The sequence below is a fragment of the Trachypithecus francoisi genome, unplaced genomic scaffold (genome assembly GCF_009764315.1).
Source record: "Trachypithecus francoisi isolate TF-2019V2 unplaced genomic scaffold, Tfra_2.0 Lachesis_group6, whole genome shotgun sequence".
Taxonomy (NCBI): domain Eukaryota; kingdom Metazoa; phylum Chordata; class Mammalia; order Primates; family Cercopithecidae; genus Trachypithecus; species Trachypithecus francoisi.
Genome location: NW_022681471.1, coordinates 44,521,610 through 44,809,967, shown reverse-complemented (window position 1 = coordinate 44,809,967; position 288,358 = coordinate 44,521,610). Strand labels below are relative to the sequence as shown.

Sequence of the window (288,358 nt, the reverse complement as noted above, 5' to 3'; positions counted from 1 at the left end):
AAAAAAAAGAAAGGAAAAAGGAAGGAAGGAAAGAAGGAAGGAAGGAAGAAGAAAGAAAGGAAGGAAAAGAAGGGGAAATAAAAAGGGAAGAAATAAGGCTGTAGGTGATTCTCTTCCTCTCCAAAATTGCATGGAGTCTTGTGGGTGCTGTGCCATGTATCCATCTTTAAAAGTGGCTATTTCCTCAGCATTCTTCAACCAGGGTTACTGGATAAGAGCTAGATATGAGGATGGATAGAATTTCAGGGCTAGAAGCAGAGCTGAGGCCTAGAGCAAAGAGGTAATGTATATGAGTCTCGCAGCCAGAGGACTCCTCCTGGCCCCAGTACCCACAAAGCACTTGACTTATAAACGATCCTGTGTAGCCAACTTGTTTTGCAGATTGGAAAACCGAGGTCTAGAGATGCCAATGACTTGTCCAAGGTCATGTAGTTTGCTAGCCAAAGACTAGGACTACAGCCCAGAACTCCTGACTGCCTTTTCCTGGAATACTTCCGTTCCCTCAGCCTTCCTCAAAGTGACTGTCAGTTTAATTTTATAAGATGGCAGGGCTTGTGGTAAGGACTCTGAACAGATAATGTCAAAAGAATAGACCAAATGATAGAAACAGGAGATTGCCAAGCCTCAGCGTTCTCTCCAGCTTTCCCTAGCCCTTTACCTGCCACCTCCACAGCCTGCCTATCTTCCTACTCCCTGGAACATAAGGCCGCCCTGGGGACAGCCTCCCAGGGTCGGCTCTGGAGCTCCTGCTCGTCCTCCTCTGCAGTCACTTCTCTGGGGCATCTGTCCGCACACATGTCTTCAGCTCCTACGACACACAGACATACCCGCATCTCGAGCTCTAGCCCTCGACTTCACCTTCACATTTGTCTTTCTATAAGCTATTTCCTATAGAAATATGCCTCTCTCAGCCAGAGATCAAAATTGGAATTCATCTTCCCTATGCAAAGCACAGCCTTTTCCTACCCCTCTGTTTCTTTCAGTGCTTCCATAGTACACCAATCCTCCCGTCTCAAAATTCTGTGTCACCAGAGGCTAGGGGAGGGGGAAATGGGGTTGGGGGGCAGTAGTGTTTAATGGTTACCCAGTGCCAGTTTGGGATGATGACAAAGTTCTTGAGAAGGATGGTGGTATGCCGGGCGCGGTGGCTCAAGCCTGTAATCCCAGCACTTTGGGAGGCCGAGACGGGCGGATCACGAGGTCAGGAGATCGAGACCAGCCTGGCTAACATGGTGAAACCCCGTCTCTACTAAAAGAAATTCAAAAAAAAACCAAAAACTAGCCGGGAGAGGTAGCGGGCGCCTGTAGTCCCAGCTACTCTGGAGGCTGAGGCAGGAGAATGGCGTAAACCCGGGAGGCGGAGCTTGCAGTGAGCTGAGATCCCGCCACTGCACTCCAGCCTGGGCCACAGAGCGAGACTCTGTCTCAAAAAAAAAAAAAAAAAAGAAAAAAAAAGAGAAGGATGGTGGTGATGGTTACACAACAATGTGACCATAATTAATGGCATTGGACTGTACATTTGAAATGGGTGAAAATGGTAAATTCTATGTTATGTCTATTTCACCACAATTAAAAAAAAAAAAAAAACCCAAACCAAAACTCATGTCATCCTTGACTTGTGGCTACCTTGCTCTCTTCTCCCCAGCTTACTTTGCTACCAGGTTATTCTGATTTTTCACCTAGTGGAGATTCCTCAAACTTTTCCATACTCCAGAACCACTAGGGACTTGTTAAAGTTATCAATTCCCCAGTCCTACCCACCTCTTTGGTGTAGGGGTGGGGCATGGAATCTACATTTTAAACTTCCCAACAAACCTGATGTGAGTGGACTGCAGACTGCACTTGGAGAAATAGTGCCTCTCAGTGTCTTTCGGTTTTGTCCCTTCCTCTTCCTTCTACTACCCCTATTCTTGCCCCGGCTGGCCCTCATCACCTCACACCTGGATTACAGCAACAGCTGGCCCGTCACTAGCCTTTCCCTATTCTAGCCTCTCCAGCTGCCAGGACCCATCTTCTACAAATATCTTTTGCATCACATCACTTCTCTGCTCGGAAGCCTACCATGGCTCCCTGAGACCTCTTAGATTCTATCTAAAGTCACTTGGCTGGAAGCCAGCCAAGTGAGCCTCCCACCCTCCCGCTTACCTTCTTCTCTGTTCACTGCCACCCCTCCCGTGCTCATTAGTCATTTATTTTCCTTATGTTAGTCCCTCTGCTAATTTGGGGTGGTCTTTCTTCTACCTCACCCTTCCCACAATGAGCCCTGGAACACTTCTGATTACATTGGAGGAATTATGAAAACTGTTCAGATTCTCTATCCTGCTTCTCAATGCATTAATCTTGCCTTCCTCCATTGTGGGCTTTGCCATTCACCAGCTGTATGACTTTGGGCAAGTTGCTGAACCTCTCTGTGCCATAATGTTTTCATGTTCTCATGTGTAGAATGGTGATCTCAATAGGGCATACCTCATATGTCTGTGGACAGGATTAAGAGTCAACAGATGTAAAAAGTCTTATGACGGTTTCTAGTGTAAAGTAAGTGCCATGTAAGTGTTAGCTACTATTAGTAATTAGTATGATCACCTCCTCTTCCAGCCAGCTCCTCTCTGGAAACCATGTCTGCTTGGAATAGCTAACTGATGGAGTTCTCTGTTAAACCTTGCCTGATCTTGTGGAGGCAGTTAAGTATTAATTGTTTGGGTTTCAACAAGCTCCTGTACATGAGATAACCTGAGGAACTGGGCTGTCTACAAAGCTGTAATTATGTCCATTATTTCTAACCAAGTAGGAGGAGAGGAGCTGAGAGTTGAAAGCAAGATTTTCCAAAATAAATAGGATTGACGTTGTGAGGGCAACTTCGCAATACCTTTTTTTTTTTTTGAGATGGAATTTCACTCTTGTTGCCCAGGTTGGAGTGCAATGGCATGATCTTGACTCACTGCAACGTCCGCCTCCGGGTTCAAGCAATTCTTCTGCCTCGGCCTCCCAGGTAGCTGGGATTACAGGCATGCGCCACCATGCTTAGCTAATTTTGTATTTTTAGTAGAGGCGGGGTTTCACCATGTTGGCCAGGCTTGTCTCAAACTCCTGGCCTCAGGTGATCTGCCCGCCTTGGCCTCCCAAAGTGCTGGGATTGCAGGCGTGAGCCACTGCACCCAGCCAACTTCACAATACCTGAAGGGTCAGTGGATCATGCACCTTGTTTCCTATGGTCTTTCTGGAGTCCTTCTGCTGATACTCCAGGTCCCGGAGGCCCTGCCCCTAGCTTTCTTGTCTGAGCCCTCCTAGAACACCCTCCCCTGTGGCCATCCCCAGCTTGAGAGCTTCTCACTGCTTGTGTCTCAAGCAGTCCTTGTCTGGAAATAACCCATCACCCACATTTCTGTTCTAGTCTACTTTTTCTTTAAATTGACAGACACAACTAAAAGTATATGCATTTGTGATGCTTTGAAATATATACGCATTGTGGAATGGCTCAATTTAGCTAATTAATATATGCGTTGTCGTTTTAGCTTTCAAATCCATGTCCTTGATTTTGTAGTGAATATAATTAATTCCTTTAAGGCCCACTGAATTCACAGTCAGTGTTTGTAATTATGTGTTCCCCCCAGCCCACCCGAGTCTCTCTTTCTCTCTCTCAATGAATACCAGAAGTTCAAGTACTATAGAGTTGGGGGAGGTTTGGGAGTATTTTCGACATAAAAAAAAGGGCCCTTATTGTCACTAAGGTTGGGAACCACTGCCACATGGGACATGTGGGAGCCATGGGAGTAGCACTAAGTTCTCTGGCTCTCAGTTTTCTCGTCTGTCAAATGGAGGTAAATCATAACTGCCTGTTTTTCCAAGGGCAGGAAACAAAGTGTTCTGTACTCAGGAGTGGGGCCAGGGAGCAGTGATCTTGTGATCCTTGCTGCTATGCTGGGAAGCCTCCATGAGGATGAGATGAGAAAATAGATGGGAGGGCACATGCAGAGGTGGCAAATGCAGGCAGGGGATGCGTACTGCTTCAAGCCTCATTATTATTTTCCTCGTTCTGGGTCCAGCTGGACCAGCTGAGCCCAGAAGCCTAAAACCCATGGAAGCCTTGCCAGGAGCAACGTGTTCTTTTGCCTTTTTCCACCCTTAGTTGCTTTTCTGTGGAGAAACAACAACAGAGAGCTGCTTCTGTATGTGACTAAGAAACATCTACAAACTTCCTCTTATCTAGCCTAGTAACTGCTGTGGCCTCAGAAGTTGCAGTGTTTGTCTCTGTTTAGTCAGCGTTGCCTAGGAAACAAAGTTGTTCTCTCTTTACCACTACGTGACTGTGGGGCCAGTTTTTTCCCCTTTCTTATAGAGAAAGGCTTGATGACCAGAGAGGTTTGGGGCGTTGCTGGGCTATTTTCTAGGTTTCCTTTTTTCATCTGCTTTTTCTTGTTCAGCTGGAAGTCTGGCGTGGGTAGTCTACAGAAGATTAACCAAATAGCCACAAAGTCTCTAAGCTAGTTTTGAAAGGGGGAGGGATTTGGGAGTAAGTGGGGATTAGGAGAACTGGTCAGGGTGAGGAATGGCTGCCAGGGGGCTTTGAATGTACTCATTCGAAGTTTGTATCTGTACCAGCAGCTATACAATTTGCATGCCATGAACCAGTTGGCAGGTATAGACAATGAACCTGGCATTATGAATATCAAGGTTGGGAGCAGGTGGGGAAACTGGGATTTGAGAGGCCAGCAAGGAGGAGTTTGCAATGTTCTGAAGGGTTTTGGTGATCAGAAAAGAACAGGTCAGCTGGGTGCAGTGGCTCATGCCTATAATCCCTGCACTCTGGAGGGCCGAGGCAGGCAGGTTCCTTGAGTCCAGGAGCTCAAGACCAGCCTGGGCAACATGGCGAAACCTCCATCTCTACTAAAAATGCAAAAAAAAAAAAAAAAATTCAGGAGTGGTGGTGCTCACCTGCAGCCCCAGCTACTCAGGAGGCTGAGGTGAGGATCATCTGAGCCCAGGGAGTTGAGGCTGCAGTGAGCTGTGATGGCCCCACTGCACTCCAGCCTGGGCAACAAGAGTGAGACCCTGTCTCAATAAAAAACAAAAAATGAAAAAACAAAAACAAAAACAAAATGTCAATGTGTATGACCTTTACAGAGGAAGAAGCAGATCATTTTGATTACATTTAGACAGTGGTTGATGTAAGGGGCAGAGGGCAAGACATCTTGGTCATCTTGAGGTTTGTGGCTCAGAAAAATCAAGGAGTTCTGTTTCCCCAGTTTCAAATGGGAAAAGGACAGGTATATATACTACCAGAAGCTGAGATGGAATGGAGTCACTTAAAGAGAGGTGATAGTTTCCCTTGGGAACATAGTGGGCTTAGAACACAGCTCAGGGTCCAGAGGAAGTTCAGGTTAGGGCGTGGTAGAGGAGACACTAAGCACTCATCAACAACCAATCAGAGAAATGCTAGGACTCTGGATGCTGGGGACTTGGAGCTGGGAAAGGGTGATGGGTGATAATGAACCCCAAAGAGAGGTGGAGGAAGGAATCTGGAGGCGGGAGCCTTAGACTTGGCCCTGCCCAAGTGGTTGGTGCGTTTGGTGAGAGAACTTTCAGCAGTGTCCCTGAGAACTTTGAGCAGGGACTGAGGACATCTTTCCTTGGATGGAAGTAATGGGAAGAGCAAAGGAAAGGGGAGTGGTTTTGCTTCCTCATATATTCTCCCTCCTTCTCTTACTAGGGCCTTCTTAGCTCCTTTGCCAGCCAAGTGTCACATGTGGATTGGTATTAAGGAGAATGCATTAAGTGACCCCGGTGATGTTTTCAGAAGAGAGGAGGCCCACTCCTGTTGATTTGGTTCCTCTCTTCTTGCTCCCTCCTATGTATACCCTGCCTGTTTCTTTTGGGCCTTCCTGGGGGTATCTATTCTCCAAAATCATCCCCTCAAGCTACGGTTGTGTGTTATGAGTCACCTTGCCACTCACTCTGAAGCTCTCATATGAAAGCAGAGCAGGAGAGAGAGGAAGGATCTGAGCTTGAGTCCTAATTCCCATAACAGTCATGTGACTTTGGGCAAGTCACTTAAACTCACTGAGTCTCAGTTTCTTTATCTAGACAGTGAGGGCAAAGAGCATGTCCTTCATATGGGTATTGTGCAGATGACACGAGATCATGGCTACAGCATAGGCCTGGCAATGACAGGGTGCTCAAGGATATTCAGGGGGTCAGCAAAACAGCCCCTACTGGGTGAGGGGCCTCTCCCACCCAGTCCGTTTATACTCAGTCAGACACCAAGTTTATTTTTAGAAAAACAGAGCAAAGTTTATTGAAATTTCAAGCTACATTTGAAACATCAAAATCCAAATCCTGGAACCATACATCAGGATAAGGTGTCAAAAAGTGGAAAGTGTTCACTCTCACAAAACCCGCTACAGACAAGCTTTCTGGCACACCTCCCAGGCTCCATTGGATCAAGCCATTCCCTTGTTCATCCCTCATCCACAGTAGGACACCATCCTTCTGTTCACTTGAAAGTTTTCCACAATAATTACAAAACAAAACAAAACAAAACAAAAAACGTTTTCAAATGACACTGTGAAGCCCAAACTGATCTTCTCTCAACCCCATTCTATGTAGTCAGCACCAGTGAATGGTGGGTTTGGCATTCAAAAGAGGACTTCACGTTTCAGTGGACAGCTGGGGAAAGGGTTGCAGCAGCAAGGCATCCGTGGCCGCATTCAGAGCCTGGCCCCTCTCCTTGCCTTTACTCTCTTACTTAACCTAAAGGACAAACTGGGTCAACTTGGTAAATGAACACAGTCAAAGACTTAGCCATAAGAGGTAAGGGACCAGTCAATATTCCCAAGGCTGGTTAGGCCCTTCAACATGTAGGTGGATGTGTATATGTATACATCGCTACACTAAGATACAGATCTAGCCCTATGGGTATATATACGCATTTATGGCTATATAGAAAAACTATGCCAATACTAACCAAACAGAACTTTGTAAGCGGTCATCCCAAAGCTGTAATCCCACACTGGGCTGTGCACAAAGCCATGCATTATACCATATTAACCAACAGAAGGCTGACTTGGCTCAATCTCTCCCATCTGTGTCCCCTGCCTTCATGAAGCAGGGGAGAAGAGAGAGGTTGTCTCTGCTTAAAACAAGTGGCTTCTTCATAGGAACAGTCATTGTCAGGTGAAGCTGTTGAAGATGTCCATGGAAATGAGAACAGACCCCTTAAACTTTCTGGAGCAAACTGGTGTCACACCCCAAACTACCCTTCTCCTTTCCCAGTTGCAGCTAAGTTGCTCAGGCCCTGGGAGCCCCCAGGGCGCAGTAGCATTAGAGGCTCACTGGCTTGGTGTTACTAGGCCCCATGCAACTCAGCCTCCAGAGACCTGCTTTTGTCAGGGGGGTCTGTCACTGGAGTGGACCCAGGTGGCCATGTCCTTAGGACATCTCTTGGCACCAGCTATGCTAGGTGTAAAGTTCTCCTCGTGAGATGACGCTTGGGGAGCCAAAAACAAACTGGAAAGAACTAGGTAAAACAAGTTTAGTGGCTCTGCCCACCCTGAGGACAGAGCCACTTACACCGCAGAACCACCAGGAGCCTCGGGCACTTGTGGGGATTCGGGAGCTGGCTCTTCAGGGCTCAGACAGGACTGGAACTTCTCCAGCTGCTCTGGGCTTGCCAGGGTCTTCAACAGCGTGTTCTCACGCTCTAGCTGGGAGTTCTTCTCCACCAGCTCTCGGATCTGCTCCTTTAGGATCTCCACCTCCTCTCTCACAGCATACATCAGATGATTCTTCACCAGATCCTGCCAATGAGGGAATCATAACAAAGCCATTCCTTAGCCATCATGGCCCCTCTGCAGCACCTTTGCTCTGCCATTGGTGCGCCTGTGCTGTCCTTAATGCCAGAGCCCTCCAGCGTTCCCTCAGTGAACTGGTCTGGCAAGTCCAATTCCTCGTTCACCTTTCTCTAAAGCACTTAACTTTCATTCAGGAGAGCTACATGATTTGACTCATGCTGGAGTTGAGAGTCCGCTTTGAACTAGATAGGTTCTCCCCTCCAAGTTTCCAATGACTTTCAAAGCTGGCTGCTGAGGGGCCTTTGGGATGACACTTCTGCTGGTTGCCGGTGGTTTGCTATGTCCCCCATTTTACATAAGCCCCTGCTGCTGCTGATCCAGATCTGGGGGAAGGGGAGACCTGCAATGCATCCCATACTGTTTGTCTGCTGTGCAAATCTTAACCAAGAAAATAAAATTGGCTATTTTGGAGTCTCCACCCCTCCATATGACCCAGCACATTGAATTGCAGCTGTCCTGCAGCCGGCCAGTTAGCATGCAGGACATTGGCCTTGGGGAAAGGTACAGAACTGCCGCATCCTCTCTGAATTTGATGACTGCAATGAGGGCAGGGAAGGTGTCCTTAAGATCCAGGGCACAATTAAGTGGCTCCCAACTGCTGAAGTCCTAACCCTCTGCAGCCATTGTGGCTGCTCCTTGGAGTATGACCTCTACCTGGTAAGGAGAGGGACAGGGGTGGGGTGCTTCGCTTCCTGTTTCCACCCAACTCCTGACCCCAGTCCAGGCTCTGCAGAGGCACTGCAGTGCTGTTGCATCCAATGAGCTCTGCCCCTTGCCAGTTGCACGATGCACACAAATGCAAGAATCTGAGCTCCCTGCCCAGCAACAGGCGCAGAAGAGAGTCAGAGCCTGCTGCAAAGACCTGAGATGGAGGAGAGAGGAAGAAAGGAGGGAGCCCGGGAAGGGAAGACTGGAAATGCCCTAAAAGGTGTCACTGTAATCAGACTCCACCTCCAGTGGGGATAGGAGGCAGGCTGTCAGCTTCCTCAGGGTTTTGGCTAACGGCTTTTTCACCCATTCCCTGAATCCTGCCCAGAGTTACATAAGCAGCAGCTAAGTCAGGGGATGAGAATGACGCAGTGTTGCCACTCACCATGGCCTGTTCGATCTTGTTGTCTATGGCCACCACGCTGGCTCCGGAGGCACTGCCAAGACAAAAAGCAAAGCGACCCATTACCCACTCGGTTCTACTCTGAGTACATGGCAGTTGTAGCCAAAGTCCTCCACCTGCCTTGGCTCTTCCTCTCTCTCTGTCTTTCTCGCCTCCCTGGCCCAGAGTTCCGGACAGTTTGTCCCCAGATCCTTCCTTAGCCCCTGCAGGAAGCTGCATCTCCTCATCGAGGCCGGCTCAGCGCTGCTACCGCCGCCCCGAGTTCCGCCCCGAGTTCCAACCGATCGGAGCTGCGTGCCAGTCCTGGGGCGCACAGGCCACCGTGGCCTGCTCGGACGATATGCAAACAATGGGGGGTGCGACCCGGGGAGTCCCCCACCGCCGGCCTACAAGGTCCTGGGCAAACCTACCCGGCTCTAAAGCTAGCTAGGAATTCCTTCTCGGCTGGTAAGCTTCCGGCCTTCTCCCAAGCGGCGCACGGCACTCGGCCAGCCCCCTGCCCAGCCCTGCCTGGCCCTGCCCGCCGCCCCTCTGCCTCCGGCTGCCTCTGCGGCTGCAGCAGCTCGTTTTCACGGCGCAGGGACGCTTCGACGACGGATCCCAGAGCGGCGGTGACCCCCCCTTCCTACGTCCCCTACCCCCGCCCCTTCCCAGGATGCTGCACCGCGGGGAACGGGGACCAGCGGCGCACAGCTCGCTCAGAGATCGGGCTGGTGGCCCAGCTCTGGCCGGCGCCCCGGCTCGGTGGGCTCCAGAGTCAGCGGTTACCTGTTGTCCAGCTTAACGGAAACCACATCCCCTCCAAGCAGGGAAGAGAAGAAGGAGATGGAGAAATTGTGCAGCTGATAGACCGCCACCTCCATGGGGGTCTGATACATTTCGGTGTTCATGACTCGGGCTGCTGGGGAGCTCTGGCCGGGTTTCCTGCCGTGCTGGGCTGCTGGGCGGCTGCTGGCAGGCTGCGCTGGGCTGGGCTCTGCGCTTGTGTCCGGCCCTGAGGCTAGGAGCGGGACGAAGGCTGCAGAACGAACCCAAAGCCAGGCAGGCGCTCCAGCTGGAGTGGAAGGGAAGTGACTCGAGGGGTGTCACCTCGTGTGTCACAAACTCCACGGCCGCCAGTCCAACCCAGACTCGGAGATATTTTGGCTCCTGCTTCTTTATATAGGAGGAGCCGGCTGCGTCACATGGCGTCAGGGGCCATGCAAATGAGTCCTGTACCGGCTTTGTGGCCCAGTTAAACCACATCCCCTCCCTGAACCTTAGGCTGAGACTGTAAACAGTTCAGCGCTTTCTTGTACCAACTGGCATCTCCAAAGAGGGCTCTGGAGACTGATAAAAACCAAACTGGAGCTGATTTCTACAGAAATAATAAACACAAATGCCCTAACAAGAGGCAGAGGGCATTCAGTAGAGAACAGCGCTAGTTTGAAAAGCTCTTCTTCAGGTGGCATCCAGCATGCCCCCATGGCTTTACATGCTCTCCTATGTCATACTCCCTGACACCCACCCTCACCATCACGGCCTCACCTTCTTCCCAGTCACTGCCCTCTCAGTCTCTCCCCTGCACACATACTTTGTCACCTGCACATTCACTTTCTAATCAACCCAGCTTTCCCCTCACCAGCCAGCTGGCATGCCGACCTGCCCTAAACCCCAGCACTCATCCACTTGCCCCTTCCTCTGAATGTTCAGGTGTGGGAGTACTTGTCTGTGGACTGGCACATGTACAGGTCTGTGACATGCATGTAATGCATGCACAGGTCCACTCTAATCTACAGATGCATATGTATGGTGTGCGGGAGCTGAGGTGAGTGAATGAACATGTATGGGAGAGCAGCTAGGTGGGTGACAGAGGAGGTGAGGAGGAGACAGGGTATAGGAGTGAACACTGGAGTGACCACAAGATGCTAGCCCTTTTCTCTTTGGTATACCACATTCTACTCTTCAAAGAAAATACATTAAACATTATCCAGGATCCCGTGTCTCTATTTTTTAAAAACAAAACTTTGTTACTTTTCTTTAAAAAAGTGAATGACAACACTCTAAACCAAAGGTATAAATATATATAAACAATCCCAGGAAAACACCTGCCCTGTGATGGGCCCAGCCATGCACAGCATTAGAGGGTACTTCAGGAAAAACAGACTCCAAACCACAAACTAGATGAGGTGATTGTTCCATAATAAAAGTTACACGTTTCCATTAAAACGTATTTTCTTTATATTCAGCCTAAAGCTGAGGGGGAAAAAAAAAAAACAAAAGCACCAGAGACTTGAGGTCCTTTTCTTCCGCTCCTTCCTGAGTGAGGCCACCTGGTGGACAGAAGCAGGATTGCCACCAGAAGGAGCAAGAGGGGCAGGGACAGGTGATGCAACCGGGAATATTATTTACACAAACTCAGGACCAAAGGAGAACACTGGGTTCCACCACATATACAATAGTTTGGATGAAGTTACGGCCAGTACCCATGAATCAGTGCTCCACAGGCTGTGGTCCAAAGAAAGATCCTAATGCAATCATGCTATTGGAAAAGTACTGGGGCCTCTTATCAGCAAAGAAGGTAATTATTATTTGCTTCAGGACATTTATCTTAACCAGGTGCCTGGCACCAACACCCTGGCCAAGGCCCCAGCCAAGCTCAGTCTGAAGACCTTGATTTCCTCCCGGCTTCCAGGGCAGTTATGCCACTGAACAGCCAACATTTTTGGCTATGGTGTGGTGCTCTATTGGTGGATTCCAGTGGTGATAATATGTGTACAAGAGCCATTATATTGCAAAGTGCTGACCAATAAACTAAGTAAATCTGCTGCACTAGCCCGGGATGGTGTTTTTCTTCATCTTACTTTAGGTAGGAGACAATCCCGATCTCAGGACATTCCGTTAACTTTAAGACACAAGCTCTCTGAACACGACGTTTGCACTAAGACAAGTGTAGTAGACAGAACAAAGTGCAGACTATACTTATGGATCATCAAGAACATTTGTTGAAAAAAACCCTCTTAAATCAGGAGTTTAACTGGTATCGGAATTCCCTGATATATTAGTATTAATTTGCTCTCCGCACTGCATAGAGAGTTTTTTTGGTCCAGAAAGTCTCCGAGCTGACCTTTCGCTGGCTTGTTAATTTTTCCTCAACTATTGCTTTCCCCTCCCCTCAAGATTCCAAAGAAGATGATGAGAAGAAAAGGGGACAGAGAAATAAGCTGGGCTAGCAGGGGAAAAACACCACCAGGAAAACAGGGCACAGGACAGAAGTAAAACAGCTCCTTCAACAGGGACTCCCTTATGTGAAGACAGAGGCAGAGAATCCAGGGGGCATGGGAAGGGAAGGCAAAAGGGTTAAGGTTCCCAGCAAAGCTGCATTTGAATTGATCATTAATTTGTCTAGGGCCATACCTCCCTGAACACACCTGATCTCATCTGAGTTGTTCATTAGTTGTACTTCAATTATGAAAGCAAACTGAGTCTGAGACTCACTGACAATTGTAGTTACTATTAATATAGCATCAGCTATGGGCAGACACTGTCCTGGCTGCACCACCAGCGCCAAGGTATAGGCACTGTCACTATCATTTTACAGATGAAGAAATCAACGGTCTGAGAGGCTACCTTGCCCAAGGCAGCAAAGGTAATAATTACAGAGCTGAAACTGCAGCCCAGGGTCTTCCTGACCCAGAGATCAAATTTGTTCCTACTGCACTGATCAGTGAGGCAGGGAATAGGTTTGTTGAATGGGTAGAGGCTTGAATGAGTGAGCTGAGGAAGTTGGTAGGGGTTTGGAGGTGCCAGAGAGTGGTAAGGAGGAAGAAAGGGTGAGAAGCAGCAGCCCTACTGTTAGAGAGGTCCAGAGACTGCCTTTGAGTTCTGCGAGCCTTGGCTTTTCTAACACGTGAGGCAGAGGAGAGCTGCAATGGGTGACTGGAACAACATCCAACTGTCCAAATGAGTTTTATGAGACGGCCATGCTCACCCACATCATTCCAAAAGGCAGCCAAGCAATCCTCAAAGAAAGCTACCTGTTTGGGAAATAGGAGACATTAATCTAACAGGATGGCTTCCAGAATGGAACATGTAGGCCTGGGGTGTACAATATTCCACATCAAGTATGGAGTCTTGGCAGCACAATCACAATCCAGTCAAACTTTGAGTTCCTGGAGCCCCACTCACCGGCACCCTTAATTAACTCCTTTTTCCCCCTATTCCAGCTGTGCTCAGCTTTTAGGAAAATGAGGTCAATAAGAAAACAAGTTCATATCAAAGATTTAGTTAAAAAAAAAAAGACTTGGAAAGGAGGTCCCAGGTTCATCCCAGACTCAGACAAGCTCTCATCCTCTCTACATCTCTGGTTCTGTTGAGTGAGATGTGATCACCCTGAGACCTTATGATCCTTCAATAGGAAAGAATGAATGGATCCCAGGGTCCACTGGCTCCCTAAGGGAAGAATATGGACTTAAATGTCTCTGTAGAAAGATTTTCTGGCCAGGCACAGTGACTCACGCCTGTAATCTCAGCTCTTTGGGAGGCCGAGGCAGGTCGATCACCTCAGGTTAGGAATTCGAGACCAGCCTGGCCAACATGGTGAAACACTTTTTCTATTAAAAATACAAAAAATTAGCCGAGCATGGTGGCGCACGCCTGTAATCCCAGCTACTCGTGAGGCTGAGGCAGAAGAATCACTTGAACCTGGGAGGCGGAGGTTGCAGTGAGCCAAGATCGTGGCATTGCACTCCAGCTTGGGCAACAAGAGTGAAACTCTGTCAAAAACCAAACCAAACCAAACCAAACCAAACAAAACAAAAACAAAAAAAGATTTTCCAACAACAAGGGCAGGGGAGATAAGGGTGGGTAGGAAGGGTGGGGGTGGGGGAAGGAGGAGGAACCCAAAGAGTTTTCTGCTTAACCCTCAGCACACCAGAAAATTTTTCCATCCAGAATAGCTGTTCCACACCTTGCAGTGACTGGAAGTTTGTGCTGTACCTATCCATGATCTGATCCAATATTGAGACTCTCAGGGTCCTTGTGTCCCGTGGAAGTGGGCCCCAAACAGGAAACAGTTGCCTAGGCATTCAATGGCCCAGCTACCCCAACATTCACAAATGTTGTCAAATTCTCTTTCTGACATCCCATAACTCACAATGTAGGCTGAACCCAGAGCCAATACGGCAACAGTGCCTCACTGAGGAGCCAGGCCCTTTGCTGGCTCTCAGTTGTAGTTTTAATGGGACATAGCAACAAAATAGACATGGCTGACCCTACCTTTCTCAGGGGTGACCTTCTAGATGGAGGGTGGCATAACGAGGACAGTGCCAATTCCCTTCATTTCAGGAGGCCTTAGAAACCAGCATATTCCCCTTGAGCTGAAAGAAGTGCCTCAGCATTTCCTACTCATCTGTTCCTCTTCAAAAGCCAGACTGGACTCTCTAGGACAAGAACCCTTCCTACACCAGGTTCCCATGGGACAGTAGAACAGAGACTGAGCAAAGTCTGGGTGGCATAACCCTGGGCAGGATCTCAGAGCCCTGATGGCGGTTGGACAGCAGATTCGGGTGGGTGCGGTAGGTTGGGGGTGGTGATGAGGGGGAACATCTCACTTCCCTTTTTGTCACACTTGAAGTACTGTGTACCACACAGCCAGAAGGAAACTATTTATAGGCAAGTCTTCCTTATTATCTACAGGGAATGTTCCACCCAAGATTCGGCAACGTTGCCAGCAAAACACAGGGTCCTGTGTCAGGAGAAGCGGAAAAAGACATGATGCGAGAGGTGCGGGAGAAGCCACAAAGCAAACATCGGGTTAGGAGCTGGAAAAGGAAATACAAAAAGGATATTGAGCGCTAGAGCGTTAACACAGTGTTAATGGGATGGTTGAAAAACATCCCTCCCCACTTACTCCTCCACCGCCGGCCCCTTCCATCTGAAGCTCTGTCTAGTTCTAATTACTTACTTGTCCCTTTTTCTGAAGAGGCTGGGGGAATAAGGAGGCTGAAATGCCATGGCTTAATTTGTCCTTGCTTCTCACTTATCTTCTCTCTTCCCTTCTGGTTCCACTCCAGTGTGGGAGACTATAGACAGGAAGGCCACTGCCACTTACATAGTTACTTTGGTTTCATGGAAAATCCCCAAAGTCCAGAAGGAGGGAAGCAAGAAGGAAAGACGGAGAAAGAGAAAGTGCCTTGTTCTCTGTGGATCATGTGAACTGCCCTGCATGGCCAGGACCCAGAGCTCCGAATTTCAGGGGGCAGGAAAATGGGGAGGAGGATGCAGATGCAGATGCAGAAGGCGATGATGAGTGGGAGGGAGCCCAAGGAGAATCTTGGCGGAGATATGGACACTGTCTTGGAAAAGCAGTTCTAGCAATTGATTTGGGGCAAACTCTGGCACTGAATGATGGCAGGAGCAATGACTTGTGCCTTTCAGCTTCCTCTCGTCCAAGGTCCCATGTGAGCGTCACAAACAATCTCTGAGTGACACTAGGGACGACAGGCGCAACCAAACCTTGTTTTAACAAGGCATTTTACCCCTCCTGCCCTCACTCAGAGAAGTAAAAAACTGCTCTTGTCAAATCACCTTCATCACCCTAACTTTGATGGCTCACCATGGTGGGGGGTGGTTTGTTCTGCCATGTCAGCAGGACTGGAAGTATTGGCGACTTATCCAGGAATGCAGTTTAGCTCAGTGGATCTTAAATTTCATGAACCTTGTGTCAATATTTATGCCTGTCTCCCTTCCCCTTATGCCTTGCAGCGGGAAAATTTACCTCCATAATTTTTCCAAGCCCTCCTCTTATTTTCCACCCTCCCCATTGTCCATCTACAAGTAGGAGATAGATATCCCTGAAAAAGGCGGTTGGTAAAACTAACTTTGGTAAATGGAGTCACTGTCCTCCTTTCCCCTGCCCACACTAGTTGCCATTATCATTTAATTCAATCAGTTCAATTCAAAGTTGAATGCTTATTCAAAGCGCAAGGCACATTTCAAGGAAATTTAAAACAGTAAATTGGCAGTACAGTCCAAAATTGTACTTCCTTCCAGAATATTCTAGGTCTGTGGCCAATTCAGAAGTCTCCTACTGGTTAGACCTTAGTGAAATGTTTGCTTCAGGAAAAAGCCTCGGGCTTGGGGGTGCTTGGGTTGGGGGGTGGCCTGGGGTTGGGAAGGACCATGCCACTACCATCTGGGGCATCATTTCATGGGGCAGAATGAGGCGTGCTTTTCTTCTCCCCACCCTGCCCCTCAACTGATGCCCACCTAGATAGGATAATGCAGCAGCATGAAACTTGGGGTTTCTGTGGGATCTACCATTCCTTTAACATTGTGGCTGACAGTGCCAGGAAAGGTCTCTCACCCTTGTTCCCTTCCTTAACCCTAAGGCTTTGTAAAGCAAGGGAACAAGGCACAAGTATTTGCTTTCTGAGTTGCCAGTCCCTTTCTTCCAAGACGGGGGTCTTTGCTTAGCGTGGGCTCACCTCTCCCTGCCAACTTCTTGATCTTTGTCCTTTGACCAGCTCCTCTCAGCCTTACACTTGTCCCACCTCTTTCACAGGCAGGTGCTAAGGTTCCTTGCCCTCTCCTATAGACCGGCAAGCATCTTCAGGTAGACAAACAGGCTCCCTCGTCACAGCCCACCCTCTGGAAATCCCAGTGTCCTGCAGCCTTCCCAGGGGCTGGGAAAGAAAGCAGCAAGACTATGGCCACTCTCCCTTTTATGTGTCTGCACCAGCCCTCCACCAGTCTATCCAGGCCAGCGGGACACTGGCAAGGCCTCTCTCTCCATCCACTCTGCTCTGTGGAACAGTTCCAAGAGCCGAAATTCCAAGCCATTTTCTCTGGCAGTTGCCAGGGTTACTTTGAGTAGCATGTGGAGGACTTGGAGGCTATAGGCAATGCTTGGAAGACAGCAACCAGGAGGATCTTGTTGGGGATGGGGGTGCAGCAGACAAGGGGCCTGTGAAGAGGGCAGGAGCACCTGCCTCCATTGTGGGCCCCACTATAGAATGGGTGGCCTTTGAAGTGGCACAGGTTCTCTAGGGAACAAAAGGATGGTTAATAATGCTGGGCTCTTTAGTTCCTTGGCTATGATGCCTCCTAGGGCCCTCGCTTACCTCACAGCAGAGCTATTCACCATGAGCTCATTTGAGGTAGCTCCTTGATTCTCAGTTGTGGACTCTATCACATGTGAAGAGGGGCTCTGCAGATTGCAAAGGGCCTCTGGCTCTCCAGCCATCACCATCCACTGCCTCCCACCTACCAGGATGGATAGAAGGCAGCCTAGCTGGGTTGGGGGCAGTGGCAGGAGGCAGGGGGCACACTATTGCCAGAACAGAAAGAGAAGGAGAAACAGGGCCAGCTTCTCCCTGGGGAGGGCCCCCCAACCATGGGAACAGCACCAGGAATCTCAAAGGAGTGTTAGAAGGACTTAAGGAAGGTCTCCTGGCCTGGTTTGAGAATCACTGACAAGGAATACACACAACTTCTCAGGAAGAAAGAGTAGCACAGAAGCACACACATTTGTGCAAACACCCTCTCCAGCCTTTCACACAGTCTAATAATTCACAGACAGCCAGGCAGAGAGGGGCATCTGCCCCCCTTCCCCGATGTTTTCACCTTCCCCATGACCCCAAAGGGGTAGTAAGGCCATAAGACATAGCAAGATAGCAAGGTAGGACACTCCAGACCATACCAGAATGTCAAAAGTCATGGCCTCTGCGCTCTCTGACATCCAGAGCTAGCTGTGTGCTGTGCAAGGGTGACAGGTGACAGGGTCTTAGGGGAAGCATGAGGTGGTATTCAGGTGGACACAGGGGGAACCAATTTGAAGCCTCACACTGCATACTGCGAACAGGAAGTCCTGGCACTGCCAAAAGCACAGTTTTCAAGGACGTCAATCATGCATTATAAGGGCTCTTTTAAATGAAGGAGAAATAAAAACAAGTACCATTTGTGCACAATCAATCATATGGACGCCTAAGAAATGATTCCCACAGGCTCATCTTGAGGACAGTTCTAACTAGAGCCAGTCCTGGCATAGAGGCCCTCTGTGACCTGAGAAGTTTGATCTGAAGGGCGGTGAGAAAAAAAAAATATCCCTCTCAGTCAGCTGTTTTCCAGACTGCTACTGTGGTCCTTACAAATGCCACCATGAGAATCATGCCTTTGGGTTCCAATGATCTCTCCTGGAGTTCTTCGTTTATACTTTGAGGAATGAGAACAGCTTCTTTTCCAATGCAAAAAGCCCTGGGAAGGTGTCACATTCAGCCACTATACCAGTTCAAATACTTGAGTATGAACTAAATTATAGTATTACTTTCAACAGAGTAGTCAGTGACCAATCAGCGTCAGCAGACAATTGGACACGCAGCAGGTAAACCTTGATGGTGGGCTGCAGTGGGCCTAAGGGAGATTGTGGAAAATGCAGGCATCCTGGGCTGCAGCCCTAGCATGTCTAGTGGAATAGGTGTGGGGCAGGAGAAGGGTATGTCTCAGGTGTTTTGGATGCAGCTCTTTTGACACTAGTCCATGGAACTGCTTTTAGGAACTGCTGGCCTAAAGGTAACAGCCAAGAAAGGATCTATCTGAAGAGCCCCTATGGTGCCAGGGGCACTGAGACCCACTTCGTGTGACACATTCGGATGAGGCTTGGCATATTCTAGGCCTGCTGTCTGTTCTGCCCTTTCTTTCTCTCACTCCTGAAAGTTTGACCAGAATGTGAGAGCTACTATTAGAGAGATGATCCTGAACATGCTCTGATTTATATCCAAATCTTGGCAATTTTTGCCTGCCTGTTAAGAGGAACAGATGCCTTTTAAGACACTTCACAGTGGTCAGTGAAAACTCTCAGCCTGGCAGGTCAGGGACATGCGGCGGGGGAGGGGTGGGCATCGTTGTGGGAAAGAGAGAACCCAGCATAGAGAAGGGGAAGGGGCTGATTTTTCTCTAACAGCATAGTTTGGTCAATGAACTGGCCCAACCTCCCTTCTACAGGAACCAGCTCTTCTCCAGCCCTGTGGCTGTCACTGCCCGGTCAAACCTGGGTCAATTCCCAGGTAAAAGGGTGTGACTCATTCCACCCTCAAGAACCTGCTGGGGCTGACTATAAAGTCTTGCCAGGATCTCTGCAAACATGCCCGTCCCCACCCTGATCCAAGCCTGGAACTCACCCCTGCCTACCATCCTCACCCAATCCCATTGCTTGTGAGCCCCTCCCTGGCAACAAGGCCATCTCCCCTGCTCACTGACTCCCCTCTCAAAGGGGGAGCAGGAGAGGAATTTACTGTTCTCTGTGGTATGCATCCGGCCTGGTTTTTGGCCTTATTTTATTTTATTTTATTTTATTTTATTTTTATGTTTAATTTACATTGTTTGCTAGGTTTGGGGCTTAATAAACAAAAGCTATGCTTCTCCAAGGCCTAGACTTCCTGGTTGCCTGCCAGCAACAGAGTGACCCTTTTAACCTCGTCTCTTGCTCCTTAAGACATTCAGTGTTGGGGTGGAGTTGAAAGAAAAAGATATTTAGGGTCAAAAACCTGGAAATTCTTAGTGCCAGCCTAAAATACCATCCCCGGCACTTGCCGACAGTATGAATGTTAAGCATTGAAGCCACCTTACCAAGGACAGGCGGCTTTTAAGCCCACAGCAAGATTGTAAAAATAAAGCACAAAAATGGAAAGTTCAAAGTATTAGCATTGATTTCTTTTCTTTCTTTCTTTCTTCTTCTTTTTATAAATCTACTCTACAGATGTCTTTGTACCACCAAGCAAAGACAGAAGTGCCCGGGTCTCTGTGGGTGGGGCCTTTGTGGCACGAGCAACCTTAAAGACCTGTAGACACCAGAGCACGGTGGGCCTGACCAAGAAGACTTCTTGCCAAAGCTCATACAACTTAAAAAATAAGGGGAACACTAGCCCCTATGTCCTAGGGATAGAGGTCTAAGAGCAAACTAACGAATCCTGGTCAACAGTTCTGACATCCTGTTATTTGCTAAAACTAATAATACCATGGAGTTTGTTGACAGAGTTGCAGAAGAGCTAAAGTAAATATGGAAACCGAGGAACAGCCAAGTATAGACAGTTACTAGCTCAGCAGTTGAGAGGACAAGAGTTTCACAGATACTCCTTGGACATCTTGGGGCACTGGGCACTGAGCATGATTGGGAGATGACCCAGAAGGCATCTGTCAGGTCACTGGGTGATTTCTCTCCAACAATAGGCTGCTGCAATGATGGGTTTGGCCTACAGAGCTGGTACTGAGCTCTCAGACAGACAGTAATGAGATGAAAATTGAGAGGGACTCCCTGATGCATTTGTGAAGGGAGTTATGCCCCAAGAAACATCACTTTAGCTCCGATTTTAAATGAACTTGTTCAAGTGGGAAGAAAATATGTCAGAAGGTCAGAGTATTTTTTCCACCTTGGCCACTAGCCAGCTGTGGACTTCATGGAAGACCTCTAAACTCTCTATGCTGCTAGACCCGCATCCCTGAAATGGGAGTAATGCCACACAAGGCATGCGTGTTTTATGGATACCCTAATGTCTGGAAACACAAATATATAATTTTATTTTACTTTTTTACAGATCAAAGATGTCTTTGATGACTTTATAAATATTTACCTATGGACTTTATGGACACCCTGTAGGAAGCATAACTGAGTTCTTTGGAGAGTGAAAAAAAGGGCTACAAGAATGTGATAAACTCTATGATAAGTAAAAACTCTGGTTTCCAAACACCGCTGGCAAAATGGCTCCTCAAGTGAGCAGTCCTTTTAACACTGTTTCAAATTCATCTTTCTAACCTTCTGTCTGGTTTCAATGTTTGTTCTCATGGTTTCACATATACTGCTATGGGGAGGGGGTAGTTCAAGAAGTTGTTGTTAAAATGGAGTCTATATTTAAATTATTCTCCTGAAGGTTCTAGCAATGTTTCCCTGTATGTAGAACTTCTAACTTGCACAACGTTTTGACCCCAAGAACCACTCTGATAGTACAAACAATCAGTAATCAGTAAGACCTCTATTATTTCTAGCAGTACTAAAGGCACAGTCAGACAGGACCACGACTGAAAATGGGTCATGCAAGGTCTCAGGTGAGCACTGATTGGCTTTCTAGACTAGAATATAAACCTTGTGAGGGCAAGGGCTTATCTTATTTACTACTGTACACCCAAGGCTTGGACCGGTGCCTGGCACACAGTACCAATGCAGTAAATACATGCTTAGTAAGTAAAAAAAAAAAAAAAAAAGATTGTCTATGTGTTAGGACTTTGCTAATGGCCTCATGGAGAACTATAAGCACATTCATGAATTAGTCTTCTGTTAACACTTTAATTTGGGGACAATCATTGTTTGAGAGAAACTGTGCAGTTACAAACACAAAAGACCTGTGAAAATCAAACATACTTGGGAAACCCAAACATAGTTTAATTGAGTAAGTGGCCGCTAATGACCTGGAAGCACGGCTCAACCACTTAAGTAAAAGGGATAATTCACCCATGTGTGTGCTCCTGGTTCTCCACTAATGCTAGGACTTTGGTCAGTTTCCATCTTTAGCTAAAGGGGCTGGGTCGGTTGGGAACAGGTCACCCACAGTGAGCAGTAGAGGGTGATAAAGCCCAGGAGCAGGGTGGCCAAGTCTCAGCTGGCACCAGTATCAAAGAGGGATTTAGGGCTAGCAGGCCTGACGCTCTGAGTGAGTGGCAGCCATATAGCTGGAAGGACGGGAGTGGGGGGAGGACAAAAACCATCTGGACTAAAAATACCCTGATACTCACTAAGATAAAGGAAATTCTCACCATTAATGTCACCCTTGGGTTTGAAGTCTTGAGGTGCCCTGTTAAAATGGAAAGTCTTTCTCAGAAGGGGAATTGTTTAGTTTTTCTCAGGGAAGGGATGTGATGACCTGCCTCAGCTTGATCAGAATAGTGGGAGGGGCTTCTGGGAGAAGTAACCCAGGCTGGCTAAGTATAGACTGGTGGGGTGCTGCCTAGGGTGGGGCATCACAATGGGTCCTGGTTATCTGGTGGCCTTGGGATTTCAGGGGACAGGTAAATATGGCCAAATATTGAAGACTCACTGGCAATAAACCAAACTGCCTCTGAGTGGGCAGCTTTAAGAGTAGTAGAGTTTAGGGCAAAGGAGATTGTTTTCTCCTTCTGTTCTTGGTAAATGAAAGCAAGCTGTTATGAAGATGTCGTGAGGAGCAGCAAGGCTGCCTTGAGCATATTGGGGATGTTAATCTTCAGTGCTCCCTGCCTGGGAGACCCCGTTTGCTTGCTCATCAAAACATCCTCCCCAGGCGCATCCTCCTCCAGCTCTACTGCCTCATTTATATGGTGGCATAGCTGAGAAATTAACCCCCAGAAGAGTCTGTGGCTGCTGGGGGTTGATAGATTCTTAATCCCTGGGGTAATTTCTTTTTACCAAGAGCCTGCTGCGAACCCAAAGGAATGAGTCTAGTGGGAGAAATTCCAGGCAGAAGGGCAGGACGCTGAAGGAGCTCTCTTTGACCATTTCTGCCACTTTCTGCTGGCAGTGGCCTTCTCAGCCTGTGCATCAGTCAGCCCTGGCAGCAGACACAATACTGACACTAAAGCTGGCGAGGGAAGCCCTTGCCCCTCATCACCACTCCTTCTTGCCCTTGTAAAACTCTGGAAAAACCTCAGCCTGGCGCTCCCTCTAGTTTGACCAGGTGATAGCCAATTGCCTGACACCAGGTAGAGCTGGGCCGATAGAGGGAGGCAGGGGAGTGGGGCTGGGCATCCCCCCCTCCACCCCCCGGGCCCTGTTGTGAGGTGTTGACAGCTGGGAGAGGACCTGAAACCAGTTAGCCTGGGGCTCCCAGCCAGCAGTGTATTTTCATCTTGTTTTGACTGGGACCGTCCTCCCCTGTGTAAACACATCCATGTCAGGGGGAAGAAAATGTACAACATCTTAAAATAAATGGGTGGAATGCCTCCCACTCATGAATCACCAGTGCAGGGAATGCCCTGCAGGTGGGCCTTGCTTTAAGCAAACCTGACATTATGAAAATTTTAACTTAACAAGAGGGCAAGGATGGACAGCTGTTAGGACTTGACCTACCTCTGGGAGATCTCAAAGCGTCATCGGGTCCAATAATATCAGCAGCTCCCATGTACTGATTGCTTAGTGAGCACTGCGCTAAAGACATTAGATACATTAACCTTTTGAATCTTGTCAACGCCGTTAGGAGTTGGGTATTATCTTATCATTAGACCTGTTTTGTGGATGAGGAAACTGAGGCTCAGAGAGGTTAAATAACTTGCCTGGGGCTACACAGCAAGCAAGTGGCAGAGATCAGATGAAACTCCCTGGTGTGTGATTTTAAAGCACTGGGCTGTCTCTAGCTGGAATTGTGCTTTGTTCTGAGGAGGGTTCCAGGCCCAGCTGCACTCCAGGCAGTAACTGGAACCTGCACTAGTGTTCCTTCCCACTGAACTCCCTTCATACAGCTGCAGAGGAATTTGAAAAGGGTCCTTATCAGGGTCAGGGTGGGGAAGGCCTTGGGTGGGGGCTGTTTCTTTCAATTGACTAAAGGACTCCCGAGGCAATTAATTCCCTGGAAGAGTAAGCCCCCCTAGAATGCCAGGATAGGATGGATCATCTCCATTTCAATTCAGGGACTGGCAGATTGTTTATGGGCAGCTGCTTGACCAGTCTCAGGGCAGGCCACTCAGTAACTGCAAATAAGTACAAACTACCAGACACCAGGCTGGGGAGGGGACAAAAGACCAGTATAATCCAGTATAAGCAAAAACCAAATGTAAACACATATTTTGAAACAAAATGTCACCAATCATGGTCTGTGCAGGGCTGGCCCCCAGGGTAAACTGTGAAGTACGAGTCTGTCTTCAGAACCTTCCTGCTTCCTTTTCGGGTACCTTCCTCCTGCCTGTCCTTTACGCCACCTGTGCCCTCCTGCTGCCTGGAGTTTGATGGGTCCCATAGTTTCAGGGGTGCAGCAGGGGACCTGCCTTCCTTAGCAATGCCCTCTTTAAGAAAGACTCCCAGTCTCCTTCACAAAAATCAAACGTAAATGGCCTTCGGCCATTTAAAAGGACAAATCGAAGAAATTGTTTGTGTAAATTGTAGGTAATGGCTTAACAGGTTTTTCTCAGTCAGATCACAGGGGCTTTAATCCAAAGATTTCGGTCAATGCTATAATTTTAGTCATACGTGGGGGGTGGTGGGGAAAGAACAAGCTGGAGAGATACAACAGTAGGGGAAAGATTGCTTATCAGTGATGTTCAAATCTTGCCAAGTTGGCCACAATTGACTGTGACTCTAGGTAAGGCTGGCTGTATGAATGTACAGGGATGAATACTATGCTCTTATGCTTGTGCCATATTCTTTCCAGAGCACAGTGGAAAGAGCACTGGAATAGTAGTCAGGAAACCTGGGTTCTGGTCTGAGTTTGCCCCTGACTACCAGAACAGAACAACAACCTTGAAAAGTTCCAGAACCATTCTGGGCCCATTTCCCCTAACTATAAAACGAGAGGGTTGAGGCTGCAAAATTATATTTATTTGGGTGCTTTTTTGATGAATGATACCTCTATTTAGACTGGGAGCTATATCCAAAGTTTCCTACAACAGTGTCTGGCATATAGCATGTGCTCAATAAATGGATTATGTTGAGTGAAGTGAATGAATGAATGGCAAGAGTGACTTCTAAGGTGGCTGCTCAGTTCTGATAGTCTCAGCCTCAATCTCCTCAGATGCAGCTATTTGCAACCATACTTCTTGAGTCAAGAGGCCTTGGCCAAGAGCTGGGTGAGGTCTTCAGGCCCTTGCCCTCAGGACCAGATCATGTCTGCCCCATGGGGTACAGGGGCAGCCTGCGCTGGGGATAAGCAGATCTGAGACAAAGGCAGCAAGCAAGAGCTTCCAAGAGGTGCGGAAGGCTTGCAGGATGCTGGATGGGGGTCGGGGAAGGGAGACGGCTGTAGGAAGGGCAGGGTAGGTCAGGAGGAGGAGCCAGGGGAGTAACTTTTACAACATTTTCTGTAAAACGGGAAACCTAGATAACAGGGACCTGACGGGTGTCTGGGCTGAGGTAGGGAAAAGTGCCGAGTCGCATGGTGACTCAAGGTCAGGAGCTGGAATGAAGCCCAGAGCTCTCAAGCCTCTGCTCACTCCCTTGGGACTGGCCCTTGGCTCCAGGCCAGCTCCCTGAATAGTTCCCCCGACCCCCACTCTGCCCCTCCAGGATTTCAGCTTCTTAGGCCAATCTGCTTCCTTGTCCAGCCACTGCCTCCACTGTCCTCCCTTCCCCTCCCTCTACCAAGGCTACATGGAAGTCCTTCTCCAAACTCCCTCCAAGGACTCAGCACTGGGGCCCAGTGCAGTCACCCATTAGAGCTCTCCAAGGCCAGGCCAGCTTCTGGGCAGACTGGCCCGCCTTCCCAGTGTTGCCCACATTCACACTCTGACATAACTCCTCCCCTCCTTATGCAAAAGGAAGGAGGCTTTGCCAGCGCTACCTTCCTCCCCTCCAAACACCTCCCCCTCCCAACCCGCCCGCGCCCTACTCCAGCCTACTCCATCACCCAGCCTCTAGGGACACTCCCAGACATTGTTCTCAGGTGCCAAGATGTTCTCCCTTTCCCTCCCTACTTTTTCCTTCAGCAGCACCCTTTCACATTATAACAGGGGCTGCAGTTCCAATCCAAAAGAGTGAATCTTCAGGGGTGAAATTTTAAGTATTCGTGAGTTGGGAGACAGAGAGATTTATGGGGCAGAATTCCTTCCCCGTATTCTTGATATAACACTATGGAGATAGTTACCCACTCTAGATACTCATTAGGCCAGTTCTGGACTTTGCTGCCCTGGGAGTTGGAAGGCTGAAGTTCTGGTCCCACCTCTGCCATTAAAATAGTCTATGTAGGCTGAGTGTGGTGGCTAACACCTGTAATCTCAGATCTTTGGGAAGTCGAGGCGGGAGGATCGCTTGAGGCCAGGAGCTCGAGACCAGCCTGGGCAACATTATGAAACCCCGTCTGTACAAAAGAATTTTTAAAAATTAGCCAGGCGTGGTACTGCACACCTGTAGTCCCAGCTACTCCCGGCGGAGGAGGGAGGATTCCTTGAGCCCAGGAAGTCGAGGCTGCAGTGAGCTGTGATTGCACCACTGCACTCCAGCCTGGGTGATAGAGTGAGACCCCGTCTCAAAAAAAAAAAAAAAAAAATTCTGTGTAACCTCTAGCAAATCACTTCATCTCTCTGCGTCTGAATTTCATCTGTCAAGTGGGGGTAATTACTCCTGCCGTACCCACCTTGGCAGGGCTGTTACAAAAATTAGAGACAATGTGTGCATGCGTGTATGCACAAGTGCACAGGCATGCATAACACAGAGAGAAAGCATGCTCACTTTCTACATGGCAAGACCCTGGACAAATATTAGGGATTATTATCCCCGCTCCCACCTCCACTGCAATGTGCTTGAAGTACTCATTCAGGTTACTTGGTAGAGCTCTCTTCACAAAAAAATGCCAGTGTACCTTAGGCCTGCCCCTTTCCTCTCTCCCAATTTCTGTCCCTCCCCCAAGGCTTGGCCCTTAGCCACATTTGGTCTCCTGCGCACCTCCACCCTGCTTTAAGAACATCTCCCACCCCACCCTTATCCCCCTCACCACCCATCCTGTCCCCTCAAGCCTTCCTCCACCAGCTGAGGGCTTCTTGCCATGCTGTCTCCTTCTCTTGCTACTGTGCCGAATGACCCTGCTTTCACAGCCCTGACCTTGGGCCCTCTCCATCAAAGCTTTAAAGAGGAAGGACTCTGGGGGGTAATGACTGAACCTGACAATTTTCTACAGAGACTGAGCACAATGCGGAACACCCAGCATGTGCTCCAAAAACACACCATTGTTTGGTTACTTGCGCTGGGGAAGATGTTTGGGGTGGAGTCTGCTTTGGGGCTCCTGAAATCTTGCCAGATAGACAACTGCCTGCCTCACCTCTAGGTTCGGCAGGCACTGCCCATCTGATCTTCCCACCCATTTTCCCCTTCACCTCTCAACCCAGAGAATGGGCTGGGCTGTTTCATCTCTAGGACCTGCACACTAGAATGTGATTTCAATCCTCCCTGGCCTAGTGCCACTGAGTTTCTCTGGTCTCCCCACCTTTCCCCCAGGGATGACAAGCTAAGGAGCAGTCTGGGGCACCCTCTAAATTCCCAGCACAAACAATCAGCTCCCTCTGTAGGGCCACACCCAAGAGTCTTCTCACCTGAAGAAATCTGGGCTTCCCTTCCCAGAATTTAGGGTTTTGGGCTTTGACCTAGGGGCTGGAAAATGGGGCCCACCATAGTACAGTGTGTATCTAACAGCTCTACTCCTATACACGGTGATGATATTCTCCTTGGCTGGAATGTCTCTCGCTCTGAAGAACACTGGGGAGAGTGTGTCTCCCAAATTGTGCAGGCAAAGCCCTTGCTTTCATCCAAATACTCCCTCCAGGCTGCATTTCAACCCTCCTCTTTGCAAAGAAGGAAATCATAAGCAAAAGGTGACCTTGCTAGACCTTGCCAGGGAACTGGTGACAGGGTGGCAATGCATGGCCTCATTTTTTGGCCCCTGCCACCTGTCTGTCTCCCTCCCTCTGTCTGCTGCTGGGGCCTCATGTTGGCAGGCAAGTTGGGAGGAGTGGGACTTGCTGGAGAGGCCATCTGGGGAAGCTGGTCCTGTAATGGAGGCGAAAAAGGTGGTCTTGGGGACCAAGGCTCAGGCAGGTGAACGTGAAGACTCTGAAGCAAGTGAGGGAAGAGAGAAGTGGGAGGTTGGCAAGAAAGATCATAAATTGTCACTTTTTTTTTTACCAGTAATGGAAGAGTAATAACAATAATAATAGCTACTACTTATTGAGAGTTTATTATATACCAGGCACTGTGCCAAGCACTTTTCACGCATTATTTTATCTATTGTTCACAACAACTCTACGTAAAAAAAAAAAAAAAAATTGCAGATGACAGATGAGGAAGCAGAACCTTATAGAGATTGTAACCAGCCCAAGGTCACACAGCTAGAGCTGGGATTTGACGATCCAGTTGACTCCAGAACCCACACTCTTCCCCCTTACCCAACCCTCACTGTCCTTGCCCCAAGCATGGGTCGTCACTGAAGGGCTCACCAGGCACCATCCACCACAGTTTGGCCTCTCAAGGCCCTTGGAGCCTCAGTTACTTGAAATAGTTTTGTTTTTTTACTCCATTTTTTTCTCCCTAAGAGGCCAACATACCAATGAGGGATTTGCTTAATAGCATCCAACAGATGGGGCAGGAATCACACAAGAGTACTGGGCTCTGAATCAGGAGAAAGACCAACTTTGCCCCTGGTCCTGCCATGAAATTGTCACGTGACCCAAGGCAGGTTGAATCCCCTCTCAGGGCCTTGGTTTCCACACCTGTTGAGCGCTATTTTTGGTCCTGGGCAGGGATTAGTGATGTATAAAATTCAGCGTATCAAAGACTTACTGATGGGCCCTTGACCTCACTCTCCCCAGTGGAAGAAGGCCTGGCAATTTGAAAGCATTTCAGCTCCCCACCTTCCACTTGGACATCATGAGTCTGCTGTAGCATTCACCACCACCCTCAGCATTTGATTCCAGGACCAAGTAAGACCTCCATGCCAGACAACGGCTCCTCACCAGCATGCCCTCCAACCAAGCCCTCTCTCACTGAACATGCGTTAATGTCCTTTCCAATCACCCCTCTGAGATGTCCTTGCCTTGCTTTTTCCTTCCTCTTCTCCTTCTTCCCCTCAGCACCCACCTCTCCAGCTGACTCTTGCTCTCAGAATGCCATTCTCCTTCACTCTTGACATATGTAGCTGACCCATACCAACCAGCTGGCTTCTTCCCTGAATGCACAGTTCTCCCCTTTGGCTTACTTGGCATCTTCTGGCTTCTTTTTGTTGTGTTTTGTTTTTTTTACATATTCAAAGAGATGAAAGGAACTCTGACGATGAACTGGTTCAATTCTCTCCCTTTTTGGGGTGAGGAAACTGAAATTTGGGTAGAGCCAATGACTTGTCCAAGGTCACACAGACAGGTAGGGACAGAGTCAGTACTCCAACCAGGCCCGTGTAATTCCAGAGCCTCTGCTCTTTTACTCTGCTCCCTTGGCCTTTAAGCCTTGGCTCGCCAGCCACCATCACCATCTCCTTTTCCAAGCGTACCTCTTTTTCATGACACACCACTGAGCACTGATTCTATTCTCTAATTGTTTGCTATGCGTATATCTAGTTTTCCCAACAACAAAGCAGTATGAGTGGTAAGGGGCTAACTCATTCCTCTCACTTGAATGAGGTACAGAGGAGGGAAGTGACCTGCCTAAGGTCACACAGCTCATTAGTGATAGAATTGGGAACAGGATCTTGGTCCCCAAGCCTCAACTTGGGGCCACTCCCACTACACCACAATGCAGCACACCTCTCTTTCTCTCCCCATTTCCCCCTTCTGTGCTGTCGTGGAATTTTACCATCTTGTCCCTTTCTTCTTTATATTCTTCTTCTCATTCCTAAATTCTGCACTTTTCATAACAAGCCTGCTGGATTTTAGAACTGGAAGGGACCTCTACCTGTTACTTAACAGACGAGAAAACCGAGACCAGGAGAGGGAAAACAGAGTGCCTGAAATCACACAGCTCATTAGTGGCACACTGTGCTTGATTTGTATGGCTGTTCTTGCTTGAAAAGCCCCATTTCCAGGCATGACCAGATCCAGCAAGATCTGAGAGTGCTTGGGCCCAGGGTCACACAATGTCCCTGGGGAAAAGTAGAAGGAGCTGAGAGGCCCGGAACCACCCACATCCTCTCACATCCCACCCCGGGAAGCCCAATTTGGCCTTGCTGAGGGAGGTGACTATCAAGTATGTGTTGAGATAAAGTCATAGCCTCTCCAATTCTCAGTTCATGGCCTAGACAGTGGCGTCAAAGCCCAAATGGGCTGCAAAACGAGGTCAGTTAACTGTCCTCTCAATGGAAAAATCTTGTTAAGTCAATAGCACTTAAAACGTCAACAGACCCAGAGACCTTTCCTTTGTTTGTTTTTTCCTCCTGGGCCGGTCTTTCTCACCCACCCTGCTGTGGAGGCACAGACAACACAGGAATCCAGCAAGGGAAGTTGCAAAGGCCAGACCATGGCTCCCAGGGTCCCTGGACCAATGGGGGACAAGGGGCATGCTGAGGTATAAATGACTTGTGAAGACCCTGGCCAAATCCCTCCTTATTCCCCCAGGCAATGTTATTCAGATTCAAGGCCCTCCCTGGCAACTGGCACCTGGTTGGAAATAACCAGGAGCTACTCAAAACTCCAGTAGAGATTCTGGAAGCTCATCCCTGCCCCAGCTTTGCCACACAGGGGTTTCGCTAAGTAAGAGAACAACCAGAAAGCCAATTAGACACCACCATGGGGCCTTCCTGCATTGGGAAGTGTCTGAGGTTCTCAGACTGGAGTGGATGTTGGCTCTTTTCCCAGACATCCTCCCCACTACACACCATGGGTGTATCTACCTTCCCTCCATGCACAAAGAGGGTGGCTGCCTCCATGCTGTTTTTTCTTTTTTTTTTTTTTCAAACAGGCTTCTTCCTGCTCCCAAACTGATCCTACTGCAGAGCCTGTACTTTCTCCCATTAAATGAAGTCCTTCATATGAGAGTATTGTGAGTTGATTCCAACCAGGATTCATTTGACAAAATTTATTGAGCCCCTACTTTGTGTCAGACACTGGTAGCTTCTCTCAACAGTGTTTTGTGCTATCAAAGACCATTGCATCCCATGAGTTCCATTGGGAAAACAGAACCAGATCAATGGCAGATTTGTTGCTACCAGGCACAGAAAGCTCAGCAGAGATGTGAATTTAGGTCCTGGGAGTAAGTGTGTGCCATGGTGTGGGTCCCTGGACACTGGGATATTGATGTATGGGTGCCTGGGGTGGTGATCTGGGAGATGCCCTTTCCAGATGAACTCCTAAGACCGGGGACAAACACTACACCCCAGAGAAGTTGTCCTGGTTGGCTGCAAGGGGCAGAAGTGAGGACAATTCCAGGGCTTTCCATAGCTAAGAAACAACTGTGTCCTCTGGTCTTGGTCCTAGCAGCAGGGATCACTGCCTGTTGGCCTCCCAAGCAAGTCAAGGGACAGGCATTTTGGGAGACGCAGCCCCCTCTTTTCTGATATGTCCCCTGGGCACCTGAGTTTGGTTCCGTTGCTGGTCAAGACGCATCTAAGGCATTTAAAGGCAATTAGGTAGCTCTTCAGCAGAAAGGTTTCCTGGTTAAACACCCCCCACCACCACCTCTTGAATGCATGAACAAGATTTTGCAGCTCATCTTCTCCTAGGCAATGTCTTGGCCCTGTGCCTGCTCCCCCAACCCTGCCCTCTGGGTGATCTTGCTCAAGGACGCCAAGGGAGTTGGTGGCAGAGGCTGGGAGCACAGCCCAGGTTTCCTGGATCCTGGCCTGGTACTCTTGCCACCAGACCCTGTTGCCGCTCCCTCTCCTCTCTTGCCCTTTGTGCCCAGTCTGCACCCTCTGGAGGTGCATGCCCCACATCCCACTAGTTTTCATGGGCGAGATGTTTCTATTCAATATCAGTTGGCAGTTCAGCCATATGGGGCATAGGGAGTCTGGCCTTCTGCTACCCATGGGGCCAGGCCTGGGTGAAGGGACGGGGACAGCAGGCTACTCTGCTGGTCTAGGACCAGCAGAGCTGGGTCCTTAAGGCAGTAATTTTTACCAGGGGCTGTAAGTGTGGCCCATGAGCTTGGCTTCCCAGAGCTAGGGCCAGGTCACTGTGGGGTCCCCCACCCCCAGCCTTGTTGCCATGACACATGGTTCTACAAGTGCTGAGTGGCATTGTCAGAGCCGGATGCAAACAGCACGCAGCAGGGGCTAGCTGTGAGCCAGTTGGCCAGCTGACATTTCAGGGTCCAAAGAGCTTGTGTGTACTGGACAAGCTGTTTATTGTGGTCTTGGCACTGCCCGGCCCTTCAGACAGCAACAAATGCTCCCAAACTGGGAAAGGAGAGGAAATAAGGAATCAGTCGTAGCCAAAGAAGACCTGGACTCTCTTCCCTTACACCATTTGCTCCCTGCAGCTGACATGCTGCTGGTGCCAACCATCGGAAGTGCCCTTGCAAGGGAACTGGAGGGGCAAGCCCCACAAACCTCCATTCGTGAAGACCTACATCACAAATTGCGGGAATGCCCACGTCAGCATCTTCCTGACTGCCCAGCGCTCAGAAGCTGCTGCTGAGGGAAGGTGGAGCAATGGTATATTATGGACTAGGAATGAGGAATCTTGATGTCACGAGGTTAACTGGCACTTCAATGCTGCAGGCTCCACACACACACACACACACACACGCACACACAGGCATGTACACACACACACATGCACCCTTTCAGGGAAATGGTCATAAATGGACTGTGATAAAAATGGTCCTTTCCAGTCCTGGCCTGGTCCTTCCAGATATACTCAAGGTTGACCTCACACACGCTGGGGAAAATGTGGCAAGGGCATGTGTGTTGGAGCATAGGTGAGGTGCACAGGTGAGAAAAAGAAGACCCCACATGAGGGAAGCAAGGAAGCCAGAGTCTGGAGAAGTTGTGGGGAAGGTGGAGCTTCCCAGAAGACACTTATTTAGCCCCATGCCCAAGGGCCAGTCTAGTCTGTCCCATGGCCTGAGGGGAAGCCCTACCTGGAAGGGACGGAATCAGGGATAATGGGTTGAGCTCTGCCTCAGGCTCTTGACTTCTGCACCTCATTCCACCCAGGTTTGTAATTGCCAGGGCTGGACATACATAATTACTGAAGTGTCTTCTTAGTGTCCTGCTCGGGGTCTTTGATCTGTCTATGTTTGATCACATAGTCAGTCCTATGAGCCCATGAGTGTGTGATCGACATGCTTGATCATCACACATACACTGGGCAACGGGAATGAACACCAGCAGCTAACAGTCATTAAGCACCTGCTTTTTGCCAAATGTGGCTCAAAGCACTTCATATACAGTATATATGTTATCTTAATCGACTTTCTCAACTCAGGAGGTCAATATTGTTTGTATCACTTCCAGTTTGTCAAGGGGAAATCTGAGGCTCAGAGAGGCAAAGTAACTTACCCAAAGTCATACCGGATAGAAAAAGTGGCTGACTAGGGATTCAAATTGATGTCTGGCTGCTTCCAAAGCCTGAGCTCATTACACTTCAGGGCCACTTGTGACTAAGCATATGAGCATGCCCATTTGTAGAGGAAGCCTCAGGGAAGGAAAGAACAGTAAGAGAGATCCAGCCGGAGGTGGTGGCTCACGCCTGTAATCCCAGCACTTTGGGAGGCCGAGGCGGGCAGATCGTGAGGTCAAGAGGTCGAGACCATCCTGGCCAACATGGTGAAACTCGGCTCTACTAACAATACAAAAATTAGCTAGGCCTGGTGGCGCACATCTGTAGTCCCAGCTGCTTGGGAGGCTGAGGCAGGAGAATCGCTTGAACCCGGGAGGTGGAGGTTGAAGTGAGCCGAGATCGTGCCACTGCACTCCAGCCTGGCAACAGAGCAAGATTCAGTCAAAAAAAAAAAAAAAAACCGAGAGAGAGAGAGAAGATCCAAGATCCAAGAGCTTGGCTGAGGTTGAAGAACCATGATGGTGAAACAGTGGGTGGGTGTACCACAGAGGAAGGATGGGAAGCAGAGTGCCCAGCAGATGCCAGAAGCTAAGATTATGTAAGTTTGTGGCCTTGCCCCTCTTGGTAACCCCCATAGCAACCAAAACTGGTGTCTGCCATTTCACTGGTACTCATTCAGTCAAACTCTGCTAAAGAATGAATAAGCTCAACATGGCAACCTTGGGAAATACACACAGACCAAGTTACTGCCTCCCACTTGGTAAGACCCAAGCTTTAAAGTGAGTTCCCCAGAGTCCGGGTCACCAGACATTACTTAAGCCCCAAGCACATGACAGGCATTGGGAGTAGAGAGATGAACATCACAAGGATCCTGCCCTTGAGGTGTGGCCAGGCTGGCAGGGGAGATGTTAGGTTTGCCTAAGTCACTTCCAGGGGTCTACTAAGGTATGGGCATAGTTAGGGAAGAGAATGAAGCCCCTAGACCTCCTCAGGGATGGGGCTGTTGCCTTCAGCTCCCAGAACTCAGCACTGCCACTCATAGAACTAGGCAGCCGCAGTGGCATCTTTCTCCATGGGGTTGCTTCTACAAACGCAGCTTGGAGCTGCCTTTTGGGGCTATGCTGGCCACTTTAGCTGGCAAATTGGGAGCTTGAAATGAGTGAGGACTGGGAGAAGGGGTGAAGCCACTGTAGATCCCCCTTTCCCATTCTTTCTTAGTGTCTGGCAGTGAAGCCCCCTCAACCACACCCCAGCAAGCAGAGAACAACTTTCCTCAGAGCTCTCCCCCACTCCCACATTGTCTCCTCCCACTCTGGGAAGCCCAAGGCTTAGAGAAATGAATCCAAGTAATTAACTAATTAATGAATATGGATGGCAAAGTTGCTGAGGTTGCTGGAAAACACCCTGTTGCCGCCAACACACACAGCCCAGCCAGACACCCGCCTCCCACCATGGGCGAAAGGAGGCTAAGGAGAAACTACTGGACTGTATCTCCTTAAGGTCTACTTGCAGCAGAAGTGCCCACGACCCAGCAGCCCCTTGCTCAGTGCCTGGAGACCAGCTCATGGGTAACACATCCCCTTGTAAGAACGGCCTCCTCCAGTCCAGCTGGGGCAGCAATCTGCTCAGTTGCTCAGCATCAAGGGTATTCTTTGTGGTCCAAGGAAGTCTGTCTGTAGGGCTAGCCCAGTGCAAAGTGTAAGGCTGCAAGAGATGGATGGATGGAGATAGGAAAAGGGGAGAGAAAAGGAGAAGGAGAGACTGAGAGGCACACACAGCTGGCAAGAGCCCATCTCCAGCTGTTGGGAGGGCTGTTTCCTTTGATAAAGCACTTGGCAGTACTCCCAGTTCTGTAGTTTCTGGCCTGTGAAAGCACACCCGGAGCACGAGCCTGCCTGTGGGAGGACTTCAGCCTTGCTTTGTTTTCTTTCTTTCCTTTTTTTAAGCTTTAGAAAAGGCCCCTCCCCTCCCAAGGAACCTTGTCCCTCCCCCAGCACCTGGGCAAAGTGAAGTTGCACCAGCAGGTGATGTGGGCTGGGCTTCCGGGTGCTTTCACAGAAAGTCAGTGCCACAGAGCCATGTTAAAGGGCCTGGGACGGGTGTGCAGTTAAGTCTCAGCATATACTATCAGGCACATGTATGTAAGAGAGTGTGTGTATGTGTGTGCACGCGCGTGTGTGATGTGTAGGAAAGGGGAAGGGCGCGGGGGGAGGGAGGGAGGGAGAGAGAGAGAGAGAGAGGGAGAGAGACTGAGTTGTGTGTGTCTGAGAGGCTCTGCTTGTTTGTTGTGGCTTATGCTGCCTTCTGTGTGGCACATCACCACTGTTCTCCCTGCCGAGGCTCCTTTCAGCTCACTAATGCTTCCCTGGAAGGCCTGGGAAATAGAGGGAGTCCCCGTGTCACATGATCACGCAGAACAACAAGACTTATCTCTGCCCCCTGGTCTTCTGGCTTTGTGGAAGTCCGTCTCTCCCCCTTCCCCCTCCTTCATAAAAGGAGCAAGGGGACTTGAAGGCACCCGAGGTCCCTAGGAGGGACCAGAGCCTGCAATGTGGCAAGTCTGCCTGCCCCCTCCCTGCATTTACAGTCCAATGACCCAACGCCCCCAGACCCCAGACAGTTTAACCAGCCCCTGCAGGGCCTCCCTGCGAGTTTCCCAGATTCCTGAGGGGAACCTGATCCCACCCTGGGATCAGCATGGGCTCTTCACATCATCCCCCAGAGATCTCTGTTCCTCAGGAGCCCGGAGAGCAGCACCCGTTCCCACAGGCAGCCAGCCCCACAGCACCTGTGGTTGGGAGGTGACCTCCCAGAGTCAGTGGTGAGGCCGCCCAGGGAGAGGGCCCTGTGGCTGGGCAGGAAACACGAGCAGAAGCAACAGAACTTCCCCTTGCCAGCCCAGGCTGCCAGGATAACCCTGGACACTGCCCCGTCTGACCCGCTGCCCCACCATGCCCGTCCAAGGCTGGAGCCAGAGCGGCCCTTGGCCCTAAGCGATGGGAGAAGCCAGTTCAGAAGAAGCAAACATGGCACAGCGACAAACACAGCCTGGGAACTTTACACCAGCTTCCACACTGGAAGGCCTCAAATGTCCCTTGTTCCAAACAACCCCCCACACTCCCCAATAAAAGTATTTACCTCATGAAGAAAGGGAGGGCGCTAGACTCACAGAACAGACAGCAGAGCCAGAAGGGCGATCATCTAGTCTGACCCGTTCATCTTACATATGGGGAAACTGAGGCCCACAGTGAGGAAGAAACTTTTGCTGGCTAGCAGAAAAACTGGCAGTAGAAGTCAAGGCACTTCCCCAAACACTTCCAGGTCCTAGCCATGGTTGAAAGAAGATATACCAACCTGAGGCCCAAGCAGGTATTTCAGGCCCCAGACGCAGTAGTCCTGGCTCCAGAGTTGGACTTGTGAGCTGAGGATGGCCAGGACGCTTGTGTGGTGCAGAGAGCACTCTAAGCCCCTTTACTTGTCAATAGACATGCCTGTTGACACTGCTGGACCAGGTGGGCATCACATGTGGGGCTCGATGTCAAGCCTGAGCTGGATTGAAGACCTTTGCTCTTTCCTGCCCTCATTCTTTCTAGAGTGCTCTTCCTACCCAGGGCTCAATCTCTGGAAGGGAGGGGAAGCATGGCCCTAGTTTTTCCACTGGTTGTGGGTGAGGGAGGAATCAACAGGGGAACAAACCCATGTCTGAGCTTTTACCACTCCTTTGGGATTCAGATCCCACCTTGCTCCTTCCCAGTCTAGATGTAATAATACTCCAGTTGAGGCTCAAGTGTGTAGCCTGAAATGAGCACAAGAGAAGTGGGTGGGTGGGAGTGCCCACCAGCTTTGAGAAGGTGATAAGCCATGGGAAACTTTCTTAACATTTAAGCCTGCTCCATGGCCAGACTGTAGGTAGATGGCAAGGTTCACTAGGCTGACCCAGGTATGCCCAGGCCAAAATTAAATCAATCAGGTCGATTGATTTAATACATGCTCAAGCCATGGGCCAGGGCTGAAGCTGAAGCCACTGATACTGCTGCCTTGCCCTCTCTGACATGGCCAACCTTCCAATACTGCCAGTCGCTAACCCTTCACTATAGCCAGTGTGGAAATAGCACACTATGTTCTGAGATAGGGTGACCTGGATATCTGGGAGAAAATCTATTAAAATGAAGAGCTCAGGCTGGGCGTGGTGACTCACACCTGTAATCCCAGAATTTTGGGAGGTTTAGGCGGGCAGATCGCTTGAGCCCAGGAGGCAGAGGTTGCAGTGAGCTGAGACCATGCCACTGCACTCCAGCCTGGGTGATAGAGTGAGACTCCGTTTCAAAAAAAAAGGAAAAAAAAGAAAAAAAGAGAAAATTTTTAAAAAAGCTCAGCATCAAAGAAAATCGTGCCTACTACTTTTCATATTTACACACATGCTATGAAACCTATTCTAACCACCTGTATTCTTGTTCTTGCTGATGACTGTGATATACATGCAACATTTAGAACAAGGTCTTCTTTGGCCTTCCACACATGAAATTCTGCACCAAGATTCCAGACAGTTGCAACTGCCACCTAATTCCTCCTAATGCCAGAGCCCATCATTTTATAGGATATTTTGGTTTGTGCTATTTTGCTCCTGTGGATGTATTCCTTTATAATTGTTCTTGAGTGATTTTTTCCATGTGTATCCCATCTCTCTAACTTGACCCATAGCTTCCGAAGGGTGGGAAGCAGGCTTTTGGTGTTTTGTTTTTGCTCCCCTCCTCCCTTCTCCTGTGGCACCAAGTACAGTTGTGTGGGCAAGAATATGGTCTCAATGGTGCTTTTTCAACTCAGTAACAACAATTGGGGAGACCAGTATAATTTCTGAATTCATCTGCAAAGTGCATCCAGTGATGACGGAAATCTGCAGCTGGATGTATCCGTTGCAGCAAAGAAAGAGCTATTCTTGAAGGGAGGGCCACCCAAAGCCAGCATATCAGTTGACTTAACCACCCCCTCCCTGTCCCATCTTGATGAAATAACAAATAAGTAGTTGGGACAAAGGTGGGGTGCCTCACACCAAGCAGCCATTAAGCCTATGAGCTGGACATTCCATTCCATCCCAGCATCCTCTCCTCTGTTTCATCCATCTCTTTGGCAACAGGATTTTAGGCTGATTTCTAGGTGCCTTTCCAGAAGTGGCAGTCTCCCTGAATCTGGCCACGTGACTACATCAGATCCAAAAAGAGTTACTGATAGGAAATCATGTGATACTAGATATCATGTTTGTTCATTAATGTGTATTAACATATACCTTGTTTATGGTTTACCTATGAGAAAACACAAGGAGGCTGGTTTTGATGGTGGACACACATTTATGGATGGGAGCCATGAATAATTAGGAATATTTTACCTAAAATACCCCTCAAATCAGAACTGTCTCTAGTTTGTACTTCTCTTCTGCTTTGCAAGTAGCTTTACAGACTGAGTAGCTTGAAATTTTAAATTTCTAACATGAAGAATACAAAAGTAGCCTGCAACCTATATTATAGCTAAAGACTGAGAATTTAGCTAATATCCTGAAAGAGAGAACCACTTACTATTAACCAAGTCATTAATTAGGGTCATGTTTGCACTTCAATTGTCAGCTCCAAACATCTGTTTGCTTAAACCAAGGTCACTTTAGTTTATTACAGTTATAGCCACTGGTGAGATAATCTGCTTAGATTTCACAAGTATGTGTGAATTGCTTACCTCAGCCCTTATTTTCACAGAATAAGAGTTCTCTTGAAGGCACAGGGTCAGACTAAAGATAATAAATGATTTTCCTTCTCAATAGAACTAAAAACAAGCCTTTAATTAATTCACCAAAATTCTAGGATTGAATATCTATATTACATTTCTTGACGATGTTAATCTGTCCAAGGGTGACCCACAGGATTCCCATTGATCCAAGAACAATCTTTAGGCAGACATTTCATTGGCTTGGAGATTGTTTCCCAATCATTGAGCCCTGCAATTCTCACTGGCGGAGTCACCCTCACTTTGTTGGAAGAGACTGCAGGTGGCCTGGGAGAGGGGGCACCTCTCTCTGTATCTTATGACAAAGAGAAAGGAGGGACACATGCTACAAAATATCTCCCTAAGAAGGAGGAAGCAGAGGCAAAGAACTGAGGAGGTCTGGGAGTGCAGAAAAGGGAAGAGGGGCCAGGACGGTTCTCCCAGGCAGGTCCAAGACTTGAGGACAGTCCAGACATATACACTCTCACTAGACAGACAGACAAGACAGACACACACACACAGACATACACACACACTCATGCATGCACACACAGGCAGGCACACATACCTCCTTCGCTTCCTTGGTCATCCCGACTCTCAAGGAGTACTACTTCCATACATAGGATTTGACTCAGATGGAGTCACATACACAAGAACACCAACCCTCCCAGATGCTATACTTCCAGCTGTCCCTTCACAAATACTGGTAGGCCCCCATAAGTATATTTACCATACATTTTTCCATACCGTTTTGCATACAGCATAACAGATGTTTTTTTACGTACACCCTCATCACTCCTCAAGTCCCTTCCACCCACTCAAGTCCTGATATATGTACGGAGTTACACATACACACATTCATGTGTGTCTTCCTTCCCAACAAAGGCAAAAGGAGTCTGCACTCAATACATTCTTTGTTCTTTCTTCCTTGGTGGATTACATTTGGAGGAGTGACTGGACAGCTAGGTGAACTGGATAAATACTTTTTCTAATGGTTCTTAGCATGATGGAAAAGTCCATCAAGGACATTTGAAATCCCTCACAGAGTTCACTCCCTTGGCCTATAGACAAGACACCAGTGGTAACCTTTAGTGACTGCCAAAAGCTTCTAAGATTCTCTTAGTCCTGCTATGCTAGCTGACCTTTGCAAGGAATCTTGGGTATTCCAAACTAAGAACATTTAGTATAAGAAACAAAACCAAAACAAAATCTTTCCCTGATAGTTAAGAACAATATGAAAATATCTGTCCAAATTAGCAGGCCTGGCCTGCGGCAAGACGGTGAAGAAAGAAAAGTTGATGTGAAAGCCCACTCTGCTGTGTGTCCTCTTGCAGCTTGCTCACTCCCCCTTATCACACACGCCCTGGGACCGCATCTTGTCCCCTGCCAGGCTTACTCTGTTCTGGCCATAGAGGCCTAGAGCTGGGAAAAGAACTTTTGGATTTGACTAGAAGGAAGTCATGGGGAAGCTCAGAAAGAGAAGTGGGCCTGTCAGATCTAAGCAGAATGTAGTGTGACATCTAAGTGGTGGGCACTGTGATCTACGCAGTGCAGTCTGCACAGAAAACCTAGCGACCAGTGAGTTTTTACCCAGTCCCACCAGCCTGCCCATTAAAAAGTTCAAATGTGGCTTGGCTGAAAAGCAATCAGATCTGTTATTGACACTGTTTCATTCTGAATAGCACAGAGGACTAAAGGCTTTCTTTACTTAGTTCATTAGTTAGCTAACAAGCATTTTTCAAGCACCTACTGTGCATGGAGCACTGTCCCAGACACTCGGCTGTTGCCGTTGCTGCTCTGCTATTGAATTTCTAAATACAGGCTGTTGCCAGACATCCAATTTTCTGAGTGCTTGCTCTGACAGGGAACAATGACTAATGAACCAAACATCAGGGAGGGCCCTCTGATCTCCAGCACAGAACATGCCCATAACAGCAGATTCTAATTTGTTCAGCAAGCAGCTGCCAATTCTTCTGGGATCTTAATTACCTGGAGCAGTTTATGTGGGTGAATCCCCTTGGGAGAGAAACCCTGAACCCTGTCTTTCTCACACCCTATCATACCCCAGGCCCTATAAGTGGCTTTAACTCCCAGTCACTACATATGGGTCCAAGGTCCAAGCCACAGCAGTTCACCAGACAGGCATTCCAGGCACTGCCCACAGCCTTCTTCACACCCCTGCACACACACCCCTGCACACACCCCTTCACACACATGCACACACATGGAGGGATCAGTATGTAAATAGTGGAAAACTCAATGGACTGCAAGTTAGGAGACAAGGGTTTCAATCCAACTCTGCTTCTCCTTCTCTGTGTGACCTTGGGCAAGACTTTTTCTATCTCTGGGCTTCTATTTCCACTTCTGGAAAATGAGAGGCTGGACTAGATAATCTCTATGAGCCTTTCCAAATCTAGTACTTGAAATTCTGCTCCTCAGAATGAAATGAGACTCAAGTGAGCTGTGACAAGATCAGATTTGTGGAGTGGGGATGAGATAAGGTAAGGCCAGTGGTCAGCTCGGAAGCCCCAGAAGCCACCATCATGGAGAAGGAAAAATCGCTGCCTCCTTGGGTCAGCCCTTCCCAAAGTTCCATACTGCTTCTGAAATGATTCACAAATAAGGCTGGTGGATCTGGGGCACAGTGGGATCTTCCTCCCTTCTGCCTCATCTCCCTCCCCTTTCATTCCTTTTACAACCCTTGTTCCAACTCTTGTTTCCTTTAACTAGCCCATCAGCTCACACCGACTAGTTCTTTTTAGCAAACTCTTCAGAAAGGCCAGCAATTAAATGGTCTCAAGAGTCTCCGGAGTCTGTAAAATGTAAATAATAGCCCCTGCCCTGGCGGCCTTCACAGGCTTTCCAGAGGATCAAATAAGATAAAGTCTGTGAAAGTGCTTTAGAAATTGTCAAGTGCTATGCAAATGCGAGGGATTATTATTAATGATGGGTGAGGAGGCAGCCACATGATGTGAGAAGCAAAGTGCAAACCTGCCTGCTTTGCTTACCATCTTAACTGGGTAAAGGCATTGGCATTGCCAGCCTATAGCTAGCCTGTAGTAGGGACGGTTATTTGCTTAGCATCCTCCCCCAATGGACTCTGTCTGCTAGCAGAGGGCAGAGCCAGAGGGAAGAGGAAAAAAGGACAGGACAGGTCAGGCGCGGTGGCTCACGCCTGTGATCCCAGCACTTTGGGAGGCCGAGGCGGGTGAATCACCTGAGCTCAGGAGTTCAAGACCAGCCTGGCCAACATGGTGAAACCCTGTCTCTACTAAACACACACACACACACACACACACACACACACACTAGCCGGGCGTAGTGGTAGGCACCTGTAATCTCAGCTACTCAGGAGGCTGAGGCACGAGATTGCTTGAACCTGGGAGGCAGATGTTGCAGTGAGCTGAGATCGTACCATTGCACTCCAGCCTGGGCGACAGAGAGAGAGTCCGTCTCAAAAAAAGAAAAGGACAGGAGGACAGGAGGTGGTTAATTCTGATATGGAGAGAGAAAGGCCTAGAGTAGTGATTTTTTTTTTTCTTTTAGAAACAGGGTCTTGCCAAGTTGCTCAAGCTGATCTTGAACTTCTGGCCTCAAGCGACCCTCCAACTTTGGCCTCCGAAAGCACTGGGATCATAGGCATGAGCCACCATGCTTGGCAGATTTAAAATAGAATCTCACATAGAAAATCCAATTTATAAAACAGACAAAAGCAGAGCTACTCAGGGTGAAGTTGGGGTGATGGGCATGGGGTCCCACTGGCTGGATCCTCCACTTGTCCTTATGATCACTCCAGTGGCACACAGTGTAATTGGGAGTGTTGAGCAGGAGCCCTTGCTTAACACCTGGTGCTCCCAGGCATCTCCAGGGGGCAGCCACAGCGTCGACACTGGAGGACTTGGGGTGCAGGGCACAGTGAAGAAGGGGGAGAATGCTATAGAAAGGCAGACAGAGTTATGCAGCTTCATCGAGTGTCCCCACAACAGGCCTACATTCTCCGGTTACCCTAGAATGGGGTTGCAGCTTTAGCGATCAGTACTAGAAGGCCTATTAAAAATGTGGATCCAAGAGGGGTATGGTGGCATGTGCCTGTAGTACCAGCTACTTGGGAGGCTAGGCAGGAGGACTGCTTGAGCCCAGGAGTTCGATGCTATTTTATGCTATGACTGCACCTGTGAATAGCCACTGTACTCCAGCCTGGGCAACATAGCAACATAATAATAAAAATGTGGATTCAGAAACGGGTTAAACAAAGCTGTGGGCCAAGTGGACGTGAGCAATACTCTTGCTTTCTCGCTTAGTTTTTTGTTTTTTTGTTTTTGTTTTTTTTTTTTTTTGTGGTGTGGCAGAGTGGGGAGCAGTTGCTCCCTAGGGTGAGTCTGCTGAAGCAGCACCTTCCACTTGTGGTCCCACCAAGAATAAGCATCCCTGGCATGGTGAGAAGGCAGAGGCCAAAAGGAATTGGCCAGACATCTTCAGGTGGGCTCAGTGGCCAGGCAGGTAGAAACCTGACACCAGCTCAGAAGCTGAGCAGAGGAGAAATGCTGGAAGTGGCAGGCAAGACGGCAAAGCGAGGACTGCAAGCAAAACTGCAGACCCAGTATCATGGGCAAGGGGCATTGGGCCTGACCGGATTAGAACCCGGAAACAGGAGACAGAACAAAGAGAGAGCTGGGGAGTTGCGAGAGGGGGCGGCTGAGAACAGTTCCCTCATGAAGCACTTGCCCCATTTTCCCATCCTCACCACCCAAGCAGGCTCAGCAACAGGGCACATCTGACTAGGCAGAAACTGATCAGATACTGCAGGTAGGTACTCATTGGAGGCTCCAAACTGGATAGCGGTATGTGTGCCCAAGACTTTCACATAGGCAGGAGATGGGTGGTAGCTGACTCCCTGAGAGAGATGGCACAGTGTCAGGGATTTTGTTAAAGTCATGGAAACTGGGAGGACAGAATCATAATTCTAAGGTCACCTTAGAGTAAAGTATGCTGGCATTCTAGAAACATCTGCTGCTGGTATTTCTATATTATTAAAGCCGTTTACAAAAGCCCAGCATCTTTCTCTAGGAGATTCTTATTCCACATGTGTCTTCCCCTGATTCCTTTTCCACATGTGATGGCCTAGAGCTACTTCTCAAATTACCCTGAGGTAGCTGCTCCAGAGACATGTTTGCTGTGCCAAGGCTGAGCAGGAAATGGGTAACCCAGAGTAGAGGATCAGCAGCAAAAGCCATTTATGCTCAAAGGAAACAAGAGCATTTGGAATTCCGGTGTGCTTGGGTGGAGGGGAAGAGGTCGTTATGTTGACCCAGACAGTCTTTGTCCCTGTTCTTCTGGAAAGGAGCAATGGGACCATCTTGGAAAATGTGTTGGATGAGAGAATCACTTGGCGAGGGGTTACTTCCCCTGCGTAAGCTGTGTGAGTACAGACACCAGGAAGGAGGTGGGGAGAGAGGCTCCTGAGGGGCCTAGAGGGGAACAGAACTCAAGGAGGAAAGAAGAGCAAATGAGCCAAAAATAGCTTTTCAACAGACCATTCAGAAGGACTGTAACTCTTACTCTGTAAGTGGTTAGAGTTCCTCCCTTTAACCGAGGATGGTTTTGCTATTACAAGTAATTGCCTCATGCTTGTGTTCTCAGATATTTAAAAAATCAACTGAGTCAGGTATGCATAAGGGAGGATTTCCAGTTTCTTCCCTACATCTTCCATAAGTGCCTGCCTGGCTGGTCAGGGGAGGGACCAGAGGCTTAGGTAGAATTCAGCTATTGCTCTGCAGGCTAAACTGGGGACTTCACCTAGACATGATTTCCTCAGTTCCCTCTACTTAAGTTAACCACATTTTCAGGGATGGCCTTACACATAGATGGACAGGGTGGCTGCCTGCATGGTATGATTTGAGGGGATAAAGATCAAAGGCACCATGCCCCAAAAGTTCAACTCTACTTGCCCTGGACTGAGCCTGAAATCCTCACTTTTCTTACACCTTTTGAAGGCCCAGGTTTAAATAAAATTGCAACTTGGGAAGGGGAGCACATTCAGCTATGACAGGCTGTTTACACCTCAGCTGGATTCATTATATCACATTAGCATTAGCAGAAAGTAAGGCCTCGAGGCCATGGTTAAGAGGCAGGAGATCAGGAAAGTTTTGGAACATGAGCTGTCATCCTATAGTTGAGAGTCCTAAGCAGCGGCAGCGGGTAGCATGAAGAGCTTGTGCTAGAAGGGAAAGGAGTGAGACAAGGGAGTATCAAAAACAAAGCCTATACTGTTCACCATCTGTTTTCTGAGGGATGAGCTTGATTCCTCTATCCAAGCTGAAAGTGGTTCTGATTTGGCAGCTAGGTTTACAACAAGGGAGACACAATCTCCTTTCCAGACTGAGACGTTTACTCAGAATTCATACTAACCTCTTCCCACGTAATACAGGGACCATGTGCTGGTGAGGAGGAAACTAGGTCTGCAGCCTGGGTGGGATTCACTTTCCCTACTCAACTTCAAGGCCTGGCATGACCCACCTCTTGCTTCCAGAGGAGGGGAATGGTGAAAACAGTCATTAGTTCTTTGTTATGGGTGGTGAGTTGGGGGATGATCTGCCTCCTTGGCCAAGCTTCCTGCCCTGGAGACAAAGAACAAGGAAGGGAAGCGCAAAGAGCTATGCCTGGAGGTGTGGACTTTCTCATTGCCTGTCTCAAACAATGAGTGGGTGCTCCCAAAGAAGGTTGGTTTTGATTTTTCAGCTGGGATCCCTTTGCACTAGAGAGGTTAGGAGCCACCTGGATGGATGAGAGCCCTAAAGATGGAGCACTGCTGCCCAGTTTAGATTCCCCACGGACACCACTGGAGCCTAATGAGGTTGCCAAGGGAGCTGGTCCAGCAGCCTTGCAGAGGAGAAGGGGCATGAAGAAAAGACTCCGTCCCAGGCTCAGCAAGAGATCCCATAGCCAAGATATGCACAGCAGGCCAGAATGTAAAAATCAATTCACAAAGACAGCAAGAATTAAGTCTAGACAGAACCCAACTGAGTGAACTTGCTGGTCTCTGTGGGCTGCAAGAACCAGAGAAGCCCCATCCACTCAGGTTGCCACTAGCTTCAGCCATGGTGACATGGCATCAGCTGCAAGCCTACTGCGGCTGGCTCAAGGGTCTGGGACTTGTCCCTCGGGCCTCTAACTGCCAGGCTAAGAGCAGTACAAGCCTCTTCTATCCTTCCCTTTACCTACTGCTTGGCCGCTGGCAGGGTGCACCTGGCTAGCTCAGCTCTGTTTTCTTAAGTGCTTGCTGAGCCGGAGAGGAGAGAGGAGGGAGGATGGACTCAGGGAAGGGAGGAAGGGCCAGGATGCTGGCCTCCTGAGGTAGCATAGATTCCCCATGAATACACTGCTGACTATGATAGGTAGCAGTGCTGCCTCTTCCAATTCTAGCACTTCTGGAGTCATTTCTCAGCACACACTTCCTCCTGTGACAGATACATAAATCCTTGGCTGAAGAGGCTGCCGTGCCCCTTCCTGTCTCAGATGTGATTTTCCTCAGATGAATTGCGCCACCTCCTTCAGACTCACACGGGTCAGATGATCAGACCAGGCATTGTGATACAGCCATCAGGTTACAGTGAGGAAGAAGGGAACTATCGATTTCCTGGGAACTCCTTGGATCTGTCTCCCCAAGTCAAACTAGGTACCATTACACAGGCCCCTTAGGTCTTCATGGACAAATCCACAGCATACACAACTATATGACATTTTCCAAAGACACACAGAAATGACTTCGGTATGCTTGAAAATCAACTCCCAAGTATTTCCAGGTGGCTTCTCCACTTTGTGAAATAGCAGTGGCAATACTTGGTTTCAGCTTAGCTTCTCCCTACATCCAGTTTCTTCTAGTTTCTGTATACTCCAGGGGTGCAAGCTTATTTTCATATCAGCCCAAATAATTAAGAAGGGAGATCTACTGAAAAATATTAAACTCATAGTGCAATTTTTCTTCCTTTTCTTTTTTTTGAGACAGAGCCTCACTCTGTTGCCCAGGCTGGAGTGCAGTAGTGTGATCTTGGCTCACTGCAATCTCCACATCCCAGGTTCAAGTGATTCTCCTGTCTCAGCCTCCCGAGTAGCTGGGATTACAGAAGTGTGCCACCATGCCTAGTTTTTTTTTTGTTTGTTTTTTTTTGTATTTTTAGTAGAGATGGGGGTTTCATTATGTTGGCCATGCTGGTCTCGAACTCTTGACCTCATGATCTGCCCGCCTCGGCCTCTCACAGGCTGGGATTACAAGTGTGAGCCACTGCGCCTGGCTCACTATGGTGCAATTTCAAAGCTAGCTAGACATGATGTTTCTCCTACATTATCTCTTATTTTGGATTATCCATGCCACATGACCTATGTTACCCTAGCCATATGAAACTCAATCATACTTGGATTTGGAATCCATGTGTGAATGGGTGATTTATTTTTGAAAAAAACTATCTTTATGCACTAGTTGGGCTGGTATTAAAGTGATCCTGCACCCCAGAGTTCCCAGAAACTAGCTAGAAGGTCGGTGGGGGGCAGCCTGGAATTTTGTGATTGCTGTAGATAATCCACAAAATGGGTAATGAATATAGGAATAGTCAAAACTCTACCCAGATACAAGAATGGGGCTATGTGGGTAGGCAGCTAGCAGCAGAGGCTGCAATGAGTCGCTAGCACACAATTTAGTATCATTAAGGAACAAGCATGATCCTGGATGCTCTAAATATGAAAGAAGCTTGTAGGAACTATGAGGTCATCTTCCTTCTCTATTCCATGGTCATTGGACACTAATGAAATCTTACACAGCTACAGTTTCCTGTAAAACAGCTAGCTCAGGGAGTTAGGGCAGGTGATTGGGTCCTCTGCGGTTCAGTTAACCCATTTATGACAGAGGTTGTGATGTTTTGTGTGTGTGTGTGAAAAATCAGACCTTGGCGATAACCTTGAGCAGTAGGACATAAATAACTCCCACAACCTTAGTGTTCCAATAATGGAACACCAGGCATAAATGGGTAATTTTTCTCCTTTCCTAACCTGCTATCTTGTAAATGTGTGTCACTGATCAGAGGATGGATAGGGGTGACTGGCTAAGGGCAAAGGTTTTCATGTCACAATTTCAGCTGTTACAGAGGACAGAATGAAATCTCTGGTGGATAACTTGGACATTATCTAAAAGATGGAGAAATGAAAGCTAGTTCAAAGGTTTTTCTTTTTTAAAAAAAAATGGATTTAGCTAATTTGGAAAATAAGACCGACAAGGGATGGGATAACTACAATTTAAGCATATGAAATTTATTGCGCATAGGAAAGCTGGAGGACAGAATTAGAAGGAATAATGTCAGAGAGCAGAAGTTGTTAAACACTGGAATGTATGACCAAAGGACTTTTTGGTATTTCCTTTCTTGGAGGTGTTTGAAGATCAACTGTCTCTGCTTGAGGCTTTTGCTAAAGACTATTCAAGGGACTGGCCAACATAGGAAAGACACACAAGGCACCCGAGGTGTAACCCAGCCAGAAGGCAGGAGACCAGACCTAGAACCTTCATCGCCTTTGTGCTTCCCTCCAGGGCTTGTCTTCGTGAAATCCACAAGGTGAGCCCTGGGAGGAAGCAGGACTAATAATCATGTTTTGTATCACATGGAATGGAAAGAAGTGGACCAAACATGTTTACACACAGCCTATCATAAACTCCCGCTAGAAGTGGGAACCCTCTTGTATAGTCTGATTTTGTACATATTTCCCACCAATCTTATCCAAATCTGTCAGGAAATCAGAGCAAGTCCATGTGAAATTGCCACAGTGACATATTTCCTGTCCTTCTACTGTGGCTTTGTGCATTCAAAGAAATATTGTAACCTCTTGATTTGCTTCCTGGAAATACCTCCCTTAATTTGGGTTGAATAAAGCCTGTGAACGATGCCAAGAAGAAATCAATGGAGGCTGGTGAGGACAGACCCACCAATTCTCCAGTGCCTATTTCCCCATGTCTGCCAGGAACATGGTAGAGGCAGTGCCTTCAACCAAGGGAAAGGCCTGCTGCTAATCTGGAGTGTTGAGTGTCATGGGGCAGAGCAGGACACTGGGGATATAAAAATAGCAGGTTGCTATTACACTTGGAAGCAGGCTGTCAGAGGGGGACTTCAAGCTAGGTATACATGGAAAAGACCATCTCAAACCATACTATACGGCTCCTGTTACATATCCTCTGGCCCCTCTTGCCACACGTCTGCTAACACACAGTGTAATAGCATGTCCTTGACTCCAATTACTTGTCTACCACTTTCAAGATTTTTGCCGTATCTGAGTATTGTTATTTACTTAATATTTACTGTAAATTAACTTTAAGCAGATTCCCTTTTTTTAAAATGCCTCATCCTTAGAAATAATATTTTTTGAAATCATGGAGTGTATGTGTTAGCTATATATTCCCCAATACATGTTAAATAAATAAATAGCTATAAAAATAGAAAAACAAAGTTAGTCCACGTACCACCTAAAATCATCTTGCACACCACCAGCGTATGTTTACCACACTTGGGGAAACAGTGCTCTCTGTATAGTGCACACAGATGGTCCCCACCGCCAACAAGCACGGCTTTATTTCCTTCTCCAATGTAAAGCCGGCAGGGCTTTAGACTGCTCCAAATGGCCAGGATATGGTCCTGAGCCTGCCTCCCTCCCTCCTTCCTCTCAGGGCCAGGGCACTGGCCGTTATTATTTTTCTCCTTTCAGGTGACAGCCCCAGCCAAGGCTGGGGTTTGCAACAGAACACAGGGCCCTTATTCCTGGTCAAGTGTTCCTTCCCTCGAGCTATTTCCCTTGCCGAGAATTCCACACTAGACTTCACTCAACTCGGCCAGTGCCCTCTGTGGAGTGGACTTCCTCTGCTTTAGCCCCAGGGGCTGCATTGGCTGGAGTGCCCCATGCCCACATCAGTGACCTGCCTGTCCATGCTGAGCTCACATACGCCCCTTGGAGCACATGGTGCCCCCATTTGGGAACTTGGTCTTCCCGGGGAAGCCAGGGGCCACTCCCCTCCTTCTAGAGTCTGCTCCCCGGTGTTCAGGAGACAAAAGAGGCCTTCAGTGGAAACAGGAGAGGAGGGACCAAAGCATTCTGTGGGCAAGATGTGTGCTGATTTTGACGAAACAGACGGACAGTGTAACAATCAGGGCCAACAAACAAGGGAAGTATGTAGATTGCCTTTGAGCTGAAGCAGCTTGTCCACCCTCTGGGAGTGCTTTAGAAGAGATTCTTGTAGCAGCTGGGAAGTTAACATCCTTCTGCTGCTTACAACTTATTTTGTTGTTGTTGTTTAACAACAGGATAATCATCCCTAATCCCTATCCCACTCCCAGGTCTAATGTGGGAGGTCTCAGGGTCTCTGGATACAAAGTCCTTACAGGAGTGGAACTGCTCTGAGGGAGGCAGGGCTGAGGCCAGGAGCTCCACACACCCAGCCCACAGGTCTCCCCCGAACATCCATCACCCACTGGGAGATGCCTTCTAGTTAGGAGGAGCTTAGCTTGAAAATTCTCTGGTGAGGAAATACAAGCCAGGTGATGAACAAAACCCTACAAACTTTAAAAGAAACATATAGAATCTTATTTGCAACCTTGTTTCCATATGTAGCCCATATTTGGTGAGGGCTGTGGCACAATCTACCTCTCCTCTTTTGTCCTCCACACACTCTCCCCCTCCTTTCCCTCCCTCATATTCACCCTTGCCTCTGCTCTCATACCCCAAACTCTCTTCCCTTTCTCCCTTTCCCCTCCCCTTCCACAGCCCCTAAGGTGCCAAGGAGGATCCTAAGGGTTCTTTGAAAACCATTGTCCTGAGGGAATTCTAAGATCCTCTCCCTTAGGAATCTATAATGATTAACTTCCAGCCTGGGCAACATGGTGAAACTCTGTCTCTACAAAAAAAAAAACAAAGAAAAAAAAAGTTAGCCAGGTGTGGTGGTGCACAGTCCCAGCTACTGGGGAGGCTGCTTGAGCCCCGGAGGTGGAGGTTGCAGTGATCTAAGATTGCACCACTGTGCTCCAGCCTGGGCAACAAAGCAAAGACCCTGTCTCAAACAAACAAAACAACAACAAAAGATTAACTGAGTGGCCAGAAATCACCCAAGAAATTATTGTTGAAAGAATGAACAGAGCCAAGAAGAAGCAGGGCTAGCAGGGAGGGAGGAGACTGTGCAGTAATGAGCACACTAGGACTGTGGGCAGGTGTCTGGGCAGGTGTCTGGACAGGTGGAGGAAGATTCTTCGTCTACTCACTCTCACCATCACACTTTGCCCAGCAGTGTTAGATACTGGTGGTTATGTGGTTGGAGGAGCACATTGTAGATGATCTGTGATATAGGGAGCCCTGATATATCATGCCTAGCCTGGAAAGGCACTCTCTGGTTAGTGAAAGGTCACCTGCTATGGTTTAAAAGACTCTCACCATGTAATCCAGAGAGAGATGACTGATTTTGATGGAATTTTAATGCAGCGAAATGTACCAGATATCAACACCCACCAAGCAGATTGGCTTTTGGTAGCTCATCTGTGCATTATTTGGGGGAGAGTAGCTGTATATAGCAGCAGTCAGATTCTCAAAGGGACCTGCACTGAGTCATGCAACAGTGGGTCTGGTGAGAGTGGGGATTTACAAAGAAAGGAGGTTTTCAGAAAGAGGGCCAGACCAGTCTCTCTTTGTAGATTTGCTTTTTAATCTGGACATCACTATCTGAAAATCCCTCACAATTCAATAGAGAATTTCTGCAAAGACACATGTAAAGAACTCAAGAAATGCATTCTGCATTCAGTGCTTGCATTTTGGGGCACATGGGATCACTGGGAGACATGTGGTTAAGGACCTTATTAACAACTGCACATTAATGACACCTCCAAACACCCAGATTTTCGTTACTAACCGGTTCCAAGCCCATCATCCTTGATTTTTTTTTTTTTTTCTTTTTGAGATGGAGTCTCGCTCTGTCGCACAGGCTGGAATGCAGTGGCGCAATCTCGGCTCACTGCAACCTCCGCCTCCTAGGTTCAAGTGATTCTCCTGCTTCAGCCTCCCGAGTAGCTGGGATTACAGGTACAGGCCACCACGCCTGGCTAGTTGTTGCATTTTCTTTTTTAGTAGAGACGGGTTTCACCATGCTGGCCAGGCTGGTCTCAAACTCCTGACCTCAGGTGATCCGCCCGCCTTGGCCGCCTAAAGTGCTGAAATTACAGGCGTGAGCCACTGTGCCCAGCCCATCCTTGAGTTTTGAAAATAGACCCTAATGTTCTGTTCAGCCGGGACCCCGTCTTAGGGTCATGACTCTTACCTATGTACTACCTTCTCATTCTCTTTCTTTTGTCTTGTTTATGTGAACTCCCTCTCCCTGCACAATACCATTCTGACATTCTGGGGTTCAGTGACTTACTCATTCAAGTTTCCATGCATCCCATCCTCACATATCAAGACTTTAGAAACATAGTCTTCCAGAATATCTGCGTTGAAAGAGACACTACAGACCATCCTGTCTCTCCCCTCCCCCATTTTGTAAGTAGGCAAAGCAGCCCACAGAAGGGCAGGAGTTACTTACTCAAGCTCAAGCATCAGATTGGTGGCAAAGTCTGGACTCGAACCAAATCTTCTGGATCCAAATCTGACCCACTTTCTACCACCTCGAGCTGTAGCTCCTCCAGGAACTGTGCCTCCTCCCCAAGCTCTGGGTCCTCCCCGAGTTGGGGTTCCTCCACGAGCTGGGGCTCCTCCAGCCTTTCCACCTTCATCTCACAGCTGCCCAAGCCTTGATTACCTGGCTGGGGTTGCTTCCCTCCTTTCTTTTAGTAGAGCGCGCTCTCACGCTCTGGCTCTCTCCTCTCTTGCTTGCCTTCTCTCCCTTTCTCTGTAGCTGCCGGGTTAGGGCGGGACAACTGGAAACTCTAGGCTCAGAAGAAAAAGTGCTCAGGGAGCCTCAGGGCCAGCCTGGGCTGGCTCGGCTGTTGGGGCGGGAGGAAATTCACGGTCCTGAGTGTCTTCAGGAGCTCCCAGGCCCCGAGGGAAGACTGGAGCTCCTGGGGCAAGCGCTGCCCTCCGGATCTTCTGCCGAGACCGGGCCAGTTTCCTAAACTAACTCCCAGACTGAAAGGGAGGGCCGGATCCTCCGGGAGAGCCCAGACGGCGGCTCTGCCAGCCAGCCCCTGTGGTTGGAACTTTCAAAAAGGCCAATGTTTCAGCAACTGATTTCTTTTCCAACCCGAACAGCAGGCCTTTCTGTCCCCCTTGCATGACTGTGGCATGCAGCCCCAGCCTGAGCAGAAGCAAGATTCCAGGGCTGGGGCTTCATAACACCCAAACCATTGGTCAATTCCATTAAACAAAATCGAATTTTTAAAAAATCACCATTTTTGGCATCAGGTGTACCCAAAGCTGGTCTCCTGGCATGGAGATGTTGTGTACCTACTGGGATGGGATGCTGCACAGCCGTCTAGAGACGAAAAGTCAGAAGATCATTGGATCAGAGAATCAGGAGACATGGTTTCCCTTTGCAGCTGGTCACTAATTGGTTGTTTGGTTTGGGGCAGGTACCCACCACACGTTGGGCCTCAGTTTCCTTATCTGTAATGGGAGAGGGTCAGGCAGATGGCTGAGAAAACTCCTACCAGTTCTGAGCCTCTGCATCTCCATCTAAGGTGCCTGTGGAGGTACAAGGTGTGGTCACCAACCCTGAAAAGGGAGAGGCTCAGGAGTTTGAAGAGAACGTCCTCGGGCCCACTGTCCTCTGAGATCTTCCTCAGTTGCTAGCAATGCCAGTAGGGCACCTTCGTGCTTTCTGTAGGTTTATGATCTCTGGTAAAAATTTCAAAGTTCTCCACAGCTCCCCACTCTCCCCTCCCTGAAGAAAGGAAACCAGAAGTGTTCTCAGTCATTTATACCTGAGTGTGAATGAAGAAAGTTGAGACAGCAAGCCTTGACAGGGAGAAAGCTTGCCAGGCTGGGTTTCAGGTGTCATCTGGCTCTGTGCAGAAAAGGGTATGTGAGTGACAGAGCAAGAAGAGGACTGGTGAGAGAAGGATTTCGTGAGAGAGGGAGGCAAGGCCAGTCAGATAAGGTTTTGTTCTGGTACCACATTTGACTTGGCTAATACTAATAAAGAGACACTCAGTGCTTTCTAGGAGCATCCTCTCACTTCACTTTCCCAACCACATCACCACCAATTTCTAGTGAAGGAAACTGAGGTCTAGAGAGATTGTCACTTGCCAAGGTCACAGTCTGTCAGTTGTTGTCTATTAGACGCAAAGCACCTGTGCTTCATGATCGCATACTGGCTAATGTCCTCTGCTCCTTGGTGGCCTCTCTAGGGCCTTGTGAGAGCAGAGAAGCCCATCCTAGCTCCCCACAAGGGCTAGAACTTCTTGCCCATCTGAAAGAGGGACAGGGAAAAACAGAGTGGGACCTCACCTCTCTAGGATCCTGGCTCCCCAGGACTGGGCTCCTGCTCAAAGGCCCTGGGGCACACCTTGCAGCTAATACTAGAATATACCAGGAAAGCCTACCACATTTAAAGAGGAGACGGAGGACATAGAATTTTGGAGACATGGCCACTGCTGGGGGGTCAATTTCAAGTGCAATTTTCACTCATTAGTTCCTTCTTCTCTTCACTGACCTCCATCCTGTACACCTGGCAAGTGATGAGCTCTTCACAGTCTTTCTGATCCTGATTTTCAGCTGATGAGCCATTATGACCCTTAGAGAGTCACTCACCTAAATCAAGGCTGCCTGATCTTAGCAGTGAGAAAATTTCCCTGCTCCTATCTGACAGGGCTTCAGTGAGCCGGAGGAGCTTCAAAATCCACATCTTAGGGCATTAGCAATGACTGGGTTCATTTTGCCTTTCCACTACTGATTTTTGGGCAAGAACCACTCACAGCGGGGCACTTGCAGTGCCCCATGTCTTTACATGATGAATTTTCTTTTGTGGATTTTCTAATTCTGGGTGAAGCCCCCTTAGCCTGTGTTCTCCCGACTTCCTGCACTTTTCCTTCATTACCATCAATTGTAATGATGTTGTTATTTGTGTAATTACTATTTGATGTCTGTCTCCGCCACCAAATTGTAAGTTTCCTGTGGCAGGGATCCTGCATGGTTTGTTGTTTGCCACTGTACTCCTTGTATTTAATTTAATTTCATTTAATTTGTATCGCCTATGTCTAATCTTGTTTGTGTGCATGAGGAGGAAAACATTCTCCTCTGCAACAAGTACTTGGAATGGGCGGCCTTACTCCAATGCGCCCAGCAAAGGAGTGTGCTCTAAAATTGTTAAAATGTAAAAGATAGGGGACCCCCTTGACACTAATTTATCCAGGAGACAAGAGAGCTGAAGGATGCTACAAGGGGCCCTACCAGCTCCTCAGTCCATTCTCCCACACTTTTCCAGTTACAGGAGAATGTATGCTAGTTTTACTGACTTATCTCCAGTGGAAATTTCATTGACATTTTTATTACAAAAGTATTTTCATGAAAACACCTTCACCTTTCACACATACACTTTCTTTTTTCTTATAAGCCCTGCTCCTAACCCCTTTGCTTTCCCCACCTGTCTGTCCACTTCTGGCCATGGTCCTTATAAAACCAGGACTCTCACACTTTTATCCAATTCTTTATCACTACTGTCATCACCTTCCCCATATGTATAAATTACATACAACATCCCTTGGTAATTCTGTCCAGCTCCTCTGAATGCTTGTAGTCAGGAAGTTCTTTCTGTTATCTAATTTCAAGTCTTTATGCTACAATGTGGGCCTGTTTCCTCTTGTTCTCTTCCCAGTGTGGGTGGGAACAGCTAGTCACCATTTCTGAGTTGTGACTTTTCTTGTATTTGCTTTTTTAAAAAAAAAACCTGCACATGTACTTTTCTTTCTTCTTTCTTTCTTTTTTTCTGAGATGGAGTCTTGCTCTGTTTCCCAGGCTGGAGTGCAATGGCACGATCTTGGATCACTGCAACCTCTGCGTCCCCAGTTCAAGCGAATCTCCTGCCTCAGACTCCCAAGTGTCTGGGATTACAGGTGCCCACCACCACACCCAGCTAATTTTTGTAGTTTTAGTAGAGATGGGGTTTCTCCATGTTGGCCAGGCTGGTCTCGAACTCCTGACCTCATGATCCACCCGCCTTGGCCTCCCAAAGTGCTAGGATTACAGGCGTGAGCCACCACGCCCGGCCCGTACTTTTCTTATATTTGAAGATTGACCTCTCTTCTTGCTCTCTACCACCTTCCACCCCACCCTTAAACTTCTCGTAGATCAATATCTTAGTTCCTTTCGCTTTGCCCCACAGGTCCCTAGAGTCCCATGTTTGTCTCCTGTTGGCTAAATAAGTCCTGTTGGCCTTTTCCTGACACTTCACAATCAGATTCCCTTGGATCACACTGGGCTGTTAGCTATCACCTGCTTTGCCATTGTGGAGGGCATACCCACCATTTGAGATAGGGGCTACCTCTCTCAAATGAACACTCCTTGGGGCCTCTTGATCAATTTATTTGTCCTTCCCAGAAGAAAGTCTAGCCTCCCTCCCCTTCTTCATTCAGGCTGTTTTTCAGCCTGGATAAATATCTGATATTTGCAGCCCAGAAAATTTACACCTTGGGCCCCAGAAAAGTGCAGCCTGAAGCTCTGTGCCCCACTGCCTCTGTACAATGAGAAGCATTCATGACTCAGAAGGAAGCCCGCAAAGGGAAAAGAAAACCCAGACAACCCCCCGTTTCTTTTTCCTTTACAGTAAATAATTTACAAAAACAAATTTTCCTTCCCACAGGCTATACCCACTTTATCACTGGTCCCCAGGGCTAGCCTTACACATTTCCATACTGTCATGGACTATTTTTAGCAAAGGATGACATTAAATACTAGCTACCCCATGAGCTTCAAACTCATCTCTTCCTCTTGTCAGAAAATTGTCAGTCCTCCCCTTTGGGACCTGCTGGCTACTCATGGCCTAGAGATATTTTCAAGGGTGTGAGAACTACCTACGTGGTATGGCTTCAGGGGTTCCTCTGAAAGTCTTCTATCTGAAAATATCACCTTTGGCCTGGGTCTGATTATTAGAATTTCAGTGCTAGAGACTCATTTATTTAGCTCAAATGTAACTTCTCCAGGAAGGCTTTTCTGACCCTTTGTTATACTCTTTGACAGAAGTCTATTCCTTTTCCCTCTTGGCATCTAGTTTGTAACTATACTTCATTAGCGTGACTATCTGGTTAATGCCTGTCTCCCCCACTCCATTGACTACTCTATGACAGCTTTTGTGCGTTTTCCATTATATCCCCAGTACCTGCCACCGAGTCTGGCACATGAAAGTGTGCAATGAATATTTGTTATTGACTGAAGCTATTCATGAACTTAAATATGAATTCTCCAGAGTACTGGTGGGAAAGGATGTGGGCACAGGTGTGTGCAAGACACTAACCTGGGGAGAGGGTCCCAGAGAGTGAGGATGGAACGTTGACCATGAACAACACCTTTTTTCTCCAGTTTACCTGAGACTGCTTCCTTTTGCCACCCTGGTTCTGTCTCCCTTCCTGTCAGCTTGAGGCTTCTTACCTTTCTCAACCCTACCCTGGGGCTTTCATTTATAGGGTATCTGGGAAGCGGGTTTGACCAAGGTGCAAACAAAGTTAAAATGCCACCCTGCAGGGCCATCAGCAACTTTTTTTCCAGAGATACTTGGGTGGATTGTCTATATATTCTCGTGGTAGCACCTTGACACACCCCAGCTTCTGTTACCCACCTCAGAAGGGACCTCATGGAGACCGAAGCCAGAGATGCACAGATAGGAAGTCACAGCCCCCAGGCTCCTCTAGTGCCCACCCTCGACTGCACCCCTTGGTTCTACTCTGCTCGACTCTCCTCGACTCCTGTTCTGCTGGGCTTTCTCCAGCATAAAGAGGAGGTGCCTCCCTACTCCTAGGCCCCAAAGGCCTCTGCCTCCCCAGGGCTAGCCCAGGTTGCCAAGGACAGGGTGCTAGGGTCCGGCTTGCCCTGTGTCAGAGAGGGGCATTGAGGGGAGGGCCAGAGTGGGCCTTTCTCTCTTGTTCCTGAATCAATGGTGACCCTGGCTTCCAGCCTGGAAGGAATCAAAAGTGTCCCCACCCCAGGCCAGCCCCTTCCTACTCAAGAGCCCTGCTGGACTAGCGAGGTTCTCCTCCCTTCTCCTAATCTGAAAGCCCTGCCGCTTTCCATCGTGCCAAAGCCAACCCATTCTTTGAGGCCCTGTTGGAAGCTGCCACCATAAAGAGACTCTCCCTTCCTAGTTTGCTTTGGCACCATCCAAGCTCCAGACCTGCGGACCCCGGGAGCAGTAAGCTTAAGGCCTTTCCCTTAAGGAGCAGGAGGCTGGACCAGGTTTGCAGAAGCCTGCGGTCACGCCAGTGCTTTGTTCTCCACTGAACTTGGGTGCAGCTGCTCCACTCCTACTTGCTATACCCTCAGCTCCTCAGGGCCCTAGTCCTAGCCTCTGACGTCTCCTGTGTCCTCTACAGTGATTAACAGGATAGGCATTCAATAAATCCCCAGTCGGTACTCAATACATAGCAGGCCCTTGGTCAATAAATGATGGATTGATTAATTGAAGTACTTGGTCGCTTTGGTACAAGGCCGAATGAGGTGCTGCCATCATTCATTTATCTGTGCACCTGGGCAGGCAGATTATGTTGCCTTAAAACTGAGCAGTTCTTATTATTTATTTCTTTGTTTGTTTTCTTTGTTTCTTTTTCTTTTTTACTGCTACAGCCTATGAACCAAAAGGGCAGAGGGGATAGGGAGAAGAAAGGGGCTGGAAGCCTGGGAGGAAAGGCTTTTCCCACAAAGGAAAATTCTGCATCTGCATCTCAGGTCCCCTAATTTTCACTGGATTCTGTGATCTGGGGGGCTAGGGGTGCCAAGCTCTTCTGAGCCCTGAGATGGTAGTCTTGAGCTTGTTCAAGAACTTATGATTCAGCTTTGGATGCAAATCATGCCTGCTGGTAATTCCCACACCACCTTTTTGACTTTGTTTCCCTGTTTCTCCTCTCTTTCTTGGAGTGGAGAGCAGTGTCACCACATACTCACGACCTGTGAACCATTTACCTGATGGCAACACATGTGAGACAGACTGGGGCAAAGACAAAGGAAGAGAAGAAGAGGAGCTATTGGTTTAGTCACAAACCTTGAGGTAGTGGAATATTAGATTGATGGTGATATTCTATGCTGTAGATAGTCACATTTGTTATTAGAGAAATCTGTCATAGAATCTGGCAATATTGACTTCACTGGGGGCTCAGTTCCACTAAGCTGGTAATGTAATTTTCTGAATAGGCCAGGCAGAGAGCTAAGAATCATTGTGAATTCAGGTCAACCTGGGGATTTTGAGACTTCATGGAGCATGGACTGGAAATTGGCTCTTGAAAGGCCTTCCTTTAAACAGCTCCTCCACCTTCCGGTAAACCCCCTCCAGCTTCCGGTAAACCCTTTCACCTGGTGTCAGTCAGCCTGGAATTTCCACTCCCCACCCCCCACAACTCCCCCACCCCAGCCCACCCAATAGTTCTGAACCAACAAGCAGATACAAAAGGAAGAGGGACTTCTGTGACTGTTCTGGGGCCTCTCCATGCACCACGCAGTTTCCTTAGCAGTGCATTATCAGGTGATAGTAGGTTCCTCCCTGCCACCTCCAAAGTGCCTCAAGCCAAACTAAGTCCACTCCAGCTTGCCTGTCTGCTTACATTTACTGCTGAGTGTGGGGCCGGGTCAGGCTTTGCGGCCTGGCATTTGTCTCTGAGCAGACTGCTTGCCTGACACTGGGGAGAGTAGGCTTTTCCTTGGGAAGTATGATGAGCTTGACTTGGACCCCCAGCAGGCTTCCAAATGCCTGCCCACAGGGAAGCCTACCACTGAGCAAGCAGAAGTGTGATGCCTCAGTAACCTGGCTCTGTTACATAAGACATGCTAGTTATGAGTCAGGGCCCTCAGGCTGGCCTAGGCCCAGCCTAGTCTGGGAGTGAGGCTAAACGGCAGCACTGAAGGAGGGGTGTCTTGGGAGTGGGGTAAGCCAGGAAGGAGCTGCTGGAGTTGCTTCCTTTCCTCTCACTTCTCACCCCCTTCTTCCTTAGGGATAGCTCTAGCCAATCAACAGCCTAGATAGCATGGAGTGGGAATCCTGGCCAGACCCCTAAGCTGTGAACAGCTGCTCTCCATCTCCCCTGAAGAGAAGATTAGAGGAAGTGGGTTGAATACTCAAGGCTATTCTGTGAGTAAAGTCTTCCTTCGAGGAAGGATGGGGAAGGTCCCTGTGGTGCACTGTCCATAGGCAGGGGCCCGATTTCTGGCTGGACCTATTTGAGGAAAGTGGCTTCCAGGAGAGGAAGGCCAATGGTGAGCCTGGGTCATCAGTGACCCAACCTGCTTCCAGCTCTTGTTTTCCCTTGGGCTAGTGTCTCTACAATGGGAAGCTTCCCATCCAGTCTTCTGTGCTGGCTGGGATCTTACTGCCTCTTACACAGTTTCCAGAAGGGCCACAGCTACTTTGGGGCAGGAATTTTCAGCTAGAAGGTACAAGTGAACTTACCTTGCCTACTGATAAAATTCCCTCCTGCCTGGAATAGCATCGAGAAAAGCTTGTTTTCTGCTCTCACAGATCGCATCTTAGCCCCACTCCAACTCTAGTTAAGCTGGATTTCAGCATGGTAGACAGTGGCCTCCAAAAGATATTTTTTCCCTGACCTGACTCTTCATCAAACCTAGGTTGCCCTGAAACTGGGATCTAGCCTTCTGGCCTTCATGGGGCTCCTTCTAGCCCAGGGGATTCTATGGAGAGCCTTCTCTGCCAAAGCTGTGGTGCTACAGCAATGCCCTAACCCTTGTTCCATTATTGCAGACTTTGGGACAACACAGTATGTTCTGGGCCATTATTGCTCTCTTTATTTAAAGGGAAATTTCATCTTTCTGACCCCTGTGGTCATGGAATGCTCTCCCTTGAGCTCACTGAGCACACAAAATACCCCATCAAATGAACCCATGTTTTAGTCTCAACTTAGCACATTGGTTTTTCCAGGGCTCAAGAGGCTATTGCACGACACCAACCAATTGGTTATGTAAACCCAGCCAGCCATGGCAGATTATGACTTTACAGTTATCTTTAGGGATGGCTTACATAAGAAGAAGAGAAAGTTCAGGTAGGAGCAGAATCACGATGAGCCAACAGCGCAACACCACCACCACGTGCAGACATGGCCAACCTCATTCCTCCCAACCAACCCACCAGTTGAGGGCAAGAATTCTGCAGGGTTCCATCACCCAGGATACCTAGAGGTCTTGGCAGTCTTGGCTAGATACATCCATCTCCATTTTACCCAGACTCCCTGGTCTTCAGGACCTGATCTGGAAAGGAGCCAACCCTCTACCTGGAATGGAGAGCTTGTTGGTTTTTCTGCAAGTGCAAATATAAGCAGGAGTGTTAACCTTCTCTTCAGGCAGGGAAGAAAACTAAGGTCACCCTGGAAGCATTATTTACTGAGGTGTGGACTCAGTAAATAATAGTCCACTTCTGGCAAAAACTGAGGAGTAGATGAAATTCAAGCTCTGTGCTTCCCACCTTTCTTTAAGAGCATGAACTTTCCAAACAGATCTTTTGAACTCTCATGCTGTCCAGGCCCCATGCTGTAACAGCCCAAGCTAGGCCTTCCATGGACTCCAGCTCCATCTCTCTACCTCTCTCCTCCAAACTTGGCTTTGCCACATTCCAGTCCCTCAGGACCCTGTTCCCAGTGAGCTGTCACCATGACCGGAGGTCTGATAAACAAATCCATACAAAGTAGTTAATGGCAAGTAATGGTGTCACATGTTACTCTTTTAAAAGGTACGCTAGACCTTGGCCATTCATGAGAGATACACACTAAAACTTTTGCCAGTCTCCAACTCATGGATGCAATCTCTCAAGCATGTCATTTCTCCCATAAAACGTCTATTTCCAGGTAGCACCATCACTTTGCTAAACTTTGTAGCTTTCTTTTCATTGTAATCAGTAGCACCAGCAGCTGGCTTAGAGAGGGAGCATTCTCCTCAAGGAATGCCCTAAGACATTTGCTCATTTTATGACAGGTTCCTACGTATGTGTGGACTACGAGAAGCAGACCACAAAACTGTGTTGAAAAGTAGGTGCTGGGCAATGCCACTTCTAGGTACATACCCCAAAGAATTAAAAGCAGGGACTTGAACAGATACTTGTACACCAGTGTTCATAGCAGCATTCTTCCTAATAGCCAAAAGAGGGAAGCAACCTAAGTGTCCACTGACAGATGAATGGATAAGCCAAAGAGCTATATCCATACAATGGAATTTTATTCAGCCATAAAAAGAATGAAGTACTGATACGTGCTACAACATGGATGAAGTTTAAAACATACTGAGTGAAAGAAGCCAGGCATAAAATATTGTATGATTCCATTTATCTGATATCTAAATAGGCAAATCCACAGAGACGGAAAGTAGAATGGAGGTTACCAGAGGGTAGTGGGAGGGGGAAATGGGGAAATGGGGAGTCATTGTTTAATGGGTACAGAGTTTTTGTTTGGGATGATGACAGCATTTTGGGAATGACAATGGTTGCAGAACATTGTTAATGTACCTAATGCCACTGAATCATACACTTAGAAATGGTTAAAATGGCAAATTTTATGTTATATCTTTTTACCACTATATATATGTACTATGTACAATATATACATATAATACATCTCTCTCTTTCTGTTTCTCACACACACACACACACACACATACACACACAAGTAGATGTGGGGTAGGGCACCAGGCTCACTCATTGGTGAAAGGACTGGTCCCCACATACTAGCCTCCTAACACATGCGATTCACATCTGTGCCTCAACAAAAAGACAGTTCCTTACAAGTCTGAGTTCTCATGAAGTATCCAAACCATGAATGTTAAGTTTGCAAATGCATTTGTGCTTTTAATGGAGAATGTCCCTTAATCCAAGAATGCCTATTCTTTGTCAGACCACTAGGCACTCAGGAAATAGTTATTTTAAATTACTTTGGGCTATGAAAGGACTTTTGAAGCTTGATACCAAAAGCAAAAATCACAAAGGCAAAGAATGACAGGCTTAACCACACAGAAACCCAAAACCGCTCTACAGCAAGTAACTCCATCCTCAAAATCAAATGGTAAATTAGTTGACAATGGGTTGCAATCTCTAATACAGGGTTTCTCACAGTGTGGTCTACATACCAGCGGTGCTCTGGGAGAGGAATTTTAGATGGTACATGGACAGAGAACTGAATCTTAAATAGTATGAACTTAGGCACTTTACTGCAGCAGGCAGCCACTCAAATCATGCCGTGTGAGTGGCCACCACCTCAGAAGCCAGGTCCAGGAATATACATTATGAAATTACTTGTTCTGAGACTCACTTAGAGAAGCACAAATAATTTTTTGCACAATTTTTTCTTGAAAACCTGATCTCCGAATCTTTATCCTTCCCCTTTGTTACTATATTAATAGGAGTATTAAATGAATTAGCACACATAAAGCAATTAGAAATGTTTGCTATTTTTATCATTTTCTGAGCATTTATGTGTGGGAACCAGTTGGGGCCAGGTCAGAAGCTTAAAGGTAGAATCCTAGGGTTTTTAGAGCCGGAAGGGAAATCGGATTCAGAGTATTTCAGATCACAGTAGCCAGGTATGCTCTGGGGTCAAAGGTAGAATAGAGCTGATTAAGAGGTTTTGGGTAAAATCTTAGAAAAAAATTTGAGGTTATAGCAACAACAATCACAACAAATACTGCCAAAACTCTTGTTCCAGGTTGTTATACCTTACAGGTCAGAAAAATTAAAGAAGGCTCTTCAAATGTCAACTTGGGAAGATTTTTCATATGCTACGTTTAAATTGGAAACTTCTGCTGTTTGCCCAGAATATTCTATCTCCCTCCTAGGTTTTCCAGTATTAGAAACATATTCAAATGACAAGGGGGAGTCCCCTAACAATAGGGTGACCAACCATCCCAGTTTCCCTAGGACTGTTCCAGTTTGAGCATAGGCAGTCTGTATCCCAGGACTGGGATGGTTGGTTTCCCTACCTAATAAGGACATTTTGACCATTTGGAAAGGTTCTGAGCTCACATTTACCTCTGCTTCATAGACAATTCTGAAGTGTTCCAAGAATTTCTCTAGCATTAGTTTAGTTACTGAGTGTTCTTAACAATTCTTTCTTCATAGACAATTCATGCTCTGCTCTTCATTGTGAGGCATTGGGCAAGATACTTAATTTTTTCCAAGCCTCAGTTTCCTTCTTTATAAAATGAAAATGGGTGATAATAGTACCCATTTGGTCCGGCGCAGTGGCTCACGCCTGTAATCCCACCACTTTGGGAGGCCGAGGCTGGTGGATCATTTGAGATCAGGAGTTCAAGACCAACCTGACTAATATGTTGAAACCCCATCTCTACTAAAAATACAAAAGTTAGCCGAGTGTGGTGGCATGTGCCTGTAGTCCCAGCTACTGAGGAGGCTGAGACAGTAGAATTGCTTGAACCCAGGAGGTGGAGATTGCAGTGAGCTGAGATCGTGCCACTGCACTCCAGCCTGGGCAACAGAGTAAGACTCCGTCTCAAAATAAATAAACAAACAAACAAACAAACCCGTTCCATAGAGTTGATGTAAATATTAAATAAGATTATGCAGATACATTGTGAATGTTCAAGAAGTGTTAGTTATTAATCTATTATGGTTATTAGTTACATAATACAAGATTGAAGGGATGGTGTTTAAAATACACTTCTTCCCCAACCCAGTGGTGTACAGGTACCATTTACATACCAATAGGCTGCATGCCCATTCTCACTGATTCATATGTATATACACAATACTATCAGGACTTCCATCAGGCTAGGAGAGTTACTGCATGTGGTTAAAAGGAAGGAAAACAACTTTTAAACATTAATAAGAATTTTCTAGCACAGTATAAAGTTGTGAAATCTTTACAAGGGACCACGTCAATATTTAAGTAGTCATCCAACTAAAGAAACCTTTATTGAATATCAGCTGTATAACTAAAAGCCACGGGAAAACCAAGCAAGTAAAATACAGGCCTGCCCTCAAATTGCTTATACTCTTGTGTTCCAAGGAAACCAAGAACGAAGCTGGGAGCCAAGGACAAGTCAAAGCAGACAAACCAGATGTAAATCAAGAATGCGCCCTGCCCCTTCTTCCTAAGAATATAGGAGGCCTCTCGGCAGAGGAATGGACTGCAGGAGGAGGGGTGGGGAGACTAGCTTCTCCAGCAAGAGAGGCCTTGAAAGTTGACAAAGGAAAAAAGCACCCAACAGGAACCTGAAATGTCAAATCATTAAATTGAATAGAAGTAAAAACGATGACTGAAGTATGATGATAGAAACCCAGGAAATTTAATGAAATAACAAGGGAAATGTCCACTTAGGAGAAGGCTGTCCACCCCACTTATTGGAGAAGCCCCATGACTAGCAATAATGGTCTTCTAGTTTGCTAATGGAGCATGTCATACTGGGCAAAACCTAAACCGAATTCAGAATCCCAGTCTCTAAGGTCCCAGTTGTCAAGGAAAACAAGAGGGGATCAGTGGCTCACGCCTGTGATCCGGCACTTTGGGAGGCTGAGGTGGGCGGATCGCTTGAGCCCAGGAGTTCGAGACAAGCCTGCGCAACATGGCAAGATCCTGTCTCTGTAAAAAAAAAAAAAAAAAATTAGCTGGGTATGGTGGTATGTGCCTGTAGTCCCAGCTACCTGGGAGGCTGAAGTGGGAGGATCGATGGAGCCCAGGAGTTTGAGGCTGCAGTGAACTGTGATCACGCAACTGCACTCCAGCCTGGGTGACAGAGTGAGACCCTATCTCAGGAAAAAAAGAAAAAAAAAAGGCAAGAGATTGCTTTGTCCTCTTAGAACTGTAAGACTGTTACTACAGGACCCTGTTACTCCCCAGCCTTAGCAAAGCCTGAGAGCTTGCTGGTTAGCTCCTCAGTGGTTTTGAATGCTGAGTGAGTTGCTCTGATCGAAGGAGGCAGGGTGCTCACATACATTTTTCCTAAAATTTGTGCTTCTCCCTCAACCAATACCTATAACGCCACCCCTCTACATCTCCACCCTGTAGCATTTCCAGGCTTTGCCAAAAACCAAGGGTCACTAAACTCGTATTAGTGGAGTAGATGACAAAGGAGGTACTCCCTTTCCAGAAACCCAAACAACCAGGATGCTCCCGACGTGTGGCACACGTAAACACTTTGATCTCAGGCTTTTAGCCTCACACTTCCCTCACCCAGGTTTGATCCTTCTAGGCCCAGAACCAGAGGAAGCGTCCCCTCTCACACTTTCTTAAAGCCTGGAGTGGCAGTTTCTCTCCCAGTTGAACAAATGCAAATGCTACAAGCGCTCTTTCCAGGTTTTTCTACTATCCTCCCCTGCTGCCATTCTCCAACAGAGACAGGCGGGATCCTTAGGAGCCTGTTAGGGCTTTCGATCCGCAGGATTTCAGCATCTGTGGGCTGAATACACTTGTAGTAATCTTTCACCAGAAATGAAAATTCCCTCAAAACCTTTCTGTCTGCAGCCTGGTTTCTTTTATTTTATTATTTAAAAAAAAAAAAACCAGCCTGGTTTATTTTAGACAATGAGATAATTTGATGCCTAAAGTGAAATAATAGATGAGAAAGGGCTTCAATGGTGTCGAAAATTCCCGAGGAATACGACTTGTTATAACAACACTATAACGAGGTTAGCAGCCCTGCTTGTCTTGCCCAGAACCACTGGGGCTGGGCTGAGGGGGAGGCAATGGTGGATTTGTCTTGGGGCAAGGGAGGCAAACCTGCTCTTAGCATTAAGTGAGGATAGCGCCTGCCTTTCTCGATTGCTTTAAAAATTTCCTATTTGAGCCTGCTTGCATTCCAAATATTTTGTAGGTGCTCAGAATTTCTTATCACTTTGGGCGCATCACCTGCCTACAACCTAGAATCTCAGAGCTAAAAGGAACCTTAGAGAGACTAGAGCGGTCAGGCGACTTGCTCAGGCTCATACAAACAGGTGAAGTCATAACTTGTACTACAACCCAGATCTCCCATAGTAGCGATGTCTTTCTTTTACATAACCTGTGTTGTTGAGCAAGAATAAATCCTCCCTTATACACTCACACACACATGCTGGTGCCCTATCCTGATGGCGCTAAGGACACTAAATCCATGGCTGGGTTTCCTGATGTTGTCTGCCCTGCCTCTAAATTACCTCAGTTGTTCCCAGAGACTGGTTCTTGCCAGAGTGTCTCAAACTGAAGGACAGCAGCCGCCTTGGGTCTTCCCATTGTGTTTTTCCCTCCCTTGTCCTCCCCTTGCCTGCCCAGCAGGATTTCTAGAAAGCATGACCGGTACTCCAACACACGCTTGCAATGACATGGATTCGTCCGCCCTCCTGCCACACATAGTTCTTGAGGCACTCAAGGTGTCCTAGGGTGCTCTCTGGGGTTGCGCTTAGCTTACATTTGAAATTGAAGGCTGTGATCCATGGAGGAGGCGAATCCCTCCCGTCCAGAGGCTCAAGAAATTCTCACAAGTCTCTGATTTTTAAAAATTTTCCCCTCCCCTCTCCCACCACCAACAATTTAATTTGTCCTGACATTTTGCTTGCCCTCACTGTCAGTCAGGGCCATTCAGTAATTTTAAAGCCCTTGCAGTTTCAATCTGCGTTTGCACATTTAGAGATGGGCTTTGGAGAAGGGTAGAACTTAGAACTCAAGAAGACCCCATGGCAGAATCTCCAAAGGGGCTATGAAATGTATGCATTTGAGGAGGGGGTACTTCAGCTACCTCCAAACCATCTGGTGTCTGCCCACCTTCTAGGCCCCAGCGTCCCCATCAGAAAGCCTTTACAGGCACCTTTCAGAATAGGGCTTGCACCTGCCAGGCCTCCCCTCGGCTCCGCGGTACTCCAGGCAACCTCAAGGTCCAGTCACTGCAGCCTGTGAGTCAGACCTCCCCAGTACCCCTCGTGAACTTCCTAGTTGCCCCTTTTGTCAGAGGTGAGGGTGCAGCAGAGGCTGATGCGAGCAAGGACTGAGTTCCCGCCGTGTGCCGAGCCACCCACCTGTGGAAGAAGAGCAGGATGGAGAGCATGGTTTGGTCGATGTTGCGGTTGCAGATGCCCTCGTTGATCAGGTAGCAGGGGTCGCGCAGCACCGGCTCTAGCGAATCCTGCCGCATTATGCTGTTGAGCTTGTCGGTATTGAGGTTCTCAAAGACCAGCTTTTCCTGCAGCTGCCGAAAGTTGCTCACTGTAGGGCTGCCCGGGTTGTTGTTCTCCCCGCTGTTGCCTCGCTGGAGTCCGCTCCGGTGCGCCAGGTCCAGGCAGCAGTTGCAGCAGTCGAGGCCGACAGGTGAGCGGCAGTCGAGCTTGGACTGGGCCATTTTCTCAGGCTCGGAGGTCGCCTGGCCTGCGAGGTCAGGGGCGGCTGGCAGGTGCGCGCCCGCCAGGCTGGCCTGAGGGGACTCCAGGGTGCCTGGAAAAGACAAGCTGTGAGGAAAAGAGTTGGAAATTAGCGCCTAAAGCCAGCCACCCTCGGCTCGGCCCCCTTCTGGCTGTACTGCTCCGGGTGCGAACAGAAACAGCTGGACAAACAGCTCTGAGCGGATCCTTCGGGCTCACTTCCTCCTCTTCCTCCTTCTCCTCCCCCTCTTCTTGAGGCCGGGGCCGCCCCCCTGAGGTGCCACACGCGGCCCCAGCGCAGTCCCAAGTTTCCCAAGTGTGAGCGGGGATTGGGGCGGACCTGTGGAGGCAGGAAGGGCGGGCAGCAGGGCAGAGGGGGAGCCGGGGCGCGCCCTTGCTCCCTCCCTCCTTTGCTCCTTCCCTCCTCGGTTTGCAGGCTCTCCGGTTCTCGGGCTCCCCTGGGCTGTGACGGCTGAGCGGTGGCAGGAGCCGAGAGCGAGTGAGCTAGTGAGCAATCTGCACAACCGAGAGTCAGCACTGGGATATGACAGCATGTAAATTACCCTAGAGGGGCCGGCGGAGGACGCTCCTCCGCCGCTTCTCCGGCGGGCTGGCGGGGGCCCCGAGCGGGCTGGATCCTGCCTCTCCACCCCTCGCCCCGCCCCGCCGCACCCTCGTGCCCTGGCACCCACGCTGCCGCTCGCACCCTCGCCCGCGCTCCTGGGAGCCGGCCCGGCTCTCACTCTCTCGGCGAGCCGGACGCTTCGGTTCAGGCTCTTTCAGCGCTCATGGCGCATCCTCCGCCAGAAATACGCACGCAGCCCACCCGAGCTGCCGTGCCCCCCTAGTGGCCTGGTCTCGCAGGGCTCGAGCTCAGTGTGAGGGCAAATGTCTCTAGTCTCACCTCGAATGGGTCCCCCTACAGAAGAGAGGACGCCCTCGAGAGCCCCAAGTGTTGTAGCCTTAAACCACCGCCCTCCAACCGTCCCCCCCCCGCCGCTTTTTTGAGGGGGAGCGGCGTGTAAGGAGAGCGGTTGCCTCTGTAGAGGGAGAGTGCCAGGCACACATCAGGAGTACCCAATAAATGCCGTAAACAAAACTCACAGAAGCACGCTCAAACTCTCCTCAGTTTCTGTCTCTTTCTGCTTACTTAACGATATCGTCACCTCCTTTCCCCGGCTCGCTGTGTCCTCTCTTCCCTGAACCCCTCAGAGGCAGTCCCTTTCCCGGCTTCCCTCTGCCCCTTCGCCGTCTCTCCTCAATCCTCCCCTTCCTTCTCTCTGCTCTTCTGCTCCCGCTCATTTCACTATTTCCCTTATTTTCCTCTTTTCTTTTTTTTTTTTTACCCATTTCCTCTACTTTCTCCCCCATTTCCATTCTTTTACCTTTCTTTCCTTGTTTCTTTTCTCCTTTTCTCTATTTCCCCATTTCCCCTTTCTCCCCTTTCCTCTTTTTCTCTTCCCCCCCCCGCCATTTCCCTTATTTTCCTCTCATTTCTTACTTCAGCACCCCTCTTTTTCCTCACTTCACTTACCTTCTCCTATTTCTCCAAATTTGCTCTCCTTCTCGTTTTCTGAATCTCACCTGCCACCTTAGTTGATCTCCGTCTGTCGTTACCCTTTCAATAGATGTAGCGACTGCATGTTCACAGGCCTGAGGGGCGTACCCCAGCTCTGTAAGATGGAGGGATGTTCGCGCTGGGCAAGTGGGTTTCCAGGTGTTTCAGGACTCAGAGACTTGGAATACTTTAAATGTATAGGATTAAATAATTATTAGTGCCTGAAAAAATTAAACTTTTCATGATGTTCAGTTTTCACATAAAACTGACTTACATTTCAGTCAGTACTGCCCACCCCCCATCGGCTCCTTCATTCACAAGTCCGGCCTTTGAAATAGAGCAGTATATACTGCCATCTAGTGCCCAAGACATTGAACGTTCTCTGCCTGCGTCACAGAAGCTCGGAGAGGCACCAGAGGCGCCTCCTGGTGGAACCCACAGTGCGTTGGTTCTAAGAACAGCAGGGAAGAAGCGTAGGAGGCGGAGCTCCTACAATGAGAGCTCCGTGGCCAAGCTAATAGGCAGGAACATGCTCCTACACTAAGAGAGCTCCAGCTAATAGGCAGGAACACCAATCAGGCCCAGAGCCGCCCTTTTTTCTAGTGGAGCTTCACTTGGCCTGAGTCCCTCCAAATCTACGGAGATTGGACTTCCATAGATTTGAAACTTCCTCCAGGTACCACAAACATCAGCCCTGTGATTAAGAGCAAAGAGCGGCCAACTACTGTAACTCTTATTCCCAACGCCCCGTGGGTCCTATATGTGCCCTGCAATTTGGGGAAAATGGAGGTGGGGTTGTGGTCTCTATGCTGTAGCAGCCAGAAAGTCAGAAAAAGGCTGTACCTCTCGCTCTTGACAGGATCCCAAGGTCAGAGGTGAAAGAGGTGCTGGGGGTCACTGACCATACCTGCAAAACTGAGAGTATGGTCGTTTTGTTCTAACAGACTGCTGAGGAGTCTCTATTTCTCCTCTCAAAAGCAAACCCTTTAGATGCATTAATTTCCCTTTTTCTTCTTCACTTTTTTTTTTATGTTCTGGGTAAAAGCCAGAGGAGGTAGTAGAATACGAAATTTCATCTGCATTGTGTATACTTATAGTCTACTAATTGTTTTTTAATTACAGTGTTTATGTTTTTCCTCTTGTTTATAATTATTTCATGTTAAACGTTATAACAAAATATATTAGGTCCATAAATGTTATTTAAGTTGTGTTTCGTGAACTGCGGGACTTTTATTTCTATATTTGCCTGAGTCCTCTTATCTTTGTGCATAACCTTGGGATGAGGCCCTGGTAGAAGTATTTCCTTCTTGGCATTTGGCACCATTAAACTCAAGAGTCTGTCCCCTTGACATTTCCCTTGTTGTAGTCCTTGCTCTCGAGCAGTATTGTTAATAATTCAGTACAGCTTTCCATACTGTATCCAGGTTGATCAAGAGTAAATATAATTGAGATATAAAAAAACTAGATAGTTCAGAGATAGAGTTCAGGAGCTGGTATGTATTTGCATACAAGTCCAGCTTGTACTGACATATTGCATACCTCCTCGGGGGAAGGCTGACTGGGCAGGGCCACCTTGGCTCCTTTCTGTGAAGCCTTGCTTTGCTGACATATATTGTGCTGGATGGAGAGATTCCAGGCAGCAAAACGTTCTTGCATAAACTCAGAAAGCAGGGGGTGGGGGGCCACTTCCAGATAGAGCTGGTAGCTTTCTGGGTGGAGCAGAAAGAGGGCATAAGGGGCATCTCTTTCTCAGATGAACTCATTCAACAGTCACTGTGCGCTTGTCCTGTGCCGGGTATAGTGTAAGCGGGGATTCACAGGTAAACAAAACAGCCCAAGCTCCCAAAAACTTCATGGTCTGGCTGGAGAAAGAGATGTAGACAGACAAAAACAGTACAAATACTAAGTGGTGATGGAGGCCTGGTGTGTGTGAGGGGAATGGGGGGTGGCATGTCTTGTGAGGGTGTGGAGGAAGGGTTAGCTCTGGCAGAAAAGAAGGGCAATCTAGGTAGAGAGACTAGTGAAGAGAGGCTTGGGGCTGAGAACAGTGTGTATGCTGATATCTGGGTGTGGATTACAAAACAGTTCAGTGTTACTGGAGAATAAAATGTAAGACATGGAAGCTGGTATAGTTATAGAAGTGCTTGTTATTAATATAATAAATAAGATATAGAAGCAACTCTCATAACCATGGCAACCTGAAAGTAATGATAATTGTAAACATATTTAAAGATACCTGTAGTAACAGTAATGTGACATAAAATTGTGATTTCTATTGGGGACAAATTCACAGGTACTGCTAACACTATCGTGATCTGTTCTCTGCATTTGTAGTTGAAGGAAATCTAAATTTCAGTTACAGACTGGTGAAAACAAAGATGTAATATTTTCCCATCTGAGTTAATTTATCCCCTGAATATTTATTTATTTATTTTTTTAGAAGGAGTCTTGTTTTTGTTGCCCAGGCCAGGCAATGGTGCAATTTTGACTCACTGCAACCTCCGCCTCCCAGGTTCAAGCAATTCTCCTGCCTCAGCCTCCCAGTAGCTTGGATTACAGGCATACGCCACCACCACACCGGGCTAATTTTGTATTTTTAGTAGAGACGGTGTTTTGCCACATTGGCCAGGCTGGTTTTGAACCCCTGACCTAGATGATCCAACAGCCTCGGCCTCCTAAAGTGCTGGGATTACAGGTGTGAGCCACGGTGCCCAGCCTATCCCCTGAATTTTTTTTTTTTTTTTTTTTTTTTTTTTTTTTGAGACCAAGTCTCACTCTGTCACCAGGCTGGAGTGCAGTGGCGTGATCTCGGCTTACTGCAAGCTCCGCCTCCCAGGTTCATGCCATTCTCCTGCCTCAGCCTCCCAAGTAGCTGTGACTACCGGTGCCCGCCACCACGACTGGCTAATTTTTTTGTATTTTTAGTAGAGACAGGGTTTCACTGTGTTAGCCAGGATGGTCTTGATCTCCTGATCTCGTGATCCACCTGTCTCGGCCTCCCAAAGTGCTGGGATTACAGGTGTGAGCCACCATGCCCAGCCTCCCCTGAATTTTTTTTTTTTTTTTTTTTTTTTTTGAGGCGGAGTCTCGCTCTGTCGCCCGGACTGGAGTGCAGTGGCCGTATCTCAGCTCACTGCAAGCTCCGCCTCCTGGGTTTACGCCATTCTCCTGCCTCAGCCTCCCGAGTAGCTGGGACTACAGGCGCCCGCCACCTCGCCCGGCTAGTTTTTGTATTTTTAGTAGAGACGGGGTTTCACCGTGTTAGCCAGGATGGTCTCGATCTCCTGACCTCGTGATCCGCCCGTCTCGGCCTCCCAAAGTGCTGGGATTACAGGCTTGAGCCACCGCGCCCGGCCCCTCCCCTGAATTTTTAAGGGTCCATGTTCTAAGGCCGGGTGCAGTGGCCCATGCCTGTAATCCCAGCACTTTGAGAGGCCGGGGTGGGCAGATCCCTTGAGGCCAGGATTTCAAGACCAGCCTGGGCCGCACAGCAAAACACTATCTCTACAAAAAGTATGAAAATTCCCTGGGCATGCTGGCATGCATCTGTAGTCCCAGCTACGCAGGGAGGATCAGGATCACCTGAGCCCGGGTAGGTCGAGGCTGCAGTGAGCCGTTATTGCTCCACTGCACTCCAGCCTGGGAGAAGAGTTCTAGACCAGCCTCCTTATAATATTAACAATATTAGATGAATGAGCCTTTACTATATGCCAAGCCCTGTGCTAAAAGTTTTATAGCCATTTTCTACTGATTCATCATCACAGGCCTGTGAGGCAACGTTGTTTTCATGGCTCTCAGAGACATGGAATTGTTTTCTAAGGTTACACAGCTGGCAAGGGACAGAGGTGGGACTTGACCCTGAGTCAGTGTCACTTAAGCCCACCCAAACTTCAGGCCTTGGATCTGCACCAGGATGGCTACATTAGAATTAGAATCACCTGGGAAGTTCACTTTTTTTTTTTTTTTTTTTTTTATTTTAAAGACAGAATCTCGCTTGGTCACCAAGGTTGGAGTGCAGTGGCACAATCTCGGCTCACTGCAACCTCTGCCTCCCGGGTTCGAGCGATTCTTGTGCTTCAGCGTCCTGAGTAGCTGGGATTACAGGCACACGCCACCACGTAGGACTCATTTTTGTATTTTTAGCAGAGACTGGGTTGCTCCATGTTGCCCAGGCTGGTCTTGAACTCCTGAGCTTAAGATCCACCCGCCTTGGCCTCCCGAAGTTCTGAGATTACAGGAGCCACCAAGCCCCGCCTTATTATTATTATAATTACTGAAACAGTGTCTTCCTCTGTCGCCCAGAGCTGGAGTGCAGTGGTGCAATCTCAGCTCACTGCAGTCTCTACCTCCTGGGCTCCAGGGGTCCTCCCACCTCAGCCTTCTGAGTAGCTGGGACTACAAGCGTGTGCTACCACGCCCAGCTAATTTTTGTAGAGACAGGGTCTCGCCATTTTGCCCAGGCTGGTCTCAACTCCTGGCTCAAGTAATCTGCCTGCCTTGGGCTTCCCATAGTGCTGGGATTACAGGCATGAGCCACAAAGGCCAGCTTTTTTTTTTTTTTTTTTTTTTTTGACAGGGTTTGGCTCTGCAGCCCAGTCTGGGGTGCAGTGGCATGATCTCGTCTCACTGCAGCCTCGGCCTCCCTGCCTCAAGGGGTCCTCCCTCCTCAGCCTTCTGAGTAGCTGGGACTACAAGTGTACGATCTCTCCTCACTGCTACCTCCGCCTCCCGGGTTCAAGCGATCCTCTCATCTCAGTGTCCCGAGCAGCTGGGACTACAGGTGAGTACCACCACGCCTGGCTAATTTATTTTTTATTTTTTATTTTTGTAGAGATGGGGCTTTGCCATGTTGCTCAGGCAGGTTTTGAACTCCCAAGCTCAAGCAATCCGCCTGCCTCCGCCTCCAAGGTGCTGGGATTACAGGCGTGAGCCACTACGCCCATCCTGGGATCCATCTATCGTTCTATCTCTCTGTCTCTCTGTCTCTCTCTCTCTCTCTCTCTATATATATACACACACACACACATATACACACATGTATATACATACATATACACACACATATATACATACATATATATACATACATATATACATATATGTATTTTTTTTCTTTGAAGCGGAGTCTCGCTCTGTCTAATTTTGGTATTTTTAGTAGAGACGGGGTTTTACCATGTTGGCCAGGCTGGTCTCAAACTCCTGACCTGAGGTGAATTGCCCACCTCGGCTTCCCAAAGTGCTGCAATTACAGGTGTGAGCCACTGCGTCCAGCAGGGATCTGTATTTTTAAAAGGTCCCCAGATGATTCTTAAAGGTAGCCAGGTTTGGGAGCTTTAATGTTCTCAACCACAGATTTTTTGTTTTTATTTTACATTTTAATCGAAATTGTATATATTAAGGTGTACATCATGACTGGATATAGATATAGATATAGATATAGATATAGATATAGATATAGATATAGATATAGGTATATCACACATATATACACACATAGACTACAGTCAAGCTAACATATCCATCTCTTCACATAGTTAACTTTGTGTGTGTGTGCGTGTGTGTGCAGTGAGATCTACGCTGTTAGCAAATTTCAAGTAAACAATAAGGTATTGTTAACTATATTCCCCATGCTGTACATGATATCTCTAGAACTTATTCATCCTATATAACTGAAGCTTTGAACCCTTTGACCAACATCTCCCCATGTGTTCCCCAGCCTACCCCTGGTAACCACCATCTACTCTCTGCTTTGATGAATTCAGTTTTTTTAGATTCCACATATAAGTGAGATCATGTAGCATTTTTCTTTCTGTGTTTGGTTTATTTCACTTAGCAAAATATCCTCCAGGATCATTTATGTCATTACAAATGGCAGGATTCCTTCTAAGGCTAAATAATATTTTATTATATATATACACACATACACATATATACACATAATATACACACATAAACATAATATGCATATATACACATATACATATATACTCAATACACATATGCACACACATACGTGTGTGTGTATATATATATATATATACACACCACCATTTCTATATTTAGAAATTGAATTTTGTAGAAAAAAATTAGAAATTAATTTGGAAATTGAATGGATAAAAATTCATTTTTATCCATCAATGGACACTTAGGTTGTTTCTACAAGCTTTCTTAGCACAGTGCTTGGCATGGTAGATACCTAATAAATATCTGATTAACCAAGGGGAAATAAAATATGAAGATGGGGAACTGAGGGAAACTGAAAAGCTGTCCTTGGGGGCCAGACACAGTGGCTCACTCCTGTAATTCTAGCACTTTGGGAGGCCGAGGCAGTGAGATCAAGACAAGCCTGGCCAACAGGGTGAAACCCTGTCTCTACTACAAATATAAAAATTAGTCTGGCATGGTGGCACGTGCCTTTTTGTTTTGTTTTGTTTTTAAACTTAGAGGGAGTCTCACTCTGTCGCCAAGGCTGGAATGCAGTGGCGCGATCTCGGCTCACTACGACTTCTGCCTCCCGGGTTCAGGTGATTCTCCTGCCTCAGCCTCCCAAGTAGCTGGAATTACAGGCATGTGCCACCATGCCCAGCTAGTTTTTGTATTTTTAGTAGAGACAGGGTTTCACCATGTTGGCCAGGCTGGTCTTGAACTCCTGACTTCAAGTGATCTGCCTCGGCCTCCCAAAGTGCTGGGATTACAGACGTGAACCACTGCACCTGGCCAAGAATTGTATATATTTAAGGTGTACTCCATGGTGTTTTGATATACATTGTGAAATGATTACCACAATCAAGCTAATTAATATATACATCAACCTGTCTTTGTAGAACTGTTTCACGGAGACCATATATTATTACCTCCTAATATCTACAGTGTTTTCTTCTGGAGCTCACAGTCTGGTGTGTGCATGTGTGTGTATGTGTGTGTGTGTGTGTGTGTGTGTGTGTGTTTGTCCAGGGTTGGAGCACAGGCAAGTAAGGAGACAATCACAGTATATATGAAAAGGATTGTCATGGAATGAAGCACAGAATGGTGATGGAAGGAACAAAGAGTGGGCATACCAAACACAGATTGGAAGGGTAAAGGAAGGCTTCCTAGAGGAGATGATGGCTTGAAGGATGAATTGAGAAGGACAAAGTGCTTATCCAAGCCCATTTTTAGTGCCTAGTAGGCATTCATCTAATGAGATGGTGGATTTATAACACTTAGTACCTACCACATAGTCACAGCTCAATATGTGGTAGACGTCATTATTGTTACCTGACCTTTTCAAACAAACATGAATGGCAAGTTACGTTTACTATGAGGAACACATAAGATAATGCATGGCATGTAAAGTACTTAGTATAGTGTCTGGCATATAATTGCCCAGCAAATGGTGACAGTTGATAGTGTTATTGTTGCTGCTGTCATTATTTTTAGGTTTGACTGGACTAAGATAGATGGAATCTTCCATCTCTGATCTTTGGGTCATTCAACTCTGCAATTTATACATGTTACATTATTTCATATTACACGAAATTACATATTACATGTTTATATATGTAATATGAAATTACATGTTACACATAACATTTTTTCAGATATAATGTCTGCAAGCATGCTTATGTTCAGAACTTTTCCCGATAACAATCTCTGGCCCCAACCACCGCTACCACCATCACCAGCCACGTGGTGTTCTCAAGTTGTGGTCTCCACAACGCATATAGAAAATAGAGGAGCTGGGCGGATGTGGTGGTTCATGCCTGTAATTCCAACACTTCGGGAAGCTGAGGCCGGTGGATCACTTAAGCTCAGGAGTTCAAGACCAGCCTGGGCAACATGGCAAAACCCCTCTCTACAAAAAAAAAAAAAAAAAAATTAGCCAGGTGTGGTGGCATACATGCACCTGTGGTTTCAGCTACTCAGGAGGCTGAGGTGGGAAGATTGTTTGAGCCTGGGAGGTTGAGGCTGCAGTGAGCTGTGACTGTGCCACTGCACTCCAGCCTGGGCCACAGAGCGAGACCTTGTCTCAAAAACAAACAAACAAACAAAAACAAAACAAAACAGGAAAAGGAAATAAAGAAAAGAAATAAAATAAAATAGAGGAACTGATGGTAGAAGAAGTGGAACAGAGCTGCTATTGCCTCTGAAAATATTTTCTATATAGTAAAGGGATGACATTGGTTTTCTGATCAGCCTCTGTATTTCCAATCTAAGGACAGTTGGTAGAAGTGAATCAAAAGCTTTCCCCAACTTTGTTTTGCACGTTTGCTGTTCTGGATAGGAGGGTAGAGTGTATGTAGGTTGTAAATATGTTCCTCAGTCCAACCCCATCTCCCCACAACAGCTAGCAGAAATTCCTTCTCCATTAGCAATCAACAGTCCCTTTTCTCCTAGTTTCTGTAGCTAGTGCAAGTTTTAGTTTTTTGTTGCAGAGCTTCATGGATATTTTAATGGGCATTCCTGGATGGTGGGTATCAGACTGTGTTATCTTGCTGCCGTGTTAACCCAGAGTTCCCCCAGATGCAATTGGTTTTCTTGCTAATGACTTCAGGGAGAAGGCACAAAAGTACTTTGCTTTTTCATGGTCCTATGTTACTGTCTTTCCAGTCCTCTCCATCCTGGGGGCCCTGTTTTCACCAGTCATCTCATTTTACCCAATACAGGAGTCCTCATCCTTTTTGTAAGGAAAAACTGTGTTGTATATTCCTGATGCCTTGATCTCCCTGGGAAGAGGGAAATTAAGGGTAGAAGGAAGTTGACTGAATCTGGGGGCTGGCTGTCAGGGTGTGGGAGTGAAGAGGATTGGGGAGATACTGCTTACTGTCTTCCTCTCTGAGCTGAGAATCCAGGCAAACTGCAGAGAGCAGGGCAGGAGAAGGGCGATCATGTTGGAGAGTTAGCTTGCAAGGCCTTGATATTGTTCGCAGATCCCAAGCTACCGATTAGGGGCTCCTGACCTAATACAGTAAAAAAAATGGTTTGTGTTGTCATTGTGGCTATTTTTAATATCCTTCCAGAGGTATATCTCCCTTCCTGTATTAGCTTTCTAAATCTTGATACTGTGCACTCAGATTGATCCATTTGCCCTACTTTCCACTCCTGGTAGCATTCTCATTTGTCTTTCAGCCACCTCTGGAATTCTGGACTTGGTTTACCTAGCCTTTGTGACCACTCCATATATTGACATACAGGGGGCCTCCAACTTACAGACAGGCTGAGCTCTCAAAGTTCACTCTCAAGTCAATTGTTTGGAAGGTGACGTGCATTTTTCCATAGGAGAAAAAAATTGTTATAAATTGAGCTACATTTCCAGGCCAGCCCACAAAAGATTTTTTTAGCTTTAATGTACTAAAAATGTGGGCCATTTGCAATGAAAAAGTAAGAAATCTTGGTAATTCAGCAAAAACAAGAAGACAATCCAAGGGAATAAGAAATACTTTAGCTTGGCTACTGGCACCGGAGTCAAGAAAGCTGAATTGGATGAGGTACACAGGGTTTTCTGGAGGCTCTCCAGAAAGACTCATGGGGACTTTGAAAGTCTGTGGAATCATAACATAGTTCTAAGTTTACTTCAAAACTTATGGCTTTCAATAATAATGACTACCATATACTGAGCACTTACTGTGTGTCAGGCCCTGTGCTAGGCAGTTTACATACCTTCCCCTCATTTCATTTCATTCTCACAATGACACTATGAGGTAAATACTATAAAGACCCTTATTTTACAGACTGAGGCTCAGAAAGGTCAATTAACTTGACAAAAGTTACACAGACAGCAAAATTAGAGGCCAAGTCAATGGTTTCCTACTGCCCAAATCTGTGTTTACAATATATATCTGATTACTCGTTTCTTTTCTTTACTTTTCTTTATCTGGGTATATCGGGAATACCACTTTTGGGGCTATCAGCCATGATTACAGTTATTTGCCAGATCATAAGGAAACAAAGATTGGGAAACTAGGAGAGGTGGTAGAGGGGAGAGAAGGAAGGAGGAAGGAACAGAGAATTTGTTAGGGAAAAGTTCAACTAAGAAGCCACATATGTCAATGTTCTCAAACTGTACGGTGCACTCAAAGCACCCAAAACTCATTAAAATGCAGATCATATTTAGCAGGTCTAGGGAGAGGCCTGAGATCCTGCATTTCTAAAAAACTCCCAGGTGTGCTGCTCCTGCTGGTCCATGGACAACACTTTGAACAGTAAGGCCATATAGTGCAAATGATGAACAAAAACATTCAAACATCCATTAACACCTGCTTCCTAATTTAATCCAGATCAGCTTCTACACTAAACAGTCACTTATTATCCTCTTTTCTCCTGTAGGCTGTCTCAGGGCATTGTCTCCACTTTAGTTCTGCCAGTCTGTTTCAGCTTATGTTTATTTATTTATTTATTTGTACAAATTTAAGGGGTTCAAGTGCAGTTTTGATACATGGATATATTGCAGAGTGGTGAAGTCTGGGCTTTTAATGTAACCGTCACCCAAACAGTATAGATTGTACCCATTAAGTAATTTCTCATCTCTCACCCCCATGACATGTTTATGTTTAACTACTCAATATAGGTGTTAAATACATATGAACATCTTCTGTCACTCTGAGCACTAAGCAGTCTCAATCAAACATGAGTTTCTCTTGGCACAAAGTAGGTATTTGGCCACAGGGTTCCACTCCTCCACAATGGCTCTCAACTCTCTCTCCCATTAGGAACAGTCTTATAAAGGTAAGGCATGTAGTAACACCACTGTCCCAGCGCTTTCTAATTTCCTTTCTCAGAGCTATTGCCTTCATCTGGAGCAGGAAGCAGCCTGGCTTTTTAAAGAGTCCAGATCCTTGTTTCTTCACATAGTTGAAACAATCCCAGCATTCGTTTAAGGCAATCATTGAAAAGATTCTTTGCAGAGTCCTGCCAACTCCAAAAGCCCAGTGAAATTTGTTTCCTGGAAGATTATTTACTTTATTTTGCCACCTCCTCTCCTCCGTCCTCTTAGGATTTTGACTGATCATTTTGAGCCATTCTTCATGTTTTTCTTCTATTTAGACTCTCTGACTAATTTTCCCCAATAGCAAGAGTCAAGGAAACCTTTCCACTCCAACCAAGCTCTACTTTTTAGGTAGGAAATATTCTCTCACAGTGTTTACAGATCAACTTGATGATCTGTGGTCCCTGGCAACTGGATTGTTTTTCTATCTTCTCTTTAACCTTTGGGGAAGTTAACCTTGGGGGTGACCCTTCTAACACCTTCAGCAGGTAGGTGTTCATGAAGCCTCCACATGAATAGATTAGGTAAGTTCACATTCTATCACTGGATGAATTTAAAACTCTGCGAAAAAAAGAATTGTAATCTGTTTTTAACTTCTATCCATTAATCTTACTTTTATCATATGAAGCAGAAATAGCACTTTCAATGTTTCATGACATTTGTCATATCCTCATTTAACCATCTCTTTGCTAGACTACACATCCCCAATTTTAATCAGTCCTCAGTTACTTCTTGACCTTCATTCATTCAATAAACATTAGATGCACTATGATTTATAAATGTTCACTTTAAAATACGGTACCTCAAAATGGAACATACTGCTCGCTGTGTAGTTTGACCAGCATGGAGTACATTGGGACTGCCACTTCTTGTGATGGTCTGATGCAATTTTATGATCATGCTAGCTTAAGAAAGAGTAACTCACTTCTTCACATCTATTGAGTACCTACTTTGGGTCAGTTACCTAACATCTACTAGAAACCTCCGTTTTCAGTGGTAGAGGTTCTCTGTTCTTTCTTACCCCATGGGGCCTGGAGATGGTACAGTCACCCTCTTCCAATCCTTCCTACTGTCATCTGCTGTACTTTAGTACTCTCACTTATTGAGGACTTCACCTCCTCACTGATAGTCTTCCTTTCCACCCCAACTCTAGCCACCATCCTGAGTGATCTTAATGTCCTCATAGATGACCCATTTATAAGCTTCATCCTTTCAATCATTTTACCTCCACTCTGCTTCACCAACCATTTTCAATGATCCACTTTATTCTCAGCAGATGATCTCACCTCTCATTCCATTATGAAAATCTAGGTCATTGGATGCTAACACCCATTTTCCTGCCCTTACCCCACCCTGCCACATAGTTGTGTCCTTACACGTCCTAACCTCTCTCTTTTTTTTTTTTTTTTTTTGGTCTTGCAGAAATAGACATAGCTTCTCCAGTTCACAGCTAATTTCTCTACGTGTGCTTTGGAGCCATTCTTTCTCACCTCCTTGAGGACTTACTTCATCAGTTATCCCTCCTCTCATCTGTATCTTCAACAACTCCTTCTCTGCTTACTGACTGCTTCCCATCAACCTTCAGACATGATCAACTTTCACTCCTAAAAAAGGAAACAAACAAATTTTCCTTCACCTCTATCCCCAACTGGCATTTGCCCTATTTCTCTTCTTTTATTGTTGTGGAATCTTTTCTAAAGTATAGACACTCTCCATTGCCTCACCTCCTGTTAAAAACTCAGCCTCCACTATGGCTTTTCTGTTCCAGAACACCACTGTTATTTCTCTTGTTAAGTAAACCAATGGCATCCTAATTGCCAAATCGAATGAACAATGTTAAGTCTTTATTTTACTGGACCTCTCTCTGATGTATTTAACATAATTGATTGCTCTCACCCTACTTCTGTCCTCATGAATCACTTGAAAGTGTCTACTCCTTGGCTTTGGTGATGTTGCACATCTTCTGGCTGTCCTCATTCCTCTCTGATTACTCCTTATGCTCTTTCGTGGGCTCTTCGTCTGCCACCCCTTAAATGCCAGTCTTTCCCAGGTTTTTTCATTCCTCACCTTTCCCCTAGATCATCTCATCAATACCCATGGTTTTATCTACCATACTATTGAGCCCCAATATGTGTCTGTAGTCCCAGACCTCTCTTGAGAGCTCCAAACCTGTATACTAGTTGATACTTGACAGGTATAATATGGCACATCCTACAGGTACCTCAAGACCAAACTCAGTATGTTCCAAATGCCTCTTTTTACTCTAATCTGCCCTTCCTCCTCTATCTGCCCACTGACACCATGGTGACTCAGACCTCTATCTACACAGTTGACCTCTATCTACACAGTGTTGAAAGCTTGGTAGTCATCCTAAATTCTCATTCAACCAGTCACCAAGACCTGTTCAGTCTATCTTCTAAGTTTCTATCTGATATGTCTTTCCTTTATGTTACTACAGAATATTATTAGTCCAGGCTTTCCATCATCTTTTCATTTTTTAGCTATTCAAATAGCTCCTTAACTGGTCTTCCTGCCTCTTGGCCTACTCCCCCTTAGCCTATCCTTCACATTGTGATAGAATACATTTTCTCTAATGCAAATCAGATCACATCACTCCTCTGCTTGAAGCCCTATCATGGTTCTCACTGCTTACTGGTACAGTCCATGCTGCTCCACAAGGCTTACAAGGCCCCTCACAATCTGACCTTGTCTACCCTTCCAATCTTATCTCCTATCATCTTTTCCTTATTTTCTTTGCCCAAATAATGTCAGACTGAATACCCCCCACCATGCCTTCATGCCTTCATACACACTGTTCTCTCTGCCTAGAATGACCCCTTGGTCTTCCAGTCAAATCTTCATTCAGCTTTCAAAATTGGACTCAGTATGTCTGGGTAGATACACAAGAAACTAGTGACAATGATTGGGTGGCTGGGGCACAGGAGTGGGAAGAAGACTTACTTTTTCCACCTATTTGTACATTCTGTATTTTGTAACACAAATCTGAATTCACTATTCAAAAAAGTAAATACTATGTAAATTTTTTGTTAAAAAAGCTCAGGAATCAGGTCCTTTAGAAAGTTGTTTTCCCCTCCTCATTCTCCTCTGTAGTTTTGTACTCCCTTCTTTGTGCTACCTCCGGGCCTACTGTGTGCTCCTGTGATTAGAATAATTACATTGCGTTGCAATTTATATGTGAAGTTGTCCGTCTCCCCAGATTGTGAGCTACCTGAGGGAAGGGGCTGCATCTTAGTTTTTATTGTTTCCCCAGAATTTAACAGTGCTCTATAAATGTTTATTGAATGAATGGAGAAACAAGTGAAGAGAGGAATAAAGTAGGGGATGCCTCAAATTATAAAACAAAGCTCCCAAGTCAGTTATCTTTCCCAATATCCATCAATCTGTCCTTTTGCCATGTGTTGAGGTTAAAAGTAATATTTTACATTTATACTTTTTTTTTTAATTTTCTGAGACAGAGTCTCACTCTGTCACCCAGGTTGGAGTGCACTGGCACAATTATGGCTCACTTCAGCCTCGATCTCCTGGGCTCTAGATCCTCCCACCTCAGCCTTCCAAGTAGCTGAGTGATTGGGTGATATTGCTAGTAAATGGTGAAGTTGAGATTTGAACCAAGGTCTTTTGACTTCAAAACTCATGCTTGATTCATAACACTGCATTGATTCAAAGGGGCATCTCCACTGCTTGATTACTGGGTGCCTAGCTCAAGGCAGCCCATTGTCTTCGGACTGCTCTGACCATTTTAAAAGCTCGTTTGTAGTGAGCCGGGTTATAAATGACCCAAACAAGACATGGCCAGTAATAGGGTCTTTTGGCTCTCTACTAGAACTTTCCTTCCAGTCTGACACCAAACCATTTGTTCGCTTCTTTGGCTATAGTTGTTCAACTAGTTATAGGCTCATCTCAACAAATGCCTGAAGCATCCAGCTTATATTTTGCCATCTCATCTACAAGGGAATTATGGGAAACTTTGTCCAATGCCTGGATGAAATGAAATCCACTATAGCTATCACATTCTCTGATAGCTTATCTAGTAACCAGATCAAAAAAAAAAAAAAGGAAATGAAGTCTAGGAGGGATATTTGTTTTTTAACGGGGCAATTTGTCAATGACTTAAAGTAATGAGTTTCCAGTGGTATACTTTCAGACATCCTTGACAGGCTGTCAGGAAGATGATTTTTGGCCAGTGGGCTTCCTACTTTTCTTCAAATGACATCTAAATAGGGACTCCCATTTTCATTGCTTTGAATTGCACAGCACTGTTGTTTACATCTAGTTTTATTTAATCTTCCTTTTCAGTTTTCTGGGCTTTTATTTTTTCTTTGTGTTCTGCCCTTGCACATGTTCTCTCTGCCTGGTTCATTCCCTAAACTCCTACAACCCTGGCCCCACAACACACACATACACATACCTTCCTTGTCCTTTGAGAATCAGTGCATGCAGTCCCTTCTCCAGAAGCCTTCTCTGTTGTCCCCAGACTGAGGTAATTGCTTCTCCTGGGTGTTGTTGTGGCAAGTGAGCACAGTGCCTGTCACAAAGTAGATCCCCAGTAAATGTTAACTCCTTCTCCCCTTCCTCCATGAGTATCTCTAAAATAGTATTCATTATACCATATGGTATTTTCCTGTTTACTTGTCTGCCTTCATCACTCAATTATGAGCTCATTCGTTCATCCACTCGTTAACAAATATTTATTGTGTGTCTATGGTGTACAAGGCATTGTTCATGTAGGTGCTGGGGACACAGTGATTTCTGAAAATTGTATTTTCACTGTTGTACTTATAGCACCTGTCACAGTGTCTGGCAAGTAGAGTGCTTAGTAAATGTTTGTTAAAGGAATGCACTTCCTTAGCAGAGTTTCTCAAAGTGTGATCCTTGGACTATTTGCATCTGGATCACTGAGAGGTGTAGGTTAAAATGTTAATTCTTCGGTCCCTCTCCAAGTCTACTGAATCAGAATATCTTAAGAGTGGGCTGTAAGAATCTGTATTTTAATCTCGTTTTGCGGTATTTCTTTCATGCTAAAATTTGGGAACCACGGCAAAGCAGAATAGAAATAGGGAGACCTAATGCCTATTATTGAAAAGCATAGCTAAAACCAACTAAATCATGTTTGATGCCTCTGAATGCTATAGCAAATTTTAGTAAAAAAGAAAAAAGAATTTTTACCTGTTGAACAAGTGGAATTATTGCTAATAAAATCTGATCTTAATTTAGGTCAAATTTATGATACCAGAGAGTTTTCATTTTTATAGTGTTACTTGTATATTTGATGATATATAGGGACCATTGTGTAACCCAACAATACAATATATTGATTCCATGTTATGGACTTGAATTGCAAATTAAGAAAGAGTATGTCCAAACTGTACTTGTGCTTTAACATTGATTATATGTGATTTATCTGATGTTTAGTCCTTAATCAGAATTGTTAGTGCTCATTCTCTGTGCAAATTTTATCCATTTAGCTGTTTTATGCCATATTTTCCAAGAGCATGGTGTTATTAAAAGTGCTCTTTGGTAATAGATTAGGTATATAAGATCTAAGTCAACCAAGGACAGCACAACTTCCTTTTCAGGAAGACTTGACAAGTTGGATTTTATGACCATGTTTTGGAGACTGGAGCTGTCTATTTTTAGTGTGCCTTGACATGATCCTTATGGTCAGGAGCTGAAGTGTTCTTGTATCTGAACACAAATATGTTAAATATTCACAGATTTATACTTCTGTTTTCCTCCTTTTGACGGCCCTCTTTTTTTCAACTCAACTTAGGTTTTCAGTGGTAGTGTCACTGCTGCCAAGCTAGACCGAAAACGGCCATCTGCATGCTGCCCAACCAGCACCATGTCCAAAGACCTGAAAATTCTGTGTAAAGACCCTGTTTCAGAGCTGAGCTGCTGCCGGGACCATCAGTTCAGTGGCAGTAAATTTCAGCAGGAAAAATTACTGAAGGAAAGCTCCACAATGAGTATGAGGAATCTTTCATTTTATACAACCGAAGAGAAAATACATGAGCTCTTTAGTAGATCTGGTATCAGGAATATCTTTATGGGCCTGGATAAAATAAAGAAAACAGCATGTGGCTTCTGCTTTGTAGAATACCATAATAGAGCTGATGCTGAAAATGCCATGTGGTTTCTAAATGGGACCTGCCTAGATGAATGGATTATCTGCACTGATTGGGATATAGGTTTTAGAGAAGGTCAACAGTATGGTCGCGGTAAATCTGGGGGTCAGGTAAGGGATGAGTTTCGTGAAGATTTTCATTCTGGTAGAGGAGGCTTTGGAAGACAGAGTCAGATCTAAAACAATCCATAGAGAGAAAGTTTTAACTCTAACCCCTTGAAAAGTGTGTTGTAGACCAACCTCAAGTCTGCAAATAGCCAATTCCAAGTTTAAATTACCTTATTGTTGATGTATTTTTTTCTCTGAAAATTTATTAAATGTCAGAAACAAAAAAAAATCCATTTACTTTTGTCTGAATTTTGAAGGTGCTTTTCAGATTACCAGTTTGACTGTTAGGTGGTCTAAAGTGAAGTGTTCTTCGGGAACAAATTAGGTATGTAAGATCAGAGTCAACCAAAGCACAACTTCCCTTTTAAGAAGATTTCCATTGGATTCTATGGCCATGTTCCTGCAGCCTGAAATTATAATTTTTTTTAGAGCTTGCATAAAACACAGTTAAATAAGTGGAAATTTTAAAAAATTATCAAGAGAAACACAAACACTGTTATTTGAAAACATAGAAAAGTCTGGAAGAATTTGTAATAAAAACAAAAATCCTCCTGCCCCACCTCTTCCTATCCTATGCCTATTCCCTGGACAATAACGGTTAATTATTTTTTATTAGTTTTTGGTTTGTTTGTTTCTTGGTAGTTTCCTCCATATCTCCAAATAACATGACTGCTTACTTTCTTTTTAAATGCTATCTACTGACTTCCTGCTTTCAGAGATGAGGATTTAGCTCACTTACACCCCCATTTGCACTTCTCTACTCTCCATCCTCTCATATAATTCACAACACTTTACAGACGGTTTCTGAGTTGCAATGGCTTGGCTTACAATGTTTTGACTTTACAATGGTATAAAAGTGATATGCATTCAGTAGAAACCATACTTCAGGTACTCATACAACTATTTCGTTTTTCACTTTCAGTATAGTATTCAACAAATTGCTTGAGATACTTAACACTTTATTATAAAATAGGCTTTGGGTTAGATGATTTTGCCCAAGTGTAGGCTAATGTAAAGTGTTCTGAGCACGTTTAAGGTAGGTTATGCTATGCTATATTTGAGTGGTTAGATGCATTAAATGCATTTTCAACTTAACAATATATTCAATTTACAATGAGCCTATCAGGATGTAACCCCATCATAAGTCAATGAGCGTCTGTAGTTACTTTCTTTATTGTTACATAGCATAAGTTAGGTTATGCTGCAGTAATAAACAATCAAAAAATTTTAGTGCTTAAAATTACTAAGCTCTGTTCCTCCCACTACATTCCCATTGCTGATCACATGGTGCGGGGGTCTGCTCCATGCCATGATTGTCCTCATTCTGGGGCCCAGGCTAATAGTATAATCACTCTCTGGAATGATGGTGACAGAGGGAAAAACAGAGTGACAAATCATGTCCTGGCTTCTCAAGTTTCCACCCAGAAATGATATCCGTCACTTTTGCTCACATTTCCATTCTTAAAACATGTTGTCAAAACTGATTCTGAGGGAGTGGGGAAGGATCTGTAGGAAGAGACCCTGAATATTAGTGATGAGTTATACAGTTTACTACAGGTCCTCCTATAACTTTAATATATACAAATGTAACTCCATTTTTTTATTGTTCCACCATATAGTACTCCCCACTTTGTAAGATGAAGATGTTAATGTCCTTTTGCCTTTTCTTCATCTTTCCTCCTCCCCCTTCTACTTTCTGGCTTTTTTCATCTACATTTGTGTTTTTACATTGTCAAGTTGATGATAAAGTTGTCTGTGCTCTGTCTTTCAGTTAATTCCAGAAGTTTACAATTAGTAAAGAGTATTTTATTACTGTGACTATATAAATATTGTTCCCTGGCCAGGTGCAGTGGCTCATGCTTCTAATCCTAGCATTTTGGGAGACTGAGGTAGGCAGATCACTTGAGGTCAGGAGTTCAGGACCAGCCTGGGCAACATGGCGAAGCCCTGTCTTTACCAAAAATACGAAAATTGCTGGGCATGGTGGTATGTGCCAGTGGTCCCAGCTACTCAGCAGGCTGAGGTAATAGGATAGTGATTCCTCCTGAGCCCAGGAGGCGGAGGTCACCGTGAACTGAAATTGTTCCACTGCACTCCAGCCTGGCTGGCAGAGTGAGACCCTATCTCAAAAATAAGTAAATAGGTAAATAAGTAAATAAATAAATAAATAAATAAATAAATAAAGTTCCCTGCAAAGCCATGGAGAGTCCAACAACTGTATCTTTTCTTCTGGAATTTTATTTACCATTCTCTATTTCTTTTATTTGCCATTATTGCACCCCTTAATTTCCTTCAAACTCTGTAAAAAATTAAGCTTTCCATGGATATTCTCCTACTTTTTTTTTTTTTTCAAAGTCTCACTGTGTTGCCCAGGCTGGAGTTCAGTGGCACGATCTCAGCTCACTGCAACCTCTCCCTTCTGGGTTCAAGCAATTCTTCTGCCTCAGCTTCCTGAGTAGCTGGGACTACAGGTGCATGCCACCACACATGGCTAATTTTTGTATTTTTTAGTAGAGACAGGGTTTCACCATATTGGCCAGGCTGGTCTCGAACCGTGATCCACCAACCTCGGCCTCCCAAAGTGTTGGGATTACAGGCGTGAGCCACCGCGCCTGACAATTCTCCTACTTTCCTCTCCATGATCTGTCTGTTCTCCTATTCTGATCTGGATTTGTTACTCTCTAGACCAGGATTTCTCAATCTCAGCCCTACTGATGTTTTGGACCAGAGAATTATTTGTTGTGGAAGGCTGTGTTGTGCATTGTAGAATTCAGTATCCTTGGCCTCATATACCCACTAAATATAGTAGCACACATTTGTGCGCACGCGCACACACACACACACTCTCCAACTTGTGACAACCAAAAATATCTCCAGACATTACCAATTGTTTCTGCCAGGCCAGTGGGGAGGCAAAATCACAACTGGCTGCAAACCACTGCCCTCAACAATAGTTCCCATCCAGAGATTTTTCTTCACTGTAGTCCTGAATTGGACTGACTATTTCATGGATCCTGTGTTTATCCCTTTTGTGGTTTACTCCTATATTAGTCCATTTTCACACTGCTGTAAAGAACTACCTGAGACTGGGTAATTTATGAAGCAAAAAGGTTTAATTGATTCACAGTTCTATAGGCTTAACAGGAGGCATGACTGAGAGTCCTCAGGAAACTTACAATCATGGCAGAAGGGGAAGGGGAAGTAAGCACGTCTTACCATTGTGGGGTAGGAGAGAGAGTGAGAGAGCAATGGGGGAAGTGCCACACACTTTTAAATCATCAGATCTCATGATAACTCACTATCACAAGAGCGGCAAGGGGGAAATCCACCCCCATGATCCAGTCACCTCCAACCAGTCCCCTCCTCCAATTAGACATGAGATTTGGACAGGACACAAATTCAAACCATGTCATTTCACCCCTGGCTCCTCCCAAATCTCATGTCCTTCTCACATTGCAAAATACAATCATCCTTTCTGAATAGTCCCTCAGTCTTAACTCACTTCAGTATTAACTCCAAAGTCCACATTCCAAAATCTCATCTGAGACAAGATAAGTCCCTTCTACCTATGAGTCTGTAAAATCAAAAACAAGTTAATTACTTCCAAGATACAATGTGGGTACAGGCATCGGATAAATGCTCCCTTTCAAAATGGAAGAAATTGACCAAAACAAAGGGCCTACTGGTCCCATGCAAGTCTGAAACCCAGTAGGACAGTCATTAAATCTTAAGTCTTGGATCACTTACTTGTAGTTTCTTTCCTTCCATTTCCTCTGCTGTTTCTGTAACCCCTCTTAGCTGGATACTGGACATTTTGGATTAATTCCCTAATTTTCATGGTCCTGATTAGTGTAAATCAGTTATGATAATCCTCTCTCTCTTGCTAGTGATTGGTTTAGGAATCTAGGCTTAAGCCAATCAGAAGTGGACAATTCTAAAGTTATATTAATAAGTTGAGGGATGGACAGCGACCAATGGAGACCCCAGTGAGCTCGAATGAAGGATTTTTAGTTTTAGCATGAAGGAGAGGCTGTATCTCTCCTTCCTATTGGATATGAATAAGCATGCATATAGTGATTACTGCAGACAGCTTTCTTAAAACCACAAAATAAACTAGCTTTAGGATGAATAGGACATTTTAGATGGCAGAGAGAGGGACCAAAGAACCTGTGTTGCTCATGAGATTATCTAGTTGCTGAGTCAACTAACCTTGCAGCATGCACTATGTCTGGATGTTCTGTATATGAGATGATACATTATATTTTATTGTTTAAGCCAGCTCGTGGCAGGATTTTCTGCTAACATACAGTCAAAAGCACTCTGAGGAATCAACCAAATGTCCATCAATGATAGACTGGATAAAGAAAATGTGGTACATATACATCATAGAATACTATGTAGCTATAAAAAAAGAATGAAATTATGTCCTTTGCAGGGACATGGATGTAGCTGGAAACGATTATCCTCAGCAAACTAACGCAGGAAGAGAAAACTAAAAACCGCAGGTTCTCACTTATAAGTGGGAGCTGAATAATAAGAAAACGTGGACTCAGGGAGGGGAACAACATACACTGGGACCTGTTGGTGGGGGATGGGAGAGGGCATCAGGATAAACAACTAATGCATGTGGGGCTTAATCTGTGCAGCAAATCACCATGGCACACATTTATTTATGTAACAAACCTGAATGTCCTGCACATGTATCCTGGAACTTAAAATTAAATTAAATTAAATTTTTAAAAAGCACTCTGATACCAAGACTTACACACTTTCCCTTTAGCTTAATCCTTGTATAAAGAAACTAAATTGATACCACATGAAACCAAGCATGTATCTCCAGGATTCATGACCTTTTGTCTGGAAAGTTTGAAAAAATAAATGTCTCGCTCCTGAATCCTTTACTCTATAACTTGAATTAATTCTCTCTGATCAGTAACTTTTTTTTCTGAATCAGGGAGGAATTGGAATGTCAATTTTTATGGAGTAACTATTATGTGCTAGGTATTTTGCCAGAGGCTTTAAAACACAATATCTTATTCTTAACCACTCTGTGCCAATTATATAGGTGAGGAAACTGAGGATTGAAGAGGTAAAGTAATTTGCTCAAAGTCACTAACTAGGAAGTGGCAGAGTTGGGATTCAAACCAAAGGAGCCTGTGTCAAAGCTGGTGCCCTTAATCAGGGTACTATATTGTCTCTTTCACTTTCCTTCACTCATGCCATAGATGCAAGCCTCTCTTTGAGTTTCCTTTTTCTCAGGGAATTATTCCACTGACTATATTGCATCTGCTCTTTGTCTCCTTCAAGCAACTTCTTAACTGTGCTCTCCTTTCTGCCTTGACATCCAGAATCACTCAGACTCCACAATTTAATGGGAGAAGGAAGAACATCCAACATGTATTTCTGGCCAATTTAGCTTATTCTGCATATAGTAATGGAGTTTACTAATGTTTGAGTATCTCTCCTCTGTAACTTTCCCAAAATAAAAAAAGGGGTTTGCAAAGTCACACAACTAAAATTTGTTGTTATCACAGAGTGTTTCTTGAGGGGTATATTGGAGTATCTTTCAACCACTCTTTCTAGTGGCTGTCCACTTGGATTGCTCCTGAAGGGCAATTGTTTTCCTAGGCTCAGAAAAGGCTTTTAACAATGTCTTGTGAAACATATTTTTGGTTAAGTAAAGGGACTTTCCTACTGTGTGACTAGAAGACTCCTCCAGTAGTTCTTACAATATGTTCTTCAAAATCGTGCTGAGTGCATCAATAGAATAAAGGATAAAAACCACACAGTCATCTCAAAAGACCCAGAAAAAGTATTTGAAAAAATTCAATATCCTTTTCATGATAAAAACACTCAACAAACTAGGAATAGAACAGAACTTCCTCACTCTGATAAAGGGCATCTGAAAACTCCACAGCTAACATCATCAATTGCGAAAGACTGATAGCTTTCCTAGGATCAGGAACAAGACATTTCTATTCAACATTGTACTGAAGGTTCTAGTTAGGACAATTAGGCAAGAAAATGAAATGAAAGACACCTAGATTGGAAAAAATAAGCAAAATTATCTTTATTTACAGGTGGCATGGTCTTGTATATAGAAAATCCTAAGGCATCCACAAAAAGGTCTATTAGAGCTCATAGTTCAGCAATGTTGTGTCATACAAGATGAATATACAAAATCAACTGTATTTCTATACACTAGCAATAAATCCAAAATCAAATTAAGAAAGCAATTTCATTTACAAGAGCGTCAAAAAGAACAAAATACTTAAAAACAGGTTTAACAAAAGAAGCGCCAAACGTATACTCTGAAAACTACAAAACATTGTCAAAAGTAATTAAAGAAGACCTAAATAAATGGAAAGATATTCCATATTCATGGATTGGAAGAGTTAATATTGTTAAGAGGACAATAACCTGCAAATTAATCTATAGATTCAATGCAATTCCTATCAAAAGTTTCAGCTGGCTTTTTTTTTTTTAGAAATTGATAAGCTCTTAAGTGTTTTTTCAAACTACTAGGGAAAAAAATTGACACGCGGATCCTAAAATTCATATGGAAATACAATAGTCAGCTTAGCCAAAACAATCTTGAAAGAGAAGAACAAAGTTGGAGGACTCACACTTCCTGATTTCAAAACTTACTACAAAGCTACACTACATAAGACAGCATGGTACTGGCATAAGAATAGACACGTAGATCAATGGGATAGAATTGACAGTCCAGAGGTAACCCTCACATTTATAGTCAATTGATTTTTGATAACAGTGTTAAAGACCATTAAATGAGAGAAAGAAGAACCTTTTAAGCAAATGGTGCACAACTGGTATACACATGGTGGACAATGGATACACATGTGCAAAAGAATAAATTTGGGTCTATACCTCACACCATATACTAAAATTAACCCAAAATGGATAAATGAGCTAAATGTAAGAGCTAATACAATAAATTCTTGGAAGAAAACATAGATATAAATCTTCAAGATCTTGGGCCGGGTGCAGTGGCTCATGCCTATAATCCCAGCACTTTGGGAGGCCAAGGTGGGTGGACTGCTCAAGCTCACGAGTTCAAGACCAGCCTGGGCAACATGGTAAAACCCCATCTCTACAAAAATACAAAAATTAGCCAGGCGTGGTGGCACATGCCTGTAGTCCCAGCTATTCGGGAGCTGAGGTGGGAGGATGGCTTGAACTCGGGAGGCAGAGGTTGTAGTGAGCCGAGATCATGGCACTGCACTCCAGCATGGGTGACAGAACAAGACTCAATCTCAGAAAAAAAAAATGTAGAAAGAGAACCCACAGAATGGGAGAAACAGTTTGCAAATCATATGTTTGTTAAGGGACTTGTATCTAGAATATGTAAAGAACTCTTACAACTCAACAATAAAAAGACTAATAACCCAATTTAAAAATGGGAAGAGTCTGAATAGACATTTCTTCAAAAAAGAGATACACATAGCCAATAAGCACGTAAAAAGATCTTCAACATCATTAACTATCAGGGAATGCAAATCAAAATCACAATGAGATACTAGTTCACACCCACATGATAAATGTAACTAAAAAGTCAGATAATAAGTGTTGAGAATGTAGAGAAATTGGAACTCTCATATACTGCTGATGGGAATGTAAAGTGGTGCAGCCATTTTGAAAACAGCCTGGCAGTTTCTTGAAATGTTAAACATGGAGGACCGTATGACCCAGCAGTTCTACTCCTAGTTATATACTCAAGAGAAATGAAAAAAAAAAAAAAGTCCACACAAAAATTTTTTATTTCACTTTTATTTCTATAACATCAACTTTTATTTTAGATTTTGGGGTTACATGTACAGTTTGTTACTTGGGTATATTAAATGATGCTCGGGTTTGGGGTATAACTGGTCCTATCACCCAGGTACTGAGCATAGTTTCTAATAGTTTTTCAACCCTTCTCCCCACTGATAAGTCACCATTGTCTATTTTTGCCATCTTCATGTCCATGAATACCAAATGTTTAGCTCCCACTTATAAGTGAGAACATGTGGTGTTTGTCTTTCTGTTTTTGCATTAGTTATATTAGGGTAATGTTCTCTAGCTGCATCCATGTTGCTGCAAAGGACATAATTTCACTTTTTTAAAGGATGTGTAGTATTCCATGGCCACACAAAAACCTGTACATGAATATTCATAGCACCATTATCCATAACAGCCAAAAAGTGGAAACAGCCCAAATGCCCATCTACTGATTAATGGATAAATAAATGTGGTATATCGATACAATGGAATAGTATTCAGTCATAAAAAGGAATGAAATACTGATACATGCCACAAAATGGATAAACTTTTAAAATATTATCTTAAATGAAAGAAAGCAGTCAAAAAGGACCACAAATTGTATGATTCCACTTATGTGAAATTTCCAGAGTAGGTAAATCTGTAGACAGAAAGCAGGTTAATAGTTGCCAGGAGCCAAGGGTGGGGATAGGGGAGGAAGTGACCACTAATGAATATAAGGCTTCCTTTTTTTTTTTTTTTTGATATGGAGTCTCACTCTGTCACTCAGGCTGGAGTATGCAGTGATGCAATCTCGGCTCAATGCAATCTCTGCCTCCTGGGTTTAAGTGATTCACCTGCCTCAGCCTCCCAGGTAGCTGGGACTATAGGCACCTGCCACCACACCAGGCTAACTTTTATTTCAGTAGAGAGGGGGTTTCACCATGTTGACCAGGCTGGCCTCAAACTCTTGACCTCAAGTGATCCACCCACCTTGGCCTCCCAAAGTGGTTGGAATACAGGCGTGAGCCACCATGCCAAGGCTTCCTTTTAGAGTGGCAAAAACGGCATTTAAATCCATGAGAATCGGCTGGGCATCATGGCTCAGGTTTGTAATCCTAGCACTATGGGAAGCTGAGGCGGGCAAATAGCTTGAGCTCAGGAGTTTGAGACCAGCCTGGACAACATGGTGAGACCCCCATCTCTACAAAAAAATACAAAAACTAGCTTGATGTGGTGGCACATGCCTGTAGTCTTAGCTACTCGGGAGGCTGGGGTGGGAAAATCTCTGGAGCCCAGGGGGCAGAGGTTGCAGGGAGCTGGAATGGTGCCACTGCACTCCAGCCTGACAGATAGAGTAAGATCCTGTCACAAAAATAAATAAATAAATAAATGCATTAAATTTGTGAGAATGGATGAGATCACCCAATGAAAGAATGTGGAGTGAAAAGAGGAGGGTATAGGGCAAATCACTGAAGAATACTAATATTTAAACATAAGGTAAAGGAAGAACAGGTAGCAAAGGAGAGTGAGGAGTGGCTAAGAAGTTAGGAGAAAAACCAAAACATTGTGGTGTCAAGAAAGGCAAAAGGAAAGTGTACTTCAAAATGAAAGGAGTGGTCAACCGTGCTGAATGCTGCTGACAGTGTGAGTAAAATGAGGACAGATAAGTGCCCATTCAATTTGGCAATATGTAGGTCATTGGTGACAATAACTGTTTTGGTGAAATGGTAGGGGGTGAAGGTCTGACTGAAATGGATTGAGGATTTAATGGGACAGCAGGAAGTGGAGACAATATATGTTGACAATTTTTTATATGAGAAGTTGGTAATATAGAGGAACAAATAAATGGGATAGAAGTTGGAGGTAGATTTATCTTGGTCAAGGGAGACTGTTTATTTTTTAAGATTAGCAGTACTAGAGCTTGCTTGAACTCTGATGGAAATGATCCAAAGGAGAAGGAGAGATTGCTATTGCAGAAGAGAAAGAAGATAACTGAAGGAACAGATTCCTTGAGGAGAAAAAGAGGGATGGTATTCAGAGCACAATCGAGGAACTCTTGACCTTTGTGTTTAATGGACTGTAAGGGACACTTAAGATCCATTCTCATGGATCTAACTTAAAATGAAACCAATCAGCTCAGTTGTGTGATATTCTCCTGCACTATTCAGCAGTTTGGGTGCAGGCTCCAAAATGACAAATTACAAAATTCATATAGTGTTGGAGCTTTGCCAGTGGAGTAAAATGGAGAATTGGGCAAGGGAGTTAAGTGTGTATTCACAAAGATGAAACATGGATTCAGAATGGTTAAGTACACAGACAATCTACAGAATGGGAGAAAAGATTTGCAAACTAGGCATCCAACAAAGGTCTAATAACAAGAATCTATTACATAAACCAGTTAAACAATTCAACATGCCCAGAGCAGTGGCTCTCGCCTGTAATCCCAGCACTTTGGGAGGCTGAGGCAGGCATTTGAGAGCCCAGAAGTTTGAGACCAGCCTGGGCAACATGGTGAAAACCCGTCTCTATAAGAAATACAAAAATTAGCCGGGAATGGTGGCATGCACCTCTATTCCCAGTTACTCAGAAGGCTGAGGTGAAAGGATCACTTGAGCCTGGGAGGCTGAAGCTGCAGTGAGCCATGATTATGCTGCTGCACTCCAGCCTGAGCGACAGAGCGAGACTCTGTCTCAAAAAAAAAAAAAAAAAAAAAAAACAAGCAAAAACCAAGGAACTCCATTAAAAATGAGCAAAGGACATGAACAGACACTCACTCTCATCACCAACAGTGAGAAACCTGACTCCTGTTATCCACCATACACCATATACACTTCTATGGAGTATCGTTATGTTGCCCCAGCAGGTCTTGAACTCCTGGGCTCAAGCTATCCTCCCACCTCTGCCTCCCTAAATGCTGGGATTACAGGTCTGAGTCACTGCACCTGGCTGCAGTCTCTTCTTAGGTAAATTTATCTGCTCTCATAATTCCAGTGTGCATGCTCATGACATCCACATCTATGTCTTTAGTTCTTATCTCTCTTCTGAGCAACTCATTCAAATATCCATTTGTCTTCTCAACAATTCTACTTAGTTGTTCCATAGACTGCTCAAATGCAACATGTCCAAAACTGATCTCATTATCCTTCCCCATCCCCATTTCTTTTTAAAATTCTATTTATTTTAGTTTTATTTTTTCCTATCCCCATTTCTTCTGAAAGTCTGCTCCTCTGTCTGCATTCCCTATCCCAGTTAGTGGCACCACCTCCAGTACCCAATCAGAAAACTGACTCTTCACTTCTTATTTATTTATTTATTTATTATTTATTTTTAGAGTCTCACTCTATTGCCCAGGCTGGAGGGCAGTGGCATGATTTCCGCTCACCACAACTTCTGCCTCCTGGGTTCAAGCGATTCTAGTGCCTCAGCCTCCCAAGTAGCTAGGATTACAGGCATGTGTCACCATGCCTGGCTAATTCTCGTATTTTTAGTAGAGACAGGCTTTTTGCCATGTTGGCCAGTCCTGTCTCAAACTCCTGGCCTCAAGTGATCCGCCCACCTCAGCCTCCTAAAGGGCTGGCATGACAGGCGTGAGCCACCGTGCCCGGCTTCCCTCACTTATGTCACAAAATTCCATTCAACTTCTACAATTTTATTTATTTATTTATTTATTTATTTTGGACAGAGTCTTGCTCTGTCGCCCAGGCTGGAGTGCAGTGGTGCAATCTCGGCTCACTGCAAGCTCCGCCTCCCGGGTTGACGCCATTCTCCTGCCTCAGCCTCCCGAATAGCTGGGACTACAGGCGCCCGCTGCCACGCCTGGTTAATTTCTTTTTGTATTTTTAGTGGAGGGGGGTTTCACCGTGTTAGCCAGGATGGCTACGATCTCCTGACCTCGTGATCCACCCGCCTTGGTCTTCCAAAGTGCTGTGATTACAGGCGTGAGCAACCGCGCCAGGCCATTTCTTTCAAATAGATGTTCTCCTTTTTATCTCTTGCTTAACATAGTGCAATTGTTTCTCAACAGCTTTCCTGCTTCATTCTCATTCCCTTCAAATCCACCCTTCCCGCAGCTATCTGAGTAATTTTTTGTAAATAAAAATTTCATCGTGCCATTCTCTTATTTAAAACCATTCAAAGATTCTGGATAATGTTCATAATCCTTGGAATTTCATAATTCTATCCATAGTTACTGGATAATGTCCATACTTTTTGGAATGGCATAAAGAACGTTTGTGATCTATCCTCTGACTATTTCATCTACCTTTTCTCTTCATTCCACTCCACACTCAACCTATGTTCCTACAATATTATCAGAAATTGTTACATTCTCTTTGGCCTTTGTGATGTTAGGCATGCTATGCTATCTTTCTGAAATGCCCTTCTTCCCTTATATAACCGCTACTCTACTTTCAGGACTCATCTTTCCCTGACTACCCTTCTGCTACTTCCGTGGCCTGTTATGACACTGAGGAGTGGAAAAATACTGAATATCAGAGGTCAGAAAAGTCAGGAAACTCCCCTTAATGCTAACACAACAAGGTTATCTGGAAAGTCCCTAGCAGGGCAAGCGGCCGTTTGTGGTTTGGTCAAAGGGCGGGAACCAATGAACAACTGACTAATGTTTAACTTTAAATGTCAGCCAATTGTAAACCTACAACTGTAAAAATCCCCAGTGACTCTGTAACTTGCTGTAACTTGTTTGTGTCTGACTATAAAAGACAGCTGAACACCGAGCTCGGGGTCTCTCCCTAGGATCTGATACCTAGCTGGAGGGAACCGAGTTCGAACTCGAAATAAAGCGATCCCTGCCGCTTGGCTTTGTCTCTGGACTCTGGTGGTTGCTTTCAGGTCATCGCGGGTCTGGGCATTACATCTTGGGGGCTCGTCCAGGATTGCCTCTAAGCCCACCAGACCCCAGGCCAACGGGTCATCGCAAAAGTGAGTAAGCCGGCTCTGTTTATATGTTGTCTGTCTGCCTCTGAATAATCCCGCGGGGTCTGTATATGAGACTGATCTAGTCCTGGCGGACGCGCTATAGGACAGTCAGTGGAGGCCAGTGGGAGACGTCCTTCGGTACTCGTCTGGGGCTCTGTATTCTGTGGCCCATCTGCTTCTGGTCGGGTCCTAAGCCCGAGACGCGCTAGCGATCAATATATCTTGGTTGTTGGAAGTTATCTGTTGCACGCCCCTTACTAATTTACCTTGATTTACAGGAGCTTCGGAGCCAGTCCTGTACCAGGCACTAATATCCCTTACCACCCGTCTTCTATCAACAGGACTTCCTCAGAATGGGCAACTCCCAGACCACACCACTTTCTCTCCTTGTCAATAATTTTAAAGATATGAGAGCAAGGGGACATGATCTCAGTATAGAACTTAAAAAGGGCAAATTAATAACCCTCTGCCGCTCTGAGTGACCCACCTTCGGCGTAGGCTGGCCAGCCGAGGGAACTTTTTGCCTCCCCATTATCCTCCAGGTAAAATCAAGGGTTTTCCTGCCAGGTCGTTCGGGACACCCAGATCAGATCCCCTACATTTTAGTCTGGCAAGATCTGGTGGAAAATCCGCCCCCGTGGCTAGCTCCCTTTCTGCTGACCTCTAAACCCTGTAAAACCCTAGTCGCACAACCAACTGGGACCACCAAAAGACCAAAAACTCCAACTGCCCCCTTGCCCCCTGTGTTGCCTGACAGCCAGGACCTCGCATCCTTGGAACCCCTGCCTTATCCTCTCCCTCCCGGACCCCATGCCCAAGCCCAAACGGCCACACTCCCAGGAAGCCATGAGGGCCGAGAAGCGGCCGCGGCTCCAGGAGAAACTGAAAGTGAACACGGCTCAGGAGGGCCGGCAGGGCAAACGCGTGGGCATGTCCAGCGTGAGGCAACTCCGCGAGTTCCCGATTCCACTGTAGCGCTCTCCTTAAGGGAAATAGGACCCCCCGATGACACAGGTAACCCTAGACTCCAGTATTGGCCATTCTCTACCAGTGACCTGTACAACTGGAAGACTCAGAATGCCCAGTTCTCTGATAACCCCAAGGACCTAACAGCCCTTCTAGATAGTGTCATGTTCACTCATCAGCCCACCTGAGATGACTGCCAACAGCTCCTCCGCATTCTGTTCACAACGGAGGAACGGGAGAGAATCCAGGTAGAGGATAGAAAGTTGGTTCCTGGAGATGACGGTCAACCGACTGCAAACCCCGACCTCATTAATGCAGCATTTCCCTTGACCAGGCCAATGTGGGACTACAATACAGCAGAAGGTAGGGGAAAGCTACTCGTTTATCACCAGACTCTAATGGCGGGTCTCCGGGCTGCAGCTCGCAAGCCCACTAATTTGGCTAAGGTATATTCTGTTTTACAGGGAAAGACAGAAAGCCCCGCTGTTTATCTAGAAAGACTAATGGAAGCCTTTAGACAGTATACACCTATAGATCCAGAGGCACCTGAAAATCAGGCAGCAGTCGTTATGTCCTTTGTCAACCAGGCGGCCCCAGATATTTAAAAAAGCTACAAACATTAGAAGATTTGGAGGGAAAACAGGTCCAGGACCTCCTTCGCATAGCACAGAGAGTTTACAACAACAGAGATGCTCCAGAGGAAAGACAAATTAGGGCCACTGAGAAAATGACCAAAGTCCTGGCAGCGGTCGTCCAAAAAGAACAACCACCGCCAGGAAGCACCCAATCCATGCGTGCCCCTAGGTGCAATCTGAGTAAAGACCAATGTGCATACTGTAAAGAAATTGGTCACTGGATAAAAGACTGCCCCAAAAAGAAACAGCGCCAGCCAGGCCAAGGACAATGGCAGCCCAAATCTATGCCGATACTAGTTACCCAAGATACAGACTAGGGGAGACGGGGTTCGGATCCCCTCCCCGAACCTAGGGTAACTTTACAAGTGGAGGGGTCCCCCGTCCAGTTCCTGGTCGATACCGGGCACAACATTCGGTCTTAGTCAAGCCCTATGGAAAGTTATCTTCCAACTCCTCCTGGGTTCAAGGGGCCACAGGAACCAAGAAATATCCATGGACAACCCAGAGAGCAGTAAACTTGGGAACTGGGAAAGTGTCCCATAGCTTCCTGGTCATCCCTGACAGCCCTTGTCCCCTGTTGGGGAGAGATCTGTTGACAAAAATGGGGGCACAAATCCATTTTCAACCAGAAGGGCCCAAAGTGACTGACTCCCAAAACAGGCCACTATCTGTTCTTACCATAACTCTAGAGGAGGAGTACAGGCTTCACCAGGAGTTAACGCCTCCTAACCAAAATATAGACTCCTGGCTCCAGAACTTCCTGGAGGCTTGGGCAGAAATAGGAGGGCTAGGGCTAGCAAAGCACCGTCCCGCCATTTTTGTTGAGCTTAAGCCCGGGATGGACCCTGTTCGCGTGCGCCAATACCCAATGGCCCTGGAAGCCAAAGAGGGAATTATACCACACATCCGCCAACTCCTAGATCATGGAGTCCTACGCCCCTGCCACTCACCATGGAACACTCCACTGCTACCAATACAAAAACCCAACAGTAAAGAATATAGGCCGGTACAAGACTTAAGAGAAATCAATAAAAGGGTAATGGACATACACCCGACGGTGCCAAATCCATACACCCTCCTGAGTACCTTGAGTCCTGAAAATCAATGGTATACTGTTTTAGACCTAAAAGATGCTTTTTTTAGCCTGCCTTTAGCCCCTAAAAGCCAGGAAATTTTGCCTTTGAGTGGACAGACTCTGAGAGAGACATAAGTGGCCAACTGACGTGGACCAGACTGCCACAAGGATTCAAAAACTCCCCAACTCTGTTTGATGAAGCCCTCCACGAAGACTTGGGTGAGTACTGATGCCAACACCCCAGTATAACTCTCTTGCAGTATGTTGATGATCTCTTAATAGCGCCAACGTCCCCAGAGGCCTACATCCAAGGAACCAAAGACCTCCTGAAAACCTTGGAAACCTGGGTTATCGAGCCTCAGCTAAAAAGGCCCAGATCTGCAGGCCAGAGGTAACCTACTTGGGGTATCTACTTAGAGGGGGACAGCACTGGCTAACAAATGCTCGAAAAGAAACTGTCCTACAGATCCCCAGACCGCAGTCAACACGACAGGTAAGAGAGTTCCTGGGATCTGCAGGGTTCTGCAGACTCTGGATACCTGGCTTCGCTGAACTGGCAAAACCCCTCTATCAGGCTACCAAAGAGCAGCAGCCCTTCAATTGGACTGAAGAGCTGAGCAAGCTTTCCAGCAAATCAAAACTGCTCTGCTCTCGGCCCCCACGCTGGGTCTTCCGGATGTCTCTAAGCCTTTCCACTTATACGTGTACGAAAGCCGGGGCATAGCAAAAGCAGCATTAACTCAAAATTTAGGTCCCTGGTGCAGACCGGTTGCATACCTCTCAAAGAGACTGGACCCGGTAGCTGCAGGATGGCCTCCTTGCCTCCGGATGATTGCTGCAATGGCCCTGATGGTCAAAGACGCTAACAAACTGGCCATGGGCCAAGAATTACAAGTCACCACCCCTCATGCTGTCGAAGGCATCCTCCGACAACCCCCTGACCGATGGCTCAGCAATGCTCGGCTTACCCATTATCAAGGGCTGTTACTAACCCCCCTCAGAATAACATTTAAGCCCCCGACAACCCTAAACCCAGCATCATTGCTGCCAGACCCAGACTTAAGTAAGCCGCTCCACAACTGTGCTGAAATACTAGCCCAGGTACATGGAGTCAGAGAAGACCTCCAGGACCGACCGCTACCAGATGCAGACCTCACCTGGTTCACTGACAGAAGCAGCTTCGTTCACCAAGGACAGAGGTATGCGGGGGCGGTGGTAACCTCAGAGACTGAGATAGTTTGGGCTGAGCCTTTACCTCCAGGAACATCGGCTCAAAAGGCTGAGTTAATAGCCTTGGCACAAACCCTGAAACTAGGCAAAGGCCGTAAACTGACAGTATATACTGATAGCCGGTATGCATTTGCCACTGCCCACATACATGGGGCTATATACAGAGAGAGGGGGCTTCTCACAGCTGAAGGAAAAGACATTAAAAATAAAGAAGAAACCTTAAATCTTCTGGCTGCCCTTTGGGAACCCAAAAGGCTGGCTATCGTCCACTGTCCAGGACATCAAAAAGCCACTAACCCAGTCACTCGAGAAACAACCTGGCTGACCAGACTGCAAAAGACATGGCTAAAACCACTCCTCAGCTGCTGGCCCTCCAGCTGCCTGATCCCGGGCCCAGAGAATTGCCCTTTCACCCAGAATACTCAGAAGAAGACCTCCAGTGGATAAGTAAACTCCCCAGAACACAGGTCAGTAATCAGTGGTGGAAAGATTCTAACAACAATACCATTCTCCCGGACAGGTTGGGGCAGCGAGTAATAGCACAAATCCACCGAAGCACTCATCTGGGCCCGCGGCGGATGTTAGATTTGATTCAACATGCTGGACTAAAAATTAAAAATGCCCCTGAAGAAGTAGATGCCACGGTTAAAAATGTGTAGTATGTCAACTCAATAACGCCAGTCACGGGACCCAGACCACGGAAAAAGACACAGGGGAGATAGACCTGGTATATATTGGGAAATTGACTTTACTGAAATAAAGCCAGAAAATATGGATACAAATATTTACTAGTTTTTATAGATACATTCTCAGGATGGGCAGAAGCTTTCCCGACAAAAAAAGAAACTGCACAGATTGTGGCCAAAAAGATCCTAGAAGAAATCCTGCCCAGATATGGCTTTCCAGTCATGATAGGGTCGGATAATGGGCCGGCCTTCACCGCAAAGGTAAGTCAGGGACTGGCTTCCATCCTTGGGGCTAATTGGAAACTACATTGTGCTTATCAACCCCAAAGCTCAGGTCAGGTAGAAAGAATGAATAGAACATTAAAAGAGACCCTAACTAAATTGACCATGGAGACTGGCGCTAACTGGGTAGTCCTCCTCCCCTACGCTCTGTTCTGGCACGTAACTCTCCTTATAAACTAGGACTTACCCCTTATGAAATAATGTATGGCAACCACCCCCTATCCTCCCTAACCTTAAGACAATCTCCTCAAAGCTGACACAGATAATGTCTTGAACTTTGTTCTCCTTACAAGCCACAGAGAGTTCATGAGGAAGTCTGGCCAAGCTAAAGACTATATGGGCCGGTGTGGTGGCTCAAGCCTGTAATCCCAGCACTTTGGGAGGCCGAACAGGCAGATCACGAGGTCAGGAGATCGGACCATTTCTGGCTAACACGGTGAAACCCTGTCTCTACTAAAAATACCAAAAGCTAGCCGGGTGAGGTGGCGGCACCTGTAGTCCCAGCTACTCGGGAGGCTGAGGCAGGAGAATGGCGTGACCTGGGAGGCGGAGCTTGCAGTGAGCTGATCTGCCACTGCACTCCAGCCTGGGTGACAGCACAAGACTCCGTCTCAAAAAAAAAAAAAAAAAGAACTATATGACTGGGCCTCCACCCATCCACATCAATACAAACCGGGAGATGGGTCCTCGTCAAGCGCCACCGACAAGAAACCCTAGAACCCTGGTGGAAAGGACCATTCCAGGTGATCCTGACTACGCCTACGGCCCTCAAAGTGGAAGGCATCGCCGCCTGGATTCATCACACCCACGCCAAGCCTATAGACAGCTCTCGGACCTTGTTACATCCTCGACGGAGAGGCAGCAACCTGGACAGTTGACCGGACCAAAGAAAACCCTCTAAAACTTGTTCTACGCCGTCAGCAACCTAAACTGTAACTATGACACCTACCTTCTTTATAACTCTTCTACTCTTATGGATCCCTTGTGGGAGACCCAGGCGAACCCGGCAACATCCCCTTTCGCTTGGCGTTTCTTCCTGACTGAGAACTGGACCAATTATGCTCAGACAGAACAAAAGGGCTATGTATTAGGCACTGCTGACTGTCCCCCTGGGGGTTGTAGCACTCCCATCCATCTAAATTTCACTGATTTTAAACACCAGCCAGGAAAAGTAGCACCCGCAATTTGTTTCCTCTTTGACCAAACACTCTCTTATTGTAATAACTCATGGGTAGAACAAAATGTGGCTGTCCATATAGGTCCTGCAAAATCCACACCATTAAAATCCTAAAAACTTCTGAGTCCCTATCCAGTCAAACGTGGCAGTCACACAATTTCTTTAAAACCACATCAGGCTACACCTGGGTTATCTGGGACCCCTGGGACTCCCGCTGGACTTCCCAGCAAAAAGGGCTATGTACTTGACTTCAGGAACTACCTGGCCTAGTAGCCATCTCTTTCTCTGGCGTTCCCTTGTTCAGATCCAGACCACCCTACACGCGGCTATACAGAACCAGAAAGGGAATTAAATGTCCAGCTTTCAACTTTAACTCCTACCCGCCCCTTTTCTGGTTATCCCTATTAAGAGAAGGTTAGAAATCGCAAACGCCACTGGCCTAGGCAATCTCTCTGCATGCTTCTTCTGCGCGGCTCTAGGGCGACCGCCGTTAACGGCAGTTCCACTTCCAGGCCCGTCTAACGCTTCTCTCAGCCTAAACCCTAACAATAGCCACATACCACCCCCGATCCCTGACGTCCCCTTGTTCCTAAACCCTGGACAGACACAAGTTTCCTTTTGTTATTCAAATGCCGGCACTACCCTCTGTAATACAACTTCCACTCCCAACTCAACCCTCTTTGCCCCTCCCGGTTCTTTCTTCTGGTGCAATGGGACCCTATATAGAACCTTTCCACTCAGGCCACTATAACCCTACTGTGTCTCCCTGTCACGCTAGTCCCACTAACCTTGCGCACCCCTGCAGAATTTTCCAGGTGGGACTCCGCCCCTTTCCCTAGACCAAAACGAGCTATATTCCTCCCCCTAGTAGCCGGAGTCTCACTCACCACGTCCTTAGTTGCTGCAGGACTAGCGGGGGAGCTTTAGGTCACTCCCTTATCAGCACTGCAAAACTCTCTCATCAATTCTCCATAGCATGGAAGCTTCCACCGAATCCCTTGCCTCATTACAGAGACAATCGACTTCCCTGCCCAAGTTACTTTACAAAACCGCCGTGCACTAGACCTGTTAACGGCCAAAAAAGGAGGGACCTGTCTTTTCCTCAGAGAAGATTGTTGTTTCTACATAAATGAATCTGGACTCATAGAAACGCGAGTTCAACAACTACATAAACTCAGCCTAGAATTGCAGAAACCAATTCACCTCTGCTGCCAACAGCTGGTGGAATTCCTCCATGTACTCCCTTCTAGTGCCCCTCATAGGACCATTCATAAGTATACTTCTCTTACTCACTATAGGACCATGTATAATAAATAGATTAATAAACTTTGTAAAAGAAAGACTCAACACTGTCCAGCTTATGGTCCTGAGAGCCCAGTACCAACCTGTACTCACCGAGATTTCCGAGTCAGACATATAAGACCCAAGATTGGCTCTCAAGATACTAGAGAGAGGGGGGAATGAGGAGTGGAAAAATACTGAATATCAGAGGTCAGAAAAGTCAGGAAACTCCCCTTAATGCTAACACAACAAGGTTATCTGGAAAGTCCCTAGCAGGGCAAGCGGCCGTTTGTGGTTTGGTCAAAGGGCGGGAACCAATGAACAACTGACTAATGTTTAACTTTAAATGTCAGCCAATTGTAAACCTACAACTGTAAAAATCCCCAGTGACTCTGTAACTTGCTGTAACTTGTTTGTGTCTGACTATAAAAGACGGCTAAACACCGAGCTCGGGGTCTCTCCCTAGGATCTGATACCTAGCTGGAGGAACCGAGTTCGAACTCGAAATAAAGCGATCCCTGCCGCTTGGCTTTGTCTCTGGACTCTGGTGGTTGCTTTCAGGTCATCGCGGGTCTGGGCATTACAACACCATCCACAAGCTTGTATTGATAGCTCAGTATTTCATCACACTTTATTGCAATTATCTGTTTACTTATCTTTTCTCTACTAGAATGTGGGCTCCTTGAGGATAGGGATCCATATATATTGAACAATTAAACTCCAGAATAACGAGTTTGATTTATGTAAGGCATCCAGGAGAACCAATCAAATTGCTTTGGAATCACAAGCTTATATCTTGTTTTATTACATATACATACATTAAAAATTCTTTGAAATAAAATATTGATACATTAATTGTCATATTTTTGGTATACTATATTTTTTAATCCTCTGATTCTGTCCATCTGCACTCCATTTCCACTCCTTGAAACTTTTATTCCTTAGAAAGAAACTTAAAGTCACTTCGAAACTATTATCTTCAGTGAACAGGTAAGTATTTGTTCATAGTCACACATAACTGAGTTCTTCATCTTCTCCTGAAAATGTGTCAGAAATTAGGGACTCTGAGGGTTAAAAATGACCTTCATTGGTCTCATTTTTTAGTGTTTCCCAACCTGATAGTTCATCAGAAGGAGTCTGTAAATATATAGATTCTCAAGCCCCATTGTAGAGATACAATGCTATGCAACCTGAGACCAGTATTTCTAAATTTCCCTTGATAAGTCCAAATGAACAACTGATTTTTAGAAACCTTCAGCTGGTCTAGCCATCCTGCCAGGGCTTACGTACCCTAGATAACAGTACACTTAGCCTTCTATAGCCATAGGTTCCACATCAGTGGATTCAACCAATCACAGATCAAATATATTTGAGGGCTGGGTATGGTGGCTTATGCCTGTAATCCCAGCACTTTAGGAGGCTGAGGCGGGAGAATAACTTGAGCCCAGGAGTTCAAGACCAGCCTGGGCAACATAGTGAGACCCCATCTCTATTAAAAAATATATTTGAAAAAAATTGTGTCTGTGTTGAACGTGTACAGACTTCTTGTCATTATTCCCTAAACAATGCAGTGTAACAATGATTTACATAGCATTTGCATTGTATAGTTATTATAAGTAATCTAGAGATGATTCAAAGTATACAGGAGGATGCATGTAGGTTATGTATAAATACTACACCATTTTATATCAAAGACTTGAACATCCACAGATTTTGGTACCTACAGGAGGCCCTGGAAGCAATCCTCCACGATACCCGAGGGACAACTATATAGCATATGCAATTCTTCTGAAACCTTAATGTGAAATTTCATTTAGTAAGTCTGAGTGAGGGCCTGATATTCTGCATTTCTGGGAAACTATCCTGTAATAGGATGCTGGTGGTCCTTGGGTCACATTTTGAATAGTAAGGCATTAAAAGCACACAACAGTGGAGTCAGAGAAACCTGGGTTTAAATCCTACTTCCTCCATTTGTCTCATCCTGAGTTTCCCCATTTCTTTTTTTGTTTTGTTTTATAACTTTTTAAAATTTTTTATAGAGACAGGGTCTCCGTATGTTGCCCAGGCTAGTCTCCAATTCCTGGACTCAAGCAACCCTCTCAACTCAGCCTCCCAAAATGCTGGGATTACAGGCAGCAGCCACCATGCCCAGCCAGTTTCCCCATTTCTAAAAGTGATACAATACTCCCTCATTGAGCTGCCCTGGAGACTGTTTTAAAGTATACAAATTGACACACATATATTCTTTTGAAATTATAGCAATTCAAACAAAATGGACTCTGTCTTCATCTTAATTATGCAGACTAGTTTGTAAGAAATATCTTTATAATACTGTGTCTTTTAATACAAGAAAATGTCTCTTTTTATTGAAGTCTTTTTTATGTGCTATGATTAAATTAAATGATATAATGCTTTAAAAGCACTTAGTATGGTTCCTAGCACGTCACAGGTGCTCAGTACATGGTAGCAGGTAACTTTTTTTTTTTTTTTTGAGACAGGTGTCACTCTGCCGCCCAGGTACTAGAGTGCAGTGGCGTGATCTCAGCTCACCACAACCATTCGGGCTCAAGGAATCCTCCCACCTCAGGCTCCAAAGTAGCTGGGACTACAGGTGCTAACCACCACGTCCGGCTAATTTTTTGTATTTTTAGTAGAAACCAGGTTTCACAATGTTGCCCAGACTGGTCTTGAACTCCTGAGCTTAAGCGGTCTGCCCACCTTGGCCTCCCAAAGTGCTGGGATTACAGGCATGAGCCACCACTCCTGGCTTCAACTCTACCTATGAATCACTTTCCCTGAAAACAGAGGCATGGATGCAGCCACACTCATCAGAAGATGACTTGTAATTGCTGGTCAGGGTCCAGGCAACCTGTGTGTAACAGGTGGCCTATAACATTGGAGTGTGAGTGCAAGCCCACCTGTCCCCTAACCTATCTTTGCTGCTCTGCCCTTGCACCACATGCCTCTCGGAGGGAGCTAGGGATGAAACAGCATATGTGCATGGAAATCTGTGGGTTGAGCGTTATGTCAAAAAGCAGCCTTCAAAATATGCATGTGGCTCCCAGGTGGTCCCCTCATCCTCTACCATCTGCCCATTGTTATGAGACTCCCTGTGCTCCTCCACCTGGGGTCTGAGCCCGCAGAGCATGTGGCAATGTTCTGGCAGACACGAAAAGTCACAGTTATAATGTGGCCCATACTCCTGACACATTTGGATTTTTCTCCAAGGTTTTGGAGGAAAATATTGTGATGACGAATTAAATATTTCTAAAAGTATCATGTGAGGAATGCAAACATTGAATGCCTTTTAAAGAATACATCTGCCTCAATCTGCCCATCTTGGCCTCCCAAAGTGCTGAAATTACAAACGTAAGCCACAGCGCCTGACATCCCCTGAATTATTTTAAAGCAAATACTGAACATCCATATAATTTCCTCCATGGAAACTTCAGTGTATATCTTTAAAAGATGAAGCCCCTCCCCCTTTTTTCTCTCTCTCCCTCCTTCTCTCTCATTATAACCAATTTACTATTATTTTCACCTAAAAATTAACACAAAATCCTTAATATAATCAAATATCCAATCAGCATTCAAAAATTCCCAATTGTCGCCGGGCGCGGTGACTGACGCCTGTAAGCTCAGCACTTTGGGAGGCCGAGGAGGGCGGATCACGAGGTCAGGAGATCAAGACCATCCTGACTAAGACGATGAAACCCCATCTCTACTAAAAATACAAAAACTTAGCTCGGGGTGGTGGTGGGCGCCTGTAGTCCCAGCTGCTGGGAAGCCTGAGGCAGGAGAATGTCTGGAACCCGAGAGGCGGAGCTTGCAGTGAGCTGCGATTGCACCACTGCACTCCAGCCTGGGCGGCAGAGTGAGACTATGTCTCAATACATACATACATACATACATACATACATATAAAAATAAAATTCCCAATTGTCATAAACATTTTTCAAGGTTGTCTTGAAAAATGTTTATGACAATTACGAATTTTTGAATCAGCATAAAGATGGTATCTGTATTATTACTGATCATATTATCATTGCAACCTTTGCCAAAGAAACTTCTAGCCTATACATTGACCTCTAGTGACACGGAGCTTGCTGGCTCCCATGACAGCTCATTTTAATCTTTAGATAGCATGACTATGAGGTTTTCATTCAACATAAAGAAATATTTTCGTCTTCCTATATCTCCCATCCATTGGGTGTCACACAGAACAAATCTGCTCCCTCCACTCCGTGACAGCCTATATTAGTTTCCTCTGACTACCATAACAAAGTACTACAAACTTGATGACTTAAAACAACATAAATTAATTATCTCACAGTTCTGGAGGCTGGGCTGGAATTCTGAAATCAAGGTATCAGCAAGACTATGTTCCCTCTGAATGCTCTAAAGGAGAATCCTTCCTTACCTCTTCCAGTTTGTAGGGGGGCTCCCATTCCTTGACCTGTGGCAGTGTAATTCCAATTTCTGCCTCCATCTTTTCATGGCTGTCTTCGCTCTTTGTCTGTGTCCCAATTTCCCTCTTCTCATGAAGACACCCGTCGTATTGGCGTAAAGGACCACCCTTTTCCAATATGACCTTATATTAGCTAATTATACCTGCAAAGATCCCATTGTCAAATAAGGTCACATTCTGAGGTTCTGGGGGTTAGGACATCCACTTATTTTGCAGGGGGCACACAATTCCACCCATAACACAGCCCTTCAAATATTTGAAGAAAACCATCAAATACCTCACAGTCTTCCCTTATCCTGGCTGAACCTTCCCTGTTCCTTCAACCTTTTTTTTTTTTTTTTTTTTTGAGACAGGGTCTCACTCTGTCGCCCAAGCTGAGTGCATTGGTGAGATCATGGTTCAGCACAGGCTTGAACTCCCAGGCTCAAGTGATTCTCCCACCTCAGCCTCCCAAGTAGCTGGGACTACAAGCATGTGCCACCATGCCCAGTTACTTTTTTATTATTTGTAGAGCAGCCTCGGTCTCACTATGTTGCCCAGGCTGCTCACAAACTCCTGGGCTCAAGCAGTCCTCCTATCTTGGCCTCCAAAAGTGCTGGGATTAGAGGTCTGAGCCACTATACCCAGCCCCTTCAACCATTTCTGAGGTTTAGCTTTATTTTTTCCAAACCATTGCCATTTATCGAATAATCCAACTTACCTGTTATTCAGGTGTAGTTTGGCCATGTAGAGTAGATCCACACTGTTTCCTCCCTGGATTTGTGTACTCTATTACTGCTGCTTAAGTTTGAGTTAGTGTATTTTCTGTATCTCCTCTTCCTTCCATTCCACTCACCTCAGGCCAAGTTAGGTGTCTCTTTTCTGTTGTTTTGCTTTACCTCTATCATTGTACTTACCACACTATGTAATAATTACCTGTGTGAAAAAGAATTAAGGTTGTTATAAGTCAATGAAATGAGGCAACAGTGTATGGTGGTCATAAAATAGCTGGCTCATTAAGCACTAATTGAATTCTGTCTGTGTGCCAGGTACTGTACCTAACACTGTGGGTACAACTTTGGATAAGGTATAGTTCCTGCTCTCAGGAACTACATAGTCTAATGAGGGATACAGGCATGTGAACAGGAAAGAAAAATACAGAAGAATAAGTGCTGTGATAAAGGCAAATTTAGAATGTCTCAGTTGGGCATGGCGGCTCACTCCTATAATCCCAGTACTTTGGGAGTCTGAGGTGGTAGAATTGCTTGAGCCAGGGAGTTCCAGACCAGCCTGGGCAACATAATGAGACCCTGTCTCTACAAATCATAATTTAAAAAATTAGGTGGGCATGGTGGTGCATGCCTGTAGTTCCACCTACTCAGGAGGCTGAGGTGGGAGGATCTCCTGAGCCCGGGAGTTTGAGGCTGCAGTGAGCTAGATTGCACCACTGCGCTCCTGGCTGGGTGACAGAGTGAGACCCCATCCTCCCAACCCCTCAAAAAAAGGATACCTTGAAAGCATAGAAGATGGACACCTAACCAGCCCAGGATGGGGCATGTTAAGGGAAGCCTTCCTGGAGGAGATAGTGCGTGAGCTCAATCTGAGAGGATGATAAGAAGTCAGCCAGGCAAAGTGGGAGTAAGTGGTAAGGGTTGGGATGAGCCTCAGTATAGAAGCTATGGCATAAACAAAGGCAGAGAGGTACCTACATGAGAATTGCAATGTTGCATGCAGTTTGGAATTGTGGAAACATTAGCTGTGAGTGAACTAGTGTAACCCGACAGATTCTTCCTGCCCACTGCACAAACAAAATCAATTCACAGAGCCCATGGCATTACAGTGAAGAAAGTTTAATTGATGAGAGGCCAGCTATGCCACCTGGAAGACAGAGTTATTATTCAAATCAACCTCACCGAAAGCTCAGAGGTTAGGAGTTCTTAAGGCAGTTTTGGGGAGGGGGTGGGAGTGGCTAGATTATGGATGCTTGCTCTTGTTGGTTGGGGATGCAATCATATGGGGGTGGGATATGGTCCTCTTGCACCTTGAGTCACTCCTCTGTGGGGCCACAGGAGCAGTTGGGGGATCCAGGTGGAGCCATCCGTGGTCAGAGCTGCAAAAAACCTGAAAACATATCTCAAAAAACCGATTTTAGGTTCTGCAATTGTGATGTTATCTGCAGGAGTAATTAGGTAAGTTGTATATCTTGTGACATCTGAAATAATGACTTGTAATTGTTTATGTCTACACCTTAGCAGAATTCAGGCTCCTCTATCCTCCTAAACTGTTGGTCTCTCATTAACTTTACAAAGGCGGTTGACTGAGTTCTGGGGAAGTGCTTTTATCATTTAAACTATAAACTAAATGTTTCCCAATGTTACCTCGGCCCAAGTCCAGAAATAATTAAAGGCAGCTTGAAGGTCAAAGGCAAGATGGGGGTTGGCCAGATCAGATCTCCTCCACTACCATAATTTTCACGCTGTTATAATTTTTGCAAAGGCAGTTTTAATAGTAGCCAGCAAGTTTGAGGAGATTTATATGGTCCTGATGTAGCTTGGACTCCATCTTGTAGGCAATAAGGTGTTGCATGATCATGTTTTCATTTAAAATTCTGATAACTGTGTGGAGAATTGGATAGGGTCAAAACAAGAGGCAGAGAGACTGGTTAAGAGTTGGTTACGGCTAGTAGGTGTGTGGAGTTGAGAAATATTTAGAAGTAAAAATCATTTAGTTTGGGTCAGTGTTTCGATATGGAGTGAGTAAGAGAGGTGAGGGGGCAAACATGACTTTCAGGTTCTAGTGTGGGGGCGACTGAGTGATGCTATTAATTGAGACTGGGAATATAAGAAAAGGAATAGATTTGAGGAAGAGATCATGAGTTTGGTTTTGGACATGTTAAACTTGAAGTCCCTGTGTGATTTTTTAGGCTTGGAGTAAAGTTCAGACCTGGAGTTATAGATTGAGGTGTCATCAGGATGAGGGTAAAAATGGAAACATCCACATTTTAGGGGCTGAGGATGAAGGAGGATCACACGAAGGACAAGGTAAGAACAGTAAGGTGTTCAGGAAACTAGGAAAGTGTGATGTCATGGAAGTCAATAAAGAAAGCATTACACATTTAACAGCAATAAATTTAACAGCATTAAATGACAAAGAAAGTTCTAGTAAGAAAAGGGTTTGGGAAATGCAGATCAAAACCACAGTAAGATACCATCTCATGCTAATCAGAAAGGCGCTTACTAAAAAGTCAAGAAACAACAGATATTGGAAAGGTTGCCGGAAAAAAAAGGAATACTTTTGCCCTGCTGGTGGGAATGTAAATCAGTCCCATCACTGTGGTCGACAGCGTGGTGATTCCTCAAAGATCTAGAAGCAGAAATACCATTTGACCCAGAAATCCCATTACTGGGTGTATAGTCAGAGGAATATAAATCATTCTATTATAAAGATACATGCACATGTATGTTCATTGCAATGAAAAACAATAGCAAAGGCATGGAATCAACCCAAATTTCCACCAACATCACACTGGATAAAGAAAAGGTGGTACATAGACACCATGGAATACTATGCAGCCATAAAAATGAACAAGATCATATACTTTGCAGGGACATGGATGGAACTGGAAGCCATTATCCTCAGCAAACTAATACAGGAACAGAAAACCAAACACCACATGTTCTCGCCTATAAATGGGAGCCGAACAATGAGAACACATGGTGGTGGAGGGAATAAGACACACTGGGGTCTGTCGGGTAGAGGGCTGGGGGAGGGAGAGCATCAGGAAGAATAGCTAGTGGATGTTGGGCTTAATTCCTAGGTGATGGGTTGATCTGTGCAGCAAACCACCATGGCACATGTTTAACTATGTAACAAATCTGCACATCCTGCACATGTACCCTAGAACTTAAAATAAAAGTTGAAAAAAAAGAAAAAAAAAGGTTTCAGGAATGATCTTGTTTAATGCTTTTCTAAAATCCAAAGAAATGGGATTCTATTCCCATTTCCTTGTTTCCTCTATTAGCCTCATCAAAGAAGGAAATCAGGTTAGTGTGACTCATTCTTGGTAAATACTGTCTCCCTTTAGTTATCTGAGTGTCTTAGAATTTTTATTAAATTGGCAAATATTTATTGACCACTTATTATACGTCAAACATTCTTCTAGGCTCTGTTCTAGGGTCATCAGTAAACAAGACAAAATCTCTGCTCTTGTGGAGCTTATAATTGAGTTGTAGTATAGAATAATGCTTATAAGCCTGGACCTAAATCCTGAAATCACCACTGGCTAACATATTTGGTTGTGAATAAAATAGTTAATCTCACAGCCTTTGTTTTTTCACCTATAAAATGGGGAGATTAAGGATTATTGTCAGGAGGTTACTATTAAGATGAAAAGAATTAATATATATGAAGTGTTTAGAACAATGCCAGGTACATAAGAGCTTAATAAATGTTAATTATTATTCTGGTTTGTGTGTGGGGAGGAAACAAGTCAATAAACAACAAAATATCAGTTAGTGATATATGCAGTGGAGATAATTAAAATTGGAATATTTGAAAGCAACTCAATGTGTAATTACTTTAGATTGGGTGATGTAATCTAAGAAAATGATATTTAAGCTGAATTATGAACATAAAAGATTATTCATGTGAGGGTCCTGGCAAAGTACACTCCAGATGGAACAGCTATGGCCCTTGAGCCAAATCTGGTTCACAGCCTGTTTATGAAAATAAGGTTTCATTGTTTATGTATTATCTGTGGCTGCTTTTGCACTCAACAGCAGAGCTAAGTAGTTGGGCCAGAGATCATATAGCCCACAAAACCTAAAATATTTACCACTGGCTTATTACAGAAAAAGTGTGCTGATCCCTGCTCTATGTAAAGTGAACAGCAAATGCAAAAGCCCTAGGCAAGGATGAGCACAGGGGGATCAAGGAAGAGAAAGAAGCCCTGGAATGGGTGAGAGGAAGAGTGGTATGAATGTTGTCTCAAATCAACATTAAGCCCACTGCATTGGTCTTTCGTTTGTAGAATCCACCTTTCCCATTTTGAAAGCTGGTCATTTGTAGTCTTTGGGGATCTGATACTGATACTTCTCCCAATTGTATATTTCCCCAGAAGTCACTGACAGGGATTCATCAATCTTATTTACAGGTTCTCAGTGGCCTAGGGGTAATTCATTCAGGCCAGAATATTTGAACTAATTTAGAGCAATACTCATAACTAACTATAAGCCAATATCCTCCTAAAAGGTTTTTAATTGAATGCAATATCTCGAATTGTTGCCTTACCGTAAATTTGAATTTCCTCCATCTCATCTCATGGACATCTTTGAGTTGGAATTTATTGCTACGAGTCTTAAGTTCACTTTGATTAATATCCATAATATAGACACACACACATGCACACATGCACACACAAACACACACGTACATATACACACATCTCCATCTTTATATTATATATTTAGGCAGTGCTTCCAGAACTATAATTTGAGAGACACTAGTGACCTGTGAGATATTAATAAGTGAGTAGAACATAAATGTTCCATGGTCAAATACGTTTGGGAAATGCTAAACAAACTTACAATGCGTTTTATTTCTGACAGGACTCCTTGGAGCCTTAATATGCTAATGTGTACTGTGAGTCTCCGAGAGAAAGATTCAGTCTGCAGCATTCCCTAAACATGTTAGATCAAGTCATTTTTTTCCCTCAGAACACCAGTTAATGTCTTGAGGGACTCTAGTGTTTCTTGAGTAAGTTTGAGAATTGCTGATATATAGGCAGTTGAGGCCCTGAGTAATGTGTCTGACCTCCCAGCATGAACCTGCTGTAAATGCACTAGTTCTGCCAAAAGGACATCTCTGAGTGTGATATTTTTACTGCAGATTGAAGATTGGGGTAAGTCTATATCAGGGTTGTGAAAGTCATCTCTGAACTGTACTTTTCCCTCTGTTTACTGCTGTTCATCCAGCAAATATCAGCACCTACTATGAGCCAGGTACTGTTTTAGGTTTGGAGATATATCAGTGATAGAGACAGACAAGGTTGTTGCTCTCATGATATGTATATTTAGTGTGTGTGTGTGTGTGTGTATGGGCACACATGACAATAATTTTAACTAATGATAAGTGATCTGTAGGAAAGGAATGGAGTGCTATATTAGAGAATAATGCAGAAGGGTTACTTTATATAGGGTGGTTAGGGAAGGCTTCTCTGAGAAGGTGATGTGTATAACCTGAGAGAATGCACTAGATAGCCATGAGAAGATTAGAAGGAAGAGTACTCTAGCAGAAGGAAAAGAACATGTAAACTTCTTGGGGTAGCCAGGATCATGACATGGTTCAAGGGATGTCAGGCTAGTGTGTTTGGATTGTAGTGAGCAAGGGTGAGAGTGGAATAGGATGAGTTCAGAGAGGGAGGCAAGGACCAGCTAATGCCAGGTCTTATAGACCACATTAAATAATTTGAATTTTACTCTAATTGCAGTTTACTGATTGAAACTGAAGGGTTTCAATCAGGGGATGAGGATAAAATGATCAGCTTTCCATTTGAAAAGATTACTTGGGCTGCATTACTGATTGGAAGCGGAAGTGGAGAGACCACAATAAGACTCGATGACGTATTGAATGTTGGACATTGGGGAGAGCAAGGTGTCAAGGACAACTTCCCAGTATCTGGCTTACGCAGTTGGATGGTGCCATTTACTGAAATGGGGAGGAATAGAAACCAAGAGTTCTGTTTTGGTTGCATTAAGTTAGTACTGTCTGTGTGATAGTCAGGTGGAGATGCAAAATAGGTAGATATGCAAGTCTGGACCCAAGGGAGAAATCTGAGCTAAAAAGGTAAAATTGGGATCCATAAGCTTATGGATTATACTTAAAATCACAGGACTAGAGGAGGTCACCTAGGAAGTGAGTGTAGATGGAGAAGAGAGCCAAGGACTAAGCCCTGAGGCATATTAACCTTCATGGGTACAATAGAAGAGCAGGAGGAGGAAGCAACAGAACCAGAGGAATAGGCAGTGAGACGAGAGGAAAACCAGCAGGATGTAGAATCATGAAAGCCAGATTCTAAGTGACCGGGTGCTACTGGTTAGGAAGGCATGGCCAGCAGTAAGGTTTAGGTTGAAGACACATTAAAACTCCAGAAAAGTGTTTACCAATGTAATATAGTTATCCAACATACATGTTTATTACAACAAATGTAATTCAGGTAAGTTCAAAATAGATAAAGGCAATAGCAAAATATAGATCAAAGAAGACTAACAAATAGTAGGGTGATATGGTTTGAATCTGTGGCCCCACCAAATCTTATGTCGAAATGTAATCCTCAGTGTTGGAGGTGGGGCCTGGTGGGAGGTGATTGGATAATGAGAGTGGATCCTTCATGAATAGTTTAGCACCATCTCCCCCATTGTACTGTCCTCACAATAGTGAGCTCTCTTGAAATCTGGTCCTTTAAAAGTGTGTGGCACTTCCCTGTTTGCTCTCTCTTCCTTCTACTCCCACCATATGAGATGTCTGATTTCCCCAGTCATAGGTATTTCTTTATAGCAATGCAACAATGGCCTAATACAGAAAGTTGGTACCAAAGAGTGGGGCATTTCAACAAGATACCTGAAAATATGGAAAAGACTTTGGAACTGGGTAACAGGAAGAGGTTGGAAGACTGTGGAGGGCTCAGTAGAAGACAGGAAGATGAGGGAGAATTTGGAACTTCCTAGAGACTTGTTGAATGGTTATGACCCAAATGCTGACAGTGATATGCACAGAAGTGGCCAGGCTGGTGAGGTCTCAGATGGAGATGAGGAACTTATTGGGAACTAGAGCAAAGATCACTTTTGTTATGCCTCAGCAAAGCAATTGGCTGTATTGTGCTCCTGCCCTAGGGATCTGTGGAACTTTGAGCTTGAAAGAGATGATTTAGGGTATCTGGCAGAAGAAATTTCTAAGGAGCAAAGTGTTCAAGATGTGGCCTGGCTGCCTCTAACAACCAGCAAGTAAATGACCTGGAACTGGAACTTATATTTAAAAGGGAAGCAGAGCATAAAAGTTTGGAAAATTTGCAGCCTGGCTATGTGGTAGAAAAGAAAAACTCATTTCCAAGGGAGGAATTCAAGCAAGCTGCAGAAATTTGCACAACTAAAAGGAAGGCAACTGCCCATTGCCAAGGTAATGGGAAGAAGGCCTTGAAGTTATTTCAGAGAACTGAACAGCAGTCACTCCCATCTCAGACCCAGAGGCCTAGAAGGACTAAATGGTTTCCTGGGTCAGGGCCAGGGCCCTCGCTGCCCTGCACAGCCTTGGGACCCTGCTCCCTGCATCTTAGCTGCTCCATCTCCAGCTGTGGCTAGAGGGGTCCAAGTACAGCTCAGGTCACTGCTTCAGAGGGTGCAAGCTGTAAGCCCTGGTGGCTTCCACACAGTGTTAAGCTTGTGGTGCACAGAATGCAAGAGTTGAGGCTTGGGCACCTCTGCCTAGATTTCAGAGGCTGTATGGAGAAGCCTAGCTGTCCAGGCAGAAGCATGATACAGAGGCAGAGCTCTCATGGAAACTTCTCCTAGGGCAGTGTAGAGGGGAAATGTGGGGTTGGATCTCCAACACAGAGTCTGCACTGGGGTACTCCCTAATGGAGCTGTGAGAACAGGGCCACCATCCTCCAGCTCCCAGAATCATAGATTCATTGACAACTTGCACCCTGCTCCTGGAAAAGCCACAGGCACTCAATGCCAACCCTTGAGAGAAGTCACAGGGACTGAACCCTGCAAAGCCACAGGGGTGGGGCTGCCCAAGGCCTTGAAAGCTCACCCCTTGCATCAGTGTGCACTGGATGTAAGATGTAGAGTCCAAGGAGATTATTTTGGAGCTTTAAGATTTAATGAGAACCCTGCTGGGTTTCAAACTTGCACGGAGCCTGTAGCCCCTTTCTTTTGACTAATTTTTCCCTTTTGGAATGGGAGCATTTACCCAATGCCTGTAACCCCATTGTATCTTGGAAGTAACTAACTTGTTTTTGACTTTACAGACTCAGAAGTGAAAGGGACTAGCCTTATTCCAGATGAGACTTTGGACTTTAGACTTTTGAGTAAATGCTGGAATGAGTTAAGACTTTGGGGGGCTGTTGGGAAGGCATAATTGATTATATTTTGTAATGTGAGAAGGACGTGAGATTTGGGTGGGGCCAGGGGCAGAATGATACAGTTTGAATCTGTGCCCCACTCGAATCTTGTATCAAATTGTAATCCCCAATGTTGACAGTGGGGCCTGGTAAAAGGTGATTGGATCATGGGAGTGGATCCTTCATGAATACTTTATCACCGTCCCTTGCATTGTACTGTCCTCACGATAGCGAGTTCTCATGAGACCTGGTGCTTTAAAACTGTGTGGCACCTCCCTCTTTACTCTGTCTTCCTCCTGCTTCCAACCACGTGAGATGCCTCTCTTCCCTTTTGCTTTTTGCCATGATTGTAAGTTTTCTGAGGCCAAGCAGATGCCAGCATCATGCTTCCTGTACAGCCTGTGGAACTGTAGCCAATTAAACCTCATTTCTTTATGAATTACCCAGTCTTGGGTTATTTCTTTGTAGCAATGCCAAAATAGCCTAATACACAGGGGCATGCCATTTCTTCATACTGGGGACATATTTATTTTAAACCACTCTCTCTTAAGCAGCCTAGAGGGCTTGTTCACAACTAATTTTAGAACAATGTCCTATTGATGAGTCCATGGCAAAAGTGCTTTTCTTCTCACCATCCTGTTAAAAGCCCCTGGTTAGAAAAGCCTTTGGTCAACCTCCGGATTTCAGACAACTAGCTGCTTCTTTTGAGTGCAGTATGAAGGTCCCCTTCTGCAGAATCTCTTACACAACAAAACCATCCTTTTGTGGTTTTCCTTCTGGAACAGACTGGGCTCTGTGCCGCTCTCTGTAGAAAGTATCTGGAGCCGTTCCTCCAATACCCTCCCAACATTCTTAGCAGGAAAAAGCAGCCCATGAGCTGTCCCTTTCATATTGTAGGTCTGTGGTGCAGTTAGCCTGCTTCAGATTAATTCAATTAAAACACCTCAAGCTGAATCTGTCAAATGTCTTTTTTACTTTCATGAGTCAGATTTATTTTGTTAATAGGATCAACATATGTTATATACAAAGGTAACCATTAAATAATTATAAACACACAATTTCATGACATACTCCCAGGCAATTTTGCATCTCCTGCCAGATACAAAACATTTACTTTTCATAAATTTACAGTGAGCAATTTGCATAAAACCAGTGAAAGTGGGGATATTTTCAAAGCAGCTGCTTATGTGATATGATTAGCAAAATCTCCCCTCCCCACCCTATCATCCCCACTCACATACGCTATTAGCCATTCCTTTGAATTAATACATTGAAGGCCTGTTTTAAAATTAAAATATTATCTGCTAATGGGGAGACAAATGAAGCTATTAACAGTTAGCTAAAATTGGTTGATTGAATTCCTTAATCATTTAGTAAGGTCTTTTGTGAAAGGAGCCAGAAGTAGTTAAGTTTTGACAAGGGAAAGGAAATGTCCAGAACATGGACTGATGCTTGGAGAGGGAAGATAGGGTTCTGGAGCTCAGTATAGAGCTCTGGTAAGCCAGAGACTAGTTTGAAAGCATTGGCAGCTCAGGTGAAAGGGAGACTGCTAACAAGTGAAGGCTAAGATGATTTCTAATGGACGGTTAAGGTCATTAAAAGCAAATCTTCTTTACTGCCTGTTTTGCTAAGAGCTAGCTTGCTTTGTTCAGGTATGTCCATAATGAAAGAGATCACTTCTTCACATTTTTAGAAAACTCTCCAGCTCTCTGTGGAGATCACACAAAGTGAGATTGAAGAATTTTTAGAGATCAATTGACTTCTGACTCAACTTTGGGTTCAACTTCTTTTTGGAGACATACCTTAAATTTTTTTTTCAAACTACAAAAGAGTCATTGCAGAATATTCAAACAGTTAAAAAATAAGTAGGATCGAAATGGAAACATCCTTTCAAACACCCACCCCAATTCCAGGCCCACACTGTTTACAGGATTCTCCTTACAGGTTCTTTTCTTTTCTTTTTTTGAGGCAGAATCTCACTCTCTTGTCCAGGCTGGAGTGCAATGGTGCAATGGTGTGATCTTGGCTCACTGCAACCTCCGTCTCCCGGGTTCAAATGATTCTCGTGCTTCAGCCTACCAAATAGCTAGGATTACAGACGCCCACCACCATGCCCAGCTAGTTTTTGTATTTTTAGTAGAGACAAAGTTTCGCTGTGTTGGCCAGGCTGGTCTGGAACTTCTGGTTAGAAAAGCCTTTGGTCAGCCTCTGGATTTCAGACAACTAGTAGGAAGGTCCCCTTCTGCAGAATCTCTTACACAACAAAACCATCCTTTTGTGGTTTTCCTTCTGAAACAGACTGGGCTCTGTGCTGCTCTCCGCCTCCCAAAGTGCTGGGATTGCAGGAGGGAGCCACTGTGCCCGGCCCCTTACAGGTTCTTTTCTATGCATTTGCCAACATATATATATGTCTGTTTTCTTTTTTTAATTTTTTTTTTTTTTTGTAAAAATAAAAAGACATGTTCTCACTATGTTGCCCAGGCTGGTCTCGAACTTCTGCACTCAAGTAATCCTCCCATCTTGGCTTCTCAAATGCTAGGATTACAGGCATGGGCCACTGTGTCCAGACTATATCTGTTTTCTTACAAAATAGAATAATCTGTACTTGTTCTGTAGACCTCCTCCTTTTATTTTTTTGATTTGTTCTATGGTGGTAAATATACATAAAATAAGATTTATCTTTTTTTTTTTTTTTTTGAGACAGAATTTTACTCTGTCACCAGGCTGGAGCGCAGTGGTGTGATCTCGGGTCACTGCAGCCTCCATCTCCCTGGTTCAAGCAATTCTCCTGCCTCAGCTTCCCTAGTAGCTGGAATTACAGGCACACACCACCACGCCCAGCTAATTTTTGTATTTTTAGTAGAGATGGGGTTTTACCATGTTGACCAGGATGGTCTCGATCTCCTGACCTCGTGATCCGCCTGCCTCGGCCTCCCAAAGTGCTGGGATTACAGGCGTAAGCCATTGCACCCAGCCAAGAGTTACTATTTTAACCGTTTTTGAGTGTAAAATTCAGTGGCATTAAGTACATTCACAATGTTACATAACACTATTTTCAGAATTATTTCATCATCCCAAACAGAAATTCTGTATTCTTTAAATAATAATTCCTCATTTCCTCTCCCTTCAGTTCCTGGTGACCTCCACTTTACTTTCTGTCTCCAGGCTCCTTGCTCATAATTGTTTTTGAAAAGGTAATACATGAACATTATAAAAAACTTAAACAATACAAAAGAGCATATGCAATGTTAAATACTTCCTCCTATGCTTGACCCCCAGGCAACCAGTGTAACCAGTTTCTTAGGTATCTTTCAGAAGAGTCTATGCTCATACAAGCATTCATAGACATATACCTGCCTGCTTCTGTACGCGAATAGTAGGAAATCATACTCAGTTCTGCACTTTGCTTTTTCATTTCATAATATCTGAGATTCTTATATATATATGTGTGTGTGTATCATACATATGCATATATATTTTTTAATGGCTACATAGCTTATTTATCCCCTCTTCTATTAGGCTGGGTTCAGCAGACTTCTGACTCATTAACTTTTAAAAAATAATTTTTTGTGCCAAAAACCACATAACATAAACTTCATCCTTCCAACAATTTTCAAGTGTACAGTACAATATTGTCAACCACATGCACATTGTTGTGCAACAGATCCCCAGAACATCCCCCTCATCCTGCATGACTGAAATTCCACACCCACTGAACAACTCTTTCCTTTTCCCTCCTCGCAGTCCCTGACAACCAGCATTCTACTTTCTGTTTCTATGAGTTGACTATTTTAGACAGTCATATAAGTAGAATCATGGAATATTTGACTTTTTGTGACTGGCTTATTTCACTTAGCATAATGTCCTTAAGGTTCATCAACTTTGTAACATGTGACAGTATTTCCTTCTTTTTTTAAAGCTGAATAATATGTCCTTGTGTGTATATACCATATTTTCTTTATCCATTCATCCCTTGATGGACATTAAATTTGCTTCTACCCCTTGAATGATGCTGCTATAAGCATGGGTTTGCCAGTATCTTTTTGAGATCCTGTTTTCTATTTGCTTGGGTATATATCTGGAAGTGAGATTGTTTAATCATATAGTAGTTCTATTTTTAATTTTTTGAGGAACCTCCATCCTATTTTCCATAGCAGCTACACCAGTTTACATTCCCTTGGGTAGTGTTTGTACCATTTTACAATGGTGTTCAAGGGTTCCAATTTCTCCACAACCTTGTTAACACTTATTATTTTCTGTTCTAATTTTATTTTTTGTAGACACGTTCTCTTCATGTTACCCAGGCTGATCTCTAACTCCTGGCCTCTAGTGACTCTCTTGCCTCAGCATCCCCTCCTGAGTAGCTGGAATTACAAGTGTGAACCACACATTGCTGTATTTTCTCCTGGTTTTTTAAAAATTTTTTTATTTTTATTTTTATAGTGACCATCCTAATGGATGTGAAATGATATTTCATTGGGGTTTGACTTGCATTTCCCTGACAATTAGTGATGTTGATCATCTTTGCATATGCCTGTTGGCCACTTGTATATCTTCTTTGGAGAAATGTCTATTCAAGTCTTTTGTCCACTTTTAAGAGTTTTTTTTTAATTGAGCTATAGAAGTTCTTTATACATTCTGGATATTAGCACATTATCCGATATATGGTTTGCAAATGTTTTCTACCATTTTGTAGGTTGCTTTTTCACTCTGTTGATTGCGTCCTTTCCTGTGCAGATGTTTGAAAGTTTTATGGTCCCATTTACCTTTTTTTGCTTTTGTTGCCTGGACTTTAGGTGTGACTCACTAACTTTTACTTCTCTTAGGGGCCAGACTTTCATCAGGGCAGCCTGGTTGTGATTTTTGCCTTGGCACATTGTTTCACAGGAGTGTTGACTGATTACTATTGGTTCCCTGAACGGATATACCAAGAGATACCTCAATTTTTCTGGGCTTGTTCCTATGCACAATGACGGGAGGCGTGTGTGTGTGTGTGTGTGTGTGTGTGTGTGTATGTGTGTGTGTGCGCGCACGCGCTGGGGTGGGTCCTCCCATTTTCTCATTTCTTTCCCCTTGTTCTCTCTTTTTGCCCCAAGTTAGAAACAGAGTCTCTTATAGGGCTTCCTGCTCTTTCCCTCTCCCATCCACCTTTTGAGTGGGGGTCACTCCAGACCAGTGGGAGGATGCTGGATTCCAAATGGACCAATTAGCTTATTCCAGGGACCTGGAATACCTGGATAGCTAGCATCTGCCTCATTGTGCTTGTGGTAACAACCCTCTTGTTTTACTGGTCAACAATTTGAAGGTACAAGAAAAATCCTGCTTTTTTTTTCTTTTGATGGCTTTAATGCACCTCCACAACTTCTGCCCGAGGCCAATAAAACACAGCCATTCTCTCTTTGTAAAAAGAAAGAGGGGTTGGGTTTCCTTCAATTGTCTGCCCTTTTCTATCTCCTCCACTATTTTTGTTTTACTCTGTAGTTAACTTTGCATAGAGCAGCTTCATGGGGAGGATCTGTGCGGTGGACCCGGGCCCTCTCTTCTTATTACCGGTTGCAAAGGCCTCTTCCTTGTTCTAACCTGGGGTTTGTGGGGCTGGGGGACAGGGGGAATGGGGAGTGGGAGAAGAGTTTAGCCATAGTCTTCCTTCTGCATTTCACACACATTCTGCTCTCTCTGTCGCTCTGTCACTCACACACACACACACACACACAACACACACATACACACACATACACACACACCCGCCCGGGTCTCTCTCTCTCTGTCTTCCTTCAAGATGACAGGGCGCTGGAGAAAAGGCTGCTGGAATCAGCTGGTAGGTACAGTAGTAACCCGAGCCCCACCCACCGGCTGCCTTTGCTTGCTCAGGTTTCTCCGGTCACTCCTGCCAGGGGAGAAGACATGTAAACGTGCCTCCAGAGGAAGGGCTGGGGGAGCTGGGAGTGGCGGGGGCGGCGGAAGGTGAGCCTGGGAAGGTGTCCGAGCGCCCCTTCTTCTTGGGCCCTTCCAGTGCTCCCTTGGGGTGTCAGCCCCAACCCCGTTTGCCCCCACTCCGCCTCCCTTTTGGAAGGGATTGCCTTTTTTTTTCCTCTGCGGCGGCGGAAATGACAGTGTGGTGCTGCCGTGGTGTCATGGTGCTGCCCCTGGACTGAGGGGCGAAAACTCTTAAGTTTAGCTCGGGAGACCCAGCCGCGGTAGCATCGCGGCCGCCGTGCTATCCCCTGCGGGGCGCGCGGGCTGGCGGATCCCGGCTGCTGCGCGGCGTCGGCGACGGTAGCGGCAGCTGCAGCGAAGGCAGGCGGCGGCCTAGAGTGGTGGCGGCGGCAGCGGCGGCGACCGGGGCCCTGGAGCTCGCGCCGGAGCCCGAGCTAGCCCGCTGCGGAGGCAGACGAGCGCCCTGCGCCCTCGAGCGAGCAGAGGAGATGGCTGGCACCTGGGAACGCTATGGGTAAAACGCGCCCCCTCGCCGCGGCCCTGGAGGTCGAGCGTCGTGGCCCTCGCAGGGCTCGGCCCTGGCTCCGGCCGCTTTTCAGGTGCCGCCGGGGCCCGGTGTTGGCCGAGGGCTCTCGGGCTCGGCGGGGCAGGGTGATGGAGCCCGCGAGGCTCGAGACGGCGGCGGGGGCCCCAGATCAGCTCCGGCTCCCAGTCATGCTGTTGAGGCCCGGGTTCCTGCCACTGCCCTCCTGGGACGGAGTTTGCACTCCGGGGTGCGGGGCGGGGGCGGCCGAGGCCTCTGCGCAGCCGGGCCGGGCCGGGCGCGGGCAGTCGAGCGAATCCCCCGGCGCCTGGGCGCGAGTCTGGGAAAGGGCACGGCCGCCTTCCCACGCTCCCGCAGCCGGCAGCCTCTTCGTCCCCGGCGTCGCCCCTTGGCCGGCCGTCTGCCGGGCGGTGCTGTCGCAGCAGCCGGCGTGGCTGCGGACGCCCTGCCGGCGGGGAGGCCCGGTGAAACTTAATCCCTTTTCTGCCAGGGGAGCAATCCTCGAGTCTCCGTCTGGATGGTTCCTTATTTCTGGCCTAGCTGTGAAACCAGCTCTGTGGGGGAGAGGGAAAACTTACATATGTCCACAGGACAGACTGCGACGCAACAGGGAGAGTGGGGATTTTCCATTCCTGCCTGTAAGAATTAAGTAAATAACGGCGGAGTAGATTTACAGAAATATTACTGGTGATGATAAGGTTTAGGTTACTTAGCACTTCGTGTGTTGCACATTATTTTTCAGAAGTGTTGCTTCTTAGAGCAGGAAATTGAAATCCTGGAGTCGTTTTACTCTTTACTTTCTCTCTCTCTTCCACGGTCCCCTATCGTTTTCATGATCACTCACCTTCCTATGTCACAACACTTACATGACTACGGAAATCCCCCACCAGAGCGCCTTGGACCCCAGCCTTTCCCCATCAACCTGTGTACTCCCAGCCTCCCAGCCATGCTGCATCTTACTTCTTCGACCACTTTGCCTTTTGAGGATTTCTGAGTGTGGGGCGGATAGATGGTGATGGTTGTGTGTCTCTGAGGATGAGCCCTTATAAAGGAATATATTGGAAACTAAATAGAGAATTGCCGTGTGTGGGTTGATCCCTCTGATTCTCAACTTGGGCCAGAAGGGCTGCCTTTAACCCCATTCTGCTCTGTCCCAGTACTCTAATCAGTTCTCTGGCAATACTCCAATAGAAGGGAGTTGCTGAATAGGGAGTTCTCCTCCCCTACTTTTCTTCTGTTTGGGGAGTGGTTTCATTCTACCCCAGATGGTTAGCTTCCCCCTCCCCCCCCCACACACACTCACATCCCCTGTCTGTTTCCTCTCATGACTGTACTGAGGGAGAAACTGTCCTTGCTATTTTTATATATTCCTGCCCAATCAATGACTTAACATGGATATATAATGTGAATTAGATTTCTCCTGATTGCTCCTCACAACTTGATTCATGTGTTTGATAAAGTTTGGATATTATCCCTGCCCAAATCTTATGTACAAATGTAATCCCCAGTGTTGAGGTGGGGCCTGATGGGAGGTGACTGGATCACGAGGGCAGATTTCTCATGAATGGTTTAGCACCATCACCTTGGTTGACTGTGAGTCCTTGTGATAGTGAGTAATCTCTCCTGAGATCTGGTCGTTTAAAAGCGTGTGGCACTTCCCCCCAGCTCTCTTTCTCCCCTGCTTCTGCTCACACCATGTGAGAATCTCCTGCTCCCCATTCGCCTCCCTCCATGATTGTAAGCTTCCTGAGTCCTCCTCAGAAGCAGATGCTGGCATCACACTTCCTGTACAGCCTGCAGAACTGTGACCCAATTAAAGCTCTTTTCTTTTTTTTCTCTTCTGTTTTTATTTTTTTTTTTTTATTTTTTTTGAGAAAGGGTCTTGCTTTGTTACCCAGGTTGGAGTGCAGTGTCACATTCACAGCTCACTGCAGCCTCCACCTCTCGGGCTTAAGCAATCCTTCTATCTCAGCATCTTGAGTAGTTGGGACCACAGGTGCATGCCACCACACCCAGTTAATTTTTGTATTTTTTGTAGAGATGGGGTTTTGACATGTTGCTCAGGCTGGTCTCGAGCTCCTGAGGTGAAGCGATCTGAGGGCCTCACCAAGTGCTGGGATTATAGGCAAGAGCCACAATGCCCAGCCTACCTCTTTTATTTATAAATTACCCAGTTTCAGGTATTTCTTTAAGGCAATGCAAGAATAGCTAATGCAGTGGTTAAAACACAGGTCCAGGAGTCAAGAAGATCAGAGTTCATCCCAAATCTGATGTTACATTGGCTTATGGCTTTAGGACATTCCTATGACTTTTCTTTCACAGTTGGTGCACTTGTGTAAAAGCTATAATATTGTGTACTGGGTATTGTTCGTCTTGACTTGGTCCTTTGAAGATGAAAGGGTTCTGTAAACCCTCAGCATTATAATTTTTTTTCCCCTTTGAGATGAAGTCTCGCTCTGTCGCCCAGGCTGGAGTGCAGTGGCGTGATCATGGCTTGCTGCAGTCTTGACTTCTCTGGCTCAAGCAATCCTCCCATCTCAGCTTCCCTAGTAGCTGGAACTATAGGCACACACCATCACACCTAGCTAATTTTTGAATTTTTTGTAGAGACAGGATTCACCATGTTTCCCAGTCTGGTCTCAAACTCCTGAGCTTAAGGGATCCACCTGCCAAAGCCAAGTGTTGGGATTACAGGTGTGAACCACCACAGCCGGCCAACATTATACTTTTCAAAGAAAGCACTTCCTTTACCTTTTACTGAGTTAGTGGACTGACTGGGTGTAAGTAGGAATCTTAGCTTACTGAAAATCTTACTTTAGCATTATTAGCCTCCCACCCCCAGAGTCAAATCTTATCATTGTACTTAGGTCCTAAATCTGTTTTGTCTCCAATACATGTTCAACTGAATGAAAATATACACACAACTAGGCATACAGAGTAATAATGATCATTTAAGTGGGGGCTTCAATCATATCTAATGCACTCTAACCTAACAATCTGAGTCAGACTAATTTGAAGACATAACCTCACCCATTTTTAGCCTATATGAGGGCAGTTTGTTAGTGTCTAATGAAAAGTGGCATAAATAATTTGGGGCATGGCTATATAAGCATAATTATCACCTAGTAGCAGAGTCAACAATATTAAGCACCTATAATGTGCAGAGGACCTCTGCTGATTGGGCTGAGGCCCCAGATTTAGACCTGTATTTTGGCCTCCTGCTTGTTCCAGGCCAAACTCCATACTTGCAGCTCCAGGATTAGGTCAGGGAGGGGCTGTGCAGGACATGGGTAGAGGCTAGGGACATGAAAGGGTGGTCGTGTCCCTCTTATGTGTTTTCATGACTACTAGAATTCTCATCTGGCATGTTGTACCTTGCAAGGCCACCTCTGGGAAGTACTCCTGTAAATCAGAGTGACTTGGTTGCTTTATGAACATATCATCTGAACGGTGCAAATTGATTTAGATAAAATTGATTTAGTTAATCCCTTACCTAAGAGCAGGGCAACTTGCTTCAACTTGCAGATCCTAAAGTAGTGCCAGTGGAGTCTCACAATTGCATCCAAATATTGCTCTGAGTAGTGAGCCTGTCCATTCCTTCATCCTTCCTCCCATAAAATCTGCTGACACCACATTAATTGACAAGGGAACTACACAAGGAGTATGTCTGTCTTCATCACTCAGCAAACCTCATTGGCTTGGAGAAGAGGAAAGAATGTTGTCTTCTCATTCTATCCCATAGAACTCAAGCTCTGTCTTTTTGAACAGGTACATAGAGCTCTTAAAAGGGTAAAGACAGAGCTGTGGGCACAGAATATGTCTCAAATGGCTGATCTTGGAAGTACCTGCTTGGTCTTATGTGTGTCTGTTATTCAATCTTCATGAATCTTGGTAATATCCTTGCTGTTGGGCCATGGGGCTTGGCTGCTAGTAGAGGCCAGGGGGTGCTCCATTTCCATTTAGCATTAAGTTTTTGTCCTCTCTTGGGCACAAAGGTGAGAATGAAGCTCTGTGTTCATGAAGCACTCCTTACTCATTAAGCTGGGTGTCTTGACTTAGAACATTGCATCATCAAAATATGAGATGTAACATGTTGATACTGGATATACAACAGTGTTGGATAATTCAAAATTATTTACATTTTGATGAATGAAATTTTGGTACCAAGATGGTGTTGCACTAACATCTGTACTTCAGGTCTCCCAAAAAATATTGTGTTCATCACTAAGCAGTGTACAGAAGAGACTAGAAAAGTGTTTCTCAACCAGTGTATTGGGTCATACTAGCAAGTGAGAAGATCAGATGAGTGGTGTTGACACAAGAAATTCCAGCTGTAATTATCTTCTTGTGCAGATAGCTAATCTACTTTTTATTTACCTTCTCATCCGTGGATCAATATATTAAATATGTTCCTTTCTCCACTTTCATGTATTAAAACTCTGCTAAGAGTTTTCTGTGGGCTTAGATAGTCTGTGGCTGTTTCTATTTGTTTCTCTCTTTCTGTCTTCCCCTTCTTTATGACCATAGGCAGATATAATCCTTTTGATGATGAATCTCCCAGATGCTGAGTTTTCTTTTAGAAATTCTATAAATTACTAAGAATACTAGATAGTATAAGATGTTTAAAGTGTGGGTGGCAGAAGGATTTTGAGTAATGTGCCAGTATCCCATTATTTCCTTTTCCTTGTGGGATTCACCTGAATACACTCTAGGATGCTGGTTCAGCCTAAGTGGGTTGGCAAAGTATCATTTGTAAGTGTTTTCCTACTTAGGTTCTGGTCTCCCTGCAGAGCTCTGGCTCCCTGACCTTGGGCATTGTCTCAGCTTCTTTCCCGTAGGTCAGACTCCGCTGGTTGATGAACAGCATCCTCAGTCTCTGGATCATTGTCTTACAGAGACCAGACAATCTGATAACAAACCCATCATAAAATCTGAAATCGTCCTGAAACATGAAATCCCAGTATTTGCAATTTGCCTGGATAGGAGCATAACGTATGGGCATGGCAGACAATACTAATTCATGACAGTGAAGTGTCTTAATATATACAACACAGAGATAGAAAAATGGTTTACGGTCCAGATCCTTGATCACTTTGTCTATAGCCCTTTGTTCAGTGTTGCTAGGATCCATGTGGTTCCCAGGGAAGTAGAAGCTTGATTTCAAATAGGCCTCTGTTCTCTGTCCCTTGTTTCTGACCTGAACTTGGGATCCTCTCAGCCTAACATTCAATAGCATGTCCTACATACATATATTGCCAATTTTATTGTGCACATGACTGCCTGTCCAGGTGAACCACTGAACATTTAAAAACTTACAAATATTTCGTTAGGTAACAGAGGTTAGGAAAAGCAATCCTAGAGGAGATGGAAAGTTGTACCAGCAGTCATGGGTAAATTAAGTTTGTTCTCCATTTGTTCCTCAACCCTGCAACTGCTAGTGTAATCTGCATTAAGATAAAGGTATCATGAATTGTATTTAGGATTCCTGTCAATTTTCATGTGTTACCTTGGCAAATCTGTTTGTTGGTTACTTGGATTAACCTTTTGTGTTTGTAGCAGATCTAGGATTTCTAGTTCTGCTATTTTGATACTCATTTTAATGTTTATATGATGACTATTTTGTATAAAACGCTCAACATTTGGATTTAAAAACTAATTATTGAAAATAACATACATTAATTCCATGTACTATAAAGTATTAAGTAGGCTTTAATAACCTATTAGACAGGAACTGGCTCTGGTGCTGTCTGCCGGTCAGTAATCAGTTTCCAGTTCTGAGTTACCCCTGTGCAGGATGAAAGCTTAAGAGAAAAGAAGAGAGATAGCCCTTCACTTGGATAGGGGTGGGGTTCCCAGTTTAAAAGGGAAGACATGAGCATAACAAATATGCTCATGATCAGTCCCATGATCTTCCAGAAGTCTTGTGGAGGAGTGTGATTGTCTGCCATTATGTCAACCATGTGTTTGGGATGAATTTCCAAACATTTTGGTTTTTTAAAATAATTTGCTTTGTATCTACAATCTATGAATGTATGATGAGAATACCTGTGTTTGTAAAGTAAACTAATACTTTTATTTTATCCTCATCTGATCCTCACAATAGCCTGTGAGATGGGCATGGCAGGTATTTTTCATTTGATAGATGAAAAAACTGTGACCCAAAGAGTTTAAATGTACCTGGGATTGCTCAGCTAATTTGGTTTAGATCCAGGACTACAACCAGGCTCTATTATGAGGGTCAAATGAGATAATGGCTTTGAAATAATTTGAAAAGTGTAAAATGATATACAAACGTAAGGTGACTATTATTGATTATTATTACTGGCCACCTAGCCTCTTTTGTCTAGGTTTCTATGTTCAGTTCTTATCCTATAGAGCGTGAATTCGATGCATTGGCTGCCTTTTGTGTTCCAAAATGATCTGCTTTGAGCTTCAAGGAGTTCTTTTCTAATCATGGTGTTCTGGGATTTGGATTTTGGTTTCTTTTTCAGTCCCCAAATATGTTCTCATTAGTTTATATTCCCATGGGACTCTCCTTCCCTTTAGTTGTCCTCTGGAACATCCATTATATCTTTTTTGAGGTACAACAGACAAAACTACTGTACTTTAAGCACCTTGGTAATGCATTTTGTTTATTTCCAGCTCCTGTGGCTATGATGTCCGTCACTTGTTAGCCTTCCTAGTCACACTAATAAATAAAAGTTGTGTTTTTAGGAGCTATTTTACAATAATCCAAGGTGTCTTTTTATGTGGTAACAGATAGCAAGAGCTCTATAATAATAGGATATCAGAGCTAGAAAGCATCTTAAAGAGATCATCTGATGATTCTAGTTTAGCTTGAAAATTTTACAGTTGAGGAAACATCAGACTAGGCCAGGACTCATTTGCTCATTCCCCGAAGGTAGGGAGACAGTTTCTAATACTTTAAGGAAGAACTCATGGGATATTAATTTTAATACCCTGAAGAATGTTTATTTTATATTAATTTAAAAAAACCCTACAGCTCAGCTCAATTCTCAATCTACAGCCCAGAGATCAGGCTTGGTTTCACACTCATGGATTTTCTGTGAAGGGGATACTATAACTCCTCAGGAAGATAGTGAGAGCTCAGATTCATGCTTTGCAGACTTGGAAGAAAAAAACTAGATGGAATAATAATTGTTAATTAAGTGGGCATTTAATTATGCTCAAGTAACATTTGAAATAATAGAATTATGCAAAGTACAGATCACAACTTCTCTCTTGATCAGAGTTAGCTAAAGGCTAGATTTGGAGAACAATACTGAAATCAGTCTTTTATTTCATAAGCGTAGGATGCATTATTTTATCTTTTTAAAAAATTTTATTTTTTTAAACTTATTTTTTATTTTTGTTTATTTTGAGACAAAGTCTCACTCTGTCACCCAGGATGGAACACAGTAGCACAAATATGGCTCACTGCAGCTTCGACCTGCTGGGCTCAAGTGATCTTCCCACCTCAGCCTATCAAGTAGCTGGGACTATGAGCGCACGCCACCACACCCTGCTAATTTTTGTATATTTTGTAGATATGGGGTCTTGCCATGTTGCCCAGGCTAGTCTCAAATTCCTAGGCTTGAGCAGTCTGCCTGCCTCTGCCTCCCAAAGTGCTGGGACTAAAGATGTGAGTCACCATGCCAGACCTATTATTTTTTATCTTAATCACCTTCATCAAAACTCCTTTTGTATTTCTACCCAGTTACACAGCCCATTGATACCTTCTTCTAGTTGATGCTCATCGACTTCTTTTTTCAGAGGTTTCACCCTGTAGTAAGGTGCAAGGTAAAGAAAAGCCATACAGAAACAATTAAACATACATATCTGACTATATATGGCAGTAACTAAATGGTTTGGAAAGGAACTAATCAGGGTGTGTGTATTTGCACATTTGTTTCTTAATATGGCAATTGGTTCTGCCCTCTCAGGCATTTCATCAATGCATTTTTATGACAAATCGTAAAAACTTTCAAGATTACCTGTCATTGAGTCGCACCCTATCAGATTCACATCCTGTCTTCATCCTTAGCATACTCTCTAACCCTGTATAGATTAGTGATTCACAAACTTTTTGAAATTGCAGCAGTTTACCATTGTTAATTTTTGTCATGCCACTTCCTCCTGCTAAAAGTATTTCATGATAATAGGAGTCAAATGTTTTTCAGGAGTCACTTATATACTTTTTAAAGTGAATAAAATTGGGAGCTGAGAATTTTGTGAAACTCATTGATCACTAGAGATATCCCAGGGTATTGCAAAACCTAGACAGGGAATCATTGACCTAGAAAAACAATTGAAAGGAACAAGCAATCCAATAGAGCTTATAAATACTACATAATCACACAGCTGGTAGTATAGTATAATGATTTACAGTTTACACCCTCGAATCAGACAGACGTGGGATTGAATCTCTTCTTTAAAAAATTGAGATGTAATTCACATGCCATAATATTCACTATTTTAAAGTATACAATTCAGTGATTTTTGGTATCTTCAGAAAGTTGTGCAACCATCATCACTACCTAATTTTAGAACCTTTTCATCATCCCAAAAAGAAACTCCATATTTGTTAGCAATCACTCCTCATCCCCCATCCTCCCCTGCCCTGCTCCTGGCAACTGTTAATCCACTTTCTGTTCCTATGGATTTGCCTATTCTGGATATTTCATAAAAAAGGAATCATACACAAAAGGAGCCTTCTGTGACTGGCTTCTTTTACTTACTGTTTTCAAAGATCATCCATGTTGAAGTATGTATCAGAACTTCATTCCCTTTTCATAGCCAAATAATATTCCATTGTGTTTATCATTTAATCAGTTGATGGACATTTGGGCTTTTCCCTTTTGGCTACTATAAAGACTGCTGCTATGAACATTTGTGTACAAGTTTTTGAGTGAACACATTTTCCATTCTTTTGGGTGTATACCTAGGAGTGGAAATGTATGGTAACTCTACATTTAGCCTTTTGAGGAACTGTCGAACTATTTCCCAAAAGCAGCTGCACCATTTTTTTATTTCCACCCGCAATGTATGAGGGGTCTAACTTCTCCAATCCTGGCTAACATGTGCTGTTTTCCACTTTTTGTTTGTTTTGTTTTATTATATTATAGCCTTCTTAGTGTGAAGTAGTATCTCAATATGATTTGATTGCATCTTCCTACTGGCTAATTATGTTGAGCACCTTTTCATTTGATTATTGGCCATTTGTATATCTTCTTTGGAAAAAATCTATTGAAATCCTTCGCCTACTTTTAAATGAGTTACTTACCTTTTTTATTGTTGAGTGTAAGAGTACATTTCTAGAGACTAGACCTATATCAGATATATTAATATGATTTACAAATATTTTTGCCTACTCTGTGGGTTGTCTTTTTACTTCATTGATGGTGCTATTTGCAGCACTCAAATTTTAAATTTCGATGAAGTACTATTTATGTATATTTTCTTTGGTTGCTTATGCTTTTGATGTCATCTGAGAAACTGTTGCCTGCCTAACCTAAGTTCACAAAGATTTATGCCTGTCTTTCCTTCCAAGAGTTTTATAGTTTCAGCTCTTACATTTAGATCATTGATCTGTTGTGAGTTAATTTTTATAAATGATATGAGGTAGAACTCCAGCTTCATCCTTTTGCATGTGGATATTCAGTTGTCCGAGCACCATTTGTTGAAAAGAGTATTCTTTCTCCATCGAATGGTCTTGGAACCCTTGTTGAAAATCAGTTGACCATAGATATATATAGGTTTATTTTTAAAGTTTTGTCCTAAGTTTGACTCTTAGTTTAGCCACTTAGAAACAAGTGTGACCTGGACAAGTTATTATTTTTTTTAATTAATTTTTTTTTTTTTTTTTGAGATGGAGCCTCGCTCTGTCGCCCGGCTGGAGTGCAATGACACGATCTCGGCTCAAGCAACCTCCGCCTCCTGGGTCCAAGGGATTCCCTTGCCTCAGCCTCCGAATAGCTGGGACTACAGGCGCACGCTACTACACCCTGCTAATTTTTTGTATTTCAGTAGAAATGGGGTTTCACCATGTTGGCCAGGATGGTCTCGATCTCCTGACCTTGTGATCTGCCTGCCTCGGCCCTCAAAGTACTGGGATTATAGGTGTGAGCCACGGCACCCAGCCTACTTTTTTTTTTTTTTTTTTAAATAATGATAGTAGCTACCTTTTAGAGAGTTGTTGTGAAAAGTAAATGAGACAATGCACATAAAGGGTATTGTTAAGGTTCTTAGATAACCAGAAAGGTAGGGAAAATTGGGGATAATTGAAAGGATTCTAAAATATTAGGAGTACCCAGAAAAAGAAAGCCTCATAAATGAAAGATGATTGAACATGTCTGAAGAAGTTGATAAAAGTATTCAGTTCCCGAAAATTGGCTAAAACAGTTAATATATGATAATCAAAAATCAAACATTTGAAACAGTATAGAAAAGCTGAAATAAGCAAGAGGCAGTAACTATTTTATAATATTCTTTACAGAGCTGAAATAAGGTAGGTTATTTTAGAGTACTAATGATTGGCTTTTTTTCTTTCAAAGACTCTTGAGAATCTTTTGAAAGCTATGGGCAATCCTCTCCCCAGGAAAAATGCATATATGACATACAAACCACATTCTGCAAACAGTTCTAGGAAGTTCAGAAGTCCCCAGTTAATAAATCCTATTTTGACCTTACCCAAAGCAATCCTGACCCATAGTATGCTTTCCCAAGCTTAATTTCATAGTGAGGTTCAAGTGTCACACTGACTTGGAAACAAATTTTAGATTTCCAAGCAAAATTTAAGAGCTTTTCGTATGTTCAGGACAATTTATGTGGCACCCTCTTAAGCCTTAGGAAAGCTGTGGTACTCCAATTGTTTTTACATAGGTTTCAACACACATAGACATGGCTTTCAGCAATACTTCTGACCAACCCAGGTAGCTTCCAACACAGACATTGAGGAATGCAGGCATAGAGTTCTAGAAGACATAGCAATAGAAGTGCAGTGTGAGGTGGAGATGGGCCTAGAAGACAGAGATATGATTCTGGAAGGGACTCAGAATGAAATAGGCAGATTCAGAGAAAGTCAGAGAGACAGAGAGAGATAAAAATAGAAGTAGAAATATGCTGTTTAAAAACCGTCTTGTAAATAGCCAAGATAAACCTCAGTGAAGGAGGTGAGTTGATTGAAATAAAGGTGTAGGGAAAGAGCACAGGCGTTGGCATTACACTGACCTGTGCTCTGGGTATGTATATTCTTGGTTAATTTATTTAATGACTCTAAGCCCCAGTTTCCTAACTGTAAGGTGGACACAGTAATAGTAACTTCCTCACAAGTTTCCTGAAAGAATTAGTGAAATAATGTGTAAAGTGCTTAACATAGTACTCAGAATACAGGAGATGCTCAATGAATGCTAGGCCCCTTCTTACTCCTAGTTTAAGTGATACTTCATTAACAATTATTGAATACAGTTTGTGTGAAGCACAAACTTGTGCTGTGAATGAAAATATAAAATAGTTGATACCCTCAAGGAGAAGGAAGAGTTAGCTGGAGATACAGCTATGTAAGTGAAATAAAACAGAATGTTCTGGAAGCCACCAGTGGTTGAGGTGATAAAAACATGTAGATGAAAGATCTCTTAGATTCTAGGCTTGGATGGTGATATTCACGAGACAGGGAAAATCAGAAGAGGAGGAGGTGTTTTTTGTTTGTTTTGTTTTGTGGAGGTGAGGAGGAGCACAACAAGTTCATTTATAGACATGTTGAGTTTGAGAATCTGAGTCATATATCAAATGGAGCTCTCTAAGGCAATATTCCTGCTGTCAGTGGAAGTTGGAATCTTCATCTCTCAAAAGTCTCTTCCAATTCTAAGATTCAATGATGTATGTACATTTTAATTGTTACTTTTTCATCTGTGTAGGTGAACGTTGATAGATGTTATAAGCTACAAAATACTGGCCAACAACTTTCAAGCACCTGTAAATTCTAAAAGAAAAATGCCATGTTTCACTTAAAAAAAGGTGTCTGTACAAACATCTGAACCTACTAAACCAACTGAGAGTGACTGATTCACAAAAAGATTCTTCACTTTTATAACCCCATTTCATATAGATTTTCATTAAATAAGTAGTTAGTTCAGTGCATTTAAAAGGTTTGATTTAGAAGCAGCTTTTAGGTGTACATCTATTGTACTTAGGCATAAAGTATAATTGTACTCAGTATTTATGTATCCTGTGAAGTATACAGATATGACTAACAAATGACAATATCTGAACAAATATCAATGGCAGCGTGAAATTTTCAAGCCATGATGAGAGTCTCCAATGATGACGAGATGATGAACAAAAGCTGCTCAAAAGCAAACAATGCTTTTCTTGGGCTCAGCGCTGTAGCTCACTCCTGTATTCCCAGAACTTTGGGAGGCTGTGATGGGCGGATTGCTTGAGCCCAGGAGTTCAAGATCAGCCTGAGCAACACGGCAAAACCACGTCTCTACAAAAAATATAAATAAAAATTGGCTGGGCTTGGTGGCATACATCCGGAGTTCCAGGAAAGGAGGATCGCTTGAGCCCAGGAGGCGGACGTTGCAGGTAGCCAAGATTGTACCACTGCACTCCACTCTGAATGACAGAGGGGCATTTTGTCTAAAAACAACAACAACAACAACAACAAAGCCCTTTTCCTTTCCTGTACATAGGATTAACATTTTCAGTCATTAAGATATGTTTTATATTTTTCCTTAGTTAAAGCCAACTTAGAATATTCATGTGTGTGTATTTTAATTAATGGAAGACTCAAGGCAATTAAGAATTAGGTACCTGTGTGTTGAGCACAGAAATTCCTGTGGAAAAATAGATAGATTTACCAAGAGGTTGGTTTCTTGTCAGTTGGGTGGCTTTTTTTTTTTTTTTTTCTGATGCAGTCTTGCTCTGTCACCCAGGCTAGAGTGCAGTGGCATGATCTCAGCTCACTGTAACCTCCGCCTCCCGGGTTCAAGCGATTCTTCTGCCTCAGCCTCCCGAGTAGCTGGGACTACAGACAAGCGCCACCATGCCCAGCTAATTTTTGTATTTTTAGTAGAGACGGGGTTTTGCCATATTGGCCAAGATGGTCTGGACCTCCTGACCTCATAATACACCCGCCTTAGGCTCCCAAAGTGCTGGGATTACAGGCGTGAGCCACCGTTCCCGGCCGGGTGACCTTTTTTACTCAGTGATGCTCACTTAATTGAAGGTTACCAGATCTGAAAATTTCTGGCACTTTGCTAATTTCTATCTAGATATTGATTTGCATCCCGTTATGTTTTAGAAAGTATGAAAAGACAAATGGGAGGTGATCTTCATAGCAGGCTTGTGCTAGTTCAGCAGGTGTTTATTAATAAAACCAAACTAAAGCCACAAGGCAATATGACTTTATTATTGATCAGCAATGATTACTGAGTAAGTTGAAAAGTTGAATCCATTCCCCATTCAGTTTGATGAAATGAAGGGGTTTCTGAAGGTGAGGGAAGAAGATGAAAGTGAAAACTATCATCTTTTGTCTCAACTAACTCAGTTTACTAGGAATGGGATGGAACAGAAATTTCCATGTGTGATAATAAGAAGTAATTTAAGTTCACACTCTGAGGAAAAATTTATTATCCTGCACCAAGAGCTACATTTTTCTAAAGCTTTCTCTTTTTTATGCAGACTCTCAGAATGGAATCATTTCAGGAAGTACAGAGTTACTTTAAAATATGGCATTGTTTTCCTTACACTGGATGTCACATAGAAGCAGGCCTACAGTTTACGTTGAAGTGAAATAGAGAACAATACTGGAGAATAGAGATTGGGAATTTTGCAGGGTCTCAGCCTCATCTTAGTCTGGGAAAAGAAATGTCAGGGGAGAATATGTTAGAGAATGATCCATTCAAATATTGTAAGCTGGAATGGTAATGTTAATCAGTCTATCAGGATTCAGAGGTAGCCATTTAGTTTTATCTCTTTGTGCATGAAAATAAACATAGGCATTTGTCTAAAACAAGGTTTGAAGGGGGGAAAGTCTTCCTGATTAATTCCCAAATTGCTTTTCTATTGCTAAGCATCCCTGGGGAATCCAGCACGTAAATGCGCCCATTGGTTAGTGTATAATTGTGTTATATCCATTTTCCTTTGGAAATGCTTAATGACTCTTGCTTTGTATTCCTTGCAGGTGAAAGCCCAGCCTCTGTGGTTCTTAATGCCTCAGGAGGATTATTTTCACTAAAGATGGAAACACTGGAGTCTGAATTGACCTGTCCAATCTGCCTAGAGTTGTTTGAAGACCCCCTTCTGCTCCCTTGTGCTCACAGCCTCTGCTTCAGCTGTGCCCATCGCATTTTGGTCTCAAGCTGCAGCTCTGGTGAATCCATTGAACCCATTACTGCTTTCCAGTGTCCTACCTGCAGGTATGTTATCTCGCTGAACCACCGGGGCCTGGATGGCCTCAAGAGGAATGTGACTCTGCAGAACATTATTGATCGCTTCCAGAAGGCTTCAGTCAGTGGGCCCAATTCCCCTAGTGAGAGCCGCCGGGAAAGGACTTACAGGCCCAGCACCGCCATGTCTAGTGAGCGAATTGCTTGCCAATTCTGTGAGCAGGACCCGCCAAGGGATGCAGTAAAAACATGCATCACCTGTGAGGTCTCCTACTGTGACCGTTGTCTGCGGGCCACGCACCCGAACAAGAAACCTTTCACCAGCCATCGCCTGGTGGAACCAGTGCCAGACACACATCTTCGAGGGATCACCTGCCTGGACCACGAGAACGAGAAAGTGAACATGTACTGTGTATCTGATGACCAATTGATCTGTGCCTTATGCAAACTGGTGGGTCGTCACCGAGACCATCAGGTTGCATCCCTGAATGATCGATTTGAGAAACTTAAGGTAAGGGATCTGGGGAACATCTCTTACACAACTTTGTCTCATAATAGAGTTATGCAGTTAGCAAGTTCTCTAATAAAATGGGTAACTTTTCCTATATGACTAGTGAATTAACTTTAAGTTGTTTTCATGAGGAGTAACCTGCCCACCTGCAAGCTCTCCCTGGAGCCTATCTCATCTGTTGCATAAACATGCTTGTATTCATACACTTCTGGCTAACTTTTGGGGAGTCAGCTCATGGCCTGCAACACCAGTAGTTCATCCAGGGAAACAGCACCCTCTCTCCTCTGTCAGTGACATTATTGCTTATTATATATCTTTGCTATGATCTTTCCACCTCTTCTTTTAAGTATGTGAGTACTTGTGTAGGTGTACTACAATTAGCATATGTGCCGATTTGCATATGTGGGTATATGGTAATGGGAAGGCAGGGTGTGTCTCTGTGTAGGTGTGGGTGGGTGGAGGTGTCTGAGTGTATCTAGGTAGGTGAGAGATTTTTGTGGAGGACATTAGCATATGTTTGTGTTTGTGTACTCAATGCACTAAAGAAACAAAAGTTTGGCATTGGCCATTACAAATTGCCATTAAGTGTTTAACACGGGGCTAGTTCTAAGCCTGTCTTTAAAAACAAAACAAAACAAAACAAAGAACTGAAGAAATTTCAGTACACCACGAAATCAGGAGGGATAATTAAATGTCTGAACTAACAATTTAAACTGAAGGCAATAATATTTAATCCACTATCAAATTTGTGACAGTGCTCACTATTATGGGCTACAAACTGAAGCACTTGTTTATAGTTCCTGCCTTACAAGTTCCTAGTCATTTATGTGTGTTCAGTGGACAGAGTTTTCTGAAGTTGTTGTGTCATATAATATTTATGTACAAGTCTAAGCGCCCATTTAAAAAAGCCCTCCTACCTTACACTGATAATCCAGCAAATTGTTTTATTCCCATTGCTTGTCTGCTATGTGGTATAATTTCTCTTAAGAAGGGAGCTACTTAGCAGATATTCTAGAAAAATAAAATGTTTAAACGGATAGTAAAATTACCACTCCAAATAGGACCTGAGTGCATAAGCCAAGCTAGAAGAAAGACCCAGTTAGGATAAAAGGAGGGTAAGAAGGGAATGGAAATTTTCCTCCTGCCATGCTGTGGATGAATTACTGTAACTTCTGTAAAAAGTATAATGTTGGTGAGAGTAGCAGTACTCAGAATAGGATATATTTGTCCTGTAATGTGCTGCGAATAATATTGAGAGTAGTCACAGTGACTATGGTTTGTGCCTCTTTTGATTATTATTTATATCTGATACATATAAATGTGTACAAAATTCAATTTTTAAATTTCACTCAAGGTTATACTCTCTTCATATCAAGGCTGCAGAGGGGAATAATCTTGTTGACTTCAGTTCTTAGACTCATAAGATGTTAGGCCTTTGACCTGGTCTAGTCGAAGCACTATACTTTAAAGTTGTATAAACAGACCTTGATAGATTAAGTGACTTGGTCAAAATCAAATAAATGATTAGTAATGGGAAAGCTAGAACTGGAACTCAGCCTCTAGATTGAGTTAACTATCCTTTGTACTGTAGCCGGCTGCCACTTTGTTTTGGATCTAAGTTTTCCCCATGAAATGTGATTTGAAACTTAACTTTATGCTCCTGCAACTGTACATTTCATGGTCATAGATAAATGATTAATGACATCAAGGAAGGGACAGATTGTATAAACTTACAGCTGCATAATGGCAAAAGATAGGAGCGGGGTTATAGGAAGAGTGGGGGATGTGAAGAGGACAGAACTATCTCTGCCAAATATTTGCAGGTGTTGGGACTATAATAAGTCATTGGCCTTGAGAAATATTCCAAACAGAAAAATCTGTGCCCATATGCACTGTTGAGATAACAAAAAGACTGGCTAGTGTAAGCTTGTGTTACAGAAAACTAGCTATTTGAAAATATCCGAAAACATGAAAACATTGGATGATTGATTAGATATTTGGCATCATGAAGCTATAGCCCTCATCCCAGGGATGGATGGAACATGGACGTATTTTACCAAAATACATTTTAGTCTGTGACTAATCAGTAATTTTTGGAGAAAGAAAGCCAGATTTTGAATAGTTCTCCTTTAATATTTTAGGAAATGTGCAGAAAATTCTGATTATAAATTAAGTGGAAACTATTTTTGCTCATTTTTGGATGGAGAGTGGAAACATATGAATCACTCCCAACCGTGTGGTTCGTTACGTTGTCTGAAACATCTTGGACTTTGGGGAGGGTGAGAGAGGTACTGCTTGTGTGTGTGTGTTGTAGGGGTGGTGGGGTCACTTTGGTTTGGTGCCAAGTGTAAAAGAATATTAATTCTCCATGTTAAGCAGAGACGAAGTCTGATTTTTAGTGTCACATATACTCACTTCTTTGGGTTAATTTTAGATTGGAAAATCATTTAGGATTACCACCTTAGTCTGCTTGATTCTTCCCCAAGGAGAAAAGGAGAAAGTTGGCTGGCAGGAGCTATGGGAGAGTCTGCCTGAGTATATTCCCCTCGCCCTGGCCCTGGCCCTGAGAAAAGCACAGGAGTCCTGTAGGAGAAAAGGAAGAATGACAGAGTTATACTCTATCATTCTTCCCATACTATCATTCTTCCTCTGTATCTAGGAGGTTGGTTTTCTAGTCAGTAGCTGATACAGTGTTATTTTTACTTTTTGGTTCTGGAACTTCACTGTTGATATTTGTAACTACTTTTTATATACAAAACTCCCTGATTAGGATTAGTGGCTTCTAATATTTATTTGTTCAATAAAGAATAAACAAACCATTATGTTATAGATGAAAAGTCAGAATAACCAGTAACTAGCCTGTCTTTTTAACATGTACTCAAAGTGGATTAGAGGGCTTGGGGTACTTAGTTTAGTTTCATGATCTTATTTAGTTGTCCAGTCTACCAATAGGGTTGAGATGCAGGACACATGTCTTTCAGCAGGCTACCAGTAGTTCCATTAATATTCAATTTTAAAGAATATTTTCATTCACGACCGTTATTAGAGTAGTAAGTCCTATCAGAGTAATTATTTTCTCCATCACCTCTCACTTTTCACTCACTAGCCCAATATATACCTTAGTTCATGATATAGGGGGTTTCTATAAAACGGCTTCACATTTTAGAATTTTCATTCACATGAGTTTCTATCCTTATAAAAGATTGTTGTTATTGTTTTAATAAATTTTGGCTTCGTAAAAGAAGTCAAATTTCAGTGACTGTCTATTGCTGACAGACTTCAACTCAATATTATAAGTCCCGTACAACTTTTTTCTTGTGCTGCTCATGTATTTTCCCCTACTCCTCTAAAACATGCTACCTTCATCTACCCAGGCGAGTCTCCTAACTGTCTGCAAAACATGCCATTCTCTTTTCTGATTCTTAACTGTCACTAGTGTTCTTCTCTTGGCCTGTTACAAATCCTATGTATTCTTTAATGCATAATTCAAACCCCATAAGACCACTCCAAAACATCACAGCTATGTCATAATCTCCTTTAGGTCAGAAATAATGTCTTTTATTTCTTTAGTATTCTCCTTAGCTTCTAGTACACATAGTATTTGATCAAGAAATCCAAATGAATTCAGTTTTCATAAGGATTTGCAGGAAATATACCAGTGTCTATAGCTTGCTTTGGATCTCATCTTAGAAGATATAAATCTGTCTTGCCATTATATATACCCTGAAAGTCTGAAAAAAGATCTCCTGTGAACTACTGACAATGTTCAAAACCAGAGTGCTAGCAAAAGTATGGCATGTCCTTAATTTTAAGTGCCTATGCATTTTGATCACTGGATTTTCCAACTACCTAACACTATGGTGACATCTGTATAAATCAGATGTGATTATTATAATTCTCTTTGAGAGTGATGTCTTCACATTTCCATACCCACAGCCTGCCAAAATATAGCTGATGAAACCAGGGGAATAGAGGAATTTCCTGAAAGGAATAAACAAGCACCTTTTCTTTTACTCATTACATTTCCACAAATTCATTACTACAAATAATTCTTAAATGCAGTTACATTCACATATCAGGGATCTTGTTATAAAATATTACCTGGCACTGGAGTAAGCCTTTTATCATGGGAAAGTAAAACACACACACACACACTCTCTCTCTCTCTCTCTCTCTCAGCAAGACTGGGACAGAGAAAGCTAATGATTGCCAGAAAAAGAGAAGGGAGATATGAGACTTGGAGGATGTTCAAAGGAAAGCCACAATGAGAGTTAAAAGGTTGGAAAATATATATTCTAGACTCTTATCACAGTTGATTACTTGTCCTTCTTCCTACTCAGTCACTATGTCATCTACCCACCCATTCTCACTCAGTCACCACCTTCTCCTAGTCATTTATCTACTCACCCACTTGACACTCACTACTGTCTGCCAAGACAGATACCCTCTCAACTAATGTACTAATGGGCATATGACTATATCTCAACCAGTATGAGTATAAATATAAGGGAAAGAAAGTGAAATATATTTTTGAGAGACTCGGTTGAGAGTATATTTGCATACACATGTATGCATCGCTGTATATGAGTATATATAGTCTTGCATAAATATGTGGCTGAGAATGACTCTGTGTCTGTGTACGAAAGTATATCTATAAAATGTGTATCATTGTATGTGAAGATGTGAAAGTGTGTAAATCTTCTGATAAGTTGGGTAGGAGAGGGCCATGAGTGTAAGGTAAACTTTCTGTTGTCACCCTAGGGAGAGTTAGAGCCTCAGCAGAACCCATCCTGAGGCTAAGGAGCAATCTAATAAATGAGCCAGATCAAACATACGCATGATAAGAAAAAATTTCAATGGAGGCCAGGGTGGGTTACTATAGGTGAGGGATAAGAAAAATGTTGTTTCTCACTCTCAGTCAGGTACTAAATCACAGTAGCTAAATATAAGAAGAATGAAACATTTGAGACCAGATGTATGCTCTCTAAGGTCTGGTGGTGATGGTGGTGAACATGTTTGTATGGGGTTGGGGACAGTATCTGACAGGTTTCACAGCTAAGCCAGCCTTCAACTCATGCTCATAAATCATTCTTACTTGTAGATCTGCCTTCTCTGTGGTCTCTTAACTGTTCCAGACTTGCTCCCCATCACATACAATATGTATAAATCTGTACATGTTTCATGTGTATATGACGATAAAATACATTTCATCTCTACTCAAACTGTGCACTAAGACTCATTTGAACCCCTATTCTTTTCTCTGCAAGACTTATATTGATTTCTCTGTCTCTTAACTCATTTATTATTAACAGGACCCTGTGTTGGAAGATGTTTTCCATTGTTTCTTTGGTTTGAGAGCAAGTTTAGCAAGTAGATACTCCTATTATCTGTACTCTTATGTTTCTGTTTTTCTGTTATTTATTTTGACTCAAGTTTTCTCTTCACCAATACTTGAAAGGAGCTGACAATCATCTGTTGGAGAACAATTTGCAAAATGTTGACACAGAGATTGTTCTTGGGTGGATAGAAATCCTGTCTGTTATTATTGGGCAAAGAAGCATATTACAGAAATATAATATAGGTGAGGAAAGATTAAGGAAACAAGAATTACTGAACCCAAAGAAGTGAGGTTTAAAAATGTGATAGTGGCCTTCAAGTTCATGAAAGGTTGATATAATGAGGTAATACCTTATTATTTGTCTCACACGAAGCTAGAACTGACAATAACTTAAACCGTAGCATCAGGGATTTAGGCTAGGGATTCATTCATTCATTTAACAAACAATTAATGAACATTCATTTTGTTTACTAAACACTTTACCACTGTGGTAGGAGCTGGGACACAGGAAATAAGGCACAATCCCAGTTCTAAAGCGACTTTGAGCTTAATAGGGGAGATAGACAAGTGGGAAATTCCAATTCAGTATGGTAGGTGCCATGACAGAGGTTTGCACGAGATGCTCTGAAGCACAGTGGAGGGGTCAGGGAAAGGATATCATTGAGCTCAAAAACAGGGAATCATGAGTGAATTTGTTGGAGAAGAAGGGCCAAACTGGAGATAGTCCATGCAGAAAAAATTGTCCAAACTTGGTGAATGACTATGGTGATTATGCACAATGAAGAGAATGAATTAAAAAGGACTTCTGAGGTGGAGATGTCTTGAAGGATGGTGGTATTGAGGAGGACAAAAATGAAATTAGGAAGGGATGGCAGTTTTTTTGGGATGCTCTGACTTTAGATTTGAGTTTGATGTGATTGTGGATCATTTAACAATCATTCATTCATCAAGCATTTCTTGAACATCCATTAGATGGCAGGCACCAGGATAGGTGTTAGGGTTACAGTGATTAAGAAAGCACAGTCTCAGCCCTGATGGAGCTCTCAGGTTAGTATGGGGAGGCAGATAATTAAGGACACAGTTACGAGATGGTGTGACAAGTGCAATGACAGTGGAAGAACAGGGGCTGTTACAGAGCTTAGGAGGAATAGCAAGATAGAATTTGGGTGAGTTTTTGAACGCCCTGTTAGGGGACAGGAGTTGGGGCAGAGAAGGGGAGTGCCCTAGTCAGGAGAAAAGAGTTTGTTGAAACATTTGGAGGACAGAGAGTATGGGGATCTCTCAGAACTGAAAGGGTAAGTGTCCTAGAAGGGGTTAAAATTTAGGCTTTCCCAGTGGCTGAAAGATTAGGTCTGGAGAAATAGATTTGGGAATCCTCGGCATGGTGATAGAGCCACACAGTAGTGAGCTGAGCAAGGGTCAAGGATTGAGCCTTGCAGAGCACTCATGGTCTAGAAATTAGGCATGAAGGAATAGCAGTTGAAAGAGAAAGAGGGGGATGTGTATGAGAGGCAGGAAGTGAAGAGGAATAGTGTAAGTGGAATACAACCCTGAGTCCTCCAGGAAAGTAGAGTTGACTCTGGCTCACTAGTCTGAGTGTTATCAAAATAAACACTAGATTTAAGTTTTTAGTACAGGTTTGCTTTTAGAATGTCCAAATAATAATGTATGAATTTGAGCTAGAGATGTAATCATGCTATGCACCTGAAGATGGGGGAAAGAAAAGAATATGGGAAGGTTTGGGTAGCATTTCTGATAAGGGGAATGGGGGAGGTGTGGATCTTGGCTGGACGATCGCAGAGCCTTTTGAAAATATGGCAAGTCTTTCACCTGGCTTGGGGGTCAGGTTATTCTGTAACAAACCTTAAGTAGAGTAGACCTATGTGATATACATCCAGTATATCACCATCTCATTCTGAGACATAGCCTGTATCTATACAACAGCAAATAAATGTTTGGGGGAAGAATAAATTTTGGCATAAGGGTGTGGGCTTCAGTTTGTGAACCAGATGGCGTGTTCTGTTGTTGGGAGGCCATATGTAATTGATATATAAAGTGACAGACTGAAGCAAAAGCAAAGTAAGTATTTTAAGACAAGCAGTTAAAAAAAGAAAGCAGACTGTGACCCTAAAAGCATGTGAAGATTCTGGCTTCTGGCTTTTGGAAGAGCTGCAAATGTCGGTGTATAGACAGGATGTCAAAAAAGAGCATGTCAAAGAATAGTAATGGGGCCACTGGCTCAGATTATTTTTAAAGATGAAGTTGTCTTCTGTCAATCAGGAAGACTCAGGTTTGGGGTGAATTGGCCTTTCTGCCCTATTTCACTCCTCCCCTTCCTATGCTCACTCCAAGTTTCAATTCCCACATAAAAGCAGTCAGGGTCTTCTCTAGGTTTAGATAATATTTCCCTTGTACCTTTTAGATAGCAAGAGAGAATACAGACGTTCTATGACAGTGCCATGTTTCAATGGAAATGATATGTTTCAATAGAACTAATACAGATTACACCGCCTTTTAGGCTTCAGTACTTATTGTGTCAGGTTGATGTGTGTAGGTGTGCTCATATATGTGTGAATACATATGCCTTCATGGAGTATGACAAAGGGAGATCATGGTCCAGTTTGTGCCATAATGGGGTAATCTACCTCGCTTTAATAAAGAGGTGGTGTTTTGATGTATGGCTAGATTTCTTGAGGGAGCCAATGAGAAAGTTACCTGAAATAATCTGTGTCTAGAGAAGTGAAAAAAAAAAAAAAAAAAACCCCGCAATTATTTGAGAGAGTTGAAGAAATCATTTCTGTTAATGGGATGCTGTCTGGAAGAAGAATAGCCTGTGCCCAGCTTTCTCAGATGGCAAAACATTTTCCTCTTTGGGAAGGGAATAAGAGAGCACAAAGAGGCCTAATCCATACAACACAAATGAAGTAAAACTTGGGTAAAAATGGAATCAGTGTAGACTGCCAATTTAGCTAACTGAGGCCTTTTAAAATCTGTTATGCAAATCAGCCAAATCTTTCCCTTACTTTGGCTGTTTAGACACATTTACAATTTTGTGTGAGCTAGCATGATGTAGTCATCTAGAGGTGAAGAAGGTCTCACAGTTTCATAAACTAAAATGGCTTCTGTAACACCCACAAAAGGGAAGCACACAAAGACCCAGGGGTAACCTCTTGCAGCAGGAAATGGGAGCTTCATCCTGCCCCCTGGCTGCCAACCTCCTGTCCTGTTTCCTACCAGCAGATATCTCCATTCCGATCTGCCCTGCCACTTTGACTCTCTTGCTGTCACGGTTCAACTGTCCTGAGAAAATTGCACTAACTGGGCTTGAAATAAAGAACCTGGCCCAGTCCTTAACTACATTGCACAAGAGCAGAGCACAACAAACCAATATTTCAAAACTGAACAACAACGAAGAGACATGTTTACTTTTATATAAAGAGATTTTAGACACACACAAACACACACACACACACACACACCCTCTTTGTTTACTCAACCAGAGTACAGACAAGATAATTATTTGGCCAAATCAATCAAATTATTCAAACCTAGAGTGGCCCAGAATTTTTTGTTCTAAATGATTCGTCAGTGCTAGGCATGATAAGGAAAGAGTGACTTCCTTAGATTGCATAATCGCTTCAATTCTCTGCTTCCTTTGCATATGTTCATTATTGAGAATAAATTCCAATTTGAGAGGAGGCTTTAATTCCTTGTAAATGAATAGGAAATGAGTAAGTAAATGTTCGATGTTTTTCTCAAATTATGTCTCATATTGTAAGAAAACAGTGGCAAAAAGCCATCAACAGATGGTGTTTTCATTAGCCAAAGATTTATTTTTCAAAGCATTTTCATATTAATGAAGTAAGGTTGAAATTAGAGTCATCTTGTCAGTTCTAGCTCTGTGTTGTTAACAAGTGCTGGCATTCTGCAAATTGCTAGGGGGGCAAAGCAAACTAACCATTTGCCATAATTTTGTGATGGTAACTCAAGGCGCATAGTCTAACCAGACCCCAAATTATGTGTTCAGCCATAATTTTTGTTTTCAGTGGCTTCATAGAAGCCGCGAGTCTCAGTTCTGGACCACAAAAGAGGAACACATAGCAGGGATTTTAGTCCTGCTCTGTACTGTGAATTATTTATGAGATCTCAGTTTCATGACCAGTGTTGCAACAGGTTGAGGTATTTGTTAAAAACATTATCCTCATGGAATCATCCCATGTTTGAATGGAAATGCATTACAGTTGGAAACACAAATTTCTAATATTGCATTTGCTTGGCATTCATCGATCTACATTATATTTGCTGAATATATCAATATATTCATTTGGGATACGTGGAATTCCCATTGATAGGAATTTGGGCCACTGCTAGAGAAAATCATCAACTGGGTTCACTACCAATTCCCACTGTCTAACTCAAGCTAGACCCTTTCATCACACTACAGAGTTATTATATTCACCTTATGGCCAAACTTTTGAAGAGGAGTCTAGACTTGCAGTCTCTAATTTGTCACCACACCATACTCTAACCTCAGGATTTCACAATTCCTTCCAAAGCCCTACTGAAACACCTTTTCAAAAGGTCATCTGTGACCTCTAATTACCAAATCCGGCTGCCTTTTATCAATCCTCATATTTCTTGCATTCTCTGCATATTTGACAGTGACAAATCCTTTCTTGAAACACATTTCTTTCAATTATGCTCAGTTTGGCCCAGACTTGCATTACCCTACGGCCTTGAATATTGTAGCCTTCTTCTAACCAGTGTCCCTCCTCCCCCTCGTGCCCCGGGCTTTCCTATTTCAGTCTGTCCCACATATTGCTTCTAGGTTAATCTCCTAAATGCAGCCCTGATTATGCGTTACCTTGCTCAACAGCTTTTGGTAAGTCCTCAGTGCGAACAACAACAACAACAAAAACAAACAAATAAACAAAACTACAAACTCTTAATCTAGGCACTTAAGACCTTTATAACAAGACTTTGGTCTCCATTTCCAGCTAAGTCCCCCACTACTCTCTTTCTACCCTCTGTTCTAGCCAAACGAAACTACTATTCCCTGAATATGCCATATATTTTATTTCTTTATACTTTTTATTTATTTGTTATTTTTTTGAGACAGAGTTTTGCTCTTTTTGCCAGGTTGAAGTGCAATAGCGTGATCTTGGTTCACTGCAACCTCTGCCTCCGGGGTTCAAGTGATTCTCTGCCTCAGCCTCCCGAGTAGCTGAGATTACATGTGTCCACCGCCATGCCTGGCTAATTTTGTATTTTTGGTAGAGATAAGGTTTCACCATGTTGGCCAGGCTGGTCTCAAACTCCTGACCTCAGGTGATCCACCCACCTCGGCCTCCCAAAGTGCTGGGATTACAGGTATGAGCCACCCACTGCTCACGGCCTTATTTCTTTGTACTTTTGCTCATTACATTCCTTGTTCCTGGAACATCCTGCTCCCATGCATCTCTGTCTATTAAAATTCTGTTCGTCCTTCAAGGCTCATCTTAATTTTACTTCCTCTTTATCTGTGAAGTCACTGTACCTTGAATAGAGTAGGTGTTCAATACATTTTTGTATTAAATTTCTGAACTGCCACTTCTTTTATTCCTCTGACATCAATTTAGCTTAGAGATCATGTCCAAATCAATGATTGCTTCCTGTTTTCTTCTTCTTCCCCTTTTCTTTGCCAAGAAGACCAAAGATTGAGATGGTAGTGGGATTAAAGGAGGTCAGGGGAGACACTGTGCCCCAATACAAGAAAAATAGAATAAATGGTGAAAAATTACTTCCATGGGAATAAAGCCAAGGAAGCCAAGAGAGACCTGGCAGGAAGGGAAGCAAGGGTTCAGCTGGTCCTCTTAATCCAGTTTGAGAAAATGTGATATCACACTACCCAGCTTGCAAACACATGCATCTATGTGAATATATCCATCTATTCATGGGAACAGTGCCAAAGATATTAAGGAGCTACAGGTACTTAGCAGATAGGAAAGGGGCCAAGTACACAAATCCCTTCTTTTCCTTCATGTTCCCTCTCTCCCCCACATCCCCCCATCCACTTTTTCAAAAGCATGAACTTTGAACTACAAAACATAGGAACCATGGAGATAGCAGTGTAGCACTTAACATGACTGAGGGAAGGTATGCTAGCAGAATGAGGGCCAATAAGTTGGGGTATTACATTTGGAACAGACTTTATGGGGTATTGGGATAGTGGGTGAGAGAGAAGCAGATATTGGGGTTAGTCTTAGAGGAAAAGCAGCTACCAGGGCTGAAAGGCTTCGGATTGGAGAGAAATAAAAAAGCTCATGATTAATCTAGAGTGAAATGATACTCTGTTTTTCACATAAGGAATGGGAAACAGTCGCTTGCTCAACTGAAAACATGCTAGAATTCCGACTACTGTTGTAACAACGTTATATTCAACAGATCTACAAAGTACTCCTAATATGTACCTGAAAGAATCTATGTACCAGTAAACGATGATAAGCAATGGATATCCTCTCTTTTTAAAATATTTGTTTATTTATTTATTATGTATTTATTGAGATAGGGTCTCGCTCTTTCACCCAGGCTGGAGTGCAGTGGTGTGACCCCTGGCTCACTGCAACCTCCGCCTCCTGGGGTCAAGTGATCCTCCCACCTTAGCCTCCTGAGTCACTGGAACTGTAGGTGCACGCCACCACACCCAGCTAAATTTTGCATTTTTTGTTGAGATGGGGTTTTGTTATGTTACCCAAGCTGGTCTTGAACCCCTGGGCTCAAGCGATCTGCCCACCTCGGCCTCCCAAAGTGCTGGGATTACAGACAGGCATGACCCACCGTGCCTGGCTGATGTCCTCTCTTGATACAGTCAGGCTTTGCATTTTGAAGCCCTGCCTCTCTTGTGGGTGAAGCCTTGGTGCCAAAGAAGGAAAGCTGTGAGATACAATGCTAGATTTTGATGAATTCCACACTCAAAATACTCTTTTTTTTCCTGATGGACCCTACTGATAAATATAAAATATTATAAGCAAAAACACAAAAAAATCAGGGAATACTGTGGCAAAACTGTGACTGAGGGCTGGATACACGGGTTCCAGTCCTAGTTGTGCACATGCTAGTAATATGACTGTGCAAAATACTTTAACTCCACTTTGAAGCTTGCTACTCCCGTTTGTAAAATACTGGCATCTTCTACTTTGTGGGATTGTTATGGTTTTTAAGTAGTATGTATGAAATTGCCTGGCATAGTGTCTGGCAGCCATTCAATAATTACAGACGGTCCCTGACTTAACCATAGTTCAACTTATGATTTTTCAGTTTGACAGTGGTGTGAAAGTGATATGCATTCAGTATGCTTCTTGACTTACGTTGGGGTTACACCTGGATAAGCCTATCATAAGTTGAAAATTTCTTAAGTTGAAAATGCCCTCTCTGGGACGTAACTGCATCATAAGTTGAGGAACACGTGTAATAGTTTTCTTAGTCTACTCACCTGGAAAAGGGATAATAATATCTGTTCTTCATATGCTGTGGAATTACTACGAGGGCAAAATGAGATATTGCCTATGAAATACTTTGAAAAGTTAAAGATATTATCGAAAATATAAGGTTTCTTTAATGTCAGTAAATTCCCACATCCACAAAGTCATGAATGTCATATTTTCCCCAATAATGAGCAAATGTGCAGCATTATTAACTTGTACCTAGATTAGTGCTTGGCTCATGGCAGATGCTAAATGAATCTTTGAAACATTTGTCTACTGACTAACTGATTTTCACATGACATTGGTTCTAAAGCTCATGGTTCTTTTTTCCCCTCTTCTCTGTTTCCCTCTGGATTCATACTCTCTGCGATGACAGCAAACTCTGGAGATGAACCTCACCAACCTGGTTAAGCGCAACAGCGAACTAGAAAATCAAATGGCCAAACTAATACAGATCTGCCAGCAGGTTGAGGTATGTAACAGAAACATTTGTGATTTTTCAGAGGACCTGAAATGGGTGACCCTTTGGGAGGACTTCAGTTTTGTCAGAGTGTAGCCCAGTCATTTGGAATGAAGGACTGAATAGCAGTTCTAGAAAGTCTCATTCCTTTAGGATGCTTGTTCCAAAAAATGTGTCAGAAACCTATGGTTTAAAAAGAACAGACAGATGGTGGTGATGGATGGTGGGGGGATAATAGTTCAAGGGGCAACCTATTCTCCTTTCCAAACAGCAGGCAGTATGAAAATCAGACATGAAGTGTGCTTCATCCATCATCAAACTGGACATTATCACTCCTTAAAGAGATTACTGGGGTGTCATAGGGAAGTTGGGAATCCTGGGTCCTTGGGGTAAAGTGAGGTTAATTCAGCACAATATTGTTTCTGTAACAATATTATCAGGACTGCTTCTCCTCTTTCTAGCCTCTCCCCCTCTTCATCCCCTGCCCATGGTCCTATCTATACCATGCACCCCACCTGGTCCTCACTCATTACCTTTCCACTTATTCTTGTCATCAACAAATCATATCTATCTTAAAGTTGTAAATTGTAAAGTGCTGTACAAGTGTGAGGTTTTAATCAATTGTCATCTACATCAAATCTTAGAGCAGAGCTTAGAAGAAGAGCTGACCTCTTCTTAAATGGACATAATAAAATAAAGATGTTATTTCTCTTTCTCAAGAGTGTGAAACTCATACCATTTGGTTTTGTGTTGATTTTGTTGAAGAGCTGATGGTAGGGCTTCAAGTGTAAACAGGGTTGGGTAAAATATTTTAGGATTCCTCATGGGCAGTGGTTGGATAAAAATATTTCTAATTCCATTTAGAGCCTGATAGTCTGGTTCTAATCTTACTTGTATGACAGATAAATGTAACAATTCAAGTTTATTTTATTTCAATTTTATTAAGATCTCATCTCTTAATCCAGTCTATAGATTCCTATTTAAGAGACTGTGGAGAATCTTCTTGTAAGGCAAAGAATCCTCTTATTATATGAGTAACCTTCTGACCCCTAATCATTTGGATCTCTTAAAGTATTCAGTTTGTTCAAGTAGAGTGTACTTGTATGATGAGCATACCATAGAAATTTAATCCCTCCTGGGCACTCCATTTGTGGAAGAGAGTGGTGCTGTATGTAGAGTCCATACAGTACTGGTTAAACTCAGATGTGAGACTGTAAAATGAAGTCGGGGATTAGGGAAGAAGCATAAGGAATGAAAAGAAAGAACACTAGAGTGTGATTTGGAAAATTGTGTTTTAGACTTGGCTCTTCCATGAACTGATGGTATGAATGTAAGTCATTTAGCTTCTCAGTTTCAGTGTTCTTACCTATAAAATGAGGAGTTGAATGATGACATGACCTTTGACTTCTTTCTAGATATCACAGGTCATGATGCTGTGAATGGTTACTTTCTTTATTCTGTTCTTTTTCTCTCCTGGCTTATTCTTTCCAAGAGGGGAGAAACAAAATATAAAGTATTTCAAAGTGGCTTTCAGCTGATCAGAATCCCTCTAATGTTCCACTCTGTCAAAGTTTCTCATTATGCTGTTAGATTACAGTATAAGACATCCACACTGGCAAAGGGACAAGGGAGTATTGTAAGCAGGAGACAAGATAAGAGATCCCTTGATTTAGAATTTGCATGATTGAATGTAGAGTAAAAGCTAATAGTGAATAAAACGTGGTTAGAAATTAAAATCACCTTCCTTGTTCTCATCAAAAAGACTATTAAGTACAGAACAAGTTGTAGTGCAAATAGCAAAGTAAGCAGTTTATTTTTATAGCTCATTCACTTTAGGACCTCTCTAAGGACTCATCTTTACACTCTGAAGAGCTTATCAACCTGGCCAGGCTCACCCAAACATAGCCTGTTCCAACCTTTCCCAGCCCATCCTGCCAATCAAACCTTTATGTTCAGGGCCCTACTCTTTTTTTGAGTGACAAGTCTCATAAAACGATCCATCATTGTGTTAATAGGGAAGGACCCACTTTGGATTTTTAGGTAACAAGCAGTGTTTTAACAGTTCCTTCCTGAAGTTAGTATTCTTGCCTGAGTCTTCATGAGGTGACACTAGCGCTGCCACATGCAAATAGAGTAAGGGGAAAGAGTAGCCCGTACAGTGAAATTCAAGAAGTGTTCTTTTATGGATGCTTGCTAAATCCCATCATGTAGGCCACTGTCGGCCCTAGGTACACAAAAGGTCAGCTTTTACTAATCCTTTTTTATGCCTGGCATTGTACCAGGTATAAAGAAACCAGCATAGGCACAGTATCTACCCTCTGAGGGCTTACATGCTACAAGAATCCACCCTGATGTAGATATATATGTGCAAGAAATACAGACAATTGAATATAAACATTAATTGAGAACGGGGAAAGAATAGTGAGATATTGTTGAGAATGAGAATGTATTTTGGGATTTAACTTCATAGTCTGTTGTGTTTAGGATTCTGTCTTTGATGACAGGGACCCTACAGGATGGCTTATGGAAGGCCATTTCTGTCTTCTATGACATTATCCATTCTGAAAAGTTAGGGATGTGCCCTTAACTTCCTTTTTTTTTTTTTGGATGGAGTCTCACTCTGTCGCCCAGGCTGGAGTGCGGTGGCACAATCTCGGCTCACTGCAATCTCCGCCTCCTAGGTTCAATTGATTCTCCCATCTCAGCCTCCCGAGTAGCTGGGATTACAAGCACACGCCAACATGCCCAGCTAATTTTTTGTATTTTAGTAGAGACGGGGTTTCACTGTGTTGCCCAGGCAGGTCTCGAACCCCTGAGCTCAGGCAATCCACCCGCCTTGGCCTCCCAAAGTGCTGGGATTACAGGCGTGAGCCACCCGGCGTGACCAACTTCCTCTTAATAATACGCGAATCCAGGTTACTTATTATCCTCATTCAACACAGAGCCTGTGTCTCCAAAAGCCTTCAAGACAAGCCTCAGGATTAGAAATCTAGTTAATGAAGGGACTTGAGACTTCATAAATGCTTATAAATACTATATAAAATGAAATGTATAGTAGAATACTTCAGTCATGAAAGTCAGACAGTGATGGGTGATTTGGAATTTTTTCATTTTATGTAATCCAGATTCATCTATAGGGAATGACTATATTCACAGTGTATACCAGGCATTTCACGTTGGGTGGGGGCAGAGGATACCAGCTAAGGCACTTCTGAGAAAACTGGAATAGGGTATTTTCCTGTCAAACCTGTTCCCCTTCTTTATTATCTGCAAATGTCTTTGTCACAGATTGACTTTTCCTAAAGGGGCCATAAATACTGCCTCCCTATCATGGTTCTTTCTCCCTGTTCTCTATTCTCCTTAGAAAGTAAACAAAGCTGGAGTCTTCCTATTATAGCAGAAACAGAGATTAAGATCACTACAGATTTGTTAGCTGACTTCTATGGTAATGTAGCTTGTTATAATTGCTGCTGAAGGTTTCAGAATTCAGTAGATGGGTAGTTGGAAAATGTTTTCTGTTGGGGCTGGAGAACATGGGAAGGAGGCAGAGGCAGCTCCAAGACTCCCTTTAATCTAATTAAGGAAGGGCATGCTTTGACCTTGCTACTATAGCCACTTGATCTCTATATATAGTTCTTTGTCCTGGCTCATCAGGCATCCTTTGTTTACATTTTCAAAGGAAACCTCTGTATGATGCATAGCCAAGGGAAAATGTATACCAACAGATGAATACTTCCTCTTCGCTTCCAATACTCCATGGTTCTATGAATAATAGGCATTCTAAAACATAGTGAGGGGCAAATATAGTTAAATACTTAGTAATCAGTTGGTCAACAGCATTCGTTGAGCATACACTGTGTACTCAGTGTGGTGGGCAATTTGGGGGCTACAAAAGAAATATATGTGGTTGATGACCCCAGGAACTTTCAGTCTAGTTAGGGAAAACACAGTATGTAGTGAGAAAGAGTATTTATAGAGGCAGCATGCAGTGCAGAAAATACAAATGAATGTAGTATAGCCCTTTCAATTTTACTTATTTAGTCTTGTTCTTAGCTTTTATGGCATTGAGTAAATTAAAGCACTTTCCTGGATATTTTGTGTGCCACCTTTTTCTTCTTTCCAGAACTGCTGTGATACAATGGGTTAATCCATCCCAGAAGCTCCATGGGCAGGTTGATTTCCTTCTGGCTCTTCTCAATCCTTTTAAAGAGTTAGATGGCACTGCTCTTTAGCATTAGGAGAAAGAAGAAAGAAAGGAGATTGGTTGGAAGAGAGGGAGAGGTTTCCCTTAGTTTGGGGAATTTTAGCTTTCTGTCTTGCTACTAGGTCTTAGCTTCATCCACTTTGGAAGTCTTTCTCTTTAGAGTTCAAACTTTAGATGGCTTGGTATTCTCTTCTTTCTGCTCCTATTGCTCATTGGAAGGATATTTGGTCTGGGAAGAGCAAGAATCTTGGAGTCTATGTGATAGATGTCTGGCTGCTTCTCCAAGCATAAAATATAAATATTTTAAAATAAATAAATTTAAGAACACTGCTATGAATGATTTCAGCAGATAATCCTTAAATATTTTAAGGTGGTTGAGGTAGAAGAAAGAATAGAATCTAAACCATTAGAGCACAAATATATTTGTTGGTGGAGCCCTCTTTAAGGAGCAGTCAGTGAAATTAGTATAATTGGAAAATTTAATGGAAAAAATGCATTTTAGCCAGATGTCGAAGGAGAAAAAATAATTACTCCCTCTGGAGAGACAGAAAGCAGAGGTATTAGTGGAGGTGTAAATGAGCACATTTTATGGGGAAAATGGTGCCTTAAGCACTGGGTATATACAGATAAGTAGGAAATGGCACCTGCCCTCAAGGAACACACAGATTGGCTGAAAACCTGACAGGTAAAATGGCAAATAGAATGTGAAGTGATAATTACTGTAATGAATGTAAATGCATGATGGCAAGTTTGCATGGAGGAAGAAACACTCAGGCCTGCCTGAGAAACTTAGGAAAGGCTGCAGAATGGAAAGAAAAATTGCGTTATCTTGAAATAAGAGTAGAATTTTGCCAATAAAAATGAGATAAGGGAGTGAAGGGGACCACATGTGAGAATACAGAAGGGTGATCAGCATGGAGACGTTCAGGGAACCATCAGAAGTTTGGCTTGGCCATAATGTAAGACATGAGATTGCAAGAGGTGAGTATGGAGAAGTAAGTAGCTTGGGCCCAGACAATGAAGAGCCTTGTAGGCCATGTATAGGTGTTTAGACTTTAACCTGAGAAGTCTGGGGAGCCATGGAAGGATTTTAAGCAGGTGAATAACTAAATAAAATCTGCACCGAAGAAGGACTGCTATGGCTGTAGTATGGAGTATGGAGCAAAGGTCAAGGGTTCAGGGTAAAAAGTGAGGACAAAGAGACCAGTTAGATTTTTACTGATCCAAGGAGAGGTGAAGGCCCAGCTTGAGACAGTGGCAGTAGGATTAGGGAAGAAGGGATAAATTCAAAATATTTCTAGGAGGTAAATCAGTATTAATTGGTGATCAGTTAATGGGTGAAGGAGTGAGGGAGAAGAAATACTATGATGATCCACAGGGTTCCGGTTTAGGTGACCAAATGGGTCCATGGCCTTTCACTAGGTTAGGAAATATAAAAGTTCTTTTTAGGCCTGCAAGGTTTATTGTTCTCTGGGTCAGAAAGGCAGGTAGGAAATGTCCAGTAGAAAGCTGGCTACCTGGATTTAGAGGTCAAGAGAGAGATCTGGGAAAGGGGTATACTTGGAAGTCATTAGCATCTAAGTAGCACTTAAAGCCATGGAGAATGTATAGATTGAAAAGAGGGCCTGGGACAGATTCCAACCCAATTGTTTGTCACTCACAATACAATAACAAACTGACTTTCCAAATAAATAGAAAGTCTGTGGTGCTTTTGAGGAGATTACTGAAGAATGCTGTGCATTTTGCAAATTAAATATCAAAACTAAATTGGTGGAAAAAAACCAAGGTTTAGACATTATTATCTTAAAGACTACAATAATAAGTAACACTGAGGATTTCCTCTGTTCCAGCTGAGCGCTTAATATGTGTTAACTCATTTAATTCTCACAACAGCTCCGGGAGATAGACACTGTTAATACTCCTACTTTACAGATAAACAGAGATAAAGAAATATTTAAGTGTTTTGCCAAGTTCATGCCACTGGCAGGTAAGAGAGTGGGGATTTGAATACAGGCACTTTAGCTCTGGAGCCTGTGCCCTTGACCACTCCGTTACACTTTTTTTTGCAAGACCAAGGTACATGCCACTTGGATGTCTCTTGTTCATCACTGGTGGTTCCTGGACCCATTGTGAGGATGACTTACAGTGAGCAAGGGGTATAGGATAGGATGTGAATTCTGAAGGAGAGCAAAGGAGAAACAAAGAGCAGTCAAGAGATGAGGAAAACCAATAAAAACAGAGGATCAAAATCTCAGAGGAAGGAGAGACCTTCAAAATGTGGAAGATTTGATTAGTCAATTGGAGCAGAGGCATAGAAGATTTCATTAGTGATCTTTGAGGGAGAAGGTTCTATGAAAATATGAAGATGGAACATAAATTCAAAGAGGTCAGGGAGAAAGTAAGTTATAAGGAAATGCAGGGCTGGGCTCAGTGGCTCATGCCTGTAGTCCCAGCACTTTGGAGGCCGAGGCAGGTGGCTCATCTCGGGTCTGGAGTTCAAGACCAGCCTTGGCCAACATGGTGAAACCTCGTCCCTACCAAAAATACAAAAGTTAGCCAGATATGGTGGTAGACACATGTAATCCCAGATACTCAGGAGGCTGAGGCAGGAGAATTGTTTGAACCCAGGAGGTGGAGGTTGCAGTGAGCTGAGATTGTGCCATTGCACTCCAGCCTGGGCAACGACAGCGAAACTCTGTCTCAAAAAAAAAAAAAAAGAGGAAATGCAGGTTGCAAGAAGTTTGATTACGAAGGTGAAGCAAGAAATAAGGTGTTAGTTATTATCCTTTCGAAGGGCAGAAAAGTCAGACTCATAAATGCTCTGTTTGTGTATTATTCTGCTACTGGTGAGTTAACAATAGGAATCACTAGATCCACTGCGTTCATCCACATATGTTTCCCTTCCCTTCCTGACTTGGTGTCCAGCTTCATCTCCAACCCAGGACACTGTAGCCTTAGTTTCTACAACTTGCCTCTCCTAAAAATGGTATGTAGGTCCTGGGAGGCAGTGTGCTGTGACAGCTTTGGAGTTGGACAGACAGGAGTCATGTTAGCTGTGCAGCCTTGAACACATACTTTTTCTGAGCCTCAGTTTCACCATCTATAAAACTTGGACTAATAATACATTGAAGGGAAAGGCAATACATGTAAAGTACCTGCTACTGTGCCTGGTATATATAGTCAAAGCTCAATAAACGGTGGTGGTGGTAGTACTAGTCATAGTAGCAGGAGGACGAGGAGGAGGGAAGAAAGAGAAAGAGGAAGAGGAGGTGTAATAGCAGGAACAGTTGTTAGTAGCAGTAGTACTAGTAATAGTAATTTTGGGTACTACACATTTTGCCAGAGATTCCTAGCCCTGACCTCAGGACTTCCAAAGCTTTTTATCACTGTCTCTGAGAGTGGAAAGAACAATCATTCCCAAATACTCATAACCAATTTCAAATTTTACATATACCAACTAGAACTTTCCTTGGGAAGAGGGAGTGGTAACGAAATTGCAGCAGCAAAATATTGGGTATCTCAGCCATGTGACTCTACATAGCCCACTAGTAACTGCAGATGTGATAGACTGAAAAGGGTTATTGTGCTCAATAAGCTGCTAGCTTGCAGTTACTAATTTAAACACATTTTATTTAGTAAGGAAACATTCACTGCCCTTCTGCAAGAATATCCAAAAGATTCTTCGTGTTGATACTTAAGTAAATTTACCCGTTATCCTGCCCAAATTCTTCTTGATTACTGCCTTTAAGCAAAGCCAAAAGAAAGTTTTAGGGAGGTCACATGCTTTCACCTCTAGTTATTTTAAAAAGAGAGAGTTCTATAATTTTGTATTTGTGATTTAAAATGTTTATTAGCAAAAATGTTCTGTGAATATTTTTGTGAGAGATGGAAGAGCAGGGGGAGCAGACTTAAGAGCTCTTGAGAAAGATTTGAACTACCAGTGTCTTGTGAAAATGAAATACCTAGTTTTAAACCACTGTGGAATTATAGGTGGAGAAAGTTGTTTCCATGAAAAATGGAAAATAAGTGCAGTGATCCAGTCAGTCTATTCATTTATACTACTGTAATGACTAATTCAGAATATTACAGTCAATCTTATTAAGTATATAACAATTGACATTTAATATAGATGAAAAACCTAAGTTAACTGTGCAATCCAGTGTGTGGTCATAGCCTATTTTTATACTAGAAAAGAAAGTGCTTTATAATTTTTCAGACACCTAATGCATTCAATCCTTTTTAAAAAATACTTTGTGACAATTCTTCATATATGTCAGTAAAGTAGCATTTTTGAAGACATTAAATGTTGCAGTTGAAATACTTGGAGGGTATGAACACATGACAGGGTGTGAGGATAAAGTTAGTTAGGATTAATATTGTTTTCCTCCCCCTCCTCCCTCACATCTATATGGCAGGTAAGCTTTCAGGTGTGGTCATGTCTTCATAGCCGAAACAGTTCACATAGGAATGCACTTTCATCCCACTTTTGCACTTTTCCTTTGGTAAAGTGAAGCTTATCTTACAGTCCCATTTCCCATCCCTCCTCTAGTTCCCATTTCTGTGTTCAAATTCCAGGTTACTCACTAAATGACCAGAGCACTTGCTTAATTTTGGCCCCTCTTGTTTGCTCCACTATTTTCACAATCCACCCCAATTCCCCATTTCTAATGTGCTCTTGGAAAGTTAATGTAATCCTAAGAATTCAGCTAAGGTTCTATCACGCTTATCCTATACCTTTAAATGTTTCTAGTTCCACTTCTACTCTAATCTCTCCTGCCATCAACCCAACCAAAACCAAACAAATTTTTAAAAAACCCAGACTTGAAACCAAAACAACCATCACCACAGCAGATAGGCAGACAGCCATTGAGCTGTCCTTACTGTCTCTGCCTGTCAAAAGGAGTCCAGCTGTGTGGTATGGTAAGCAAGGATTGGGAGGAAGAGAATCTTATTTGAACAATTTGTTCTGGGCGCTGTGCTAGAGACGTCATTTCTAATCTCACTTAGTGTTTGTGACAACCCTGTGATACAGCTGGTTAATATTCCCATTTTGCAAGTGAGGACCTTGAAGGCCAGAAATATTAGATGCCTTACTCAAGGTCACACATAAGTAAGCTGGGATGCAGTTCTGCATTTCTCTCACTCCAAAGTCCATGTTCTTTCCATTGCACTGTGCAACCTAGTGGATAAGTTGTTGGTTTACTTGCCACTGATTCATTTGTGCTCAGATAGGTAGGAGACAGCTCCAGAAAACCCTTTGTTTTTCTCTACAAAATAGCTCTAGCTCTAGAAAAACATATGGTCTATTTGGGAGCCTGACGTTCCTGAATCCGTGGTAAGCCTCTTATGTACTCCTGCCGTTGGCCTACCTTTAATAGCCCAGAGCTGCTCTCCATATTCGGACAGCCCTTCATAGGGTACAGAGGAGAGGGAGTTGCCTAGAGTTGGCAGAAGGAAGTAGTAATGCCCACAATTAGGCATTTACTTGCCCAGATTATTTTTGTGCCATGGGGGTGAAAATAGTGTGGGCAGCTCCAGGTATCAACACTGTCCTCATCCATAGAGTTTACGCTGGGACCCATATTTTCTTGCTGAGACTGCTGGGATGGGTCGTCATTCTAGGGCTGTACGTGACCATGTTTCAGGGTAAAAGTAGTCTCCATGAGACACAGGTTTTCTTAACAGTTACAAAGAGTTTTGCAGTAAAGATGTAGTCTCAAAAGTATACTTAATGTTTGCACATACAAAACAGGCTATAAATAACAAATATAATACCACAATGACTGCAAATATATAGATTTCCTCAAAAAAGAGTGAATGCATTGCTACCATTAATGGTGTCTTTTGATGGAATGATTACTTAGAAGTATACATACAGCCAGGAAATCAGCTATTTACTACCTCAAGACAGAAAGAGAATCCAATGCCTCCATCTATTCCCACTACCTCTCCTCTCACCTAAATCAAATCTTGAATCCAAGTTTACCCTATCTCAGCCAGTCCTAAGAGCTCTTAATTACTCCTAAGAGCTTTAAATACATTAGCTCATTTAATCCACCCAATAACCCAATGAAGTACGTATTATTCTCATTCTCATCTTACAGATGGGGTAACTGAGGCACAGAGGGGTAACTTATTTGTATAAAATCACAGGTGGCAAATTAAGAGTTTGCATCCAGTTTTCCTGAGGTCTATGCTCTTAATGAGATTATGCTGTATTGAAAAACAGGGGCAAAACTAACAACCCATGGCTCCATGTGCGATGTTTTGCAAGTCACTGATTATTGTGCTTATGGTCTGGGTAAGGACAGAAAACCAGTATTATGTGAGCATGTGTCTTTATGGGAATGATGTGGTGTGATACTAGAGAAATACTTGGGCAAGCCTTTCTTTGTGATAGTAATCTCTCCAGAGCATGCATCATAATGCCTCTCTGCACATGTTATGCATCTGTCTATCTATTTCATAGATGGCTGTGCCTGGCTGTTCATCTCTTATGTGTGTCTGGGGAGGAGGTTTTATGTGTACAGAGGATATATGTGGAAAAAAGGATATATGCCCAGTGAGAGAATTAGTGTTTAAACTGGGTCATGAGGATTGCTTTGACCTCTGTTTTCCCCCACCCCAAAGGGTTCTTTTCAGTCCTTTGATGATTTCCCCATGTAAGGTGAGAAACTGGGACACAACTGGAGGATGTTGCCTTTTGTTTTCTCTGATTAGAAACATTGACTCTTTCCTTGAGAGAAGGTTTTCCTCCTCTTCTGCATATCCCAAGCCTGTTCCAGCTTCTCCTTAGTAACATCAAAGGCACAAAACAATCATTGGCTTTGGAATAATTTCTAAACCAATAAAACTCTAGCTAAAAGTGTATAGCACCAATGCTAGTCGCATAGAAAGACATAGTTCCATCCTGAGCTCCCTCATCCCAATCTATATATGGGTAGTTTTGCACTGGCATAGAATGGCAGGTTTACAAATGTCCAAAGATGTCTTATTAGAAAAATCTCAGGTGCAGGGGAAGCCCAGGACACGAGGAGGATTAGAGAAGAGGGTGACCGACCTAGGCAGGGAAGGATAACAATGATATGTGAAAAGGAAGGAGAAACAATCACAAGATGTCAGTTTACTCTATAGTGCACATACAATGAAACTCCTGCCAAATTTGTGGTGTGTTCTAGCATCTGAAGAGCTTTGAATCTTCTAGCACCCTGGGGCTATTCTGGGATTCCAGTTGCCACCCACTCAACAGCCAAGAAATTCAAACCATTTCAGGAGGATTCCATTGGCTTTAGAATGGAATGGAATTTATATTATATTGGTAGCTCACAGAGAACACTTACATTTAAGAAGTAAAAATATGATATCACAGATGAATATGCAAATTGCGTATTGTTTGCATGCCAGAGTAAAATTAAACACCTTCATGCTTTCGTACTCCATTTCTGTCAAAAACAGGATATTGGCAGAAAGTCATCTGAAAAAAAAAAAAGAAACACTGACCTGCAGTGAGTACTGCCAAACCCCATGCTAACCCAGTGACACATCACTAGCTCAGAAGTTGAAAGCAAATGGTGTTTCTGAGGGTTTGTTGTTTATTATTTATTGTCTTTTTTAAAAAAAAGCACTCATAAAACCTCTGTCATTTTTTCCTCTGTGAACCTTTATAAAAATATTAAGTGCCACTGTGGGGTTAGCATAGTGTTATGTGATACAGAGGAATATAGTAGCAGGTGTATTAAGTCTCTATCCCTGTCTTCAAGGACTTTATAGTCTAGTCGAGAAAACAGAGCTAACAATATGAAACATTGCCAAGCAATATAAAATAATTTAGCACTAAACTGTGTGACAGTAACTGTAAGTGCTGTAGTAATTCGGGGGAGAGGGTGATCCAAGAAGGCTAACATTGTTACCATCATTAATATCTATTGTTCATTAACACTTAATGTGCTCCAGGTGTCATGCCAAATGCTTTACATGTATTATCTCATTTAATCTTCTCAGCTACTTCTGAGACAGGCGCTATTATTATCCCAATTTTTCAGATGAGGAAACTCAGATAGCTAAGTGATTTATCCAAGGGGAGAGTAGAAATGAGACTAGAGAGGCATGGAGGGACCTGATTACAGAGGACATTAAAAGCCATGCTAAGAAGTTTGGCATTTATCCTAAGGTCAAAGGGAAGCCAATTGAAATTTAGTATGAAGCCATTTTAAGCATGGGTGTAGCGGTTTTTTTATGTTTGTTTATGTTTTGTTTTGTTTTATTTTGAGACGGAGTCTCCCTCTGTCTCCAGGCTGGGGTTCAGTGGTGCGATCTTGACTCACTGCAACCTCCACCTCCCAGGTTCAAGGGATTCTGCTGCCTCAGCCCCCTGAGTAGCTGGGATTACAGGCATGTGCCACCACGCCCAGCTAATTTTTTTTTTCTTCTGTATTTTTAGTAGAGACAGGGTTTCACCTTGTTGGCCAGGATGGTCTTGATTTCCTGATCTCGTGATCTGCCCACCTCGGCCTCCCAAAGTGCTGGGATTACAGGCATAAGCCACTGTGCCCGGCCTGCAATGTGTGTTTTTTTAAAGTTCATACTGTCCCTCTGCTGGGTTAAGTAAACATTGGGAAAATAAATGATTTGAGACAGAGGGACCAATTAGGAGACTGTAGTAGCATCATGCTTGGCACATAGTAGGCACTCAATGTATATTTGTTGGATTGATATATTAATTCAGGGAAGAGATTTTGGTGGACAGAGCTAGTGAAATATAAGGGAATATGATAGAAAAGGATAGATTTGAATTACATTTATGAGGTAAATATAGGGGATGTGATGATTAACTGGATGTGGGGAATAAGAAAGATAAGTTAAGAATGAAGCCCTGGGTTTCTGAGGAGCTGGTGATACCCTTCATTCATTTAGGGAACATTAGAGAAGAATCAGATTTAATGGAACAGGATGTAGGAAAGAGACGAGTTCAGTTTTGGAAACACTGAGTTTGTAGTGCCTGTAGTTATGCAAATGAAATTTCCAGTAAGCAGTTAGTTATATTGGTCTAAATTTCAGGAGAGAGACTTAGGATAGAGATAAATATAATTAAGGCAAATGGGGATCTTTTTGAAGTGATGGAATTGCTCTAAAGTTGGATTGTGGTAATGGTTACAAAATTCTGTAAATTTACCAAAATTATTGAGTTGCCCACTTAAAATGGGTGAATTCTGTGGCATGTAGATTATATATCAATAAAGCTCTTAAAATTAAAAAAGTTACGCAAGGTACTGGCACATAGGTAGTAATTGAAGCCTTAGAAATGGATGAGGTCACCTAACTCAGTGTGCTAGAACTCTCAGAATACTGACATTTAAGGGACAGCCAACGGAGTTGGAATGATCAGAAGGGAAACTAGGAAAATTTGCATCATAGAAGTCGAAAGAAGAAAGCATTTTCAGAAGAAGTGAATAGATGATCTTTTAAATAATGATTTGAAAGACTTAAATATCTTGAAATGTCAATAGGAAGGAGTGGAACCAGAAGAGAGGTTGGCTGAAGGAAAGGGAAGAAGATTAATCAAATGAGGACCCCAGGAAGCTAGAAGAGGATGGAATACAAAGCCTCTAGGAGAGGACTGATGAACTTTCTAGAGAGATATATCACTTCTTTGTAACAGGAGAAAGGAAAGGTGATTGTTTCCTTATTGTTTTGTGAGAATTTAAAAGAATTCCCTGGAATAAATTTTATTTTCTCTGTGACAAAGGAAGTAAAATCATTTGTTACGATTTTACTATGAGTGAGAAGGGAGGTGATAGGGTTGAAGCTTTGTGGACGGTAGAGATTGCTACTGTGGAGATATAGAGAGAGCTGTTAAGAGAAACACAGAATTAATAAGAAACTTTGAAAGCCTGCTTGAAGTTGGACACCACAAATTTAAAGGGGAATCAATCTATGCTTCCATGATTAGCATATAGGTCACACTTAAAACCATGAAAATGAATGAATTTGGCCAGGAAAAGTTGATTAGGTGAGGAAAAGGACATAGATATAGATTAGATAGAGATAATATGTATTATTAACCTTTTACCTGTCACGTGTTGTGATATTTTCCCCCAGTTTGTCTTTTGTCTTTATTTTCTGTATGGCTTCTGGTTTTTCTTGCTTGTGAAAGGTCTCCCCCTCCTTAAACTTTCTTTTCATATTTTCGGTGGTTTTATTTTTTATATTTTAAGTCTTTAATGTACCTGGAATTTGTTTTAGAATATGAGATTTTGAAATGTATTTTAGGACATGTAGTTGTGTTTCCTTTCAGATAGATAACTGTTATGCTAAGCCCATTTATTAAAAAAAACAGTCCTTTTCCTGTTGAGTGGATATGCTACCATTGCCATATATTGGATTTCCATATGTACTTGCTTCTGTTCTAGGCTCTATTCTGTTCCATTGATTTAATTTTCCATTTTTATGCCAATACATTACTATTTTCATTATACTAATTTTTTAATAATATCTGATATTTCCTTACTATTCTTAGATATTTGTTTCTCCATATTTTTACATATTTTTGTCTCATATGAACTTTAAAATAATTTTGTATAGTTACAAAATATACTCAGTTTGGATTGTGATTATCACTATATTACAGTTGTGTATTAGTTTTTGGAAGAAAGACATTCCTATGGTATGTCTTCCCTTCCAGAATCACAGTATATCTTTGTATTTTTTCAGGTTTTATTTTTGGGACCACCTCTTTAATATTTAGTTGTTTTCTTCAGATAGGTACAGTACATTTTGTTGTTGTTGTTGTTGATTCCTAAGTAGTTTGTACTCTTGTCCGTGCTGTGAATGGCTACTTTTCTATTTCCATTTTTAAAAGCATGTGGAGGAAAGCTTTTGATTTTATGTATTTTCTTGTGTATAATAATCTTACCATACTGGCAATTTTACATTTAAAAAAAAACTAGAGTCTCGGGTTTATCTGAGGCACTTATATCTCCTTTACCAATATTTATACCAATTATTTCATGTTCTGTCTTTCTTTTGCCTCAGCTAAAACATTTAAAACACTATGGTGATATCATACATCCTTGCCTTGTTCATAATGTTACTGGAAAGGGCCTTAGCATTTTACCATTTAGTATGAAGTTTGCTATTTATTATATTTGAACGCTGTTTTATTTAGAATTTTCACTTGGACTGGCTGCTGATTTTGTTTAAAAGCCTTTTAGAATATATTAATATAACCCTATATGTTGATTTTTTTCTAATCTTGGATCATTCTTTTATATTTGGAATAAAAAGTGTTTGGTTATGATATTTTACTCTTGTTGCCCTGCTACTTTTGTTAAACATTTTTCTCTATATATTCAGAACTGAAATCCATTTATAGCCTTATTATTTCTGATACCACTTTAGGTTTCTGATATTGTGGAATTATACTAGATCTAGTAAATGCATTTGAGACGTTTTTGTCTTTCTCTGTGGTCTTAAATAGTTTAGGTTGTGTAAGAATGATTTGTTTTTTCAAAGTTTACGGAACTCAGCTCTAAAACCATCTGGGCCTGGAGCCTTAAAAAAAATTACAGATTGTTTTTTTTTTTTTTTTTGAGACGGAGTCTCGCTCTGCCGCCCAGGCTGGAGTGCAGTGGCCGGGTCTCAGCTCACTGCAAGCTCCGCCTCCTGGGTTTACGCCATTCTCCTGCCTCAGCCTCCCAAGCAGCTGGGACTACAGGCGCCCGCCATGTCGCCCGGCTAGTTTTTTGTATTTTTTAGTAGAGACGGGGTTTCACCATGTTAGCCAGGATGGTCTCGATCTCCTGACCTCGTGATCCGCCCGTCTCGGCCTCCCAAAGTGCTGGGATTACAGGCTTGAGCCACCGCGCCCGGCCAAAATTACAGATTGTTAATCACCCTTCCATCTGGTCTAAAGTTATTTGATTCTTGAGGTTTTGTTACGTCTTCTTGGGTAAAAGCATTTAATAGATTTTTAAATCATGTGCTATACATTGCATATGATATTCCCTTATAATTAATATCTATCCAATGGTGTGCTGGTGCTGACTTTCCAATTGTGTGCATTTTTCCCATATTTTGTTTTGGTGTATATACATTGGTAACTTAAAATCCACTAAAGTGTAAATTTTCACACCATGGAAATCAGCAAGCACTACAAATTGTGGCTTTTTTTTTTTTTTTTTTGAGAGCCAATTGTTAAATGGTTATCAGCATACTATTGTCTATAAGTGTATCTCCTTTTCCACTGTTAGTGTTGTATTTTTGTTTTATTTTCTCCCTTTTTCCTTAATAAATAATTTCAAAGAAGCAGCTTTTGATGTTAATTATCCCTTGCAAGGTAGTTTCATTTTGATTTTATTGAGCTTTTTAAAAGTGAATTTCCTCCTTCTATTTACTTTCATTTTATTGCCCTTTTCCGGTTTCTTAAATTGAGTGAATTCCTGTAGTTTCCATTTTTATATATTTTCCTGAGTAGAGCTTTAACTGTATCCCATATATTTTGGTATTTAGTGTGTGCTCTTTCATATTTTCTATAATATTAACAACTTAAGTTTCATTTTCCTCTTTGATTACAAGGTTATTTAGGAGTATTCAAGCAGAAAATTTCCCTGACCCCTTTGCTGGCAGGAACTGGAGTGCATGGCTGCTAGAACGAGTCAGCCACTTCAGTACCAGCAGGGGCAGAATCCACTTTCTTGGCCCCACTGTGTTCCACCCCTTGCAGGAGGGGGAGCACAGGTGAGCAGGTGAAGGAGCTGGGGCAAGCGCTTTTGGGTGCTGGCAGGAGCAAAACTCTGTGCTTCCCCACAGCAGCATCTAGGGGGGTGCCCATGTCCCCTGAAGCCCCAGAAAGAGTGTTACAGTCAGTGCTCTTTTAGCTTTGCTGTCTGTGAATGGCTTAAGTGTTAACAGCTCAGTGGAGGGTCAGTGTGACGGACTTTTGCACTCGCACTTGAGTTCTTGTTCAACATCCATGAGGAATGAGGTCACATGAACAAATTGGAGATGGTAAATGTGGATTTTATTGCCAATGAAAGTGGCTCTCAGAGGGAAGGGGAGCTGAAAAGGGGACAGAGTGGGACGATCATCTTCCTCCAGAGTCTAGCTATCCCCAGCTGGACTCCTTTTCAAAACAACACCGTAAAGCTGTCCCTCTGAAGTCAAGCTACTTCTCTCCAACTTCCAACCATAGTCTCCAATGTCCAGCTGCTTTTCCTCTTCTCTCTGCTGGCGAAACCTGGGGTTTTTATGGGCACAGGATGAGGGGCAGGGTGGGGTATGGGAGGTTTTGGAAAAGGCAGCATTCAAGTAGGAAAATAGGAATGCATGTTCTCACTTTGGGCCACGGTTCCAGGCTTGAGGGTGAGACCCTCGCCAGAGACCTACCCTCTTCTGCCCAGAATTTCCCTGCCTCCTGTCCCTGTCATTTCCCTCCTCTGAAGAGGCACATCTAACTGCTGTTATAATATGGACAATGACTGGTCTTAGCTACTTCCTGCTTACAGGGGGTGTTAGTATGGGAAGAACAGCAGTCAGATTCCTCCCCAAGGTCTACCTAAGGGTCCCCGGCAAAAGGGAGCCATTGTCTGAGGCTCTGGTTGCCTGACTGTTTGGAGTTTGATGGCCTCTAGGCACAAAGAAACAAGTTTTACAGGGTTAAGTATGCATGGACCAAATATATGTATTATACAAAGAGGAGTTTAAAAGGAGAGAATCTATTGCCGAAGATTACAGAAATAAGAAGTGAAATATACTAATCATTCTGAAACAACATTATACCCCGTGGTATAGCACAGAATGAAGGTAAAAACAACAAGTATAGGCAAGACTATAAAGAGGATATCCATGGAAGGTTAATCATTAACACTTATCTTTTGTGATTTTTAGCTTGAGTTCCCCGATCTCTTCACATTGGTACTTTGGGTACTCTTCTGGGTTGACGCAGGTAACTCTGTCAGCTTCCCAGGCCTTTACTCATGTATAGTGAATACAATGATCTATTCCAGTGACTTTCAGTGCCATAGGAGTAGAAAGAAGTATAATCCCTCCCAATCTGGGCTTATAGAGGGAGAAAGGAAAGGAAGTACCTTTACCAGTACTAGGTCCCCTGGGTTGAATAGGGGTGGCCCTAGTTCATGGGATTGGGCCTCCAACAGTTGTTTCAGTTCCTGTTGGAAATGGGCCAAAGAAGTTATATGTTTAATCAAATCAGAGGTTTTTTTGGTCCAGCAAGAAATCGTTGGTGAGAAAAGGCCATCCACACATCATTTCAAAGGAACTCAAACCCAGTTTTGGAGGGGTGTTTCTAACATATAGTAGGGCTATGGGGGCGATGAGTCTCCTAAGACAGTTTCCTGAGGTGCATTTTGATATCATTCATCTTTTCTACCTTTCCTGAGGATTGTGGTCTCCAAGCACAATGAAGATGGTAGTGTATGCCTAGTGCCTTTGAGACCCCCTGGGTGACAGCTGCCTTGAACAGGGGCCATTATCACTCTGGAGGTACTTAGGGAGTCCAAAGCAAGAAAGTATCTCATTAATTAGTACTTTTATCACCTCAGAGGCTTTCTCTCTCTGACATGGAATTGCTTCTACTTAGTGAAGTTCTCTCTCCACACTAGGAGATACTGGATGCCTCTTGCCTTTGGCATATGGGTGAAATCCACTTGCTAGTCTTCCCCTGGATAGCCTCCTGTCCTTTGGATTCCTGGGGGAAGAAGCTGTCGATTAAGGGGATTATTTTTAAGGCAAGTCTAGTAAGCATTAACGATCTGTTTAACTGTATCAGGTTTTTACCTGAGAACAATCTCTGGGCCAACTGATAGGTTTTATCCTTACTTAGGTGGAAGGCTTGGTGAAGGATTTTAAGAACTTTTGTATTGGTCAGCAGCCTGTAGATGAATCTTGCTGTCCTCCAATTGTAGCCATCCTGGGGACTGAAAGATGTATCCCTGAGAGGTTACCCATTCTATTTCCACAGGAGAATATTTAGATTTTATTTCTCTTATGAGGCCCTCTCAGATCAGTGAGGCTCCAAGTGGATCAGAAATCTGAGGCCCTGTTGCTGCTGATTTAGCTGCTTGGTATGCCAATCTATTTTGCTCAGCTACTTCATTCATACCTTTTTGGTGGCCTTTACAATGTATTACCACCACTTCACATGTGAGAAAAACCGAGGATAATAGTCTGTTAATTTCCTGATGGTATTTAATGGGACACCCATTACCTGTGAGGAAGTTTCTCTCTTTCCAGATAGTGGCATGGGCATGGAGGACTAGGAAAGCATACTTAGAATCAGTGGAAATGTCAACTGTTTTCAGTTTGCTTAACTGAGTGCCTTTGTGAGGGCAATTACTTTGGCTAATTAAGCACTTGTCCCTGAGTAGAGAGACACGCTCTCAACAATATCATTCAGAGTAACTATTGCATACCCTGCTTTATGGATCCCTTGTTCTACAAAAGAACTTCTGTCTATAAAGAGAATCCAGTTTGGGTTCTCTAAGAGAACCTCTTGAGATTCTCCTGAGATCCTCTCTGGTCACATAGGTGCATACTACTAGCTGTTCACAGTCATGTTCAAGCTTCTCAGCTTCCTCTGGGAGGAAGGTGGCTGGATTTAGAGAGGGACAGGTTCTTAATTGGACTTCAGATCCCTCTAATAGCAGAGCTTGATACATGAGGATGCAGTTGTCTGTTAGCCAGAGATTCCCCTTGGAAGACAGCAGTCCTGACACATTATGTGGAGTGCAAACAGTTAAGTTGTTCCGCATGGTTAACTTAGTAGCCTCTGGTACCAGCAAGGCTACTGCTGCATCTGCCTGGAGGCAGGTTGTCCATCCTTTGGCCATCAAATCAAGCTCCTTACTTAGGTAGCCTTCAGGTTGCTGGGCTGGACCCAGGCTTGTGTTAGAACTCCCAGGGCCATTTGCTTTGCTTCCAACACATAAAGATTAAACATTTTCCCTATGGGGAGACTAAGGGGTGGTGCCTTAAGCAAGGTTTGTTTTAGTTGGTCAGAGGCTTTTCTAGTCTCTGGTTCCCAAATTAGACAGTGAGTTTTAGCTTCCTGAGTATCCTTTATTGGGTGACATGAGGGACAAACTATTTCACCATACCCAGGTATCCATAGTCTGCAGAATCCCGTAATGCATAAGAATCCCCTCAGTTGCTTGAGGATTTTGGGGAGGGGAAAGGAGGAGATGGACTTAATCCTTTCTTTGCCCAATGCTCTTGTCCCCTCTGACAAGATCAGACCAAGGTACTTCACTGAAGTCTGACAAAGCTGAGCTTTAGATTTCAAAACCTTATATCCTCTATTAGCCAGAAAATTAAGAAGAGCCTTACTACCCTCCTGAAAGGCTTCTTCAGCTGGAGCACAGAGGAGAATGTCATCTATATATTATAAAACTTTAACCCAAGGATAAGGGTACTCAGAGAGGTCTCTTGACAGTGCCTGCCCAAACAAGTGAGGGCTGTCTCAGAATCCCTGAGATAACACTGTCCAGGTTAACTGGGTAGTTTGGTTAGAGGGATCCTCTAATGCAAACAAATACTGCAAGTCAGAGTGTGCAGAAGAAGGCATCCTTTAGGTCCAGGACTGTGAACCGTTTAGTTCCCTCAGGTATTTGAGGTAGCAGGGTATACAGATTGGAAACCACTGGGTGTAATGGAACCACAGCTTCATTAATGAGGTGGCAGTCCTGAACTAGTCTCCATTCCCCGTTGAGTTTTTGTATTGCCAATATCGGGGTATTACAAGGGCTGTTGCAGGGTTTGAGGAGGCCCTGCAACGTTAAGTTATCAATGATGGCTTCTAGTCCTTTCCTAACTTCTGGTTTCAGGGGATATTGTTTTTTTTTTTTTTTTTTTTTTGAGACGGAGTCTCGCTCTGTCACCCAGGGTGGAGTGCAGTGGCTGGATCTCAGCTCACTGCAAGCTCCGCCTCCCGGGTTTACGCCATTCTCCTGCCTCAGCCTCCCGAGTAGCTGGGACTACAGGCGCCTGCCACCTCGCCCGGCTAGTTTTTTGTATTTTTTAGTAGAGACGGGGTTTCACTGTGTTAGCCAGGATGGTCTCGATCTCCTGACCTCGTGATCCGCCCGTCTCGGCCTCCCAAAGTGCTGGGATTACAGGCTTGAGCCACCGCGCCCGGCCATGGGATATTGTTTCTGATTAGGAAATGAGGTGGAATCCTTAAGGTGAACCTGGACTGGTATGGCATTTGTGGCTTGGTCAATTTTCCCTTGAATTGCCCAAACTTCTGTGTTAATATCAGTCTTCACTAGGGGGAGACAAATAGTTTGTCTGGAGGCCATCAGAATGGTGGTCCCCATACCCGCCAGAATATACCTATTCAACAGAGGAGTTGGATTTTCAGGCATAATTAGAAAGGCATGGGTGAACAACAGGTATCCCCAACTACAACTAAAGGGTTGGCAAAAATACTGGGTTAAGAGCCTTTCTGAGACACCCCTCACATTTGTGCTAAGAGAGGAGAAGGGACCCGAATTAGAGAGGAGAACCGAGAGACCAACCCCAGTGTTCAAAAGGAGGTCCACTTTCTTCCCTTCAATTTTCAGAATTACCTGGGGTTCCTGGATGGTAATGGTGGTCTGGACCACTGGAGCTGCGGAGAGGAGCCCTGGGACCCATCAGTCCTACTGGACCACTTGGGAGATTGGCTCTGGACCTGGTGACCAGCCTCCCTGGGGACAGTCTGCCTTCCAGTGGTCCCCACTGCAGATTGGACAGGGTTGAGGTGGCTTCCTCATGCTGCCTTGGCAATCTTTTCTAAAATATCCTGGCGTACTATATCTGTAGCAGTTAACAGGTGCACCTCAGGAATTCTGAAGTTTGTGGACTTGCATGGTGGCCATTAAACCCTCTGCTTCTTTCCTGTGTTTTCTCTCTCTCTCCTGGACCTCCCTATCTCTATTATAAAAGATCAAGGTGACCACTTTCAGGAGATTCACTAAAGTACTCTCTGCTCCCAGGGTCTGTTTCTGCAGTTTCCTCCTAATATCAGGGGCTGCCTGAGTAATAAATTTATCCTTTAGGATTTGTTGTCCCTCGACTGAATTGGGAGCTAGAGAGGTGTGCTTTACCAAGGGCCCTCTTAACTTCTCCAGGAAGGCAGTAGGATTCTCATCAAATCCCTGGTCTGTCATGGGTAGCTTTGTATAACTGAGAGGCTTAGTTCTGGTCCTATGTAAGCCCTCCATCATGGACACCTAAAGTGTCTCCTCTTCCACTCTCCCATCTCAATATTGGGATCCTATTTAGGGTCATCCAATGGTGCTGCTTCACTTCCAATTGGATAAAGTTTGACTCCTTCCCTGACACTATATGTGATACTAAGCTCATCCCCAAATCCCTCTGTCAGCTGCAGAATGGTGTGCTTCTCAGTGTTAGGGTTTGATTCAAAAGTAACATAATGTCTTTCCAGGAGAGTTCAAATACTTGGGTTACATTCTGGAAAGCCACTATATAATTGTCAGGGTCATCGGAAAACTTGCCATGATCCCCCTTAATCTGCCTTAAGTCCTGTAGAGAGAAGGGTAACTGAACCTTACTGGCGTCAAATTCACCAGGCATCTGTTGGAGAGGCAAGAGTGAGACTGGGCTTGTCCAGGGTGAAGATTTCTAGGAGGGAGCAAGTGTGAGAGAGAAGCTGGATGGGGAGGATGGGGTGGACCCAGAGGAGCAAGGCTGGAGGGAGCTGGCTGTCCTGCTGGAGGTGTCTCTGGGGTTCATTTCTTTAGTTCCTTGGGATTGCCGCTTGCAGCCTCTCCTGAGATGGCAAACCAGAGGGCTGGACCAATCCTACACTATCAGCAAAGGTCTGAATTACCTGCAAGGAAAATAAAGTCTGCACATATGGCCTCAGATCATCTGTCCTCATGTTTACAGAAAAGGTCCAACTACCTGATGGTATTGAAATGAATGGTTCCTTCCTGAGGCCAAGACAGTCCTTCCTGCAGATCATAATTTGGCTAAACCTTTGTGCTATGAGGCATTTTACCTCCAGAGTATGAGGGTCAAAGCAGTTCTAGTGATTCAGAATACCCTCCAGGGGAGTATAGACGGAGGGTGGTGAAGATAGCTGGTTACCCATTCCAAAAGACAGGGAAATAGGTGTTCCTCATTTCATTTCCTTTCAATGAAAATTTGAGGTATGAGGAGAGAGAAAGTGAGCCTCCCTCTTTTCTCTTCCATCATTTTATCCCCAAGACCTGGCAACCTTAGATGGATGCCACCCATAGGTGCCATTGCAGCCTGCACTCATAAAACAAGGAGGTCCTAGAGAATAGGAATTGTGTGCACTCACCTATGCCTTCATCCTCTTTACTGTTGGCAACCTTTGGGTTCCAAGGGCTTTATCTATGCCATGGAGCATGGCCTCCTTCCATGAAGCAGAGGCTTAATCAGTAGGGATTGGTCCTACCCATTTATACTGTTCCTGTTGCCTCACTTAGTATTCCTCAGATCTGGTTTTCCTTTCTAGGGCTTCAACCCAAAGTTTAACATTGAGTTTAGGGCAAAAAGGTGTCTCAGGGGGTGCATGGATTCATTTAGATTAAGTCCATGATGGGCCCTGCCAAACTTGCAGTTATCAGCCAGCGGGGCCACTCCTCCGTTGCTGCCCTATCATAACCAGAGTGCCGAGGTAGGAAAAGAATCCTCTCACATAGAAAAAGAAAGGAAAAGAAAAAATAAAACAGCTGAAGAGAGGGGGAAGAACCCCTTGCTCTGTGTGAATGGGTACCTTTAATCACTGTATTCTTCCCCCGCTTTGGACTGAGCTGACCTCCTCAGCCAGAGGAGTAAAGGCTCTATGGGCGTGTGATGGGAGGGGACGGTGACTGGGAAATGCTGGACAGCTCCCCTTGTGGGGCCCCTGGGCCCCAAGACTGCCCTGGGGCCCTGGAGGCAGCTGTGATTTTCTCCTGCTCTCCATGGCTGTTGGAAGTGGCACATGCATGCTTTGGACATGCCCAAATGTCCCAGCCAGGAGGGGAAGGGGTGGAGAGGAAACCCACTGTGTGCCACACGTGTCTGCAGCTGTTGGGGTGGGGGTGGGGATGGCACCTCTAAGAACAAATGGAAATCACATTGTTCTGAATGCGTATCTGATTGCTGGGCCAAATGTTCATTCTACTTAATAACATTTCTGCTGTTTGCAGCAAAACTCTTAACATTATAAAAGAAGCAATAGGAGCCATTTCAAACCATGAAAGAAGAAAGGAAAGATACCACAGAAAAATCTGAGCATCTTGGCGGACCATCCATTATATCAGGGCTGGGGTCCGGTTCAGGGGCCTTCTGGCAACACTGAGGAGTGACATTGGCCAGATGCCTTCAGCCGTCCCAGGACTTTATTCTGGTCCCACACGATGGCTAGACCCCTGTGAGGGGAAACAGAGCCTTTTACCCAAAAGAGAGAAATGGCAGGGTTGCATCCTGCCCCTTGCAAGTGGCATAGCTCAGAGGAAAGTCTGAGGACAAGAAGAGACAGATCCGCATTTTTGCATTTACTCTCCCTTCTGATGTATCCCAGATAAGAGCCTAAAATTGAGCAGAAAATTTCCCTGACCCCTTTGCAGGCAGGAACTCCAGTGCAGGGGTGCTAGAACTAGTTGGCTGCTTCAGTGCTGGCAGGGATGGACTCCACTTGCTTGGTCCCACTGCCTTCCACCCATCACAGGACGAGGAGTGCAGATGAGCAGGTGCAGGAGCCAGGGCAAGTGCTTTTGGGCGCTGGCAGGAGCAAAACTTCGTGCAGATCTGCAGCAGCATCTAGAGGGGTGCCCGTGACCTCTGAAGTCCCAGAGAGAGTGTTACAATTAGTGCTCTGTTAGCTTTGCCATCCACGGATGGCTTAAGTGTTAACAGCTCAGTGGAGGGTCAGGGTGACTGCCTTTTGCACCCGCACCCGAGTTCTTGTCCAGTGTCCAGGAGGAATGAGGTCACATGAACAAATTGGAGATGGTAAACTTGGGGGATTTTATTGCCAATGAAAGTGGCTCTCAGCAGGAAGGGGAGCTGAAAAGGGGACGGAGCAGGAAGATAGTCTTCCCCTGGAGTCCAGCCATCCCCAACTGGACTCCTCTCTGAAGCAGTGCTGTCAAGCTGTCCTTTTGAAGTCAATCTGATTCTCTCCAACATCCAACTGTAGTCTCTGATGTCCAGTTGCTTCTCCTCTTGTCTTCTCTCTGCTGGCGGAGCCTGGGATTTTTATGGGCACAGGATGGTGGGCAGGGTGGGCCATGGGTGGTTTTGGAAAAGGCAGCATTCAAGAGGGAAAACAGGAATGGATGTTCTCACTTTGGGCAACAGTTCCAGGCTTGAGGGTGGGACGCTTGCCGGAGACCCACTGTCTTCTGCCCAGAATTTCCCTGCCTCCTGCCCAGAATTTCCCTGCCTCCTATCCCTATCAGTATGTTTCTTAATTTTCAAGTGGTTAAGGATTTAGGAGTTTATCTTTTAGTTATTTTATTCTTATTTTACAGGATAATGATCAGAGATGGTAAACTATAACTTTTTTTCATGATCAATTTTAAATGCTCCATGAATACAAGGGAAGCATGTATTATTCTGTAGGATGCAAAGTTTACATGTAACTATTATATTGATGTACTGATAGTTTTTTTCTATAGCCTTGCTTATTTTTGTTTTAAACTTGTTTTGTTAGTTTCACACTAAAACTATAACCGTCTTGTCTGCTGCCCAGATAGAGCTGACTTATCAAGCAGAGGAACTGGCAATAGAGAGAATTAAATTGACATGAAGTGGGCCACACTTCTCAGAATTTGGGGGCTAGGGTTTTTCTTTTTCTTTTTTCTTTTCTTTCTTTGAGGCAGGTTCTGGCTCTGTGGCCCAGGCTGGACTGCAGTGATATGATCTCAAGTCACTGCAACCATGACCCCCCTGGACTCAGGTCAGCCTGCCACCTCAGACTCCTGAGTAACTGGGACTACAGACACATGCTGCCATACCTGGCTAATTTTTAAATATTTTGTAGAGACATGATTTCACCATGTTGCCAAGGCTGGTCTCGAATTCCTGGACTCAAGGGATCTGCCCACTTCAGCCTCCCAAAGTGCTGAGATTACTAGAATGAGTCACTGTGCCCAGCTTAGGGTTTTCCAAAGGTAGTTTGGGGGAAGGGGTGGGAGTGGCTGGTCACTGCCATTGGGAAGTGGTCCTCTTGCATGCTGAGTCACTTCTGGGTCGGAGCACACGAGTAGTTGGCAGGTACAGGTGAAGCCGTTCATGGTCAGATTTACAAAAAACCTGAAAAGGTATCTCAAAAGGCCAATCTTAGGTTCTACAATAGTGATGTTATCTGCAGGAGTAACTGGGGAATTTGCATATTTTGTGAACTCTGGAATAATGGCAGGCAATCATTTATGTCTACACCTTAGCAGAATTCAGGTTCTTCTATCCTCTGAGCCTGGTGGTCTCTCATTAGCTTTACAAAGATGGTCGAGTTTTGGGGAAGGGTTCTTATCATTTAAACTATAAACTACATGTCTCCTAAAGTTAGGTTGGCCTAAGCCCAGGAGTAATTAAGGGCAGCTTGAAGGTCAAAGGCTAGATCCAATTTCCATCACTGACATCGTTTTCTCACTGTTACAAGTTTTGCAAGGGCGATTTCAAAATTGTATCTCTTTTTTATCTTTTCCCTTTCTATTTTCAAGGATATTTGCTTCCTAGAAGTGGAATTGGCAGTTTAAGTAAAGCCACATGTTTCTTTCTTTTTTTTTTTTTTTTTTGAGACGGAGTCTCGCTGTCACCCAGGCTGGAGTACAGTGGCCCGATCTCAGCTCACTGCAAGCTCCGCCTTCCGGGTTCACGCCATTCTCCTGCCTCAGCCTCCTGAGTAGCTGGGACTACAGGCGTCGGCCACCACACCCGGCTAGTTTTTGTATTTTTTAGTAGAGACGGGGTTTCACCGTGTTAGCCAGGATGGTCTCGATCTCCTGACCTCGTGATCCGCCCGTCTCGGCCTCCCAAAGTGCTGGGATTACAGGCTTGAGCCACCGCGCCCGGCAAGCCACATGTTTCAATGTATTGACACATACTGTCAACAGTCTCTATTTGCTAAGGCAATTTATACTCGCACCAGAAATGTATAGGGGGCAGATTTTCCTTTACTGTGCTGTTAGAGTGCTACTAAATTCAGTCACCTACACTTAGCCTTTTTGGTCATCTCTCAGAGAAAGATTGTTGGATGCTGGGCAGTAGTCGAGAGCAGGAGCTCCCACTAGGTTAGGGTTAGGGCTGACAAGACTGATGGATGTCATCCAGTGGGCATGGTACCCCTGTTACAAATAAGACTGTTGAACTTTTGAGATTTGGGTTGCTTCAATACAGAAAGAGGTCACAGAAATAAGAAATAGCTTTGATTAAGCAGTTAAATGTCCCCATGTTCGACTTAAGTAGTTCCCTCCACAATTTCTGCCATCCCTGCATCCTCTAGATTTCTCACTCTCTTATTCTGCCAGTGATGACCTTTTCTTCTCTCTGATATCTCCTGCAAAATTTGTTTTCTGAGATACTGAAATTCACAATGCCATATGAATGAATAGAAACTACTGTACAGGGATCTGCCTTTTCATAAAGGACATACATTCCTGAAAGTAGAATTCTAAGCATGAATGGGGTGTATAGTACCAATGAGGTCTTCTATTTCTTCACTAGAAAATAGCACTCATTAGTTATTCATTAGGAATATACATGGTTTTTGAAAAACCAGTATTAAATTCCTCTTCATAAAGTACCTGATTCAAGGAAATCAACTGTAAAAGTACACTTTTTTATATATAATCAGGACAATTTAAATATAGAACAAGCATTAGAGGAATGATATTAAGGAATTACTTTATTCATTGTGATTATGCAATAAGATATTCTTTTGTTTTTGAGATGCAAACTGAAGTATTGGGGTGAAATAACATAATGTTTTGGATTTGGTTTAAAATGCCTCAGCAGACAGTAACCAAAGCAGCATGGTACTGGTACCAAAACAGATATATAGACCAATGGAATGGAACAGAAGCCTCAGAAATAAAATCACACATCTACAACCATCTGATCTTTGACAAACCTGACAAAAACAAGAAATGGGGAAAGGATTCCCTATTTAATAAATGGTGTTGGGAAAACTGGCTAGCCATATGCAGAAAACTGAAACTGGACCCCTTCCTTACACCTTATACAAAAATCAACTCAAGATGGATTAAAGACTTACATGTAAGACCTAAAACCATAAAAATCCTAGAATAAAACCTGGGCGATACCATTCAGGACATAGGCATAGGCAAGGACTTCATGTCTAAAACACTGCAAGCAATGGCAGCAAAAGCCAAAATTGACAAAGGAAATCTAATTAAACTAAAGAGCTTCTGCAGAGAAAAAAAAAAATTCCATCAGAGTGAACAGGCAACCTACAGAATGGGAGAAAATTTTTGCAAACTATCCACCTGACAAAGGGCTAATATCCAGAACCTACAAAGAACTTAAACAAATTTACAAGAAAAAAGCAACCCCATCAAAAAGTGGGCAAAGGATATGAACAGACACTTCTCAAAAAAAGACATTTATACAGCCAACAAACATATGAAAAAATGCTCATCATCACTGGTCATTAGAGAAATGCAAATCAAAACCACAATAAGATATCATCTCACGCCAGTTAGAATGGCAATCATTAAAAACTCAGGAAACAACGGATGCTGGAGAGGATGTGGAGAAATAGGAACACTTTTACACACTTGGTGGGAGTGCAAATTAGTTCAACCATTGTGGAAGAAAGTGTGGCGATTCCTCAAGGATCTAGAGCTAGAAATATCATTTGTCCCAGCAATCCCATTACCTGGCAATCCCAAAGCATTATAGATCATTCTACTATAAAGACACATGCACACATATGTTTACTGTGGCGCTATTCACTATAATAAAGACTTAGAACCAACCCGAATGTCCATCAGTGATAGACTGCATAAAGAAAATGTGGCACATATACACCATGGAATACTATGCAGCCATAAAAAAGGATGAGTTTGAGTCCTTTGTAGGGACATGGATGCAGCTGGAAACCATCATTCTCAGCAAACTATCGCAAGAACAGAACACCACACACTGCATGTTCTCACTCATAGGTGGGAACTGAACAATGAGAACACATGGAAACAGGGAGGGGAACATCACACACTGGGACCTGTTGGGGAGTAGGGGGCTAGGGGAGCATTAGGAGAAATACCTAATGTAGGTGATGGGTTGATGGGTGCAGCAAACCACCATGGCACGTGTATACCTATGTAACAAAACTGCATGTTTTGCACATGTATCCCAGAACTTAAAGTATAATTTAAAAAAATGCCTCAGCAGAAAAAGGAGGGAATAGATCAAGCAAGTATAGAAAAATGTTGATGGCTTTTGAAGCTGGGGGATGGACACATGGGGCTTCATCATATTCTCTAGTTTTAAGTATGCTCAATTTCACAATAAAAATGTTTAAAATTGCAATAGTAACATGTTTTCACTGCAACCAGTTTTTTAAAAAGCCAAAATGCATAAAGCAATCATTTTTAAGTTTTCCTTGCCCTCTTTTCACACAATCTACGGTATAGCTTATTTTTATACCAAATCCATTTTTGTCAAAGTCCTATATCCCCATTCTCAGGACTAGCCTAGTTTTCTCCCATGCCCAATTTATCTTCCTTTTCGTTACATTGTTTGAAGCTCCTCCGTGAGGAGAATGTGATGACAGGGAAAGATCCAGGTGTAAGAGCTAAGCCATATTATTGTTTAAAGACAGTCTGTGGGAAAGTGGCTGCTAAGGAGATGCATTCTTTATTAGAAAATATATTTGGAATCTGGTGCTGAGGATGTGAGATCTGAACTCAGTAAGAGATCATAGATCTGAATTGCTACAGTATATTCAGACCAAAGTAGCTGAATAAGTTAGCTCACTATCCAAATAAGGACAACTTAGCCTTTTAGGTTCTAGATGAGATTAAGAAGAATGATCTATTCAGATTTTACAGAATGGAAGTCATTTCTGAGTAAAAACTTAAGCCTTTAAATTATTTAGAAACATTATTATGTACATACATATACACAAGTTATAAGTTCCAAATCTACCGCAAATAACCAAGAAAATATCCTGGAAGTATCAGTTGTAAATGATAAACTCTCAAGAGTTGAAGTGCCAGCTATCCTATAGTAAGATGAGTAAGTAGAGACATAAGTCAAAACCTGAATTTCAGCTTTTTGGGAAAGAAGTACTTTTTAGGAAAGAAGTACCAGACCAGGGTAGCAACTTGGAGTTGGAGAGGAGTAGGGATGGAAATCAATATTTATTGAATTCCTACTGTGTTCCAGGTAGTGTGCTAAGACCACTGTCTCTGTTATCTCATTTGATTCTCACAACCACTTGTGAGGTAGGTAACATTGTTTCTATTTTACCAGTCAGAAAGATAGCTCAGAGATGTTAAGTGACTTGTCTGAAGTCACTTGGCTTTCAAGTGTCAAAGCAGGAATTCAGATTCAGGCCAGCTTGGCTTAAAATCCAGATTTTTTTCCACTCTACTCTGTTGCCTGAGTGGAAATGGAAACTTAGCACAGGAAAATCCTCAAAAAAAAGGAAAGGTGGTTTTCCTCAAAAATAAAAATAAAAATAAATTTTAGCTACAAAGAGAACAACAATAACAAAACAAAACAAAACAAACAAACAAAAAACAGGACAGGTTGGAATGGAACATGGTAGAAGCCTTGGCCTTGGAGTTAGGATGCTCAGTTTGGGTTGTAACTCTGTCATTTGCTAGCTTATATGACTTTGATAATTTACCTCTCTAGATCTCAGTTTCCTCATCCATAAAATGCAGACAGTAGTGTCTACCCCATCTAATCAGGTTGTTGTGAAGATCAAATATAGAGATCAAATATATCTGAAAGCACTCTCTAGGCCAAGCCAGAATAACTATACAGCTACAATAACTATACAACCATAATTATTTCTTTTACTAGCAGTAACAATGTATTAAGATGGTCAGATTTTTGGAATTTCCCAGCAGGTTGAGATTCCTTCCTGTTTGTTTCATACATTTTTTTGTTTTTTTTTTTAGGAAGAGTTTCACTTTGTCACCCAAGCTGGAATGCATTGGCGCAATCTCAGCTCATTGCAATCACCACCTCTGCCTCTCAGGTTCAAGTGATTCTCCTGCCTCAGACTCCCGAGTAGCTGAGATTACAGGCATGCACCACCATGCCTGGCTAATTTTTATATTTTTAATAGAGACAGGGTTTCACCAGTTGGTCAGGCTGAGCCTAAAACTGACCTCAAGTGATCTGCCCACCTTGGCCTCCCAAAGTGCTGGGATTAGAGGCGTGAACCACTGCGCCTGGCCCATCCTATTCAGGACCTCCAACTCCCTTGGGGTTTTCCCCAGAGAAACCCGTTCGTTTATTTCTTGACTCACGAGGTAGTTGAGACCCCTGGAAATATGTTCTCAAGACCTCTTTGTTGCCCAGTCACAGAGTTCAGCGTTGGGTATTATTCTGAGGCTTCCCTTCCCTCTGATGCTTGCAAACAGAATTCCTCTGGTCCTTGTCCTTCAGGCTGTTTCCTGGTACTTCTCTTTCTTATTTCCCTACTCCCTCAGCTTAGAAGCAACATAGGCTCTTCTTCAGCTATTTTCACTCTTCCGCTTGGGCCCTTGCTTCTTCTAGTGGACTGGAATCAGACTGTTTTCTGTCTGCCTAGAATCAGATTTTTTCCCTTTTGTCATCCAGAGTTCCCTGTCTCAGAAAGAATGACCTCTTTCTCAGAACAATGCCCTTTTCAACCTTAGCTATGAGAGTTCAACTTTCCCTGGCCATCCCAGTAGAGATTCCTTGCTCTGTATCTATACAGGGAGTATCAGGATGGTGAATCCATCCCTCGGAAACAAATGTCTTGGGAGGAGTGCTTATGTCAGACTTGAGTACAGAGAGTGGCTAAATGCTCCCCACAATCTGATCTGAGACTTAAGAAGGCAGAAACTCTCACTGGCTTGACTTGTTCTCCTCCCCTTCCATAATTTCTTGGTTGTGAAGGCAGTGAAAAGGACGGCCTTGGAAAAATCCCGGGACTAGAAATCAGGAAACCTGGGTTCTGGTGCTGGCTCTGTCACCCACTAGTCACATGAACTTGGGCGGAGCAGCCTGTGCAAACCTCTGTTAGACTGCCTGCTCTTCCATGAAGGAATTTCTTGATTACAGGCTGTTTCCTTGGTTGGACTAGAAGCTTCCTGAAGGTAGCAGCCATGGCTATGCCACAATCATTTTGGAAACTGCAGTTTCTAACTGGTCTCTCTGGCCCATCCTGTTCCCCTCCTATCCATTTTCCACATTGCTGTGGGAATGAATTTGTAAAATGCAAAACCTGTCATGTCACTCCCTACCACAAACCCTTTAATGGTTCCCCCATTGCCTTTAAAACCCATTATGATCTGGACCCTACCTACCTCTCTAGCATGGTCTCCCAGCCCTTTTTTCTGTCTTGGTCTTCTCTGCTGTGAATCTCCCCTTCCTCTAGCTAACTCTTATTCATTTCTTAAAAATATCACATCCTTAGGAAGACTTCCTTGACCATCTAAGCTCCCCACTTGACAACGGGGACAACTTAAACCCCCGTCTTATAAGCACCTAAAGATTATCCTTATTACATGATAAACCTCTTTTGTAGCACTTCTCAAACAGGTTACTGCTCAGTATCTGCTTCCCTTCTCATCATAAGATTCACGAAATGATGGCAGAGGCCTTATCTGGCTCGTGTATTGCTAAGTGCTTACTAAAATGCTTAGCACATAATAACAGTAAAATTTGTTCAATGGTGATATGAAATGACCTGTAAGGTATCCACATAAATGAGTGTTGACTGCTTCAAGAATTGGGCGTATCCTCCACGGTAACAGTGATGTCTGTCTGTAATCTTTCATGTTCTCATGGCTTTCTGAAAAGCAGTGCTATTATTGAAATATCTCCCATAAACATTTAAAACAGTAAAACAGTTAATGTCCTTTTGATCTTGTAATGTAGTATTACACAGATCTTCTCACTTCATGTAAAAAACATGATCTTTGTCAGTGCTTCTTTTTACTGCTAGAATATGAAACTGAATTTTGCATATTAGCTGAAATATTACTAGAATGTTTTTGTTTCGTTAATATCTCAGGTTAACAATCTGCTATTTGATTCTTTAACCTGTCTTGAAAAGGCATATATATGTCTCATTATTACTTAAAGAAATTGGGTAGCTGATTTGAGAATACACCATTATTTTAACTTTTTAGTTGATTCTATTTTTAACATGAAAATAAACAAATCAATTTAAAACTTTTAAAAAGGAACGATTAAGTAGATATATTTTATCTTGTTTTTGGAGGAATGTCAACATTGTGAAGCACTTCTCCAAATCCTTTTAAGAAGAATGTGAGTTGACTTATTAATAGTAATATGTTCACGGGGAGTAATACGTATCACTGGGAGATAATAATATGTACTATATTACAATAGTAATATGTAAGTGGAAAGAAAAGTGATAGACTTGAGTCTGTCTGGCTCTGTTTTATAAGCTGCATACACTGAATCTCATTTTATTCATCTAAAAAATAGGATGATAGTATGTACTTTGAAGAGTTATTCTGAAAGTTGAAGATATAAAGTACTAGCACATCTAGTGATGCCCTTTTGCCATCTGTACTTTATATGCTGTTCATTCATTCCACAAATATTTAAGCGCATTTCTGCATTGGGCCAGGCACTGGGAACATAATGGTGGACATGGCACCTGTCCTCACAGAACATACACTCCTTCGATTTTCCGTCTGTAGGAGTACTGCTTAGCTCAGCCTTCACCTCCTTCAAGAAGCCATCACCCATGCTCTAAGCCTCTCTCCCTGCCTCCCTCATATGGTTCAGATGTTCCTCCTCGGTGTCCTCAGGGTAACCTGAGCGCACTTTCATCATAACACTTCTATATGCCGATTTGTCTCCCCACCAGGCTAAGCTCTCAGGCCGAGTATGGTGTCCTAGCCTTTTTTTTTTTTTATACCCAGCACATGGCTTGGTACACGAATAGGTACTGAGAAAGGATTTTTGGATAAACAGTGCCCTCTGGTGGCCAGATGTTGTAAGCACACTCTTTTATGCATCATAAGGGTGAGTAAAGCCCAGGTGAGTAAAGCACCTAGGAAAGGCAACTTTTTCTTTATTTTAACACAGGGAAAGGAAATATTTCAGAATACGTGGTCTCCTAGGATCTCCTAGGTCTCCTAGAGATGTTGTTATTCCAACATCTCTCCAAATCTTTCCTAATTCAGAAAACAATATTTAAATGACACAATAAAGGAAAACTATTTTGAGTGTGCAAAAAGAAAATAAAAGAGAAATTTGTCTCATGTAATAAAGAAATGTAACATCATATACAATTTTTCATAATACCTTTATTTCAAGGCCTACACACATTCATTCATTCAACAAATATTTACTGAGCATCTACTGTGTGACAAGCACTATTCTAGGTGTTAGGGATACAGTAATGAACAAAACAAAGTGCTTAAACTTAAAGAGCTTACATTCTCATAGGAGGAGACACACAATAAACAAACATATTTTATTAGGGATTATAAGTATTACGGATAAAAATAAACTAGGTTACAGAGTGGGGTGAGTGTGTGTCTGTGTGTGTGTGTGTGAGAGAGAGAGAGGACGCCATCTGAGCAAAGGCCTGAAGATGTATTAGAACTTCAGAGAACTACAGAAATGTGGGTTGACCAGGCCTGCCTAAAACATTGTGGGACTTTAAGAGAGTTTTCTTTCTTTTTTCTTTTTAAAAATAAGTTTAATCTTATGTAAAAGTTGCTAAAATAATACAGAGAGTTCCCCCATACTATTTAACTAAACTTCCTCAATGCTAACATCTTATATAACCACATAACTATCAGAACTAGGAAACTGTCATTGGTGCAATAATTCTATTGAGCAAACTATAGACCTCATTTGATTTTCACCAGGTTTTGCATGCACTCAAAATTTTTTTGTGGGGGGGCGGGCGGACAGTTCTATTAATCTTATCACATTTATAGATTCTTGTAATCACCTCTGTAATTAGGACAGTATTGTTTTATCATCCCCCCAAAACTCATTTGTGTTACTTCTTTATAGGCACATCTGTCCCCCAGCAACCACTGATACGTTCATCATTACTATAATTTTCTCATTTCTAGAATGTTACGTAAATGGAATCACATAGTAGGTAAAATACTGTGATTTGCTATGTCACTCATCATAATGCCCCTAAGAGCCATTCAATTTGTTGTGTACATCAATAGTTTTTGATTTGTTATTACTAAGTAGTATTCTACTGTGTGAATATTCTACAATTTGTTTATATGTGCCCACAGTGAAGAGCATTTCAGTTGTTGCCATTTTTTTGCTAATAGAAACAAAGCTTTTATGACCATTCATGTAAGGTTTTTGTGTGGACATAAATGTTCATATTTCTAGGGTAAATACACAAGGATGAGAGCTAGAGAATTTTATTTCTTCAGAGGGATTTATAAACAAGTGCCATGCTTCACAAAACAAGCAGTAGATTGGAAAGAACACTGGATAGGACTCAGAAGATCTGGCTCAAGCCTTGCCCTGTCATTTAGTAGCAATGTGATGTCGGATAAGCCTCTCCCCTCTCTAGGTCCCATATTTCTATCTCTTAAGTGATGGAGTAGAAATCGATTATTTCTTCAGTCTTTTTAAGATCTAATTACATGGCTCTGACAAGATAGAAAGGAGGTTTCTGCCTCATTTCACAAAAATTGTATAGCTACGTACATAAAATACCAGATGAAAAACCTATGTTATATCTCCCACCTTTTTCTTCCATGTTCTGAACAGTTACGCAGTGGCTCACAAGTGTAATCCTAGCACTTTAAGAGGCCGAAGGTGGACGGATCACTTGAGGTCAGGTGTTCGAGACCAGCCTGAACAACATGATGAAACCTGTCTCTACTAAAAATACAAACATTAGCCGGAAATGGTGGTGCACGCCTATAGCCCCAGCTACTTGGGGGCTGGGGAGGGGGGGGGACTGAGGCAGGAGAATCACTTGAACCTGGGAGGTGGAGGTTGCAGTAAGCCGAGATCACGCCACTGCACTCCAGCCTGGACAACAGAGCAAGACTCCATCTAAAAAAATAAGACATAAACAGTTACTTTGCATACAAAGAGACTATCAGGGAGAAACCAACTAAGCCTAAGTCTATGAAGGCTGGGTGGCTGTTCCCTGAGGAGAAAGGACTCCAAAATCAACACAGAATTGCCACACGGCATAATGCTATTCCTCAGGCATGTATATGGAGCAGATTGTCCTCACCCTCTGTCTCCATTATTTTATTAGTTAGACATAGGGTAAAGTGCATGCAAAATATATGTGTGTATATATATGTGTGTGAACTGTCTATGCTTTTAAAAATGTTGTATTATGTATTTCTATACAGGTACTATTTTTTTTTTCAAAAGTCAGGAAGGAAACACACAAAATATTTGCAATGGTTAACTCTAGAGATTGTGATTGTCGTGAGAGGCAACTCTAAAGGAAAAAGAAGTATATGTTTGTGAGCACAGCCTCTCTCTCTCTCTCTCTCCCCCCCCGTCTCTCTCTCTCTCTCTCTAACACACACACACACACACACACACACACCACACACGCACACACAGTGGTTAAAATCATAGACATGAGCCAGACTGCCTGGGTGCAAATCCTGGCTCTGATATTTACTAGTATATGACCTTGCGCAAGTTACATAACCTCTGTTTTCTCAGTTTCTTCTGTAGAATGGGAATGGTAATAATAGTGCTTACCTCATGGGGTTAATGGGAAAAGTAAACAAGTGAAAATACATGAAGCAATTAGAATAGTGCCTAACATGTGGTAAGCACTATAAAAGTATTAACTCTTATGTACTCCTCCCACAAGCTGATAGAAAACTTTTCTCTCAGTCTATGTCTATCTGAAGGCCTCCCATAGCATGAGTCCCTGAGCCCAATTCACTAGGATACTTATACTTCCAGAAATGGCTTGGCTGCCACGTCCCCATCCACACTACTTTTCTAACTTTAACAGCCAATCTCCCAGCCACCTCTACCCTCCTAATCCCTCACCCACTCCCTGGCCAAAAAAATTACACACCAAAGCTGTACATTGCTTAACTATGTCTCAGTAATTTTTTTGCCTGCTAAACTGTAGTTACTCCAGTGCAGGTGACTAAAAATTCTACTAATAATTTCATATATTCCTTGCTCCTTTAAGTGACCACCCTCCCTCAAATCTAAAGAAACAGCTATAACCAATTTTTTTAAAATCCCTGCTTCATTTAGTCATAGTTACATAAAGCTGGAAGGACCATCTTTGAAATGTTGCAGTGTTTACCTTTAGAAAACAAAAAAGAAGATTGTTTCTTCTTCCTCTTCCTCTTATACATTTGAAACTTCCTCATATAACAGGGCTGTAGTGCTGGTGGTGATCATAATGCTAGTGCTAGTGGTAGTGATGTGCGTGTATGTGTGTGCGTGTGAGAGAGAGTGGGGGAGAGGAGAGAGAGAGAGAGAGAGAGAGAAGGATCCTTAAAGTGTGATCTGGGTTAACACCTTAGCTTTGATGCTGCCACAGCAAATGCTATGTCTGCTTCATAAACATTGTGTTTTCTTAAATGCATCATTTTAAGAAAGTAATGAATTATTTGCAGCTCAGTAAGGTGACAAAGCTGTTCATAACAATTTCTTGACAATTCATCAGATGTCCAGTTTACCTCTCACTTTTCCTTCTCATCTCCTTTGCACAGAAAGTGATTCCTTCTTAAATAAAGCAAACTCAGACTCTTTTTTCTGTTATGGAGTCTGAGAAGTGGGATAGTGATCACCTGAGTGGTCCTGGACAATAATGGGAAGTGGAAAGTGTGTTGTGCCCCCCTCCCAGTTCTTCATGTACTGTGCCTGCCTTCTCTCTTCACCTTGCTCTCAATTAACATGTCAATTAACAATTCTTAAGGTATTACTATAATGCTAAGATCCTGACATTTTTATCCAAGTACTTTCAGAGACTCAAAATGACAGCACAGCTCTCCATAATATATCTCCAACCCCTGTTTCTAGTCTTATTTCCCGCCATTGCATCTGTCAGGTTGATCTACTTTAACCAAACACATTTTCTATATTCCTGCTTATGCTTTTGCTCATGCTATTCATGTAATTAATTCTGCCTAAACTTGTCTCCCCTTAAGCTCCATTTCTACCTGCCCAAGTCTTGTTCATCCTTGAAGACCAGCTCAGCTACATGAAACTTCATCTAATCCTCTGATTGTCCTTTTCCAAATTTTCTCTTCCCTATGATCTCATACACCTTTGATTGTATTCTATTATGTTACTTGTTTTGCTGGTCCTTAAATTATAATTAGTTGTATTCACACTCATAGTCTCTACTAGACTATAAGTGCCTTGAAGGCAGAAGCTGAGTCTTTTTCATCATTATATCCCACTCAGGGAAACCCAGCACTATGCTGGATACATGTGGGATATACTGTGGTATGTGGGAGACACTCAGTAAATGTTTGTTGAAATAAAAACTTCCCCAAATGATCTTTAATGCCAAAATTTCACAATATTCTGGTGGAAGGGAGATCTATTTGGACAGAAGATTTCAGAGAATAAACTAGGTTGGCATTTACTGTGAAGAGTGGAGAGCACTGAGATGGAGAAGCCAGTGAGGAATTCCTTGCAATATAATAATAATAATTATTATAATTATTGCATTTCATTGATTCTGGATATATGGGATCATCTACTATTTCACATGTCTTGTTCCATCTGAACAGGAAATCTCAGTACCTTCTGAGCTCCTGTGCAATGCTCTATAGTATAGATGGATGTGACTAAGCTGAGGGGAAAGTGGAAGTGGGGAAGTTATCATGGAAGTGGGGTGGAGGGAAGGCTGATGAACTTTAAACCCAGGAATAAAATACCTATAGAATGAGCAATGGGAGATCTCTCCTGCCCTCTCCCCACCAAAAATAATCCTAACTATCAAATAAGCTCTCTGAAAAAAGCTAAGGGTAAAAAGGTATAGCCCATTTGCATTTCAATACAGAAGAGAAACAATTGCCAAAATGACTTTTTGCAGTTTCTTAAATCTTTGCAATTTATGGCTTTGGTGAACTCCCACCTATTTATTTCCTTGTACTGAACAGTGGTAAAGTCCTTCCAGCAGGGGCCTTAGGTGTTTGTATTAAAGATAGTGGAAACTGGGGAAGACTAGGTCTTACTCTATAGTCAATCTTTGGGCTGGGAGGTAATAGGGTAGGATGGGCAGTTGGAAAGAAATATGCAAGTCAAAGTTTTGCTGCCTTAAGAAGAAAGTAAAAGAGCAAAGAGCAGAGAGGAGGACCTGGAGACTTACCAGGGAGCCCGTGTTGCCTAGTGTTTAAGACTTGGAAAATTGAGGCTAAGACTCTTAGTCACAAACATCACAAACTGCCTCCCAAAAGTCTTTTTGGGGTGGGTGGATTTATACAAGTAGGTTGCCAAGATTGACCTAATGGTATTTTCAAGGAGGATAGATTTTTTTTTCCGCAGACATAAAGCCATTTAGAGAAAACCACTAACCTGATACAAAGAGCAAATGTCAAAGAGCTAGGGTCTTCCACAAACCAACCAACCAGCCAAGTCTGCTTATTAAGGTAACCCAGTTATTTTCAATTAAGCGTTAATAAGCAAGTGAAATACCTCAATGTATTATGTTTTCAAACAAAGAAAATACAGGGGCTTTCAAATGCCTTCCAAGCAATTTGAGTTGTTTTAGTCACATCACGAAGACTGGTTTTCCCTGAAGTATTTCCTGTTCAGAAAACACTTAAGGACTCTGCTCTTCTGTTGTGCTTCTTGACATGAAAAGATTTTAATGTCATTGCTTTACCTTTAGTTTGGAATTTTGCCTCTTCAGTCAACTTTTCACTCTATTAGTTGTGCCTGGTTTTATCTCTCCTGATGTGACTGTCCAAAAAACATTCCCAGCCTAGCTCCCTCATTTCACCTTATATTTTCTCTACAAAATACAGTCATGGGAGTATATTTTATAATGCTTGGCATTCTTATTTTGATTTTTTACTGTGCTAAATCAGTCAATAAATGTTTGTTGTAAGGCTTTGTGCCAGTTATAATGGGAGAGATAAAGTAGTGTAAAATCTTCCCTCAAGGAGCTTGCTGTCTAATTGAAGATATGTAAGCAAATGAGTACTTCTTAGATTCGATATTTCCTTTCTATTTCTGATATTTTCCTTGGGTAGGCCCTGTCCACATCACAGTAGTCTCCTAAATAGTCCTCAGGTTTACTATTACCCTCCATCAAATCAGTCCCTGCTCATCTTCTTAAACAAGTTCACTGTGGTACTTCTTGCACCACCTTACCTTTCTTCCCCTCAAAAATACCACTTAAAGATACCGTATTGCCTAAAAGTGAAGTTCAATCTCATTTGCTTGGCTTGAAATTTCTCTCCTTCACACCTTTTTAATCAAAGTCTTATTCCATCTTTAAGGTTTAATTCAAGTTCCATTTCATCCATGCCTCTTTCCTCCACTTACCCGCCAAAAGTAATCTTTCCTTTTAAGTTCAGTAGATTATAGTCTATATCACCCATTCAGTATTTAATTTATGCTACCTTGATTGGTTTCTTTTATATGTATATGGCTCTTCCCCATCCAGATTGCGAATTTTTTGAGGGCAGGGCCTTAGCATAATGCTTTGCACAGAAAAGATGCTTGATAGGATGTTTGGTAATGAAGACATGATTTTTCCTGGCTTCAGAGTAGAGGAAGGATTATGAGGATGGAAAGGAAATATTCTGGAGGTAGGGAGATTAATTAAGGAGGTTTGTGCAACAATGATCCTATCACAATAGGTGATAAGGGCTTCAGCCTATTGGTTCCTTGGCTCAGATCCTCACTATATTAACGAAGAACTTTGTTTGTTTAAGGGTAGTCACGTGAAGCAGTGGGAGTGGAGAAGGAACAAAGAAACCTGTAACTGTTTGCGATCAATTGGTTGTAAACACTACTGCACTTGGACCAGCCACCGAGGAAATTTAGCAAGATTAAAAAGGAAAGGAGGGAAGGACTTTGGGACTCCTGTGATTTATGTGGGGACAAAGGAGGAGTAGCAGTCAGAGTTTACTGAACCTGAGTAACTGCAATAATGATAGTAGCATTGACACAAAACAGGAAAATCAGAGGTGGAAGCCAGATCTGGAGAGAAGGCGGTAAGTTTGTTTTTAGACTTACTGAGTTTAGGGTAACTTGAGTAACAAAGTGAACATGCCTAATGAGGAGCAAAAGATACCTTTTTTCACATTTAATTCAATCCAACAAATAATTACGGAACATCTACTAAGTGCCCATCATGATACTGGAGATAGATACAGTCACATAAGACAATTCTTGCCCTCCACAACTTGTGATGGAGTGAGGAAGACAGACTAATATGATAAAATATAGGAAATGGTATAATTGAACTATATATAGAGTATGTGAGAATATAAATAGGGGATCCATTGCTTGTGTCCAAGCAAGTGAGAAAAATTACAGAAGCGATGATCTTTGAGAAGGGCCTTAAAAGATAAGTAGAAATGTGTTCAGTAAACAGATGGGGAAATGACTTTCCAAGTAAAATAATAGTCTAGGGCAAAGGCACAGGACATGAAAGTACGTGGCATTCTAGGGGAACAACAAGGAGTCTGAAGTGACTAATGAGAAAGGGATGACAGAATAAAGATGGATGATTTGAAAGAGATGATGATTTTCAGAAATTGAAGAAAAGGGTGTTGTTACACTCAGCTGGAGAGCAGCCTATGTGTAAGGTTAAAGATGTAGTCTCTAGTGTTGAACTCTCTCAGCCCAATTCTCATCTCTGCTACTTACTAATTGTGTAACCTTAAGGAAGTCACTTAATCTCTCTGTGCTTAGTTTTCCTCATCTGTCAAATGCAGATAAAGGTACCTACCTCAGAACTGTTTTGAGGACTGAGAGTGCCAATATATGTAAACTAATTAGAGCAATGCTTGGCATATAGTGTTATGTAAAGGCTAGTCCAAGGATTACATTTTCAGAAACAAGGTACTACATCATTGTGTACTACACCAGTAGCCACCTAAAAAAGAAATTATAAATGGCAAGTGTCTAAGTTTCTAGATACTGTAAGCAAGGACCCAGAGAAAACTAAATGAATCTCTTAGTCTCAGATAAAGGAGTTCATGAGCTGGTAAGATATCTGCCTTGGAAACGTAGATCCAATTTAGGGAAAGGGTGAGGTGTCTGAGAAAAAAAAGTAGAATGGCTAGAGTGCCATTCAGAGTAAGTAGAAACCCCCATCGTGGCATTGCCCTGGAAAATGGAAAACAGCAACATAAGATTGTCACTCACCAACAGACATATTTTATTTCAGTTAAGTAGGAAACAGAAAATTAGCCATCAAGGAGCTTCAAGTATGAGAGAGGGGGTAGTAGGGTCCAGTGACAGGTATTTTGCTTGGGTTGGAGAATTTGGAGGAACCCTCTGAAGAGGGATAGCAATTGGAGATGCAGCCCTACCTTGCTAATGAAGCACATCTAGCCCCTTGAGTTTTGATGCTCTCAAGTAACCCATTGTCTGTTCCTCATCCTTCTAGAGCTCTGCTCGAGTGATCCTGAATAGACTCTTGGAATGCTTGTGCTTCCCTGTATGACTGCTCTGTGTGCTGCTGAAATGGAACTGAACCTCGCCCGCCCACCCAGCCAGCCAGGGGTTTCACTTGACAGAACTCGGTTTGAATTCTGGTTTTACCACTTACTAGTTGTGTGATTTTTGAGCAAGTCACTAAAATTCTCTATGCCTCAGTTTCCCCGTCTGTGAAATAGGAATAAACATGGTTCTGATATTGTAAAATTGTTATGATAATTACGTGAAATAATTTACCTATGAAGTGCTTGGCAAGTTAAGTACTAAAAAGATGTTAGTTCCTTTCTCCTTCCTTTCCTGTTATACTTGGGCAGCCCGCAAATCCCCTGCTCTCATTTTAGCCCCTCCTGGGGGCTCTGGTAGTTTTTTTTTTTCCAACCCTGACTTTGCAGTAAAGATGTTTTGATGTAGCCAGTATCCCAAAATAGGAAAGGTATTCAGATACTGGACAGCCCAAGGTGAGAAATATCCACTAAAACACGACAACTATGTGAAAAATATATACACATGAATGTATGTTTAATGATACATTTAATGTGAAAAATTAGAAGGGAACAAGGAAAACTGAAAACATTTTTGTTAGCACAATATTGTTGTAATGTTTTCTTAATATTGTGCCTGTGGAGGAGGATACTCTTTTCTTGACATACATAAATCTCCTTACCCTCTTTCCAAAAGAACAGCAGGAGGAAAGGGTACTGGAGTAAAGGGAATTGTTCATTGGGAATAACATGCCCCCATCTCATCTGTCCTTCTGCCCAGCCTTCCATTAACCATCATGATCTACCAGAGGCCTGGAGAGCTTCCTAACTGTGGTGCTTCAATGCCCTTGCATCATTAATATCATCATCTCTACCCTTCTTCTAGGAGTGGATCTTATGAGGGAGGTATGGAAGAAGTTGTGCATGCTTAGCTGTCAGTCCGAACCTTTTAGAGACAGCAGGGGACAAAGGCAACAATCACTGTGTAATACTCTGAAATTTCTTGGCAGGTGAATACTGCTATGCATGAGGCAAAACTTATGGAAGAATGTGACGAGTTGGTAGAGATCATCCAGCAGAGGAAGCAAATGATCGCTGTCAAAATCAAAGAGACAAAGGTAAAGCACAGCACTTCAGTGAATCCAAGGAAGAGCTGACTTTACAGATATCAAAATTTGATGCAGATGATTCCGGTTTGATCATGAAAGCAAGAAGAAATGAGATTATAGGAGGAGAGGCAAAGAAGTGATGTTTGGCCTACTGCTCTGAATCCAGTAAAAACGATGGCCATTCTGGGGTGTTAGAAACCTTCTATATCTTGACCTGGTTTACGTGGGTGTATGTGTTAGGATTTGGGTGCTTTACTGTTGTATGTTATAACTCAATGAAAAGGAAAAAAGTAATGGTAGAAATGTGAGTCAGGATTATGGACCATGAATGCCAGGATGAGGACTCTGGGCTTAATCTGAAAAGTGTTGGGCAGCCATTCTAGTTTCTTAGGAAGGGAGAAAGACTGATTGATATGGCAGAGGTATGCAGGGTAGATCACAATGGGATGATACCAAAGTCAGGGTAGCAAGTTACGAGACTTATGGAATGATGGTTTGTAAGAGTTGATAAAGACCTAAACCAGAGTAGTGGTAGCACAAATGGAAGGGAAGAACACAACAGGCATTGCTAGAAAGGAAATGATAAGAAACATTGAACTTTTAAATATAAAAGATGAATGAGAGAGAGGGAAGACTCAGTGAAGACATTCAGGTTTCGAGCCTGGGAACTGAAGAATCATGATCATAAGGGTCAAGTGTGAGCCTCCATATGGCTATATGGTTTTAGGCTTGTTGGCTTGCTGGTCAGAGTTAGTGGTTATAAGTTCATGCTGTGTGTATAATGTGAGATGTTTTGAGAGGCTAGAGTGATCACCATAATTTGTGCCATGCTGAGTGGTTATAGCTTATCCAGGAACTAAAGTTTCCAAGAAAACAGATTTGTGAACACACAGGTATGCATAAAGACACTTACAGAAATATATACATAGAACTGTAGATACTCATAAAGAAAAAGATGGTACTTTTTAGTAAACACATATGAAAATATATTGACAACATTTTGTTTGTTTACATACAAACAAAACAAAAATGTAAACAATGATAATCTCTGGGTGGTAGTGTTTCTTTTATACTTTTTATTTTCAGAATTTTCTATAATGGGCATGCATTGATTTAGAACCAGAAAAATTAATGTTACTAATACAAAGAGGGGGTAGATAACCGAGAGTATATGACTGTTTTGCAGCCTAAATATGCAAGCTGTAGACAAGAGAAGGAGGGATTGGCACAAGAGACACAGTGGGTAGGGTGAGAAGGTGAGTGGTTAGTACAGGGACCATGGAATATTAATAAGCGTTATTTTTAGAATCACTGCAGCATACCTCCTTCATGTTGTGTTTTATTGTTTTTAATTAAGCACTGCATGTTTTATCTTATTTTTTTCTTTTACTAATTCCTTAAAGGTTATGAAACTGAGAAAGTTGGCACAGCAGTTGCTAATTGCCGCCAGTGTCTTGAACGGTCAACAGTCCTCATCAACCAAGCTGAGCATATCCTGAAAGAAAATGACCAGGCACGGTTTCTACAGTCTGCAAAAAATATTGCTGAGAGGTCAGTTCTTTATGTGCTTTTGAAATGCCTGCTCTTGTGAAAAGAGGCCAATTTAAGTCACTTAAAGTTCAGGCATGTATGTACAGCTGCCACCTGAAGATTTTACCAGTTAAGTAGTTATTGAGCCTCAGTGGTAAATTACCCTTTGGATTTCTGAACCCTTGTCTCTGTCTCTGCAGCCTACAGCTCTTTTAAGGCACAGTCAAGTACTAGCCCTAGCTACTGCCATAGCTCCCTGCTGCTCACTCAGTGCATGAGCTTTCTATGATGGTGCTGGTATAAGGGTAGAGAAATTTTAGCTATATTGATAGGTGTGTGCTCTTCTCAGTCTGCATGCAGTTTCTATTGCTTTCATTTCATTATTCTGCACATAAATCCTTTACGGCAGTAATTTTTAGGCCTTTATTTAATCACTCACCTCTTTCTAAATTAGATGAGAGTCATGAACCTTCTTCCAGAGGAAAAACAATGCATTTAATAAATATACACAGAGAATTTTCTATACAATTTCAGAGGACTCACAGATCCTTAGAAGCCCATCCACAGACCAAAAAAATCCATGGTCTAAAGTGAAACATTGTTCAGTACAGTCACCAAGACTTCAAAGGGCTGCAGAGGCTCATTAGGCCAGATTTGACCTCCTCATATCTCCTTCTCATTCATTGAAGACCTTGGCTCCAGGCTCACAGTATTCCTCCCATTGCCTCTGCCACCATTTTGGGTGACTTCAGCAACAACCACATGGTTGACTCATCTAATGCCTTAGCCATCTAGCTTCTTTAACATCCCCTCCAACAGTGACTGTCACCTCAGAGCTCCATCTCATCCACCCATTTTCATGGACCACATGCTGAACCTCACCATCACTCAGAATTGCACTGAAATCATAACTTAAAACACCCCATTTTTTAACTATAACCTCTACTTAAAAACTTTTTTCTTATTTTTGTTTCGTTTTGTTTGAGACAGAGTCTCACTCTATTGCCCAGGCTGGAGTACAGTGGTGCAATCTTGGCTCACTGCAACCTCTGCCTCCCAGGTTCAACCGATTCTCCTGACTTAGCCTCCCAAGTAGCTGGGATTATAGGCATGCACCACCCTGCCTGGCTAATTTTTGTATTTTTAGTAGAGATGGGGTTTCGTCATGTTGGCCAGGCTGATCTTGAATTCCTGGCCTCAAGTAATATGCTTGCCTCAGCCTCCCAAAGTGTTGGAATTATAGGCGTGAGCCACTGCCCCGGCCAAAAATTCTTTTTTTCTTCAAATACATATATACTTCAACTTCATTGAGACCGCTAAGGCCTGACTCTGACTTTCTTCCTACCCACCAGCTATTTCCTGTCTTTAGCCTATTTAGGATCTGTGATTTCTCACTTCAGATACTCTCTTTTCAATATTCTCAATCCCCTTGCCCCATTGTCCTTTTAACATACCAACCTGATCAAATCCCAACCCTGAATCAGTCCCACTTTTCCCATTCCTATATTTGAGTTGCAGCATGCTACTGGAGAAAATCACATAACCAAAGAGGTCGGTACTACTGCATCACAAATTTATAGCTTCTAAACCTCACCTGGGCCTTCAGTGCTAACCTGAAATCCTTCTGCATTGCTTTGGTCAGCTTCCTTTTTAACTTGTCATCATAATGGCTATCTCAAATCTTTTGTACTTACTTCAAAATTCCAACTCTGCCACTTTTCTGCTTATGCTCGGTAAATGCGCTCTTATTTTACAAAGAACAGTAAGTGTGAAATAATGAATTCAACTTCTCATATCAAGCTGCCGAACACACTTAGGTCCACATCCATTACTTCTGCCTTCCTTCTGATTGAAATGGAAGAGATGTCTCTTCATTTGTGCTTTGGCTAAATACCCTCTTTTTTCCATAGCTTCAATTTATTCCTCTCTGTAAATGACTTCACATCCATTTTTAACCCACTCATGTCTTTCCTACCTAAAACCAACCACACAGAAAAACGCCATGACTTTCCTCTACTTTATATCCCCTCCAATTATCACCTGTCCCTCTCCTTCCCTGCACAGCAAACTTCCTGAAAGACTTTACATTTCCTCACCCCTAATTTACTCTTCTGAAATATTTAAAATGTATTTATATCCAAGTAATACTTTGTGCATAGTTAAAAAGTAAAATATTACTATAAGTCATATTGCAAGAAATAGCAGTCTCCTCATTCTCAATGTCTGCTCTCTGATAATATTATTATCAATAAAGTTCTTACTTTGTACTGGGCATTATTTTAAGCCTTAACAAGTATTAACTCAATCCTAAAAAAAAACTTTATGCGGTAGATACTACTTTTATCTCCATTTTATAAATGAGAGAACGATGTTCAGAGAGGTTAAATGACTTGCTTACAATTGTCCAACTAGTAAGGGGCAGAGGCAAGATTCAAATTTAGGGAGTCTAGCGCTACAGTCTACACTTTTACAACAAAGCCAAGCAATTTCAACGCTATCAGATGTTTTTATCAGCATGACCTTACATTTCTAAGTAACATCCTTACATTGGTAGTTTTAGACATTATCAGTTAACTTCTGTAAATTTGGCCTTTTTTTTTTTTTTTTTTTTTTTTTTTGAGATGGAGTCTCGCTCTGTCGCCCAGGCTGGAGTGCAGTGGCGCGATCTCGGCTCACTGCAAGCTCCGCCTCCCGGGTTTATGCCATTCTCCTGCCTCAGCCTTCCGAGTAGCTGGGACTACAGGCGCCCGCCACCTCGCCCGGCTATGGACTTTTTTTTCTACCACTACTTCTACAAATATTTTTTATGCCACTTCGTTCCTCTCTATTGGGGATTCCAATTACATGTATATTTGGCTGCCTGAAATTGTCCTATAGCTCACCGATGCTCTGTTTTTGTTTTGCAGTCTTTTTTTTTTTTGCCATTGTGAAAACACATGCAAGTGTGTTTCATTTTGGATAGCTTCTATTGATGTATCTTCAAGTTCACTAGCCTTTTCTTCTGTGATACCTAATCTGCTGTTAACCCCTCCAGTGTGTTTTTCATCTTAGATGTTATAGATTTCATCTCTAGTTTGATTTGGGTCTTTTAAAAAATATCTTCCATATCTCAAGATATTCAGACTGGGTATGGTGGCTCACACCTTTGATCGCAGCACTCTGGGAGGCTGAGGTGGGAAGATCACTTGAGACCAGCCTGGGCAACATAGTGAGATTTCATCTCAAAAAAAAAAAAAAAAAAAGCTGCATCTGGTGACATGTGCCTGTAGTCCTAGCTACTTGGGAGGCTGAAGCAAGAGGATCTTCTGAGCCTAGGAGTTCAAGGATACAGTAAGTCATGACGGTGCCACTGCACTTCAGCCTGGGCAACAGGACAATGTCTTGTCTCTGAAAACAAAAAAAGATATTTAGCCTTTCCTCTAGCTTTCTGAACATATGGAATACAGTTCTAATTGCTTTTATGTCCTTGCTTGTTGATTCTAATACCTGTGTCATATCTGGGTCAGTTTCAGTTGGTTACCTTTTCTTCTCATTATGGATTGTATTTTCTTGATTTTTGCCTATCAGGTAATTTTTTACTGGATGTCAGACTTTGTTAATATTCTCTTTTGGATGCTGTATATTTTTGTATTCCTATAAATATTCTTAAACTTCATTCTGAGACACAGTTAAGTTACTTGAAAACAACTTGATCTTTTCAAGTCTTGGTTTTCAGATTTGATAGGTGAGATCAGAGCAATGTTTACTCTAGAGACAATTTTTCCCCACTACTGAGGCAAAACCCTTCTGAGTACTCTATCCAGTGTCCTGTGAGTCATGAGATTTTCCAGTTTAGCTGGTAGGAACAGACACTATTGCTAGACCTATGTGAGCATCAGGGATTGTTCCCTCCTATCTTTTTGGGTGGCTCTTTCCCCAGCATTATGTAGTTTCCTCTCATGCATTTGTTTATTAGTATTTTGTTGACTACTAGAGGGAAACTCTGAAGGTCTCTAGAATTCTCTTTGCAGCTTTCCCCTCTCTCGTACTATGTCCTGTGAATTCCAGCCAACTTCGTCCACTTGGATTCTCAGCTCTGTCTCCTTAATTTTAGGGAACTCACTGGGCTCTGCCTGGATTTCCCCTTCCTGTAGCACTTGATTCCCTTAAGTTTTTCAAACAAACTATCCTATAGTTTCTTAAGAAAGAAAGAGTACATGGGAAGTAAATTTTCAAGAACTTTTTGCCTAAAAATATTTCAAGTTAATTTTCACACTTGATAGGTTGGAAATAAATTTTGAAGGCATGACTTCATTGTCTCCTGGCTTCCATTATTGTGTTGAGAAGTTCACTGCCATTTTGAATCCAGATCTTTTGAATATAACCTATATTTTAAAATCCAGAAGCTTAAACAAAAGTTAATACTACTTTTAATTGACAAATCACAGTTGCATACATTAATGGGGTACAATGTGATGTTTTGATATATGCATACAATGTGGAATGACTAATTGAAGCCAATTAACATATCCTTTACCTCACTTACCATTTTTTGTGGTCAGCCATTGAGATTTACTCTTTCAGTTATTTTGAAACATACAATATATTATTATTGATTATATTCACACTGCTGCACAACAATCTCAGAAACTTATTCCTCCTGTCTAACTGAAACTTTATACCCTTTGACCAACAACTCCCCATTCCCTCTTCCTCCTACCAGCCTCTGGTAACCACCACTCTACTCTCTATTTCTATGAGTCTGATTTTTTCTGATTCCACCTATGTGCGAGATCATATGGTATATCTTTCAGTGCCTGGCTTATTTTACTTAGCATATGTCCTACAAGTTCATTTATGCTGTCAAGGATAACAGGATTTCCTCCAATTTTAGTGGCTGAACAGTATTCCATTATGTATCTATACCACATTTTCTTTAACCATTCATCCATTGATAGAAACTTAGGTAGATTCCGTATCTTGGCTATTCTGAATAATGCTTCAGTGAACATGGGAATGCAGATATTTCTTTGACATATTGATTTCAACTTCTTTGGATATATACTGACTAGTGGGATTGCTGGATCCTACAGTAGTTCTATTTTTGGTTTTTTGAGGAACCTCCATATTTTTTTTCATAATGGCTGTAGTAATTTGTATTCCCACCAACAGTGTATAAGGGATCCCTTTTCTCTACATCCTCACCAACACTTATCCTTCCTCTTTTTAATAATAGCCATTACAATCTAGAAGCTTTAAAGATCTTATCTTTAACCCAGTTTTTCTGAAATTTCACCAAGATTTGCCTCGGTTGTAGATTTTCCTTTCCTTTCCTTTCCTTTCCTTTCCTTTCCTTTCCTTTCCTTTCCTTTCCTTTCCTTTCCTTTCCTTTCCCTCTTCTCTCTTTCTCTTTCTCTCTTTCTTTGTCTTTCTTTCTTTCCTTCTTTCTTTCTTCTTACTCTGTTGCCCAGGCTGGAGTGCAGTGGCACGATCTTAGCTCACTGCAACCTCCGCCTCTCAGATTCAAGTGATTCTCCTGTCTCAGCCTCCCTAGTAGCTGGGACTACAGGCTCGGGCCACTACTAATTTTAGTATTACTACTACCGTGCCCGGCTAATTTTGGTATTTTTAGTAGCTGGGACTACAGGCTTGGGACAGTACTAATTTTGGTATTACCACTACCGTGCCTGGCTAATTTTGGTACTTTTAGTAGAGATGAGGTTTCACCATGTTGGCCAAGCTGGTCTCAAACTCCTGATCTCCAGTGATCTGCCCACCTTGGCCTCCCAAAGTGCTGAGATTACAGGGGTGAGCCACCATGCCTGGCCCATTGTGGACTTTTTATCATTCATTTTTCCTGGGCACTCAGTGAATCTTTCTAATCTAAAGACCGGTGACCTCTAGCTCTGGAAATGTTCTTGTATTATTTGCTATTAATTTCCTCCCCTTTATTATTTCTCTTCTTTGTTTATGGGACTTTAATTAGTGAACTGTTGGACATCCTAGCCTTTTTTCTCTAATTTTATCTTTTCCATTTTCCATGACTTTGTCTTCTTGTTTTACTAAGATACTTCCTTAATTTTTCATTAAATCCTTCTATTGAAATTTTAATTTCAGCATTCCTAATTTTATTCACAAGAGCTCATCCTTCATCCTTGTTTCTTTTTTAGCATTCTGTTTTTGCTTTGTGGATACAAACTATTTGGTTTTCTTCTTGAGAATATTATCATTTTTAAAAGTTTGCTTCTAAACCCTGCATTGTCTGGATTTCCTCCCAGTTCCTTTTCTCTGTTAGTTTAAATTGTTGTCTTTTCCTAAATATCTGGCAAACTACTGGTTGTGTGTTTGAATTTAAGCACTGAAAGATGACTGGAAACTCTGAGTGGATGGGAATAATTTATGGCCTTGTGAACTTTGCTATAGGATTATAAGGCAGAATGCTGGCTTTTTATTGAGTACTCCAAAGTGTCAGTTCTGTAGGTCTTTTCTCTTGGGTCAGATTCCCTTGGATGGAATCCTCCAATCTCCTGCTTTTGATTGGAGGGGCAGCGGTGTGGAAGGTATAAGCCTGGCTGCCAGCATTCTGGGAGTCAAGGAGGGAAAAGGAGCTGAGAGTTTTTAAGACTTTTAGTATAATGTCAAAGCTCAGCAGAAAGTAAACCTCACATATCCTTCCAGAATGAAGGAAGGGTAGTTTCTGGTTTAGTGTGCCTGAATCTGTGGATCTAGTTGTTCCTTATGAAAACTTTCAACTTTCTGTGGCACTAAATCAACTTGATGTTGTTGGCTTCCTGATCTAGCTTTCTCTGGTCTGTTGTTGGTTACCACACATTTCATCGCTTTCTAGCTTCCAAACATTTGTTGACAATCTTTTACTTGTTGGCATCTCTTTTCCATTCTCTTTGTCTTTGTAGGTTTATGACATTTCATTCTTTGACTGTTATTTCAGTGAGATTTCATGAAAGCAAAAATAAAACATATATTCAAACCACTATATTTAATAATCTCTACTCTCCAACCCTCTAAAATGTTTTGTCCCACTACCACACCATTGAAAGTATTCTTTTCAAGGTCATCAAATGAATACCTTGTTGCTAAATATAATAGACACCCCTTTGTTTCATCTTACTTGATCTCTCAGTAGCATTTGTCCTCCTGATCATTTTTACTTGAAATTTCTCTGCCCTTAGCTTCCATGAACACTCCTGGTTTTCTTCCTACCTAGTTGTTTTTGTTTTGTTTTGCCTTTGTGAGCAATGTTTCCTTGGCCTATTCCTTTAATGCTATTGTTCTTTGTGATTCTGTCTTAAGTTATTCTCTTCTCTCATTACACGTTCTCCTTGTTGCACACTCATTGGTTCCTAGGGCTTCAGTTACCATTTAGATGGTTATGATTCCCAACTCTTTATCTGCATCTTATTTTCATAGGCTCAGGTATAACCTGAGGCGTAGGTAGAATAGATGACTATCTATGTAATATGACTTGAGAATCATCTTCCCAACTTCAATACTGGTCTCCCACAGGGTCTGAAATTTTCCCCCACCTTTATGCACTGTATTGTGTTAAGGTACCATGATTTCAGTTAAAATGAAATTTTAGCTGGGAGAGGTATGTCTTTCCCCTTACAAATGATGCCTTATATTATTTGTAATAGAGACCAAGGCCTTAAGAGACTGCAACAATATAGCTTATGTTGTGTTTTGCTTAAATAAAAAAAAACACAGTCAGATACACACACATACACACACACACACACACCACACACACACACACCCCACCAGGTCAGTTTTAACCCATTCTTAACCTTTCATCCACCGTTAACATTTAGGAATATAGTATTCCAATATTTCTAATTAGATATACTTCACAAACATGATATCATGCTATATATACTGTATTATACTCTACATTTGAAACAATATATCACAAACTTTTCTCTATATCATTGGATATTATTATAAAATCTGATTTCCAATTGCCTCTGTTATTTTATCTTTTGATATATAGTACATTACTTAACTCAGTCTCCACTGTTAGACAATTAGGCTACATATGGTGTGTTGAGTGCCCTTGTAGTTGTATCTTTGCATACATCTCAATTATTTCCATAATAAAAATTTTATGAAATAGAACTGTGGTGTCAAAGAAGATTTATATTTTAAGCTATTTTGAAATTTAATGCTAATTTGGCCTTCAAAATATGTATCAATTTCAATCCTAATACAAATATGTAGGCATTATTGAATATAGGCATAAAAGCTCCTATGCTGTCATTTGTTTGTAATTTAAATGTTATCTCATGTTAATTTACATTTCTTTGATTTCTCATATAGTTGGACTTTTAAAATATATTTATTTGCCATATGTTTGCTTTGACTTTGTTTTCTTTGATGCTTTGTGAATTAACCCTTTTTGTTTTATTTGTTTACACGTATGCTTATTCCAAGACACTTAAAAATCTGGTCTCTTTGCTTCCAGTTTTGACCTTTTCCAATCCCTCCACTGAAGCCATAGTACTATTCCTGAAACATGAATTTCAGCATATTACTTCCCCACCTAAAATGCTTAGTGACTCCCATCGTTCTTAGGATAAAATCCAACGTTTGTAACATGGCCTACAAAGTCCTGCATGATTTTGTCTCATTCTCCAGGCTTCAAACAAGAGAGAACACACACACATCCACATAGTCTTTGCTTTGTTAACTCTTACTCATTAGGTAGATCATTAGTTAAAATCGACTTCCTCAGGGGAGATTTCCCTTAGCTCCCAAGTCCCTTCAGATAACTCCTGTGTACGCTCTATTCCCTTTGTAGCAGCACTTCTATTGCCCATGTAATGTCTTTCTCCTTCATGATGTGTGAGCTCTTGAGGGCAAGAACCACAACAAAACTTGTTCACTTTGTGTATCTCCAGTGCCCAGTACAGTACCTGGCACACTAGTTGTGCTTAATAAGTATTGGACAGATGGATGGAAGAAATAAAGAAGATTGGAGAGGCCAGAAAGAAATTCCATGAGCTAATTTTCTAGATTAACTGTTATCCTAAAGAAGTTGTCTCCTTACTCACCAAATCTTGGCTATTCACGTGAGACCTTATGATTGTACTGAGCTAGTCTTTCATTTTGCCTGTAGCTTATCCCTGAAACATCTCTATTTGCAGAAACAATAAGAGATGTTGTTGGTAGATGTATAGCAGGGTATATGTACATGAGGATATGTATTTTTCAGTTTCTCATTCCCTTACAACTAGCTCACCGTAAAAGTTTCCTCTCTGGTCTTCCTACATTCAATGCCTTTTCTCTCTCCTCTAACCTACATATTGTTGCCAAGTGAATTTTTCTTTCCTCACCATCATTTACATGTTCAAGCATCTTCATTGGCTCTGATTTAGAATATCTTGCACAGGACTAAAACATGTATATTTTGGCAAAAGCTCCTCCAGATAATCCCGATTTCTAATGATGGCTAACAATTGCTGAAGTATGTAAAATATACCTCAGTTTTTTGAAGAACACTCTAAGTGGTGAAGGGTATAGAATTTAGAATCAGATGGACATGGGCTCAATTACATTTCTGACTCTTACTGGTTGTGTGATCTTGGACAAGTTACTTAGCATTTCAATGTGTCAACTTTCTCATTTGCAAAATTGAAATAACATCTACTACATAGGGTTATGGTAAAGAGTAAATTAGATAATGTGTGTAAAGTGAATGTAGAGAGCATTGTATATACTAAGCACTCGATAAATGTTAGCAGTTATTTTGTTTAGTCATTCAATTGTTCATTCAACAATTATTTTTCAACTATGTGTCAAATGCTGTGTTAGGACCATGGAAGATATTAAGAGGTACAAAATATGAACCCTGCTCTTGAGACTCGTAGAATTAGTTGGGAAGATAACACTATCATAGCACTATATAATCGGAGGATAATAAAGTGAAATATAAGTGCTATAAAAGATCACATAGGTCAGGTGGGTGGCTCATGCCTGTAATTCCAGCACTTTGGGAGGCCAAAATGGGTGGATCACTTGAGGTCAGGAGTTTGAGACCAGCCTGGCCAACATGGCAAAATCCCATCTCTGCTAAAGATACAAAAATTAGCTGGACGTGGTGGTGGGCGCCAGCTAGGTAGGCTGAAATATGAGAATCGCTTGAATCTGGAAGGGGGTCGGAGAGGCAGAGATTGCAGTGAGCTGAGATGGTGCCACTGCACTGCAACCTGGGTGACACAGCAAGACTCCATCTCAAAAAAAAAAAAAATCATATAAACGATATATTTAGGGAAGGTGTTAACCTAGCATGCTGACTTGCTGACTAGCATAAACAAAAAAGAAAAATCTCGAACTGTTTTTACCAAGTCTTTAAGGGTCTAGTTTTGATGCTGCCTGCCAGATGGAAAATGATGCAGAGGGGAAAAAATTCTGTATTTACTTCTCAAAATTAAGACCGGATGGGGGAGTGTGTTTGAGGGGTGAACATATGTGAATAAATATGGTATAACTCTTAATTGGTTCCTGATGATTAAAATTTAAATGGTTCCCATTGGAAAGGCACAGATATGATATTTTCACTAAATAAATCAAGCCTTACAAGTCATTTATTTTCACCTTGTTAAATCAGAAATCAAAAACTGGGTGAAGGTTGCAACCTATTTTGATGTATATTGATGTACTTTTCTTTTTTTCAGGGTCGCTATGGCAACTGCATCTTCTCAAGTTCTGATTCCAGACATCAATTTTAATGATGCCTTTGAAAACTTTGCTTTAGATTTTTCCAGAGAAAAGAAACTGCTAGAGGGGTTAGATTATTTAACAGGTGTGAAAATACTGTGCTTCCTTCCCATTTAATTTTTTTTCTTCTGGTATGCTTTTACTAAAAAATAATTTGAAAAAGACAATATTTATAATTTACATATTTTGTAATCTTCAAAATGATGCATATATCTTTTCAGACAGAATATATTTTAGTTCATGTAACAGAAAAAAAGATGATTTATGATTTGTTAACTATTTCTAGGATCAAAATGGGTATACCATCTATACTTAAGAGTAAAACAAAAGAAATTTGCTGATAGATTTGTCCTTATGAATCTAACAGTAATGTATTGTTGCTTGTTATGAGAGTAGAACTCAGGTGACAATTAGGGAATGTTAGAGAATACCTTATGTGGGTACAAGTACTACCAAAATGATTTTAAGGAAAATTAAGAGTTAGTAGATCAGGAAGAAAAATGTAAGAAATATCTGGCTCTCAGACAATTTTAGAAAATGAGGGACACAACCAGCCTGTTAAAAATGCTGGCTACTTTCAGGATTGTTTAATGATCATTTCATGAAAAAAATATACACAAACTATTTTTGCAGCTGTTTTGTTACTGCATTAAATAGGTGCCCCTTATTGAACATCTACTTTATTCTAGACACTGTATATTAATTTTATATCTTTAATCCTTACAACAAATCTATAAGTTAATTATCACCCCTATTTTGTAGATGAGGGAACTCATCATTTTGCACTTGACTATACAGCTAAAAATATGTAATGGGGCCGGGCACGGTGGCTCACGCCTGTAATCCCAGCACTTTGGGAGGCCGAGGTGGGTGGATCACCTGAAGTCAGGAGTTCGAGACCAGCCTGGACAACATGGCAAAACCCTGTCTCTACTAAAAATACAAAAATTAGCCAGGCATGGTGGTGGGCACCTGTAATCCCAGCTACTTGGGAGGCTGATGCAGGAGAATCACTTGAACCCAGGAGGCGGAGGTTGCAGTGAGCCAAGATCGTGCCACTGAATTCCAGCCTGGGCAACAAGAGCAAAAATCCATCTAAATATATATATATATATATATATATATATATATATATATATATACCATCTAAGTATATATATATATATACTCATTTTGAAATAAAAAAATTAAGTTGAAGACCATATGTTAAGAAAACCATATAATCACTTTAATGTCTACATAAGTGTTTATGCAGGCAGACTAGACAGCTGGGGCAATCATCACAAAAATTTAGGCTTATATTTTTGTTGTAGAAAAGTTTAGGCTTATATTATGTTGTAGAAAAGTGGTTTTAGGGAGCTTGAGGTCCCAGCATTTTGCTTCAGATTGCATGGTTCATGCAATTTAAAGATTCTCTATTAAGAAAATCTTCTCTTCAAGAGATGTTGGGTTAGGCAGAAGAGTAACAATTGTAAAATTCCAGAAGAGAGAGTATGGTTTCCTTACTTTCTTTTCCACCTTTCCTTACAGCCCCAAACCCACCATCTATCCGAGAAGAACTCTGTACTGCCTCCCATGACACCATTACAGTCCACTGGATCTCGGATGATGAGTTCAGCATCAGCTCCTATGAGCTTCAGTACACCATATTCACTGGCCAGGCTAACTTCATCAGTAAGTCATGGTGTAGTTGGGGCCTGTGGCCAGAGATAAGGAAATGTAAGGAAGCAGTAAGCTGCTCAAGATTGGCCGGGGCGCCACGAGGCAAGTGTTTGTAAGACATGTTAGGTTGTTTAGTATAGTGTTTCATAGACAGTGTAAGCTCCCCAGGGCATTGCAAAGACCTTACTGATGGGTAACAAGCAAGTCGTATATTTCCTTGCTGGGCAGTTACTGGGACCGTTCCCATTCATTTATGTAACCCTTAGCCTTTCCTCAATTAATCCATGTCACTCCACTTTCCCAAGGAGAGTACAGCTTGGTTGGTACTTGTTCCTTGCCACCATCATTGCTGGTTCTGTGTGTATGAACATCTCTCTCCTTGACTCTTCTTCTACTTCATTATCATGGTAAAATACATTATGTTCAAAGACGTTTCCTTTACCAAACCTACCTCTGTCAGTTAATATGGTGACAAGCCTCCTGCCTCTGTCACTCTTCCCTTTACTTCTTCCTTTCCACTAAGAATTATGCTAAATATGAAAACATGTCAGTGGGCCACAAAATGAAAAGGTTAACAAAGCTGTTTTTTAGCTCACATGTTATGGTTTCACTTTCTGGTGAATTGGAGCAAGACAAAGCAAAGTAGGAACTTCACTCATGCCAGTCAAGAGGGGATGAGCTGAAAGTTCCCCTCAATGCCCTGGGTGTGGGGGCAGTGGAGGGGGGGGGCACGGGGTGGAAATGGAAACAAAAGCAAAATTAAAGCTGGATTCAAGACTGGAACAGATTCCCAACCTAAAATAGCATCTCCATAGCTGCAAATTAGTGTTTTCTTTTACCTTTTTGTTCCTGCTTTTGTGTCTGACTTCATAGGCCAGCATGAGAGTAGTTTTTCCAACTCACACCTTCTAATAGGCTTCCTTTTCCTGTTTTGTGACAAATCTGGGGCAGAATTCTGTTTTGTAACAAGGTGGGGTGGGGAGATGAGAGGACATTTGGGGATCAAACTCTAAAAAGCATTTTCCTCATGCAACTCCACCTAAACCACTTGGCCCATATAGCTATGTTCCTGGGTGTTTCTTCAGATTGTGAAGTCACAAACTCTAATGCCCCACTGATTTACTTGTCTGTCCTTCTCTGGAAAGTCTTAATGCCAACAACTATGCTTCTTTTTCCTGATATGGGGAAAGCAGTCATCTCCCAGGAATTAAGAAGAAGTCTGAGAAGTGACAAAGATCTAAAGGTTGTCACCTCTGTTTCCAAGGTTATATAGTCCTTTGTAAAGAAAAGCTTAAAGGGTAATTCTCAACAGTGATAGGATCATAGCATCTTAGAATTGAATGGACCTTAGAAGTCATCTAGTCTAATCTTCTTCCCTCCTGCCAGACACTCAGTAGATAATCATCCTCTCTCTGCTTGAACATTTCCCGTGGTGGGTAGCTCACTTCTAACAAAACAACCCATTTGATTGTTGTGCAGCTATAAATAATGGCCAGTGCTTCCTTATAAGAGGCTTAACTCTTCCTTTTAGTAAATAATAACGACAATAATAATTTACATGTGTATTATGCTTTGCCATTTACAAATGCTCCCACATACATTATCTCATTTAGTCCTTATGGGTGCTTACTTAGCCTTATGAAATGTTATTAACTCCACTTTATAGATGAAGAAACTGGGGCTCAAGTTGAGTGATTGCCCAAAGTCACAGAGCTACGAAATGTTGGAGTCAAGGTTGCAGCTTGAGCCTGTCAGACTTCAAGTTTAATGCTCCTTGAAGTAAACCACAACAACCAGTTAGTCCTAGTTCTGACCTTTTGTGCCTCACTAACAAACCTAATCCATCTTTCACATAACAGTTCCTCAAATAATTTTCGTTAGTTCCTATGTCCTTCTAAATTTTCTCTTTTCCAGGCTAGGCATCTTCCTTTCTTTCAATTGCTCCTCATATGACATAGTTTCAGATCTTTTGCTACCCTAGTATCATTTTTAAGAACACATCCTGTTTATCACTGTGCTTTATAAAATGTTCTGTCAACGAAGTGAATGCAGTACTCCAAAAGTGATCTGACCACTGCAGAGGATAGCTGGATTATTTCTCTTGTACATTAACTGATGCCCCTTTGCCCTCTACCTTTTTTTCAGCAGCCACTTTGACTACTGACTGTTTACTAAGCATATGATCAACTGAATTTTCTATGTATTCCAAATCCTGTTCTTATACAATTGAATGTCTAAAACAAAAATACAAAGCCTTGAATTTATCCCTAGTACATTTTATCTGGTTAGTTCTGCGACTTCATTTCAGCATGCTAAAATCCTTTGGGATACAGATTCTACTTTCAAATATGCTTGCTTACCCTCACAGCCTGCCTTCTATTTCTTCCTCTAGTTATTGATAGAAAAGTTTGTTAGAACAAGGACAAGGGCAGAGGCCTGAAGCAAAATTTTGATGGCAATGGGAAACTATTTTACTAGGAATAAGTATTTTTGAAGATTCAGGATCCCAATCCTACCCGCCAGTCTGGCCTGCCACAGTTGACTGAACCTCCATTCTGAGAGCTACTTTCCTTAGATGTTTTTGCACATTTTCTTTATCCAGAAATTTTATTCTTGTTGGTGAGGATTATTCCCCCTTCACCTTTTCTTTCAACTTTATTTCTTGATTTTAACTTTCTTCCCACCTCTTCTAAGATTTGAAATGATCACAACCGATAATGTTTCAGATTATGCTGTGAGGTGAATGAGAATTCCAACAAATATGTGAGTGTGTTTGTCTTCTGATTACTGTATTATCTTTCCTCTGTTTGAATTTTGTGTTTTGCGTTACAAAAGCATTAGCCGTAAACTCTGTCTAGCCAGGCAGACTGTAACTTACTACCAGAAAGATGTAACTTCTGTTTCCCTTCCTTTTCATTCTCATGCAAATACTCTCTGCCACACATTTACACTCAGGTTCAGGGATTTCCATGTTGTAATTTTTCCCTTTTGAACAAAAGGTATACTTCCACTGACATAGTTCAGTCATAAGTCCTATCTTACTAAATCTCAGTAATACCTAGAGGATCATATATTTACCTTTTAAAATTTAGAAATGATTTCAAAATCACAGAAAACTTGCGAGACTAGCACAAAGAACACCTGTATATGCCTTACCCAAATTCACCTACTGTTAATATTTGTCCAATTTCCTTTAGCATTTGCTAACATTCCCTGTTTTTTTGGAACCATTTTAGAGCAAACTGCATACATCATGGTCTTTCACCTCTGAATTCTTCAGTGTATATTTCCTAAGAATAAGGAAATTCTCTTACATAACCACAGTATAGTTACCAACTTGAAGAAATTTAACCTTGATGCAATAATTTTATCTAAACCACCATTTATATTCCAAGTTTTGACATTTGACCAAATAATATTCTTTATGACATATAAAGAACCCAATATTGTCCTTGATAGTTTAGGGTCAGGTATTACATTTAATTGTCATATCTCTTTTGTCATATCTCCTTTAATCTGGAACATTTCTTCAGCCTTTCTTTGTCTTGAACAACACTGACATTTTTTTTAAATGTTCTTTTATGTCTTTATTATACTTCATTGTACTGCTCCTTATTTTGATTTTTTCTGAAGTTTTCTCACGATTATATTCAGCAGTACAGTTCTTTCTTAGGGTATAATATTTGGAGACACATGATGTCCACTTGCCCTTCACTGATGATGCTAATTTTGATCACCTAGTTAAGATGTTGTCTGATTTATTCACTGTAGTTACTACTTTTTCTTTTGCCGCTAATAAGTAATCTGTGTGGTATATTTTAAAACCATAAAAATACCCTGCTTCTTCATCAAACCATCTCATCCCCACCCTTACCCTTGTTTTATTATCAGTTGACGATACTTGCCTGAATCAATCAGTAATATGATGATTGCAAAATGATTATTTTACAGTTGAATATTCCTCCCACATTTTCAAGTTGGCGCTTGGCATTCTACTATAAGCAAGAGCCCCACTCCCATTCCTCCCATTTGTTTATATATCAGTATGGGCTGATGAATTCTCTTTTTTCGATTGTTAATAATTATTTACTGCCCTTACTTGTGTTGGTGTTCAAATTGTCAAGATTTAGCCATTGGGAGCCTTTCAAGGTGATTTCTGAGTCCATATAACATTCCTCCATCATTTTCTTGAGCACTTCCTTACTTTCTGGCATAACAAAATGTTCTAGGCTCATTTTGACCTTATTCTGTCCCAGCCTTGAAATCAGTCATTTTTTTTCCCAAGGAACCCTGGTTTATTTTAGTGGGACAATATTAGAGACCAAGGCCTGAGTGCTAGATATGCTAGATATACACAAACATCCATATATGTAAGCATGTGCACCCCATATAATATACATGCATACATACTTTATTTATGTGCACATAAACATACGTATATTTTAGGAGTCATGAGTTTACATCAATACCTTAAATTCCAGTCCATCCCCACAGGTTCTTTCCTGCCTTTCTCCATTCTGTATTTGCATGTTCCTTCTTCCACAGTATGAACACTGGCTCCCAACATCAACACATGTACTCATTTGCTCAATCCCATAATACATCTAAAATAGTTTCTGAATTGCTTTGTCCATGCCACTACAAAAACAAACTGGCTAACAATACTTCAGGATTTGTTTGAGGTTTTCTTCCCACCCCAACCATGTTGGTGTAATTATGCTGTTCATCTGAAATGCGGTTGGGTTTGTTTCAGTTTGCCTTCAGTTTTAGTCCCCACTTTTCCCATCTGTATTGATTTAATTTTATTTCTTTGAATTTGTAAAACAATGTATTTCCCAAAGAGGATGCTATACAAAAAGGTACATTCAGAGAAATGTCATTTCCTCCCATATCTTTTTAATCCTGTTCCTCCACCCCCTACCCCTTGTAGATAACCAACTTCATGAATTTTTTATTTATCTTTCCTGTTTTTATTGTTGTTGCTTTGTAAATCCAAGCAAATATATGCATGTTTTCTTATTTTTCTTTCTCTCAAAAAAGTAGTGTACTGCATATATACTACATATACATATATACTTTTGGAATTTGCTTTTTTCAATTGACAAAATTTCATTGAAATCAGTCTATATCAGTTAATAGAGATCTTTTCCTCATTCTTTTTTCACAGCTGCATAGTACTTCATTGTGAAGTTTTTCCTTGTATTTTTGGGTGTATATCTGGAGATTATATATTTTCCTCTTTGTATTAAAATCTTATGTGCAGCTTATGATTCATACAGTGTATGGTAACATAGGCAAGGCCTCAAACATTGCTCCTACCCTTTTAATCCATATTGTGTTTTAATGAGAATCACTGGGCACCTCCACCAATTCTTCCTCATCTTTCTCTAGCATATCTGTTTGCCCTCCATTATGTTTCTTTTACTAGTTTTAATTTAGACTCTTCAACTTTCCCTCAGATTAATTATAAACCTTTGATCAGATCTCTTGCAAAACACTCATGACTTATATTTTCAATTTTCAGCCTCACTAAATCTTGTACTAGAGTTGCATAGAAATGACTGAATTCACTGCTTATTTTCCTTGCCCTTCCCTTTCTACCCTCTAGTAGAACTGTGGCTAAAAACTGGTAAACTAACTGAAAAGCAGGTAACAGTAGAGAGAAGTCTAGATAATCTGCAGACTAGAATGTTGGTTTTTCTTTTATCAAAAGCTTGCCAGATATATGTTTTAATTATGTACATTTCCCCTGTTTAAGTTAATATTTGCAGTCTAAAATCCATCAAAAGCAGAACCTAGTTCTCTGATCCCTTTCCTTACTTGGAAGGGAGGAAGATTACAGATAACAATGTGCTCCTGGACCACTCAACCCAAAATGAACATGGGAATCACACAACAGAATGTGTTGTGTAAGAATGGGGAGATGATATCTTGCTTTGGTTATCATGTCATCTCTTTGGCTTCCCTGTGGTGCTGTGGAGACCAGCTAGTTTGGGAAGTAAGGGTGAGGATGGAGTAGGAGAGTGGAATCGTAAGCCCTGAGAGCCTCACTACCTTGCAGAGACAAAAGAACATTTTTGTTTGCCCCATGAACTGTGATGTAGTAGAGAGAACACTGGGCTACCATTTAAAAAATACCAGGGTTCTACTGTCAGCACCATCACCGACTATCTGTGGCCTTGGGCAAGTCACTTTGCTTCTCTCAATCCTAGTTTCCCATTTGTGAAATAAGGGACATTCAGTATCTACGTGTCCTTTGGCTGAGTTTCCGTGTTTCTGTGCTCTGCACAGGATTGCTCCATCCATATAAGACCAGACTCAGCTCTCAGAGGAGTGGACGTTTGGAGTAAATATCCAGAGACTCAATAAGAGCGATGATTCTGCCACTCTGTATAGTAGCCATTCCTGTGTTATCTGGCAAAAAATAAAAATTGAAATAACCTAACTTCTGTTAGTGGTTGCATTCAAATGCCAGAAGCATGGAGCCTGGCCTAAGCCTAGTTCTGTGGCAGTAATGAAATAGTGGAATCATAAGCCCTGGTTCATCTCATTACATCTTCTAAGACTCAGAAGAAAACAAAATGAATTCACTTTTGAGGGGGTGGCTTTTGATGAATTTTCAGTGTGTTTTTCATTCTGTCTCTCTTACCTGCTGGCTAATGTCCTTGTCTTTCCCCCATTTTACAGGCCTGTATAATTCAGTAGACAGCTGGATGATTGTGCCCAACATTAAACAGAACCATTACACAGTGCATGGACTTCAGAGCGGGACTCGCTACATCTTCATCGTTAAAGCCATAAACCAAGCCGGTAGCCGGAACAGTGAACCTACCCGACTAAAAACAAACAGTACGTTGTGGTAATTTCAAAAGGAAAGATCAATTTTCTTCTCCACGCCAGGGGAGTACACAGCCTGAGCAGGCACCCACAGCAGTGCATGGGGAGCAGTGGAACTGGGTAGAGGAGCTATACTGTTGTAGTTTGTACTTTGGGCAAGGAGTTTGTTGGTGCCCGTGGAACACTGTTGTAGTTTGTACTTTGGGCAAGAAGTTTGTTGGTGCCCATGGAAGATTTGTGGACCCAGAGATATGCACAAAGACTGGTAGCTTGGGAGGATGTTAGTGAAGAGTTTTCTCTGCACTCCACCCCTATATTTGGGGGACAATTGCATAAAAGAGCATTATTTGTGATAATCTAGCAAAATCCTACTACAGAGAAGCCATATCTGTTAAGAATGCTTTTGACAGCAATAACAAAAAGTGCAACTAACATAGCTTAACAAACAGCGTTTGTTAATTGCTTAATGAATAATATATATTTTCTCTCTCACACATGCACATAGGAAGAAGTTTGAAGGTAGGCAGTTCAGGGCTAGTGCAGCTGCTTTGCGATGTCATAAAAGATGCAGGCTCCTTCTCCCCGTGTGCATTGGCTTCTAGCCACATGGCTGCAAGATGACCACTGCAGCTTTCAGATGTCATATTTCTTCTCAAGAAGGAAAGAGGAAAGAGTTGGTACACATAATCCCTTTTAGCTGGAAAACCAAAACTTTCCTAAAAGTTTCCCCTGCTCTGTCTGACTTCTGCTTCCATCTGCTTCCATGTTCTTAGCCGCCCCAGCAGCAAAGGAGGCTGGGAGATTGAGTATTTAGCTTTTCTGGCCTCTATAGTGAAAGCGAGTAAGAGAGAAAAAGTTGAGAAAGGGTAATGTGTTAGCCAACAGTGTCTGTCACAGAAGCATTCCGTATAATAAATCTCTTGCCATACACAGCAACTGGTCCCTCAGTAACAATGTTTTTGTCATATTGTTATAAATAATTCTCTGTTGTGAATGATCCTACACAATAAATGTTTTCTCTGATCATTGATGATGCAACAGTCATTCTAACAAAATTGCCTAATTATATGTTATTTACATCCCAATTGTAAGAGGGCAAAAATAGTTGTCCACTTGCTGAGTTCTCAGGGTTTTCTGGTTCTGCCATCAAGCAGCAATTACCTCATCAATTCCCCTCACCTCAGACATCATAACACTATTTCCCTTAAAATCTACCCAAATCCCAAACAACCCACTGAAATTAAGCAAAGTACAAAACATATTTGAGAACATGAAACTTTGAGCACTCCCTTTTACTTTGATAATATATGATGCGGGGGACAGCTTATTAAGCTCCTTTTTGCTTGGAATATGACTTCCCACAAATTGCTTTTAGGAGAGATCCACATTTTTTCCCACAGTGGGAAAATAAATGCCTTTATGAAGGTCGTTTTATGGGAGATTGACCTTTATTCTTACTTTATTGAAAACTCTGGATTCTGGCCTCTTTTCTTAATAAAATTTAAACAGCAGCCAACTTGCACTGGACCAAGAGTGATCATGATATCGAGCATACCCTGCCAGTGATGATGCTGGTGGAAAAGGTAGAATTTTAAGATACTTCACTGTGCTTTTTCTTTTTTTTTTTTCTACTTTGTTTTTCAGGCCAACCCTTTAAATTGGATCCCAAAATGACTCACAAGAAGTTGAAGATCTCCAATGATGGATTGCAGATGGAGAAGGATGAAAGCTCTCTAAAGAAGAGCCATACCCCAGAGAGGTTTAGTGGCACAGGGTGCTATGGGGCAGCAGGAAATATATTCATTGACAGTGGCTGCCACTATTGGGAGGTGGTCATGGGTTCCTCAACATGGTAAGTGGATCCCATTTTCCTTTTCCCTTCTGTCCTCTGTCATTAGGTTCCTAGGAGATTCATTCTATAGCACAACCATAATACCAATAAGTCAAAGTTAAAAGGTATGTGATGAAAACCACTCCCAGAAAAATTTGCCAAATTTTTCATAAAATAATGGAAAATATACTGGACTAGGAGATAGAAATTGCCACATTGTTCTAATTGCTAACTTTTTAAAGCTCTAGTGATATCAGCATCATGCATCTAAGTGTAAACTATTTAAGGAATAAACATGTATCCTATTTGTTATATATCATATATGGTGTGTAACACAACTCAGATCATCATAAATGTTTATTTCTGTCTCCTCTCCACTGTCTCACAGGTATGCAATTGGCATTGCCTACAAATCAGCTCCAAAGAATGAATGGATTGGCAAGAATGCCTCCTCATGGGTCTTCTCTCGCTGCAATAGTAACTTCGTGGTGAGACATAACAACAAGGAAATGCTGGTGGATGTGCCCCCACAGTTGAAGCGTCTGGGTGTCCTCCTGGATTATGACAACAATATGCTGTCTTTCTATGACCCAGCTAACTCTCTCCATCTTCATACTTTTGATGTGACCTTCATTCTTCCAGTTTGTCCAACATTTACAATCTGGAACAAATCCCTAATGATCTTGTCTGGCTTGCCCGCCCCAGATTTTATCGATTACCCTGAGCGGCAGGAATGCAACTGCAGGCCTCAAGAATCCCCTTATGTTTCTGGGATGAAAACCTGTCATTAAGTTTCAGGAGAGCATATAATTCACCGCTCTCTAGTTCAGCAATTCTTCCCTCCTACACCTAAGTTAGCCTTCAATATATGAGATACAAAATAAAGTTTGTTTGAAGCATCCAAAATAACTAGATACTGCAGATTTAATTTTTGTGCATTAAAGCTTATATTTGAATTAATATATGAGTTTCTCAGAACAAATTATCTGAGTAGTCTGTGTTCAAGCCATTGGAGAAAAATTTAGAAAATGCCTCTGTTGTCATTGAGAATTAAAAGTTCCCAGTGACTTAGGAATATAAATTATATTGGAAGCAATTAGGGTAATTCTAGTTAAATAATGTGGAAAGATGCCCTGAATAAGGGGCTAGCCAGCCAGAAGAGGGGGGTGGTCAGCCTTTCTAGTACTGGCTAGTTTGGCCATGTAGAATTTTGAACGGTGTCAAATTATCACATACTATATTTTACTTTTGATGAAAACCTATCATCAAGGTTTTGTTAGGAAACCATGAATGTGTATATGTAATATATAAAGTGAACATATATATATATACTTTATATATATTCACTTGCATATGTATGTATATTCACTTTATATATTATATATACAAAAAAACTGTTTTTTTTTTCCAAACACCAACTCAAACTAGAACATAAAACTTTTTAATTTGCTCCTTTGAGTGAGAAATATACTGGAAGGGAAAATAAGTTACACTATCCATTTTTGTCCCCTAAAGGAAACATCAAAATCAATCAACATTTCTTTCTTCCCTCTATCCATCATTGCCCTCCTCCCTTTGTCATGCATACATACACATGCAACCATGACATAGATAATGGGAAGAACTCTATTGGATTAGGAGAGATTTGCAGACAAGATTGCACAAGAGATGCTGTTGCTGCATAGAAAATCGATCCAGGTAGAAGTGATGCTACCTACTTGAGGATGGCCATCCGAATTGTTAAAAATTCTGTCATAGACTATTTAAAAAACAGTTTTACTACTCCCAAGTACATACAGTTATGAGAATTAGGCTTTTAAAAAGTTGCAGAGTGAAGGCTCTTAGGAACCTACTTTACTTAATCAGTAAAAATGGCGTATTATTGATGCACCAACTATTCACATATAAATGTACTTGCATTTTCAGATAAAACACTTCTGAAGTACTTAAGAATGTCTGAAAACAGTTTGTTTTCTTAAATGGGATAAATAATCATTCCTTTTGCAATCTTGTTTACAGTATTCATTGGCTTAGCCAATCACTCCATGCAAATGCAGACATAAACTTCATCCCAGTCCTGACCAGTATAGTTGAAGGAAATGGAGCCTTGTGGTCTATGATTTTTTTAAAATTTCCATTGAAGGGATTGGGGACGTCAGAGAACCAGAGCTTTCTCCTTCCAGGAGCTAAGATGGCTTCAGAAGTGTTCTCCTGGTATTTGTGAAAATATTACTGCTGTAAAATTACAAAGTGGTAGCTGTAACAACTCCCCAGATTGGAGACTTGAAATGTCAAAACTCCCCTCTTCCTTTCCCCTAGTTTGGTGGATGCTTATTTATTAATTCATTCAATAAACTATTAGATGCCAGGTACCAAACTACTGCCATGGGAGTGCACATACTAATAAAATGCTCTACCTGCTGCCAATGGCTTACTATTCTGTGGAAGAAACAAAGTATATAATCCTCCCCAATAACAGTTATGTATTGTTTGTTCACTTAATGTGGAAAGCAAGACTGATGCAGACACACAAGGAAGGCTCAAAAATATAAATCTAGCAGCAACGTCATCTTTTTTGGTTTTAAAGACCATATGTACTTACTGCTAATCAGGAAATGAGCAACCTCAGTAAAATTCATCAGTGCTGGTAAATAGCTTGCTGTAGTGGAAAGCTCATAACCTTTGGATTCAAATGATCCTAGTTTTTCTACCATTTATTAGCGTTGTGACCTAGGACAAGTACCTCACTTCTCTGAGCCTCTGTTTCCTCCTCTGTAAAATAATGTCTACTTCACACGGCTGTTTCTAAGGTTAAAAAAGATAGCATATGTAAACTGTCTAGCTCAGCACTTGACATTTCTTAAGTGTGCCATAAATGTTAATCTCTTTCCCTACCTCCAGCTCCAATACAGTGTAGCAGTGCTTTAAAATGTGTGTCCTTCATTTCTCAGTCACCTTTGTCTCTTCCCTAGGGCCTATCTCCAAATTCTTAAACAAAAAAATGATTTTTTTCCCCTTCATAAAACTTTTCACTGGCTCCCTTAGCACCCAGTAGAAGGTCCCAACTCCTTAGAGTTTGGCTTTTCATGTCCCTGTTTGCTTACACAGCTTCATCTTTTGCCACTTTTCCCCTCACATCGATTAAGCTAGCCAAGTTTAACTATTTACACAAGTTATTCTCTGGGCCTGCAGCAGAAACATGATTAACAATTTTAATGCCCAGAGTAAACAACAGAAATTTTTCTTAAATTAAAGGAATAGTGTGAAAATGCTCTAAGTACAGAAAATGCAACCTCCATCCAGTAGAACAATTTCCTTTGCCTTGTCCTTTGCTCTCCAAAGCTGTTCACTTATTGTGGTGTTTTTTTATATTTTTGTGCCCTGGGACAAAGCTCTAATTTCCCCACCCTACTTTTGACTCTATCCTGGACTACCTTTCCTCACTTCTATCTCTCTCAACCAGACTAACTCTTTATTCCCTAGACTGGATGATGTGTCCCTCTTTGGAGATCCCATGACACCCCAAGCATCCCCCTCTCTCAGCAATAATCACATTGCATAGCAGTGTTTTTCAAAGCATGGTCCGCACACCACCTATGTTAGAATCACCTTTAGTGTGTGTCAAAACAATTGATTTTGGGTTCCCACTCCTGACCTAACCAGAATATCTGAGAACATAGGCAGGAATTTACATTTTTGACAAGCTCCTCATGATTTTGATGCACAGAAAATTTTAATGTATAATCATCTTCCCTACTAGACTGAACACCTTGAGGGGAAGGACTGTGTCTTTTGTTGTTGTTATATTTTAATACCTGGCACAGTGCCTGGAACATTAGCTTGCCTAATGTTTATTGAATGAATGTACCAATGAAAAACTGAATTATGAAAGTTTCCCTCTTGTACTCTCATGTTCATAGTGACGTTTGTTACTTCCTGGGCAGAAAAGCTTGGTTACTACTCCATTTGAGCTGTATTAATTCTATTTTGCAGAAGTATCAAGTCTCCTACATAATAAATGATCATTGTCCTCCTCAAAAACTCTTTGGCAGTTATCTTGGGGAAATGTCTTTGGAGCATATGGCACCATTCTTTTCAGTAACATTTCAATCTTGTCAAACTTTGTTCTTTGAAGGTGGATTTACATTTTGGTTATAGCCAAAAATCACTCAGAGCTAAGCCTACTTAGAAAAGTGGAGAATTAAACTGGGTTTGGAGTAAGCAATGAAGTTTAACTCTGAAGTCCCAATTTCTGAGCCAAACAGTGAAAAATGACTTCTAAGATACAACATGGTGGCAAAGTATTCAGTGGGGGTGTGATGGGCCCCAGATATTTACTTCAGTTAACTTGACTTTTATAGAATCCTGGCACTGCCATGGACCTTAAGAGAAGTAATTGGTACCTTTAGCTAAACCCAGCTGGACAAAGAGAATAGGACCTGTAGTTAACATTTTCAAAGAAGGTGACTCCATAAGCTTTTGTTGTTGTTGCACTACTCAACCTGTTCTCCACAACCGTTTCTACCAGAAGATTATTTTATGTCTGCAATTTATGCTTGTTTCCACTTTTTATATTGTCTTACTGAGGAAAGCACAAAAATAATCAAAAATAAAGTAAAACCTGTTTTGAGAGTGTGAAAGAAATTTTAATGCCACATTGAGGTTCTGGCTACTTGTAAGTAAGAGTAACTGCATCTGGATGTGTTTTTATTATACAATTCAATGTGTATCTTGGATGCAGTGAAATTCAGATTGCAGCAAAATCACTTACCTGTTCCTTTTGGCTAAAACGCACTAGGTGAATTTTCTAAACTTCCATGGTTTACATATTTATATATGACTACCAAGATGGAGCAATCCATGGATAGACTTTTGAATAAACTCAAATATTTGATATCGCCTCCTCCAAGGAATGGAGAATGTCAGGCAGGTAGGTAAGAACCACTCCTACAGTTATTTCTAGCTCCTGAAGCCAACTGCAGCCTTGGCACCAATGGCTGTATTTGGCTGTGTATTACAGGTTGGCCAAACTGATTGCCATCAGGTCAGGCAAACTGCCTTTTATGGTATAGTCTGCCAGATTCAGACATATGCTGTGTTGTTGTTATTGGCTAGACTATTTATTAGACTATTGTTGGACTATTTTTTATCAAATGCTTTACCACACGACTGTTTGTATTGGGAGCTTTGGACCAACAGTGTCTCTGCTAGTGACAGAAATATGAGCATCTGTGGATTGCACAGCCTCATCCCTCTCTACAATATCCCAGTCCATCCAAAATGCTATATTATGAATTAAATAAATATATATGTATTCATGAACTCTTGGTTGTCTCTCGCTGGAGTTTAATTGGGGGAGGACTAAAAGGAAGATAGCCATGAATTCTTCTGGAATTCAGTAAGTGACTAGGGGAAACCAAGGATCATATAATAGGTAGTGATCTGGATAGAAAGGACCCAGGGGGTCTGGAGCTGAAAATCCAATCAAGAAGACTTTGATTTCAGGAGCATGATGTGGTCAAGAAGACCAAAGAAATGAAGATATAGGGTTCAAGGAAACATGACACATTCAGTTTTAGAGATTGGAGCAGAAGGTGAGAATCAAAGAACAAATAAAATCCCAGTGCTGGAACCCATTGATTAAAATTAGGGTAGCACCAGAAGCAAGTGAGCTGACTTACTGTTAAAACACCTGGCCCGCAGGAGGAGACTGGGAGGAAGCTAGGAAGTCCCTCAGGGCTGGAATTGGGCATATCTTAATCAGATTTGTAGTGGCACTAAGACTAAAAGGGATCATGCGATATGAAGTGAATAAAGCAGGGCAATCAAGGGTGGCAGCTAGAGAAGTGACTTGAAACAGGTCATCAGACCAGGGGCCTATAAGAACTACAGCCCAAAGGTAAGAGGAGTAAAATATAAAGGAGAAAATAATTTGGAACATTGTGTGTTTAATGGTTTAATTGAAGAGCAACCTAGGCAAATACCAAATATAGGGCTATTACCTATAGCCAAGATTTTAATATTTTTGTGTGTGTGATGATGTTTGGAAAGGCCATCTCCATTTAATGTGCCAGGACAGGGCAGATACAGGATTTTTTATGCTTCCCTATCTGAGAATAGAATTGGTACCAGAGTTTCAGAGAATCTGAGCCTGTAGTTCAGAGGGAGGAGGTCTCAGTTAAGATGGTTAGGAGTAACAGAGACCAAATAGATTGTTACAAGGTTATTAGAAATGTATATAGCATGACAGCTAATGAGAATGACTCTCCTCCACCATGAATTTTCAGGAATGGAGGATCAAGCTGGTTTTCCTATACTGTTGGGCACAATACAAAAATTACAATTGCGACTGATCTTTTCGGGTCATTCAAGAGCAGTTATTAACCACTAGTTCTGTTCCTAGTATTCTTCTCATTTCTGTGGTGGGATATTAAGATGAAAAATATTCCTAACATTTACAATGGAGTACCCAATTCAGATAGTTTTACATCTATGAACTCAATGAGTTAATAGTGGTAGTTGACAGAGGGAGCATTTACTAGAGACACCAGAGTGCAAGTAGAAGCTCTTACCAAGATCTAGCATGGAGACTTGTACATAGTATGTGCTTAGTAAATGCTGGTTGGATAGAATTAGAATCTGATAAGCAGAACAACAAGTAGGTCACCTCATACACTGTGAAGTTGGGCGAACTCACCAGCACCACGTGTATAATCCCTCTCAGGCACATATTCCTGGTCCAGGATTCCCATGACTGCTTCTTTCCATTATTCTTAAGGCCAGGTTCCTTCAAAGGAAACAATTAGAAGAATTAATAAATTAGCCACCAATAATGTGCTAATGGAGGAATGTGGGCAAAATTCACACAGAAAACAAGACATTGTTTCTCAGAAAACAAGAAATGTTAACAAGAACCTTCCGGGGAAAATGTTTTTGTTGTCTGACTTGGGACTGACAAGTTGGAGAGGGCAAGCTTCAGACTTTCCAGTTTAGAAGGGTCAGCCAACAATATACCTTGGCAGGTTATCCCCTGCCAGGGGAAATATTTTGGACCAAGAGGACTCTTTCAAAGGGGATATAGATGACAGCTGAGTCTCAGCACAATGCCTGTGATCCTTCTAGAGCACAAGGGCTGGCCTTGCACACAGAATACAAAGAGGATCTGCTACTCTTCCAGGCAGATTAAAAGTCCCAGGAAATTGAATTTGGGCTGATTTTCCCTTTGATGTATAGTGATATGAAAAAGCTACTATCAGCAACACCTCTTTGTTTCACTTAACTTCCTCAGTGATAAGAGAGGGTCATGAGATGGCCCAAAAATGTGAAATTCACAGTAAGCAACTGTCAAGCACATATGGCAAGTCCAAGTCCAAGGCCTGACTGATGTAGTAGGTAAAGATACAAGGAATCACTTTTAGATTCAAACAGTTTATTATTTACACAGTGAAACAAAACACAGTCAAAGTTTCCAGCCCCAAATGGTCCTTGTCCCAAACAACAAAAAGGATGACACTGAAACACAAGGGACCAGAAGACTTCCAAATTACTTGTGGGATACCTCACTGCTAAGAAGCCAGTTATAGACTGCATTTAAGTGGCTTTATAGTCTGTAGCTCTATTCTGAGGGAAGTGGGTCAGGAAGTCTTGTACCTCATCAGACATACCTGGGAGGTGAGAGGCTATGAAAATCTGTCTCATGAAGCTTGCCAAGGGAGATAAGGAGGCAAGTGGGAATTATCTTGAAGCAGCTCCTCTCAGGCCTCCCGTCCCTTGTGCTCTGGAAGGATCACAGGCATTCTGCCAAGACTCAGATTAGCTGTGGTTCAAGCCTTTTCTCGAGGGATCATTGTAGATATTGCCAAGTGGCTAGGGTGCCAGGGTAGAGCCATTCTCATACAGAGACTAGTTGAAGGGCCAGGTAACTTCCTCAGGGGAAAGCAAAAGGAAGCGAAGTCAGGGTCTTTTGAAGTACCTCTTCTCTTCTTCCCTTCTGCTGACCTTCCATTCATGTCCTTTCATTTTTCTCAGTATTTTGGGAGTTGGGGGTGGGAATGGGGATGGGGCAGAGATTAAATGCATAATTAGGATATAAAATAAATTCAGTCTCTGAAAGATTCAGTACCAAGGCCAGAGAATTCCAAGGCCTGGGTCCTTTGCTATCTCTGGCTCTTAGTTTTTCAACTAGGTATTAAAGAGTATGGGTAATTTCTAAGGTCCCTTCTAGCCCTAACAGTATGAATTACCATAAATGCAAATTTAGTGAATGTAGTGACAGGAGCCTGATGTGCATACCTACCTCAAGAATGTTGGGACATGAGGGCAGATCATCGGGAATCTTAGGACTGGGACAGAGAAGTGGATGACATTACTGTTACTTTAGGACCATAATAAGAATCCCTTTTGGGGTGACTATCCTTCCCCTTACACACTTCACTTCACCTGGACCTCCCTTGCCAATCCTCTGCCACCATTACTTTTGAGCTTTCTGCTTCAGCCTTCTCCCCAATCCTGCTTGATAACTGTACAAAATGCAAATACTGTTTTAGCTAGTGGTGTCTCTGTTTCAAATTTCAGGTCAGCCATCTGAGAGTCTTCAATGTGTTCATGCAGGGAATTGCCAAAGATATTCTACTTTCCAAGGCCAGAGGAGGTCACTTGATACAGCAACTAACAGGGGTCCTGTGTGCCACCTTCTCCAATTATGGTCTTCCCAATCCAAACTGCCACAAATACATCCCTTAAAAGGCAGAAGAGAGAGTCGTGGTACAGCCACCACTCCAAGTTATCATTCCGCCATTCATTTATTCACTCATTCAACAAATATTTTATTGATAGTCTCTTTGAGGCAGGTGCTGGAGTTCGGTGATGAATAAGATACATAATCCCTGTCCTCATGAGACTCATAATCTAGAGGGAAGACAGAGTATCAAGGAATGAAGACTTTTTGACTCATAGGCGCTCATTGACTGGTTGCCTACAGTGTGCCTGGCACTATGCCAAGCACCTGAGCTGCAGTGATTCATTCAATCCTCCCAGCAATCCTATAAGGTTAAGACTATTATTGACTCCCTCGAACATGAAGAGTTAATCAATCCCTGCGCCCATGCCCAGACCTGCGGATTCCTATATGCCTGGTGAGCTGCTAGCCAAGGGTCTTAGCCATGGCTGTTTTGGGTATCAGGTAAAGTTTAAGGCCCAGCACTGAGGAAATAAATGACCCAGTGCAGCAGCTCTTGAAGTCAGGGTTAACCGGGAAGGCCTTCCAGGTCTTTGCTAGACACCCCCAAAACTGCCCCTGAGGTGATTTTCCCATCCTCTTTTTTTCTCCCCTTTCCCTCCGGCACCCCATTGCCCTCCCTTTCCAGACTAGCCCCTCCCTCTGGGCAGCCTCCTCTCTGAGTCATTTCCCCTTCTCCGCCCCAAAGACCTTGGCTTTCTCTTGGAATCCCTTCCCCTCTGGCAGGAGGTAGAGGAAGAGCAAACCGACTTTGGGCATCAGGTGAGCGCTTTCCCCAGCGAGGATGAGAAACGCCTCCCCGCAGTCCCCTGACCCCCCCGAATTCGGAAGGACGGGAAATCCTGGGAGTTCCCTCGAGCCGCGCGTGGGAGGTGCCACGCCCCGCCTGGTGTCTCCTGGGATGTGAGGTGGGAAGCTGTGGCCCAGTCGGACGGGCCTGTGTGGCTGCGACCGGCTCCGGCGCGGTGAGCTCAGCGCGCTGGGGAGGGACCTAGCTGCCGCGAAGCTTGGGGGCGTGGAAAGGTCGGCTCCAGAAGCCAGCCATTGGGAGGAGAGAGGGGGAAAAGCTCCGAGCGGTGCATGTGGAGAGTGCAAGCGCTTGCAAATGGGCTGGTACGTGTAGTGAGAAGGCATGAGTGTGTATGAAGGGGTGTAGAGAGGTGCGTACGTGGGGAGGCGCGCGTGTGCAGGAATGCTTGTGTACGTGTGGAGATGTGTGGGGGAGATGCGAAGATGTGATTTACACAGATGCGGACGTGGGAGTGTGCGACTGGTGACAAAGAGATGCGTTTGAGCGTGGAGACTCATGGAGAAGCCCTTGGGGTATGTGCGTGCGTGTGCATGTGGAGATGTGCGTGAGGGGATATAGATTTATTAATAATATATATGCGTGCGCGTGGAGTGCGTGCGTGCGTGCGGGTTCGTACGTGGGGATGCGTGCATGGGGGGTGCGTGCGTTTGGGGCGCGTGCTTGATGGTTGCATGCGTGCTGGGGAGGGGAGAGCAGGAAGGAAGGTCGACCTACGGCGGGAGACAGATGCATGCGTAACTGAGAGTATAGATGGCCTAGAAGCTCTTGCTGACAGAGCTTTGAGTTAAGATTCTTAACCTGTTTGTTTTTCTTGAGGTGGGCGGTAGGATGCACATGGCACCGTTTGAAAATAAAGAAAACTATTGACCAGTTGACCACCTCCTTTAAAAAAATGCCCATGATTTGCATGTAAGCACAGAGGGTTCGTGAACCCACTGATGGTCATCTGTAGATCCTCGATTATGGTTTTAAACGGGGAGAAGACCCAAATAGATTACGTTGATATCCGCCATTGTGTCTTCTGATTGTGTCTTCTCTGTGAGAGAAGAAATGTAGCAGCCGCTGTCCTTGGGTTGGTGTGGCTTTGAGGCTAGGTTTGCCGCCCCTGTTGGACATGGTGCCAGCAGAGTGGGGAGTGTAAAATGGGATCACTGCCCAGAGTAAGACTGCGGAAGGGTGCCTCGAGGCCTTCAGGATAAAGCTCGGCCCCTCCCTGGCAGATCACTAGCCACAGGTTTTGCGGGTTAGTTCCTTGATAAGGTTGGAAAGTGGAGATTTGTAGTTGCTTTCTTGCGTGATTCCCGTCCCCCCTCCGCCCCGGCCCCGGCCCTGACGGCCTGTGGGTGGTGTCAGGGAGTATGAATCTAACTAAGCTTGGGACTTCGTTGGATAAGTGACTAGAAGGAGAGGAGCAGACTTGGGTTCTGATCCCATCTTTACGATTAACTAACTGTGACATTAAGCAGTTTTCTTGATCTTCTTGTGCGTCATTTTGTTTGTTTATTTATTTATTTATTTATTTATTTATTTACTGAGACTGAGTCTCGCTCTGTCACCCAGGCTGGAGTGCAGTGGCGCAATCTCAGCTCACTGCAGCCTACGCCTCCGGGTTCAACCGATTCTCTTGTTTCAGCCTTCCAAGTAGCTGGGATTACAGGCACACACCACCACGCCTGGCTAATTTTTGCATTTGTTGTACAGATGAGATCGCTCCATGTGGTCTAGGCTGGTTTGGAGCTCCTGACCTCAAGCGATCCCACCTGCTTCAGCCTCCCAAAGTTCTGGGATTACAGGCGTGAGGCACTGCACCCAGCCTCACATTCCTCATTTGTAAAATGGTAGTTCACAGGGTAGTTGGAAGTTTAAATAAGACTATAATAAATTTCCAGAACATGGGAAGCTTTTAATAAACGGCTGCATACCTAGGAATAAATAATGTGTGCATATATTTTATATATGTGTGTATATATATATACATTTGCAGAAAAGTTAAAGTTAAAAGTTTTATTCTGAAATAATGTCTTAAACTACTGATTTCTTTTGGTTTCTTATAGGCATACCTAGTTGTGCTGTCAGCCAAAGCCCACCAAGTTCATCCTGTAAAGTCACATGCCTGAAGTAAGTGGGACTTTATTTGGAATTATTTGCAGTGTTCAAGTAGATAATTATTAGTCCACCATCAACTCTCACTTGGATTGCTGCCATGGTCTCCAAATCTTCGCATTTCCCTGCTTCCCTCTTTCATTCTCCATGTTGCAGTCACAGTTATCTTTCCCTCTGAGAGGCAAAATAGCCTACTGATTTGGAGCACAGACCTTGGAGTCAGACCTATCTCCTTGAGATCCCAATTGCACCCTGCTCCACCACTTTCTAGCTGTGTGATCTTGCACAAATTGCTTCATTTCTTTTTTGGGGGATTTCAACATTTTAATTTCTTTTTAATGAGTCACTTTCTGCAAGCTAGGAAACAGATTCAACCTAAGACAATCTAGTCCTCTGGAGATCCAGGCTGAGTCTTTCGATCTTTAGCAGAATGACATCATAGTATAAGGTGCTAGCAATAGAGTTATAAACTCTAAATAATAACCACTTATCTACATTTTTCATTAGGAAACAACCAAAAGTCCATTACTTAAAGACATGATATACAGAACATACTGATCTACAAAAGACCCAACGACCCAAATTATATGCTGCCCAACCTACTGGTGAACTGGATCAGAACTGGCCAAGGATTGGTAAATAGAGAAAGGGTTTACACTTTGAAAACTTCTTCTGTGGTTAAAAAAATTCCTGGTTGTTATCAATAAGAAAACAAGTGAAAAATGTTACAGATGGACCCACACTGATATTTGACTTTACCAAGGTCTTCCACCAGAACATGAAGGTAGACATAAGTGTAGATTAGATATTGAGATATTTTAAAAATAAATTGCTTAGTAATAAGAAGTTAGACTTATTCCAATTTGCTACAAGAACAAATGGACAATGAAGATTATTTAAAAGAAATGTTCAACTCTAAAGAGGGTGGTGGGAACAACACTTTCCACTAGAGAATAACCTCCCATTTTCTCAGACAGTTAGCATTGCTTTTCTTCCATAATACATATTCATATGGAAAAACTTGTCAAGAGCTTTTGCCAGGGCCAGGAGATGAAAAATAGAGCATGTTTTAATTAGCAAATTGTAAGCTCTGTTAACATTTTTTGGGATGGACCCATAAAATCTGGCCATTGTTTTGTTAAACTTCTGTAAACTGCAGAATTCCCTAACCCTCAGTTAGCTTTGGTTTTTGCTTGATATCCTGAAGCTGGGCACAGTCTCAATGTAATCTTCTTCTAGGGGCTGAAGTGGGTGCTAGTCATCAAAGTTTGGAATGTCATTTTAGGAGCAACCTCTAGAAGTAATCCTGGTAAGCCCTAGAAGTAATCCTTTGGATGCATAGTAGGCTCTGTGCAGGTGGTAAAATCAGGGCAGGAATACCAGAATGTCAATGATCAGGACTGGAACTGCCCAGTCTACCCCTGCTTTGCTGATGTAGCCAGAAGGTGAGCCTATGATAATGAGAAAGGCACTAATTGAAAAACAGCACAGTGGCAAGTGCAGTGGCCTTATAGGGGATCTTAGGAGGGCTTTTCTTAAACTGAAGGTCAATGTAGCCATCATCTGTGCTGTTGAGCCTTGAGTATTTCACTTTACTAGTGGAGATTCCAGCCAGGTTGATGTGGGAGGGCATCATAACACACTGACACAGCTACAGTTGGAGTGCCATGCCAGGCTGCCAGTGGCGAGACTTTGCTCACAGTTGGCAGCAGAGGCACTCAAGACTGTGCCACCTAACTGCCACCCAGCTCACGCCAGCAAGGACCAGTGCCCTGGAAGTCTACTTCACCTCTTTTAGAATCTGTTTCCTTATCTGTGAAAGGGGACAATGCTGATACTACCTCAAGGGTTTTGTGAGAGGTTGCAGAGATAATGTATGTAATGTTGCTCACAGTAATTGCTCAATAAATGGTAGATTAAAAATGCAAGGGCAGTGAAGTAGCCAGCAAGAAAGTGGTTGAAGTGACGTACCATGGCACCTACACTGGGTAGGGATTGAAGTCATGAGGTGATAATGAGCTGCAGAATGGGAGAAATCAAAGGATGGGAGATCTTGATGAGAATGAGAAATGTTTGGCTGTGAAATGAGTCCTTGATCAAAAATTTTTTTAAAAAAGAAAGAGAATGAGGAGTGGGTGTTCTGAGAACCAAGAAGTAACTGGACTAGGAGGTTGTAGCCAGAGATTAGGCTAGTAGAGTTCAGTAATTCTAAAGTGGAGCAGCTCCATGCCTATTGGGTGGTCTAGGAAACTAATGACTAGTAATGACTTAGAAAGTGGCATGTGGTCAGAGGTTGCTGAAGTAGAGGAGATCAAACGGCAGTGAAGCTAACATGTTGGATGAGTCATCCACAGACATTGATGTTGCTTACATGATGGCAGGGCTTGAAATGGAGAGAAAAGTGGAGCCAGTGCCAAAGTCAAGGTTCATCCTAATTAATGGAAGGCTGTTATTTATTTCACAAATATTTACTGAGCTTTTACTAGATGTCAGGATGTAACAAGACAGACAAGAATCATGCTGTCATGGAGTTTACAGTCGAATAGGAGTAATTAAGAGACATTAATAATCCTACCTATCAATAGAAAGCTGTAAACTGTGATAAGAGCTATGAATGGGCCAGGCGCAGTGGCTCACACCTGTAATCCCAAAACTTTGGGAGCCTGAGGCAGATGTATCACAAGACCAGGAGTTTGAGACCAGCCTGGCCAAGATCGTGAAACTCTCTCTCTACTAAAAATACAAAAATTACCTGGGCATGGTGGCATGTGCCTGTAATCCTAGCTACTCGGGAGGCTGAGGCAGGAGAATTGCTTGAACCCAAAAGGCGGAGGTTGCTATGAGCCGAGATCGCGCCATTGCACTCCAGCCTGGGCAACAAGAGTAAAACTCCCTCAAAAAAAAAGAAAAAAAAAGAAAAAGCTATGAATGAAAAATAAGGGTTCTGTAAGTGTTATAACAGGGTTAGTTTCCAGACTAACCCTGTCTGGAAGGTTAGGGGAGGCTTCCCTGAAGAAGTGATGAGGACTGAAAGATAAATTAGGGTAGATGGAGGTGGATGGGGGTATGTGGAAGACGTGTTCCAGGTAGAGGAAACAGCATGTGCAAAGACCTGAAACTAGAATATGTATAGTAATTTGAAGAACTGAAAGATATGTCCTATGACTGAGCATATTAAGAATTACTCTAGCCATAGGAGAGTAATATGAGCTGAGGCTGGGTGGCAGGCTCCTTAAGGATTTGGGCTTTATACTATAAGCATTGGTAATATTTGGATGACATGATAATCAGGCCAGGCACGATGGCTGGCACCAGTAATCCTAGCATTTTGGAAGGTCAAAGTTGGTGGATCACTTAAGCCCAAGAGTTTGAGATCAGCCTGGGCAACCTGGACAAACTCCATTTTTACAAAAAATATAAAAAATTAGCCAGGCATGGTGGCGCATGCCTGTGGTTCCAGCTACTCGGGAAACTGAGGTGGGAGGATCACCTGAGTCTGGGGAAGTTGAGGCTGCAGTGAGCTGTGATCATGCCACTGCATTCCAGCTTGGGTGACAGAGGAGACCCCGTCTCAAATAAAAAAGTCAAACACATAAGCATATAGGATAAATTGTGAAAGGCCAGTTTATGTGTATGTTAGTATAGGGGAGTATGTGTGTATGTGTGTGTGTATACATAAAATACATAATATGTAAACACATATAATAGATGTATACATATATAATATATAAAATAATACATACCATTTCATCACTTTAAAGAATGCTAAATGTACATGGTTATATTTCAGTGTCCATACATAGACATTCTTTTCTTTAAAAAATTTATTACTAATACAAATAGAGATGGGGTGTCACCATTTTGCCCAGGCTAATCTCAAACTCCTGGACTCAACCAATCCTCCCACCTCGGGCTCCCAAAGTGCTGGGATTACAGGTGTGAGCCACCAAGCCCGGCCCAACTCATTCTTTAGAGTTGCAAAGTATTCCATGTTATCAATGTGTGATGACTTATTTAACTATTGCCCTATTGATAGACATTTAAGTTGTCTCTAATTATATATTATTTTGCAGTGTGCACTGTTCACAATAGCAAAGACATGGAATCAGCCTAAATGCCCGTCAATGATAGACTGGATAAACAAAATGTGATACATATACATGATGGAATGCTATGCAGCTAAAAAAAAAAAAGAAAAGAATGAGATCATGTCCTTTGTAGGAACATGACACAGCTGGAGGTCATTATCCTTAGCAAATTAATGCAGGAACAGAAAAACAAATACCGCATGTTCACACTTAAACGTGGGAGCTAAATAATGAAAACCAACGGGCAGAAAGAGGGGAGCAAGAGACAATGGGGACTACCTGAAGGAGGAGGGTAGGAAGAGGGAGAGGATTAGGAAAAATAACTATCAGATACTATGCTTAGTACCTGGATAACAAAATAATCTAAACCAAACCCCTGTGACATGAGCTGACCTATATAACAAACCTATACTGCACATATACCCCAAACCTAAAATAAAAGTTTAACAAAATTGCAATATGCCATCTGTAACTTTTTTTCTAATATTATACTTCAAATCTTATTTTAAAATTACAGGAATACACAAGAATTACATGAGACTATATGAATATATTATTATAAAAATTATAAAAATGTAGAAATGTGTAACAATGAGAGTAAATGCTTATATAGGCTTACTGTGCCCAACACCACTCTAAATGCTTTAAAGAGATGAGCACGTTTACTCTTTACAACAATCCATGAAATAGGTACTGTTATTATTATTATTATTATTTTTTGAGACGGAGTCTTGCTCTGTCGCCCAGGCTGGAGTGCAGTGGCCGGATCTCAGCTCACTGCAAGCTCCGCCTCCTGGCTTCCCGCTATTCTCCTGCCTCAGCCTCCTGAGTAGCTGGGACTACAGGCGCCCGCCACCACGCCCAGCTAGTTTTTTGTATTTTTTAGTAGAGACGGGGTTTCACCGTGTTAGCCAAGATGGTCTCGATCTCCTGACCTCATGATCCGCCCGTCTCGGCCTCCCAAAGTGCTGGGATTACAGGCTTGAGCCACCGCGCCGGGCCGGTACTGTTATTTTTTTCCATTTTACAGTTAGAGACACTGAGGGCACAAAGAGGTCATGTAACTTGCATGTGGTCATACAGCTAATTATTGTTGGAGCTGGGCTCTTAGTCACCTGATTGTTTTCCTTCACTTCCACCCAACTGAATGCCTTACCTCAATGTGACAACTATTCTTTGTTTCATTTGCAATTTTATCTACCTATATAAAACACATGCAAAATATTTATGTTTTTGGTGTGTTGGTTTTCTTTTTATGTAATAGGTTAATACTGTGTTATCTTGCAACTAGCTTTTTCCACTCAACCATGTGTCTTTGACATTTTTCATGCCTTTATTTTTAAATTAATAATATATAAGCATATTTTCGTGGTAAAAGATCAAAATAATACACAGGTATAGAGAGAGTAAATCTTGAAACTTGCCTTTCCTGACTGCTCTCCGACATCTCACAAAAAAAAAAAAACAAAAAAAAAAAAACCAAAAAACCCCCAATAAACAACCAACTGTCCACAGTTTGGTGAGTGTCCTTACAGTCTTCTTTCCACGCATTTTGTGTGAATAAATAAGTATTTATATATATATTTACATAACATGATTCATTCATAATGTTATACGGCCTTTTAATTTCTTATTTATTGATTTAATTACACATGATATATGAATACATTTTTCTTTTGAAAGATTAGAGCACTACACAGAAGCTGAACACTTCCTTTGATCATCATTGATTTCCTCTCTACCTCCTCTGTCTCTACTCACTATTTGACTCTTCTCTTGCATCTTTTTTTTTTAAATTATATTTTAAGTTCTAGGGTACATGTGTACAATGTGCAGTTTGTTACATCGGTATACATGTGCCATGTTGGTTTGCTGCACCCATTAACTCGTCATTTACATTAGATATTTCTCCTAATGCTATCCCTCCTCCTGCCCCCCATCCCATGACAGGCACCTGTGTGTGATGTTCCCTGCCCTGTGTCCAAGTGTTCTCATTGTTCAATTCCCATCTATGAGTGAGAACATGTGTTTAGTTTTCTGTCCTTGTGATAGTTTGCTCAGAATGTTGGTTTCCAGCTGCATCCATGGCCCTGCAAAGGACATGAGCTCATCCTTTTTATGGCTGCATAGTATTCCATGGCATGTATGTGCCACATTTTCTTAACCCAGTCTATCATTGATGGACATTTGAGTTGGTTCCAAGTATTTGCTATGGTGAATAGTGCCGCAATAAACATACGTGTGCATGTGTCTTTATAGGGGCATGATTTTAATCCTTTGGGTATATACCCAGTAATGGGATCGCTGGATCAAATGGTATTTCTAGTTCTAGATCCTTGAGGAATCGCCACACTGTCTTCCTCGATGGTTGAACTAGTTTACACTCCCACCAACAGTGTAAAAGCGTTCCTATTTCTCCACATCCTCTCTAGCATCTGTTGTTTCTGACTTTTTAATGATCGCCATTCTAATGGGATTCTAACAATCCCATTACTGGATATATACCCAAAGTATTATAAATCATTCTACTATAAAGACGCATGCACACATATATTTATTGCAGCAGTATTTACAACAGCAAAGACTTGGAACCAACTCCAATGCCCATCAATGATAGACTGGATAAAGAAAATGTGGCACATATACACCATGGAATACTATACAGCTATAAAAAGAATGAGTTCATGTCCTTTGCAGGGATTTGCATTTCTCTGATGACCAGTGATGATGAGCATTCTTTCATGTTTGTTGGCTTATAAATGCTTTCTTTTGAGAAGTGTCTGTTCATATCTTTGCCCACTTTTGATAGGGTTGTTTTGTTCTTGTATATTTGTTTAAATTCCTTGTAGATTCTGGATATTAGATCTTTGTCAGATGGGTAGTTACAAAAATGTTCTCCCATTCTATAGGTTGCCTGTTCACTCTGATGATAGTTTCTTTTGCTGTGCAGAAGCTCTTTAGTTTTATTAGATCCCATTTGTCAATTTTGGCTTTTGTTGCCATTGCTTTTGGTGTTTTAGTCATGAAGTCTTTGCCCATGCCTATGTCCTGAATAGTATTGCCTAGGTTTTCTTCTAGTGTTTATATGGTTTTTGGCTTTACATTTAAGTCTTTAATCCATCTTGAGTTTATTTTTGTATAAGATGTAAGGAAGGGGTCCAGTTTCAGCTTTCTACATATGGCTGGCCAGTTTTCCCAGCACCATTTATTAAATAGGGAATCCTTTCCCCATTGCTTGTTTTTGTCAGGTTTGTTGAAGATCAGATGATTGCAGATGTGTGGTCTTACTTCCGAAGTCTCTGTTCTGTTCCATTGGTCTACATATCTGTTTTGGTACCAGTACCATGCTGCTTTGGTTACTGTAGCCCTGTAGCATAGTTTGAAGTTGTGTAGTGTGATGCCTCCAGCTTTGTTCTTTCTGCTTAGGATTATCTTGGCTATACAGGCTCCTTTTTTTGTTCCATGTGAAATTTAAAGTAGTTTTTTTCTAATTCTGTGAAGAAAGTAAATGGTAGCTTGATGGGAATAGCATCGAATCTATAAATTACTTTGGGCAACATGGCTGTTTTCATAATATTGATTTTTCCTATCCATGAGCATGGAATATTTTTCCATTTGTTTGTGTCCTCTCTTATTTTCTTGAGCAGTGGTTTTTAGTTCTCCTTGAAGAGGTCCTTCACGTTTGTATTTCTAAGTGTTTTATTCTCTTTTTAGCAATTGTGAATGGGAGTTCACTCATGATTTGACTCTCTGCTCATCTATTATTGGTGTATAGGAATGCCTGTGATTTTTGTACATTGATTTTGTATTCTGAGACTTTGCTGAAGTTGCTTATCAGCTTAAGGAGTTTTTGGGCTGAGACAATGGGGTTTTCTAAATATACAGTCATGTCATCTGCAAACAGAGACAATTTCACTTTCTCTCTTCCTATTTGAATACCCTTTATTTCTTTCTCTTCCCTGATTGCCCTGATCAGAACTTCCAGTACTATGTTGAATAGGAGTGGTGAGAGAGGGCATGCTTGTCTTGTGCCTGTTTTCAAAGGGGCTGCTTCCAGCTTTTGCCCATTCAGTATGATATTGGCTATGGTTTGTCATAAACAGCTCTTATTATTTTGAGGTATGTTCCATCAATACCTAGTTTATTGAGAGTTTTTAGCATGAGGGAATGTTGAATTTTATTAAAGGCCTTTTCTGCATCTGTTGAGATAATTGTGGGTTTTGTCATTGGTTCTATTTATGTGATGGGTTATGTTTATTGATTTGCATATGTTGAACCAGCCTTGCATCCCAGGGATGAAGCTGACTTGATCGTGGTGGATGAGCTTCATAATATGCTGCTGGATTCAGTTTGCCAGTATTTTATTGAGGATTTTTGCATTGATCTTCATCAGGGATATTGGCCCAAAATTTTCTCTTTTTTGTTTTATCTCTGCCAAGTTTTGGTATTAGGATGATGCTGGCCTCATAAAATGAGTTAGGGAGAAGTCTCTCTTTTTCCATTGTTTGGAATAGTTTCGGAAAGAATGGTGGCAGCTCCTCTTTGTACCTCTGGTAGAATTAGGCTGTGAATCTGTCTGGTCCTGGGTTTCTTTTCATTGGTAGGCTATTAATTACTGCCTCCATTTCAGAACTTGTTATTGGTCTATTCGGGGATTCTACTTCTTCCTGGTTCAGTCTTGGGAGGGTGTATATGTCCAGGAATTTATACATTTCTTCTAGATTTTCTAGTTGATTTGTGTGGAGGTGTTTATAGTATTCTCTGATGGTAGTTTGTATTTCTGTGGGATCAGTGGTGATATCCCCTTTATCGTTTTTTATTGTGTCTATTTGATTCTTCTGTTTTCTTCTTTATTAGTCTGGCTAGTGGTCAGTCTATTGTGTTAATCTTTTCAAAAAACCCGCTCCTGGATTCATTGATATTTCGAAGGGTTTTTCGTGTCTCTATCTCCTTCTGTTCTGCTCTAATCTTAGTTATTTCTTGTCTTTTGCTAGTTTTTGAATTTGTTTGCTCTTGCTCCTCTAGTTTTTGCTCTTTTTTTTTTTGAGATGGAGTCTCACTTTGTCACCCAGGCTGGAGTGCAGTGGCACGATCTTGGCTCACTGAAAGCTCCGCCTCCTGGGTTCACGTCATTCTCCTGCCTCAGCCTCCTGAGTAGCTGGAACTACAGGTGCCCACCACCACACCTGGCTAATTTTTTTGTATTTTCAATAGAGACGGGGTTTCACTGTGTTAGCAAGGATGGTCTCGATCTCCTGACCTCGTGACCCGCCCACCTTGGCCTCCCAGAGTGCTGGGATTACAGGCATGAGCCACCGTGCTTGGCCACTTCTTTAGTTCTTTTATTGTGATGTTCAGGTGTCAAATTCAGATCTTTCCAGCTTTCCAATGTGGGTATTTAGTACTATAAAATTCCCTCTTAACACAGCTTTAGTGGTGTCCCAGAGATTCTGGTATGTTGTGTCTTTGTTCTCATTGGTTTCAAAGAACTTCTTTATTTCTGCCTTAATTTCGTTATTTACGCAGTAGTCATTCAGGAGCAGGTTGTTCAGTTTCCATTAGTTATGTGGTTTTGAGTGAGTTTCTTCATCCTGAGTTCTAATTTGATTGCACTGTGGTCTGAGAGGCTGTTTGTTATGATTTCTGTTCTTTTGTATTTGCTGAGAAGTGTTTTACTTCCAATTATATGGTCGATTTAGAATAAGTGCTATGTGGTGCTGAGAAGAATGTATGTTCTGTCTATTTGGGGTGGAGAGTTCTGTAGATGTCTATTAGGTCAGTTGCTCCAGAGCTGAGTTCAAGTCCTGAATATCCTTGTTAATTTTCTGTCTCATTGATCTGTCTAATATTGACAGTGGGGAGTTAAAGTCTCCCATTATTATTGTGTGGGAGTCTTAAGTTTCTTTGTAGTTCTCTAAGAACTTGTTTTATGAATCCGGGTGCTGCTGTATTGGGTGCATATATATTTAGGATAGTTAGCTCTTCTTGTTGAATTGATCTCTTTACCATTATTTAATGCCCTTCTTTGTCTTTTTTGATCTTTGTTGGTTTAAAGTCTATTTTATCAGAGACTAGGATTGCAACTTCTGCTTTTATTTGCTTTCCATTTGCTTGGTAAATATTTCTCCAACCCTTTATTTTGAGCCTATATGTGTCTTTGCACGTGAGATGGGTCTCCTGAATACAGCACACCAATGGGTCTTGACTCTTTATCCAATTTGCCAGTCTGTTAGTCCATTTATATTTAAGGTTAATATTGTTATGTGTGAATTTGATCCTGTCATTATAATGCTAGCTGTTTGTTTTGCCTGTTAGTTGATGCAGTTTCTCCCTAGCATCACTGGTCTTTACAATTTGGTGTGTTTTTGCAGTGGCTGGTACCGGTTGTTCCTTTCCATGTTTAGTGCTTGCTTCAGGAGGTCTTGTAAGGCAGGCCTGGTGGTGACAAAATCTCTCAGCATTTACTTGTCTGTAAAGGATTTTATTTCTCCTTCAGTTATGAAGCTTAGTTTGGCTGGATATGAAATTCTGGGTTGAAAATTCTTTTCCTTAAGAGTGTTGAATATTGGCCCCCACTCTCTTCTGCCTTGTAGGGTTTCTGCAGAGAGATCAGCTGTTAGTCTGATGGGCTTCCCTTTGTAGGTAACCTGACCTTTTTCTGTGGCTGCCCTTCACATTTTTTTCCTTCATTTCAACCTTGGGGAATCTGATGATTATGTGTCTGGGATTGCTCTTCTCGAGGAGTATCTTCATGATGTTCTCTGTATTTCCTGAATTTGAATGTTGGCCTGTCTTGCTAGGTGGGGAAAGTTCTCCACCATCATATCCTGAAGTGTGTTTTCCAACTTGGTTCCATTCTCCCCATCAGTTTCAGGGACCCCAATCAATCGTAGGTTTGGTCTTTTCACATAGTCCCATATTTGTTGGAGGTTTTGTTTGTTCTTTTTCATTCTTTTTTCTTTAACCTTGTCTTCACTCTTTATTTCAGTAAGTTGATCTTCAATTTCTGATATCCTCTCTTCTGCTTGATTGATTCAGCTGTTGATACTTGGGTATGCTTCATGAAGTTCTCATACTGTGTTTTTCAGCTCCATCAGATCATTTATGTTCTTCTAGAAACTGCTTATTCTTGTTAGCAATTCCTGTAACCTTTTATCAAGGTTTTTAGCTTCCTAGCATTGGGTTAGAACATGCTCCTTATGCCCCACCTTCTGAAGCCTACTTCTGTCAGTTTATCAATCTCATTCTCCATCCAGTTTTGTGCCCTTGCTGGAGAGGAGTTGCGATCATTTGGAGAAGCAGCATTCTGGTTTTTGGAATTTTCAACATTTTTCGCTGGTTTTTCCTTATCTTTGTGGATTTTTCTACCTTTGATCTTTGAGGTTGATAACCTTTGGATGAGGTTTTTGTGTGGGGGTCCTTTTTGTTGATGTTGATGCTTTTACTTTCTGTTTGTTAGTTTTTCTTCTAACAATCAGGCCTCTCTTCTGCAGGTCTGCTGCGGTTTGTGGGAGGTCCACTTCAGACCCTGTTCAACTGGGTATCACCAGTGGAGGCTGCAGAACAGCAGTATCACAAGTGGAGGCTGCAGAACAGCAAAGATTGCTGCCTGCTTCTTCCTCTGGAAGCTTTGTCCCAGAGGGACACAGGCCTGATGCCAGCCAGAGCTCTCCTGTATGAGGTGTCTGTTGACCCCTCTTGGGAGGTCTCTCCCAGTCAGGAGGCATGGGCATCAGGGACCCACTTCAGGAGGCAGTTCTGTCCCTTAGCAGAGCTTGAGCGCTGTGCTGGGAGAATCCTCCTTGTCAGGATCAGCTGCTCGCTTCAGAGCCAGTAGCCGGAAAAGTTTAAATCGGCTGAAACTGTGCCCACATCCACCCCTTCCCTCAGGTGCTCTGTCCCAGGGAAATAGGAGTTTTTTCTATAAGCCGCTTACTGGGGCTGTTGCCTTTACTTTAGAGATGCTCTGCCCTGTGAGGAGGAATCTAGAGAAGCAGTCTGGCCACAGCTGCTTTGCCACATTGTGGTGAATTCCGCCCAGCCCAAATCTCCCAGCCTCCTTAGCAGTGTCAGGGGAAAACCGAATAACAAAGCCTCAGTAATGGCAGACACCCCTCCTTCCACCAAGCTAGATCCTGGATGACTTCAGACTGCTGTGCCAGCAGCGAGAATTTCAAGCCAGTGGTTCTTAGCTTGCTGGGCTCTATGGGAGTGGGACCTGCTGAGAGAGACCACTTGGCTCCCTGGCTTCAGCCCTCTTTCCAGGGCAGTAAATGGTTCTCTCACTGAGGTTCCAGGTGCCACTGGGGTATGAAAAAAACTCCTGCAGCTAGCTTGGCATCTGCCCAAACAGTCACCCAGTTTTGTGCTTGAAACGCAGGGCCCTGGTAGTGTAGGTGCATGAGGGAATCTGCTGACCTGCAGATTGCAAAAACCATGGGAAAAAAAACGTAGTATCCGGGCCGGGTAGCACAGTCCCTCATGGCTTCCCTTGGCTGGGGGAGGGAGGTCCCCCAGCTTCTTGCGTTTCCTGGGTGAGGCGATGCCCCACCATGATTTTGCTCGCCCTCTGTGGACTGCACCCACTGCCTAACCAGTCCCAGTGAGATGAACTGAGTACCTCAGTTGGAAATGCAGAAATCACCTGCCTTCTGCGTTGGTCTCGCTGGTAGCTGCAGACCGGAGCTGTTCCTATTTGGCCATCTTGCCTGTACTCCAAAATTCCTTCTTGCTTGGGGGAGATTAGTCTTTGTTCCATTAAAGCCTTCAATTGATAGTATTAGGCCCACCCACATTATACCCTTTCATGTTTTAATGTTAGTTTATGCCTTCTTTATTTTTGAAATCATACTTGCCAAAAACTTTTGTATTCTATTAGTCTTTTCAAATAAATATTATTTCCTCTTATTGATCCACTCCATGGTTCTATTATTGTTTGCTTTCTACTTCAGTAATTATTAATTTCATCTTAATTATTTTTATTTTTTATTTATTTTTCTTAATATTTAATTTTTGCAGGTACATAGTAGGTGTATATTTTTATCAGGCACATGAGATATTTTGATACGGGCATGCAATGCTTAATAATCACATCAGATTAAATAGGGTATTCATTACTCCAAGCATTTATCCTTTGTGTTATAAACAATCCAATTATACTCTTTTAGTTATCTTAAAAAGTATGATTAAATTATTATTGACTATAGTCAGCCTGTTGTGCTATCAAATACTAGATCTTATTCATTCTATCAATTTTTTTGTACCCATTAACCACCTTCACTTCCCAGACTCTGGTAACCATTCGTCTACCCTCTATCTCCATGAGTTCAATTGTTCTAATTTTTAGATCCCACAGTAAATGAGAACATGCGATGTTTGTCTTTCTGTGCCTGGTTTATTTCATTTAACATAATGAAGTAATGCTTATTTCATTTAGCATAAGGACCTTCCGTTCCATCCATGTTGTTGCAAATGACAGGATCTCATTCCTTTTTCGTGGCTGAATAGGACTCCATTGTGATATGTACCACATTTTCTTTATCCATTCGTCAGCTGATGGACACTTAATGTTGCTTCCAAATCTTGGCTGTTGTGAACAGTGCTGCAATAAATATGAGTACAGATATCACTCTGATATACTGATTTCCTTTCTTTTGGGTATATACCAAGCAGTTGGATTGTTAGATCATATGGTAGCTCTATTTTTGGACTTTTAAGGAACCTCCAAACTGTTTTCGTTAGTGGTACTAATTTACATTCCCATCAACAGTGTACGAGGACTCCCTTTTCTCCACATCTTCTCCAGCTCTTGTTATTGCCTGTCTTTTGGATGGAAGTCATTTTAATGGAGGTGAGATGATATCTCATTGTAGTTTTGATGTGCATTTCTCTGATGATCAGTGATGTTGAGCACCTTTTCATATGCCTATTTGCCATTTGTATGTTTTCTTTTGAAAAATGTCTGTTCAGATCTTTTAGCCATTTTAAAATCAGATTATTTTATCTTTTTCCTATTGAGTTGTTTCAGCTCCTTGTACACTCTGCTTATTAATCCCTTGTCAGATGTATAGTTTGCAGATATTCTCTTTCATTCTGTGAGTTGTATCTTCACTTCGCTTTTTCCTTTGCTGTGCAGAAGCTTTTTAACTTGATGTGATCCTATTTGCCCATTTTTCCTTTGGTTGCCTGTGCTTGTGGAGTATTACTCAAGAAATTTTTTGCCCAGATCAATGTCCTGAACAGTTTCCCCAGTGTTTTATTTTAATGTTTTCATAGTTTAAGGTCTTAGATTTAAGTATTTGATTGATTTTGATTTTATTTTTGTATAAAGCAAGAGATAGGAATCAAGTTTCATTTTTCTGCATATGAATATCCAGTTTTCCCAGCACTATTTATTGAAGAGACTGTCTTCCCCAATGTATATTCTCGGCATCTTTGTTGAAAATGAGTTCATTGTAGGTGAATGGATATTTTTCTGGGTTCTCTATTCTGTTCCATTGGTCTATGTGTCTGTTTTTGTTGTTGTTGTTGTTGTTGTTGTTTGTTTTTTTTGTTTTGTTTTATTTTTTTGCCAGTACCATGCCCTTTTGGTTACTATAACTCTGCAGTATAATTTGAAGTTAGGTAATATGATTCCTCCAGTGTTATTCTTTTTGCTTAGGATAGCTTTGGCTATTCTGGGTCTTTTATGACTCCAAGTAAATTTTAGGTTTGTTTTTTCTATTTCTGTGCAGAATGTAATTGGTGTTTTCATAGGGATTGTGTTGTATCTGTAGACTGCTTTGGGTAATATGGGCATTTAACAATATTGATTCTTCCACTCCATGAACATGGAATATTTTCCCCTTTTTTGGTGTCCTCTTCAATTTCTTTCTTTCATCAGTGTTTATAGTTTTCATTGTAATTGAATGGCTAATTCCAGGTATTTAGTTTTATTTTTGGCTATTGTAAATTGGATTTTTTTCGTTTCTTTTTCAATTGCCTATTATTGTTATTGTGGTAAAATATACATAACATAAAATTTGATATTTTTACCATTTTTAAGTGTAGAGTTCATTGGGATTACGTAAATTTACATTGTTGTTCAATCATCACCACCATCCATTTCCAGAACCTTTTCACTTCTCAAACTGAAAGTTCACAACTATTAAACAATTACTCTGTATTACCCTTTTCCTCAAGCCGCTCATAACTTTCTGTCTCTGAATTTAACTATTTTAGGTAACTTTTATCAGTGTAAACACACAAAATTTCCCATTTTGTGTCTGGATTATTTCACTTAGCATAGTGTCTTCTAGTTTATCTATGTTGTAGCATGTGTCAGAATTTCCTTCTTTTTAAGGCTGAATAATAGCCTATTATACATATAAACCACATTTTGTTTATCCATTCCTCCACTGATGGACATTTGGGTTGTTTCCACTTTCCCATTTTCTTTTACAATTGCATTTTTATGGATTCATTTACTTGATATTTTTTGATTCTATTCACATACCTGAAAATTTACCTCTTTTTTGAAGTGTACCTTTTTGTGATATTAGTATATTCACAATGCTCTGGAACTATCACAACTATCTAGTTCCAAAATATTTTCAACACCCCAAACAGAAACCCTATACCTGTTAGCAATCACTAGCAATTCTTCCTTCCACTACCACAGCCTCTGGCAACCACGAATCTACTTTCTGATTATATGGATTTGCCTATTTTGGATATTTCATATAAATGGAATTTCACAATATGTGGCCTTTTGTTTCTGGCTTCTGTCACTTAGCATAAAGTTTTCAAGTGTCACCTATGTGTAACATGTGTCAGTACTTCATTCCTTTTTTTTTTTTTTTTTAACACAGGGTCTCACTCTGTCACCCAGGCTGACTTAACACCACATAGAAGCTGCCAAGGCTTATGGCTTGTACCCTCTGAAGCAGTGGCTGGAGCTGTACTTGGGGCCCTTTGAGCTGGTGCTAGAGGGGCCTGGATGGGTGGTGAAGTGTCCTGAGGCTGCACAAGCCAGGGGTGCCCCAGGCCTGGCCCCCTAAACCATTCTTTCCTCCTAGGCCTCTGGGACTGTGATGAGAGGGGCTGTCCCAAAGACTTCTAAAATGCCTTTGAGGCCTTTTCCCCATTGTGTTGGATATTACCACTTGGCTCTCTTTTGAGTCATGCTAATCTCTCCAGTAAGTGGTTGCTGTGCAGCCTGCTTGGATTCTTCCCCTGAAAATACTTTTCTTTCTCTGCCACAGAGCCAGGCTGTACATTTTCTAAACATTTGGACTCTGCTTTTAAATGTGAGTCCCAACCTTAAGTAATTCCATTGCTCCCATATTGGATCACAGGTTGCTAGAAACAGCCACACCACTTCTTGAATGCTTTGCTGCTTAGAAGTTTCTTCCACTGGTACCCCAAGTCCTCACTCTTAGGTTCAACCTTCCACAGTTCCCTAGTACCTGGACACAATGCAGCCAAGCTCTTTGATAAGGTGTAATAGGGGTGACCTTTCCTCCAGTTCCCAATAACTTCCTCATTTCCATCTAAGACCTCATCAGCCTGGCTTTCACTGTCCATGTTTCTATCAGCATTTTGGTTACAACCACTTAACCAGTCTCTAAGAAGTTCCAAACTTTCCCTCATTTTCCTGTCTTCTGAGACCTCCAAACTCTTCTAGCCTCTGCCCATTACCCAGTTCCAAAGCTGCTTCCCCATTTTCAGGTAACTTCATATTAATACCCCACCCTCAGTACCAGCTTTCTGATGCCAGCATCTGCTTCTGATGAGGGCCTCAGGAAGCTTCTAATCATGGCAGAAGGAGAAGGGGGAGCAAGCTCATCAAATGGTGAAAACCAGAGGAAGACAGGGGGAGGTGCCACACTCTTTTGAACAACCAGATCTCATGTAAACTCAGAGCAAGAACTCATTTATCATCAAGGGGATGGACCTAAGCCATTCATGAGGGATCCACCTCCATGATCCAAACACCTCCCACCTGGCCCCACCTGCAACACTGCTGATTACCTTTCAACATGAGATTTAGACAGGACAAACATCCAAACCATATCAAATGGTAATCATGTGAGGTGATGGATGAGCTAATTAGCTTGATTGTGGTAATCATTTCACAATGTGTATGTATAATATCAAATCATCACACTGTACATCTTAAATATACACAATTTTTATTTTTCAGTTATATCTTAATAAAGGTGGAAAAAAATTATAGCATTTCTTTCCCCTATTTTTGGCTGCATGCATACCATGTAGAGTCGTGATATAAAGTTTTTCAGTTTGTTGACTTAAAAGGCACAGGACCAAGAGTGTGAATGGGTACTGCAATTAACCCATACTCTGCTCTCTAACTTATATATCCTAGTTTGGTCCTGCCCCATCCAAGAGGAAAGAGCACCATTTCACCATTTTGTAGTTCAGCTACTTAGAGGACACATCTTAGTATGATTTGTCTTCTTGAAGAGGCTACCTTTTAGTACTTTGTATAAATACCTGATATGTATTGGTGGAAATCCTAGAACAATGGATACTATTTTTCTATCCTGGAATTCGGGCCACCTCACAACCTTTAGTCTAGCTGAGACTAATAACCAGTTATAAAATGCCCCTCATAATTCCCTCCAAAGGTCTGGTGATTGTAACCGAGTCTGTGGTATAATTTTTAAATCCGAATTCTTCAGTTGCAGACCACAGCAATTGATTTTGCATAACTTAAACTAAAAGGAATATTTAGAAGGATATTGGAATTACTCAAATGCTGAAAAACAAGGCCTCAGGGAGGTCAGGAACCAACGAGCTTGAGATATTTAGGTAGCAGAACCTCAGTCTCTATAGTCCCCAGTCAGGTTTAAACATTCAAGGATGGGGAATCTGATTATTTCACTAAGAGGGATGGGATCTTTCATCAGAACAAAGGTCAGTGAAAGAATTCTGGACAAACCAAGCAATAGTTACCAAAGGAGACAAAAAAACAAGGTGTCAACATCCAAGTGGAGATGTTGAGTAAACCTTTAAATATATAAGTCTGAATCTCAAAAGAGAGGGCTAGACTGGATAAATGATTGGGAATCATAAAGATAACTGAAATAATGGGCATGGTGTAGATTGCCCAGAAAGAGAGTGAGAGGCCATGCAGCCTTCCCGCTCTGTTGCCCGAGGGCAGGAGCGCTTACTACATAGTAATTGTAGCTGGAGGAGTGTTCCTATTTGGGGGAGTGCAAAAAAATATTCCTAGAGATTGGGAAGAGTGTAGGGTATGGGACTATAACACTGTGCTGAGAACATTCTGTTTCATAAGAATGAACTTGTTATGTGGAGATTTTAATGGAATGTAACATCTTTCTCTCAAAGTTACAATAAATGCCATCTTATTTTTTCTGTAACATTTATCATTTATATTGCACCTGGGCCTGTGTTGAGTGTTTTATGAGTGTGATCTTATTTAATCCTCACAACAAATTAATGAGGTAGGTATTATTATCAACCACATTTTACAGTTCGGTTACTGAAATCTCAGAGAGTTTAAGTAATTTACTCAAGGTCATGTTGCTAAAAAGGGTAGAAATGGGACTTAAGTAAGGTCTACCAGAATTTTAAAAAATTTCTACTCTATATAAAATGATGCAGCAACAAAAACATTAGCTATGGTTTACGATTCTTGAGCCCCTACTGTGTACCATGCAATGTGCTGAATACTTTATCTTATTTAATCTTAATAAAACATGATACAGAAAGTACCATCATTATCCCTCCTTAACTGATGAAACTAAGACCTGGAAATATTAATTTCCTGGTTGTTACACAGTCAGTAAGTGGTAGAGTCAGTACTTGAAGACATTTGCTTGATTCTAAGGCCTGTATGTTTCACCAACACACACTTTTCTCTAACAAAAATAACCAAATCTTTTAACAGTGGCTCTCTTCCCTGGCTTTGCACTGGAATCACCTGGGAAGCTTTAAAAAATCATGCTGAGCCTATCATCAAAGATTCTGATATAATTTACAGTAATGTAGACGAGTCATTGGGTTTTTAAAAAGCTATTCACTCATTCAATTTATTTGATAAATATTTAACGAATGTCTACTCTGTGCCAAACACTTTCTAGGCATTTACATTCTAGCAGGATGTATCAGTTAGCCATTGCCACAGTGATGTGTAACAACAACCACAAAATTTCCGTGGCATGAAAAATTAATCACTTATTAAGCATTTATCTTCACAGATCTGGAGGGCAGCTGAGATTCAGATGATTAAGAGGGCTCTGTTGGGTAACTTTATTCAGGCTAGGGTCACTGTGCTTTCCTGCTGCAGTACTGTGGGTGAGCTATGATAGTTCTGCTTCATGTATTCTCATCCTCCTTAGACCAGTGAACTAGCTGGGTCTCCTTTCTCTGTGGCTTCATGAATCATAAGCGATGACATGTCCCACTCTGGGTTCACTCCATTAACCAAAGTCTCATGACTGAGCTCAAAGACAGGAGGTGGGAAAATAAGCTCCATTTTTTGGCGTGTGGATTTGCAAAGTTCATGACAAAGGTCGAGAAAGGGGCCAGTAATTCAATTTAGGTGGGAAAGACTAACAAAGAATAATAAGCATAATACATAAGTAAATTATCAAATATATTAGAAGGTGATAAGTAATATTTCAGGATTCTAATGTGTAGCTAGGACTGAGAACTACTGATCTTACAGTGTTAAACCTGGAAAGAAACCTGGTCTAACATTCCTTGAACCATTTTCAAAATAGTAAAGCAGACCCTTCTCCCAGAAAGGAGAAGAATCTTATTTGAGGTCCATGGATAGATAGAAATGGAGCTAGGACCCAGGTCTTCTGATTCTTTAGACTATTTCTCTTATTCCACAGTATTCCAATCTGTAGTCTTAGAATTCTCCCTTTATTGATGGCACCAAAAATATGTTGTGGAAGGACATCGTCATTCTTACTTCTCTGATCTCAGACATTGGGGATATGCTACCTAATTCCTATACTTCTCTTAGTGACTCAATTCAGAGCCCAATTTGACATTCTTCATATTTGTACCCTTCAAAACTTTATACACATTCTATCCTCTTTCAGCCTTTTTTTTTCTCTTCAAGTTGAAGACTGTTCGTTTTGGTCTGTCCTCATGTGATTCCCCAGGGTCCTACCTCAGCTGTCTGCTTGGTTATTGGGCCTTCTCTTTTCTCCAGCTCTCTAATGCCTTGAATGAAGAGTCTTTCTTGAGTTACTTTTTTACTCTGAGCATCCACTAGACCTTATAGTCATCGTTGCTGTTTTGGATTACAGTCTTCCTGATTTGCCAGGATGAACAATCAGAAGAAAAGAAAATATATGGAACTTGCTTGTACCTGGAGTTTATTGTCTGGAGAGAATGGTGAGTAACTGAATGAAGTAAGAGAGGGTATATACTAGGTAAGCCTATTCATTGTCTTTCTCTTGTTTCTTTTCCTCATACCCTTTGAGATTCTTCTGAAACTTTAAAATTTTGTTAGATGTGAATTACTTGGATACAGTATTTACCCATTAATCTCTTGAAACGGTCTCCACAATTTTTGTGTTGCCTAAAATAGGGATAAAGAAAGAGAAGAGGCAACTGTGGTTTCCGTTGTTTTCCATAATCCCCCAAAACATTTACAGTTATAAAAGACTCCAAGTCTCTTCCTTTAATGTAACCATAGCTTTTCAAAGGACACAGCACAAAAGAACAAAGAGTGAAGACTGCTGGAGTCCTTCCTCTTGTGGTTGATTCCTGAAATCCAAGGAATGTTTAGTTGTGCGGAATAGAAACCAGTTATTCTCAACAGACCACTCACTTGCCTGCTCATTTCTGTGACAGTCTCATGTCTGCCCATCCACACCCTGCTTCTTCCCATTCATCTCTTAGCACCCATCTAGTCACAACTTCTTCCAACTCTAGGTCTTACTCTTGCTTTTAAAAGTGTGCAAGTAGTAAAAAATTATAGGAATGTGGAGTTGTGTGTGTGCTATGTATTATTATTTATATATCTATATGTAAAGTATCTGGATTGAGTGTGTGTAAAATATGAATTTGAATGTAGGTCATCATATATATCTTATATATCTATCAAATTATAATCAGCAAAGTCCTGTTCTTTAACGAGTTAGGCTCAATGGAAACCACAACAGAAGCAAAAGGGTAATATTCAGTGGAAAGAAAATAGCAGAAAACAATAGCTTCAAATAATGCATGTATCTTTAAGCTCATGCTGAAAATTTTCCTTATTGATGATATAAATTAAAATATCCACAGCTAAATATATGCATAAGGGAAATTTTTTTTTTTTTTTTAAGAGATAGTATCTCACTCTGTCAGTCAGGCTGGAGTGCAGTGATGCAATCACAGCTCACTACAGCCTTGACCTCCCAGACTAAAGTGATCCTCCTGCCTCAGTTTCCCAAGTATCTGGGAACACAAGTGCACACCACTACACTTGGCTGATTTTTTATTTTTTGTAGAGACAAGGTCTCCTTATGTTGCCCAGGCTGGTCTCAAATTCCTGGGCTCAAGTGATCCTCCCACCTTAGACTCCCAAAGCCCTGGGATTACAGGTGTGAGCCACTGTGCCCAGCTGGGAAATTCTTATGTTTTATTTTATGTTGCATATTAGCTATAAAATACCTTTGTGGGTGAGTTAGAGAAGATGTGAGATGATTACTTTCTTCGTTGTATTTCTATTTGGGGAGCAGCATGAATGGCTGTTGCAATGTGGCAAAATTTCTGTGCATTTCAGGTTTTGGCATAAAGGTGTATTTGTGCTACTCCTAACTCTAACTCTTTTTTTTTTTTTTGAGACGGAGTCTCGCTCTGTCGCCCAGGCTGGAGTGCAGTGGCCGGATCTCGGCTCACTGCAAGCTCCGCCTCCCGGGTTTACGCCATTCTCCTGCCTCAGCCTCCCGAGTAGCTGGGACTACAGGCGCCCGCCACCTCGCCCGGCTAGTTTTTTTGCATTTTTTAGTAGAGACGGGGTTTCACCGTGTTAGCCAGGATGGTCTCGATCTCCCGACCTCGTGATCCGCCCGTCTCGGCCTCCCAAAGTGCTGGGATTACAGGCTTGAGCCACCGCGCCCGGCCTCTAACTCTTTCTTCCACAGTTGCTTCAAGTTCTCTGGCTTCATTTTCATGTAAAGAGCTTACAGATAGTAGATGTCTTTTCTATTTTACTGTCTTTTTCTGTTTTGAGAATAGTATCTTCCAAGAACCCAACTACCCATCCTTGCCCCACCCCGCTTCTTTCTAACTTTTCCCCCTTATCCACTGGGGCAACAATCATTGCTTTTTTTTGGCAACTATAAAGCCCCCAACTGTCACGACAAACAGGGCTTCTCTATCATATAGAATATATTCAAATACCTATTCGAATACTGGTCAAGAGCTAGATGTAGAAACTTTTATTCTGAGAAAAGACCAGTCCTCTTCTGGAATTATCTAGATCAGGGCCAGCTATATAGCTAGTGAGTCAAACCCAACCAGTTGCCTATTTTTGTAAATAAAGCTTTATTAGAATACAGCTATTTGTTTACATATTATCTATGGCTACTTTCACAGTAAGATGGCAGAGTTGAGTAATTGCAACAGAGCCTGAAAAGCCTAAACTATTTAAGAAATTTTACAGAAAATGTTTGCCAACCCTTATCTAGATTAGCATTCCCCAAACTGAGTTCTAGGAACAGTTTTGCAGTAATAATGACTTTGCTGTTAGAAAAGGGTTCTGTAGTCATTTAAGACCAGAAAACTTTGGGTTAAACACAGTTAAACAGCCTTTTTCAACTGTAGGAGAGTTAAAGAATGTTTCATATGCTAGTACAAGAGCCTTTCATATGCTTATAAGCATTGAGAAACTCTAAGAGACTAGAAGGTGCACTCCCTTCTTCAGACAGTTTTCCAGGGAACCCTGATTTGGGAAATGCTGGCATAGACATTCACTTAGCATAAGTTTGTACCTGATATCACTTACTAGTATTGGACAAATTCCTTAAAGCTATGTAAAACAGCACTGGCTACATAATTTGTGGGATACAGTACAAAATGAAAGTGCAAAACCTCTTGGTCAAATATTAAGAATTTCAAGACAGCAACAGCAGAGCATTAACCAAGTATACATCCTTCTGAGCGTGGAGACCTGTGTGACTGCACAGACTGCACACTCATGAAGGTGGCCTTAGTTATAAGTTTCAATTTCCTCAACTATCAAATGTAGGTAATACCTATTTCATGGGATTATTGTGAGAATTAAATCAGAAATGTACATAAAGGTCCTAACAGTGTCTGTCACAGAATAGGCAATAGTAACTTGTTTGTAATCCAAAGGCATTTATAGCCATATTCAATAAATATTTATTGAGTGTCTGTTATGTGCTGGGCTCGGTGCCAGGTACTCAGGGTACTTATTGTAAAGGAGATAGACAGATAAGGCCCCTGTCTTCAGATATATTATTGTATAGTAGAAAAGACAGTGAAAAAGTAAATGAACAAGACAGTTATAAATTGTGATAAGAGCTATAAAGGTAAAAATATGGTGCCAGTAAGGGAAATAGTAGAGAGGATCTCTTTTAAATTGGGTGGTCAAACAAATCCTCTTCTAGGAAGTAATATTTGAGATCAGAAGGATGAAAAGGAGCTTTTCATGGGAACAGCAGGAGGAAGAATGTTCCAGGTGGAAAGATTAGCTAGTGCAAAGTCCCTGAAGTAGGAGAGAACATGGCATTTTGAGAACTGAAAGTAGGCCAGTGTGTCTTTAACATAGAAAGCAAAAAGGAGAATGATAAAAAATGAGGCTGAGGAGGGGAGGCAGAGAGGGCCCAGATCATGAGAACACCTTGTAGGATAAGAATTTTGGATTTTATACCAAGAACAATGAAAAGTTCTTGAAGGATTTTGGGCAGGGAAGTGACATGATCTAAATGGTATCTGTAGAAGATTGTTTTGGCTGCTTCATAGGAAGGAACCGGTAGATGGGCAAGAATAGATTAGTAGGATGCTATTTGGTCAGTCTAGGAAAGAGGTGACAGTGCCCTAGACTTGGGTGGTATTTGAGGATATAGTGGTAGATAAATGGATTTGAGGCTTATTTTGAAAGTATAAATGTTAGGCCTTGCTAATTGATTGGATGTAGAGGACTGAAGGAAAAGTACTCATAACATTTTTCTGAGCAACTGGATAGCACCATTTAACTTAGACAAGATGCCTGAGGAGGGTTTTGTGTGCGGGGACAGAGGAGTATAGAAATCAAGAACTCAGGTTTAGACATGTAAAGTTGAGGATGATTTGAGACATCTAAGTGGAAATGGTGGTGATGGAGGTACTAGTTAGAGTTGTTGTCTGGGATTCTGTAATTACTAACTCTTGCTGTCACCACGTTAGATTACTGGGAAATATTCAGAAGACATCTAAAAGAAAAATACCTAAAGATAGGAGTTGATAAATGTTATCACCATGGCAAGCATATAGAATTACAACTGCTTCTTGTAAAAGACCATGGTATATCAGAAGAGACACTATGTGGAATTCCTCAACAAGATCATTTTATTGACATGGAACATGTATTTGATCCTAATGAAGAGGGCTCCAGCTCATCCCGAACTGTGGTGCTTCAGGGATGTGCTGGGACTGGGAAACAGCTGTGGTGCACAAGTTCATGTTTGACTGGGCAGCAGGAACGGTTACTCCAGGGAGGTTTGACTATCTCATCTATGTCAACTGAGAGAAATCAGCCATATTGTTAACCTTAGTGCTGCTGACCTTATCACTAACACTTTTCAAGATATAAATGGACCAATCTTGGACACTATTCTCATATATCCAGAGAAGATTCTGTTCATTCTCGATGGATTTCCTGAGCTGCAGGACCCTGTTGGTGACCAAGAAGAGGATCTTAGTGTTCACCCCCAGGAGAGGAAGCCAGTAGAGGGTCTCTTGTGCAGTTTTGTGAGGAAAAAACTGCTCCCTGATTCCTCCCTCCTGATAACTGCCCGGCCTACAACCATGAAGCTCCACTCTCTGTTAAAACAACCTATCCAAGCAGAGATCTTATGGTTTACAGATACTGAAAAGACAGCATATTTACTGAGCCAGTTTTCAGGTGCTAATACATCAATGAAAGTCTTTTACGATCTTTGAGAGAATGAGGACCTTGACTTTATGTCTTCACTTCCCATCGTCTTCTGGATGATATGCAATGTCCTGCAGTCACAGGGAGATGGTGACAGGACTCTCTTGAGGTCGCTTCAGACCATGACTGATGTGTATTTATTCTACTTTTCCAAGTGTCTCAAAACGCTTACAGGCATCTCAGTATGGAGGGACAAAGTTGCCTGTGGGGTCTTTGCTGTTTGGCTGCAGAGGGTCTGCAAAACCATCAGTTTTGTTTGCAGTCAGTGACCTCAGAAGACATGGGATAGGAGTGTGTGATACCAACTGCACTTTTCTCAGTCGATTTTTGAAAAAGGCTGAAGGAGCTGTCCGTGTCTATACTTTCCTTCACTTCAGTTTCCAAGAGTTCTTGACTGCTGTCTTCCATGCCCTGAAGAATGACAATAGTTGGATTTTTTTTTTATCAAGCAGAGAAAATGTGGCAAGAAATGTTCTAACAATATGGAAAAGGTTTTTCATCACTAATGATGCAATTCTTATTTGGCCTCTTACATAAAGGGAGAGGAAAGGCTGTGGAAACTACTTTGGGAAGAAAAGTTTCCCCAGGACTTCGAGAGGGGTTACTGAAGTGGACTGAGAGAGAAATAAAGGATAAGTCTTCTAGGTTACAGATTGAGCCGGTGGACCTGTTTCACTGTTTGTATGAGATTCAGGAAGAAGAAAATGCAAAAAGGATAATTGATGATTTACAGCCAATTATACTGTTTTAACCTACCTATACAAAAATGGACATTCTGGCTATGTCCTTCTGTGTAAAAAGCAGTCACAGTCACCTGTCAAGTGTCTCTGAAGTGTCAGCACCTACTTGGATTTGAAGAGGAAGAGCGAGCCTCAACATTCGTGCCACCAGCCTTGACACTTAATCAGTGTGCATATCCATGTCTTTCCTCCAGTTTTTGGCCTTCCCAGACAATGGGGACTGTACTAGTCACTCTGTGTGTGTGTGTGTGTGTGTGTGTGTGTGTATTAGTATTCATTGTCACTGTGTGGATGTGGTTTGTAATTCTAAAGTGTTATGAGCATGTAAGGTCATCAAGTTGATCATTCAGGACTCTGCTATTTTGGTGTAATGACCATTCTGGAAAAAGGTATAAACCTAACTTTCAATTGGTTGTCACTCTCCTCTACATATACTTCATCACTGAAGCCTCAAGGAACTTCAGGTTAGTAAGGGGCAGAGGTACACTCCTGTATGATCTTGCTATAAATTCTGGTTATTTCCACCAGAGCTTGCAACTTCACAGAAGGTCATGAGCTGAAGTTGAAAGAGGCTTAGGTAAATTACTTTTATCATATGGACTCTGTATACCATAAAATACAGTCCCACTGGCTTATTGACTAAAGAAGCAAAGAAGACTTATACCTGTGTTATCTAGAAAATGCTGTAAGTTGTTCTCAATATGGATTAAGATTGATAATGCTTCTCCCTCCTCAGGCCAGTTGAGGGGCAGGGGACTGGGAGGAGAGGGGTCAAAAGAAGCTCCACTTGAGGAATGAAATAACTCAAGTTGTATCACTTATAGTTGTATTTCTTGAGTGGGCAGTAGCATAAAGGTGGAAATGAGCATGGGGTATGTGTGTTTGAGGGAAATGAGAGGGAGGGAGGCATTAACAAAAATTTGTGTTTGGAACGAGAGGGGGAGGTTTAATGGACTCAAAATTATGAAAGACCTTGCCTACAAGGCCTTGACCAATTCTGTGTATGTATATAATATACAGCTTTATTCCAGCTGTATATTATAAAGTAAAATAATGGACAGATACATTTGAAGTTGAAACACTGATGGAAACAAAGCATCTTCTGGTTCATTCTGGATTTCCAGAAAGTCAACCTTAGATGGAGTCCTCCCCCATAACCCTTATTGCCTTTGTCAGAGGGTTTAAACTCTTATCAAAAGTTTAACCCAACATTCTTCTTTCCCAAGCGTATTGGCTATGTAAAAGTTTACTATTGAGCTTTCCTGGTTTTTAATTATTGTTATTAATTCTTCTATTAGTACCAACAACCAAGAACCAGTTATATTGTAAAGTTAGCTTGGGCAAGTCACTTGATGTCTCAGAGTATGTGCAAAATGGTGATTATAATACTTGTTATTGGATTAAGGGCCAGATAAGATAATTTGTGAAAATAAAGTGCATACCTCAGTGCCTGGCACATAGTAACATGGTTTTGGAGTCAGACCTGAGTAATGACCTCAGTTCTGTACCTACCTATGTGACCTTGTGCAGATTACTTTTTGTGCCCTAATTTCCTTATTTGCAAAATGGGGTAATACTTCTTAAGGTTTTGGGAAGGGGTAAATTAGTACTACTAGCAAAGTAACAAAAGTCAAATAAGCCTTTTACTTAAACTTTTATTTTAAATTACTTTTTATTTCCTCATCTCTTTTAGGTCCTTTCAGCTGTGCAGTTTGCCAGTGTCTCAGCTACACCTGCTCTGCCAAGCACTGCGTAATCCATACTGTAAAATCAAAGACCTGAGGTAAGTTGAACTTTGCTTTAAACTCTTAGGTATTTGCAGGTAAAGATTAGGTTGCTAGAAATTGCACTCCCAGCTGACTGGACCTGAAAATAAAATATAGCTAGTTTTCAGCCTCTCCACAGTGGAGCAACAAATGAAGAGATGTGCTACAGGCCTAGAAGGGGCAGGAAGGAGTCAGGCACAGATCTCTGCCCGCCCATCCTGCCTTTTCCCCTTTTGTATGTACTGTTTTCTGTAATGAGTAAGTGGACAGTTTTAACACCTGAGAGATAGATTTGGGTGTGCTGCCCCACTTGGATCTGCCACCCCTTTTCCTCCTAGACTGCCACTGCTCTCCCCCTTAGTTTTCTTTCAGTTGGGTCCTATCCTACTCTACGCAGCTTGACGATCCTTTTCTCTCCCTCCATTTCCCACCTTCACCCACTAGTTATTCCCCAACGTCCCCGAAGAGGATCCCACCCCTGCCCTGCCCTTCCATCTTCACTTACTTCCGAGTACTTTGTCCACAACACACACACAAGCAGGTGCCCCCTTGTTTTAACACCCCTTTGCCTTATAGATCAATGTCTGCTCTTCTTCTTTCCTCCAGTCCCAAAGGAAAAGGCAGCCCTTCCAAGCCACCCAAGCCAGTAAATTCACTTATTTGTGTATTTTTGTGAATACTTATTTTACTTTCATAACACAGAAGTATATAAAGAAAGAAAAGCCCTCCACCCAACTGCCCCATACCCCATCCCACCCTATATCCCCATACCCTGCTGCCTCCTATCCCCTGACCCTGAGCCCGCCAGGTACCTTGTTTGCTAAATGTATTTCCAGAGCATTTTATACGCTTACACAAACATGAAACTGTAACATAAGACAAACATGAATACATAAATTTATAACATTCATATACACACAGAACTTTGGGTTTTTTTTTTTTTTTTTTACAAAAACAAACGCGACCTTGTCACATGATTTTTTTTTTTTTTTTCATTTAACAATACAGGGGCCATGCCTCTGATACAGTATGCAAAATCTACCACATTCTTTCACATGTTTTTTGCATTTTCAAGCTTTCTTCAGCTATCTTCTTCTCCATGGCTCAAATTTCTCCCATATTCAAAAGAACAGGCCAGGCATGGTGGCTCACGCCTGTAATCTCAGCACTTGGGAGGCTGAGGCAGGTGGATTGCCTGAGGTCAGGAGTTCGAGACCAGCCTGGCTAACATGATCTCTACTAAAATTACAAAAATTAGCCAGGCGTGGTGGCACATGCCTGTAGTCCCAGCTACTCGGGAGGCTAAGGCAGGAGAATCACTTGAATACGGGAGGCAGAGGTTGGAGTGAGCCAAGATTGCACCACTGCACTTTAGCCTGGGCAACAGAGCGAGACTCTGTCTCAAAAAAAAAAAAGAAAAAAAAATCCTCTCTCAACTGAGTATCCCACTTCAATCCTTCCCTTCACAGTCAAGAATCCTTGAGGAAGAGCCTCCCTCACTGACTCCACATCATCCTCACTCACTCCTCACTTCTGCAGTTTGGCTTCTGCCCCTGCCACTCCCCTAGATCTGCTGGAAGATCCAAAGTAAATGCCAGACCCAATGGATACTTTTCAGCTCCTATCTGAGAGGGCCACTCAGCTTCATTGACCTTTTTCTCCTAATTGTTCCCCTTTTCTGACTACTCCTAAGTACCTCATTTTCCAACCAGGGACAATTTTGCCCTCTAGTGGACATGCGGCAGTATCTGGAGGCATTTTTGGCTGTTACAACAGGGGCTCTGAGGGGTGGATGCCCTTGGCAACTAGTGGGTAGAGGCTAGGAATTCTTCTAAACATCCTACAATGTACTGGACAGCCCCCTGCAACAAAGAATTATCCAGCTCCAAATGTCAAGAGTACTGAGATTAGGAAACCCTGCCCTAGAGATATATAAAGAAACTCAAAGACATTTCTGAAAACTGCAGGCTAGGAACCTGGCCCTCAATCCTGATTATTGTTCATCCCCAACAGGAAAAAACCTAAAAATCAAGTTTAGCTGCAGCAGAGATGTCCCAGGGCCACGATAGCTTCTTAGTCTCTATGTCCACAGGTCCTGGGCAATGTCCAGGGCTCCTTCAGTTGTGTCTCAGTCTGGTCCAGGTGTAGCTCCTTCTCATCCTTCCACCTGTGGGCTAAAACATACATGTAGCCCTCATCAACAAAACTTAGTCATCAGAGGGAGAAAAGCAGACTAACCTGTCACCTACCCCCTTACCCTACCCACTCCTATCCTCCTCCACCTCACCCCTTCCCTCTGGAAGTTGATTTCCCATTGGAATATGTTTCTGTTATGTTCTACATTTCTGAATTCACTGAGAGCTTTGTAGCCAGATTTCCCTCCCACATTTATCATTGTGGTGGTGGGTTGGGGGACAGAATCTCTCAAGATGGCACCATGCTTTGGTTCATAGTCTAGACCAGCAAACCCTCTGAGCACTTATCAGTTGCTGACTCACCTCCTTGGCAGTGGCGGTTCTCTTTTCAGATCTGACTGTCTCAGGTTCTACTCACTGGCTACTGGAAAGGATTCTCCTATCATGGGGCCATACAGTCACAGCAGTCTGCACCTGCATGATGCTAGTGTCTTCTGTAGGTAGGTCTAAGGGATTCTCTTAGGAGTGGCAAATCTCTGTTGTGTTGATTTGAGTTGTGATTGTTTTTGTCAGAGGGTGGAGGGCGGGGGCAAGAGGGTAGGAGAAGACGGATGAGGGGAGGGGCTAAGGGGGAAGAAAGGAACCTATTGGTTGCTCCATCCACACAGGGCTAGTGAAACCGTTAAACCCCTAGGCCATCATGGCCTTGAGACCTGAGGACCCCAGTAGTGGGTTCCGGCACAGCAACGTGGTGGCCTTCATCAACGAGAAAATGGCCAGGCACACGAAAGGCCCTGAGTTCTACCTCGAGAATATATCCTTATCCTGGGAGGAGGTGGAAGACAAGCTCTGGGCCATCCTGGAGGACAGGCCTGTTTTGATTGTTCCTTGTGATATAACTCACTCAGAGAATGAATTGATTGTTTCTTGTGATATAACTCACTCAGAGCATGAATAAACTTCCTATCCAGTTCATTCATGGAAACTCTTGGGATTCAGGAATTTCCACTGCTCACCACACCCTGATGCAACTCCCCAGCAAGTCCCACCATTTTCTTTAATGGTCTCTTGTTCAAAATTGCTCTTCTGGTACAAACGTCTGACTTGGAAATAATCTTGCTCAGAACAGAAACTCACTCAAATTAAAGTAAAGGGGATCTGTGTAAAGTAGATTTTCATGTAGCACAACTACAGGAAGTGAAAAGTGACTGGGCCACCACTACTCTCTCCCTTTCTCTGGAGTCACAGGATGAACTCCTCTATGCCTGTCTGCTCCCTGAAACCTCATACTGGCGTCCTCTAAAAGACACTTGACTCTGTAAAGCATCCAGTTCTGTTTCCCCACAGCCAGGGCCAGGCCTCAGCTATGGCCTTGGTGTCCATGGCTCTGACCCTGGCCCCAACTCCAAGTGACCCACTGCTTCATTGCCCAACACCATTCTGACTGTGGAATCTGCCTGTCTGTTCAGATTTTCTAACGTAAAAAATTCATTTGGCTCAGTATTGGTCAAATATCCACTCCTGCTCCAATTATCTAAGGCCTACATGAAGGGTGGGAGTGGAGGTGTTACATACTGCCCAGGTCCACCAGACACTTAAGATAGGGAGCTAGAGACACACACACAAATAAAAACTGCAGTAGTTCTGGAGTGTTGACTACTAATACTCTGAAATACAAAGGGAGTCATTAAAACATGTCTCTCCCTGCCTGTCATCTACATCCTCCCACCCACAACCCCGCCTCCCCCCACCCCATTGTCCAATCTTCCCACTCATCCCCTTTCCCCTACTTCACCCAGTCCCCCTCCCACCCCTCCCCTCTCCCCCCAAAGACTGATTTCCCATTGAGATACATTTCTGTTCTATTTTACATTTCTGAATTTACTGAGGCCTTTGCAGCCGGATTCGTCTTCCACAGAGGAAGCAATTTTCCCTCTGTGAAAAATTCACAGTTTTACACCACGGGCAGTCCCAGTCCCCTGGCCTGCAATACACTGGAGGTCTTCTCTGCTGATGAGGTTCGGAGTCTCTCCTGTCTCTTGGGGGCTCTTGAGGGTCTATTCCCTGGGCCCCCACATCAGACCACAGGCTAGCATCAGAGGCCCCCCAGTTGGAAGGCATCTGAGTTGGAACCGGTGCTGTGACCTTTGCTGGTGAAGGGGGTATAGTGGGTATGGCTGAGAAGGCGGACAAAGGGCATGGGTATGAGTATGTGAATGAGGTAAGGAGCTGGACAGAAAGAGGCTCCAGTGAGGCTGTGGACCCAGGCCCAGAGAAGTAAGATAGGGCTGTTTGTACTGACCTGAGATCTTGCTCCCTCTGCCCCCCAAAGGTGTAATTTGCCTGCTCCACAGCTCCCAGAGGATGCCTGAAGCCTCCTCCCAGGCCCTGCAAGGCCTCCTCAGGGGCAGGCCCCGCCTCTGCATACCTCTCCTCTCCTTCTCCTTCAGCAGCACCAGCAGCAGCCACCGCCTCCTTTTCCTGCTCACCCGCTCCTTCTGTCCAGTCCCCTCTGGCAGTGGCCAGGCCTGGAAACACTGTAGCCTGGCCCTGCTGCTGGGGAGATGCCAGCTCCTGGAGAGAAGTAGGCAGAGCTGAAACACATTCTGGGGACAGGGCAGGGGGTCCGGGCAGGTTGGGACAGGGCAGGGGCTATTCGGGGGATCTTACAGCATGGAGGGGCTTCCATCTCAGCATGTCCCGCTCTCTCTGCACCTTCGCAAGGCTGGTCTGGGTTATCCGCAACTGGAAGGTCGCCTCATTGCATTCCATCTCCTGCTGTTCCTTGAGTTCTGTCAGGTTTGAGGCCAAGACCATCGCAGCTGATCTGTGCAGTTTGGCAAAGCCTTGCAGCCACTGCACCCTGCGGTTTTGTAACTGCCCCTGCCTGTGGGCAAAGCGCACGCCCAAGGCCAGGCTGCCCCAGGTACAGGCCTCTTTGACCTCGCTGGGCACCTCACTGTCCTCCAGGATGGCCCAGAGCTTGTCTTCCACCTCCTCCCAGGATAAGGATATATTCTCGAGGTAGAACTCAGGGCCTTTCGTGTGCCTGGCCATTTTCTCGTTGATGAAGGCCACCACGTTGCTGTGCCGGAACCCACTACTGGGGTCCTCAGGTCTCAAGGCCATGATGGCCTAGGGGTTTAACGGTTTCACTAGCCCTGTGTGGATGGAGCAACCAATAGGTTCCTTTCTTCCCCCTTAGCCCCTCCCCTCATCCGTCTTCTCCTACCCTCTTGCCCCCGCCCTCCACCCTCTGACAAGACCCTCCCAATGACCCTCTGACAGGCTTGTCCTACCCTAGGGCACCTCCCACCAAGCCTCACCTCTTCAGCCAAGGGCCAGGGGAAGTACAGGTCAACCTCGCTGCCTAACACGCCTGAAGAGAGGGTGGCCTCTTTCCCTCCTAGGGCTCTGCGGGAAAAGAAGCCTCAGGGACAACCGTGGAGGCTTTTACTCTGGGACTGTTCCAATTTCCAGAGACTGTAGGAGTGAAAGGGAGTGAGTGAGGATGGCCTCTGCCACTCCACTGGGACGTATGGGAACCCGCCACATGGTTGGGAGACTTTGAAGGCTGAAAGAAACAGGAGTGGTCCGGAAGGACTTAGAACCAAAAAAAGTATTTGTGAACAAGTTGAAGACTCATCCCTCCCCACCATAATGGTTTGTCGCCCCCCAACTGGAATATTCCAGAGCAGGAAACAGCCCCAATCCCTCAGTTGCCCTTGGGGGAAGAGGGTGGAGCCAGGGGCGGAGCTTATTCTCTATTTGTTGAGGGCTAAACATCCGAGACACCATAACAAATCCTGGCCCGTCCTTCTTCCCCCGGCTGCTCTTTCCCCACTCTCTTCCCATGACCCCTTCTCCCACTCCTCTCCGACTGAAATGCTTTGAATCTTGAAGCAACTGTGGGAGAGGGTTAGGACCTTTATACCAAAACCTGAAATATCAGAAATCTTCCATCAAAGGGTTATGAATATGTCTCTTAAAACCTTCCGCCAGGTGCGGTGGCTCATGCCTGTAATCCCAGCACTTTGGGAGACCGAGGTGGGCGGATCACGAGGGCAGAAGATCCAGACCATCCTGGCTAACACAGTGAAACCCCGTCTCTACTAAAATTACAAAAAATTAACCGGGTGTGGTGGCACACACATATAGTCCCAGCTACTCGGGAGGCTGAGGCAGGATAATCACTTGAACCTGCAAGGCGGAGGTTGCAGTGAGCCGAGATCACACCACTGCCCTGTAGCCTGGGCGACAGAGTGAGACTCCGTCTCAGACAAACAAACAAGCAAACCAAAAAAACTTGGATGACTTTCTGAGACCCACAAGACAAACCAGACAAATCTCAGGTCGAGTCCAACGTTGCTACTTATTATATGACATCATAGTGTAACTGAATCTGTTTCTACCTATGGGTCTATGATGATGGCCAATGACAAAAGGGCATGTAAAGTTGTAAGAGTAATGTTTTCTATGATCCCATATTTGTAAAATGTAGAAATTATATATGTGTGTTTGCATATGTTTTTATGTTTCTATAATCTTGGAGAACAGAATGAGGGAGGATATATAGCAGACTCAACATTAGTTATCTCTGGGAAGTGAGGTTGGACTGGAGGTTAGAAAAAAGTTTTTAACTTTTTAAAATACATTTTTCTCTAATTTCACTTGTTATAAAGAGCATATAACTGACTATATGTATGCATACATCACAAATCTGGAAAGTTATATACTAACACTTTAACAGTGGTTATCTTTGGGTAATAGGAATACAGTACTTTAAAAAATATTCTTTACGTTTTTCTCTATTATAAAACTGTTTATAATAAACATGTGTTATGTTTTTCAAAATTGAAAAAAAATGTTTCTCCCAGTAACAGCTGATCATTGTAAATAATTTTTAAGTACTTGGAAAGTACTTCTATAATCTTACCCTTCCTTCAACCTGGGTGATAATCCCTCTTAATAGTTATGTAGTCTTTTAAGATAGGCCATAGCAAGTAGTTTTTAGTTTTTCAAACGGATCATCTTCTGTGTTCCTCTGTGGCCCTTGCACAGGCTGCTCTGTGCATGTACGGATTGCTCCTCATCACCTGCTGCTCTCTCCACTCCCATTCTCTTCATTCACCTAACTCCTATACAGTTTCTATTCCCTTTTCATGATAGTGTTCAAACATTTCTTCCTCTTGTATGTCCTGATTCTGCAGACCCCACCTCAAGCTAGGCTGAACTGTACAACCCTTTTATGTTCCCATAACAACTTGTGCATATGTCTGGCAGTACTTTTCACACTGTATTGTAATCTGTGATTTTCTTGTCATTTTTCTCCATCAACTGGGGATTCCTTGAGGGTTTAGTCTGTGTCTTAATTATCTTTGTGTTTTCAACATCTAGCACTGTGCTAAGCACCCAATATATTAATTATTGAATGAATTGAAATAATTTATTACATCAGCAAGGTGCTAACAAGTATCTCTAAAGATATCTTATTTTTTGTTTGTTTGTTTCTGAAATGTACTTTTTCTCCACACAGACTGATTTTCTGTCGCCTCACAGCTTCTTGTGGTAGGGACCTCTCCTTAGTATTTGAAACTAACCAGCATCTGACAGATTTAGAATTTGTAAAAAATACCCTCGAAGATTCAGGAATGAAACTTCTGTGTGAAGGATTAAAACAGCTCAACTGTGTATTACAGACATTGAGGTAATTGTAGCAGGATAATTTGTTATTTGATATTCTTATTTTGGGGGTCAATTTCTATTTCTGTTGGGGGACAGCCTGAATATGGTAATGAGTTCATTCTTCTGTTCTCTAAAGGTTGTACCGGCGCCTTATCTCTTCTTCTTGTGGGGCTCTAGCAGCTATTCTTAGCACCAATCAGTGGCTCACTGAACTGGAATTTAGTGAGACAAAACTGGAAGCTTCAGCTTTGAAATTGCTCTGTGAAGGCTTAAAAGATACAAATTGCAAATTACAGAAGCTCAAGTAAGTTGTAACTGTTAGTTTTCATTCTGCAAGAATATTTGAAAAATATGCAACTCAAGACGGATGTCTCAGGATCAAAACACATTTCAAGGAGTTATGAAGAGGAGGAATAAATGTGGCAGTCCCTAAAGTTGTTTCTGTGTAACAAGTTTAGGAAGACAATTTTCATTTTAAGTGGAAATATTATCAATAACAATAATAATAACTCATGTTTAGCAATTATTGAGTACTAAGCATTGTGCTGAGTATGCACAAATTGTTTTAATCTGCACAACAACTGTGAGAGGTCCAGATTATTATTCATATTTTTGCAGATGAGGAAATGGAGGAGGTCCAATGTAGTTAGGGTAAAAAAATATGGCAAAGGCCCAATTCAAACCTCAGATGTGTCTGACTTCAAGTCCACGATAATCACATTAACTTAAAAAAAGTGTTATACATGTTAGTCAAGGTTCTCCAGAGAAGCAGAACTAATTGTGTGTGTGTGTGTGTGTGTGTGTGTGTGTGTGTGTGTGGAGAGAGAGACAGAGAGAGAGAGCCAGAGCCAGAAACAGATTTATTTTTCAAAATTGGCTTATGTGGTTATGAAGACTGGCAAGTCCAAGATCTGAATGGTAGGCCAGCAGGCTAGAGAATTGGGAAAGAGTCAATGTTGTGGTTTGAGCCTGAAGGTTGTCTGGTGGTAGAATTCCCTTTTCTGAGGAAGTCAGTCTTTTTCTATTAAGGCTTTCAACTGACTGGATGAAGCCAAACCATGTTATGGAGGATAATCTACTTTACTCAAAATGTACTGATTAAAATGTTAATCTCATCTGAAAAGTACTTTCACAGAAACATCTAGAATAATACTTGACAAAATATCTGGGTACCATGGCCTAGCCAAGTTGACGTATAAAATTAATCATCACAATATGTATGTGGGATTTTCTTTAAGCAAAAGCTCTTTAGCATTCGAGTGTTCTGAAATCCACTTTGAAAACTCATTTTATGCAAAGTACCTCTATTTAACATTTCCAAATTGGGGAGATATAAATGCATCTCCGTGTGAGCTCTCTTTCAGATTGAGTTTATAGTATTTAGAAAAAATTGAAAGATGCGGTAAGGCTCACACCTGTAATCCGAGCACTTTGGGAGGCTGAGGCGGGGAGATCATGAGGTCAGGAGATCGAGACCATCCTGGTCAACATGATGAAACCCCGTCTCTACTAAAAATACAAAAGTTAGCGGGGCGTGGTGGCGTGCACCTGTAGTCCCAGCTACTCAGGAGGCTGAGGCAGGAGAGTCGCTTGAACCCGGGAAGCAGAGGTTACAGTGAGCTGAGATTGTGCCACTGCACTCCAACCTGGGCAACAGAGCCAGAATCCATCTCCCTCCACAACAAAAAAATAAGAAGAAGAAAGAAAAGAAAAGAAACAATTGAAAGATTTAAAGGCTGTGGTGTATATCTAGAAATTCTTGAAAGTGATAGGAGAAAAAGTTGATGGAAAAAGGTTCAAGGAATTGGACTACTTAATATGGAGAAACAAAGATTAAGAAGATAAGGACGTCAGTAAGACCACTCTTTGTGACAAAGAAATAATATTATGAGCTGGGCCTCTCTAAAGATCGCAAATTAATAATGATGTTTAGATAAGAGGAAAAGAAGGACCTTATTATTGTGTGTGAGATGGGGTCTCACTGGAGTGCAGTGGCATGATCTCAGCTCACTGCAACCTCTGCCTCCTGAGTTCAATCTATCTTCCCACCTCAACTTCCTGAGTAGCTGGACTACAGACATGCGCCACAATGCCTAGCTAGTTTTGTTTGTTTGTTTTGTTTTGTTTTGTTTTTTAGGAATGGGCTTTTGCCATGTTGCCCAGGATGCTTTCAAACTCATGGGCTCAAGCAGCCCACCCACCTCGGCCTCCTGAAGTTCTGGGATTATAGACGTGAACCACAAGAAAGACCTTTTGCTTATAAAATTTATGATTATTGGATTCATCTCTGGGATTTGAAAGAAGATATGAGATAGAGTGTTAAATTCATACAGGGATTTAAAATGAGATTAGATCATCTTAATATTTTCTCTCAACCTTTTATTGGGCAGTCAACATTTACTGAGTTTCCACTGTGGGACATATTGTTATGAAATTATGTCCTTGCCATGGGGATAAGGGGCTGTGACATGCTCGAGATTGGGCATCTTGTATCTGTGGGTCTTGATTTTCTGTGTTCATGCAATATTGTTGATAGGGAGTGAATAGTACACTAAAAAGTGGTCAATTCTGTCTCTGTACATCCTTCCCTTCAGGTTATGTGCTAGCCTTCTCCCAGAAGGCTCAGAAGCTGTTTGCAGGTATCTTGCTTGTGTTCTTATTTGCAACCCACACCTCACTGAGCTGGACCCGAGTGAAAATCCCTTGGGGGACATAGGGGTGAAGTATCTTTGTGTGGGTCTCAGACATTCCAACTGCAAAGTGGAGAAACTGGAGTAAGTTTCTTAGAACTTATCTGGTTTCATGTAATGACTATTGAACTTGTTGTGTGCCTGCTATGTGCTTGGTGCTTGCTAGAAGTTATCTCACTTTAATCCCTCCTTACAATAACCATATAAGGTGGATTTTTAAAATCCTCATTGTACAGATGAGGAAACTGGGGTTCAGGGAGAAAAATGACTGTTCCACAGTCACACTACTAATAAGTCAGAATGTGACTCCAAAATCTGTCTCCAAATCTTGTGGTCTATCTAGTGTACCACAGCTGTGTATGTTTACAGGAATGACAGTTAAATATTAACTATATAAAGAGTATCTACTATGTACCCAACATTGGCTAGATGTGAGTGGAGTTATCAAAAGTTCTGCAAATGACAAGGCTGTTCTTAGGACACAGATGTGTGTCAAATTCCACGGAATCATTTGAAATGCTAGATGAGCCCAGGGGAGAGGAGAAGGTCACTGTGAGCTAGACACCTCAGAAGGAGGTTCTGAGAGGAAAGTAGGGCAGGGGCTAGAACTTAAAGGATGGCAAGGACTTAGCTAAGTGGGCAGATGGGCAGAACATTTCCAGGAAGCCAAAGTGATGGCGGAGGCTGATTTTTCTTTTCTTTTTCTCTGGACAGCTTGAGCACCTGTCACCTCACAGATGCTAGCTGTGTGGAGCTCTCTTCTTTCTTACAAGTGAGTCAGGCTTTAAAAGAGCTGTTTGTGTTTGCCAATGTCTTGGGGGACACAGGAGTACAGCATCTCTGTGAAGGTCTGCAGCACACAAAGGGTATAATTGAGAATCTTGTGTAAGTGTCTGCTTGTCCTTGTCCTTCTCATGGGCCTTGGGATTTGAGAGTCAGTGGGACACCCTGCTGCCATAGATAACAGCCACCTTGTCTTCCTCATCCCTCTAGGCTTTCTGAATATTCCCTCTCTGCAGCTTGTTGTGAACCCCTTGCCCAAGTCCTGAGCTCCACCCGGAGCCTGACAAGGCTGATTCTGATTAATAACAAAATTGAAGATATGGGACTGAAATTGCTGTGTGAAGGATTAAAACAACCTGACTGTCATTTAAAAGATCTGGTGTAAGTATCGTGGACTATAGCCACGGGCAAAGTTTCCTGATGTTTCAGCAACTCCCAAAATTTAATGAGTATTTTTTGGCCTGGTGAATGAATCTCCAAGGAAGCAGTAAATGAAGAACCGAATAATTTACAGGGAATAAATCATTCTTTCTCCACAGTCTCTCCCTGGCCTTGGCCCAAGGGAATTTTTTTTGCATGACTCTCTGATTTCTTAAGTTGTTTTTTTTTTTTTCTAACGGGCAAACACAATTCTTAAAGTGACCCAGTGCAGATGCAATGATGTCAGCTTTCTCTACCTTACTTCCTGGCAGGTTGTGGACCTGTCACCTGTCTGGGGCATGTTGTCAGGATTTGTGCAATGCACTCTACACCAAGGAACACCTGAGAGACCTTGACTTCAGTGACAATGCCTTAGGGGACGAGGGCATGCAGGTGCTGTGTGAAGGGCTGAAACGCCCCTGTTGTAAACTACAGACTTTGTGGTATGTGCACAGGGACTCTGTCTACTGGGCCTCTATTCTAGACTGTATGTGAAAGGGAGGGCCACTGGGAACTTGTGATAAAAGCGATTACTTTCTTGAATCTTCGATCACTCACAAGTTAGCAGAATGTCATCTCACAGATGCATGCTGTGGAGCCCTCGCCTCTGTCCTCAACAGAGATGAGAACCTAACATTGCTAGACTTAAGTGGAAACAACCTCAAGGATTTTGGAGTGCAGGTGCTATGTAATGCACTGATTCATCCAATATGTAAATTTTAGACATTCTAGTAAGTCACTGGCGAGGGAAGTGGAAGGGAAGGGGTCAAGACAGGCATATTGGGTTTGGTCATAGCCCATTGTAGTGAAGAAAGAGAAGAAAAACTGAGGGCAGGCCAAGCCTACTTTACCTTACTAGTAAAGTAAGTGAAATTACCAATAGGCCTATCCTCCCCGGACATGATCAGGGAGAGGCAAAGGACAGTCTTCTCTGTTATCAGCCTGCTAAAGGAAGTAACATGGTGTAAGAAAAAGAACATAAGATTTAGGATTTGCTAGGTTTGGCTTAAATTCTAGGTCTAGCATCTACTAGCTATCTGACCATGCTTGCTTAATGTCAGTATCCTTGTCTATAAAATTGTGATAATGCTAGTACCTGACTATCTGGGGTTAACATGGGCATTGAATTGAGACTGCAATTATGAATGTGCCTAGTACAACCCCTTTGCACATAGGAGGTACTTTATAAATGTTGCCCTCTTTCCATTTCCACTTCTAACTGCTAGAGGACTTGAGGTATACATTTTGAGAGTCTTCCAACACTCAAGGGATGAAGCTATAATGGTGCAGTTACAGAGGATGGAGGTCTTGGCCCTCTCTGGTCAGTGTCTGTCTGTCAGCTCAGCAGGCTGGCATAATACACAAAGTAATTCTTAATTAAAATACAACAGTGCTCTGTTGGCAGCTAACCAGTGACCAAATGGCCATTCGTTTCTGGCATTCAGAACTGGAACATATAATGGAAAGTAAAGGCCGAGTGCAAAAATTCTACATTCCAAAGCCAATTTGATGGATAAAGGAGAATAGCATAAAAGCCTGATTACGAGTCTGGCTAAAACAGAAGCTGGTTATCTACTAGCCAGGTGAAGTCTGTTAGTTTTGAAGGCCCAAGAGTATGGTGATTACTACCCAAGCAAAGGGAATTATTTACAACATGATAAGCCTCAGAGGTTAGGAATGTCTGTGGTGTCTTTCTCAGAAAGAAGTGGATGGAATCTTTATTATCAACAGGCTGAAATAAGCTCAACAATCAACCTTAATGTTTCTTTAAATGTAGAGTAATTTAATGTGGTAGCATTCCACAGTGTTGATGCTATAATAAAGTTCCTAAGTAGCAGAAAGGAGAAATAATTTTGTCAGTGATGGCATGCCATTTTTTTTTTATTGTTAAGTTGTTGTGCCATTTCTTATTTTGCTCATGCTTTGTCTTTTAGCCAATACACTTCCATTGTGTTTTCAGTCTAGCCTTCAAACCCTTATAAATTGTCAATCCAGTTGATAGCAGTGTGCAATAATAGCTCTGAGTACAAAATAAAGGACACACACATACAAAGTAGACACAATTTGCTGACTTCAAATACATTTTAAATGTTAGAGTGTATATCAGACAAAACTGAAGTCAATATAAATATATGCTTACCCAAGTAAAGTGAGTAGAATATATAGATCATTTAGTGTGGTGAGTTGGACAGGAATAAATCCAGGAGAGTCTCCTAGAAGGGGTAGTCGTATCTGAACATTGGAAAGGTTGGAGGAAGGTTATTTTCTAAGACCTGCTTGAGTGCAGGGTCTGAATCCTATTCCTCACCTTATTTTCCCCTGTAAACTTCCTGGCACAGTGCTTTGCATATAGTAAGTACATATAGAAGATCAGTTAGTAATTTGGGGTCAAGGCAAGGAGACAGTTAATGATACGTAATAAAAACAAAAAAAAAACAAAAAAAAAAAAAACAGGTGTCTTGGCTGGGTGCGGTAGCTCGTGTCTGTAATCCCAGCACCTTGGGAGGCCAAGACAGGCGATCACCTGAGGCCAGGAGTTTGAGACCAGCCTGGCAAACATGGTGAGACCCCGTCTCTACTAAAATACAAAAACATTAGTAGGGCGTAGTGGCCCATGCCTGTAATCCCAGATACTTGGGAGGCTGAGTCAGGAGAATCGCTTGAACCCGGGAGGCAGAGATTGCAGTGAGCTGAGATCATGCCACTGTACTCCAGCCTGGGCGACAAAGTGAGATTCTGTCTCAAAAAGAAAAAAAAAAAAAGCAACAGCAGGTTTTTTGACATTCAGAAGGTCAAGTGGAAAGAAGAGGAGGTTGCTTTAAAGGGGAAAAAAACCCCTAATGTTTATTCATTCCATAATTATTTCACTTGCTGAATATATCTTATGTACCAGACAAATGTGCCAGGTGCAGGGGAGACAAGAATAAATAAGATAGGAGACATGATCTGTGCTCTTCAGGGGCCAGTGGTCTTAGTAGTAGAGACAGGCACATAAATTGATTAATGCAATGACACACTCATGAGCTATTAAGAGAGCCATGGCAGGGTACAATTAACCTAGCCCAGGAGGGTGAGGGAAAGCTTCTTGGAGGAAGAGCCACCTGAGTTGAGTCTTAGGTCTGTAGCTAGTGGCAACGGGGGTAAAAGTGGAGAAGGTAGTCCAGACTTAGGCGATAGCATGAGCAAAGGTACACAGACGATAAATAGCATGGTTTATGGTACTTGATGGGGATAAGGTTGGGGTATCTCTAGGAAGTTTGGTATTGCTGGAGCATAAAGTGCAAAGCAGAGTATGTCAAGAAATGAGACTGGGGAGTTAGTCAGGACCTTGTATGCCATGTGTGATGAGTAAGACCTGTTAGCAGAATTCTCAATACAAGTTCAATCATCTCTTTTTCTCTCACATGCTCCAGTAGTAGTACATTTTGAGGCATCTCCTCACCCCAACTTTCTAAACTGGCCCCAAAGATGGGGCCAGTTTTGCTTTCAAAGCTAGATGGAGAAGCATTCTACTGTTGCTGCTATTTCTCACTGCCACATCGGGTTGATCTTGAGAACTGACCCTACACAGTCCAACAGAAGCTTGGTGACTGGACAGAGATGCCCTGGCTGGTCCAGCATCCCTGCCAGCCCTGCCTGCAGTGGCATTACACTTGGGCTGCAGAGTTACAGGTATCTTAGTCTTCACCCAAATGTGCAGCTGTTGTTCTATGACGTACCATATATGTCACGGTGGCTGGGTCTAGAGAAGCTCCTTTCATCAGCCACAGGTACATATGTGGTGAAGCCTGGCCTTGCCCATAAAGGTGTAGGCTCTTGATTTGAGCCAGGGATACTACTTAAGTCTTCTTCTTCAAGGTAATTTTATTTCGGGGTCTTCGTGCCTTCCCAGGCACAGGACTTTGGATGAAATGCTGTTCCTCATCTTGATACATATTCCTAATTCTAAATTTGGAAAGAAGAGGTTGTGGGTAACTGGTCTCTTAACTCCCAAAAGACCTCTGGGCTTCCTAAGCAAATTGATCCACTTTTTCTCCAACAGTGAGTTCTACTTATCAGGAAGCAAGGCAACTTTTGCTAAATCACTCAAAAAATTCTAAAGGTCTTGTTATACTTCAATGGCATTAAATGTCTACATAACTAACAGGGTCACTCATTTCACTTTGCTAGATAAAGATTAGTTTCTATCCACTAAAAACTAAAAGTGATACCTTGCTACACACTTGAAAGAGCTTGTACATTCTTTTGTAGTCAGTGGGTTTTAATCATGGTTACACATACTGAGTTTGAAGGGTGGGGTGGGGGGCAGATGCTCAAGAAGTTTTCTAGTAGGTAGGTGGTTGGATGTAGGAGTGTGCTCTGGGAAGTGATCATCCACAAAGAGGTGATAGCTGAATCTGTGAAAGTGCATGAGATCTACTAGGAAAAGTGAAAAGAGAAAAATCTCTCTGGGGAATAAGCCCTAGACAACACCAATTTTAAAGAGATGGATATGGAAAGGAAAACTTAGGAAGAGAACCAGGAGAGAATGGTGTCCTGAAAGCTAAAGAAGAAGTGAATTTCAAGGAAGAAGTGCTCAACAGTATCAAATGCAGCAGAGAGATCCAATAGGATGAGCACTGTGAAGTGTCCACTGGATTTAGCAATTAGCAGGTCATGGAAGACCTTGTCAAGGGCTGTTTGAGTAGTGTGGTAGGGCTGGAAACCATATTGTAGTGACTTGAAGAGATAGATAATAAGCAAATGGAGAAAGAGAGAAGAGATTACTTTTAAAAGAAGTTTATGAAAAGGAGAATAGATTCGGGGCTGTAGCTAGAGGAAATTGTGGGACTGGAAGAAGCAGGGATTTGTTTTTTTCCTTTATGCCTTGTTTTGAGACAGGCAGATTTGTAGGCCTATAGAAAGGAACCCATAGAGAGGAAGAGGTTGCAGCTATAGGAGTAAAAACTAATGGACTAATGGAGCAGGACTTTGGACAAGGCAGGGAGGGACAGGAGTGATATTTCAAGAGAAAGAGTTAAGAATTTTATCTTTTATGTTTTGAGACTCAAGGAAAGGTGCTAAGGCTGGAGGAGGAGGTAGGTAACTGAGTGGATGAAGTAACTCAGTGGTGCCATGGAGCAAGTGTGAATTGGAATCTTATCCATGAGAATAGGAAAGCTACTGTAGGCATCTCTTGGCTTGACTTAATGCAAGATTTTTTCCCTTTTTCACAGCCTTGACACAGATCATTTACATGAAGATACATTTAGAAAGATGGAAGTTTTAAAAATGAGCAAGCCTGGAATCACCTGTTGTCTGAGAGAGTGCTTGATATAATTTCAGTTTTCTTAAATTTATTGAAGCTCATTTTATGACCTATCATATGGTCTATCTTGGAGAATGTTCCATGTGCTGTTGAATAGAATGTGTATTCTGTAGTTGTTGGATGGAATGTTCTGTATATATCTGTTAAAGTCCTTTTGTTCCAAGGTATAGTTTAAATCCATTGTTTCTTTGTTGACTTTCTGCCTTGATGACCTGTCTAGTACTGTCACTGGACTATCGAAGTCCCCCACTATTATTGTGATGCTATCTATCTCATTTCTTAAGTCTGTTAGCAATTGTTCTATAAATTTGGGAACTGCAGTGTTAGGTGCATGTATGTTTAGGATTGTGATATTTTCCTGCTGTACAAGACTTTTTACCATTATATAATGTCTCTCTTTATCTCTTTTAATGCTGTTGCTTTAAAGTTTGTTTTGTCTGATATAAGAATAGCCACCCTGCTTGCTTTTGGTGTCTGTTTGCATGAAATGCCTTTTCCCACCCCTTTACTTTAAGTTTATGTGAGTCCTTATATGTTAGATGAGTCTCCTGAAGGCAGCAGTTGGTTGGTGAGCTCTTATGCATTCTGCGGTTCGGTATCTTTTAAGTGGAGTATTCAGGCCATTTACATTCAATGTTAGTATTGAAATATGAGGTACCGTTGTATTTATCATGCTGTTTGTTGCCTGAGTACTTTGATTTTTTGTGTTTGCTTTTTATTTTTACTTTTTAACTTGTATTTTTGTTTTATAGATCCTGTGTGATTTATGCTTTAAAGAGGTTCTGTTTTGATGTGTTTCCAGGACTTGTTTCAAGATTTAGAGCTCCTTTTAGCATTCTTGTAGTGGAGGCTTGGTAACGGTGAATTCTTTCAGCATTTGTTTGTCTGAAAACGACTGTATCTTTCCTTCATATGATACTTAGTTTTGCTGGGTACAAAATTCTTGGCTGAAAATTGTTTTATTTGAAGAGGCTGAAAACAGGGTCCCAAATCCCTTCTAGCTTGTAGGGTTTCTGCTGAGAAATTTGCTGTTAACCTGATAGGTTTTCCTTTGTATGTTACCTGGTGCTTCTGTCTCACAGCTCTTAAGATTCTTTCCTTCGTCTTAACTTTGGATAACCTGATGACAGTGTGCCTAGGCAAAGATCTTTTTGCAATGAATTTCCCGGGCATTCTTTGTGCTTCTTGTATTTGCGTGTCTAGGTCTCCAGCAAGGGTGGGGAAATTTTCCTTGATTATTCCCCCAAATGTGTTTTCCAAGCTTTTAGAAATTCTTCTTCCTCAGGAACACCAGTTATTCTTAGGTTTGGTCATTTAACATAATTCCAGACTTCTTGGAGGCTTTGTTCGTATTTTCTTATTCTTTTTTCTTTGTCTTTGTTGGATTGGGTTAATGCAAAGACATTGTCTTCGAGCTCTGAATTTCTTTGTTCTACTTGTTCAGTTCTGTTGCTGAGATTTTCCAGAGCATTTCGCATTTCTAAAAGTGTGTCCAAAGTTTCCTGAAATTTTTATTGCTTTTTCTTTAAGCTATCTAGGTCTTTGAATATTTCTCCCTTCACTTCTTGTATCATTTTTTGGGTTTCCTTGCTTTGGGCTTTGCCTTCTCTAGTCCCTCCTTGATTAACTTAATGACTAACCTCCTGAATTCTTTTTCAGGTAAATCAGGAATTTCTTTTTGGTTTGGATTCATTAATGGTGAACTAGTATGATTTTTGAGGGGTGTTGAAGAGCCTCTTTTTGTCATATTACCAGGGTTGGTTTTCTGGCTCCTTCTCATTTGGGCAGGCTCTATCAGATGGAAGGCCTAGGGCTGAAGGCTGTTGTTCAGATTTTTTTGTCCCATGGGGTGTTCCCTTGATATTGTACTCTTCCCCTTTTCCTGTGGATGTGGCTTCCTGTGAGCCAAACTGCAGTGATTGCTGTCTCTCGTCTGGGTCTAGCCACCCAGCAAGTCTACCCGGCTCTAGGCTGGTACTGGGGGTTGTCTGCACAGAGTCCTGTGACATGAACCATCTATGGATCTCTCAGCCATGAATACCAGTGCCTGTTCCTGTGGAGGTGGCAGAGGGTGCGGTGGACTCCATGAGGGTCCTTAGCTTTGGTGGTTTAATGCTCTATTTTTGTGCTGGTTGGCCTCCTGCCAGGAAGTGGCACTTTCCAGAAAACATCAGCTGTAGTAGTGTGAAGAGGGATGAGCGGTGGGCGGAGCCCTAGAACTCCCAAGATTATATGCCCTTTGTCTTCCGCTACCAGGGCGTGTAGGGAAGGACCATCAGGTGCAGGCAGAGCTAGGCATGTCTGAGCTGAGACTCTCCTTGGGTGGGGTCTTGCTGCAGTGGCTGCAGGGGATGAGGATGAGACTACCAGGTCACTGGAGTTGTGTACCTAGGAGGATTATGGCTGCCTCTGCTGAGTCATGCAGGCTGTCAGGGAAGTGGGGAAAAGCTGGCAGTCACAGGCCTAGCCCAGCTCCCATGCAAACCTAAGGGCCAGTCTCACTCGTACCGTGCCACCCGCCACAGCTTTGAGTCTGTTTCCAGGCGGAGGTCAAGACAGGCTTGAAAAGTTGTCCAAGGCTTTCTGCCTCCCAGCTGCGAAAGAAAAGGGCTTTAGTTCTTCTACCACCTGTGAAGTCTGTAAGCTGGGTTTGTACCCTCCCTGAGTTCTGGCCAGGAGGCTTCTCACCCCATTCAAATTGTTACAGAGTTCAGCTAGAGATTTCCTTCTGCCTGTGGAGTTTTACCCCCTGCTCCTCTGGCCACCCTCCTGATGGATCCTTATGGTGCCAGGCAGGAATGGGCTTGTTGGGGACCCAATGAGCTCCCAGGGCCTTTCTGCTGCTTCCTCTACCCTTGTATTTTGCTTGGCTCAGCTCTCTAACTTGACTTAGCTCCAGGTAAAATCAGAAACTTCTCCCGCAAACAGATCTTCAGCTTCTCCAGTGGGGATGTGTGTTTAGGAGAGGAGGGTCTCCCTTTCCAACTTCTGCAGATGGGGCACTTACAGTATTTGGGGTGTCTCCTGGGTCCTGCAGGAGCAGTCCACTTCCTTCGGAGGGTCTGTGGGTCCTTTCAGGACTATTGATACATGCAGCAATATGAATGAATCTCAGAATAAATATGCTAAGGGAAAGATGCTAGACAAAAAGAACACATATTATATGATTCAATTTTTTTAAAATTCTAGAAAATTGGAAGTATTTATTATTGACAGAAAATGGATCAGTGGTTACTTGAGGACAGGACTGGGGAAAGGAACGGATGCTCTCCAAAATGTCAAAAGAAGATTTTGGGGGATTATGGTTATGCTCATTATCTTGTTTTTGGTGATGATTTCCGTCCAAACTCATCAAATTGTACTATATAAACGTAAGGGGAAAAATCATAAAGATTAGAATGAAGTAAAATTGGTTTTGCTTCCAGATAACTTGTTCTTCTGTACAGAAAATTCTAAGGAATCTACAAAAAAGCTGCTAGAACTATTAAGTGGGATTAACAAGTTTGCAGGCTAAGATACATATATAAAAATTAATTGTGTTTTTTCTGTATAGTAGGAGCAAACCATCAGGGATGGAAATTTTTTAAAATACTGTTTATAATAGCATCAAACATTTGAAATCCTTAAGGGTAAATCTGGCAAAAGATGTGTAAGACTTGTGCACTGAGCACTATGAAGGCTTGCTGAGGTAAATCAAAGACCTAAATAAATGGAGCAATATATCATGTTAACGTATAGGAAGACATAATATTAAGAGATCAATTATTCCCATATTAGTCTCTGGATTCATTGCAATCCCAAGCAAAATCCCAATAGGCATTTTTTTAGTAGAAATTGACAACCCGAATCTCAAATTCATATGAAACTACAAAGAATCTAGAATTGCTCAAACAACTTTGAAAAATAAGAATAAAGTTAGAGGACTCGCCAGGCGCAGTGGCTCATCCCTATAATCCCAGCACTTTGGGAGGCCAAAGCAGGTGGACCTCTTGAGCTTAGGAGTTCAAGACTAGCCTGGGCAACATGGTGAGACCCTGTCTCTACAAAAAATATAAAAAAAAAATTAGCTGGCTGCGGTGCTACACGCCTGTAGTGCAAGCTACCTGGGAGGCTGAAGCAGGAGGATCACCTGAGTCCAGGAAGTTGAGGCTGCAGTGAACTCTGATCGTGCCACTGCACTCCAGCCTGGGCAACGGAGTGAAATATTATCTCAAAAACAAAACAAAACAGTTAGAGGACTCATTCCATCTGATTTCAAAACTTATTCATCCTACCCGAATCAAAAACTTACTGCAAAGCTATAGTAATCAAAACAGTGTTATATTAAAGATAGACTTGGAACAACGGACAGGATAGAATTCAGAAATATATCTATACATATGGACAATTGATTTTCAACAAAGGTGCCATAGCAGATTCTACTGTGAAGGGATAATATTTTTCAGCAAATGGTGCTGGAACAATTGGGTAGCCATTTGCATATCCAGTTTGTTGTATGTGAATTGTACTGCAATGGAACTGTAAACACACACATTCACACACACACATGCACACACACACATACACAAACATGCCTGAAAGAGTCATTTAAGAACATTATTTATCTAACCCCCTTATTCTACAGATGAGGAACTTGGGGTCCTAATAGGTCAAGGTCACACAACTGATTCATTTATTAGACTGAGATTAGATTGGAACATAAGTGTCCTTATTTGTGGCCTTGCACTTCTTAGTATACTAAAGACAGAGCTCAGACCGAGGAAATAAATTTCAGTTGGTGGATTTTCAGGCCTTTGTGGCAAACCAGTGGAAAAGAGACATAAACACGATGAAAAAGGGTGACTTTCCCAGGATCCTTTCAGTCATGTGCTGGAACTGAAGTACTGTCTCATGAAAGTTGATGGTTAAATTTTCAGGAATTTTGCAAGTTGATTATTTAAACAAAGCCATTACTAAAAATTAAATCATAAACTTACAATTAAATAAATTATATTAAAATAAAGGTAATACAAACTCAAAACTCATCACTTTCTAATTATTTTGCTGCATTTTACTATCTATGCTCGTAAGGTTATTCACTTTGATTTTATCTGTGTGGTGGAAATATTAAATAATGGTGTTCTACATATTTTCTCTAATGACATCACTTTGTTAGCTTGAAATTAGCCATGGTGGGTGTGTTTATACCATAGAAATTAGTAAATGCTACAATTCAGGGATACCCCTCACCCTCACCCAGAGAACTGGTTGTTAGAAACACTTACCAGCACATTTCTGCCTTAAAGCATCACTTGCCCTGGCTTTCATTTAAGGCTGGTCTGGAATACAACCCATCAGTGCCTAAAGTCATGCTAGGTAAACAGTGGGCAATCATTAAATGTTCTAGTGTAACCAACCATCCCAGTTTGCCCAGGACCCCCTGTTTTAACATGGAACATCCCTGGAAACCCCTCAGTTCTGGGAAAGCAGGCTGATTGATTACTCTAGTGTTTGCACACTTTTCAAAAAAAGGAACCAGGTGGGTAAATCAATTGAAAGTTGCATACTTTCATGGAAAAAAATAGCCTAAACATGTCTCCATCTGTGAGATAACTAGTGGCACATTTGTGAATAAAATTCCACATATTCAATTCATTATACAGTCTCAACAGTAGCCAAGAAGGAAAGACAGAGCCTTACACATGTTAGGTGTTCAATAAATGTTCATTGGTGATAGATGGCTGGTGAAAGGTAAGCCTACCATTGGAATTGAGTCTCAAAGATGATAGAAAGTGAAACGCTGGTCTACCAGTTGGTGGCAAATGCAGGTGGCAGTGACTCTGGATCTGAGGCAAGCAGGGGTTAGGAAATCCTTAAGAGAGAAAAGATCAGAAAAGATACTGTCAACAAGAGTAATGTGTAAACACTAAAGGGGGTGTCAGCAACTTTGAGGTGCTTATTGTGGTTGTTACACTTTGAGAACATCAAAGGAGTTTACTGGGAAGGGCCTGCTCATTTCACTTCATATTCTTTTTCTTTTGTTCAAGGCTCACTCTACCCAAGGGCTTAATGAGCAGTTGCCTACTCTATATGGGAAAGTTTTCTTTGTCCAAAGACCTGATCCTTTCCCCATTCCCAGGCCTTCCGTTTTCACCACAAGTCTCTCTCATGAGATACGGTGTTTGAAAGCACTGCATAGTGAAGAAACAAGGAACTATTAGCAGCCTGTTAACACCTGACCTCTAATTAGGTTAGCATATTAGCTCCTGACTGGTTCCCAGGAGTCTAGAACTTATAGAACAAGTGATTTTTAGTGGTTAGAAGAGGAGAGGGAAAGAGGAGGTTCTGGAGCTTGGTAGACAACCTGGCAGGCTTGGTCTGGGCATATCAGTAAGTGCTTAAACTGGAGAAGGAGGTAATGGCCTGGGGAAAGAAGGTGTACACCACTAACAAATGTCACCCACTTGCCAGTTTTATTTATAGTTGATTCAGTTTCTCTTACTCTCTTGTGTCTTTGTTGCATTTCTAACTCTAGGAAATCTTCCCTGAATGAGTTGGAGGTGCAGTAACATGTTCCATTCCCTAGTGGGAAGGTATCTTGCCCCACCTCACCAAACCACTCCTTAATCCCCATTAGAATGAGCTGGGGGTATGCCCCCTTTTCCAAAAGAAACAGATACTAATAATTGTATTAGTCCATTCTTGTATTGCCATAAAGAAATACCTGAGACTGGACAATTTATAAAGAAAAGAGATTTTATGAACCATTCACCTAGACCAGACTTATGGTTCTGCACACTGTATAGGAAGCATGATGCTGGCATCTGCTTGGCTTCTAGGAGGCCTCAGAAAACTTACAATCATGGTGGAAGGCAAAGGGGGAGCCGGCATGCCACCTGGCCAGAGCAGGAGGAAGAGAGAGTGAAGGGAGAGGTACCACACACTTTTAAATGACCATATCTCATGAGAACAAACTCACTATTGTGAGGACAGTACCAAGAGGGATGTTGATAAATCATTCAGGAGAAATGTCCCATGATCCAATCACCTTCCACCAGGCTTCACCTCCAACACTGGGGATTACAATTTGACATGAAATTTGGGCAGAGACACAGATCCAAACCATATCAATAATAATAATAGCAATAGGAATTATTACTGTTCAAGAAGCTATTAATATTTGTACAGGCATTGTATTTTACTAAAGTTTGTTATCTAATTCTATGAAGTAGATATTTATTTTCTTGATGTTACGTGTAAGAGTCAGAGCCACCAAGTAATATGCCAAAGGCCATACAGGTAGTAAGTGGCAGAGCCACATTTCAACTCTATATCTGACTCTAAAACCTGTGCTGTTAACAACCAAACCTCTTGATATAGACTTCAGCTAGGCATGGAGGAAGAAGGAGGTAGACATAAACGAATTATTCCATTCAACAAATGTGTCTGTACTTCCTACTATGGTTGAATCTATGGAGTATAAAAAGATCAATGTGCACTGTCCCAGCCCTGAATGAGATTAGTTCAGCAGAGGGGATATGACCGTTGTTCTAATAGCTCTAATAAAAGGCAGAGTTGGATCAGTACCATAACATAATAATGATAATAGCTACTATTTATTAAGAGCATAGTATGTGTCAGGCACTGTGCTAATGCATCCTACATATATTTAATCTTCATGACAGTTCTGGAACTATTAATATTAGTCAATCTTATACATGAGAAAAGACTAATAGAGGGTTAATTAACTTCTGTGGCTCTGAATAATGTGTTACTATGGTCTTCAGAAGCAAAAGGAGAGAAGTGTACTCAATATTCACTTATACAACATTTTTGAGTGAACAAAGTATTTGCACCCAGCTCAGTGCCTATAAACCAGAATCACCATCTGCTTCTGTATCACCTGTACCTCAGCCAGCAGTGAATCTGAAGTATCTTGACCTTATACTTTCATTTCATTTGGAACCTTGAGAACAGTGAAGCCCACTACAGTCCTATCACTGGCTACCACTACAAAAGCCCCCCACCTCCTTTTTATGTTCAAAACCATTTATTAGTTATGAATATACTAAGTGCCACTGAATGGTACACTTTAAAATGGTTAAATTAGTGAATTTCATGTTATGTGTATTTTACAATAAAAAACATTTGTTAAACAAAATGTTAATTTTTATGAAAAGTTTAATATACATTGCTTGCTTCCAAAAAGTTATCTTCCTGCCAAAAAGTTTCCAAAGCTATATAATTAGGGCAACAGAACCTTTTTCCAAGGAGAACAACAGACCAGGTCTGCTGCCACCTGGGCAGACTTTTGGAGAGCAGTTTTGCTTCCATTGTCTCTCATATTCTTATAGGTTGTGCTTCTTATCCCAGCCTTTCTTTCCATGTCTTCCTTTCCTCATAAATATTTCTACTATGTTCCCCAGATTCTTTGTTATGTAGTGAACAAGCTCTCTTACATGCTCACCCTTGTCACCAAATACTACTTGTGCACCACTTCTGGGCCATTTGTTTGTCTTCCTTGCTGGAACTACCACTTTAACCCATGCCAGATGAATCAATCACTTACTAGAGCTCATCTCTGTTGCCTAGCCACTGGTCATGCCCCCAAAGTAATCCAGGCTTTTTGGCTTCTAACACATATCTTTCCTTGCCAATATTCATGTCATTGTCCTGGGGGGTTTCAAAGTCCAAATGGTTTATTACTCCAAACCATTGGCCTAGTAGTTCCTGACTTTTTGAAACATAATGACCTTGACCTGCCTCCATTTTAGTCGTCCTCTTTCATGTCCGCTCTCTAGACTTGTGCAGCTTAATATAGTAGCCACTAGCCATGGGTGATTGTTGAAATTTAAATTAACTGAAATTAAATAATTGTTTAAATCAGCTCTCACTTGCACCAGCCGCATTTTAAGTGCTCAATAGCTACATGTGGCTAGAGGCTAACATATCAGATAGTGCAGACAGAGAAAATTTCCATCACTGCGGAGAGTTCTATTAGATAGCACAGCTTCCAACATTGTCCTCACCCAGAATATATATTTCTGCTCCACTGAAGAAATATTAAAAAATGTAACCAAATGTGGTAGCATGTGCCTATAGTCACAGCTACTCAGGAGGCTGAAGCAGGAAGACTATTTGAGTCCAAGGAATTTGAGGCTGTAGTGCACTATGATCATTCCTGTGAATAGCCACTGTACTCCACCCTCTCTGTCTCTTAAAAAACAAAACAAACAAAAACAACACTGCACTCCAGCCTGGGCAACAGAGTGAGACCCAGTCTCAAAACACAAAAACAAACAATAAAGAAATAAGTGTCCCCAAATTTAAAGGCACAAAAATACTGCATCAGGAAAAATGGCAGGTAGGAGGAAGGACTAACTTGCAGCTCCCACTTGGATGGACAGGGTAGCGTGCGGAGACTCAAATCGTGAACTTTTGCTCCAAGAACTACTGCATGAACATACGAGGAAAGCTGAGAGAATCCACAGATCCTTTGAAAGAAGTGGCTTGCTGCTGCAGGCTCTGTGAGACAGATGAAAAACTGTGAGTGCCCAAAGTGTGAGAGGGGAAACATTTGCCCCCAGACACACATCCTCACTGGAGATCCTGAAGATCCAGATCACGGGAGAAGGATTTGACCTTACCTGGAGCTGAGATGAATTTAGAGAGTTGAGCAAAATACAGGGATATAGGAAGCAATGGGAAGACCCCTGTAGGCACTCTCAGTCCCCAGGGAAGCCATTCCTGACTTTGTCTCACAGGAATCCATGGGGTGGGCTGTCAGTGGAATTGGGGAAAGCCCACAGGGAGAAGGAAACTTCTAGCTGAACTTCGTAACAATTTCGACTGAATGCAAAGTTTCCTGGACAGAATCCACGGGAGGGAGCAAACGGGTAGTGTGGATACAAGCAGGGTAACTGTGGCAGGCAGGGAAGCATGAAACCTGAAAGCCCTACTTGCTTTCTCAGTGGGGAGGCTTGTAGCCTGGGGCAAATTCTCAGCCCTGCTCACCAGCTGCCTGGGAATAAACTCAGTGCAGCTGGCTGGGGCATGGTGGAAGTGAGACTGGCCTTTTGGGCTGTGTGAGAACCCGGTGAGACCTGTCACTGCTGGCTTTCCCCCACTTCCCCGGTGACCTGTATGACATAGCAGAGACAGACATAGTCCCCCTGGGAACGTAATTCCATTGGCCTGAGAACCACACTC

The 288,358-nt window shown here is 42.8% G+C and overlaps 5 protein-coding genes across 12 annotated transcripts; 3 read left to right on the top strand and 2 right to left on the bottom strand.

Moving 5' to 3' along the window:
* Positions 1–6,262: 6,262 nt before the first annotated feature.
* TSC22D3 (TSC22 domain family member 3) lies at positions 6,263–70,195 on the bottom strand. 7 transcript variants are annotated; one of them, XM_033201836.1, is made up of 5 exons: positions 70,144–70,195; positions 69,896–70,056; positions 67,973–68,398; positions 8,941–8,992; positions 6,263–7,793 (listed from the first exon to the last, which is right to left on the bottom strand). In XM_033201836.1, exons 3-5 carry the CDS (start codon positions 68,290–68,292, stop codon positions 7,563–7,565), a joined length of 603 nt encoding a protein of 200 aa, XP_033057727.1. In that variant the 5' UTR covers positions 68,293–68,398; positions 69,896–70,056; positions 70,144–70,195; the 3' UTR covers positions 6,263–7,562. The 7 variants fall into 7 exon arrangements, with proteins under 7 accessions (XP_033057727.1, XP_033057728.1, XP_033057726.1 ...); XM_033201837.1 differs by lacking the exon at positions 70,144–70,195 and having other exon boundaries at positions 67,973–68,384; positions 69,846–69,943; XM_033201835.1 differs by lacking the exon at positions 70,144–70,195 and having other exon boundaries at positions 69,846–69,940.
* A 142-nt stretch (positions 70,196–70,337) lies between these two features.
* NCBP2L (nuclear cap binding protein subunit 2 like) lies at positions 70,338–88,106 on the top strand. Of its 2 annotated transcripts, none has more exons than XM_033201528.1 (2): positions 70,338–70,545; positions 86,405–86,999. In XM_033201528.1, exon 2 carries the CDS (start codon positions 86,477–86,479, stop codon positions 86,936–86,938), a length of 462 nt encoding a protein of 153 aa, XP_033057419.1. In that variant the 5' UTR covers positions 70,338–70,545; positions 86,405–86,476; the 3' UTR covers positions 86,939–86,999. The 2 variants fall into 2 exon arrangements, with proteins under 2 accessions (XP_033057419.1, XP_033057420.1); XM_033201529.1 differs by lacking the exon at positions 70,338–70,545 and adding an exon at positions 70,614–70,737 and having other exon boundaries at positions 86,405–88,106.
* A 38,226-nt stretch (positions 88,107–126,332) lies between these two features.
* Positions 126,333–227,093, top strand: MID2 (midline 2). The gene is given in 11 exon segments (XM_033201061.1): positions 126,333–126,910; positions 141,126–141,841; positions 155,019–155,114; positions 199,100–199,207; positions 200,602–200,629; positions 200,632–200,749; positions 211,399–211,526; positions 212,972–213,115; positions 219,791–219,952; positions 221,585–221,792; positions 222,160–227,093. Coding segments are annotated over 11 exon segments (2,115 nt in total). The 5' UTR covers positions 126,333–126,906; the 3' UTR covers positions 222,563–227,093.
* A 4,617-nt stretch (positions 227,094–231,710) lies between these two features.
* LOC117077283 (NACHT, LRR and PYD domains-containing protein 12-like) lies at positions 231,711–274,699 on the top strand. The gene is made up of 12 exons (XM_033200934.1): positions 231,711–231,831; positions 233,374–233,437; positions 233,930–234,057; positions 253,800–253,887; positions 261,077–261,166; positions 263,659–263,784; positions 268,821–268,991; positions 269,106–269,273; positions 271,564–271,743; positions 272,374–272,544; positions 272,653–272,823; positions 273,135–274,699. Exons 6-12 carry the CDS (start codon positions 263,729–263,731, stop codon positions 273,355–273,357), a joined length of 1,140 nt encoding a protein of 379 aa, XP_033056825.1. The 5' UTR covers positions 231,711–231,831; positions 233,374–233,437; positions 233,930–234,057; positions 253,800–253,887; positions 261,077–261,166; positions 263,659–263,728; the 3' UTR covers positions 273,358–274,699.
* TEX13B (testis expressed 13B) lies at positions 265,380–266,413 on the bottom strand. Its single transcript, XM_033200935.1, is given in 3 exon segments — positions 265,380–265,633; positions 265,636–265,858; positions 265,955–266,413. Coding segments are annotated over 3 exon segments (936 nt in total).
* Positions 274,700–288,358: the final 13,659 nt, after the last annotated feature.

Excerpts from the sequence above, each read along its gene's own strand:
- TSC22D3 (XM_033201836.1), bottom strand. The coding sequence starts at position 68,292 with ATGGCCCAGTCCAAGCTCGACTGCCGCTCACCTGTCGGCCTCGACTGC. Across the intron at positions 8,993-67,972 it reads ATCCTGCTCTTCTTCCACAG|TGCCTCCGGAGCCAGCGTGG; the intron begins GTGGGTGGCTCG and ends TTGTCTTGGCAG. Across the intron at positions 7,794-8,940 it reads ACAAGATCGAACAGGCCATG|GATCTGGTGAAGAATCATCT; the intron begins GTGAGTGGCAAC and ends CCTCATTGGCAG.
- NCBP2L (XM_033201529.1), top strand. The coding sequence starts at position 86,477 with ATGTCCAAAGACCTGAAAATTCTGTGTAAAGACCCTGTTTCAGAGCTG.
- LOC117077283 (XM_033200934.1), top strand. The coding sequence starts at position 263,729 with ATGGGGCCATACAGTCACAGCAGTCTGCACCTGCATGATGCTAGTGTC. Across the intron at positions 269,274-271,563 it reads TGCAAATTACAGAAGCTCAA|GTTATGTGCTAGCCTTCTCC; the intron begins GTAAGTTGTAAC and ends CCTTCCCTTCAG. Across the intron at positions 272,824-273,134 it reads TGTCATTTAAAAGATCTGGT|GTTGTGGACCTGTCACCTGT; the intron begins GTAAGTATCGTG and ends ACTTCCTGGCAG.